Consider the following 288,358-nt stretch of genomic DNA (forward strand, 5'->3'; position numbering starts at 1 on the left):
TAGAGAGAGAAACTTTGGAGGGATTCTAATTTTGGGTTCTGTTATGACTTTCATATAATAGTTTTCACCTAACTGACCGCATCAACGAAATTATAAATTGAAATTACTTGCAATGTGACACCGGGCATAACTAGGATTGTAAGGGGATTTTTAACACTTCATAGAGCCCATTGGGCCTCGGCCCAATACCCAGCCTTAGGGTCACCAGGACCATATTTGGAGCAAGGTGTCAACCAGGAAAAGGAGTCAAGTAACTGATAGGACAGATTAGCTTGACATCACTCGACCACTTTTTGAACTTGGGAACTTACATGGAATGCAGTGGAAATGCGAAAGACCCATTATCCACTGACATGAGAACATCTATGGCTCACAAGGGATAAAAGCAAGGTCTGGAAACTATGCCGCATTAATGACACCACTACCGAGCTACACTCTATATTAATGTTGTCATCGCAGAGCTACGCCGCATTAAAGGACTCTAACAGTAGGAATAGTAGGAGGGGCACGAACTACGTGGAGACAAACATGATTTGCACCTCCCTAGACTCAGGGTAAAAATAGCAAGCCCTAGGTATGAGAAAGCTCTTTGATCACTAAACTCTTCCACTTATTTACAAACTCCCAAGAGAGTTTACTAACTTTGGCATCAGAGACTTCCTGGCTCCAAGGCTGCTATCTCCTAGTTGTCTTCCCCCATATCTTTTGCAAGCCCATTTCTGAAGACCTGAGTTGTCGGAGCCTGGCCCAAAAGCATGCAAAACACGACGTTAACAGTGGCACCGTCTGTGGAATTGTTTTTAGGTCTTACGTGTACTTTATACGCCTGAGGCAACTAGTTCCAGACAATTCAGAAGCTGGCCAGTATTACTCGTGACATCAAAGCTGACCAACAAAAGGACCAAGTTCTTGGGATTGAAGAGGGTGCAGTGGAAGAAAGTTGGGCACACACCCGTGAAGAGATGCCTGCAAATGGCTGGGTAAGCCAGGTGCATTCTGCAAAGGGCTTCATCGTGGTGGAGCAACATGCCTTCTTCATCCTTCTCAGTGAAGGTTATGACAGGCTTCCTCGAGTGGCTCCTGGTGTTTGAGGCTGCCGTGTAAGTGGTGAACACTTCCTCATATCTGGCCCTCCTGGCGTGGGCCTTCCTTACCGACGAGGTGGTTACTCCTCCAGCGTATCCCCCTACTATCGTGCTAATTTCACCCACCAGGTTGTCTCCTCTGGACGGGCTTCTTTGACGCGGGCTCGCCCTGGGCCGCCCTCCAGCCTTCTTCTTATTGGACTTTCACTTCCGCACGGCCGCGCGCGGTCGTTGGCCACACCTCTTGTCACCCAGTTGGTCCAGTAGGGCCTCCAACTCCTCCATCTTCCACTTTCTGGTGAAATAATCCTCCGTTCGGTGGCTGTCAGTTTTGTGATAGGTGCAATAATTAGTGTGGGCCGTGCCCTGTCGCTGCTCACCCTACGGGCTCAGATCTCTATCGACCTCCACTATTAGGCTAGAGTGGATTATTCCTCCTCGTGTGTCTTCTTCTTATTACCTTCTCGGCTTGTACCGCTTCCCTGACAGCCATTTTCTTGTCTACCCTCTCAAACTCAGTCTTTCGGGGAGTTGTCAGCGCCTGAAGAGTATCTTCGGCGTTGATAAAAATGTCGGCTCTGTCCATGAATTGTCTCAACAAAGTCAGGGTCTTCCGCGCGATCTCCATCATGAAGGGGTGAAGGGGTGTGAGGCCATATCCCCCCTAATAATGCTGCTAGAGTGATTTTTTCATCCTTGTCGCTTGTCGTCATACGCACCCTGTTGAACCGGGAGAGGTAAGACTTTAGGCTTTTATTGTCTCATTGTTTCACAGTCAGTAGGTAGGCTGTAGGTTGCCTCTTCTTCCGATTGGGCTTGAATTGCGTCAAGAATAGTCGGGCCAGCTCGGCAAAGCTATCGATCGTCCCGAGTTGTAAGGAGTCAAACCATGCTCTTGTTGTTCCCCTTAGAGTGAGATGGAATGCCTTGCATGCAACCTCTCCCTAGAATCCGTGTAGGGTCATGTGGGCATTGACCGTCTCCAGATGCTCTAAGGGGTCCTTTGACCCATCGTACGTGTCTATTTAGGGGACTTTGAACCTCGAAGGGAGAGGGACTGCCATGACTTCGGTGCTATATGGGAGCTCTACGCTAGTGAGTAGGTGGTCCATCGAGGACGCCGTGCCTACCTGCTTGACCATATTGCGTACATATCCTCGAGCTCCTGGAGCTCGAGGCGCATTCTGCGTTGTGGCTCTGATGGTCTCCCTCTGGTTCTTCACCAACCCTTCGCAAGGAGATATTTTCCTGGTGAAGAGCGGCCACTTCCTCCATGAGTTTTTGTATAACTTCAGTTTGCTCGTTGATTTTTCCTTTCATCACTTCGGGTTGTTCTTCTTCACATCGTGAGGCTTGAGAGCGCATCGTTGCTGGCATATGAAGGACACACTACTACAAGAAATAAAATCCCACGGATGGTGACACTGTTGATGTCGTGTTTCTTGGCCTGGGCAACTCCACGCTGTTGAGCTCAGGCCTGGTTCCCGCTAAGATGGAGAATGGGGGCTCGGGGGTCTTGGTACCTCTGACACTTAAGTTAGTGCAAGATAGGAGATGAAAAGAGAAAGTGAGAGCTTACAATGAATGAGTGTAGAAGTATTAAAAAGTGTGAGTAACCCCCTTCTCGGCTGAGAAATAGGGTATTTATACCTTGTCGGGGTGAGCTCTGAGGTCATAGTGACTGGTATGCGGCTTCGTATTGGGATCGGGTGTCCTTGCCATCTTCCTACCTCCCTGTAGACCTGCAGGCCTGACCATGGTTGTCGCTGGCAACCAAGGGGCATGCTGTGTAGCGTGCCAACCCCCGAGATGCATTGAGTGCGCCGTGGCCCCTACCATGGGGTGCCCATTCCCGTTCTATTAAATATGGTGTGGCCCTAGCCAGGCAAGTTCGTCCTCCTGTACTGTCTAGACAGCTGTGTCAGGGATGAGAATGTCCCTGATGGTTGGCCAGTTATGGTGTCAGGCTGTCTTGCTCACCTCTTGTCCTTTTGTTAGTGTACCCTGCCCAGTGTCCTTCTTCCTAGGCCTCCCAGGCCTACTCGGCCCAGTCCAGCCTTATACGTGGGCTTGGGCTTGGGCCTTATCCAGGGCTTGGCCCCTGGGCTCCCCTCATAGTATCTCATGAATTCCCATGTGTGGTGGGAATTTTCAAATACCCCTTCTTCTCCTCATATTAGTGTGCGAAGACGCTTCCATGGCCTTTCCAGCTCTCAACCGTTGGATTTGGAGGGTGTCCCCTTCGGCTCATTCCCATTGTGTGTCATTTGGGCTTGGCGGTGGCCTAGGTCATTCAATGATGGGCGATGTCTCCTGACGATTGAAATGGATAGAGCGCGTCTTCCCATGCCTTGGGCTTTTCATTCCAACGTGTTCTCCAAGCGTCCGATGTGATGCCTTTTTGTCTATGTTGTTCCCTGCCGTTTGGGCTTCCCAAGGTCACCTACCTAGGTCATTCAATATTGGCATCACCTCAATTTCTGAGGCCTCTCTGTCTCTAATAGTTGCATTGTGCAGGGCGCTTCTGCCCATGCCCAAGCTCTTCATTGGCTTGTGCCTTTCACGCATCTGACGTCACACCCCACGTTTGCGTAGCCCTATGCTATTTGGCCTTCCAGAGGTCACCTGCCCGTAATGCCAAACGGCACCTCAGTTCGTGCACAAGCTTATATAATGCCCCCTATCTTCTTCCATTTTCGTCATTTTCGTCATTTGCATAATTTCTTCTTCATTGTCTTCATTCTCTCCTTCCTTGCTTTCATATCCTTCACCACTCTAAGTCGCATCCTCCGTCCCTGTTCTTCCCTTCTTTGAGTTCTTTGTTTCTGTCTCCTCTGTTCTGATGGCTCTAAAGAGTTCTTCTTCCTCCAAGCCTCTGTATTTCACTGGGAAAAGTTGGGTGTTGTCGGTTACCGCCGACGACCTTCGGGTGTTCAAGGCGAAGTACAACATCCCTTCGTCGGTCATTCTAGAGGTCTTTGACCGCCGTGAGGCTGCCATCGATGTTAACTAAAAGGCGGGCCGCGTGGCTCTCTATCCCCTCATGTTTGCGAATGGGCTCTGGCTTCCCTTCTGCCACCCCATCCGTAACGTCCTACATTTCCTTGGGTTGGCCCCCGCATAGCTTTATCCGAACGCATGGCGCCTCCTAGTGGCCAGCTGCATTATCTACCAAAAGGTCTTAGCACCGGTTCTGAGGAGTGTCCCGACTTAACCGCTGGGGAGTTCCTGTGGGTATATCAGGCATTGTGACTAGATGGGAGCCTCTGCACTTTCTAGGCGCGTACACCTAGAAGGCGTATTGCCAACCTTGAGTCGCTCCATTCACACATCAATGACTGGTCCCAGAAATTCTTTTTAGTCTCGGGCTTGGGATGGGAGTATCTTGAGGGAGAGTGAGATCACTAGGAGTTCGATGTCCAAGCTGTGTGGTCCTACGTTCTTTTGTCCAAAAGCTTGGTTGTTGATCTATTCCGAAGGGAGGAGGCCAAGTTAGCGACCGTGTTGTCTTGGGTATCGACCCATCCCTATGATGCGGAAACTGATGCCGTGCTATTGGACGTCAACATCAGGAGCTTCATGACTTCTCTTGACCGTTCGTTTGTGCTGGGTCGAGAATTCATGATAGACCCTTCATCGCCTCGAGGTCGGAAGCGATCCTCAAGTTCTCCTGTCGCTCGTGGCAAAGGCAAGCATCCGAAGGTGGCGCATGGTGAAGAAGGCAGCGCCCCAAGAGGCGAGTTAGGCAGGGCCTCCTAAGATGGTACTAGGGGGTCCCAAAGCAGATAAGGCTCATCTCGGAGCGGAGGCTGTGAGACCCAGCTCCCCTCCCCCCACAAGACTTCAAGAGGCGAAGCCGAGGGGGGGTCCCAATGCGTTCACCCAGACCACTCTATGGTCCCGGCTTCTCCTCCTGGGGGACCCCAAGAGTGGGGCCAAGGGATCCCAGCATGCACGTTGCCCAGAAGCTCATACTCCTCCTACTCGGGGCATCTCAAAGGCCGGGGGACCCCGGGGGAACGCCCAATGACCCCCGTTACTTCTACATGGGGAACTATATGCTTCCTATTGCCAAAGTCCTCTGCGACTGCCTTGACGTCATTTACGATCTGGACGCCTCCTTGCAACCGGCCCCTCGTAGGGTCGTGACCATGGACTCCTCCCTTTCCTTCGAGGAGTCCCTTGCTAAGGAGACCACTCCCCCAGTTCTGCCCCAGGTTGAGTCTCTGGTCTCCTCTTCTCTGCCGGAGGTCCCTGTTTTGGAAGACGTTGCCCCTTCAGTCTTCCCAGACGTTGGGGCCCCTTCTTGCTTAGGGGTCCTGAATACAGATGATAGAAACAAAAAGGGCCCAAGCTCCCCTTTCATCGTAGAGCTGAGCGACGACTTCGTGTCGATCCCATCCCTGCCCTTTCAATCCTCTCTAGAGCCGAAGGTGGACTTTTACTTTGCTTCCCCTGAGAAGGCGCCTCCGCCCAGTCCCCAGTAGACAAGCCATGCCTGGTATAGGAGGGGGTCCTATGACCTACGTGGGACTTCCTAACTTTGAAAGACCTTCCCTGGGGACCCCGTGCCAGTTGAGCCCGTTCTTCTAGAAGCCTCTGACATTGGCCCTTCGTATGAGCCCGTTGGAGATAGGCTGCTACTGGCAAGTGGTGCCTCTTCTTCCTGCTCTGGTCTAAGGTTCAGCCAATCCCTTGGTCCGGGCTTCGTTTAGGCCTGGGCCTAGCCGATCAAGCGGGAGGCCCAACAGAGTTCCTTTTTTATTTCTAACGCCTTCCTCCTTTGCAGGCTGCAAACCAGTTGGCGGGCATCATCATTGAAGAGCGCAGGGAACTCAAGGAGGAGGTTTGAGCACTCCAATCCCTTGTTGTCCTTGTCCACTACGAGGTTCGCAAGGCCCAACAAGAAACTGAGGCCATCTTAGTAGAGCGTGACGTACTGCTGGAGGACCTGGACAAACTGAAGAAGTGTCATAAGGACATGTGGGACAAGATCCAATGGGTGAAGAGGAAGAAGTCTAGGCTAAAGGTGGAGCTGGTCGACATCAAGGTGGACTTCACATAGGCTTCTCTGGAGATCCAAAGCATTTGGGACGCGTTGAAGGATTCAAAGGAGAGAGAGGAGGATCTTCTAAAAGGGGCCTTAGCGCTTTGGGGGGGAGAAGAGCCAATTGGCCATGGAGCTGGCCCTAGCCGTTAGGTGACACTCCCAACTTATGTTCAAGCATTTCCCCCTAGTCCGCGAGGTCCAGTGACAGAAGACCGAGGTGCAACGGAGAGAGGCTCAACTCCACAGTCTTGAAGTTGACCTGTAGCATGCGAACGACATGATCTCCAGCCTTCAAAGTAGTGCCGAGTACTTGGAGGAGATCAGATCTCAAATTCAGCGCAATCAAATTCAGCGCAATCGGGCCTTTCAGAATGATGCGTGGGGATACGGATACAAGGAAGGCCTTTAACGGCTTCGAGACCACCTGTGGGAAAATGCCGAAGCGGATCTCAACACCTTGAAGCTGGAGTCCTTGGAACCGGACCCTCTGGCTTTTGCATTTTTCAAGGACCTCAGGAAGCTGGAAAGCCCCCATTCCCCTCAGGCGCCCCTTCTTCATCCTCTTAGGCTCCTTTGTGTGGGGTCCGGGCCCTTTATGTTTTGCTTGTATTTCTTCTTTTCTTTTTATTGTAATTCAAACCTTATGTAATTTGGCTCACCTATATATATACGAAGCTGACTTTCCATTTTGTCTTTGCGTTCTAGTGCTTGTAACTTTCTTTCGTTTTACTCCCTTTTTGCTTCGCTCGAAACCCTTTTTTTTTGCCCGGCAAGCCCTACCTTGTGTCGGATTGGCATTGAAGGGCTAGAGCCTTTAGCCAATGCACCACGACCAGTCAAGGGACTGGACTTGTAGCACGAATGTTGGCAAGTCAATGGACTTGTGTTCGACTGGCTGTACCTCCCGAGCTCTGCCCCTTAACCAATGCATCACGGCCAGTCCAAAGACTAGACTTGTAACACGAAGGTCGGCAAGTCAAGGGACTTGTGTTCTACTGGCTGTGGAGGGGTAGAGCTTAGGAGGCTCTAGCCCTTAGCCAATGCATCGCGGCTAGTCCAGAGACTGGACTTGGCTTGTAGCATGAATGTAACGTTCCAATGGAAGGCCCAAACCACATGGTCTATACTTCAAAATGACTAGTCAATGATACAATTGGAGCCTCATTGGAATCTTATAAAGAGCAATAACTTCTCCTTCCCAAGCAATGTGGGATCTCATACACCACCTACCCATCCTTATCATATGGGGTATCACAATCTATTCCCTTTAAATTCCTGACATCCTTATCGGGCCTGTCCTTCGTAGGTGGCACGACTCAAGTCCAACATTTCTGGTTGGGATAGTCTCTGATACCATTTGTAACGCCCCAATGGAATACCCAAACTACATGACCTATACTCCAAAAGGACTAGTCAATGATACAATTGGAGTCCCATTAGAACCTTATAAAGAGCAAGAACTTCTCCTTTCCAAGCAATGTAGGATCTCATACACCACTTATCCTTATCTTTATCATATGAGGTACACAATTTTGAAATACCCCAATGGAAGGCTCAAAACACATGACATATACTCCAAAATGACTAGTCAACGATACAATTGGAGTTTTATTGGAACCTTATAAAGAGTAAGAACTTCTTCTTCCAATGAATGTGGGATCTCATACACCACCTACCTTTATCCTTATCATATGAGGTATCACAATCTACCCCCTTTAAGTTCGTCGGGTCAATCCATCATAGGTGGCACGGCTCAAGTCCCACATTTCTGGTTGGAATAGGCTCTGATACCATTTGTAATGTCTCAATGGAAGACCCAAACCGCATAGCCTATACTCCAAAAGGACTAGTCAATGATACAATTGGAGCTTCATTGGAACCTTATAAAGAGCAAGAACTTCTCATTTCCAAGCAATGTGGGATCTCATATACCACTTACCCTTATCCTTATCATATGAGGTATCACACCGAAGGTTGGCAAGTGAGACTTGTGTTCCGACTGTTAAGGGAGCAAAGCTCAAGAGGCTCTAGCTCTTAGCTAATGCATCGCGGCCAGTCCAGAGACTGGGCTTGTAGAATGAAGATTGGCAAGTCAAGGGACTTGTGTCCGACTAGCTATGGAGGAGCAGAGCTCAGGAGGCTTTGATGTGAATGTGGAGATTTGATGTGAATGGAATAACTAAAGTCAAATTCATCTCATATTATTTAATATTATTTAATATTATATAATGAATAAATGAATAATCCAATGTGAGAATTTGATGTGAATGGAATAGCCAAAACCAAATTCATCTCATATTAGGTAAAACTTGGACTTGGATTTGGCTTTGGCTATTCTAATGAGAGTGCTCTAAGTGTCACTTTTGAACCAGCATCATCTTCAAAACTTTTACATTATTGCACTAAAATCTTACGGAAATATAATGTTGAATACCTGTTCAATGACAGTAGCCGAATGTCTTTAATATTGTTCATGGATTCTTAAACACGTATGAGTGAGGTATGTGGTCAACATCATCATCCATATACAAGATTTGTATGACCTGAATAAAGAAACAAACTTTAAAATAGACAACATCAATTATCTTTGTTATTTATTTATTTGTTTTGAAGAATAGAATTTCTATTGGTGAAGTAGTTGTAGAGGGATTCCGTAGTATAATCTCCCTGAGACTCCTCTCCAGAGTTGTGTTGTAGCATTTGGTATTTAATTTATCAAGAAAAACTAATAAAAAGCTACACAGAAAACAAATCAAACAACAAATGGGTAACTAAGATACATTTTACTTCCTAATGTGTTAAGCATGTGAGAAAAATTTCTACTTTCTTTACCCAGAATGTGTATATATTCAGAGCCAAGTTCAGCTAGGGAACACTTAAACGAGAATTGACATCGATGATTATGACTGTCCTTATTGAACTCTAAGGATTCAAGAGTCATGGCAGACCAAGTAAAAATGTTCCAAAGATCAAAGACACTTGTTTTGTTTGAAATACGACCAAATTTGCAACACATAGAAACACAATAATTTTTTTTTTTCATGTCAAAAACTAGAATTGAGAAACCAAAAATGATGAGAACAATATGTATCACATCAAAAACTGCAAAATTGAGATTCAAAAGGTTAAAAGCGCATTAAAAAACTTAAGAAATCTCAAAGAATCCATGGTGGGAATCCAAGAATGCAATACCTAGATAAAAAAAAAAAAAAGATTAGACAAGAGGAGAAAATGAAAATCTCAAGACAAATAATCCGGTACGTCCTCCCGCAAGTTACCTCAAGACGATTGTGACCCTAGTAGATTGGGTCCTCTCTCGAGTTTGCCTTGAGACGACTTGAGACCTTGCCCAATCCTCTTGAGTTTTTGCCTAAGGACAACTCACAGGCTCACCTGATTCTTCCTTGAGTTTTCCTTGGGACTATTGTTCCTTCCAGTTTCAATAGGCCTAGTCCACCCTAAAAATAGAAAAGAGATTATGTTTCCAGGTTGTTGAGGTCGTGATCATCCCGAAGCAAACTCAAGCTAGAATCTAGCTGTTGAGGCTAAGATCATTCGGAGGGAGAACTAGGTTGGGCTACAAGTCATTGTGGGGCCAACATGAGGGAGGACTAGGACTGTCAAAGCAACGATCGTCTCGAGAATAATTCGAGAAAGGAAAAGATGGGGTCGTGGTCATGGTCATGGGTCGTCCCTAGGCAAACTTGACAGAGGACCTAGCATGTGAGGCCATGATCGTCCCGAGGCAAACTGGAGGGAGGATTGGGATGACCCGCAAATTTTTTGATAAAGGATTAAGGTTGTTAAAGCCACGATCGTCCATTTGCAAACTCGAGGATGGATTTGGTGATGATGGGGGTCTTCTTGAGGTAAAGCCGAGGGAGAACTTAGGCTGTTGAGGTTGCCACAATTCTCATTGAGGTAAACTCGAGGAACGATCAGGTTATGCTAGCCACGATCATCCCAAGGCAAACTCAAGGAAGGATCAGGTCATCAATGCTAGGGTGTCTTGAGGCAAACTCAAGATAGGACCTGAGCTATTGAGCCAAGATCATTCAGAGGGAAACTCAAGAAAGGATAGAGTAGGACCATGATCATTCCTAGGAAAATTCAAGGGACCATGATAATTCACCCCAAGTGAAACTTGAGGGAGGACTGGGAACGGTTGTGGGTCATCCTGAGGCAAACTCGAGGGGAGCTAGGGAGCAAGTCGCAAGCGTGCCGTGGTGAACTTGACAGAGGATCCAGCAAGTTCACAGTTGTCCCGAGAGAAACTCAATGGAGCAAAGGAATACGCCACAATTCATTCGAGGCAAACTTGAGGGGAGGACTCGGATTACTTAGGTCATTATTGTCCTGAGGCAACCTGAGGGAGGATCGAGCTCGGCCAAGTCACCACAAGGGAAAATCTAGAGAGGATGGGGGACGGACTCAAGGGAGAGTCTATCGAGGTTGTGCATCATTTTGTGGCACACTCGACGATATATCAAGCAAGTCAGGTCGTCCTGAGCAAACTCAACGAAGGACTAGGCTTGTCCAAGGAAAACTTGATGGAAGATTTGGGTAGGTCATGATCTTTCCTAGCCAAGCTCAGGGGAGGATCATGCGAGGCCTTCCCTCAAATTTGCCTTGGAGCAACTTGCTGCTCAGCTTGGTCCTCCCTCAAGATGATGGGGCCTCACCTGATCCTTTCTCGAGTTTTCCTCGAGATGATCGCAACTTAGCAACCCTACTCCCACGAGCTTGCCACGGGACAACTCATGGCCTTGCCTGATTCTACCTCTAGTTTTCCTCAGGATGACCTTCATCCTACCCTCCCTTGAGTTTCCCTCAAGATGACCTAGGCCAAGCTAGGTCCTCCCTTGGGTTTACCTAGGGATGATCATGAACTCAACATCTTTGGTCCTCCCTTGAGTTTGCCTAAGGATGATTCACGACCTAGAATAATTTTTCCTCGAGTTTGCTTGAGGAAGATCTACTGTCTTGCCTAATCCTCCCTCGAGTTTGCCTTGGGGGTGACTTGCGTATTAGCTCAGTCGTCCCTAGAGTTTCTGGTAGGAACCCATGTTTTGTGGCTAATGGCCAGTGGAGATAAGGCTAGACAACCCAAAAAAAACCTTAGGGGCATGTCATGGGGCTTGCCTTAACATGCCCAGGGTGCCTAAGGGGGCTGGTGACCAAACCAGCCCATTCAGCATGCAGCCGGTGCGCATGGCCCACGCGCCCGTCTCGCCCGTGCACCCTGCGCGCCTAGCGGATGCAGTGCCCACGCCTGCGCGCACGCCCGTGCCCTAGCAGCCACAGCGCCTCAGCGGCCATGCTAGCCTGCACATGCCCAGACCAGCCCAAGGCCCTACCAGCCACATGCCATCAGCCAACCTAGCCCATCCATGGGCTCATGCATGACATGGGTCAACTTGACCCATGCCAACTATGTTATTTTTTATTATTTATTTTTATTTAATTATTTATTTTTCAAGGGACCTATTGGAGGTTTCCAAGTGGTAATTCTTATAAATAGGACCCTTAGGCTTTACATTTACATCTTTTGGCAAATTCCCTAGTGGGTAGACTATTTTGTTCTTGAGATCACCATTCGGTGCTAAGGCACTTGGGCCTTTGGGGTGCAATACGTGAATCCCCTAAGAGATAATCACACATTGCAATTCGTGAATAGGTGTGGTTCAATCTATCTATCTTGTTCTTGCAACTTGGTGCAATTCGTGAATTCAAGTTGTGTTTCTCAATTTATGAGGTATATTCAATTCTTGTGCAATTTGTGAATCAAGTGTTGAATTATCTTATTGGTTCTTGTGTTCTTTTAAGTTTCTAAGTATTGTTGTTTTGGTTCTTGAGTGTTCTTCATTTGTTCTTGGTGTTCATCCATTCCATTGCTCATTTGATCCATCCAAGCCACAAAATTCGACCAACCTAGTGTTTGTCATCTTTTCCATAAGTGTGTCAACTTTCCATATTTGATTTGCCTCTTCAAACCCTTACTTGCCTTAGTGGGACTTGACCTAGCCAACCACATCCTTAACCTAAGTCCAAAACCCTAATCCTTGACCTAGCCGCCCATCATCACTATCCAATACCAAACCCTAAACACAAGTGGCGCCAACCCTAGTGATTCCATCTTACCATCTTTGTCACCTTCCATAAATAGCCCCAACATCCACATAAGCCCTAGCCGCCCACCTCAAAGCATGGGAGAGATTGTAGGAAGAGTAATTTAAGGAATTGAAAAGGATTTGCAATTTCTTAAATTAAGGGATTGGAATTTGAATTTGAATTGGAAGAAGTCAAGACTCCTAAAAGGATTGACTTATCATCTTAATTCAAAATTCAAACTTCCCTCTTCACTCAAAGATTCCTTCCATCTTACAAACTTTCCATAACCATTCCCAAGCCAACCAAGCCCTAGCCTCACTCTTCCAACTCATTCCCAAACCCTAGTATCATCCTAAACTCCAACCCTAGCTACACTTCACCATACTTACCCTAACCACCATCCAAGTGACCCAAACATTAAGGGTAACCCTTAAGCCATTCCCATTGCATCAAACACCCATAATCCTAAGCTAATCTTTCAAGACCACCAACCCTAATTCCACCATAGCCCATGAACAATAACCTCATCTCATCCATTCAATCCTAGCCTCCATCATCTTGGCCCTTCACTTAAGAACAAGTCTAGCCACCCACATTGATTTGCCTAGCCTAAACACTTAGCCTACCCAAACACATCTTCATCCCATCACTCAAACACCATCCTTTTGTGGAAAGCCAAGCAAGTTGCAAGAATACTCGATCACCATCATCACCAAGACTAGCTGTGGACCCTTAGTGTTAGGGACAAGACCAGGGTCCCTAACAGTTTCCCTTAGGGTGGCTTGCAGCACATCCCAGTCATCCCTCGAGTTCTCCACAGGACGACCTATGTCCTTGCCTAATTCTCCCTTGAGTTTGACTATGGATGGAAGAGAGTGAGAGAGAGGGAGGGAGTGGAAGAAAGTGAGAGAAGGAAAGAGGAGGCAGGGAGAGAGGAAGAGAGAGATGCTCGTATGAAATGTCAAAATAACGTTAGGTGTCTCTCCTTATGATTATTTTCATGAAAATTTTGTGAGGATCGAAATCTAAATTATAAATTTAAATAATCTAACACAAGAACTCAAAATGACAAACGTGAACCAGAAATGGAAAACAACTCGATCGTCGTTACATGAACAATTTCCTATAAAGATAAAAATGAATTGTACACACAAACTTAATCAAGATAGTAGTAAAGCGCATTCATCCAGAAATTTGCATAGTTAAAAACATCAACATAGAATGAGCAGATGGGACAAATATCCTGGTACCAGATCTACAAAAAGGTATAGTAGTTCTAGATATATGCTTACTACGCAGATACTCAAATCTAATCTCATATTTTATTTAAGGCTTTACAAATCACCAAGCCATGAATCATTGCTAAATACCTTTTTATAGATACTCAAATCACCAAGCCGTGTTTATTATGCAGATACTCAAATCTAATCTAATATCCTGCAGTAAAATTATTGGTAAATATCAAAATATACAACAAACTTAATTCTAGCTAATATTCCTAAATGAAGTGCAATTGGACAACTAAAGAGTCCCTTCTGAACTATCATCATCATCTTCAAAACTTTTACATTATTGCACTAAAATCTTACGGAAAAATAATGTTGAATACCTGTTCAATGACGGTAGCCGAATGTCTTTAATATTGTTCATGGCTTCTTAAACACGTATGAGCGAGGTATGTGGTGAGCATCATCATCCATATAATTGACAGCGGCGATTATCTTTGTTATTTATTTATTTATTGTTTTGAAGATTAGAATTTCTATTGGTGAAGCAGTTGTTAGAGGGATTCCATAGTATAATATCCCTGAGATTCCTCTCTACAGCTGTGTTGCAGCATTTGGTATTTAATTTATCAAGAAAAGCTAATAAAAAGCTACACAGAAAATAAATCAAAACAACAAATGGGTAACAGAGGAGGAAACGAAAACCTCAAAACGAACGATCTGATAATACGCTTCCTCTCTCGTTCTTTACACCTTCCTGTGAGTCCCATTGCCCTGCCTTCTCCAACTTTTTGTACGCTTAAACTGTTGCAAGTACACCCGCATTGTCTCTCTCTCAAACGGGCTGACGGGTTGTGAGACAAATTACAACGTATGTAATCAATATATAGACCTTGGGGAGAGTAGCTTGGTGACTGCAACGGCTACTTTCCCTTTTTTGTTTTATTTTAAAATTTAAATCCGATGATACGGTGCCAGGTCCCTCAATCAAATGGGCTTAAGGCTCTGGTTCTGATCGTTGGATTAATATCAAATCATATTGGTGCCAGTTCCATTCGTTATATGTTTTATTTAAGACATCCCCCCCTGCATTCTCTTCATGTTGCTGACAACTTACAACACCTCGCTACGTGATCATACAAGTTTATTCGGCAAAAAGTGATCATTTGATGCGCACAAAGGGCTGTAGAAGGTTTCTGCTGATTGCTGTTGGAGGTCTTGGAGTTGGGATAAGCCTTTGGATTCTGGAGAAAAAGATGACTGGGTATCAAATTGATGGACATAATTCCAGAGGATGCATGAAATGGTTGCTCTGGCATTGTTTGTAATGGGGTGTTTTATGTTTACTCAGAGACTGATAAACTTGCTGTTAGTGGATTGGCGTCCAAATGTTTAACACCCCGTATTTTAGTATATTTTTTTATTGAAAAATTATTTGTTATTAATTTAAAAATTTATTCTCTTATTTTAAAATTGATTGGATTTTTAGTGGGTTTATTTTTATGATTTTAATTTTATGAAAATTATTCTGAAGTGCTTTCTTATAATTGATTATTGTAATACATTTAAATTATTTTTCATATTAAATTAACTTATTGTTGGGTTTAATTATTTATTTTCATTTTATTCATTACGTTTGAATTATTTTATTTTACTTGCTGTTTTAAAATCGTTTCCGTTGGATCATTTTTGTGATCCAAGATATGAGGATTGAACCTCATTTCTTTTCCTATATTTTCTCTTTCTTCTTTTCTTTTTCTTCTTTTTTTTTTTTTTCCTTTCCTTCTTTTTCTTTTCTTTTTCTCCTCGCCTGCTTCCCGCGCGCCGCAACCCCCCTCCCTCTTTCCGTCCGTTTCTCTTCTCCCCCAGCCCGCCGCTTTGCGCCGGTGGTGACCGACACCGCCCCTCCCTCTCAACTCCCCTTCGACTGGTGACCACCTCCATGTAATTTCAGCCCTCCTCGCGCTGCCGTTAGCCCCCACGCACCACATCAAGACGCGGCACTCCTTGCGCCGCCGTCACGCCACCTCCGGCCACCATCTTCTCACCACATCATCCTCGACCTCCTAGCAACCCAATGGACCCAACCCCACCTCCGATTTGTCATCGGTGAATCACCACCATCAATATTTCCGTTTTGGGTATTTTAGCCTCCGACCGCCCTCTACGCCGCCACCCACGACCAACCACCACCACCACTAGCTTCACCGACATCCCTAAGCCCTACCCTATCAATCTCGGGTCTTCGTTTACACCCGTTCAAAAGTGAGTTTTTGAGACCCACGGCCACAGTGCATTTGGCACTGTTTTGTTGCAGCTTTGCCGCTTCTAGCACCTCCGTGATCTTTCAAAAATTATATTATAGCATTGTAAGTATTTTTTCCAAAGAATTTTTGAGATTTAATTGTATTTCTGCGCTAATTCATATTTACTGTGAATTTGTTGGTTGTGCCGGACTGAGTCCGAGTAGTAAAGGGGTCGGTTGGATTTGATGATGGAGTTGTGTGTGTGAGATTGGTTTATGTTATGAAATTTGTTGGTTGTTTCGGGTTTAAATATTGGTGTTTTGAGTTTGACGTTGGTCATGGTGAATATTGGTAATTTTTATGAAGTGATGATATATTTTGGGATTATGAGGGCTTTAAGTTTTGAGATATTAAAATAGGTTATTTTATAAGTTTAGGATTAAATATCGAAATCCTTGATTGATTGAAAATTTACGGAAATTATGCTATTATTTTTATAGGTGATGATTTATACTCGACTCGACATTTTTGAGGAAAATTCTGAAAAGCTAAGTTGTTCAGGTAAGCGGGGTTCCTATGCTAGGCCTTATACGAATTATTGAGATTGAGGTTGATTTTCTGAAAACTTTGCATATTTTTATGATGAAATGAGAACTTGGGAAAAACAAAACCAACCTCGGTCGTTTATTTGCATACTCATGAAATCGGTGTGGAAAAGGAAAAATATGTTCTGACATGCATTGTGTAGACATGAGCTAAATTTTGTCATGTGGTTTCTGAAATATGAAAAATGAGCGATATTGAGAATATGAAAAGTTATGCATTTATTTAGAAAGATGTTCTGGCTTTTGTGTTCAGTGTGGGTAAACTATCTGATTCTGTTTTGGTACTCTGTATTATTTTGATATAACATCTGAAAACCTTTGGCATGGTGTACTAGTTTTCGTATCTGACTCTGTCTCTGCTTTGCTCTGCTCTGCTCTGTTATGCTCTGCTTTGTTTGGGTTGGTACCAACTTCTCTGTCTCTGAGTGCACCCACTTTGGAAACAAAGTGGTTTTATTGTGGTCTTTCCTGTGTGCACACTCGGGGCTCCGAGAAGAATAAAGGAAAGATTTCACCTCTGTCTCTGCCTGGTTTGGCCACCGGGGTTAGCACAACCCTACCACGGGGGTGAAACATTGTCTCTGCTCTATTTGATGCTCTGTTTTGATCTGATGATGATACTCAGTTTATGTTATGCCAAAGTATTATGGGTTTTACGTGTCTTAAAACTATTGCTCTGTTACTTTTGAAAATATGTTCTGCTCTACATGATAATTCTGGAAAATGTTTTGTTCTGCATGCTATACTTTGTAAATGCTCATGTTTGCACGCTAGCATATGTCCTCTGCTTACTGAGTTGTTGATAACTCACCTCCTATCTTCATAATATTTTTCAGTTGATGTGGAGAGTCCAACTGAGCACCTGGATTAGATTGGTTTGAATGATTAAGCTGAGAGAATATGTTAGAAGAAGGAATTCTGATGTCCTGTAGTTTTAATGTCTTTTAGATTTAATTATATCTTGGGCTTGGGTTTTAGTAAGACTTATAAAAGTATCAGTTTGGTTTGTTATGACTATCGGGGAGATTTCGGACTCCTTAGTTTATTTTGCTGCAGTAATGACTTTGTAAAGTTTTCAATGTGGTTATTTAGAGTACATGAGATTGAGTTTTGCTAATAAAGTGTTGGAGTTTTATTTTAGTTGTATTAGGAAACATGTTCTTAAGTGACAGGTAGTAATTCTCCGGGCCAACCGGGTTTGGGGCGTTACAAAATGACTCCATTCCCATCCGATGTTCAAGAGTACCACCCAAGGCTTTTATCTTGTAGTGGGCGGCTGTTCATGCTTTATATCTCCTGGTGTGAAGGAGAGGGTCAAATAGGCCTGGGAAACAAGGCTATTAGGACTGGAATGCTGCATTTGATGGGCCCAAAATAAATGATATTTGGGGTGGTTGAAATGTTTAAGAATATTTGGTCAGATCTTAGATTTATTGATTGTATGTATGTGACTCATGAATTTGATGCTTCTTCATGCACGTCGACCTATGAAGTCCATTGCAAACTGCAACTCATGCAGAAAATGAAAGCCACCCCTTCTCACTAATGAAATCATTTTGAGTATGCTTTTCTCGTGTAATTTAATTTTGTAGTGTATGAGGAGACCTTGAAATTTGTCTTCAGATCAAATTTTTGATTTTCAAAATACGATCATCTGAAGCAGAAATTGAGAGAGGAAAGTTTTCATTTTTCTTCAACAAATGGCCTGCAGCCACGTTGATATTAGGCCTTAAAACATCACTGAAATCACAGAAACATTAGCTGGTACGTCTGAAAATATAGACTCTCATACATAGTTACCATAACATATATTGAACACAAGATCACCGAAGACAAAGGATCGAATTCAAGGGAACATAATAAAAACATCCATAATAATTTTGCATCATATATATATATATAACACATAAAGTACACTTCTAATTAATGAGACCAGAGAAAGGATCCCATGGCGAACTTTCTCTTCTGTTCAACATCCCCAACGATCGGTAGCCCATATTCTTTAAGCAAGCAATCCAGATTCCACTCCGGCATGGTTTCGTAATCGGCTTTGGTGTATCTTGGATAGTGCAACGGCATTTGGAAGTGTCCGCATGGATCCTTTCCTTGCTGTCCATTGGCTCTGCTACCTACGTTTGTTGAAGCCCAGCTTGTCACTGACTCCATTGCCCGGCCCCCAACACCAATGTTTCTCAATCCTTTCTTTCTTCTTTACTCTACTCTCTCTTGTACTCATGCCCAGTTATGGCAAACTGGTGGGCTATTTATGGGGAAGTCCTTTACCAAAGGTTTTTGGGTTAAAGTGATACAGTTTTACGACAAAATCAAGTAGATCTAGGCTACACTTTTGTTGCTTCAAGATTCGTAAATAATCATTCTCTTGATGTTATTATGTTTTATACTTTGTGAAGCATTAGATCCTTGTTTCCTTGGCATTTAATCTCAAGCTTTTCAGTTATAGTTATTACTTTTTCTTGATCCTTTGTACCTGAGAGACATAAAAAGATGGGCGCCGGCTCACTGTTCCAACTCTAGTCTATGCTTGAATTAACTTCTACATTCATTGCTATTTCATTCACTGAAGCTGCCAAGTCATGAAGTTTTTTTTTTTTTTTTGAGTAAACGGGTGTTAACCTTCTTTAAGAAAGGACTTACAAAGTTGATTTGAAAAACAAATCAATTACAATCGTTAATATCTTTCCAGTATACTTTCGTGATTGACATGGTCTAGTCCAGACAGTAAATCTTTAAAGACTTAGATCTTTAGAGAAAATACCACCTCTGTCCACGACAGAGATTACAAAGCCCCATACCTCGTCTAAGTAGGGTAGGGTATACCAAACCCCAACAACCCTGTCAACGCGGAGGGGGGACTAATACTCCATTCGGACCAAAGTTCGAAGGTACTAATTTTTTTAAGATTTTTATTAACCTAGAAACTACATTACACAAAAAAAACTACAAAGAAAAACACTGCAATAAAAGAAAACGGAACACAGAGGCTGCTGTGGCGCGTGCAGTACAAGCGCCACTCTGGGAAGGGAACCACCAGTCGACCTTAGAGATCCCGGACTCACAGACTCCAGAAACGCCGCACATGGTGTTGGCAGAGGGTTCCCGGGTGGTGCGTGAAGGCCACGTGCCAAACGACGCCGAAACTTCGAGCCGCGCGTGCGGGCTACTCGCCGCTCCGTTTGGTGCCGCATTCAGTGGTCTTTAAGATCGGCGGCAGGGCATCACCATGGCGGGGCGCGTGCTGGCTTGTGGCGGCAGGAAGACCCAGATCGGCGATTCACTCTTATTTCGCCTGAAAATACACAAAAACACAAAACAAAAACTACATAAAAGAGAAGGGATGGAGGAGGAGGAGGAGGAGGAGGAGGAGGAGGGAGGGAGGGGAAGGGAGCCGAAGCTCCCACCCCTCAAGCCGGATCTGCGAAGGAGGTTTTTAGAGAGAAGGGAGAGAGTTTATGTGAACTAATCCTCATGAAGTTTTTGGCTTGTGTTTATATATTGTTGCGTGACGTGTGTTCTTTTGAGACCCTGTTTGGATTTAGAAAATGTTTCATATTATCTCATCGTTACAATTTTTTTAAATTATCATATAAAATATAATAAACAATTTAATTTTTTCAAAGCTCAATTTAACTTTTTTAAATCTCAAAAAGAGGATTTAATTGTGTATTAAAAAAATACATAGACAATAATACTTGTACATATAATCCATCACGTTTTCTGTTTTGGGAATAATATATCAAATAAACACACTATCTAATATCTCCAGCCTCACTTCCCTCAGTTATCACAAATCTATTAGGAAATATCATTCTTCATATTAACTCTTCAAGGACCTGAAAAGATGAATGGAATACGTAATAAAAATAAATAAATAGAACAAATGTTTCTTTCCCTTTCTTCAGATGTGCTAAAACATTCAACTCCAATGGTCAATTTCAATGAAAAATTATTTTATTTATAAGCCGGTGTGGAGGACACACCCTCTGCGCGGACCACTTATAGGCAAAATTCATTTACAATAGATTTAATTTTAAAATTTTTCTTACAAATTAAGTCATGACAAGTCAATTATGTGGAGAGTGTGCTCTCTACACCATTTGCAAATAGAATTTTTCATAATAAAATGTAACAAATGGTGAAAGAAAATCAATGCTAACCTTTCTCAACTGAAAAAAATAAAAATAAAAAACAATTCTAATGTTATGGTAATGACTCAGTGACAACTAGACTACGCCTATTGAATGCAAACATAAATACGTACTGTTCATTCGTTGTTTCTTGTCCGCAAACACTCAGTGGAGTATGAGACATGGCGATCAAGGAATTTCTCAGTCAAGTTAAAGAGCATTCAAAACGTTCTGATCATAGACATCTCCATTACATATGAGCAAATCTTCAGAATGAACTGGAGAACCAACAAGACATATAGACCACGTACATATGGTTTCTTGAATTCTGTAACCATAGACGTCCCACACAAAATTCAATGCCAAGATCTTACTTTTTCTACACTGCCTTCAAATTTTCAGTTGAAATACCTAAATGGAATATGAATGCTGAATTCCTTTGGGTTCTTAAGTGAATGCTAGTTTGGATATTGCAGGGCAACTTATATGAAGTGTAGTTTTGCGCTGCAAAGCATTTGTGTAGCAATGTGCAATTCTTGATGGAGGTTGGATCGTTGGCTTTCAACTTTCTAGGATGGGAGTGTGAGAGCTGATGACAATTATTCATTCATGTTTTTTGTTTCATGACAAAAGATGAATATCTCATAATTGAAGTAAAATTTTTAAAATATACAAACTTTACAATTCTTCGAGCTACAAGCCACATTAATGATACCGTCGCAGAGCTACGCTGCATTAAAGGACTTTGACAGCATGAATAGTAGGAGGGGCACAAACTCCATGAAAACAAACATGATCTGCACCTCCCCAAACCTATGGTATAAATAGCAAGCTCTAGGTACAAGAAAGTTATATAATCCCTAGACTTTTCACTTATTTATAACTTCCAAGAGAATTTACTAACTTTGGCATCGGAGACTCCCCGACCCCAAGCCGCCCTCTCTTAGTTGTCTTCTCTCATATCTTTTGCAGGCTCATTTCTAAATACCTGAGTTGTCAGAATCTGGCCAAAAAGCGTGTGAAACATGGCGTTAACAATGATTATTCTAACTATTGATTAATCAATAGAATGAATTAGAGATTGAGATTTGGAAAATATACAAACAAAGATAAGATTGTAAGTAAATTATTGATAAAATTCGAATTTGAGTTCTGGAACGTACAAACTAGGCTCAAATAATTATGATAATCTAAAGTTATGAGAATTTTGTCCAAAAATACAAAATCTTAATTATTGCATAAAATTAAAATACGTAATAAAATAATAATATTTTAAAAAACCTAGCCCAAATCAAAATAATCTTTAAAAGTAAAAGCAAAATATTTTCATAAAAGGCGAAAAATAACTTAAATTGATGATTAAAAGGGAAAAACGATTGATCAGGGGATCAAAACATGAGCTACTTGCTGTAACGCACTAAAAAAAGATTTCTAAATTGAGGTCATATGCGCAATTCTGATACTCGTAGCCACAATTATGACCAAAATACTATTATCTCAATCAGATAAATCTTTACCATTTCTTATCATATTTGTGCTGATCTACCTTCTTGAGATAGTACAACATTATCAACGTAGAATATGTCAAATCAGCATCATCAAGGACCAAATTAAACAAATAGATTGTAAATTCAACGTTCATATTCGCCTAATCATATATTCCACATTGAGAGTGAGAGAGAGAAATTGTAAAACTTTCTTAGGAGACATAAAATATATGTTTCTTGAGATTTTTAAATATTATATAAAATAAACAATGAGATTATATGAGAAATTTGTAAAGAAAAATTTTATATACCACATTACTATCACACTTTTATCTCACTATATAAGATGTAACATATTTATTACTCACTACAAGAAAATAAAGCTATTGTAGCGAATTTGTTTTCGTTGTAATAGTAATCACCGCAATAGCATACTATTTGTAGCGACTTTGAATTCGCCGATCGCTTTTTATAGCAACTTCCACTATTCTAATTTTATGGGTATTCATCCCCTTTTTGCAGCAATATATTACTCTATTGCGCGGAAATAGTTCGTCACAATAAAAACAATGATTTTGCGACATTTTTTCCGTTGGAAGTTTGTGCCTTAACGGCAGATATATCAACACAATGCACCATAATGCACCAAATTGTCTTTCTCAAGCCCTCGAAAGCCAAAACTCAAATTGAAGGCACTAAAGATTCTCTTCCATTCCCGCACACCTCACAGTGCTCAGACCGAAATTCTAATCCCCTTCTCCATCTTCCCAAACCTTGATTCGTCACATCCACTCCATTCTCACAACCTACTAAAACTCACCTTCTCCCTGGCCTTGATTCCTCATCCACAGATTCCATTCCTCTTCCACTCCATTTCTTCTCCACTGGACAGAACCTTCGACGAAAGGCCATTCGATTCGTCGCATCCACTAGTTTGGCTCCTCCTCTTTCAAAGTCGTCGATAGTAGTCTCCATCTTTTACCATTTTCAGAGAAAAAGCCGGTACAAGACACGTTGCATGTGATACCTCTATTGTGGTTCTGGCAAACACACTTCCAACTCGCCTCCTCCCCATCCTCCACTTTTCCAATTCCTCCCTGAGTTTCATTTCGAATTTGGCCAATTTCGGACACCGATTGAGTGGTGGGCAGCCCATATCGGCAGTACATGTCTTTCAGTCAATGCGAAAGGCTCGACAGTTTGGTGCCCTACAAGTAACTTTGTATCTTGTGTGCATATCTCTCCCCTTCACCCTTGCAATTCCTGATATTGCCTTGCCATATTCTGCAAGAATATGGATTTTAGTTGGGGCCTTGAATCTTTGTCATTTTCGTGATTAATTATATATATATATATATATATATATATGCCTTTAGTGTGCTTTGTGCCATTCTTATGATGTTCGTATTACATGTTGAGGAATTTTCCTAGTGTTGATAAGCTTTGTTCACACAGCACATATGCATGAGCTTCATAAGTCGGCCAAACATGCATAACCATCCATCCCTATTGTTAGCCCTTTTCACATGTGTTTTAGTACGACCATATTGAAAAATCAACCATAGGCAATTGGACAAATAATTAGCTTATCATGTAACATTCAACAACCAGGGCTCTAAACCGCAATCAATAATGATGGAGCTTTTCAAGCCTATCTAGAGCCTAAGAATCCATGACCGACACAAGCTACTGCTTTGGAAGCTACTCTGGAACATCCTCTCTACCAAAACAAGGATCAGCACAATTGTCCCTCTACTTGAATCAACAAAATGTCCACTGTGCAGCCATGCGGAAGAAACTTTGCTACATATTTTCATAGAGTGCCCAATAAACTGGATAATATAGCAACAAAGCAACTAGCCATTAAATCTAGCAAACTGGCCCATCAGCTCCATCTCATACTAGATAAGAATGATTGTATATCCTGAACAAACAATGGGACTACGAGCCAAGGAAAAACACCACTTCCAACTATTTGTAGTAATTATCATGGTTTTATCTGGAGGCAACAAAATGATATTGTCTATAATCAGACTATCCTATCTCTTGGAAAAGCAATTAGTGAACTGAGTTAAATTTATGAGGAATACAAAGAAGCATGGGAAAAGAAACAAAACAAGCAAGAAGAAAATTGGAAGCCTCCTCCTTCAAATTTTCATAGCTTCTCATTTGATGCAGCGATCAGAAATAATTTCTCAATGGCATCAGTGGTTTAAAGGAACCATGAAGGGAATATCCTGGAAATTAGAATAGAAAAAAAAAAAAAAAAAATCCAAACTTCAAACTCACTAGTAGCTGAAGCTTCAGCGGTATTGCTAGCTTCCAAAATGGCCACTCATTAGAATCTAGCAATTATTGAAGGCGACGCCCAAAACGTCATCACAACTGTAGAAAGTCTTGACTCCTCACTGTTATGGTAAGTCTCCCCCATTATTGCAGACATTCAACAAATCCTCCGTCATCATCAAGGATGAAAACTAGCAAAAATTCATTGATCTTAAAATCGATATGCGCACTGATCAGTTGCGCAATGGGCAGCAACCAATCTTGTTTTTGGATGGCTACCCCTAGATAAATTCCCTAGATGTTTTATGTTTATTGACAGTAGGAAAGTCCCACCTTAAACTCTTGTAATTCTATTTTTATTATATAATATGCTTGATTAGGAAAAAAAGAAGTGTGATATGTATATGTATATATATGTAACACCTACAAACATGTCATTTTCATTATTTGAAATTGTAAAGATTTAGGAAAGTCACGTGTTCTTGTACTAACAAGTAAAGCAATTTTGTACAAAAGCTTGCATAAGACTTGTCTATTTGAGAATTGTATAAATAATTTCTCGTGCATATACATATATATATATATATACACACATATATTATATATATTTCGCGCGCCTTCAGATTGTTTTGTAAAGGGGCATTTTGTAAAACAACATTGCTAATATTAATGAGAGTGGGATTTTGTGTAAATATATATTATGTCTGATGATTGTGAATATGTTATAAGGTAGATTGGAGTTATAGTACCGTCTTTCCTTATTATCTAGCTTTAACTTCTGCTGCAAATACTCTACGGTTGAATAAAATGTAGTGGTGACAGATCGGATCGTCAATCTCCGGTCTCCACGGGCACATTTCCGGCCGGGGTACCACAATTGATGATATTTAATATGTTATGTTCTTGTATTAGATAAAATAACTAATTTTATCATAGATTATGAATTGTTAATTATAAGTGTTTAGCAATTATTATTTATATCCTCTGCACATTAGTGTTTAGATGCTTTGGGTAAAATCTCCAGATCTTAATCATGTTGTGAAAGATATAGCTGCAAATGCTCCACATCTAATGGTATACATAGTTTTGGTAGTACCAAACTCCTTTACCTCTGCCAATAACAGCGCTGCATTTGAGCATTCTCAAATAAGCATTCCCTGTACTGCAGCCATGGATGATCTCCCATCAATGCTGTTTTTCATTAATATCCATCCCTCTGTATATATGAGATTTTCTTTCTAATGATTCTTTAGTATTTGTTATATAAAATCCAAGGAAGATCACCTCAATGTTGTAGTCCTCATATTTCCATATCCAAACTCAGGCTTTTCTGGTGTACAAATGCTAATGCCATCAGTAAACATAAGTTGAACTCAGCCCTCATCATTCAAGAGGTTGAGCTTTGGTAAACACGAATACTCCTCCACCGCCAACGGCGCGACCCAAAAGCATATTATCATCCAAATAAGAAAGATAATACAGTCCTCCTACTGATTGTCTGCAATTCAAACACGCTTAGCATTCACACTCAAGGTACAAGAAGCACTGTAACTTATATAATGAAAATATAATGAACCTGACCTACCTTCCTGGATCTCTTACAGGGATTTGAGCTCTGAAAGCACGGATAAACTGCAAGATCTGCACAACAGCCAAGTGCAGAATTTCTCAAGTAGTTTAGATAATTACTTACGTCAACAGAGTCAACCAAGTAAAAGTCAAGAAAAAGGATAGGATATAACAAAGACCACATCCTCTTAATAGTAAGCTTGTGCTTGGCATAGCCAATTACTGGCCAAAGGTTTTGGAGATAAGATAAACTGGATTTGGGACCCATTTGTTCGATACATGAAGTTGCAAGCAAAACTGGTTATCAAAGATTGAAATAATATGTGATAACTTGTGTGGATAACTTACTTGTAGGCTTAAAAATGACCGTGGTAGTATTGCCGGAGCTATTAAAGCTTGCAGCTCTTCACTGATATTTATATTTTGAACAGTTATCTGCCAAAAATAAATAGAAAGATTTAGCTTAATTCAGAACAAGCACACATCAAGTAGTTTGTCCTCGCAAGTAAAGAAGTAACAGATTATCTTAATGAAGTATCACCAAAAGGAACAAGGGCTCCGCCTTTTTGTTGATATGTTAAATAAATAGATATTAATTTTTCAACAATCTTAGGTGATGATGAAGCGATCACAAGAGCTTCATCGTCTCCTTGAATGACCAACCATTTTATATAATCTGATTGCAAAGATGTCATGCCTTAATGCTTGGTTTCAAGCTTAAAATCTAAAGCAGCAAATAGCAGTAAGATCTGGAAATGAAGTGGCGATATAAGTCGAGCATGAGACACAAAGTGGTTCTCATCAGAAATTTGATAAGAATGCTTACTGATAGCAGGTCTCTCTCTTAATCAATCTAAATTGAACAACAGATATTTTGACTAGCACATTTTGAGCTAGACCAAATGGAACAACTACAGATCTAATGAGCAACAAACTTACCCGATCTGCAGAAATCCGCTGTTATGTTGGGATGTGGAGAACAAATACACACGACAACCCAATGAACCCATCATAAAAAAAAATAATAATCGTTTCACGTTTATTCCTCCATTTTTGTTCGAAGAAACCAATGATGCTCTAAAAGAAATTCAGGACTATCAGAAGAGGATTGAGGGAAATAAAAACCATTTTCAGCTGTGTGGCAAGACAATTGTAGGTGGGAGGTTATTACATATGATGCTCAGGCTCCCATTAACAACAAAAGGAGATTAAAAGGATTGCAGTAACCAAGACAGGACCTGACATTTCACCTTAACACTAACTGCGAACAGAACTTTGGGGTGGCCAGTCATAAAATTATGGGGCTAGATACTCCAACAAAATTGAATATGAGAACAAGAATGGAACACAATAGTTTAATCTTTTTGGTCTTACAACCAAAATAGCTGATGTCTTCTCATAGGCAATAGAAGCTGAACTGTAGCTTCAATTTTCATTTTTCCTAACAAATTTTCCATCAACTACGGAATAAAGAAAAATAATTGACAAAACAAATAAGATGATAACATATGGAAGGAAAACACAGAGCATATGCCACATTAATCTTTTAATAATTTTAACAATATTCCATGGAAAGTCCATCACAATAATAGGAAACAATCACAACTGCTATACCTCTGCTATTTTGGAAGCCATGTTTCATGAACGGTATGAAAACTAACCTCTTCAAACTGAAGGTAGATATTGCGCAAAGAAACTGTGGTAAATTTTGCCGATACAAGTAGAGTGGCACCTTCTTGTTCCTGCAAACATAAGAACCATGAAATCAACTCCAAAGAACCTGCAGAAGTTTTGTTCCATCAACGAGGGAAAAAAAAAAATCCGTTTACCACAATCTTGAATACAACCTCAAGATTTGGACAATCTTCAATATTCTTCCACAGTTTCCACACAATCAAGGCTATACTCTTACACGATCAAGATTGACTAAAACATCTGACCAAAAAGTAGTAGAATACTAGAATTATGTACGTATTTGCATAATCAATGTTATTTGTTTGCATATATGCGTGCACACACAAGTTCTTCAAGATGAGGTTGCCTCTTTATTTTGTATTTTTCCTTTGTTCCCTCTTCCCTTGGTGTTTTAGGTGGCTGCTCAAATGCTTCAGAGTTTCCTTGAGGCATGGTAGATGAAATGTTCGAGCAAGAGGAAAGGGGCCGTACCTGGGTGATATCATTTGACTTGAAGGAACTTTGAAGGGATCAAATTAGTACGAGCAAAATAAAAAGGTGAAAAATAGATAAGCACATTCTCCAGGGATCTTTTTTCTTTAGCCTACAGTTTTGCAGATTTTAATGTTTTTTGGTTTATTCTAGTTGTACTATTTCTAGGAAAAAAGCCACATCTGATGGTGTCTGTTTTTTCTTCCTCTACGTTCAGATACTTGGCATCACATTTTGCCTCGCCTTTTGTTACATCTTAATCATTGTCAATATGAACGGGATACAGAGTTTGGCATAAGTCATCCTCAGTACCAAAAACAACAGAAGCTGTTTTTCTCATATAATCTTCCAGACTAAAATGTGAAATCTCATACTCGCTGCTGTGAATGGCCCAGGAGAAAATAACAGAAGTGCAAGTAAAGAGTTTCTTTGCAATATTCAGCACGGTCATAACATATTTGGGAACCTATTAATGCACATAAACTATTCAAATCATATTGATATTGTGTGCGCATGCGTGCCTGCAGTGCGTATGTGTGTAGGTGAGAGAAAGAAGACTTAAAAAGCAAAGAAGCATCAGACAAAAAATCCTGTCAAAATGAAGTTTCCTGGCATCAGATCTATAACTTGATTACTTCCCCAATGGGATAGTTGGAGGGAAGAAAGGCAGATGTTTACCTCTAACAAAGTTGGAATACTCCATCGAACAACATTCCGTACAATGCCTCCATTTGATTGATCCCGACATTCAAATTTTTGAAAAATTTGCCCAACCTAAGCTCCGCATTTATGCAGAAAATAATTTGAATGATGTAATAGGGGAAAGGCATCTAGAGAATGAAATGAATAGTTCATGTGATTGATATGTCATAGGCACAGAGATGGAATAAAAAAATCATAATTTTAGACATGAAGTATAATACCCCAGATTGAGCATAAGAAGGTGGTAAATGAGATCCTATATTATTTGAGACGGAGAAGTTCTTGCTTTTTATAATGATTCGAATAAGACTATATGTCCAGATGCAGTTTGGGCTTTCCTTGGGTCCTTACAAGTGGTATTAGAGCCAATCCTATCTAAAAGTGTGGGACTTGAGTCATGCCACCTATGATGGAATGGCCTAATGAGAACTTCAAGGATTAAGGGGGAGGAGATTATGATAAGCAGAATGGGTATATGAAGGTGGTGAATATGATCCCACATTACTTGAGTGGAAGAAGTTCTTGCTCTTTATAATAATTTAAGTGGCTCAAATTTTAACATTGATTACTCCTTTTTGAATATGGAACTAGATGCGGTTTGGGCTTTCTTTGAGTCTCTACATGAAGTGCTAACCCAAGATGTAGAAATAGAAACATCTTCAGGCAAACAAAGATCATTAAAAGTTATTTTCATATTTAACAAAAATAAAATATGGCAGACAAGTTATTTTTCATTTTTCAATACCCATCATGTAATTTGGTTACTGGTAATATTCATTTTTTAACTGAAATAGGGATTGCATAAGAGCTACACACGGGTCAGAAATATAGCTGAAACAAGTTGCTTAATTGCATACTTTGGTAAGGGAAATGCACATTAGATTCAATTCTTAGTACCTGAAAGAAAGGAAGTCTAGCAGCAGCTTCAAAAAGAACAAGAACATCAGGGGCAGAAGTATATTGCAGGCGCCATGTGCCATCCAATTTCACCATGTCAATAGGAGAACCCATGTTATAGCCCTCCACACTCACCTGCCAATTGTGTATCCATAAATTAGTATCTGAACGAATCACCTCTTATAGCTCCTAACTGTCATTAAATGAGCATCCAATGTTGGATGTAGAATTAACAAGCAGGAGTATGTTGAAAACAAAGATATTGAGCAAAACCATACCAGGGCCTCCTCGATGGAAGAGCGTTGGTCAGCAGTTGTAGCGAGGCCCCGTTGCGTGTCTTGAATAGCTCCCAATAGATCATGCTTTCTGTTCTCTAACACAAAGTCATATGCCTGAAAACCAAACCAAGACATTTGTTATGCAAGAACAATGACTTGGAAGAGGAAAACAAATAAATAACCGAAAAAAGAGGGTTGAGAAGAGAAACCTGACTGGTTTGGGCAGCAACAGTTGCGAGACATGGAGATATTTTCTGATAGGACAGTTTTCTACGAAGGGTAGAGCTAAAAGGCTTAACCTCAGAAACGGCTCTCTTTCCATTCGACGGGTACAATGAAGACGCAAAAGCTAAATCCATCACTTCAAATATGGGTGCAAAAACTGATATTATGAGCAAGGTAGCATTAATCTCAGATCAAATTCAACCGAATGAATGAGCTCATAGGCATCCCAATTGTTGATAGGCTCTAAGCGCACTGTGGGATTCACACTATGAAGTCTCAAAAACAATCGCCGATAATCACATTTCTGTAATTCATACTAAGAGTAACAAGTGAAGTCTGAACGGTTTGATTTGAATGAATAGGCCTATCGAGATTTCTGTGTGCTAGGATCAAATCCCACTTTGGCATGACATTCAAACTCTAGAGTCCAAGGGGGCTCACATATGCAATTGCTAGAAGCAAACTTTCAGAGCTCGGTGCCATGCCAACATTGGGTGAGCTCTAAACCATAAAAGGTATCAAAATTTCAAAAAGAAAAAAACGAAAAATAGGCTATTTTCCTCGACAATTTGGTTGAAAACTTGGGAAATCCAGTGAAATGTGGCCACCGAATTGAAAACTTGGGGCAACAAACAGCTTACCTGCCTAAATTTGCTCCACACTAATGGTGTTAGCTTCGTTGTTGTTACCGTTATGACCAGTTAACTCTATCTCGTTCCTTGTCCTGTAAAGCAGAACCGGTGGTCGTTGTGGTCGAAGGGCGCGGGACCAGTATTCAATGGGGAGTTGGGGCTGAGGACGGGAGAAATCCGGTCGGGTCAGCTAAGTAAGGTATGCTCGTTTGTTTTCGTGAATGAGATGAGATGAATTAAAATTAAAATTAAAAAATTAAATAAATTATTATTAGAATATATTTTTTAATATTATTTTTATTTTAAGATTTAAAAAGAATGAATTATTTATTTTATTTTATAGAAAGTTAATAAAATTGTAATAATTAAATAAGATGAAGTAAGATGAGATGAGATGTTTTTAAAAAAAATCAGGCCATGTCTTTTATTAAATATAATTTTAGTTTTATATGATTATCCTTAATTTAAAATAATCCTAATATATTTTTTTTTTTTTTGAAAAAAAGGAGAGACTCTTCAAACCAAGAAGTTCAAATTATCACTAAATTTTATCTTTTTAATTCTAAGTTACTAAAATTAACATATTATATTTTCAAACTATTAAAGTTGACAATTTTCACTAAAGGTGGGCAAGGGGGCCCGCACTCTGCTACCCCGCCCCCATCCATCCCGCTTCGTATGGGTGGGTGGACTATCCTGCACCGCCTATGCAGGGACATGCATGGGAGGTGGGCTAACCCCAGTGGGACTCCGCCCCGGCCAGCTGCTCCACTATATCTAAAATCAATAAATTTTAAATATTTATATAAATATTTATATGAATAAATATATTATATATAGTTTTATACAATTTGTTCAAAACTTCAAATTGTTTTAAAGTTATTGGATTGTTTTGACCTCCAAGACCAACATTTATATAGGAGGTTAAGAAAATGCAATAATCATACTTAAGTAATGTGGCTTGTACTATACAGATATCACCCCTAATTTTCACCCTAATTCAATTATGGCCTAAGAAATTAATGAAAATTAGGGGAAGAGGTACACGTCTCACCCTACATAACTTAGACACTTTTCACCCATTCATTGGAAGTTGCAAAATGTATTAATTTTACTAGTTTGATGGTAAAAGGGACATAACTCTTATTAGTTTGAGGGTGTAAAAAAGTATTTATCCCTAAAAAGGACATAATTTTCTTTTGTATTATCAATAGCCACTAAGCCACCCACCTTGCCAACTTGAGTTAAATTTAGGAGAGAGTTGGATAGTAAATTGATATGAGATGAAGATTGAAAGTTGAATAAAATATTATTAGAATATTATTTTTTTAATATTATTTTTATTTTAAAATTTAAAAAAAGTTGAATTGTTTATTTTATTTTGTTTGAAAATTTAATAATTAGATCATGAGATGAGATGAATTGATATATTTTTTGAATTCAAACGGTCTTATTATTTTTTAATTAATTTTAAGAATGGTATTTAGACATTCACTCAAAAATTTTTGGGTTTTTTAAGAATTAAGGAGGCTATTGAACATAGGGTGTGGATTGAAAGAAATTGGTTGTTTGAAGTACGAAATTGTTGATTTTAATAATTATAGGTGCAATTTGAAACACTGTTATAGTTTGGGTGCGCAAAATGCAATCTCTCTCTCTCTCTCTCTCTCTCTCTCAATTTATGGTTTACAAGTATCCCTCATGGAATGGTATATTGGTAACTTCTGTTGCAGACGATGGCAAATGATCAACCCATCTCCCTTTGAGCTCCAACTGACCATCTCTTTTAGAGATATGATAAGCATTCAATGTGGTCCACACAGCCAATTTTAAACTCTTCCAAAGCCTCAATGTAAACTGAGCATCTCTACCAGACACCATCACCTTCATACCTCGTGTAGTCTGACAATCTCTCAGGCATATAATTGGGCTAGCTTCTTCATTGTCTACATGTAACACCTCTAAAAAGTTTAGAGAAATTATTATTATTTTATGCTACTTATTTATTTAGCTATAAGCAATTATTTTTTTTTAGGGTTTTAATTTAAGAAGTCTAGTTTGGGTTGGAATTTTAATTAGGCATTAAATTCAATTTATAGTGGATAATTAAAAGTGATTGGAATTGGACCCAAAAGGATTTTAGGGCCTTAAGTTATTGGGTTTAGAAATTAAATTTGGATTGGTTTGTACTTGGTTAGTGATCCAAGCGCATGTTTAAAACAAAGGACCCAAGGTAAAGCCTACGACCCATGATCCAACCCAACCCTAGAGTCAATACCCTTGAAATGAGTCCAACCCGTTCCCCTAAACCCTTGACCCAGTTCACTATAAACTACCAAGACCTGGAACCAAAGTTTTGAATACCATACCGGACGTCGTATCAGTCAAGACACTAGAACGAAATATTTCGATACAGGTACCGTTTTGAGATAGTTGATATATGAATATATTATATATAAATATAAGTAATGATACAAGCCCCAAATAGACAAGCATTATACAAGTTTTTTATAAAATAATGGGTCACACTAATAAATAATAGCTTTTTTTACACTTTTTTAAAGTGGGGTCTACTTTTTTACAAAGGCTTGTATGGGGCTTGTCTATTTGGGGCTTGTACAAATCATTTCTCAAATTATAAAGAGTTTTGCTATATAACCTTCACCACACTCCACACTCCATATTATTTTAAATTTTTAAATTTTTTTATTTTTTTTATTTATTTTTTTAAAATTATTTCAAATTTTTTATTTTTTATTCATATAATAAATATTTGATAAAAGAAAAAAATAATAAAAATTAAAAAAAATATGGAGTGTGGAGTGTTGGGAGGTTGTAAAGATTTATTCAATTATAAATAACCTAGTCTGAATTGAGAATAAAAAAATGAGCTTGTAGTTTAAAAAAATGAAAAAAGAAAAAGAAACTAAAGGCTGAAATGTCAGCCGGTACGGGCCGAAATACAAGCCGATATTTAGGCCGGTACGAAATATATGTAATACCTGTACCAGACCAGTGGCCGGTATGGCATATTTCGGCCCTATCGGCCTATACGGTACAATGTTTAAAACAATGCCTGGAACTACATATTTATACAAGAAAAATGATTTATACATAACATATTTCACAACAATATGTTAAATGATGGGTAATTTTGTAAAACACTTTATAAAATAACATTACTTTATAAAAATACATTTATCTTACAACATCATTGTAAAAAGCCCTCCATGCATGTAAGACATCCTCTCCTACTAAGGTTGCTACAGCCTCTAGTGTTCTTCTCCAGCAAATCCTCCACCCAGCCTCCACTAGTAGGTAAGCCCCTTGCGTTGCTGCACCACACTTGGTTGTTTCTACATCGCACAGACAAGGCAGTTTCTTGAGTTGTTGTTCCTTTATTGGGATGTTTCTTCATCCATTAACACTCTTTGGTATATTTCAGAACCTAGAGCACCTCGAAAACAACCTTGCGCCCCCCAGCTCAGCCCCTATGCAACCCGGCATCACCCTGAAGTGTGAACGATTGTAGCTTTGTAAAACTTTGGTTGCTCTTTTTTTATGTGCAATGTTGCACCACTTCAATTTAGCTCTCCCTTTTAAGTTTCGATCACTTGTATGCCATGTAGTGTAGCCGACCCCTACTACTAATACGTTAGTGTCTAACTTATTTAAAATTTATATATTTTAGTGATAATATGCTAGTGATAATATGTTAGTGTCTAACTTATTTATATATTTGATTATATATGTTAGTGATAATAATTAATACGCTAGTGGTTACATATATGCTAATGATAATATATTATATGATGGTTACATACACTTTTTAATGAGTGTATATGATCAAATGTATAGAAATGTATTTATGAAAAAGAATATATATTATAACTTATTTTGCCATAAGATATATTTATTCTTGATATATATAGTTTATATTAATAATATATGATCAAACAAATGTTCATGTTTAAGATTAGAATTTTTTGTTATATTAATTTTATGTTATAAAATTAAAATTCTTAATGTTATATCAAATGTTATATTAAGGTTTATAACATTAATTTTATGTTATATCAAATATTATATTATTTGGTTATAATGAGTAATAGGATTTTAAAATTTAGTCTTATACTAATTAGTAATTAGCATATAATATAAAATTATTTTATATATAATTATATATTATATATAAAAATTATATATTATAAAAAATATATATGTATACGAAACCAATTCAGTCCGGTTTAATCCGGTGCTAGAAAAAGAAAAATCGAAACTGGACTGGTTATGGCCGGTTTTCAAAAAGTGAAACTGGCACCGGACCGAATCAACTGGTTCGGTCCAGTTCATGACCAGTTTTTATTTTCACCCCTGCTCTCTATAACCCTCCCCACCTTTCCCTCTTTCCACCAAACCGTCCAGACAAGACCAAGGCAGGAGTTAGGACACCGCATGAGTCACATGCATAAGGGTTCACATGCATAAAGGGAGTCATCACGGTAGTCATTGGCCGGTTGTAGGAGAGGACCTTGTGGCAGTTGTGCACATGGTTGACGTGTTGGGAATGAATGAAAGAGTGTAGAGTTGGGCAGTACAAATGTGAAAAAAATGGTAAAACAAAGGTTGCACATATGCTAAGGTTGGTGCAAGTCGGGTTAGGCATGATCTTGTGCATGTGTGTGTGTGTGGGGTAAGATGCAAGTGTCAGCAAGATACATCAGTTTAAGGTGTTTCGGGTGGATGACTAGGGGCTTTAGGTTGAGCGGTAAAGCCATGAAATGATGCCTTGAGAGATGTCAAGTCAGATTTGGATAGGAAGATGTAAATGTTTGGGTTGATAGTCATTTGAGTACATGGAGGCATAGGTCAAGGCCGAGAGTCCCATGAAGTGGTCCATGATCAAGTCCCTCTGCATGTGTCGCCGACTACTTCTTTACAGTTTGGTACAATGGTCTTGTGGCATGTGGTGAGGACTAGACCAAGGGTTACATGTTGTGAATTTAAGGTGATGAATAAGTGGAGATTATAAGTCATAAAGATTAGGTTTTAAGACACATGGGTAAATAGGGTTGAGTTAAGATGATTTTTAGACACCACGAGTAGCCTCTTTAGGTATGAGTTCACATTTTATAATTGTACTTTACGTGAGTAAATGCTTATCTGACCATATGATTGATTATAGGTGCCATTTGACGATTTGTGGCACGTGCATTAAGCTTATTATTGCATAATGCTTCGGGTAAGTAATTATAATCATGCCTTTTGTATCATTTTATATAACATAAGACCGTGTAATACGAGTGTAATATGACATGTGTGTGTAGTATCAAGTATGGGCCATAAGTAGGGGTGTAAAAAAAGGAAAAAATCAATTGAACCAAACGAACCAGGTTCATATCTGGCTCGGCTTGGTACCTGTTCTTAAGAATCTAAATGGATCGAAACTGTTTCAGTTTTTCATATTTTGAAAATTGGTTTGAACTGAACCGGATAGGTATATATATAATATTTTTAATTTTTTATATTATATATAAAATACTTTTATATAATTCTTTATATTATATTATATGCTAAATATTAATTAATATAACATGAAAATTTAATCTTATACATGAACATTAATATTAAGTTATTAATATTTAATATAAACTTACTTTTGAGGAAAATAAACATTAGAGGAACCGGCTCTCAAGTTTCAACCTATGTAGTGCCACAATAAATCGAAAACCTGGATGGACCGAAATCGAAAAAACTTTTTTCTGCTTTGGTGATGAATCGGTTCGTATCGGTTCTTAAATTTCTAAAATTGCTGTATATCAGTTGGGTTCTAAAATTTGTCCAAAACCGGATTGAACCGGACTGATTACAACCCTAGCCATAGGTCAATTGGACAGATTGTGTTCGAAGTGATTTTTTTGCATTTTGTGTCTATGTAAAGTATATGTGATGTATAGTTTAAAGATGGTAACATTTTGGATATGCATAGGTGATATTAAGTAACATAAGAATTGTATAAGGGTACTCTTGAAAGATGGATAGATTTCTATACATCATATATATATATATATTTTTATGGATGAAGCTTGTAGATCAATTAGTGTTTGCTTTGATAGATTGTATGTTGACCTTAGGTGATAAATGGATAGGGTACATGTGTATTTTAGTTGGTTATATATATTAGACACATTTGATATGAATTATGTATTCATGGAGGAAAGGTATTGAGTATTTTGTAGTTGAAATAAATGGAGTAGTTGAAATAAATGGAGTATTCATGAAGTTGGATGCGTGTTGGAAATGTGACCTTAAGGGAGGGTTACAAACTATGACTTTCAAATTAAGAAAAATAGTGGTAAGGGAATGTAACTCATGGAGGATTGATTGGATAATTTAATGGGTCTAAGTGAAGGAAGTTTAAGGTAATGGTAGTTTTGTGCAAATTTTAAATTTAAGTTGCATATGCACTTGAAAAGGAAATGATGTAAAACTATGTATGCATGTAGGTTACCATCTGACACGCACATGAATGGATTGCATGAAATGAAATGGCATGATATTTGTAAGTATTATGTTCATACTCTTCTAGAGTTTTCTAAATAATAAGAAGAAGAAAATGAAATGTTTCTTTTTATGAAAATAAAATGAAATACTTTTATGAGAAAAATATTCTTTTTATGTAATGAATTGAGGAAATGAAATCTTTTAGAAATGAAATGATGTCTTATTGACCTATGATAAGGTATTAATGCTTTGAAGTATATGTATGTTTATAATAACCTTTTTATGTTAACCCTTATTTATGCATCTCTATGATAAATATATGCATGATGAAATGAATGTTATATGTATTAATTATTGTCTTTATGATTCATAAAATAAAATAATATGTTTTATGCTCAATGTTATGAAATAAAATTTTATGAAATGAAATGGACTGATAAATAAATAGAATGAAAATGAAAATATTGAAATGAATGAATGAAATGAAAATAATGAAAGAAAATAAAATAAATGTTTTAATGTATGAATCTACGTAACAGCCAACGACGGAATGAATGATGATATCAATGGACTGGGTAGATTGCAATGTCGGGTAAGTAGTACTGGTTGTGCACCCAATGTTGCCCCTAACTGAAAGAGATTCTCAATCTGTGACCATGGGCAGAGTCCGGGTCTAAAAGACTACTAACCCTAACACACATTATGTAATAGTGTGTACTTGCCAATGAAAAGTGATAAGAGTTAAATTGAATGCTGTGAAATCATTTAGCTCTTTATGAAGGAATGTGCAAGGTGTGGAAATATTTTTATGAGGAATGAAAACAATTTTTTTTTAAGAAAAATCCCTCATTGTAATGTTTTCTAAGGAAATAAAATGCTTTATGTAAGGTAGGTACAAAAATGAAGAATATATGAATGAAAACCTTGAATATGTTTACACTATAAAATAATACTTACTATGCATTCGATTTGTTTTATTTTTATGTATGACCCACTCATGAATGAAATGAGGAAGAAGTGTCTGGACAGACATAGGCCAAGGAAAAAGTGATAGAAACCTAGACATATTTTATGTAATGTGTGAACTCATATTTTGTAAAATGATTTTTGTAATTCAATTTAATAAATTCCACTGCAAACTTTCTTTTAAATTTACAAAACATGTTTCAATTTTTAACTTAAAGAAAGTATAGGTCTTAAAAAGTTCGTTAGTTTCTGTCTTATTTTTTAAGACTATTTTTTTAAAATCCTTAGGGACTAGTACCAAAATTCAGTTTAGAACCTATGTTGACCATCTTAGATTAAAAAAAGTTATATATATTTGCCTATAAAAAAATTATAACATTAACAAAAAAAAAATCTTCAGAATGACCGAATTAAATAAAGGAAAAATCTATTTATCATTCTTTTTATCATCATCCTCTTAATATTCATTGACGTGACATTAAATGAAAGGCTTATAAGTGAAACATAATAAATCGTCTCAAATCATTTAATACCATATCATGAATTGATGAGATGATGATGATAAAAGAGATGATGAGTAACATTATTCTTATAAAAAGTTATATTCAAGTTCCACTTCTCTAGGCAAAGAAATTTTCTATTTTTTTCCCTTTCCTTGAAAAATTAAGTGGATCACAAGAAAAATAACTATTATCCATTAAAAGAACTTTTTAACGGCTCTTGAAATATAAAATTAACTAAAAGAGTGATTTCTATATTTGTTTTTTAATTTTTATATGAATATACTATTACATTAAAAGTTGAAAATAGATTTTTAGGAAAATGCTGGGGGGACCGAGAATGGTGCCCCCAAAGTGACCGATATTTTTTTTTTTCTTTTAACGTAATGGTTAAGAAAGTAACTTTTAGTAAATTTGTGAATTTTTTTCTAAATGTTTAAAGGTGTTTAAAAAATAATTGAAAGAAAAAAAATGCATTTGCATTATAGTTACAATGCAGGAGCATCGAGAACAAGGCATAGGCACATTTCTCGGTTCCCCTAGCATTCAGTATTCCCAATATCAATTTGCTGTTAAAATATATTATTTTAATTATCAATTATTTATTATTCTATATATTATAAAATTTGAATTATTTTATTGTAATTATATGTATTAGAATAAAATTTAGCTAAGAGATATATAAAATTTTATATAAGAAATTCTGGACATTATTTTTTTACTAAATTTATTAGTTTGGAAAAATCTAATAAAACTTGTACTTGTCAAAAGGAGCCTGCGGTGGAGATAAATAAGATTGTTCATCCGGGTCAGATTTTTTCCCGACCCGGTCCGGAACCCGAATATCCGGATACCGGTTCCGGGTTTCGGCCCGGATCAAATCCGGGCCGAAATCCGGATTATAAAACCCGGACCTATACGGTCCGGATGCGGATGTTTAAAGCGAGTTCCGGATTGGGAATCCAGAACCCGCATTTATACGATTCTATACACTGAATTCATTCGGATTTTGCTCTGTTTTCACTCTCTCTCTCAATTTCCTTAGGTCATCGACTCATCGCCGTCCCTTCTCTCTCACTCTCTCTTCTCTTCGAGTTTTTGTTTCTCACTTGTGGCTCCGTTGTCTTCTTCTCTTCTCTCTTTGCTTTAAGTTTCTCACTTATCGGTCGTGGCTCCGTCGTCTTCTTCTTCTTCTTCTTCTCCTCCTCTCTCTCTCTCTCTCTCTCTCTCTCTCTCATGCTGAAACCCTACCTCCTGTCACTCTTCCCCTGCCGATCGAATATTTGTTCCTCGTGGCCGTCGTCTTCTACTTGACAAAAATCAAATTATGTTCTTTGTGTTAGTTCTTGATTTACACTTTCAAATCTGATTTTTTTTTTTTTACAGTGTTTAGATCTGTAAGCATGTGGGATAAGATTAGGTTTTTTTTGGGTTTGTTTTTAAACGTGGGGTTTTTATTTATTTATTTGGGTCTGTTATATGCTATTATTTTGCTAGATCTTCTATTTTTTTTGGTCTTGGCTTGATTTCTGCGATTGAGTTTTTGTTCTTGCTGTTGTTTTTGGGTTTATTTTGATGTGGATGTTTGAATGGAGTAATATTTGTGTAGTATTTTTATGGGTTAGATCTGGGTTTGTGAGATCTAGATCGTGGGCATAAGTTTTCTTATAACAGATTTGATACTAAACTCGTGTCCTAGTAAAAAGGTAGCCTTCTCAAACATTTGTTCTACTGCTGATTATATTATTTATCTATAATGGCTTCTCTTTGCTTTGATTGGATGGTGCAACATGTGGATTGGAGAAGGCTAGCTGAGAAGCCAATTATATCTGGTTTTAGGTCATTGATGTTTTAGGTAATATTTATTATGTAATGCCTCAAGACATTCTAACTAAGCTACATAGAGTATTTTTCATTTTATAAAGTTAGTTATTCCTATGCATTGTGTTGATTTCCAGAAAGTTATAATATAATTCATCAACCATCTAGAGTCATGTCTTTAATACATTCAAATTCATCTAGACCTCAGTTTATCGAATTTCTGTTAGAATTAGGTCCCAACAAAACGATGTCAGTGTTCGCTTAGTTTTTCTTTCTCCCACTGGATTATTTCCTCCATATGTAATTTATTTTCTAATCTATTTTTTTGAAAACAATTCCTCTTATAATGCTAAGATGTTGCAATGGCTGCGTAGAGAAAACCAATTTGAAGAAAAGGAAAAAAAAAAATGAGGGGGAGAAATAGGAAAAACAAATTCTGAATTTCAGCATGCTGAAAACCTGTATCTTAGCATTATAAGAGATATGGTCAGATGCCCATAGTTATTGGGGAGGTAGGTTGGCCAACAGATGGAGCCATTGGTGCAAATCTGACTGCTGTAAGAGCTTTCAATCAATGGCTCATAAATCATGTTCTGAGTAGCAAAGGGACCCCATTGAGGCCGGGCATCCCACCCATGGATATATACCTTTTCGGTCTACTTGATGAAGGGGCAAAGAGCATACTTCCAGGAACCTTTGAGAGGCACTGGGGTATTTTTTCCTTTGATGGCCAAGCCAAATATTCACTAAACCTTGGTTTGGGCAACAGAAGATTAAAGAATGCAAAAAATGTTCAGTATCTCCCATCTAGATGGTGTGTGGCAAACCCATCTACAGATTTGTCTGAGGTGACAAACCACATGAAACTTGCCTGTAGTGTTGCAGATTGCACCACACTTAACTATGGTGGATCATGTAATGGCATTGGAGCAAAGGGAAATATCTCATATGCATTCAACAGTTACTATCAGCTGCGAAAGCAAAATGCACAGAGCTGTGATTTTGATGGGCTAGGCATTGTCACTTACCTCGATCCTTCTATCGGCGAATGCAGGTTTCTTGTTGGCTTCAATGATGTTAGTTCATCAAGTTTTCAACCAGTTTGTTGGTGGAGCATTCCTTGGGTTTTGATCATGTGGGGGTTTTGGTTCTCTGTAATGTGAAAAACAAAAAAGGTTTTTTGGGTGGGGTTTTCACGGTTCCTCTATTGAAATTATAAGTGATAATATATATATATATATATATATATATATATATAGGTAGGAGATAGAATACGATACTTATTTAGAAAATCAAAATTATTAGGGGTATGTGATTGAGTCCTTGTATCATGTAAGAAACAGAGTAAACATTTTATGTAGTTAATTATTTAAATGTACTCCATATTCAAACAAGATGCCATTCTTTTTTTTTTTTTTGCAGGATCTCTCAGTCCAATCAAATTCTTAAAAAAAAAAAAACGGGTACAACCCGGAACCCGGATTTCCGGGTTTCAAAAATCCGGATTCATCCGGGTTCCGACCCTTGACCCAGACCAACCCGGTCCAGGTTCCGGCCCGGGTTTGAAATCTGGGTTCCGGTCCGGGTATATCCGGGTTCCTGGGTTGGAACCCGGATGAACACCCCTAGACAGAAGTCGGAATGCTTTTTATTGGGATAGAGAAAGTCTAATTTGCCTCCCCAAGTTGACACCTCCATTTGACCGCTGGTCAAAATTCTTTTTTTTTTTTTTTACTTAGTAATTAAGGAAGTGATTTTAAATATATTAGTTATTTTTTTATTTTTTAAATTTATTTAAATATGTTAAAAAATGTGAATTTTTTTTTTTTTTTTTTTTTTTAACGTTGGGCGGTATGCCTAGCGGTCAAAATGGGGTGGCATAGTAGCCGCACCCTAATACTTATCCCAAGTAGAAAAGCAATTGAGGAGCCACAGATTGATTTTTTTTTTTTTTACTTAATAATTAAAGAAATATTTTTTTAATGATGTGATTTTAAAAAAAAAAATGTTTAACGGTATAAAAAATATGTATGGAGAAAAAAAAAACAAATGACCTTTTGGATGGAGAGTCTCTATGACTGTAGCAGGGTCCTTTTTATTGTAGCATGTTAGGGCGTGGTTGTACAATATAGAAAATTTAGAGATGAATTCAAAGGGCTAAAATGGGCGTTTGATTACAGAAATCATTTCTACCGTATAGACGAAATGAAACCGTTTGTGCTTCTCGTTTTTACAAAAGAAAAAAAAGTTCACATTTTATAAAAATAGTGGTCCTAAAAAAAAGTAATCTTTTATATTTCTCACATTGACATCCACTTTTAACAAAAGATGTACTCGAAATTTGTAATAATTCAAATTATTCCACTAATAAAAATAAATAAGAGAAACGCTTTGCAACAACCTTGTTACTGTTGGGCGAAAAACAACCCACCAACGGGCTGGATACACGTAAGATGGAGTGTGTGTAGCACAATAGAAGGAAAGCAACTAATTACGTTCCCTTCCCCTTCCCCTGCACCGAATGCGTTCCAGGCTCAAAGATGGATTAGAAAAACTCAAAAAATAGAATATTAATGAGCTTCTTCATCTTTGCATGCTACCTCGGGTATGAAAACTAGGTAAACAAAATCATGAATAGCAGTAGTATCACAAGCTCTGAAGAGTTTAGTTGATCGATCTTACTTGGAAGGCATGGATCAAATTTATAGATATCTAGCTACTTGATGAGCTCGATAGAGAGAGGCCGCTGCTGAATCTTTCTCTTAAGATACAATCCAACAAGCTCCTCGTCAATTGGATGGAATCTAAACCTTGGAAGCAAGATTTCGTCCAATTTATCAGCATCACCTCTCTCATCCATACATTTCTCTCTCTAATTTCTGAACCCTAATTTTTCTTAGTAATCAGGAAAAAGATCAAACGGTACTATTTATGGAATAAGAGATTTGTTTTACAACTTTCTTGTTCGAAATGGACTTTTCGATTGTCTCTGTAGATGTTAAAAACAAAACATGTTCTTGGCAATTTAAGTAGGCCTCGTTTGTATTTACAGTCCATCTCAATTCATCTCAACTCATCTCAATTCATCTCATTACTATTCAATAACTTTAACTCACAAATCTCATTACTATTCACAACTCATCTCACTACTATTCACAACCCATCTCAACTCATCTTCAAATCCAAACGACAATTTAAGTTAATGCATGCCATTTAGGGTTTGTTTAGTCCAAATCGAAGAATCTCAAGAAACCACCAAATCTGGAGTTATGAGGATTGTGAATCCATGTTTAATATCTCAAATATCATATTAGTGGGGTTGAGATGGAGTGAGGTGCCGTCTGGTGTGGGATCGAATAGTAAGAAAGGGGTTTAGGGGGAAGGGTAATGATATCCTTGCAACCGGTTCACTATTCTTTTACTACTTGTATTATATTTGAAATTTTTTTATTTTTTTATTATTTTCTTTTAAGTATTTTTTTAACATATTTAATCATTAAGAAAAAAAATTAAAAAAATATATATAATTTTACTAATAATCACTTCTTTAACTATTAAATAAAATTAATTTTTTAAAAAAATTAAATATAAAAAGAATAATAAATAGATAGTAAAAGAATAATAATCTTATTATTTTCTTTAAGGGGAATGAAGTATACTGTTCGGATGTAGTGAGATGCATGATAATGGTGCTAATATGCTGACGTGTCACATTTTAATTGGAGGACTAGTTTTCTGAGATAACCAGATGGGTTGGTCTCCAAATTTTTTTAATAAATAAAATTTGGAATTAATAACCACGGAAGGGAAGTTGCCGTAAATTGTATTGGCAATAACAACAAAGACCAGACGGTCCCCACACTTGTATAAAGTACAGTGGAAGTTTGTCCATTGGCAAACCGCAGCTTCCTCTCTCTTGCCACACAAATAATTATTTTAGCATATCTTCCCATGATCGCCAATCCTTTGTGGATTGGAATTATGAGAGTCGTAGACATTAGACGGATTGAGAACCACATTAGTATTTTTAGACTGCATTTAAATATTGAGTTGAATTGAATTCTTTATAAATAGTAATAAATTAAAATGATATAGTAAATTTTGAGAGACGTGTTTAAATGTTAAAATGAATTTATATATATTTATGAGAATTTGAAAAAGATTATAGATCCCGCATTTAAATATGTGTTGAATTGAAAAAAATTATGAGTCTCAAGTGTAAAGATGTTTTGAGTTGAGATGAGTTTAATAATTTGAGAGTTGAGTATTTAGATGTTAGACTCATATTAAAATTAGATTGAACTGAATTGATCTCAATATTATCTAACAACCAAACGGGACCTAATACAATTTATAGAGAGAGTTTGTGCATTAAATATTATAGCAATACCATATGATTAGACCCACACGTTAAAAGTGTTTTGATTAAAACATTCTGATAATCTTGATGCGCTATAGACACCCTAATGTATCTCACAATGGTTGGTTTGGATATTCGAAATATCTCAAATATTTATAAATAATAGTAAATTAATTTGAATTAAAATATTTTATTAGATTTTAGAAAATGATAGAGAAAAAGTTGAATAAAAATATTATAAAATTAAAAATTGTTTGAATACAATTTTTTAATAGTATCTTTGTTTTGAAATTTAAAAAAGTCGTATTTTTTTTTTTGCGTTTAGTTTGAGCATTTGAAAAAATTATAATGATTAGACAATGATTAGATGAAAAAATTAAAAATTTGAAATTGAAAATATTATATATTTGAGTTATGTTTAAGAAGTCAAATATGAAATATCTGTATAATACCTGAGAATACTTGTGTTCCCAAAGCATCAACATTAAATAAGAATCTCGTTGTTGAGATTAGTACTTTGATCAAAATTAAATGGTATAATATAATAATATAAAGAATAAGGAGTTATTTGGAAAACACATCATTTCATCTCATTTCAAAATTTTTCGAAATTTTTCGAAATTTTTTTTCTATACATCACTTAAACTCAAACACAAATATTTTTCAATTTTAAATTTTTAAACTTTTTATCTAATGATTATAATTTTTCCAAACTTCTAAACAAAATACAAAAATAATTAAATTTTTTTAAATTTCAAAATAAAAATAATATTAAAAATAACATTCTAATAATATTTTTAATTTTATAATATTTTTATTCAAAATTTTCTCTCATTTTTCAAAATCTAATAAAATATTTTAATTCAAACTATTTCATAACTATTTACAAATAATTTTCCTACTATTTATAAAATTTTTATATGATTTCATTCCTTAACTGCTCAACATTCTCTAAAAAAACTACTATTTAGGTCTCGTTTGGAAATAGAAACGGTTTTATCTCATTTTATCATTATAATTTTTTTCAATTCTCATATAAAATATAATAAATAATTTAATTTTTTCAAATCTCAAAATAGTAATAATATTAAAAAATAATATTTTAATAATATTTTATTTAATTTTTAATTTTTATGTAAAATTATTTCATCTTTATCTCAGTGTTGAAACGGACCTTAGAGTGTACTATGCTGCGCTGAATGTATTCCATCTTAAACCATCCGGCCAATCATAAATCAATAACTGCAGGGATCTCACAGCAGGAAATCGAAAGATCAGGAACAGAGAGGCAGTATGTGTCTAACATAGACTATTCCGCTGAGAATCATTTCCTTCCCCGAAACCAATCCCAGTACGTGTCCTACAAATTCACCCCTCGCATCGAGATCTCTCTCGCAGACACAGACTCTCTCTCTCTCTCTCTCTTTTAAGTCTCTGTCGTTTTGCATATAATTCGATCGGAAACGCTTGAAGGGGGGAAGTTTTGGGTTTTTGCAGAGCCCCTGAGATCTTGATCGGAGAGCACAAAAATGCCGGCGGTCTACGGATCTCGATTAACGACCTTCGAAGATGCCGAGAAGGAGAGTGAGTACGGTTACGTCCGCAAGGTTCGTACTACTTATTTCCGATTGAACCTTGGAGTCTCTGTTTTGCCACAAATCTGGTGCGTTTTGGTTGTTTTGGATTCTGGATTTTTTTTTTTTTTATTGGATTGGCTGCGTGCATTTTAGGATTGATCTGAGTATTGGTCTACTATCATTTGGGGTAAACTTTTTTGCGAATTATCCGTCGTTCAGCTTTCTGATTGTTGAACTTAGGTCTTTTTTTTTTTTTTTTTAATTGCGTTATCGATTCGAGTCATTGGCGTTTGAGAGATCTAATAATGCGACTGACGAGTGGGGTTGCGTCGTGATCCTACCTCCAAATCTTTGTTTCGAAACTGGAAAAATAACAGAGTGAAGAACTTGTAGGATATTCGAAGGTGAAAGTGTTAGCATTGAGGGTTTTGGATATTTGTTTGTTATGTCTACTTAAAGATAACTCTGTTTTTTCATTGCTTGTAGCCTAGTCCTCTGAACCTTAAAGTTCTTACAAATTATAGACTTGCAAAGTGTTGCGTTATCTTGTTACTCTTCTTTCTAGTTATACTTTTGTGGTTCTGTTGGGCGCTATGCATCCAATCAATGATTTTCTTATATACTTTTGATATCGAGTGAAAGAAGATATAAATTATGTTGATCGGTTACTTTATGGGTTGAACTTATTGCTAGCTGAATTTGTTGACCATATTGTACATAATGGATTTTGCTATGTATTTATGTCTTCCCCGTTCACGAGCCAGTCGATCAACAATGGTTAAAGTCATCGAATTGATGTGGTGTTCACTGATGGTTGCAACATGGAATATGTGTTTACGGCTTGTATCATGTTTGTTTACTAAGTCATCATCTTACAAATAGTCTTAAAGTTCTGACTTATCAAAACAAGAAAAAAAATCCTAATTTCTGGTTGGTCATTGGTTAAAGTTGTGGTCACTGCATTGGCTCATCAGTTGTGTTGAATTTCTCTAATCATGTGTGAATGTAAAGGAACTGGATGTGATAACTTAGAAAAGGTCTATTTGTGTTTTTCACTTATGACTTGACAGGTATCTGGACCAGTCGTCATTGCAGATGGCATGGCAGGGGCTGCAATGTATGAGCTGGTCCGTGTTGGACACGATAATCTTATTGGTGAGATTATTCGGTTGGAAGGAGATTCTGCTACAATCCAAGGTATTTACTACTATTTCAACTCATAACAATCTCTCTGTTGCAATTCTTTCATTATTACATTATCATTTTTTCTTTATGGTTTCTGGCGGCTGTCCATGTCTATCTATCCAGCCTACTAAATAAATTGTTGAAAGTGTAAGAATAATCACGCTTATCATTCTCATCATTATTAATATTATATTCTGCATTCTATAGTTTTTATATGGTGGGTATTAATTATCAAAAAATAGAAAAAAGTTTTTATATGGTGGGGATTATTCAGAGAAATCAAAACCAAACAAGAAACTTGTCTTCTCTTTTTCAGTTTATGAGGAAACAGCAGGCTTGACGGTAAATGACCCTGTGCTACGAACACACAAGGTGAGCCTACCATCATGTCTTTTCCTGGTTTTCTGATGATGCGTTAAAAGCATCAGCTAACAAAAGTATGCAAACTTTGTAGCCTCTATCGGTGGAGTTGGGACCTGGAATATTGGGAAATATTTTTGATGGCATTCAGGTATGCCTAAATTGAACTTAAACCTGGTCTTAGTTAATTTATAATTTTGCTTTAGGTTTAATCTCCCTATTTCCTAGCAAACCTTTTGAACATTACCCTTGCAGGCACAAAATGAATTAGTGGTGTTTATTGTTTCAGTTTTATTTGTTATTGACAGAGGCCTTTGAAAACTATTGCAAAAATATCTGGTGATGTCTATATCCCTCGCGGAGTCTCTGTCCCAGCTCTTGACAAAGATATACTTTGGGAGTTTCAGCCTAAAAAACTAGGTGATATATTAAATTATTTATACGCTGTTTAGAATGATTGTTAAATTGATGCTGTTTGATTATGCTAAAATCCAATGTCATCCACTGGTCACAGGTGAGGGAGATCTTCTCACAGGTGGAGACTTGTATGCTGTAAGTTTTTCAGAGTTACTATTTGTTTTGCATTAGCTCCTTTTGAATTAGCACTTGACTCTTTTGACTTCCTTTCATTAAGGTTCTTCTGAGCCCTAGCTCTGATATATTTCACAATGCAGACCGTCTTTGAGAACAGTCTAATGCAACATCATGTTGCACTTCCTCCTGACGCAATGGGAAAAATTTCTTTCATTGCAGCACCTGGTCAATATTCATTGAAGGTTTGTCTGTCTAATTTTTTTTGCATCATATTTTATGTGCCTTTATAGTCCATCACCATTGCCAATTCAAAATTTTCTGAATTTTTTCACACTGATTCTGTGTCTATTTTGCATTTGGCTGTTTAGCTGTATATCTAGCAATGCTGGGAGGGCATCTCTTGACTTATATTAGGATGCTTTAAGATGAGATTTTTCAGTTGTTTTTTAATTTTTGGACTTTCTGCTAATTTTTTGTTGAACCTGATCAAGGGCGAGTAAAGGAATATATGTACACACACATGCAGTGCACACAAATTTTGTTTTGAGATCTTTCTTTTGGAATAGAATTTATCGACTATTCCTAAATGTATGTGCAGGATACTGTCTTAGAGCTTGAGTTCCAAGGTGTCAAAAAGAAATTTACCATGCTTCAGGTTTCTAATTTTGTTCTTTTGGTTATACTTTCATGGTTGTATCTTTATTGTACTTTCCTTAAATTTTACATCTTTAATTTTACTTTACCCCTATTCTGCAGACTTGGCCTGTACGTACACCACGGCCTGTTGCGTCAAAACTTGCTGCTGATACCCCTCTACTTACTGGGCAGGTGGATTCGTGAATTGTTAGTTGCTTCATGCATAAAGTTTTAGTTGATGATTCTTCAGTTCTGATGAGTCTGTTTTCATTTCAGCGTGTTCTTGATGCCCTTTTTCCTTCAGTTCTTGGTGGGACTTGTGCCATACCTGGGGCTTTTGGTTGTGGAAAAACAGTCATTAGTCAAGCACTCTCGAAAGTGAGATTTTCATCTATCTATCAAGGATCTCTGTACGCATTTGTGATGCTGTAATAATCTTAGTCATTATTTATCTAATGCATTTTTTTTGTGCAGTACTCTAATTCTGATACTGTAGTTTATGTTGGTTGTGGGGAACGAGGGAATGAAATGGCAGAGGTCTGTATTTTCTAAACCTGATCAGCAATCAATTATTTTTGTATTTTTTGAAGTTGATTCATCCAGTAATGCTAATTATGCAGGTTCTTATGGACTTTCCTCAATTGACAATGACTTTGCCTGACGGCCGTGAGGAATCTGTTATGAAGCGTACAACACTTGTGGCCAACACTTCAAACATGCCAGTGGCAGCTCGTGAGGCTTCAATTTATACAGGTATTTCTATTGGTTCTTTCCACACAATTTAGTCCAGCTTGTTAAGGTTTAACATTCTCAATTGTTTTCTGGAATGACCTCTCTAGTGAATGCTAAGTATTGTATTGATGCTTTCCTGTTTGATTATAATTGTTATTTATTTTTCAGTAATGGTCATCTAGAGTTACAACAGCAGAAATTTCTGAACCTGACATCTTTATTGATATCATATTTTATCTGTAATACAACACGTTCACTTGTGGTGAAATATTTTTTGTAATTTTCATGATGATGGATTTCTAGATTTGTTGCTATTGTATTTTCTTTTATCTTGTTTCTGAAGTGCTTTGATAGGAAGATGCTGTTTGAACATTGTCCTATTTGCTCTCAAATTAATATCCTTTTTCGTTTATGATGTTATCTTTGAATTAATATATTCCTGATGATTTCATTTTGTATCCCCATGAAGTTTTCAGTTTTCACAGTCCCCAGTTCAAACCCAGGCTCAGATATCTCAATTTCTTAATTTACTTAATGAAAAAGAGTTCTCAGTTTTTCACATTTATACTTGCATGTACATAGGTGTGCTTTGTAGGAAAAATAACATGCATAAGGTTCTCTTATTGTGGCTGCTATGACAGTTTTAAAATTATGATTACGAATTATCAGGAATCACAATCGCTGAATATTTTAGAGACATGGGCTACAATGTTAGCATGATGGCAGATTCAACGTCTCGATGGGCAGAAGCATTGCGTGAAATATCAGGGCGGCTGGTTAGTTTTGCCGATTAATTTTAACTCAAGAAAATTCTCTTTAATTTTTTGAAGTAATTAATTTGATGCTTTATGTAGTGCTTATTATTGTCTCACTATTAGCCCTGAATTATCATATGGACTCTGTTTATGGAATCTCTCCATCTCTCTCTACACACACCTGCATTCCCTTGCTATTCTTTTTTTAAGTTGCCAAGTGTTCTCTTTCTCAAGTTGTGGAGGGTGACGTCAAGCATCCATTGTGAGTGAAGTCAGGTTCACATATATCTTTATTACTCTTTTGATTTGGCTGAGATTTGTCTCCGTGCTTCCAGTCTTATTCTGTAGGGAGTAATAACCTTTCCCTTTTGCTTCTCTCTATTCCTTGATTGAGAGGTGGATCCATGCTTTACCTTTAGGTAGAAGTGTTCACATTAGCTTCATAGGAAGGATATATCTTTCATAAATTTTGCCATTCAATGAATCTTTCAATGTTGTCACGTGCTTAGTCTTTTAGCCTAAATTTACTATTTGTTTTTCTTGTAGGCCAGCAATAAGTTAGTTAGTAATTCTTTGCATTATGGTTAAGTGTTGTAAGATACATGATTTATTGTATTTTAAAGCACATTTCATGATGGATAGTGTGTTTTGTATTTTCCTTAGCCTACTCTAATGTTGTCACGATTTCTCTCATACAGGCAGAAATGCCTGCAGATAGTGGATATCCTGCCTACCTTGCAGCACGTTTGGCCTCATTTTATGAACGTGCTGGTAAAGTAAAATGTCTTGGGAGCCCAGAGCGTACTGGTAGTGTCACAATTGTTGGTGCTGTTTCTCCTCCTGGAGGTGACTTCTCAGATCCTGTGACGTCTGCAACCCTTAGCATTGTCCAGGTAAAAGATTTGATCTGGTTTCAGCATTTCACATTTTAATTTCTATCAGGCATATTGCTGAAGTTGGGTGCATTACATGTGGCAAATGCACAATTTTGAGACCATCAATATGGCCTTCCATAATTAGGTTACATAATGAGTAATTATCTTATTCATCCTAAATTTTATCATCCCCAATCACACTTGTTATGTGGTATATATTTTTAGGTGGTTGTCATTTAAGTAGTTGATAGAAGAAACCAATTGAAACGTGCCATATAATTAAGTGTGACTGAGGAGGACAAGGTTTAGGATCATTAATTGGTTCAATTGTTGACCCACCTATATTTCTGTATGGCATATTATTTTGAGATGTGTGCTAGCCTGAGGTAGGCAGTCTCTCCTTTCATTGTCATTCAGATGCATGAGTTTTGCTTGCTTTGATTATTATGTAGAAGTTAGAACAACTTATTATTTTATGCAATCTGTTAGTTTCGTTAATTTGATTTATCTTGTTTTTTTCCTACAGGTCTTCTGGGGTCTGGACAAAAAACTCGCCCAGAGGAAACATTTTCCTTCTGTAAATTGGCTTATTTCCTATTCAAAGTACTCAACGGTATGTTTTTCTACTGTTTCCTTGTCTTCTGTATAACAAAATCATGGCAGTCCTATACATTTATAGAAATTTTCTCCTGTTTCAGGCATTGGAGTCTTTCTATGAGCAATTCGATCCAGATTTTATTAACATTAGGACAAAGGCCCGTGAGGTGCTGCAGAGAGAAGATGACCTGAATGAAATCGTTCAGGTATACCTTTTTTGTTGGTGATTGAGCAATTATATTGAAACGGAAGATTAGTCATATCCATCCCTGTTCCTATGGCTTTGGTATATATACATACATATATATATATACACACGCGTCAATCGTTTCTTTTCGAGCAAAGCATGTGCAGCCAATGTTAATTGTTTCTTTTCTTTTTTCACAAGTATTTAATTTCTTTTTAGTAATTACTGAACATCCTTACCGTCTGGTTTTCACAGCTCGTAGGAAAGGACGCATTGGCTGAAACAGACAAGATAACCCTAGAGACTGCTAAGCTTTTGAGGGAAGACTATCTTGCTCAGAATGCTTTTACTCCGTGAGTCCCAGCTTTTCTGGTTTTTCGTTCAAAAAACTGTTTTGAATAACTTACACTGACATGACATGGTAGCCTTTACCTCATCTCTTATAATGATGTCGTTTATGGGTTTGGCAGATATGACAAATTCTGCCCTTTCTACAAGTCTGTTTGGATGATGCGCAACATTATCCACTTTTATAGTTTGGCCAATCAGGTATATCTTAGTTGGGTTAATTTCTTCTATTTCCCTAAAACGAGTGATCCTTCTTCTTCCACCATGCCCCAATAATTCCTTTTTTGTTGATTCAAGATTTTTTCCCCTGTTCACAGAAGTATCTCTTTTTTCTTCAGAAGTAATGAAATTCTTAAATTGACTCCCTCTTCATGTTTCTAGTTCCCTGTATTTTTAGAAAATTAAATGCACGGCGAAGAATTTGTCATGTTTTATTTTTTTCATTTCAGTTTGATTTTTAAAGACTTGTGTTTTTCCCTTTTCCTTTTTATCTCAAAATATCGCAAGAGCTAAAGGAAATAAATAGAAAGTGAATGGTGTTAACGGACCAGATTTTGTTTACCTGTGTCTGTCTGTCTCTCTCGTGCTTTTCTTGTGTTAAATGATTGGAGCATTAGTTCAAGCTAGCATTAATGTAATGCTGACAAAATGCAGGCAGTGGAGAGAGGAGCTGGTATGGATGGTCAAAAGATAAGTTACAGCCTGATCAAACATCGATTGGGGGATCTCTTTTACCGTCTAGTGTAAGTAATTATAATGGTGCTAAAATACTGGATCACTATTTTGTATGAGAAGGAATGTCTTAATATTATTTTGATTTATCAACATCACAGGTCTCAAAAATTCGAGGATCCGGCTGAAGGAGAAGCTGCTCTTGTGGCCAAGTTTAAGAAGCTGCATGAGGACCTGTCTAATGGTTTCCGCAACCTTGAGGATGAAACTCGGTAATTAAAAAGATCTTAATAGGAAAGATGTTTTATATAGATGGTCTGAGTGGCGGCGAACTCCAGCATGACTGACAGCACTTGGATTATTGATTTTGTATGGAGAATAACAGTGTTAGGTCTATGGTTTTGCCAATTTCAGTGCTTGTTCGGTATTTTATTTTAGGTGGGGTTTGTAATAATCTTTTATTATGTATTTGCAATGATTCTCGTGTTATTTATTGGTAATAAGAAAAAGATACATTGTTTGTTCTTATTGGGCTTTACAACTCATGTTTTGTTTATGTAATGTTACATGCGAGAAACGTACTAATGCTCATGCTCAGAGAAATGTGGCTGCTAACATTTTCTGCTACTCTCTTTGACCTCTCCATGGAACAAATGGTTTTTAACATAAATGATTGGTTTCCAAATACATCGTAAAGCCAGAAACTGATGTGTCTTGTTTTAGACTTCTAGAACCATCGTATTGCAAAGCTCTTTTTAGTATAAAATGTATCTAGTATGCTATATTTAATTACATCAATTTGAATAAAAAAATTATATGCGGCTAAAAAGTGGCTTCTTCAACCAGTCCTCCTCAATGAGCCTTTATTCTCGTTTGGTTATGCAGTTCAGATGAGAAATGAGATATTTTGTTGAAAGTTGAATAAAATATTATTATAATATAAATTTTTAATATTATTTTTATTTTGAAATTTGAAAAAGTTGAATTATTTATTATATTTTATTTAAACATTTGAAAAAGTTGTAATGATTATATGAGACGAGATGAGATAATTTAATTTTGTGTAATCAAATCAATTATTATAGTGATATGATGAAATGCTGATATCAAGATAATAGGACGGACATTAAATGTGTTGATGAAGGTTTTGCTAGTGCTTGTCCGGGTGCTTAAAGAGCTTTTTTATTGTTCTCTCCAGGCGATTTCACTGTCAACCAAAAAAACTTAAACATCCCATCTTCTCCATTGAGAGTGGGTCCTCCTGCTGTCTGGCTTGTCCTGAAGCTGTCCAATTCTTTTTTTTTTTTTTTTACTTTGTTTTTTGCCCATAGCAAGGAGAAGTGCCGATATGCTTTTCGGCCTCCCGTGACTGCCACGCGCCCCACCGCAGAACTCTCTAGCCACCGATCTTTGGAATGATTGAAGCAAAATGTCAAACAGAGTGACACGTACGTCTCATTCACGGCTCAAACTGGGCATAAGATCTATGCGTTGTTGCACTGAGGAGAGCCTGTCGCCGCCACTCACAGCATTTGTTGGGCCAGTGGCCTCAAATCTTTTATATCCGAGCAACCTCCACTCTTCTACTATGGCGCGTGGTCTCCAAATTCCTCCAGACCAGCGAGATGTTTTCGCTTTTCCTAACTAATGATCGTGGGAAAGAGGTAGTGAAAGTCTTCAATCCAGACTAGCAAAATGCAACACAAAACGTCTCACCACAGCATCCAATATTAGTATTACAGTCCGTTTATCAGACTGTATCAAAACCGTTTCATGTGGCTTCCTTTTGTAGGAAATGGGTGGGGGTCAAATCATTGACCCCATGTATTTTTCTTTTTTTCTCTTTCTTGTGCTGTCTTCGCTGGTTTTGGATGAATGTTAGGGGCTCCCACTCTGTTGACTCTTATATCCTGTAACTGTTGAATATATTTATAATATGCTTGCTTAAGAGAAAAAAAAAGTATGCTTTTGCTAGTGAGCATAGTCCAAGTACAATAAAGGTCGTAGTAGGGATTATCATCTATACTCGGTTTACAAGTCTCGCGCTATATTTTTTTAAAGAAAATATACAGTACTTATATATTTTAAGACTGTATTTAGCGTTATTCTATTTATATACGTAGGGGGTTGGGTATGTAAAATAAAATCTTTTCTCCACACTAAACGCTAGAAAGTAGAAAGACATTTAATATCTACAGTTTTATTGCAAAAGTAGGAAGAATTCCAACGTGAAATTCTTAAAGCAGCTACCGCAATCAACGGGCGCATTATAGTTGTGCCGTAAATTGACTTTATGTGCTATCTATAACTCAGATTGGTGTTTTCTGAACACACTTGGTGCTATGACTCCCGAGGGTTAAAAATGTTTAACTAAATTAGTATTCAAAAATTAGGATCCATGCCTCAGGATCTCACCATGGAGGGCTACTGAGGCATGGAGTCTGTCTGTTTGTTTTTTAAATAAAAATTAATAATTATGCACAAGATTGTCTTACGTCTTTTTTATTAAGTCAGAAGGATTGAATTAGTAACGGATGAAATTAGTAATAGATTAGGCAAATATCAAGTTTGTTATAGCACAAGGGGGTTATTCCTAAAAAAAAAAAAAAACAATTGCACAAGGGGTGAATCTCAAGGGGTTATTGACCAAAATTTTCTTAAATTTATTCTATTAGAAGGTAGATAAAGACGACAGTCTTTTTTATTCTAGGGTAAAGAATGACGACAACACTTCAAACTTTTGTTTCAGTGGAATTTTGTTAAAGATTCAACTATTGATCCAAAAGTCTGAGGATGTTGGATACTAATTTGGTTAAACCTTTAACCTTTAGAATCATAACATTCTACCACGCTTCCGAATCAGACGTCTAGGGAGGCCCACACTATCGATACTGACCCGGTAGTAGACCTTTCCATTTTAGCAGTTTTACTCATTTATCAGTATTCAATGACTTAACACCATGCTTATACATAGTACCAAGACATTTTAATCCAGCCTATAGGTCGCCCCTTCCGTGACTTGAACTCGTAACATAGTTTTAATTATTAAAGATCCAACCATTGATCTAAAAATTTTAAAACTGTTGGATACCTAAATATGGTTAAACTTTTTAACCGTCAAATCATAAAAAAACTCATCATTAACATAGATAGAACAATATTTTTGCTAAATACCTACTCAGTTCTTCTTTGACTACCTTGGACCTACTCAGTCTCAACATTTTCCTTTTGACCTTGGACCTACTCAAGCTGGGTTTGTCCTAGAGAATCAGGCGATGGGTCTCGTGGTCATTTAGAGCAGATTTGCAACGTACATGGTGATTACCCTTGTTTGAACGTAAGATTGAGGAATACATCTGATTAAAGCGTAAAATGCTACATGTACGTACAACTTTATTAATACTTTTATAAGGCTCATTTTATTAATTTTCTTTTCAAATTCAAGTCTAAATTTTATAATGTTTAGCATATCAATAACTGACACGTGGATAATAAATTATTCCGCAAGTTTTTTTAAAAGTACAGTTAGTATTTCCCCTGATTAAATGATATTTTGAAAAAAGATTCATTATATTTATTGCCCTGCATCTGGACTTGTGATATGTTGAAACCATTACTTATTAGGTGATAGGACCGAATATGCAGGTTGAAACACATAAGGCTCAAGGATTAACTAAAGTTGACCAAGGAAGTGATATAAAGGAAAGAGACAGCTATACAAAAGGAGAAAGCTTCACCAAAAATGGGAGAGATTGAAGAAATTTATGGGTCTAACTCATCTCATAAAATCGATTGTACAAGAGAAGATTGCTCATTGCTTATAAACATGCTCAAGACCTTATCCACAGTCAATGTGAGATTATTTCTCAACACCCTCCCTCATGTGCAGGTCAATATTTTTTCTGATCCTTGTCACAAGGTAAGTAGTGTGGGTCCCCATTCGTCCTGTGGCAGGCTCTGATACCATAAAGAAATTTATAGGCCTAACTCATCTCATAAAACCGATTGTACAAGAGAGGATTGCTCATTGCTTATAAACATGCCCAAGACCTTGTCCACAGCCAATGTGAGATTATTCCTCAACAGAGACTTCCTCACTTCTGTACAACCTAAACTTCATCTTCAACCTCTTTTCTCCATATTTTAACTGAGAGTAAAAGAATTTTTGAGAGCTTATAAAATCCTCAAATATAATAGACTTTACTCTCAAAATATTCATTGATGTAGACCGTAGTACTGAATCACGTAAATTCTTGTATTATCTCTATTTACGTTTTATAAACTTCATATACGGTTTGAGCTATGGGAGGGCATTCCAAGCACCTCAACCATCAATCCTGGTTGTAGTTTGTTGTGTTCATGTGATTGAAAAACCACCAAATAAACGCATGAACAAATGTGGGAGAAAATCAGAAATCGTGTCAAATAGAAGTTCATAAGCAGAGAGTTATTATGAGTTGTGGGTGAATGAACATTATTGATAGTATCAACAACAGTGAAGAAGATCCTTTCCATTGTCGTCTTTAAACACTGACCCATGACTAACACCTCTCTCTTTTTCAGCAAGGTCAGCCAATTTCTTAAGTCAAATAACAAATAAGGATAGCTTATAGAGTAGCCTCTTCCTCTTGATCCTCTTCCCCTTTCATTTTTTTTTTCTTATTATTATTGTGAGAAGTGCTATAAAAACAAAGTAATTACACAAAAATAAACTCACAAACTCAGGGACGAAGCCAGGATTATAAGTTTGGAGGGGCCAAGTATTTTAGGTTGAAATAAATAATTCAAATGAATTTTTAAAGGAACACCACTAACACAATGATAATAATAAAAAAAAAAAAAGTGATTAAAGAGTAGGAAATTAAAAATCTAAAGAAAATGGCATTTCACAAAAATCATAACAAAAAAAGAAGTTTATTTAAATTTTTAATTAAAAAGTGTATACATAAAGTTTAGGCAAACATCAAAACAAAAATTATGATTTAAAATCTCCACAAAGTTTTTAGAGAATATAAATGACGAGTACAGATAAAAAATACTTTATCTTTTTCTTATGTTTTAACGTGTTTAAAAGTAAATATTACTTTTCTAAGAAATGAAATTTTCTGTCAAATTATTATATGAAATAAAATTAAATGGAAAATAATATAGCTGAATTGTTAAATTTTAGTTTGTTCGGAATAAAGCAGTATAGTCAAAAGTTGCATGGGCAAAAACAGGGGTGCCAAGAGCAAATGCGTCATGGAGTTGTCATTAGTGAGATTGGTCTTATAGATAAGCCCGCTCTACTAGTTACTTTTTGCAACTTTTTATTTTTTATTTTTTTATTCACATTTTTAAAATATATTTAAATATATTTAAAAATAAAAAAATACATTAATACACTTAAAATCACTTCTTTAATCATTAAGTAAAACATAAAAAATAATATATTTGTTTTCCCAAGCGACCAAGTAAAGCGGTAACAATTGGTGGGCAAACTAGCTTTTTCCTACGGATAAAGGGTAACCTGATGGGTGAGAGGTTTTACCTTAAGTGCAGAAACAAGCTGTAATTTATGATGGCCAAGACAAGGAAATAGACTATGCTTGATGACAAACAGACAAGCAACTTGGTTATTCTAGGAAAATTTGAACATGCTGGGGGCAATCTAACACTCTTCTTTTGGGTTATTTTTCCCATTTGTGTTTCATTCAGCTGGAAATTAGTGTGAAAATAGATTTAATTCAGAAAGAATATAAGATCTTTTAGTCAAATCATTAGTGCACGAAACTCTCTGCTTCTGACTATCGGTTCATCGTTCCTCATCTATGAAGTGGAAGTAACATATGACAGACGATCTGCCATTGGCCATGTAGAAGAGGTTTGCATGTTGCAAACTTCAGAAAAAGCAATTGGTAATTGAAATTCACAATGGGAAAATAGGGGAAAAAAGATAACCTGGAGTGTATCAACAGTCACTGAACAAAAGCATAAATCTAGGGCAATAGGTAGTCGGTACCACAATGTGTACATGTAGGATTGACATTACAGTGACAAACAAAAGGTTGATGATCCCTTGTTCTTCAAACTCATAAACTTCCCCGGATCATCCTGGACCAACTTTGGGAATGTCATAATGTTCACTCATATTCGCCAGATACTGGTTGAAATCCTGAATCCGGTCACGGTGAGATTTATTAGCCGTCTTGGCCAATCTATGAACATCAATTCTCTCCCTCTGCTCTATGTATCGCTTTTCTATGGGAGTGAGATGATCATCATAACGACCAGCCTTTCCATCCTCACTCAATTTGTTTCCATCATTTACATCATCCTCATTGGGATCAGCTGATAGCTCTGCACTTCCACCTGCACCAAATAAAAAAAACAATTAATGAGAAAATGCGTTCATGCATTCAACACTTTGGATGGGAAGATGGAAAAGAACAGGATCAAACAAGACGGTCGTATAATGCAAACTGTCGCCAATTTTACCAGGTCTGATCTTTAAAACCCCATCTTTGGGCAACAAACATGCTCTACTCTTAACAGAATTCGGCATTTCATTGAAGTCTAATATACAAGCAGTGTTTCCAGATTTCAAAGCATGACAACAATAGCATTTTCTTGGCAACATTTAGGATATCAAACTTGCATCAAATTAAAAGTTCCGGCAGTGACCCAAAAGGTACCACTGTTACCATTTATAAAGTAGGAAGAAGCTGCTCTCAGTAAAACACCCAGTGTACTTGGTTACGCCTATTGATATTAATATACTTTTACTTACCAAAAAATAAAATAAAATTATAAGCCTAGTGTAGATGATAGAGAAACGAGTTAGGCTACAGACTGGAGCAGCTTCCACTGCTTCACTAATCGTATCATGATTCCAATAGTTCAAAACAACTAAATTATAAAGAATCACAAACGGAATAGTCTTGGATTAGAGAGTAAGCAACCACTAATGGATCCAAAGTTCACCAAACTAATTCATCTAATTATACCATGAGGTATGGAAAGGCTGCCTTTCATGTGCATATTCATCCAGCAATAATCTAGTGGTAACATTCAGCAGACCTATATGCTCATGAGCAGAAAAACTCCCCTTATATATATATGTTTACTGTATCCGTCAAACATATATAAATATCTTCACATTCGACTTCTAAATTATTATATTTATATTCAAAAAGTTTTTGTAATTGTTATATTTGTCTCAAGGTAGCTTCTTCATTTTTACTTTTCAAGTGGACACCGCCACTGCGCTACCAATAAAAGGATTATATGGAATTTATCTTGGACTCTACTCATGCAAACAGGAATGATCAAAGAGAAACCAGATCAAGGTCAGTAAATCATTGTTGTTGGAACAGCACAGTTAATCAAAAGCCTGGTATGTGAAAAAAATCCTAGCATGATCATCAAATGAAACGAGAATGGAATCCCAGTTTCCAGATGAAGAATTTTTCAAATCTAGAAAGACTTATCTTAAGCAAACAAACACAAGAAGAGAGATATAGGTAAATGATGAAAACATTTTTTGATAAGTAGCTAAATGATGCAAATATTAATCTCTGAGCAAAATAATACTAATAACAATGGAGAACTAATTATCTTAATTACTAAAACAACGGCTACAGGCAGTCAGAGATATAATTTAAAGAACTTCAGAAAACGATTTTTTTTATTAACACCAGGTGTCCGGGAATAGTGTCCTGACTAATCCCGAGGGTGTATAGGCCCTCAGCAAAGAGTTTCCTGCAAGTCCAATGGCCCCTAGAAATTGTTTGCACCCAATGAGATTTGAAGCTTGGATCTTGGAAGGACCATACCACCAAGACCAAGGCCTTCACCACTTGAGCCAACCCCTAGGGATTACTTCAGAAAACAATCACATGCCATAAATAACAACCCACCTGCTGGAAGTTCATTTTCTGTAACTTCAGAAAGCTGATCCTGATGTTTCTTATTTTTCTTTTTCTTCTTCACCCCCCCAGCCTTGACATCCAGGGCTTTTCCCTTGAGCTTCAGCTTACCCCCAACAACATTCTCATACCCTGACATTTTCTCTGTCAAGAAATTATAAATTATGGAGCTGAAAACTTGAAAAGATAAGAAATGTGAAAAAAAACATATTAGAAAAGGACGAGGAGAAGAAATGGAAGTTCGGCAAAGAAGGGGAGAATCAACCTACAGCCATAACACTCCTAACTATTAGGACTACTGTTATTGTAACATACGAACCCAAATAGGACTCAAAATCCATTATTTTATTTTATCTTCAAAACAGGTTAACAGATCAGATTAAACAGAGTTTATATCTCATTAGGTTGCTTCCCTTATCAGTATTTCCCTGTAGTTATTCCTTAGGTTCCAGTTTAAATAAGATCCCTAAACCGAAACCAACTCCCAACTCCAAACTCTATCCAATCTCCTGAAGACTCACGTTATTCCCTCCCCCTCATCTAAAAAAAAACCCACGAGACCTCAGAATTAATCACACATGAAATCTAGTTTACACAGAGAAAAACTCACTTGCACAGCCCTGTGTTTTTGTCCAGCCACCGCTGACCACCAAAAAGGACGTCGGAGCACCACCACGCTGCCCAGAAATCGCCGACCAGCCCAACCCCGTTGAACCTACTCCTTTCCGGTAAGCCCACTGCCGTCTGCCACTCTCACTCTCTCTCTCGTGTCGCACGTTGCTCTTCCTTGGTGAGTCTCAGATCCCGTCGCATGGCCCTTGTTTCTCCAGCAAATGATTCTTTCCTAATTTCCCTTTGTTCATGCCTTTTATTTCTTTCAGTTTACTGAAAAGCACATGCAAGTTTTTGTTATTACACAAATGCCCTTCATCCCATGCCCATTGGGTTGTTTTCCCTTAATGCCCTTGAAACCCCTTGTTTGGTATACTTTCGTAAATCATCCTTCTTAAGGAATTTTGGTGAAGTTACTTCTTTACCCTCAAGTAACTATGCTGACTTCATGTTCTAAACTAGGGCTGAGCTCCAGTTTCGACGGAATCGGAGTTATCATTTCCGACCTCCGACGTCGGAGCCAAATTGTTCCTCCGGCTCCGAACGGAGGTCGAAACTATGACCTCCGATTGGTTCGGAGTCGAACCGTTTGTTTCTTTATGTTTCTTACAGATCGAGTTGTACATTAGCTTAGGGCATTTGTTTTGTGTATATAGGACGTTGTGGAGACAAATTAAAATGCCTTTAGGGTGCCAGTACTAGCATATATATCAAAAGATTCAAAACTTTACTATTAGCAAAAGAATGAAGAATCTTATACCACTAAAAGTTTTAAGCAACATGACTCAATTGGCCAAAATCTTAATTGCAAAGAAGATAATTAATATTGGAGAATATGAAAAAGAAAAAGACAAAAATCAATGCGGCCTAAATAAGAGTATCATGTGGTGGGTCCTTGTTTCAGTCTTTGCTCGGATCGAGCACAATGTAATGTAACTACATAAATATAACCACATTAAGTGGAACAGCGTCATTTACGTTTAATTTTTTTTAAAAAAAAAAAAAATCGGAATCAGAGTTCAGAGTTTCATGGAACTCCAAACTCTGACTCTGACTCCGACACCTATTCGGAGCCACTCCGAACTCCGATTCTGATTTCTGACCACTCTAACTCCGTCAGAGTTGGAATCGGAGCAGATGTCGGGCGGAGTCGAAATTTTTAAAATTTTGCACAACCCTATTTTAAACCTGATCATGTACATGTGCTAATTTCCTTGTGGGTAGGGCTTGAGGTTAATTAGACATGTATAATTGAGATGGACTTGTGTTTTAAATTGGGTTTGATTTTATTATATTTCAGCAACTGTTTTAGTGATTTTTATGGGACTGGTTATATTTTCAGAAAAACATTACATTTACATGAGCTTTATCTACTTAAATAAATATATTAGTCATAGACTTATTTTTATAAAAATTATTTAAGGAATTTTAAAGCATAATTTTAAAGTATCCTTTTTAAACTATTTTTGAGCCTATTATTTAGTTAATATTCCAATTGACTTTTTAACTAGATTTTTATAAAATTATTAAGTTATTATTTTAAATAGAAGTTAAGGAATATGTTATAAGTTTTGAATAATATTATTATGTATTAATCTTAGTGTAATTAAATTATCTCTATATAAGATTTTAAGTATTTAGAATGCTACGACACGTCTTTCTAAAAAAGTTAGTGACAATTAGTGCCTCGTATAAATCACGAGCTACGACGTGAGATTGTGGAAGCAACACTAAGATGTAATTAGTATGATCATATAATTGCATGTGTACTGTAAATGTTCTAATTGTAGATGAAAATGTAATGTTTGTTTACGCTTCGCTACAAGCTAATTGAAGGTTAGATCCATTTCATGATCTTCAATGAATTATAATGATATGCTTGTAAGTGAGCTTATGTATGTTATGCTATTATGGATTGGGATTTGATGGATGATATATCATGAAAATCACATGTAGACCATGCAATGTAATGTCATGAAGTATTTAGATCATATAAGTCATGTAATGTGCATGTTAAGTGAGCCTATGTATGTTATGCTTATATAGATTGTTGTTTGATGGAGTGAATGTTATTAAAATCACATGAATGCTATGTAATGTTCACGTAGTATTCAAGTCATGTATGCCATGTAATATTCATGTAGTACTTAGATCATGTATACCATGGAATGTTATAAAATATTTAGATCATGTTGTGCCGTGTCATGTCATGTTATGCTATGCCATGATTAAGAATAGAGCAATGCTACGTATTGTCCCCATTTGTGAATTGCAATGTAAGCCTAAGTAATTTTAATTTTTTTTTAAATTACAAAAATATCCCTCAGAAAATGATGATTTTTCTCATTTAATAAAGGACCTTCACATACAGTCCCCAAGTGAGGACTGCAAATAGAATTTCTCTTAAGAATATGCCATGCTAAAGAAGTTCATGAAGTCCAATAAAGTTCTCATGCATTAAGAAAGATAAGATGATAAGCGGTGCTACGGATCCAAGCGTGGTTCACCACAAGTTAAGTGAAACACAGACTCAAGCGTGTTTTACTCCATGTTATGACAAGTTATGCAAGTTAAGTGAATCACGGACCTAAGCATGGTTCATCATATGTTAAGTGAAACACGGACCTAATCATGTTTCACTCTATGATATGTTAAAGGGTGACATGGACCTAAGCGTGTTCACCACAAGTTATGATAAGTGGTGCCATGGACCTAAGAGTGGTTCACCATATGTTAAGTGAAACACAGATCTAACCGTGTTTTACTCTATGATATGTTAAAGGGTGACATGGACCTAAGCATGTTCACCACAAGTTATGATAAGCGGTGTCATGGACTTAAGCGTAGTTCACCATATGTTAAATGAAACATGGACATAAACGTGTTTTACTCCATAATATGTTAAAGGGTGACACGAACTTAAGCGTGTTCACCACGAGTTACAATAAGCGGTGCCACAGACCTAAGCATGGTTCACCATATGTTAGGTGAAACACAGACTCAAACGTGTTTCACTTATGTTATGACAAGTTATGCGGTGTCACGGACTCAAACGTGGGTCACCATGTGATAAGTGAAAGACAAGATAAATAAGTCACATATGATTGTTAGAAAATGCATGAAGCCAATCATTTATGCACTCACGTTACATGTTTGCCATGATTATGTATGATTCCACTCATGTTAATGATGAATAAATATGCTATGTGAATTTGTGACGATATATGTATGTATGTAAAGTTTTTTTTTTTTTTTTTTTTCCAGAAATGAAGCCTATGTTAAATTAAGTTATGTTTACGGTATGATTGTGAATCTATGATGATGTATGTATGTTATGAATAGTCTTTCAAAAAAGTAAGTCTATGCTAAGCTAAGTGCCTATGTTAAATTAAGTTATGTTTACGATATGATTGTGAATCTGTGATGATGTATGTATGTTATGAATAGTCTTTCAAAAAAGTAAGTCTATGCTAAGCTAAGTCATGTTTATGGTATGATGTGCTATTTATTGAGTATTCGACTAATTTTTGTTTGTTTCTCTGTTTTCTTCTCTATTTATCTGTCACAGATGGAGATTGTGATGACATAGAGCAGGAAGGCCAGGATGTAGATCCAGTACAAAGGCTTAGAAAGGAATAAGTGTTATTACATAAGGATTAGTTTCCTTTTATGTTATTTGAATAAAAGTCACACATAGGATTACTATATGTCTTTACTTTACATTTTCAGTTTCATGTTTTAAAAATAGTTATGTTCTGTTTAGTTGATGTTTCAATAAATGAGGTATTTCATGATATAAATCTCTTTACCGGGTATTATGTTATGAATATTTTGCAATATTCCTAACCTACGGGAATGGGTGTTATAGTTATATAATAGGGTGAATTCGCCAAGTGAAATAATAAAACCAAACTTTAAATTCATAATATGAACTAGAACAAACCATTAATTTCCATTCAACTTTTAGATGATGGAAAAATAACCAATCATCGATGGCATGTTTTCTTCAGAGCCCAGATCAAACTAAAATAGCATGATCTTGGAGAGTCAGAACATTATTTACCACATAATTGGCTTCCTCTTAAGGAAAGAAAGAAAAATAATTAGGGGAAAAAAATAGAGATCGTGTTTTCAAAAAAAAAATTAAACATAATAAAATTGGGACTTCGAATCTATTTCCTCCCACCCCGCCTCCTAGAAACCCTAGAAAACAAAGAAAGGAAGGAACGCATCTCCATATATATAAGCTAGAAAGTGTGTACGTACTTCAACCAAAAAAATACTTTACAATGTGAAAATTTCTTTTCACGTATAAACATGGGAGCAACTACAGGCCGATCGGGGTGAGGTTTTTAGTTTTACACTCAATAATAAAAATATGACACGTAAGAGCTTCACTAAGTTGAAGAATAGGAGTGCATGTAGTGTATCCCATTTACTTATGCTCTTCTCTCCCCTAAAAAAAATCCCAATCTCCCCCCACACCTCCCTCATCGTCCCCCCTCCCAAAAATCAAAATCTGTTCGCCTCTCTCTCCACCATCGATCTCACTAAGATACTCTCTCTCTCTCTCTCTCTCTCTCTCTCTCCCTTCTTCGAATGTCTCACCACTCAGTCGCTCTCCCTCAGCCGAAACTCGAACTTGAACCTTTACAAAAACTGATGCAAGACAATGTGGCAAACAACATGATGGCACAGGACAACGTGGCAAACAACATGATGGCAAACAACATGAGTGCCTGAAATTATGTCACTAACTTGCCTTTCTTTTTGAATTGTTTATATTTTTTTATTCTATGATTTGCTGAGTGCTTCCAACCGATTGTTTGTGATCCATCCTATTATATATTACTCACCATTGTATTAGAGTGGCATTGAAAGGAGTGAATAAGAAAGTGGTGTTTCTTTTATTTTCTTCAGTTTGTGCTCATCTCGAAAGACACAGTTCCTCCAAATATTTTTTTTTCTTTTCCTCACATCTTTCCGTTAGTCCAATTTTGGTAACAGAGTAAGGCTTTACCTTTCTTAATGGCAAGAGATGACTCCTAAGGTGAAGATTGTGGCATGCAGGCCATTTGGGTAGCCGTTAACTCTCAAGATCAAAGGAACCAGTAGCGTTTCAAAGGGAATGAACGCATGTTACAAGAAATTCAAACAACCATCACTAATGTTCATGTTGGTGGTGATAGGGACCAAGAAAATGAAGGTGCAAACTGTCCAAGAGGACGTCGTGGCTTTATGCAGTGGCAGAGGGACCAAGTGCAGGACAATTCTTCTAGTGATGAAGAACTAGAGGGCTTTGTTCGTGGAAACCAAGGTGGTAGGAGGGCTCCAGACAACAACAACAACTTTAGAATTAAAATTGACTTACATGTTTCAATGGTCACCTTCATGTTGAGAGCTTTCTTGATTGAATGCTTTAAGTGGAGAATTTTTTTTGACTATATGCAAGTTCCTGAAACAAAACAAGTAAAATTGGTTGCTTATAAACTTTGGGGTGGTGCATCAGCCTGGTGGGAGTAAATGCAAAATAATAGGAGGAGACAAGGCAAGCAGCCAGTGCGCGTATGACCAAAGATGAAACAACCGATAAGGGCCAGATTTCTTCCTCCAGATTACGAGCAAATCCTCTACCAACAATATCAGAACTACAAGCAAGGAATGGGGACTGCCAATGAGTATACAGAAGAGTTCTATCGACTAAATGCTCGAAATAATCTCTCGAAAACTGAAGGGTAGCAAATTGTGAGGTACATGGGAGGTTTACGCATAGCCATCCAAGACAAAGTGTCCTTGCATACCGTATGGACCTTGTCAGAAGCAATCAACCTAGTCGTGAAGATTGAGATGCAGTTGGCTAGACCACCCCCAAGAACATCGAGTCAAGCACCACAAACAAAGGTTGTCACCCAATGGCAACATCCAAGTGATTCTTGTCCACCCTCATATAGCAGGATACAATGAGGGGAAAGCAATAATCAAAATACAAAGGCTCCAATGCAGAAGGAAGGAGGAAGCAACAACCCATATACTAGGCCCATGGCAGGAAAGTGTTTTCGGTGCAACCAACCTGAACATCAATCCAATGAGTGCCTCACACGCCGATCAATTCATGTGATAGAAAAAGGTGAAGGGGATTCGAGAGAAGAAGAAAGTAATGAAGATGATGCAGTAGAAGAACTCGCACAAGGAGATGAAGAAGAGCCAATCAACTCTATCATTTAACGAGTGTTGCTTGCACCCAGGTTGGAGGATAGGAGCCAACGACACTCTATTTTCAAGACACGTAGCACTATCAACAACAAGGTGTGCAATGTAATAATCGACAATGGAAGTTGCAAGAACATAGTATCAAAGGCTCTTGTGAATGCATTAGAGTTAAAGACGGACAAGCACCCACGTCCATACAAGATCAACTAGATTCAAAAGGGAGCCGAGGCAAGGATAAGTAACATTTTACGTGTTCCTTTTTCCATTGGAAAATACTACAAAGATGAAGCTATGTGCAATGTGGTGGAAATGGACATTTAACTCAGGAGACCTTGGCAATTCGATGTAGACGCCACTTACAGGGGGCGCGACAACACTATTTTATTTTGGTGGCGAGACCGAAAAATAGTGCTAATGCCCATAGGGGATAAGGGTCCCAAATCCTTACAAGCTGAAGAGAAGAGTGCCTTGTTTACCATAAGTGAGGGCTAGTTCCTAGAAGAAGCAAAAGAAATTGGAGAAATATAGACACTGGTGGTGAAAGGAGAAGAAGTTGCTGACTCCAACGTCATAGCCCCACAAGTGCAATATCTCTTGACTGAATTTGAAGGCCTCGCACCATAAGGGTTACCTGAGGGATTGCCACCCATGCATGATTTCCAGCATCACATTGACTTAGTTCCTAGAGCCAGCTTACCGAATCTACCACATTATCGAATGAGTCCCAGTGAGCACCATATCTTACAAGAACAAGTAGAGGACCTCCTTCATAAGGGACTGATCAGGGAGAGCATGAGCCCATGTGCGGTACTAGCACTAATCACGCCAAAAAAAAAAATGGGAGTTGGCGGATGTGCGTGGACAGCCACGCCATCAACAAGATAATGGTAAAATACCGGTACCCCATTCCACGACTAACTAATATGTTGGATATGCTTGCAGGGTCGAACATTTTTTCAAAAATTGATTTACGGAGCGGGTATCACCAAATAAGACTACGACCATGGGATGAATGGAAGACGACCTTTAAAACCAAAGAAGGCTTGTACGAGTGGTTGGTAATGCCGTTTGGTCTCTCTAACATGCCAAGCACTTTTATGCACGTCATTCACCAAGTTCTCAAGCACTTCATCGGCAAATTTGTTGATAATGTGGTATATTTTGATGACATTCTTATTTACAGCCGCAATGAAGTTGATCACTTGAGTCATCTATGGGAGGTTCTATTGGTACTGTTTCATCACAAATTATATATTAACTTGAAGAAATGCACTTTCTTAAGCAGAAGATTACTATTTCTTGGATTTGTGGTAAGCGCTGAAGGGATACATGTGAATGACGAGAAAGTGCATGCTATCCATGATTGGCCAATGCCCACTACCGTTAGCCAAGTTCGCAGCTTCCATGGATTGACCACTTTCAACCATAGGTTCATCAGGAATTTTAGCTCCCTAGTGGCACCCATCACAGAGTGTATGAAGAAAGGACGATTCATGTGGGGTAAGGAGCAAGAGGTCAATTTTAATACTATCAAAGAGAAGATGTCCACAGCACCTGTACTTGCCCTTCCCGGCTTTGATAAGCTTTTTGAAGTTGAATGTGACGCCTCCATAATCGGTATCGAGGCTGTCTTGTTCCAAGAAGGGTGACCCGTTGAATTCTTTAGCGAAAAACTAAATGAGGTCAGGCGAAAGTGGGCTACATATGAGTTGGAATTTTATGTGGTTATACGGTCTCTGAAACACTGGGAGCACTATTTGATTCAACGTGAGTTTGTCCTCTACAGTGACCATCACGCCCTAAAATTCATCAACACCCAGAATAGCTTGAACTGTATGCATGCCAGATGGATCGGCTTAATGCAAAAATTTACTATGGTGCTCAAACACAAATCTAAGTAGTAAAACAAAGTGGTTGATGCTCTTAGCCATTGTGTATCCCTGCTCGTGACAATGAAGGCCGAGATCACTAGCTTTGAACAACTCAGGGACTTGTATGCCAATGATGAGGACTTTGCTAAGATCTTGAATAAATGTACAATGGGGCAGCCAAGTTCAGACTTTCATAAACAGGAGGGATACATTTTCCATGGAAATCAACTCTGTGTTCCTCAGACTTCTCTATGTTAACACGTCCTACATGAGCTACATAGGGGAGGATTAGGAGGCCATGTGGGTCGAGACAAGACAATTGCCTTAGTAATCGAAAGTTATTTCTGGTCTCAGTTGAAATGAGATGTAGGGAGGTTCATGCAAAGGTGCCTTGTTTGTCAAGTGAAAAAGGGCCAATCACAGAACACGGGATTATATATGCCACTACCAGTACCCCAAAGCATTTGGGAGGATTTAAGCATGGACTTCGTGCTGGGGTTACCACTCACTCAATGAGGTGCTGATTCTATTTTTTGTAGTTGTGGATAGATTTTCCAAGATGGTGCACTTTATCCCTTGCTGAAAGACTTCGGATGCATCTAGTGTGGCTCACTTGTTCTTTAAAGAAATTGTCCGCCTACACTGCGTTCCTAGGACAATTACCTCTGAACGTAATACCAAGTTCCTTAGTCATTTTTGGATAATCTCGTGGAAGAAGTTTGGAACCTCTCTCAAGTATAGCAGCACTTGTCACCCACAAACTGACGACCAGACCGAAGTGACCAACAGGACGCTTGGCAACATGTTGCGTTGTATTTCTGGAGATAAGCTGAAGTAGTGGGACGTGAACCTTCTACAAATCGAATTTTCCTTCAACAGCATGAGTAATCGTTCGACTGGAAAGAGCCCCTTCGAAATAGTCTATACTACACCGCCAAGGCATGCTCTTCATTTAGTCCCCCTTCCTAAAATTCCTAGGCTGAGCACGGCAGCTAAAAACTAGGCAGAGAGAACTCAAAGCGTACAAGTTAAGGTGCGCAAGAACTTGGAACAGGCTAACATGAAATACAAACATACTGCAAACAAGCATAGGCGAGCCAAGATATTCCAAGAAGGGGATTTGGTGATGGTTCATCAGCATAAGAGTCGTTTTCCCGTAGGTACTTACAACAAACTACATGACAAGAAGTATGGTCCTTGCCGCATTTCGAAGAAAATTAATGATAACGCCTATGTGGTTGAGTTCCCAGGAGACATGTCCATCTCTCCAGTTTCAACGTAGCTGATTTGTTCGAATATCATCCCCTTGATGAATAACTCTATACGGACCTAAACTCTGAGGCGAGTTTCTTTCTAAGTGGAGGGGAATTGATGCAGGACAACATGGCAAACAACATGATGGCACAAAACAACGTGCCAAACAACATGATGGCAAACAACATGAGTGCCTGAAATTATGGCACTAACTTGCCTTTCTTTTTGAATTATTTATGTTTTTTTATTCTATGATTTGCTGAGTGCTTCCAACCGATTGTTTGTGATCCATCCTATTATATATTACTCACCATTGTATCAGAGTGGCATTGCAATGAGTGAATAAAAAAGTGGTGTTTCTTTTATTTTCTTCAATTCGTGCTCATCTTGAAAGACATAATTCCTCCAAATATTTTTTTTTCTTTTCCTCACATCTTTCCGATAGCCAAAAATAGAGATCATTCCACTACAAGTACAGAACCATCTCAATTCTCAACTATGGCAGAGCTAGCTAGAACGATATATACACCTTAATTAAGATTACTTCTTTGTGACTCATCATGAGGGAGAAGTTCATTGCAACTATGCTAAAAAAACTATTTTATGTAGCGTACCCAAGTGTTTAAAAAGCCGATTACTGTCCCTACCTTTTGAAGTAATTATCTAGGAAGGATTCCCTAACAATACCAAGTTTCCAAATAATCTGAAAAGCTTGGCACTGAAATAATCTCTAATGCCATTGTAAAACTATGATTTTGCATCCATTTGTGCAAGATCGACCAATAGAGACCAGCCAAAAAAAAAAATCAGACATAACCAAAACCAACTCACTCTCCCATTAGTACCATAAGATTATTCAATACCGACCACACTTTACATATATGCTAAATAATATAAACACTAATAGGAAAAAACTTACAAATCGAGTGAGTTCAGTGGCGTATAGTGGGTCCAAGTGGGGAGAGGGTTCGAGTGGGTTCCAAAGATGGGATGGGTTCGACGGAGGGGGAAGGAGACAATATTGGGTTTTTGATGGAGATGTGATGGGTTCGACGAAGCTCCAGCGAGAGAGAGATTTTCAATGGAGACGATATTGGGTTCGAATAAAGAAGAGAGAAGAGGAGATTTGTGGGGGAGAAGAAAGAGAAGAAACGAGGGGTTGGAGAAAGGGAAAGGAGAAGCTGGACTCGCACCCACGGTAACTTTCATAAGACTATTACGTGTCGCAATTTCACTGGATGGTGTAAAAGGGGAAGGACACCCCGACCTATTTGAAGCTTTTCCCTATAAACATATAAACGAACCCAAATATTTTTTATCGGTATAAACATATACACAAATCCAATTGAAAACACAAATGCGCAAAAACTTTCAAACAAAGAGTCGAACACACCCACATATAGATGACAATAAAAGAGATAAAACACAAAACAGTAACGAAAACAAATAAAAAAGTTCAATAAATCATTAGAACACGAACTGATAAAAAAATAATAATCAGAACACAAAACTTAAATTGCGTACCTGTAAAAGCCATAAACTGTCTCTAGGCTTGGTCGGCAGTGCATCCAAGACTCAGGGTGTTTTGGAGATTCTATTTTAAAAAAGTTGTAATTCAGACTTCAAGACATTATTATTCGAAGAATTTTTTTTTGCAGAATTTGGAAGTGGGATGCCTCGTAATCGTCTTATTTGTCTGAAACTTAAGGGCTCATTTGGAGAGTGAGATGAGATGAGAATTTTGTAAACAGTAGTAAGATAGTTTGTAAATAGTAATGAAATAGTTTGAGTTGAGTATTTTTTTGAGTTTTGGGAAATGAGAGAGAAAAAGTTAAATAAAAAATATTATAAAGTTAAAATATTGTTAGAATATAGTTTTATAATATTATTTTTATTTGGAGATTTGAAAAAACTGAATTATTTTTTATTTTTTGTTTACAGTTTGGGAAAGTTGTAATTATTGATTTGAAAAAGTTGTAATGATTTTGAAAATGTTTGTATTTGAATTAAGTTTGGGAAGGAGATGAGATGAGATAAGAATTTTGGGATGAAATCTATCACAACTCAAGATTTCTCTTGTTTGACCTGCTCTCCCACAAGACTTGCAACCCTAGAACCTCATCTTCTCTCCCAAGACACTCGACAGACATGTCGTAACCCTCGAAGCCGTGAACCTCTCAGCCAATGACTCATAACACAGGTTTTCTCTTGTTTGACCCTCTCTCCCACTCTTCCTTTACTTGTCACATAATGGGCTTGGGCCTGAGATAGGAAATGGCCTTGTTGGGGTTGGCCTTGTTATGTAATGGCCCATGTAAGTAGATTACTTCAATTAATTTATTTTATCCGTAAGTGTCCAATAATCTGTAATGGATTTGTGGTTAGACTTTGTTCGAGTCTTGTGCTGCAAATCTGGGTCCACGATTGTTTTATTTTTAGTATTTTGATAGGTGTTTTGGGATAGTTAATTATTATTAGTGGTCCAAGTATTGATGTGGTTGTTATGATTTTCAGTTGTATTTATTCTACGATTATCAATGAAAACTGTCAAATTGAATTTGACAAATTATTAGTGGAGAATTTGGTTCCCTTCGAAGCAACCAAGTGTTCACAATTCTACTGCAAATTATTTTCATGTAACAATGGTATCTTAGAGCTAGGTTGACCCATGGCCAATGGTGGTGCTGGTATGTGTTACTCTCAACTTGCGGAGTCCATAGTAGGAATCAAACAGGCATATGAGGTGCAGCTGAGGAATCAAGCTTCCTTGCAATAGGTCATGGATAGCTTAGCTCAACAACTCTAGGCAGTAGCAACAATGTGGGATCATTGGTTCGTAGCAAGGAGAAACAACCTGGGTACAGAATAATCATGAAAAAAATAGTTAAACATTATTTGAAGAACACGGGGCAATTCAAACATGTGCAATTCATTTGGATTTCCCTAAGTTCAATGGTGAAGACCCCCAAGGGTGGATCTATAGAGCAAATCAATTTTTTCCTTATCACCAAACTAACCCACATCATAGAATTCTATTGGCTTCCTTCCATATGGAAGGCAAGGCATTAGTTTGGTTCCAGGACTTGGAGGCTTCAGGAGGTATTACAAGCTAGGATGCATTTGTTAGAGGACTGTAGACTCAGTTTGGATCTACAGCTTATGAAGATCCTATGTATGCTCTTTCTAAGTTGAAGCAAACTACTACAGTGGAAGCTTATAAACAAGAATTTGAAGTCCAATATAATTAGCTGCGGGGATTAGCTGAGCAGTACAAGCTTAGTTGCTTTGTTAACGGGCTGAGAGAGGACATCAGATTCATGGTACGTATGCTAAATCCTTAAACTTTGAGTATTGCTTTTGGGTTGGCTAAGATGCAGGAAGAAAATATGGCAGTTTTGAGGAAGGCGGTTAGAGTGGGTGCTCCACCACCAAGATTGGAAATCAGTCCTCCTCCTCTCGAGAAGAGGACTACGGTTCCAATTCAGATGTTATCCCCTACTCAAATGAAGGAAAGATGCAAGAAGGGTCCTTGTTAAAACTGTGATGAGAAATGGGGGCCTAGGCATAAATGTAAGGTAGCAAGGTTGTTTATTATGGATTATGATGATTCTAGTGAGGAAGATGAACCAAAACAAGCTAGGGGGAGCGAGGAAAAGGGGGAAGGCGGCTCGAGGAATGAACCAGAAATTGTGGAAGTGAAACCAGGCATTTCAATCCATGCACTCTCGGGTTCTCCCAACCCAAGAACTATGAGATTGATTGGCCAGGTGCAAGGATGTGTAGTGGTGATCCTCATTGATACGGGGAGCTAACTTAGTTGATGGTACAACCGACTGAAGGGCTTACAATGAAGATAGCAAATGGAGTAGCACTCAATAGTGAAGGGAAATGCTCAGAGGTGCATTTTCAGATGCATGGTAATTCTTATTCCACTGAATTTTTTCTACTTACATTGGGGATGTGATATTGTCTTGGGAATTCAATGGTTAAGGTCCTTAGGACCTATCCTATGGGATTTTGTGAGACTTCGTATGGAGTTCTCTTATTTGGGCACTAGTAGAACACTTTATGGCATATCACCCATTGGTTTGTCATTGATAGAAGGGGAAAATTTTGGTAGGGCTAATAAGAATGACCAATGGGTCCTAGTTATATAGTTCATTGCACCGACAGAACCCTTTATTTTTTCTGTTGAACTCGAGCCTTCCCTGTGCAAACTAATTGATCAATACCAAATTGTTTTTGAAGAACCTAGGGGTTTACCTCAACTAAGAAAACATGACCACCACATCTTACTCCCAATAGACACAAAACTAGTATGTGTAGGTCCCTATCGATACCCCTATTTTCAAAAATAAAAAATTGAGATATTGGTCCAGGAAATGCTAGCTAATGGTATAATCAGACCTATAGTCATTTCTCCTCACCTGTTCTCTTAGTTAGAAAATAAGAGAGTAGTTGGAGACTTTGCATTGATTATAAAGCCCTCAATAAGGAAACCATTAAAATTTCCAATCCCTATTGTGGATGAACTCTTGGATGAGCTTTATGGTGCTACCATATTCAACAAGTTGGACCTTAAGTCCGGCTATCATCAAATTTGAGTTTGTCCGGAGGACATTCAAAATACTGCATTTAGGACCCATGATGGTCACTACGAGTTCTTGGTAATGCCCTTTGGGCTTACCAATGCACCAACTTCTTTTTAAGGCCTTATGAATGATATATTCAAAGCTCATCTTAGATTGTGTTGGACATCCTAAAGCACCAACTCTTTGCAAAAAAATTTAAATGCAGTTTTGGTTGTTCTAAAGTGAGTTACTTTGGTCATTTAATTTCTAAAGATGGAGTTAAAACTGGCCTTGCTAAGATTGGTTCTATGCTTAACTTGCCTTTTCCTAACATTCTAAAGTCTCTTAGAGGATTCCTAGGGCTCATAAGCCTCATAGCAGCTTCTTTAACTTCTCTTTTAAAAAAGAACTCTTTTAACTGGACAGAAACAACAAAAGAAGCCTTTGAAAAACTCAAAAAAGATGTAACTAACCCCCTTGTCTTAGCACTACTAGATTTTACTCAACCTTTTACCATTCAATGTGATGCCTCTGGGTATGGTATTGGAGCTATTTTGATGCAACAGGGGAAGCCAATTGCTTTCATGAGTCAAGCTATAAATGAGAAAGCCTTACAATTATTTACATATGAAAAGGAGTTGATGGCCTTGGTACTAGCTATCAAAAAATGAAGATCCTATTTATTGGGAAAGAGGTTCAATATACAAACTGATTAGCAAAGTTTAAAATATCTACTGAGCAGAAGATTCGAACCCCACTTCAGCAAAGGTGGATCACAAAGCTATTAGGCTTTGATTTTTCTATGGAATACAAGCAGGGAAAGGAAAATAGAGTGGCTGATACACTTTCTAGAAGAGAATACAACAATCTTGGAGAGTTGGCAGCACTCTCCAGAAACTGATTGGCAGCACTCTCCATAACAGCTAATTGGCTAGACTCTCTTAAAGTTTCCTATGTAAAGGATTTGGAGCTACAGAAACTGCTTCAAAGAATGGAGCAAGGGGACTTGGATCTTAATAAGTATAAAAGCCATGGTGGATTACTCTACTACAAGGGCAGACTTTATATTAGCAATACACTTGAACTGAAGCAGCAGATTCTACAAGCTCTACACAACAGTTCCCAAAGAGGTCATGTAGATTATCATAAAACTATCCATAGAGTTCAATCAGAATTCTATTGGGTAGGGATGAGAAGTAATATCAGAAAATTTATCAAGGAATGCAATGTATGCCAAAGGAACAAGTCTAAAAAATGCACATCTAGCAAGGCTTCTTCAACCTTTACATATTTCTACTAAGGTTTTGACTGATATTTCCCTTGATTTTATAGAAGAACTACCTAGTTCAGGAGGGTATTCTTTGATCATGGTGGTGGTGGATAGACTATCTAAATATGTCCATTTTATACCAGTTTCCTTCCCCTACACAACATCTAAGATTGCCCAAGTTTTTGTAGCTAATGTTTTCAAGCTACATGGCATGCCTAGTTCAATTGTGACTGACAGGGACCCCACTTTCACGAGCACCTTTTGGAAGGAGCTCTTTAAGCTTCAAGGAACAGAGCTAAAATTTAGCTCAGCTTATCATCCACAAACAGATGGAAAAATTGAGATTGTGAACAAGTGTCTGGAGCAATATTTGAGGTGTTTTTCAGGGGATAAATCGAGAGAATGGGCAAAGTGGTTACCTTTAGCTTAATGGTGTTACAACACCAATATCACTCATCCACTCAACTAACCCCTTTTGAATCTATATATGGCTACCCTCTCCCAAAATCATTGTCATACACTCCAGGTACTACTCAAAATCAAGCGGTAGAGGATAACATGGAATGGATGTTAGGCAGACAATGTCGAAGAAGAAGGTAGAGAAGACATGGGGAGTCATCCTTTGTCTTGAGCTCCAATGAAAAAGGTCATCTCGTTGACACAATTGAGCAAAAGCCCCATTTGGAGTCGAAGGCAACCAGAGGCATCAATGGGTCCCCCATCTGAACTCATCGCCCTTGAAAGGACCAGGCAAGGGAGAGACGTACCGAATTTCGAGGACAAAATTCCTTATAAGATGGGGAGGATGTGAGGACAAACCATTCTTGGAGTTTAGTAGAAGGCAAAGATGAGAAATACTTCAGTGGTCTAAGAAATTAGCAGTAGGCACTACAAAGTGCAGCCAGTCCAGCACATGGGCGAGCAAACACCTTGTAAATGCTCTGCTGACGCGTCCCAGAATGAGGTGGAGATAAGTGTGCCATTTCACTAAAGGCGAGCATGAAAAGGATACTTACCGAGAAGGTGAGAATGATGAGCTGCTGAAGCCAGTAACTCTAGCAAGACAAAAAGTTACTCACCAAGTGGAGCAACAGTCCGGAAGAGGCTAGGTAAGTGAGAGAGCTTTCTGGAAGTAGCAACATGACTCAAGCCACGACTTAGACCCTTTTTTTATAAAAGTCAAAGGACCAAGAATGTGGACCATGCTTGGCAGTCTGTCTCTGTCATTTTGCAGCATGATAGAGAAGGATGAAAGATAATCCTTACCACAGATATTGAGTCAGAAAGGACATCTGCCAAACCCACCATATTTAAAGGACCTGGACATGAGACGAAATCTCACTTTTAAGACATTATTCACCAAAAAGCTCATGAAGTCAACTGCTTCAGGAAGTAAGGAGCAAAGTGGCGACAAGAGGACTTATGACGTAGCAAGGTAGGTTAGCTTCTAAGATTGTGCTGGGAAATGTGGGGTGAATATTGTGAGTAAGAGGCATTAGATTATCTCTATAACTTCTCTCCCCCATTCTACAAGCATGAATAAATAGTTCGTTCATTATGCTCATGCCTATATATGCACTGATTTCCAATGCTTTAAATATTTGAATGTGTTAACTATTTTCAATACATGACTCTGAATTCTAATGTAGGAACCCCATATCTCTGTATGAGAATGTCTATCTATGTGAGAATTCATTAGCGGGAATCTATAATCATGGGACGAGATGGAGAATTCTTCGGACCATTCCCGCGAAATATTGTCACATGCTTCACACGAGAAGGAGAATACCTCGTGGGTATTGGGGTGGAATGATAGCGTATTTGGCCTCACTTGATAGTCAGGATGTAGGATCCCCTGGCATATCACGTGTTGGTGTCCTCTAGTTGTTTGGTCTGGTATAAGCATCCATGATGCAACAAGTATCTATGTGTGAAGATCTATATGATGAGCACATGTGTGTTGGAAGGATGTTACTGGGACTGAAATAGGCAGAATACTGGTTTGATATTTATATTAGAGTTGGATTATTCCTCACCATATTAATACTAATATATTTTTGTATTTTGGACAAAAGAAAAGGCACGTCCCTAGAGGGTGATTACTCGTCCTGCCTATGTATGTACATGTGTTATCTTAAAGGGTGATTCCTCACTATGATTGAGGATGCATATAGCTGTAAGAGTGAGGGTGATTCCTTGCCATGCATTTACGTGTCCGTCCAACTTTTCATAAAAGTGTTCATAGTATCGGTAGCATTATCTCACATTAGCATTCTTGTCATAGTTGTCTAACCTACTTCTGGTTTCATTCTTGAGATCATAGATTTTGAGACAGATATAGACCCGGCATGACGCCGGAGGAAGAAGAGTCAAACCCGCCCGAGTCTTGAATATGGAGACCAGTAACCACCATAGCATCATGTACCTTCCATTAGAATATAAAAGTGATGACTTGTAATTGATCCGGCACTTTAAGGCAACTAACTTTATGTACATTTGGATAATGCCATATCTCTAGATTTAAGGAAGGGTGAGAGGCCCTTTTGTTGTAAAGATTAGTATTCTGGTACTTAACAACTAGTGTTGTCACCACAATGTATTCTGCATAAATTTTCATTGCAATTGCATTAGTATATATTCTTCATGTCTAATTCCCTTTGGAACATTGCATGTCTAGTTCAATTCCCTCTTGAGTATTGGCCAGTACCCTTGGCACCATGGATCCTCGCCTAGACCTTCATAAGGAACGGGGTGTCACAGGCGAGATGCCCCTTTTGTTGTGAAAATTAGTATTTTGGTACTTAACAGCATTATCACCACAACGTATTTTGCTTAAATTTCTGATTCAATTTCATAGATAAATATCTTTCCCTCTAGAAAATTGCACGCCTAGTTCAATTTCCTTTTAGGTATCGACCATTGGTTAGCACCCTTAGCAACCCGAATCCTCGCCTATACTTTTATGAGGAATAGGGCACCACAACCTTGCTTGCATTTGATAAGGCTAGGAAAAATCTTTGAGTTCTAATATCTGCAGACCATGACCAATTGAGAGAGTGGGATGTAAGGCAAAAACTAATGCAACTCTATGTCTTGATGGAAGATATGTACTTTCTACTGTTATGCTTGAAGATGTGCATTTATTGAGTCCAAAGAATGATAGATTTTTCGATGCAACAAGAAAATGGATTCAATCACAGAAAGAAGGCTTGAAAATTTGTCTCCCACTCTCAATATGAAGCAATTAAGGCTTGGTTTCATAATTGTGTTTACGACTATTTGACGTCTGAGGAATTTGAAGTCAAATGGAACACGATGCTTGACACGTTCAATCTACATGATAATAATTGGTTCTATGGGGAGAGACGTAAGTGGTTGCTACATATGTGAAAAATATATTTTGGGCCAGGATGTTGATGACACAGCGAAGTGAAAGTAGCAGAGAATGAGACAACAACAAGCTTTAGCTCCTTCCATATCCAATTCTCATGTATAACACACTACTTGATTGAGAAGCAATTTCTATCACTATACTCTAATGCAAAGTTCAAAGAAGTTCAAGATGCGTTCTATGGGTTTTTTATATTGTCAACCTTTCTCAGTCAAATGTGAAGGTTCAGTCCACACTTATAAGGTTACTGACGAGGTGAAAGTTGTAGATGCATACATTAAATGAGTGATGTTTTGGGTTTCATACATTGAGAATGATTTTGTTGTTAAATGCAATTTTTGATTGTTTGGATTCATGGGAATAATGTGTAGGCATGCCTTGTATGTCCTGAAAATTCTTGATAAGACATTGTTACCCTCGAATTTCATTCTTGATTGTTGGAGGAATGACCTAAAAAGGAGATATACTCTACTAAATAGTAGTTATGAGGATATGATGGATAGTCCTGAAGTAAAAGCTAAAAAGATATGATAAATTCACAAAGGCATTTTCTGAAATTGCATTGTCGGCATCACAACGTGTGGAAAGTTGCAAGAGACTAACGGGACATTTGGATATGTTGAAAATAGACTTTGTACATAGTGGAGATCAATGCAGTGGCAATTGAATGTCTCATGACCCTGTTGATGCATGCCCCAATGATTCAAGGGAATCAATAAAGTGCTTAACCCCTTAGTTGTCCAAAGCGAGAGTAGGCATCTAAGCGAAAAGTCTATGCTGTGAAAAAAACTCTTAATAGATTGAAGACAAAACAAAAAAAAAAAAATACAAACAAAAACAAAAACAAATCAGGTTGGCTTTCAGTGTATTTCATTTGTTTCGAGACTGATTTAATTTATTTGATTTAGAACTTTGTGTCTATGCAGTCTAAACTGAAACCCGTTGAGGAAGCAAAGGAAGCAAACCTTTATATACCTTCAATGCAACAAACAATGCCTCAAACACAACATCATCTTAGTTTCAAAGTATTTTTTTAAATCACTGTTATTTGGTTTTGGGATCACTGTTATTTGGTTTTAAGGTCACTATATTTGGAGTCAAGAGAGTACACATCTTGATGCACCTTCTACCATACAAAATGATGAGTTAGGTAGATGCGGTTATATAGAACCTAAAAAATCCACATGCATAAATATCGTGTAATTTTTTTGTGAGATAGTAGAATATCACATCTTTAAAACTAGAGAGTATAAAACTCTTTGGGAGCTTTAAGTTCTCTGAGGAAATGGAAGGGCCGGGAAGAAGGAGAATGGGAGACTAGAACTGGCCAAGGACAACACTAAAGAGGAACGTATATATGTCTAGGAGGACGGAAATGGCATTCTCCCGTTGGTAACGTTGAATTGTGTAACATTTATCTCTTGAGGAAGTAGGTGGTACCGTATTCGAAGGATTTCAAAAATCCTCTTTAATTCCAAGACTAGTTCTGATCTTCGACTACTCTTTTCTCCATAATTCTGATGGTTCATGGTGTGTTGAACACATAGAGACATCTTCATCTTGTTGACATTCTCGATCTCCTTGACCAGTACTGAATGTTTTGGGCTCCAATGCTTCGGCTTACTCTCAATATATCTGCATCCAACGAGCACCAACGTTTTTCACACAATAGCTAAACTTTAATTCACAACTATAACCATTAGTAATCAATACGAATGGCAAAGATATTATATATATATATATATATATATATATATATATATTCTACAAGGAAAAGAAAAAAAAAATATTTACCAGAAAGTTGGCAAACTCAATGACGTTCAACTTCTATACCAGAAAGTTGGTTGTGGTCAAAGTCCAAGCTTTATGATTGTTCATCTTTCTATAAACAATCTGGCCAATGCTAAGATATTGAAGGTAGATGCAATAAATATATATTACTTACGATTGTATGGCCTTCTTAAGGGCAGTAATATCATCAGCAGGCGTCGACACATCAATGCTGAAATCAATACAATCTGCCATGTCTGGACTTCTTCTGAAATTGCTGATTGGCTTTGTGAGAAGAACAGCATTTGGGTAATATATTTTCTCATTATCATATCTTAAAAACACTGTCGTCAAAATATTCATCTCTTCAACAATCATCTACACACAAAACAGAGAGATAACCATGGTGGTAAGGATGAAAAATAACCCCAGAAATTGTACTATTGTTTTCACAGTACCTGTACGCCTTCAACAACACAACGATCACCAACGTCGAAAGGGTGCATCACGAACACAAAAATGATAGACTCAAACATAGTTTTGCACATGTTTTGGAACATGAACCCCACGAGCAGTAGCTGAGATGTAACAACAAATATAACCTTGGTTGTGGCCAAACCCATTACCAGTAAAGATACCACAGTGATAATCACAACAACCACCGCGCTTGCCAACTTGTGTAGTTGCTGGACGGCCGTCTTTGTATCATTCAGGGAGTGAGCTAAAGCTTTCCGTTCAATGTAGGCGTGGACCTAACAATTCTACAAGTATTAGCAATATATGTTTCTTTTTTCTTTTCTTCAAGTATTAGTGAAACAAATGTTTGGTCGATAATAAGTTCAATTTCTTTCTCTATCGTACTCTTAGGTGTCACAAATTAACAGGGAAGTCAATGGCCAAGATCAAAATGTAAAATGCAGTTTATAGGACTTAAAAGTTCATATTAACAATGTTTTGAATTGTAGAATATGTGACTAACAGGGAAGTCAATGGCCAAGATCAAAATGTAAAATGCAGTTTATAGGACTTAAAAGTTCATATTAACAATGTTTTGAATTGTAGAATATTGACAGTAGTAGCAACGATGTATGCATGCCCTTTAGGGTTTAGGTGATCATGACAACAATGTAATAGGATTATAAGCATGTACGTAGAAGCTTACCACCCAGTTTCTGAATGAAGACTTTGTGATTCTTTCAGTTTTGACTGCTCCTTCAAACAGTGGAAATATAGTGTTAACCTCCTCGATATGCAAAAACCTCAGTAAATCTTCCTCTTCTATATATCTGTGACACATAATCAAGAGGAATTGATGAATAAACATTTCGAAAAGGAGGATTACTACGTTAGCTATATATATATATATATATATACACACACACACACACACACACACATCCATGCAAGTTGTGACAAGTTAAATGTGAATCATGAACTTAATACATCCTCAAAAGGAGGATCAATCGGAGAATGCAGGTCAGCACATGATTCTGTTGGCATCCAAAGGTTGATCAGTATAAGTTGGAATTCGCTTATCTTTTGGGAAAGGAGAAATGAAATAATAAATATTACTCTTTTTCTATCTTCATGCTAGATTTCATGTTGATTTCCCCGATGGAAGAAGTTGTCATCACCCTTTTCGCACGCTCGCTCAATCGAGGACAACGTACCTGCCCCTCATTAGCGCGCATGATTTAATCAAGGCAAATGTTTGGTTTACAGGGTTATTTTATTTAATTAGCAATGTTCTGTTGCGAGAAAATTGCATTTAATTTCTATAGATAAATAACCTTTTAATACTTTTTTCATAGATGACAAGATATTTAATTTATTATAATTACGCAAAAATTTTATTATTTTTATATTTTATAAAAATATAATATAATAAATTATAATAAAATATAATTTAGATATATATTTTTATATTACAAATTATGAATAATTTTTAATATAACATTGATGCAACATATGAATTTTAATCTTATAATATAAAATTAATATAATATAAAATTCTATGCAGTGCCACACGTGTAAACAATAAACTTATTTAGAACAAGTATTAAAGGAACTGGCTCTCAAGTCTCAATATATATATGTAGTGCCACATGTGTAAACGGTAAACCATGACCGAATCGGACCGAAATTGAAAAAATTGAAAGTTTTGGTTTCAATAATAAATCAGTCTGTATCGATACGTAAGTTTTCAAAACCAATATATTTCGATTCGATTTCGAATTTGTCTAAAACTAAACCAAACCAAAATGAATACACCCCTACCATGCACGATCGATGATCTATGCCAAGCAACCTAACTAAAAAGGGCCAACATATAATATTTATTACTATCTAAAAATACATACAATATTGATTTTTGTGAATTTAGGATACACTACAAGAAATTTAACTTTTAGGGATGAAATTTGTTAGGGACGAATTTAATTTCGTCCCTAAAAGTCATTTTTTTGAAACGTCTCCAAAAATGTCTGAACTACGAAATTCGTTCGAGCAGAAAACTATCCATTCGAACAAGATATTTTGTGACAAACAAAATCGTCTCTAAAAAAAAAAACCGTTCTTATATTTTGTAAGAGTTATATTTTGTAATTAGAAATTATATTTACAGCCGTGGAGTGCACAAATATTATATAATTTTTTTGAAAAAAATAAATAAATATGAGATTCATATAAAAAAAACTAACTTTCTAATAATGAATCTCATTCTTTTATAACGATACTTGACTATATGTAGCTAGCATTGTTATTTTTGTAATTGGTCTATTTTTTAAAAAAATCTTATGTGAAACTTGGCATTGTTAAGAAAGTAAACTCACTTGGCACCGGGCTTTGCAGCAATGTTCTTGAATATCCTCTGAGCACAGTTCCTCGCCTCCCTTTCACTGGTAATCTCCGACTCAGCCTTCCCAAAATCATCAACAGTTCTAGAAATGGTCGACAATCCTGAAGACATCACGTGGCTCACCAGCCTCTTCATGCTCCACGCCGTCGGCCTGCCCTCCAAGCTAAGCTTCCTCAGCCTCTCCATGTCGATCTTCCGCGCAGGCAGGGTCTTTGATGCCTGCAGACGGCGACGTTGGGGCAGTACCCTCTCGTCCTCGTCCAGAGGTGGCCCAGAAAGCGTTTCCAATATGTAATGGTGGAAAACGCTTTCTTTCATGCGATCGAAGAACGTAGCAACATGGAAGGACGAGGCCAGGACCTTTACGAATAAGATCTTTAGCAGCCAGATGGTTGCACCGATGAGCACGGCGATTAGAGCCCGGAACACTTTCTTGAGAAACTTGTTGTGTTCGTGAACGTTAGGGAACATGATCATCCATGCTACTAAAACTAGGCCTAGCCAAACACAGTTTCGGAAGCTCTTGCGCAAACCGTAGACAAAATATAGGACCTTTTCTCTGAGCATGAAGTTGCGCTCGATGAGGAAGGCGAGAAAACCGACCACCCATCCGGAGACAAGGCGTCCGCAGAAGATGACCATGACCATCAGGCACCATTTCCATATCTCCAAACCCCATTTCTTCTTGTTTTTGACGGAGTTTAGGGTGAGAGAGCAAACCAGGCAAGTCATTATAAAGAAGAACAAAATCCATTCAATCAAGGCCCTCTTGTTAATCTTTCTTTTCTTTTTCTTTCTGTCCTTGCCTTGTGTTTCATCTTCGCCGTTTTCTTCCTCGTTTCCATACCATTCGTCGTCGTCGTCCGTCGACGATGAGTTTTCGTGGGTGTTTAATGGTTGGAGTTCGTCGGATTCAAGGATGGTTCGTGGTGGGAGGGGGTAGTTGATCTCCTCAAACCGGGACTTGGGTTTGGAAAAGTTTAGGCGTCTGAGGATTTTGGGTCTTGCTTGGCATTGGGAGAGTGGATCATCGGAGTCTGTCTGGTAAGATTGTTTGATATTCTTGGAATTTGGCTGGTCGATGTCGAGGACCAGATTATCAGTGCTGCTTTTTTGGTGGTCGTCTGGTTTCTTGACCTCCATGACTGACTACCTTCAACTTCAATTGCACTCCAACCAGAATATTGTTGTTGAGAGAGAGAAAGAGAGCTGTGCACACTTTAAAACTGCAAATAGGATTCCTTTTGAACTTTTTTTGTTGTTTCATTTTGAAGCTTTATTATGCCTTCTGGCCCAGACAACCTCAAAGATCATGTCAATCCTCACATGTCTATATTGATATCGATAATTTAGGCAAATTATAGCTTGGACCACGGATGGATCATGACCAAGAACAAACATTAATGATTAAAGATAAATCACGATTATAAAGAGATGGAATAATTAATGAACTTCAATGATTATATATATATTCTTCGACTATGGTAGGGGGTGGCGCCCTCCTGTCGATAACGGGTCCGACAGACAGGTAGGGATCGACCATCTGTAATTTTGATGTGCAATAATCCTGGCATTGATGCAGATTAATTTGCACATTCTACTTTTTCTTTTTTTCTTTTAAGTGTCCAAAACCAGCCCTTAATCTAAACTTATTTCTGTTTTTTATTTTTATTTTTATTGTGATTGTTGTAAAAGATGATAGGTGAGAGAGAAAAATTTAAATAAAAATATTATAAAGTTAAAAAATTATTTTATATTATTTTTGTTTTGAAATTTGAAAAAGTTGTATAAATATTTTTATGTTTTGTTTGGTAGTTTGTGAAAATTGTATTGAGTTTTATGTTGGCTAGATAATGATTGATGAAAAATTTGAAGATTTTAAATTAAAAAATATTTTGTGTTTGAGTATTGTTTGGAAAGAAAATATTTAATATATAATAACTTAGAATACCTTGTTACACAAACAAGGCCTAAGAGTCATTCTGTTAAGTTGGTACAAAGAACAATACACCATCAACATCATTAATGTGATACGATCTTATTTGTAATATTTAAATATTTAAAATTATCTTATAATTAATTACTAAATCTTGCCATATTAGCAATATTATGCAGCGTTTGTACTCCACATGACTGACTTAAGAATATAAATCAAATCAAGTTTCGGACTCCTAATATTATTGCTCAAACTGAAAATAATATTTTCACTTCACACTTTGTATTATTCTATCTAATTATGAGGTGAGTGGACATGTTTTTCCGGTTAGTTGCTTTGTTTTGTTGGTCATATAATTCTTACTTTATAGCTGTAGAGATTGCATTCTTTATTTCTTTTGTCTCAACACTTTATTACCATTATTATTGAAAAAAATGATGAATTAGTTATATTCTAAATTTTGTGCCAAAGGCGTACACTGTGCTAAATAAATCTATTTCCGTGGTAGATAAACCCAACATAAAACTTTAATGAGACGATCAAGGAAAGAGCCAGAAATATAATTTAGGAGGCAATAATATGAAATAACATTTAAGACCTTCAAAGAGCAAAATAGACTTGGTTAAAAGATGATCGATGATAGAAATACTAAATTTTACCATGTACTAACCAAACGAGGAAGACTATTACCATCAAAAGGATTGTTAGAGAGCATGGCTCAGTAGCTACAACTGATCCTAATGAGATTTCAGAGGTATTCTACCAGTTTTATCAGGAATTCTTCCCATCCTCCAACCCTGAAAGAATTGAAGAATGTCTTAGCTCTATGACCCCAAAAGTGATTGAGGAGATGAACTCAAACCTGACCAAAAATTTACAATAGCAGAAATTTAAGAGGCCATTTTTTAGATAACTCCCATGAGTTCCCCTAGGCCAGATGGTTTTCCTGTAGCTTTCTTCCAAGCTCACTGGAACATTGTTGGAAATGTTGTGAGGGAAGGTGCTGAACTTGAGTTTCTCAATTCTTCTGGTGAGTTAGCACATATTAATGAGACATACATTGTGTTGATTCCAAAAGTTAAAAACTCTAAGAAAGTTAATGATTTCAGGCTAATCTCCTTATGTAATGTCTTTTATAAGATTATTTCAAAAGTTTTGGCCAATAGGTTGAAGAATATACTACATGATATTATCTCTCCCACACAAAGTATTTTTGTGCCAGGAAGATTATTCATGGATAATGTTATTGTAACTTATGTGGCTATGCACTATATGAATAACAGACTTTCAGGTCATTTAGGTTTTATGGCATTGAAACTTGACATGAGTAAGACATGATAGAGTGAAGTGCAATTTCTTAAGAGCTGTTATGGGAGGATGGGTTTTAATGGCAGATAGATTGATATGGTGATGAGATGTATTATTTATGTTTCCTATCTAGTTCTCATAAATGGTTCCCCTCAATGTTCTTTTAAGCCAACAAGAGGAATTAGGTAGGGTAATCCTCTCTCACCTTACCTTTTTATTCTTTGCTCTGAAGGTCTAAGCACACTTCTCAATCAGGCATAAGCATCAAGGATCATCACTGGCACACTCATTGCCAGAGGCAAATTATGTATTAACCACCTCTTTTTTGCAAATGATAGCTTGCTATTTTGTAGAGCAAATTCATTGGAGTGGAGCAGGTTGATAGATATTCCCAACACCTATGAGAAAGCATCTGGACAAAGACTTAGTAAATAAAAGACTTCTATTCAATTCAGTGCAAATACTAGCATTGCAAGTGTTAGATCCTCTTCTTCATATGAAAAGTACCTTGAATTACCAGCTCTTGTTGGTAGATCCCGAAACCAATCTTTCAAAAGTATATTGGATAGGGTGAGGAGCAGGATTAGCAATTGAAAGATCAAGTTTTTCTCATAGGCAAGCAAGGAAATTCTTCTTAAATTAGTGGTTCAAGCTCTACCTACTTACAATATGGATGTCTTCAAACTCCCAAAGTCCTTGCTTAAAGAAATCAATAGGGTGATGCACCATTACTGGTAGGGCCAACAACATAATGAGAGGAAGATCCATTGGGTTTCCTGGAGTCAAATGGGAAAGGCAAAGTTGGTAGGAGGCTTGGGGTTTCATGACCTGGAATGTTACAATTTGGCTTTACTAGCTAGACGAGGTTGGAGACTCATACAAAGGCCTAATTCTCTTGTTGCCCAAATCCTCAAGCTAAAGTATTTCCCTCATTCCTCATCCTTTCAAGCTAAACTTGGGTCCAGACCAAGGTTTTGAATTTCGTTCCGTACCGGCCGGTACGGTCGAAATTTTTCGTACCGGCCATCCGGCCGGTACAGGGACTATATACATTTCGTACCAGCCAAAATACCGGCCAGTACCGGACGTACCGGCCTAAATTTTGGCTTGTACCGGCCACAATTTCGGCCAGTGTTTTTTTTTTCTTTTTTTGTTTTTTCAAACTATAAGTTTATTTTTTAACCCTCGATTCAGACTAGACTATTTATAATTTATATATATATATTTATATATAATTTATTTATATATAGACTATTACTTTGAAATATAATTTTGAAATATAATTTATTTATATATCGACTATTCCGAAATGTTATCCCGAAATACTATCCTGAAACGGTACCGGTACCGAAATATTTCGTTCCAGTGCCTTGATCGGTACAGCGTCTGGTACGGTATTCAAAACATTGGTCCAGACCATCTTTTATTTGGAGAAGCATTGTTGCAGCTAGACATTTGGTGGAAGAATGTTCTTTTTTGGAGAATTGTAAATGGCCAACTGGCTAAAATTTGGAAAGACAACTGGCTATCTCAACCTACAACCTACAAAGTAAAATGTTATTCATACACTGGATGCAAATGCTCATGTAGCTGCCATTATTAAATCTGATTCTAAGCAATGGAATGTGGCACTTATTGAAGAAATATTCTCTAGCAGTGAAGCTGATATTATCGAGAGGATTCCTATTAGTCTCTCAAACACACTAGACAAATTGATTTGGAGATGTATTACTAATGGCCATTTTTTCTATGAAGAGTGCCTATCATCTACAAAAAGAACTCATTGATCAAGCAAAAGGGCAAGCTTCAAATTTTTTTCTCCAAGAAAGAGGACTAGACCAGCTAGTGGAAGCTCAAAATTTCTAATGCTACAAATATGTTTGTGTGGAGAGCATGCCTTGAGTCTTTTCAAAAAGAAAATCATTGGGTCACCAATTGTCCCATCTACCAAAAAGAAGAGGAGTCTGCAGTTAAGGATGTTTGGAGCTTTTGTTCTAAGAGTATTCAAAAGAGCACCCTATCTGCAGTATGTTTTAAGAGCCTATTTGAATCTATGATTACAGTCTTTGAGCAGGATGTTATGGAGGAATTTGTTGTAACAACAAGAAAGATTTTGATACAAGAGGATCCAAGTCAAATGATGCTAAGTTGTTAGATTGCATGTCGACTATGCTAAAACACCTTGAGGTGGCAGATCAACGTAAAAATGGCGGAAAATTGTGATATTTCCTTGATTGGGGTAGTTTTGGACTCATTTCGGTATTTTGGCCATAACTTTGGCTACAGGTATCATAATTGCGCATATGACCCCAATTCGGAAAACTCTTTTTGGTGCACATATCATGGTCACCCAGCTATGCTCGGTGTGTATCATTTTTTAGGCCAAATTTTACTATTTCCCCTCTGAATTCTTATTTTTAGCTACTTTTTGCCTTTTATGGTAATATTTCATTTATCGTTTAGAAAATGATTCTGAAGTCGATTTGGGCCAGATTTTTGGCATATTACATCTTTTATTATGTATTGATTTTTGGTGTGATTATTGAGATTTTTCTATTTTTGATAAAATTCTAATATGGTCGATTTTCAGCTATTACAGCTCGGCTTGTGGGTTGATTTGGTCATTTCTTGGATTTTGAAAATTTTGAATTGAACATCAGAGTCATTTTCTCTGTATTTTGGACGATTCTCTTGTCTTCATTCCTTGTGAATTATCTGTTGAAACTAGTCTATATAATAATCACTATTCTGTCCAGTGTCAAATTTGGCAGAGGAGAAATGAATTTGTCAGTAAAGGCCAGTTTCTTCTTCCTTCCTTTGTGATGCAGCAATCAAGATATATGGATTTCAAAGAAGTGTAGGCAGGGACCAGTCGACTAGGAGCTGAGATGACTACAAGGGTATGCAAATGAGAGCCTCCTCATGTAGGTTTTTAGAAAGTGAATTGGGCTGCAGCAATTAACAAGACTTTAGATAGAGTTAGCATTGGCATTATTGCTAGAGATTATGAACGTAAAGTAATGGCCACAAAAAGAATGTAGAGAGAATTTTTTCTTGATCCTATCTTAGCTGAATCTTTTGGAGCTTTACCGATTGCACTTTTTGCTGTTGAGATTGGATTAAGGAAGATCATATTGGAATGTGATGCTCTTCAAGTCATCAAGAGTATTACACTAGCTGGCTCTTTTTGGCATAGTTCAGGTGTTATTATTATTGATGTAAAACAACAGCTATCACTACTTGATAGTTGGTTTGCCCAACATATTAATAGGGAGGCAAATGTTGCTGCTCACATTTTAGCAAAGTCTTCTCTAGACTTATTAGAGAACACTATTGATACGGAAGACTATCTCTCGTGTATTCATTCCTTCCTTTGATGAAGGCTATCAATAATATATGAATTTTCTCTTAAAAAAAACATTTAAGACCTTCGTGTACCTCTTCTTGCTTGCGCAACAATATGGTGTGACAATCTAAGTTACTTAGCCCATGGTTTAAATCTAATTTTTTTATGTTAGGTCCAAACATATCGAGGTTAACTTTCATTTTATACGTAAAATGGCATTGAATAAAGACGTGCATTCAATCCATTTCCACTCTCGAGGAGATAAACATACATCTTTATAGAAGGCCTGGTTTCTCCACTATTTTCGTTGCTAAAAAGCAAGCTCATGGTTTGTTCTCTCCCCATTTGCTTGAGAGAGTATGTTAGTCAGACCTTATCAGCTTGAGAAGTAGGCCAAGGGATATTAGAGACAAAAAGAAAATCAATCAATAGAAGATCATGAAGATAAAGTTTTGATAAGTTGCATTCTATTGGTTGTAATCTATTAAGTTATAATCTTGTTTTTCAAGCTGGTTGTAAGTCAAGTAGGATTCAAATTGTATAACCAATATATTGATCAATACATCAAAATTTTGCTTGCATTGTACCAAAACATTTTCTTCTATTTGCTTTCAATTACATCTCCCCCTCGTTATAAAAATCTCCTTCTCTAAATTCATGCACAACTTTGTCGACCATGCAGGGGTACTTATTCTTCATTTATTCTTACATATTCCAAATAACTTCCTCAGTTGCATGATTCCACCATAGTACTTTGACTAAGAAATTGACTTCGTTCTTAGTTCATGCTACTTCATGTGGTCCAACATTTGCATTGGTGCTTCTTCATAGGTAAGATTTTTCTTAACTTGTAGTGACTCACGAACAATGTGTGGGAAGGGTTAAAGAGATACCTCTTGATCAGCATGACAACTTGAAATAAATTGTGAACTGTAGATAATTTTGCTAGTAATGTAGCACAATAAGCTAATATGCTGATTGTTTCTAAAATTTCGAAAGGCGCTATGAACCTTAGGTTTAGCTTTCCCTTTTTCTCAAACCTCTCAACACCTTTTATTATTGTTATTTTTATGAATACTCCGTCTCCGACCTTAAATTCTAGTTCTCTTTGGTGGTAGTTGGAGTAATTCTTTTGCCAACTTTGAGCGTTAAACAATCTTTAAGCAATGTGATCTTCCTGCAGCCCATTGCACGATTTCAACCCTAAAATCTTCTTTTCTCCCACTTCATTCAATAAAGTGGAGATCAATATTTTCGATCATCCATACATGGCCTCCTCATTTGATGCCATCTCTTGATTGAAAATTGTTGTTGTAGACGAACTTGACCAAGGAACTGTCGATGACCCAATAGGGTACTAGTTAAAGGTTTGTACTATATATTGGAAATATAGGTTTATGTGATGTATTAATATAAGCCTTAAAAGAGAAGTAAAATAGAGGAACAAATGGTAAATGGAAATCTACCACCTATTAAATGCTCAAATGCCTATAATTAACTTGTAGTCTAAAATATAAAATAAGATTAATGAAAGAGAAATGATTTTTACAAGCACTTGCGCCTCATGCAATTCAAAAGAAAAGTTTCCCAATCCAATGGCCACAATAGTGTGAATTTGGAGTGTCGAACCCAGGACGTTCGGTTTATACATGAACTCGCCCTAGGACTATGTATACTACGCCACCCCTTGGGGTTCTCTAGTATCTTAGGTCTAATTATATACTAACACTAAGACTGTTTTAAATTGCTTAAGATTTTTCTAAGCCTAAACTAACTAAAACCAAACAGTTCTGCGATTGTTTCCATGTGCTGTTAAAAGACATTTTATGCATGATAAGCTAGCTTTTGAATGGGACAAATAAAGCTAAAACCAATTTAATTACTAATGACATGGGGGGGAGGAGTCAGTGAACTGATATTAATTGAACCATGGCAAAAGAAAGAAAATCAAAGGGAAAGATGTGAGAGCTGAGACTTTGGGAGAGATATTTGATATACCCTTGCAAATGGAGGCACAATTCTGAACAAAATAGCCTATTTTAAATAGGTGTGCCTAAATTTTATAAAACGTTGTATCATTTAGTACTAGTTTCATAACTCCTGGAAATCGGTTTATGCATGCTTCGTTTTATTTCAATACTAGTAGCTCTGCTTACTTTTACTTTGCTTTGTTAAAAGTAATTTCCTTCACCATGCTATAGCCAGCGTTGAACCTACTTAAGTTTGCATGATTTTTTATTCATTGTTACATAGCTTTATTTGTGATGGTTGACTTCTTAGATTTACATCTACTATGTTTTGTAAGGCACTATAAGTTTTTTTCCTTTTTTTTGTTCCTTTCACCTTCATTCCCTACTTGTTGAGTAGTAGCCTCTTGATATTAAAATTAAAAAACAGCCACCCATCCCTTCCAACCCCCCGTTTGCTCCTATCCGCCTCTCATGCCCCACCGTCCCATTTCCAATATCATTATGTTAATAGGCTTTTTTTTCCCCGGCTTTTTCTAGTTTTTCCTCTTCTTTAGTCAGTTTAGTCCCAATCTACTACTTTCAGGTGACCAAATGTCAACACGCGCCCCACCATGCTACTTTCTTCTACCCATTGATCTACCGATACAAAAGCTCAACATGTGAGGCTCACTTGCCTACTTTCCGGTGATTGAATGTCTACACACGCCCCACCACGCTACTTTCCACCCCTCAATCTACAGATACAAAAAGCTCAACGTGTGAGGCTCGCTTGCAACCTAGTTCATGCATGCGTGACCACTATGCACCGCCGTGCCATAACGTCTCTGATGGCTACACGCACTATGCCATAAATTCACCGTCCACAAATCAACTAGATCTAACCCACTTCATCCCAAAACCACTAGCACGTTGACCTACAAGTTCTGTGATAGCCGCATTTAACCTTTTTCAATCGCCGGAGATTTGGGCTAGTTGATACCACCTATCCATCTATGTTATGGCTAGTTTTTTGCATTGAACTTGTTGCGGTGGAGTGTTTGTTGGGGAACTTCAATTCACTCCTTCCTATCTCGATCCTTTTATGCTAATGAATTGCTTGCTTTAAAAAAAATACTAACCAAGATTGGAATGACTACTTGGCAACGTAATGATAAGAGTGTACTGAGGGTTAATGCATGCATGCATGCAAGTGACTCAACTTTTTCTTTCCCTCTCCTCCCTAGCTACTCACTTTTTATCCCTTTTTTTTCTTTGATCTCTCTCCACTCTTTTTTGTTGAATTTGTTTTTGGGGTAGTGGGGAGCAAAATGAAGGGAATGATGAGGGAACATTTGGAAGCTAGACATAACCATTCATTACCTTACTATTGATATGAGTTGGCTTTCCCTTATTAATCCAAGATTAAGAAATATCTCTCCATATCTATTAAAGGTTATTTTTTCTCTCCCGTACTTGGATGAGCGCCCTTCCCTCGTACTTCCATTGAATTCGAGCCCTTAAAATAAGATTAATTGTTTTTCTTTATTCAGCTATAAGCCTATAATCAACTTGTCTTTTTACTCGTCAATGTAGAGCTAAATCATTTGAATAGTAATTGACTAATTTCATTAAGTACTGCCATAGAGCACGATATATACATATTTCTCAATCACATCCAAGACATTAGTGATCAATGATAGAAATGAGTTTGGGAGATTTATTTCAAAATTGTAAAATTCTAGAATGTTCAAAACAGCTGAGTAAATCAAATTGGAGTTCAGTTCTTTGGAAAAAGATAATTTTCACCAAATTGTCGCTATTCTTTTAGACCTAGTTTGAAAAGTGAGTTGAGATAATTTGTGCATAGTAATAAGATATTTGAATTGATATGAGATGAGTTATAAATTATTTGAGTTAAATTGTTTTACGTGATTTTAAGAAATAAGAGAGAAAAATTTGAATAAAAATATCATCAAATTTAAATTTTATTTTTTATTTGAAAATTTGAAAATGTTGAAATACTTTTTATATTTTTTTTAAAAGTTTGAAAAAGTTGTCATAATTAAGTAATTATTAGATGAAAAAGTTAAAAATTTGAAATTAAAAAGTGTTTATATTTATGGTGTTTAGATATTGAGATGAGATAGGATGAAATGAGATGGAAGCATCTCTCTATCCAAACTAGACCTTAGTCAACCAAAAATTTAAAAAGAGAGAAAACAGATGAGATAAGACCTAAAACAAAATAAGCCGGAAAACAGATGAGATGAGATGAGATGAGTTTCAAAAATTTCTCCAATTTTTCTCATATTTTTCCTACAATTTTCTTGTATATCAATCGTGAATCAATCAATGGATGATTCTTTACCACCAGAATGTCTGGCCAAACTATAATAACTCCAAGCCAAAAAACAAAAACAAAAACAAAAACAAAAGAAAAACACAACTTGCTCCAACCCTCCAATCCGCAGCCAATTCCAAACAAACCCAATTCCACCCTCCATTAACAACAAGCACGGTGTTAGTTGCGCTGTAGAACGGGTGATGTGCATTTCAAGTGTGGTAATACTGGCACTGTAGGTTGCTACATGCTACCTCAACAGTGACAATCAATGCAGTAGTTAGTGTTAGGTGTTATGTAATAGGCGGAGGGGATGAACAAGTTTCAAACACGGCAATAACGGAGTCTATCAACATGCTACAAATCAAATGTTTCGATCACAAAGCAATACCAGAGTTTTACCAATATAAATATCATCCTCAAGTCACCCACGATACAAAAAGCCGATAAGAACAATTCGGTCAAGTACATTAAATAGAAACAAGGTTATTCAGTAGATTCCGGGAATGATCCTGTAAGGTACCTTCTCGCAATATAGTTTCCAATATTTTCCATACCTGCAAGCAAGACATAGTAAGAATTCATTCAACTCTATAAAATGCTTGAATCAAAGTGTACATTTTGTGTAGGTGTCTATATATATATATGCATAACACGGGCGTGCACACTTGGAGCTTGTCTAAGAAAAGATTATGGCCGATATTATAAAACATTGTTTCAAACAAATTGCAAAGCATGAGTTAGAACAATTTTATTAGCCCTATGGTTGTATGACACTACTCCTTGCTTCACATTCATAAATCATTAGCATGCAGACGGGGCACACCATCATTTTTTTTTTTTTTCCCACGAACTAGCAGTGTAAACTTCATACCACAGCTAATCCTAACTTCTGCAGGGTGGCATGAAATTTGCTTGCCTCTGGAATCACCCAAGACACCACTTGATGAACAAGTAGCTTTAATGAAGACAACTAGGATTAAATAGTCTTAAAATAAATATGGAGACTATGATTCCAAAATTCTTCTTTATGGAATTAGAAAATTCTTCTTTATGGAATTAGAAATATTTAGAAGACAAATGTTGATGCATGTTCAAGAGGAATGTACAGACAACACCAGAAGTTTGTATTTGCTTACTTGGACCGGCATCGATCATCATCCCTTTTAGCTCGGTCAAAAAGAAGGATAGTAAGAAATATCACATAGAAATAAGGTAGGAACTGCATAAAAACAACGAAAAGAAAGTAAGATATATCACACAGAAGTAAGGTAGAAACCACAGAGCAATAAAAAGAGTGCGGCAACATGTTCTCCAAACTTTCATGTTAGTGAACCCTTCCCACGCACATAACACTAACAAAGAAGAAGAAAATCTTACATGATTAAAGAGAGCAGGTACAGTCCAGAAGAAGGCAGCTAATATTTCTGGTGCATAATGAAAATGACGAGATAATCCCCACCTGCAGGAACCATAGAAATGTATGTCAGAATGGCTCTGAGTCATAAGCCAGATTTCAGCTTTTAGTTCCATTATTTTAATGGAGACTAGTTTCCTATGTCCAACTTAAGCATTCCACTTTTATTCGTATAAAATAATTCACCAATAAAGATACCAACTTCAAGAAGACATGTTTGTTTAAGTCTATTTTTTTAAAATGTTTCAAAATTTTTAAAAGAAAAAATTCAACTTCAAACCAAACATCTTTCAATCTCAAAAGATTGACTAGTTCCATCATTTGCCTAGATTTTAGTGAGAAGTCAAAAACACAAAAACCAAAACAAATTTTTAAAAAACCAACAAAAATATCATAAAAATTATTAGGGGATGCTTGAGGAAATGAGATGAGATGAAAATTTTGTGAATAGTAATAAGATAGTTTGTGAATAGTCATGAGATAGTTTGAGTCAAGTATTTATTGGGTTTTGGAAAATGAGAGAGAAAAAGTTGAATAAAAAATATTATAAAATTATAATATTATTATAATATAATTTTTTCATATTATTTTTGTTTTGGAATTTGAAGAAGTTGAATTGGTTTTTGTTTTTTATTTGAAAGTTTGGGAAAGTTTTAATGATTAATTTGAAAAAGTTGTAATGATTAGTTTGAAAGTGTTTGTATTTCAATGATGTTTGGAAATTAAATGAGATGCGATGAGATGAAAAACTTTTCCAAACATCCCCTACTTTTCACCTCTTTTCATCCACTTCACAAATCTTCCTATCTACTTCACAAAACCCAATAACAATCATCTCTCAAAATTTTTCAAAACAATTCTCAAAAATTCACTAACCAAACATGGCCCTAAGATTTAGAAATTTTGGCCTTATCCAACTGCATCTCTCCCATATTACTAGGACCAACTTAAAAGTGACTTCAACCCCTCAGGAATAGGGGACAAGGAAATAGCAACTCTACAGCCACAAATAAGAGTTGATATAAAGGAAAATTGTAAACTCACCATCCAGATGTTAAAAGAAGACTGTTTTTTGCTTCCCCAGATGTGGTAGTGTATGAGGCAACTATCTGTAAAGCATGTCAATTAAATTTTATCTTTTACCTGCAGATTATGGTAAAAATTGCGTGTCCGGCAAAAAGAAGTGTACATAGTTATAAAAATCATGTGATAAGTGCAAAAAATCAGCACCTTTGAAGGAGCTTTTCCCCAAACTAAGCATTTGCCATTTGTTCTACGAAATTCTTGCCTCTGCCTGTCACAATCATAGTTGATATATATGCACAGAATGCCTGCCACTAGTATATAAAGTGCAAGCTGAAACAAGAGATGGACACTGTCAGAAAGGGGCAAAGAATAAAGGGATGATAAAAACTAAATTGAGAAATTTGTTGACATAAAAAATCAACTGCTTAAGCTCATCCAACGGGCACTTTAGCAAAGGCTTAATACATATTATGCTGGTACATACACATTTAGCTCACCCAAATAAGCAGGGATTAAGGCTTACTTAAGCTCAGTGGTTACTTTCCCTAGTTTAAAGCTTATATAAAAAATTTCTAAGATTCCAAAAATATGATTTTAAGAAAAAAAATGTTATACTTCAATACTTTTGAAGTAATTCTGTCAATTCATACAAAGTTTTCCTCATCCAACCTTCACCCCAATTCTCTAGAACACCCTAGGTAGCGAAGTGTTCATCACATTGATGAACCTAACTGCATTGAAAATGCATAAAATGTAGAGTACAGGAAAAGTACAAATGTAATTTTGGTAAACAGGAAAGGTATGCGGTTGAAAAAGTGAAATTGTACCTAATCAGAAATTGAACATGCCTTATATCAAAATGCCAAAATAATATAACAAACAGACACGTTGCAGAATTCCTATATTTTGGCCAAACCACTGAAAAGAGGTTATATGATACCTGAGTTCCAAGGTTTACAGGATGGTTGACAAGGTACATGCCTGGAGAAGTGTAGACAGATGGAACCCATACCAAGCATCCCCAGCAAATATAAAAACCAGCTGCCATAGACAGAAGTAATATGAACACTAAAAAGCTAAGCATGAATAACACCAGAAGCAGTATGAACAAACCATGATAAACGGCTGGGATCCACTGATAAAAAATGCCACTACCAACTTTTTCATGTTTGAGGATCAATCATATGATGTATCTGAAGACTTCATTAATTCATATTTAAGCAAGCTAGGAAGCCAGTATTATGCATCAAAGTTCATATCTGACAATATGGAGTTACATATATGCACAAAGAAGAAGACAAGAGATAAAAACTACTATAGATAAGTCTTAAGTTTCTGAGGTGCACAAGAGGGTAAAGGATTCTGTTCCAACTCCTGATCGTGTAGGGCTACATTATTTAACAGCAAAAGGGCTAGTTCATAATTCATAATTCATTGGAAAGATATTCTATGGATGTAAGACTTTATCAAATGGATTATTTCACGAATTTTTCAAAACTCGATGTGATCATGCATGAAATTATAGTTTTCTAGTTCAACTGCATATGATTTATCAAAATACTTTGTGCGGTAGATTCAGCCAGAGGCTTTGCTCAAATTAATTCTTTCTACCAAGAAAAACCAGAAGAATTGTGGGGAGGCGGGCTATTGATGTGGCTTCCTTGGTTGGAAATAAACAACAACAGAAAATGAAAGCAAATAAAGGCAGTAATTCCAAAGCCAAACCTAATATCCAAAGAATATTAGAGAGAAAATCTGAACTAAGTATATCCTCCATCACCATACCAAAGAACCATATTTTGGGATATGATTTGTGCTGAAATCTGGGTTCTCATAAATGATATTACAATAATCTTTTTTGATATAAAGATCTTCATTCAATAAGCTTCAAAAAATTCTATGCGGGTGAGAATTGAGAAGAATGGAGCTTTGGACTTGAGTTCGGTTTCTTATCCTATGCGGCACAGGAATACAAGAGTAACATGTGAATTGTTTACGTATCATCAACTTATTGGTGGATGTAAAAAAGGAAAGAGCACCACATCCGAACTGAAGGTTTTCTCTACATACTATATACGCAGCTAAGTATTTCGATAAGGATTAGTAAAGATGATTTTTTTTTTTTTTTTTGCACTATCATCATAGACTGTCACACCCTATGAGAGGAGGCCCAAGCCACATCTGAGCCTATTCTCTAAAAGAATTAGTCAATGATACAATTGGAGTCCTATTGGAAACCATTATAAAGAGCAAGAACTTTTCCTTCCCAAGCAATGTGGGTTCCCATACACCACTTACCCTTGTTACTCAGCATGAGGTATCACAATCTCGCCCCCTTAAATTCCTGACGTCCTCATCGGGCCAGTCCATCATAGGTGGTTTGGCTCAAGTCTCATATTTCTGGTTGGAATAAACTCGAATACTATTTGTAAAGCCCGAAGGGCGGCCCAAGCCACATCTGGTCCTATACTCCAAAATGACTAGTCAATGATATAATTGGGGAGCCCCATTGAAACCATTATAAAGAGCAAGAATTTTTCCTTCCCAAGTAATGTGGGATCCCATACACCACCTACTTTTATCACTCAGTATGGGGTATTACATAGACTCTATTATATGAACTTCAACAAAGCTAGTATTATGTGAAGAATATGAACACTGCAAAAAAACCCAACAAATAAAGTGGAAGGGAAACAATATACAGACAAACTAACATCCATCACTTTAGCATAACATGTGCCATCAATTGACCTCTCTCTCTCAAGATTTTGAACAACAAAACCAATGTCCCAACAAGAACCACTTTTTCCTTGTCCCTTTCAGTACTCTGTAATATCTTAACTTCATGCCCAATTTCCTTTTCTTTGATGCACAGGTCAGAAATAAAATAGATTTTATAGCATTTGGACTCCAAAATTTGGAAAGAGCTCCCTCCAGGTCTAAAGTTCAAACCCTTGAGTGCAAACAATTTCTACGGTCCATCAGATTGGGGGAATTTCCCCTTGAAAAAATGAGGCGTGCTTGCAGGAAACTCCTTGCGGAGGGTCCGTACACGCCTGTGATTAGTCAGGACTTTGTTCCCAGACAACCAGTGCCAATAAAAAAATTGTAAAAATTTGTTGCTCCCTCCAGATACAATATTTCAATAAAGAATATTGATGCATTTTCAAACATTTATCCCATCTGTGTACCAATCAAGCTTGTTCAGATATGAATGAACATAACAAATGGCAGCATCAACACAAGTTGTGCTACCAAAATGCACTAGTTTGGTATCAGCCACTCATCATGATGGCAGGGGTGAAGCTAAATGTTATGAAGGCAAAAGACAGTGCTTCTGAACTGCAAGAACAGTATGAGGGGTAAAATGAGAGGGGACAGGTTAACCTATAAACCAAACGGACCCAGATCTACTGTCCCCATCCTCCATACCAGGGAAGGCAGGGAAAGAGAGTACGTTATAGCTGCCGCTAGAGGACTCAAGGTACTGAAGGCAAGACTAAAGCCAAATAAGATGCACATGAGAAAGGTTTAGTATCTCATGCCTTACCTGATGGTTGAACCAAATAGACTGTAATTACACTCTGAATTTTATTACTTTTTTTTTTTCTTTGCCAATCAAGTTGGAAGAATTCAATATACAAAAATAACAAACTAAGAACTACAGTTACCAGGGATGAAACCATAATAAGGGGGGAGCATATATAATTTCAAATAAGATTTAAATTTTTTTTTGTTCAAATTTTGGTACAAATGCATGTTTGCTTGCATAGTATTATTTGTGTCATAAATTCGTTATATAGCCCAAAGCATATGTTCAAGAATTTTCGAGTCCAAATGTTAATAACAACTATACTAATTGAACTTAATCCTTGCTCAATAAAAAAAGTTACTTATCTCATGAATGGCTTAAATAGTGATGTCTAAAACTAATATAATTAACAAGTGCACAAAGAAAGAAAACGTCAAACTTGATTATTGTTTTTATAGGAAATCAAGAAGTTTAATTCATAACATAATAGGCATAGCCAAGCACACTAGACATATACATGAGTAATTCCTAACTAGGATTTACAACCAAAATATGAAACTCATGGACATTTAGCCTGATTTATTGCCCACGCCAAGAGGAAAACTCAATTATACATGTACAAAAAACTCAATCTTAAGAAAACAAGACATTTAATTACAAAATTTACAAATTACAAGTACCCAAATTGAAGTATACTTTTTAAATAGAGTAATTCTACATACAACCGTGAAGTGCGTAAACGCCACATAATCGCTTTGAGAAATAATGGGGTCCACTATTAAAAAATTAATTTTTTTCATGGATCTCATATTTTATTCACTTTTTTCAAAGCGATTATGTGGCGGTTGCACAATTCACGGTTGCAAATATCTATTCTCTTTTAAATAAGAAGCATAAAATTCAAGCAAATGCATGCAATAACAAAAATATAAAAAAAAATATAATCTTATAATTTTTTTCGTCTTTAAATTTTATTTTTTTTTTCAATTTATAAAAATCTGAAATATAAAAAACAAAACTAGAGTCCAAAATATAAAAAAAAATAAAACCAAAACTAAAAGTTCTTTATATTCTGTTTTTTTTTTTAAATTATAAAAATTCAAATATTTGAAGAAAATTGTAGAATCCTTGGGGGACCTGGCCTCCCTGTGGATTCGTCACTGACTGCTGCAGAGCTCACCTGCATTTCCCAATTTAAGCAACATGTTTCTAAACATTAAGTCATAAATAGTCTACGGTTAAAACTAATTTAAGTCAATTATTAGAAGATATTGTCATTTCTAAAACCAGCGAAAAATCAATAATTGTCTGCCAATGCTGCATATCTATATTGAGTCTTCTTCTTTTTCTTCATTTTAAAAGATTTCCTTACTTGTGATTGTTCATGGGTTTTCTAATCTGCGTAGGTTAAGCATGATTCAGGAGTCTTTGTACATATACCTTACTCTACACAGCTATTAGAGTTGTGTGCGTGTCTTGAGACAAGATTTCCTAGTATGATCTTTCTTCTCCTTTCTTCATCTTGTTAAATCATACCCTTCCTCATACCAGGTTATGAAACAGAATAACGAATCAACAGTGAAAAAAGCTCATAGTGATAAAATGGCATTGCAATGAACATACAATAAATTTTCAAGTGAAAAATTGTAGGCAAGCATGATCGGATGAACTGGGCATTCTATGTTTACCACAGTGCTTTATTACCATGAATTAACAAACTAGGAGAAATAGTAAAATGTGAAATGCAAACAATAGACCAAACTCATACCTCGATCATGTGCAATATCCATGGTGTTCCAATAACCTGATTCCCACCAAAAAAACTTTGTGACATAGACCAGCATCAACGTGGTATTAACAAGCATAGAATCAGCCACTCTCCCATTCACTTCGTACTGGTAAAGAGTTGGATATTAGAAAAAAAAAAAAATAAGCAAAAGATTGTGAACTCAAACATTTAGAACTTAGAAGCTAGGAAGTTTTCTGTGTCTGTGCGCAGCATGCTTGTGTATTTCAAAAAAGAATGGCTTGTCTTGCAATAAAGAGATGCCTGTCAACTTTGATTTATGTAATTTTCATAGAGACAAAAAAATGTTATCCACTTGTTTTGATGGAGGTTTTCTCTTAGGTTTTTCAAACTCTGGTGTCAACATATTGCATCTTCTGTATGCCAAAATACTTTGTTGTATCATGGGGCAAACCAGACCAGTTGTATTGTTTACATGCTTTATTCTAACGCTTTGTAGCAGTTTCCTGATTGAGGGCTAATTTCACTAAATTTGAGATGGTACTAGTGGGTTAGAAGTTCAGCATCTGCTCTAGTTTAATCAAGTAAAGTCACAACCAAGATGAGAGAGAGGCCTTGTGGAAAGCAGTAGTAGATTATATCTACGGATGCTCATCGGATGCGGGATGTTCTAATGAATAACAAGGATTCTCATGAATAACAAGGACCTCACATGATGGATTATGGAAGAATATAACAAAAGAATGAGGGAAGTTTTTATCCATAATAGACATGCAATTAGAGGCAATTCCAAGATTCAATTTTGGGATGATTTAAGGTGCAGAGATAGGGCTCTTTTTTTTTCTATAAGTAAAAGTAAAGTTTTATTGACAGAAGAGGCATCGCCCAAGCACACCGGTAGTATACAACGAACATGCCTAATTACATCTAAGCACTAGTGAGAGATACAAGCAAATCATGAAGATTGTCCACATTACAAATAATGGCCAAAGCCCAAGAGATTAAGGCCTCGTTTGTTTTCAGAAAACATCTCATCTCATCTCATCTAATCATTACAACTTTTCCAACTTCCAATACAAAATAAAATAAACAATTAAACTTTTTCAAATCCCAAAACAAAAATAATATTAAAACATATATTCTAACAAAAATAATATTAAAAAATAGAAGGTGAGATATAATAACACCTCACATAAAAAATCCAGCAAGAATCCATTAACAGCCGCTCTCAACATATGACTCAATACTTTCATAACAATAACAAACAGCAAGGGGGAGAGGGGATCCCCTTGTCTTAATCCCTTAGACCTGTTCAAGAATCCTTCCGGTGCTCCATTCACCAAAACCAAATAACGAACCGTAGTTATATAATGCCTAATCCATGAAATCCATCTATCTCCAAAACCACACCTCCAAAGTAAATAACACAAAAACTCCCATTAATGAGGTGAAAGATTTTCTACCTATCAAGAGCATGGTCATAAGCCTTCTCCATGTCTAGCTTGCACAAGAGTACGGGTGTTTCCTCTTTGATTCTACAATCTAGGCTTTCATTGGCAATCAACACCAAATCCAAGATTTGTCTCCTCTTTACAAATACATTTTGAGATTTTGATATAATACTACTCATAACAATACTCATGTGATTGGCAAGCACCTTTGAGATAATCTTATACACCTCATTAATGAGACTGATAGGTAGAAAATCTTTCACCTCCACTACCCCAACTTTCTTAGGGATAAGAGCAATAAAGACATTAATGTTTTTTTCGAATTTACCAAAGGTTTATAGCTCCTGAAAAACCTGCATGATGTCCTCCCCCACCATATCCCAACAATCATAATAAAAGGTCATCGAGAACCCATTCGGACCCGGGGCTTTATCCTTGGCCATCCCACGAATTACCAAAAGAACCTCTTATGCTTCAAAAGGTCTCTCCAACCACATAGAGCTTAACTGATCAATATTATCAAAAGGCATACCATCAAGTTTGGGTCTCCAAAAGGATTTTTCAGCAAGAAGGTCTTTGTAGAAATTGACAATGTGGCTTTTAATAGCATCATAATCAGAGTAAACATGTTCCTCAACCAGAAGCACCTCAATAGCATTATTCCTATGATGAGAATTAGCCACCCGGTGGAAAATTTTAGTACATCGGTCCCTTCCTTCAACCAAAGGGCTCATGACTTTTGTCATTAAATTTCCTCCATAAGTAGCACATTTTCTAGCCCCGAAGTGAGCTAATTTCCTGCAAGAGTCCTCCTCAGAAAGAGAAGCGCTCACCTCCCTTTCTTCCAAATCCTTTAATTCCTCCATAAGGAGCCTTTTTTTACTATCAATGTGTCCAAAGACTTCATCATTCCACCTCTTCAAATCCCTCTTCAATGCTTTCAATTTCCCAGCCAATATAAAGCTTGGTGAACCCTCTAAAGAATACGAGAATCACCACGGCCTCACTTTCTCTACAAAACCCTCAATTCTCAGCCACCATATTTTCAAACTTAAAGTATCTTTCCCCTCGCGAATGCCTCCACAATCCAGTACAATGAGAAAATGGTCCGAGCAAACTCTATCCATTCTCTTTTGTAGCAAGGTAGAGTAATGTGCCTCCCATGAAGGAGACACAAAAAATCTGTCCAAACGAGACCAAGCACGATTATTAGACCAAGTGTGCACACCACCAACAAGTGGTAAATCCACCAGATCCATATTGAAGATAAATTCAAAAAACTCATTCATTGTGTGGTTGTACTGGACTTCTCCCTATCTTCCAATAGGGAACTAAGTAATATTAAAGTCACCGCCAATACACCACAGTAGGTTCCACCAATTGCCCAAACCCGCTAGCTCCTCCCATAAAACCTTCCTATGTGTGTCCAGGTTAGGCCCATACATACCAACAAAAGCCAAACAAAAACCGTCCTCCACATTTATAAACAGACACGCCACTGTATAATTTCTAGCACACTCCTCGATAGACTCACCCACCCTTGAGTCCCACATAATAAGGATACCCCCGGATGCTCCCTCATAGGCAAGGTACACCCATCTCACAAATGGACAGCCCTAAATGCTAATGATGATGCTACGATCCTTCAATTCCATCTTGGTTTCCTCCAAACAAACAATATCCAACTTCCATTGACGTAAAAGATTCTTCACCCGCATACGCTTATTGGGATTCACTTGAATGTTCCAAGAAAGAATTCTAGGCTTCATGGGGAGAAATAACCTTTCCCTTGGATCTTCCTTTGTTAGTACTACCCTCCCTTCCGTCATAATTGATTGAACAAGTGAGACACTTCAGCTCCCTCTTTTTCCTAGAAGCAAATTTAGGGGATTCAAAAGGTGAGATACATTTCTGGATCAACTGTCAGCAACTCCACGAACACCTTCTAAGCCACCGTTAATGATTCCTTGGCCACATGCAATCCCAATGGGTTGATTGGCTCATGAAGGTCCTTGGTGCCTCTGATTCTTCGTCACCTTCTCGAAGGTCCTCCGTCGCAGTTGATGAGCTCCTCAATACCATCGTCACCTTCTCGCGAGTCTGATGGGTGACTTGCAAGTCCGATGGGTACCTCGGCACCTTCTCCGGCGAGGTTGATTGACTCCCGCTGGTAGAAGGCTCAACCTCACCCTCCTTGACTCTCCACACGGGCTGGGTTCCAATCCTAAACTTTTCTCTATTTTGCCCCACTTTTTGAGGCCCAACCGAATGACTCATTTGATTTGGACCTAGCCCAGCCTCTTTTGCTCGCTCTATCGGACGACCCATTTGCTTAGAGCCTAGCCCAGCCTCATTTAGTTGCCCTCCTATTACATCACACTCCCTTAATAGCCCACTGACCTCACTTCCCAAGCCCATTACGTTGCCCGATCCAATCACCTCCCTTCCCTGGCCCATCTTATTAGGCCCATAACCGTCCTCCTCAACTCACCGTATTAGAGCCTCAACCTTCTTTTGCATTGCCAACAACTGCATTTTCACTTGTAGGAAGGTAGTGTGCACATCCTCCTTTGCCAAACCCATGACAAGCCTGCCTCCTCCACTATGCACTTGCCTTCCCAGAGGTAGGTGGAGCCTTTCCACCCCTATCAGCACCACCTGCTGCGCCATAGCCATGAGTCGGCACCTTCTGCTACATCGAAACCTCCCTATACGAACGACTCTGTGGGTGGTTCATCGCCACCAATGGCCTCCACGCTACCCCTCCTCCTCTACCATGAAACTCTTGCCCTCCCTCCATAACGGCCTCCCACAATGCATCCCCCATTCTCCTCCAGCCCTTATCTGCCAAGTCTTTAGGTGTGAAAATGAAACTTCGTCAGCCACCACCACCTACTCCACCAGAGCGTTGTAACGGCCTCGAACATTTGAACACCTCTGCGCGATGAAGCTTCTGGTACCCTCCCTTGTGATTGTGTAAAAATCCTTCTTTTCACCCTTCAGGCAATCCTCCAATGTTTTGGCAAACCATTGCACCATAGGAATTCCCAACCTCATCTCTTTTACCAACCTCCTATTCCCAGTCTTCGACAAGGCAAACGCGTTTGATTCTATTACTAAGGTGTTATTTGGATAGCGAGTTGAGATGAAAGTTGAAATTGAATAAAATTTTGTTATAATATTATTTTTTAATATTATTATTGTTTTGAGATTTGAAAATGTTGAATTTTTTATTAAATTTTGCGTGAAAATTTGAAAAAACTGTAATGATGATATGAGATGAGATGAAACACTTATTGTATCCAAATGGGGCCTAAATGTTTCAGAAACCTCATAATCCCCCTAATCTCACTTAAAAACACTCAACTCAACAGTAATCTCACCGTAGAAACCCAAAGAACCTCATAGGTAGCAAGTTGTACAAAGAGGAAAAAAAAACACGATTGTACAAAGGGGAAAAAACACTCGGGGCAAGGGGTCCCTTCAAAGCACAGATGTTAACTACGTACACATTCCCAACTATGTACAGTGTTGCTTGTGGCAAGGATGCTTGTTTAGCATATAAATTTGAAAATATCTAGTGATTTGCCATAGTTAAATGTATGCTCTCTCAAATGGCTCAAGACTGGGGGGTAGATACTTTCATACCGTTCTCTAATCAATTGTATCCCTCTAGTTTGGGAGGAGGAGGTGAATACAAGCTTCTTTAGGCCCCATGATAATAACTCCTATCCTTGAAATAGCATTTGGTGGACCAAGGCTCCTTTGAGAGTTGCAATTTATGCATGGAAACTTCCTTATAAAATATTCACAGCATGGAAAATTTAAGAAAAAGACATTGCGGTGATTGATTGATGTTGCATGTGTATGAGGACTGCAAGTCTGCTGATCATCTTTTACTCCAATGCAAGAAGGCTAGTGCTTTGTAGTTGACCTTTTCAGATGAATTTGTTTGATTTCGGTCATGCACATAAGAGTTGTGGTTCTTTTATCCTTTGGAGAGGGTTAAGCGGAAGCCAACAAATTGTGGCAGCATGGAAGACAGTACCCTCTTTGCCTCATAGAGTGTATTTGTAGGGAAAGGAACGAAAAATTTTAAGAACCATGAGTGGAGATTGGAGGAGCTCAAAACTTTATTTTTCAATATTCTTTTTTTTTTATAAAATAAAATTTTATTGAAACTAGTAAATAGGCATAGTCTAAGTACACATGAAGTATACAAACAGCATACACCTAGTTACAAGTTAGCTAGAAAGTGATACAAGAAAATCATGTAAGTTGGCTCCATTAAAAACACAGGTTGAAGCCCAAAAAAATAAAGTATGGAAGAGGAGACTTCTAAGCTCATCCATAGAAAGTTCTTTATCTTCAAAGTTTCAACCATTCCTTAATCCAAAGACACCACATGATACATAAAAGAATCATTCTTCATACATCCGCAATAAGAGAATTGCCCCAACTCCTTTGCCAACAGGAAAACAAATCAACAATCCTCTTAGGCATCACCCATGCAATACCAGTTCTGTTAAAAATCTCCACCCATAAGATCCTTGCCACCTCACAGTGATGTAAAAGATGATCCACCAACTCCCCACTCTTCTTACATTTATAACGCCAATCCATCACAACGAGTCCATGCTTTCTCAAACTGTCCATAGTCAATATTTTCCCAAGAGATGCAGTCCAACCAAAGAAAGCAATCTTAGGCAGCACCTTACTTCTCCAAATGCACTTCCAAGGAAATGAAATATAATTTTGACATGACAAAGCCTTGTACAATGATCGTATAGTAAACTTCCTACTTCCTTTATTCATCCATAGCATCATGCCCACCTTATTACTACCAATATTCGAAGAACACAATAAACTAAAAAAAATCATAAATAACTCCTATTTCCTAATCATGAGCAGCTCTAAGAAAACAACCATTCCACTGTGAGGATCCACTAGAGCTATCCAATACCTCTGACACCGATGCCTCTTGATCAGAAACATGGTCTTGAGAGCTGAATTACCACACCAAAATCTGACACCAGATCCATCGCCAATCTCAAAATTAATAAACAAGCAAAGACCTCCCATCCATTTCTAATATTCTTCCACCAGCCTACACCATGTGCAACTCTCACTTCATTGGAACACCAACCCCCCTACATGCTCCCATACTTCAACTCAATAACAGCCTTCCATAAAGACTCCCCTACACCAAACAATCAAGTTTTGGCCTCCACGTATGTTGTTCCGGAAGAAGTGTCTCATAATAGAGAACAATATGGTCCTTCATTTCAAAATGGTCATTAAGAACAAGACCTTCAAAATGGAGCATCTCAATGGCATTGTTCCTACAATGGGAATTGGCCACCTGATGAAAAAACTTCGTACAATGATCTCCTTCTTTCAACCAAAGAGCCTGAGATTTTTGCCTTCACGAAATCTCCTCCATCAAAATCAGCTTTTCAAGTTCAACATCCACATAACTTTTCCTACTCGACTCCTCCTCCATCAAAATCAGAATATTTCTCGATATTCAATTCCTTTAGATAGGTGACTTTTTAAATTCATCATTTCCTGTTTCTAGATAGGTGACTCTCTTGTACACATCTCGTGTATCTGAGTGTGCATTCTGAGTGTTTTTAATGAAGTTTTCTTACTCTGGACAAACAAATCAGTCTATCATAGTGTTGTTAATGTGGCTGCTTAGTGTTGGCAAGCTGAATTCAAATATGCTTTTAATGGCTCGTTTGGACACTTGGAGTATCTCAGAATTTTATAAATAGTAGTGAAATGGTTTGAGTTAAGATGTTTTATTGGGTTTTGGGAAATGAGAGAGAAAAGGTCGAATAAAAATATTATAAAGTTAAAAAATGGTTTGAATATAATTTTTTAATATAATTTTTATTTTGAAGTTTGAAAAAGTTGTATTGATTTTTGTATTTTGCTTTGAAGTTTGTAAAAGTTGTATTGGTTTTTGTGTTTGGATAATAATTAGATGAAAAAGTTGAAGATTTGAAATTGAAAAGTGTATTGTGTTTAAGTGATATTTGGGAATCTCTGTGTCTTTGTTTTTAAGAAAACCTTTATTTGTATAAATGCATTAAAGCATCCAATGTCATGTTTTTGGACTTTGTTGATACTAAATTTTTTATTGTAACTGTTTTGGGGTACTAAGTACATTCAGAAGAACTGTTTTAAGCATCTTTTGGGTTTCAATGAAGTTTCTTTCAATTAATCCCCCCAAAAAAGAAAGGAATGACTAAGGCTCCATTTAGACTCACTTAAAATTAGAGAGTTCAACTTCCAAACGGGGCCTAAATGGCAGAAGTGGTGGAAAAAAGAAGGGCACATCTCAACCCCTAGGAGTTGGCTCCAGTGGTAAAGGCTTTGGTCTTGGTGGTATGCTCTCTCCATGTCTAAGATTCGAATCCTCTTAGGTGCAAACAATTTCTAAGGGCTATCGGACTAAGGGATTTTTTCCTTGAATTGCCCGAGGTGCACTTGCGAAAAACTCCTCAGGCTTGTGCACCCTCAGGATTGATTAGGATGTTGTTCTCGGACACCTGGTGCCAATAAAAAAAAGGGCACATCTCTCTCTCATATCCATCTCTAGCCCTAATATGCCAATGAGAAACTATGTGCATTATCCTTGCACCGGTGATCGTAAATTATTCTTGAGCTTGCAACATGGGTGGAATGTCATGAGTAGCTAGGGCTTTATTCGACCGAGTTCAGGCAAGTTGAGGTTGTGTCTAAGCTTGGCTCGAATATCTAATAGTCCCGGCTCGAGCCCGGCTCGTATGAGAGTCAAGCTCTAATATTCAGCTCGAGCATAGCTGAATTTATAGAAATCCAGCCCAAGCATAGCTCGAAGCTTGAATTGTGATCAAGCCGAGTGCTTAATCAAGCTCGACTTGGCTCGACTAGAGAATTTTTGAAGTCCCTTATTTTCTCAATTGAAAAAATAAATAAATAATCACTAAATAAATGAATTAAACAATAATTGAAACGAATCAAAATTGCAATTTTTATGAATTAGTCAAATATCAAATATGTAGTAATACAAATTACAATTTTCTCTTTTAATTATATTTATAACTAATATATATATATGCGTGCACGCACACACACACATATATACGTTAATGTATAGATTTTTATTATATATTGCTACTTCATATCTAATATACCATATACATATAATATGTACATTTATATAACATTTTTATTAATACGTGCGTGTCTTACAAAATATTCAAGCGAGCTTATGAGTCAAGTTTTATACAAGCTTGTTTGCGAATATTAATCAAGTCAAATCAAGTATTATAAGAGTTTTGTCATTTAATAATAGATCATAATTTCATGTTCAAAAATGAGCTCATTTAATAAACAAATCTAGCGTGAGTCAAATTCAAGCTCATTTAATAATAGCTCATTTCATGTTTGCGAACATTAATCAAGTCGGGTTCGAGCTACCAATCGAGTAGCCTGTTCAGATTACACCCCCATGAGTAACAAATTACCACCATTCAGGCAAAACTTTATTAAAAAAAGAAGACAGAAAAACAGTTAAAGAGGTTGATGGGAAGGTTGGAAACCATCCAAATAATTCGAATATTTTGAGTGTAGGTATTTGAAATATACCATAAATGGGTTAAAATAGAAAAGTGAGTACTAAATGATCACATCCATTTATGTTCACCTGTAGCCTCCCTAAAATTGAAGAATTACTCTTTTTATAAGTACAAAAAAAACTGAAGCATTACTTAACCATCAAACTACCTAGTAGTCAAATATATTAACCAACGAAATGCCAACCTTTATATCTCTCATATCTTACCACTTACATAACAAAAGTGACATCATCGATATACGCACAGTTGGAACATTACCTGTTTTATGCAATATGTCACAGCAAGAACTGCCCAAGACATCATCCCAAATCTGCAGTTTGTGAAAACTTTTATATCAAAATGTTTACCAATTCGAGGATATAGCTCCATACCCTGCAAGAAGCAAAGGAGATTATTAAGAACACTCTACAAAAGAGTAGGACCTAGACTGACAAATCCATTGTTGTCACAGGTAAATCTTGTAATGATAACTAGACATTAGAGTAGTTTTAATTGCTCAGACAAGTAAAAACTGGTGCTTGTCAAAAGAATAGTTTACAACATAATCCAAGTCCAATAGGATAACAAAGAAGGGAAGATTTTTGCTATCTCACCAAATCATTAGATAGGGGGAAAAAAGAAGCTGATAGCAAAAGTACAAGAGATGGTACTGATGAATTCACACGTTATGAGTTTAGCATAGTTTCTGGGTTATTCATCTCACTCAAAAGTCAAGCCGCAAATGGGGAATGGAGCCTTTCAACATTTCATATTTACATCTGATTATAAGTTGATTTTTTTTATAAGTGATTATATAAGTTGATTTTTTTTTTCTTTTGATAGGTAATTATATAAGTTGATTTTTGATATGGTGATCTTGATAGGGACACGAAATGCTGTGGAAAACATCATCAGAACTAAGGGTGATGATAAACAACAACACATACAAAGTCACACTGAGGCAATATATGTGTAAAGTAATGTATTATTGCACTCACAGAACTAAAAAGATTCTTGAAAAATGCAAAAATACCTTTGTTAAAATTGTCTTAAAAAATGTCACGTCAAAAGCAGGCTACACTATTCATTAGAAGCGTGCCTCTTAAATCATTAGTCATAAATTAGAGTTATAGGATAAGAAGGATCAGAATATCATAGATATTTCAAGACACTCACCCAGTAGAAATCAATTATTATGTTCCCAGATGAACCAGAGTCGGTGGAAGATGGCGCAACATGACCCTTGTATACATAAACCATTAGTGATGGAAACATAAACTTACATTCTATAAATTGCAAATATTTGTACTGCAAAGTTCAATCCTCACTTTTATGTACAAGAAAATACAGAAGACAAAGCTTCCAAAAATCAGTGCTGAAAATATTTCTCCCAGATGATCATACACCAGCGAGGGGTTGAATATCCCAAACCTGAAGAATGAACATTGAAAAAATGAAATGCCCTGGAAATTTAATTGCATTTATGTAAATCAAAAACAAAAGCATGGCGATATACATTAGCTCAAAAGAAACGAAAACTACAAGGCATGTCAATAGAGAGAATAATGAGTGTGTTACAGTACAAGTAAACCTATACTTCAGTGAGTTCCAGACAACGATACCAAGCAGAACATGAAATTAAGGTTGATATATGAAAAAGAAATATGCAAACAATAATTTCTAAGTTCATACTCCTGCTAGTAATGGCATGTTTTCAAAGATCAATATATTTAGCAAGTCATACCTCTTCTGATAAGTTTTACAAACAATGGGGAAAAAAAAGAAGAGAAAAAATACCCACAGAGAGAGAAAGAGAAGAGAGCAAGGAAACCCTGGAAATAAAGATAGATAGACAGATTAGCTGTCATCCAATGGTACAGCACATTACAAAAATAAAGTATTGAGCTCCTCAACAGTCCTTTCTGCCGTCTTTGGAACTTTTGTAATTTCTTTCCTACCATATGCACCAAATCAAATAAATGGGGATAATTTTCTCCAAGCCTCATTATGATGGCTACCAACCCACCAATTCCAACATGCTAACAACTCCATTCGACAAGGCATCACCCAACTAAGCCCATATTGCTGAAAAGACCTGCCACAATGGGCAAACTACCACACAATGTAGTAGAAATTTATCCATAGATCCCCATTTCTCTTGTAGTACATATTCAGCAATTTGACTCGTGATATTTTAACGCCAATTCAGCATTTCATCAGTTCTGTTATCATATAACAGAAAAACCAATAAGACAGTGATAGAACCAATTTTCTCCAGTTGGCAGTTAGTTCATCAACCCACGACCTAGCCCACCACTTCCTTTTTTAGCATGATGCAATTTGAACAAAAAAAAAAAGAAGAAGAAGAAAGAAAACACTGATATCACAAGTGCATCAATCATTTAAAATATTATTCAAACGATTAGATGAATTTATATGCTGCCCATAATGATCGCCAAAAGCAATATCTCTTCACATCCCACAGAAATTAGAAAATAATGACGCAAATTGCTGCAGCTGAAAGAGGATTCACAACCCTTTGAAGGACAAAACCATGTTGGCAAGCATAAACACTTTATTTGATTGAGAAAGTCCTTACCACCAAATACCAAGATAAGAAACCAAAGTCACTACATATGCAGCCATCCCATTTGCCTGCAACATGCATGATATAAGATAAGAAATAGGTAGTTTTTACATTGAACAACTTTGCAATATATATGCAAGTAACTGGAATCCACAACTTCATGGAGCACTGGAAAATTCAAAGTAACAAAACATCTTTCAAATTGATAATTTACCAAGTATAAAAGTTCAGATGTGGAGATAGTAAGAAATCACTCTGGGAAATACAACATTTACTATCGAGTACCTTGTAAACAGGCCGATTTCCTGCTGGAGATACTGGGCCCTCGACCCTTTTGCCAGGTAAAAGAAGTTGAAGTGCAGCCTCAAAAGCAGCATAACAAGCAATAATTTTCCAAGCAATAGCAGTGGGTATCGGCCATATATCTATAAATCCTTTAAGCCCGTGCTGCTTCAAGTAATCGAAAGTTTGGGAAACAGACCCATCAGCATGTACCATTGTATACCATCTGAACAAAGTATCAAATTCTGATGTCAATACCCACTTACAATAAACCAGCTTTATATGAATGAAGCAGAACTTGTTAACCAGCAGACACTCACTGATAAGGTGCTCTAAAAATTCAACTTGTACTTTAATTGAGCATAAGACATCAACCAAAGCTTGGCCCTTGACAACTTTTCTTTCTCTGCTCTGGACTCTTTTTTATTATATCTAGAGTCTGTCCATTTTGTATTGGTGTTTGTTAGTTCAAGGACATGTCCGGATTTCAATAATTGACCTGAGTGCCAATCTATATTGGTGATTATCAAGCTGACCATGAACATCTTCTTTCAGTTTCCCATTTTATCACTGAGGAGTAGTGCCTGTGTATTTTAAGTGTGATTTTTCCATGAAGGCTTTCCAGGCAGGAAACAATACCTATATTGCTCAATGTTGCTCAAACAAACCGGGGAAATACCTGGCTTTATTACCATACAGGGAGCAAGAACTGGAACTGGGTAGAGAGCTTTTGTGGAAAGCTGGGCAGGTGGTGGAACTTTTTGAATACTCTATAGGCTCTAGGATCTTCAAGTGGACCAATGAACCTATCGAACTGGCCAGAACCAACTGGTTTCGACTGGATCTTTACTGGTTTGGCCAATTCTTAACCCTCGTTCTCCAAAAACCAACAGTGTCAGCTAGAGTCTTGGTTTTAGGGTCTCAATTTGCCCAGATAAAACCAAACGGACCATTTAACATATATAAGATATAAATAGGTATGGGCTTAGCAAATTTCATGGAGAGATCCATCGTATTTGAAGGAAATTACAGCAAGAATGTCCTCAATGAAAGATTGAATTTCAAGTAGTTTTAGAAACTTTTATTAAAAGATTTAATTTCAAGTATAATTATCAAAAAATAAATCAAGTAATTTTAGAAACTTTTATCAAAAGATAAAAAATAATATTAATAATAATAATAATAAAATTACTAGAGGCACCTCAAAGTTGACACTCAAATCTGTAATTAGTTTAGAGGATGGAAGTTTACATAAAAATCGAAGGGATGATGCGATCATATAGTACTTACTGAGATGATTGTTGATTCTTTGTATAAGGCTAAGAGCTAAGTAACCGTATTCATACCCTTCTTGCTATATATGCAAACAATATGCCCATTTTGCAGAGGATTAATGAGATTTGGATGTAACAACATCGTCCCCTCCCTCCGAGAATGATAAAATCGCACCCATTACACATAACAGTAATTTTCACTTCTCAGGAAGATTATCATTATTGAGAAACAAACACAAATCGAATCCGAATTAAGAGGGAGACAAATATAGGGGAGTGCTTACAGTAGAACAACAAAAGGAGGGCAGAGAGAGAGCAAAGACAGCATGGAAAAGTATGTCACCAGCGGCGAGTGTACCGTCTTAGCGTCTCCCATTCTCTCTCTCTCTCTCTCTCTCTCTCTCTCAATCTCCGACTGTTTCTGCTTGACTGACTTCAGTACATAACAACCCCTGGCTGTGCATGAGATGCGAATGGCAGAAGGGCATTTTCTTGATATTTCCAGTTAGGCCCCTCTCATTTGCTCGTAATTGCAGAGGCTTCTCCACGTGATCTGACAGTGTGATCTGAATTCTGATCTCTCTATACCTAATCCTTCATTTTTATTTAAGTTCTAGTTTATTTTTAAAAATAATATAAATTGAGATAAAAATTAAATAAAATATTATTATAATATTATTTTTATTTAAATATTTAAAATAATTAAATTATTTATTTTAATTTATATAAAAGTTTTAAAAAATTATAATAATTAAATGAAAAAATTGTAAAAATAAACGAAACTTAAATATTAAAATAATATCTTTAGTTCACCTCTCAGATATATTATACAGTCAAATTTAAAAGTTAAAAAAGCTTGTATAACATTTTCAATCTTAACTTTCTTTAAACAAAAAATAAAACTTCTAAAAATATATATAGTTATTTATTTTAAATTCAAAATTATTTTTACAAGTTTTTTTTATTTTTAAATGGATTTTTGTTTTTACATTAATACTATAATTGTTTAAAATATGGTACATACATGCCAAATATTTATTAGTGGCAAACTAAATAGTAGACTATTTCAATAGTTAACCCTTATTTTTAGCTTGTCAAAGGGAGTTTATATTAACAAGTGTTTGATTCTCCTTCAATATTTGACAAATTTACCTAAAAGAGATGTATGGTATTTTAAATGTGTCCATCACATCATAAAAATCAACCAAATTACCTTCCATACATATAAAAGTAAAAATAAAAATAAAATAAAAAAATAATAAGAAAAAGATTTGTTTGGCATGAAACTAGAAGATCCAAACTTGACCCTATGTTGCCAAATAGGCATGCCTAACTGAAGACTAAAGCTGCAAAAATTAAATAAGCATAGATTGAATTCATAAAAGCTTGGAAGATTTTCTCACATTACCGGGTAAGCAAATGAATTAAGAAGATTTTCTTCTTTATTAAGCATTTGGTATAAAAGAGATTTTACTATAAATAAATAAAAATTGCTAAAACCTTAAAGTCATAAACTAAAAATATCTATAAATAAATCTAAATCTCAATCTCTTCTCCTTGTGTTAAATCTTGTTTTGCAACTTCAAACCTCACTTTAATTATTACCTAGGACAGTCACATATTAAGATAAAATCGAGTCAAATAATTGTTAAGAACTACCTTTATAAACATATAAGAAGATAGGTTTTAATTCATAAAATCACATTCATATTTATGTTCATATTTAGTCATATTTATCACATTCGATCTCAATCATGCATTTACATTCAATCTCATTTATGCCTTTACAAACTCTATTTTGACCTCATGATCAGTACACATTGCTAACTACTGTGTTAGAGTTAGTGACTCTTGCAGCCTTGGCACTTTCCTAGACTGTTAAGAAAAACCCCAGTCCTTGTGAGGGCCCCATCAGTGCAAGGGGACAGACCACCAATGGGAATGAGTGGAAAGAAAGATGAGGAATACTCCATTGGTTTAGTGCAAAAAATAGTTGCAGGGGCTGCAAACTACAGCTAGTCCAACATGCGGGCGAGCAAGCACCTTGTAGACAACCTGGTAGGTATGCTCTAGAGCCCAAAAAAAAAATGGTGGGCGAGTTAGAAAATTCGTCCGCTATGCAGGTGAGAACGAAGAGCTAAAGAGGTTGGTGGCTCAGATGAGATAAAAGCTACTCACCCAAAGCAAACGACGGTCTAGAACAGACCAGAGCAGATATGGGAACTTTTTTGAATAACACAAAAGATGCTTGGAAGAGTGGTAGTATCGTATGCAGAAGCCCACATTTCACCTGAAGGGTAACATCCAAAGTGGGGTCTGCTGGAGAAATTACGACTCAGGAAATTATATCATCGTAACCCAAAGGTGTGACCTGATGCCACATGGAAGGCCTTCATTCAAGGACGGACTGAGGAGTTGGCAGGTTGTAAGGAAGTGTAGACCATGCCCTGACCATCTGTCTTTGTCATCTTACAATACGACAGTCAAGGCCAAATGACTTCTATCCAAGCATGCCTGGGGTCAAAGATATGTTAGAAGGATATCTGACAGTCTCATCCTATAAAAAGAATTTGGATATGAGACAAAATCTCACTTTTAAAATCTTAAACACCTAAGACCTCGTGGGGCCAAATTCTTTAAAGGAGGCCAGGAAGGAGCTGTGCAACAGAGTAGCGAACCCAACATTGTGAGGTATGTTAACTTCCAAGACAGGACTGGGGAATGGGGGGTAAATATTGTATGTAAGAAGCATTTGCATTTTCTTTAAACTTCCCATTTTTGAACATGAATAAATCTATTTTTTTATCATTATGTTTTTCTTATGTTTATTTCTTGTTTTCTGAGGCTTTGAAGGCGTTTGTTGTTTTTCATTAATTCATGATCCCGGTGTGAATATCTATATATGTGTGTATACCTTGCATCAATAATCATGGGATGGGATGGAATCTCCCGGACCATTCCTACGAGACGTCGCCACGAGTTTTAAATGGAAAAGGTAGGCTCAGTGACATATAAAGTTGCATTACCAGCCGAATGCCAAGAGGTGCATGATGTATATTGCGCCTTCTTTTTTAGAAAGAGTTTCAAGACTCAAGATCCCCGAATAATTAGTCCAAGAGAGATTTAGTTGCAACCGAATCTTACTTATGAGGAAATGCCAATACGAATTGCAAATTGGAAGGAATGAGAACTACTGTCCAAAACTATACCCTTAGTAAAAGTGTTGCGGGGAAGCCCAAGAAATGAGAAGTTCACATACGAAATCGAAAAGGTCACAAGGGAAATTTTCCCTAATTATTCGAGCTACAGTAACTGAACGGTCATGAAATTTAATAAGGGCATTTATGCCATTGGATGAGTAGGTATGTGGCTATAATTAATCCCTAAACCCATTTGTCAGAATCAATACTCTTAGGAAATGTTTGGGGAATGAGATGAGATGAAAAATATGTGAATAGTAGTGAAATGGTTTGTGAATAGTAGTAAAATAGTTTGAGTTATGATGTTTTATGAGATTTTAGAAAATAAAAGAGAAAAAGTTGAATAAAAATATTTTAAAATTAAAATATTGTTAGAATATAATTTTTTAATATTATATTTGTTTTAGAATTTGAAAAAGTTGAATAATTTTTTGTATTGTGTTTCAAAGTTAAGAAAATTTGTAATGATTAGTTTGAAAAAATTATAATGATTAGTTTGAAAGTGTTTGTATTTTAGTTATGTTTGGGAAAGAAATAAGACGAGATGAGATGAGATGAGAAACATTACCAAACATCCCCTAAAGAAATTTTAAAAAATATCATTATAGTTAGGGAGAAGAAGACTGTGCGGAAGCGGCAAAGCTATTAGAGGAACAACAACGGGTCGAGAAGGAACATCAATGAGCAAGAGCTCCAATTGCGATGTAACGGAGTTGTGGACTATCACAATGGTGTTGTGTTCACCCAACCAATGAGATCACATGAAGTAACATGTTCAGTTTGGGAATGAGAGTTCCGAGAGGAAAACGAAGACGGGATTGCATTGGGAACTGACATCCCTAAAGCTAGCAAAGACGCTAGGATACGACGGAGCATAAGTCGATGATGTAGAAGAAGCCAAAAACTAACTCAAAGGGAAGAAACTTTTGATCCAACGACGGAGGGGTCGGGTCTGGAGGTGCATGAAGGATTGAATGTACCCCACCGTCAACCAGTGAGCCAGTCGATGATGATGGACAACGCGATTAGAGATCTATCCCAAAAACATCCCTGGCACTCCTATTAGGGGTAGGCTCCCACTCCGACGGAGTTGGATTCCTCAACTCTGAACTTTGACTCCAATAACCATCGCAGTCCAAAAACAACTCTGATTCCTACTCCGAGATAGAGTTAACTTCGGGTTCGCACCGCTTGATCGGTATTGGATTCAAAGTTCCATTCAGATTTGGGGTTTTCTTTCCCATTTTCTTACCCACTCACACTTTCCCAGATCCAAACAAATAATAAGAAAGTTTCTTAGCCACTTGCACTTTTCCAACATCCAAACAAAACTTAAGAGATTTTCTTACGCATAATTCGCACTTTCCTAGCATCCACACAAAGATTAAAAATGAGTTGTACTACTAAAAACAAGATTCCAAACCAATAACACAATAGACGACAAAGACAATGATGTCAAGGTGTCAATATTGGCTATCGACGATGTCCTTTTCCATGGGAGGTACAACACTGCCGGTCCTAGCCACATGCGAGTATATATGAGATGAAGACAAAGAACAAATAGAGACTAAGGAGGTAGAGAGACTAAAAGAGAAAATGACTGAGGAGAAATAGAAATGCGTAGGGTTAGCAAAGAGATGAATATATAGGATTTGAAAATCAACATTGTTTCAATATTTGTTTTCTTATTTAAAAAAAAAAATTGCAGGTGCGTGATTTGGTGTCTGCGGGGGCTCGAACCATGTTCATTTAGTTTGCAAAACCCAGCAATCCTTTAGGCTACTTGATGAGTTCTATCAATTTTTTTACAATATCAAATATATTAAGTATACCTATCGGAGTCAGAGTTGGTAGCCGAAGTCTTGTTCAACTCCGAACTCTGACACTGAAACTGACTTCGACTCCGAACTCTAAATTTTCAAACTCTGCCCAAATCAAAGTGGGAGCGGGTGTCTGCCGGAGTTGGAGTCGTCTAAATTTTTGCCCGCCACTAATTCCTATAACAAAGAATAGTCGTCCCAAAATTTTGAAGATGACTTTTTTTTTTTTTTTTTTATATAGGAAGGGAGGATGTAAGGACCACTCCGAACCGAGAAAATAGATCCCTTCACGCAGGCGAAAACTCCAACGGGAAGAAGGCAACCAGACGAGCAACGTGTAGCCAAGGATAAAGAAAGGCAAGTAGCACATTGTGGCGAATAAGGCTAGTGCGAGCAACACAAAGAGAATAAAGCGACGAAGGAGGTTAGCTCTATATCAAGTGAGCGAAAGATGTGCTAACCGTATGTTAGGCGAGCAGCGGGCAATGGAAAGCCCAATGTGGAGTTGGGAACGCTCCAAGATAATATGAAGGAGCTTAGAAGGCAGCAGGTGACGTCTCAACTGGAGCATGCCTAGGAAAAGAGGAATACGGACCTGCAGGCCATACAACTGACCTAAAAAGTAAGGTCTAACGCCATGTGAGTGGTTTTTATAAAGAGATGACTACATGCCCATTTTCGAGGCAAAATGTAGGGACGTGCACGTCTTGTCCCATCAACCCACTCGATCTCTACCATTCATCAGTTTAGTGTACAGATCGATAAGTGAGACTCGAGGTCACTCTTTAGTCAATCGGATGCCAGAGTTGTCAAAACCGTGACTGACAATCCTGTCATATAAAAGACATTTGGATAATAGTCTTCATCTCACTTTTGAGATCATTAAGTACTTCAATACACTTTCTTTCATTTCTTTCGATTCGAGACTTCAAGGAGACTAAGAGATAGTCTTCATCAACAAGGAGACCAATGACTCCAGCGCTACCCTTAGTGTTTAGCACTGTCCAGGTAAATTCACTCCTACGACTATGCTAGTAATGTGGAGTAAATGTTTATGGATATGTTCAAGATTTCATATTCTACTTCTCACCCCTTTTTCTCTCATGAAAGTACATATTTTCTCATTATGGTTATTGAGTACTTTGATGATTTGATTTCAAGTGATGTGTTTTCAAAGTGCTCTATATTCATGGGATGGAGTTGAGGATTCTCCGTACCATTCATGACAGCTTGTTGCCATGTGTTTCACTCAGGTAAATGGATTCCCTGTGTTGATCAAGGTCAAGCATTTCCATACGATTCCACATGATAACACAGGTAGATGGTATCTATGTTGATTAGGTGGGGTGATTCTCGTATCATTTTGGTGGAAAGATCCACTTGTTGACCTTGTTAAGAGATTCTCCATGTTGAACGGTTGGAGTGATTCTCCATATCATTTTGTGGAAATATTTTATGTGTTGATCGGGTAGAGAGATTTCTCGAGTCGAATGGGTGTAGTGATTCCCCGTATTATTTTGGTGGATGTATTCCACGTGTTAACCAGGTAGAGTGATTCCCCGTGTCTAAGGGGTGGAGTGATTCCCCATGTCGATGATGTGTATGATAATTCATGGTTATGTTGTTTTGCTAAAAGGATGATTCATCGCCATACTTATAATATATATGTTTCATTTAGAAGGGGATTCCATGCCTTGCTTATGATATGTGGTTTTGCCATTGTCTCTCATTGTTAGTGTTGTTATGGGTTTTAACTTATTGAGGTTTTATTGAAATCTCACTGTGGTAATCCCACTACGGTTTCACTCCTCGAGACTATAGACTTTGATACAGATGTAGCTCATGAGGATTACCTCGAGGAAGAAGAACTAGTCTAGCTTGAGGAATAGCCTCGAGGGCCTATCCCCATTAAGTTTAATATTTTTGTAAATTTGGAGATGTTTATTATACTTAGGCAATAAACAATATATGGTGCTTTATAATTTGATGTGGGTGATGAAGTAATGGTGGTATGTAACTATATTTTGGATGAATGAATAGTGACTTATGGATATTAACTAATTAGTATCGTACAATTTATCTGTATTACTAGTATTAGTCTTCGACTAATACCCTATACTTATTCTGCTATGATTTTGATACATGTGTGCTTACCAAGCGAGCACACAAGATTCCCATGAGCATAAGTGATTTAGCCGTCCGGCTTGCATCCCAAACACTGCACTCCCTCATAACGATCGATAGGGGGCCAGGGCGCCATGGTGTAGCTCTTCCAAATGCATACAGAGATGTACACGATGTTTTTCATATCTCTTCCTTGAGAAAATGGCTTTGGACAACAACAACCCTGAATTAAAGATCTTAGAGACATTCCATTTCAGCCCAAGTTGATATGCTTGCCTCTCATCAATGGTTTTGTAATATCCAATTTGACATGAACCCGGATAAATTCTCCCCACGCTACCTCACTATGCTCCACATCAATAACTTCCACTCTTCCTATGCTATTCCCAATCATTCACGCAACTTGTTCATTTATAGCATGTAATGGGAGATCATATACATGAATCCAAAAAACTACCTCTGTATTGTTGATATTGTTAACATGGAGTTCCCTTTCAAATGGTTGCATGAGAACTAAGCTCTTATTAAAATACCAAGGCCCCTCACGCTTCACACGATCCTTTTCTACTTGATCTTCAAACTCTACAAGCATTAGAATAGAGCTTAGACCTTTAAACCATATTTTCTTCACAAGGCACCAAACTTTCTTCATTGTCTGTTTAAATGCCTCCCCATTATAATAATTTTCAGTGAGAAGAGAAACAAACAAACACCTTTCTCCTCTTATCTTCGAACTTTCTAGCTGAGGCCTGAGTATCATCCACCACAAGCTCCTCCTTTTCCTGCTCTGATAGTTAGAGCTGTTGGCAAAGAGAAAAGAGAAAACAAGGATACTAGGAGCTTAGAACTCGCACCATGACAGGGAAAAGAGAAAACAAGGATACTAGGAGCTTAGAACTTGCACCATGACAGGGAAATGAGAACCTCTACGAGAGTCAGACCTCCCGAGAGAGAATTTTAATTTTTAATATAGGACATTATTAATAATTATGCATACTAAAGTCTAAGTTAGTAAGTTGTAACTATCAACATCATAAATATAATTATATTTAAATATTTTTTTAATGAGTTAGTTACATAATTCATATTAATAATTTACTTAATTTTAATAATTACTTTTATTAATTTATTCAGAAAAAATGAAAAAAATAAAAAAGTAACAAATTAACTAGGCAACAGACCAATAACTAACGATCTGGTCTGGTCCATTAAGGGTGATCGATCTAGTTCAGTACGAGAAAATGATGAGATTTTGGTCCATCATCCCTCAAATTGGACTGGATCGATTTATACCTATAAATAAATGAGATATGATAAGATGAAATGAGATGGAACGAAACCAATATAATTTTCAAATGAGTAATGCTAGATACATTAGTGAAGTGCGTAAGTACTGTATAATCATTTTAAAAAGGAGTAAGTTCTATTATTAAAAAAATTAATTTCTTTTTATATACGTATAATATTTATTTATTTTTTTAAAAATAATTGTATGATATTTACACACTCACAATTAAATACTGTGGTTTCTCTTTCCAAATATCCCCTAATCTTCTTGAACGGGGGCCTAAATCCTTTTAAGCACACTCTGTGAACACCTTGAAATGGCAAGTAAGCTTGCCTGTTTGTTCGCTTGATGATATAACCGGTCTAAACCTGAAGCCCCAATTCTCTCTCTCTCTCTCTCTGGAGAATTATTTGAATGCAAAACCCTAGCGAATAGAAATACAATACAACACGAATCGCGACTGCAACAATAGCCGGGTCGGAGCAGAGAAGAAAGCGAACCCTAGAAAGCAAAAACAAGTACCCTCATATCGTAAGTTTTGTTTATTTGTTTTTTTTTAAAATAAAATTTCTTTTCGTTATTCTGACAGTTACTATGAGAGAAATCTAATTGTTTCTCTTCAACGTTTGGTACGATTTTAGGAGGTGAGGGACATCTATAGGATAAAAGAGGTCTACTTTCTGCATGAGAAGCAGATATGAGTAGGTTATCGTTCAGGCCTCGTCCGCTCGACATTCACAAGAAGCTTCCCATAGTTAAGAGCGTCAAGGACTTCGAAGATGACGACGCCCCTACCACCTCCTCAACCCGCAATTCTCAGCTGCTCCGTCTCGCTTCCGATGTCGACAATGAGGTCCGTTGCCCACCTCCCATTTTTTGTTCTTTGTTTTTAATTAATGCTTTCACTGAAGCAGTTCATCGAGCCTTTTGCACGTGGGAAATTTAGTAAGAACTTTGTATTTTAGCTGCCAAGGCACCATGACTAACTGTGGGATGTGTCAAATTAAGATGCTCCAATATGCATATAGTTATTTGAAAAGCATTATTTTTCCTGTATGTATAATTGATAAGTTACAGGCACGAATAGGGCGTCTTTAAGCGTACCCTTAACCCTAGTATTACAGGAGGGATGGGGTGCCACTATGGCTAGGCTGAATGGTGCCATGGTTATTTGAGACATAACCTGATGAATTCTTGAGCTGGGAAGTGTCATTTTTCTTTGTAATTTGTATTTAGCTTTGTTCTAGATATTTAGAAATGCTAAATGGAGGAGATTTTTGCATATTTTGTAAGCATAGTTGTTTTTCTGGGCTACATTGAGGTTTTATTAGCACTAGGATTGATTTTATGACTATTGGAAAAATAGACTCAAGATTTTCCGGGTACAAAGTACAATAGGTATGTTCGAGATTTTTGGAGAGATTATTGCATTTCTGTTTTGTTGTATAAAACGTGATCCTCATGTATAGTGATGATGGCTGGGCATTGCTATGACCCGTCAACAAGGCTCACAAGGAATTTTGAACTCCTTATGTGTTGTCAAGCTAACGCTCAACCTTTCAATACCTTTTGATCTAGTGGTGTGGTGTAAAACTATTGTATTTTTAGTATTGCACTAATTCTATCTATCTTGTTTTGCATCATCTTAGATTGAATATAGGAAGGTGGTGAATCCCACATTGCTTGGGAATGAGAGAAATTCTTGCCCTTTATGATGAGTCATTGGCTCAAATTGTAGCCTACTAGTCCTTTTGGAGTATAGGTCCAAATATGGTTTCGACATTTCTTAGGTTGTTACAAATAGCATTAGAGCCAAACCTCACTGGAAGTGTGGGGCTTGCGCCATGCCAAATATAATAGAATGACCTGACGAGAACATTAGGTGGTGGATTGTAATATCTTGGATTGAATATGAGCAGGTGGTGGATCTCACATTAGGTTTTGAAAAATCGAAATCGAGTATGAAACCGAGGAAGGGTTGATTTAATGAATTGGATGATTCAACAAATTGAATATGGCTATTCGTGACAATTTTTAATCGCTTATTTTAGTTTTAATAAAAAATATTAAAAATATATACAATGAAATTGAAGTATTTAATATCTTGGATAAAAGAGTTTTAAATATGTATTCATTAACTTGTTTCAATCAGACCATGATACAAATCTAAATAGTTTCAATAAGCTTTTAATTCATATATTTGACCTCAATTGTTCACATCTTTTTGCCTTAAATATTCTCATCTAGGAAGAAGATAAATACCATTAAGTTATAAGCATATAACAATGGTAGTATTTTGTGCAGTCACAATTTTAATACAATATGCTCATTCCTCGCCTAATTGTTTTTGTTTAACTAAACAAAGGAAAGAACTCAATGTTTTATCTTTCAAATTTACTACCATTCTTGGTGAATGCTAGGATGAAAAAGTTATTATATAATCAATTCCATCATATTGTCGTACAAGTATTAAAAAAATCATGTATCAAACACAGTCTAAAAAAAAAAAAAAAAGAGAAATGATATTTTCAGTCATAGAGTGCGCAAGGGTCGTGCACTCATTTTGAAAAAATGAGTAAATATGAGACCCATATAATAAAATTAATTTTTTAATAGTGGATCCCACTCTTTTTCAAAATGAGTGAGCATCACTTGTACTGACTGTATCTAACATATCGGTTGAAATTAGCTCAAATCAATCTAAAATCGACTAGAATTGACCAATTGAAGCGGTTTTATAAATAATTCAAAAAATACACTAAAATAAATTCGGTTTCTGATTGATTCAAATTGAATTGGTCTAACTTGAATCGTTTTATGAGCCTTGTCCCACATTGCTTGGGAAGGAGAGGTTCTTGCCTTTTCTAATGATTTAAAGGGCTTCAATTGTAACCTTGGTTAGTCCTTTTGTAGTATGGGCCTAGATGTATCTTGGACCTTTTGAGTCGCAACAAATGGTATTAGAGTCGATCTTAGTCAGAAGTGTGGGACTTAAGCCATGCAACCTATGATAAAATGTCTTAACAAGGATGTCAGGGATATAAAGGGGGGAGATTGTAATATCTCAAATTGAGTATAGAATGGGATCTTATAGTGCTCGGCAATGAGAAGTTCTTGTCCTTTATAGTGATTTTTTTTATAAATAAAAATATTATATATATCAATAGGAGTAACAAAGTACGCTGGACATATACAAGAAATTACCTAGCCCATACTAGAGAGCTCCTAATGACCCAAAAAGCCCGTGTAAATTTGACTAACCCTTTTGGAATTTGGGTCTAAATGTGGTTAAGGCCTTTCTTGGGTTTTTACATGAACTTTCCCACACATTCGGAAACATTTTCCACCACTCTTCTATCCCACATCAGCCATATCCCTCCCTCTTGATCATGAATCCCCTTTTTGAGTCCAAATAACACCACTCCACATGCTAGCAGCCACACAAACTTGGCATAACAGACCTTGACACAAGATTTAATTTAGTCTTTTGTGAGTAAACAATGTCCACCTTCCATTCCTTGAGTAAGTTCTTGATCTTCAATTGTTTCTCTCTCTCTTGTTTAACCTTCTATCATTCCTAGACAGAACTTCAAGCCTTATCCAAAAATTAACCTCCCTCTACCTTTGACTTTGCTAGAATTACCTCTCGGAATGCCCCATCTTTTATTACCTATCAAAAAGAAGAATTACCTACGTTATGTTTATATTTATTAAAACATGCTAACCTCAACTCTCGGGTCCCTCTATTCAAGGTTATAGAATATAGAAGACTAAATGCAAAATGTAGTGATGGAAGGCCCCCTTCCCCCGTTAGCCCAACTGCCTAGTTATGCACCATGCCTATTGGCCTGGCCTTCAATACTGCTTTCCCCCTACTATCAAATAAGTCCACAACCATGCAATCTTCCCCCTACAAACCGAAGGATGTCATGGTATAACACCCCAATGGAAGACTCAAACTACATAACCTATACTCCAAAAGGATTAGTCAATGATACAATTGGAGTCCCATTGGAACCTTATAAAGAGCAAGAACTTTTCATTCCCAAGTAATGTGAGATCTTATTCACCACCTACCCTTATCCTTAACATATGGGGTATCATAATCTTCCCTCCTTAAATTTCCGACGTCCTTGTTGGGCCTATCCGTTGTAGGTGGCACAGCGCAAGTCCCACATTTCTGGTTGGGACCTGGCTTTGATACTATATATAACGTCCCAATGGAAGGCCTAAACCATATGACTTATACTCCGAAAGAATTAGTTAATGATATAATTGGAGTCCAATTGAAACCTTATAAAGTGCAAGACCTTTTCCTTTCTAGGCAATGTGGGATCCCATTCACCATCTACCATTATCCTTATCATATGGGGTATCATACATGGCTACTTCGAAACATCTCTTATTTGTTTACCAAGTCATCGCCAGCAATCTGCTCTTATCCCTTGGTGTCAAAGGGAGAGTTCCTTTCTTGAAGGATTATTTTACACACACACACACACCCATTGAAGCTAAAACTCATGGCTTCCACAATTTTTCAGACAAAATGTCCTTTGTTTTGGAACTTGTTATATCCATGCTAACATACCAATGTGTCAATCCCAAACATTATGTAACAACCTAGGAATTGTCTACACTACGAAATAATGTAGGAACAATCTTGCATATATCCCTTGTATTTGGGCTATGCCTAGTTCTCATCAATAAAATTCTTATTTATTGATTAAAAATGCATATATTTATATTATGTATAAATTAATTAGATTTTATAATTGAGGTAACAATTGAGGTACAAACTTGAGTAGCTAGAGCTGAAGTTTTTTTTTTTGAAAAGTTTGATTTTTTAGCAGAAAATTAGATATTTTATTTTAGCATATAGTTATAGTGTAGAAATTAATTATGCATATTATATATAAGTAAATAATATGCAACTGCAAGTTATAAGTAATAATTATAAATCAAAGTACACATTATCATTTGTATGGAATAATAGAAACCATATCTTATATATAAAGTCAATTATATGATTTGCTTGATTAGAAAGAAATAGTATCAACTTAGGTCATGATGCATACTATCAGTAAACCATAGTAATTATGATATATGACCTTCGGAACAAATAAAGTCAATTGTAGTAAACATGCGTTTTATATACAAGTTATTATATTAATGAATGTATTATGATTCAATGGACTCAACCTTTTTCTTGTATCCATTTCTAGTTCTTGACTAGGTGTTTCTCTTGTATACACTCTGTGTACTTGGGCTACGCTTGTTTCAATATTATTAATGAAATTGCTCTTACCAATAAAAAATTTAATGTATTATGATCTTTATTGGTGTATCATAAGCATATTACATAAGTATATAGTCACCATCACTTCAAGTATGATATCCACGATATATATTTAAGTTAATAGTTAATAAATTAGTTAGTTGATTGTATTTCAATTATTTAATCACACTAATTATAGGATTTAATGTTAGGTTATGAAAAAACTATTTATAGTAAATATATATAATATATGTACAGGTTATATATATAACCTAAACATACAATATACACGAGAATTGACAAATACAACATATAACACTTTTTTTTTTTTTTTTTGATAGGTAATAAGTAATACAACATATAACACTTATGTTATATTATATAGTATATTTATAGAATAACCTATATATACGTACATAAAATAACAAGATATTTTATGACCTTCACAAAATACAAACCAATAGTACAAAACTAAAAATATATAACTAATTATAGGAAATATCTTCTATAAAAAATACACGTCTTGGTTAACTAACTAAATATAATATATAAGTTAAATACAATCAACTGTAATACGTAATTAAATATGTAAAATACAACTAATGTATAATACAAATGACACATACATATGTTGCGTATATATTACATGCTTTAAAACAAGCTCGAACGATCCAAGTCATGCTTATATGAGTTTTGTTCACGAGCATAAACCAAGCCGACCCGAGCTTATGCAAGTTTGGCTCGTTTAATATTCAAACTAATATTAGTATTTATGGATAACTCATCTATGAAATGAACTGAGCTAGAACTTAAGTATATAAGAAAAAGTATACAAGAGTATATAAGAGCCAAGTTTGAGCTGTTCATTTACAGCCTATACTCTTGTATATTTGTAATATCTCAATGGAAGGCTCAAGCCACATCTGAACTTATATTTCGAAATTACTAGTCAATGGTATAATTAGAGCCTCGTTAGAATCATTAGAGAGAGCAAGAGCTTATTCTTTCCAAGCAATATGGGATCTCATACACCACTTATACTCGTTAGTTAGCATGGGGGTATCACAATCCCCCCCACCCCCAAAAAAAAAAAAAAAAAAAAATCAGGACGTTCTTGTCAGCCCATGCCATTGTAGGTGGTAGGGCTCAAGAAAGGCTCCAATACCATTAAAGTCCCAAGGGAAGGCCCGAGCCATATTTGGGCCTAGACTTCAAAAGGACTAGTCAATGGTACAATTAGAGTCCTATTGGAATCATTATAGAAAGCAAAAACTTCTCCCTCCAAAGCAATGTGGGATCCTATACACCACTCACTCATCAGTTAGCATGGGTTGTCAACAATATTTCTTGATATCTTTAGGGAGAAAAGAAAAAAAATAATATAAGTGGTCTAAATACATGCAAATATGGTTCTCTTATTTCATTTTGTTAATGCTATGTGCTTATTGACAATAGATTATTTATGTTGTTTCCATGTATAAGCTAGATTGAAAGTAGAAGGGTTGGGTCATGTCTTAGGTGAGCATTTTTTCTTTTTCAATTAAATCTATCTCCTCCCACTCTCATTTTGCACTTTTCTGTCATAGTTGACTGATTAAATTTGGCACATGTCTAATCTTTTTTTTTTCAATCACTGTATTCAATAAAGTTAAACCAATATACTTATCAAAAAAAAAAAAAAAAAAAAAAGTTAAACCAATATGCTTTTGCATACACCCAACTACTTGTGAATATTAGTCAGTCTCATCAGTTGAATTTATAGTATTCTTTTGTGAGAAAATTTATCTTCACAACGATATGAATATTGGTGAATTTAAATATGTGAATGTGGGAAGAGAGAGGTGTTCTGATACTATTGGTTAAATTAATTTTGAAGATTTATGTTCATTAGGTACATCAAATACCTACCAAGAAAGTGGCTCCTGAGATACCTACTCCTCAGTTTGTTGTTGTGGATACATATGAGAGAGACTATTCACGCACTTTCTCACAACCAACATCGTACTTACGTGGAAGAGGAGGTTTCTGAACTAGATATATTTTATTATTGATATTATAATTTGTATGGATGTTCTTGTGTCTCTTGATTGTTGTAGCATGATTAAATACTGTTTATTTATTTTCAGCTCGGGCTGAGCTTGGAGACTTTGTAGAGTATGATCTGGACAACGAGGATGAGGATTGGTTTCAGGAGTTTAACAAAGAAAGGAAGATTCTTACACCTGAAAAGTAATCATACCAAGCATTGTTGTTGTATCAGTTTGCATTGTTCTATTTTTTGTTTGACTTAAGTTGGTCCATTTTAATGTTTATTTTCGTAACCATCCTTCGTTTTATTTTTCAGTAAAAATGAATTTTATTGATGAACATTAATAACCTTCTAGTTGCTCAATATTTCTTTTACTTTGTACTGAACATGGCTTTGCCCATTCTTTAATAATATACTTTTACTTATAAAAAAAAAATATATTTCTTTTACTTGGGGATGAAGCTTAGGTAGTATACAATAGAACTTAGGCCTCGTTTGGGAACACAAACCATCTCATCTCATCTCATATCAAAATTTCTCATAATTTTCCTTTTCAAACATCACTCAAACACAAACACTTTCCAATTTCAAATCTTTAACTTTTTCATTTAATCATTACAACTTTCCCAAATTTCCAAGCAAAACACAAAACACAAAAAACAATTCAACTATTTTAAATTTCAAAACAAAAATAATATTAAAATAATAATATTATAACAATATTTTAACTTTATAATATTTTTATTGAACTTTTTCTCTCTCTTTTCCCAAAACCCAATAAAACATCTTAACTCAAACCATTTCACCATTCACAAACCATTTTACTACTCTTCATATATTTCTCGTCTCATCATATTCACCAAACGTGGCCTTAATGTTTAATACTGCTTTATTTCTTTTTTTTTTTTAAGTAAAAAATCTTTTTATACTGCTTTATTTTCTTAGGCACATTAGTTTGATGTCCCTTCACAAGATTCAGGGATGCACTTTTGATCAATTGTTGCTTAGGTGTGAAGTGATTTGCTTATATATTTTCTTATGTCATTGTCTGGTTTAGTGTTGATTCTTCAAAATTTATGACATATAGATGTTTTGGGGAAATAGGACACAAGATGAATGGACCATTAATGTAAATGCTTGATGCTTTTTATTTTTCGTCCAATTTTCTTTTTCTTAAAAGAACACTTCCCCGAGGAGATACTGCATCTACAATACTGCAGGAAGGTCTTCCTCAAAAAGCACACAAAGTGGTCAATTATCTTTTTTTAAAGATAAAAAAACAGACATCCTGAGTTCAATTCTGAACTAGGAAAATTCCCCTGGATAACCTGATACATGGTTCCAGCAGTGCGTTCATATATCAGGGGTCTATCCACAGTGGTGGGTCCGAAAGGGAAAGGGCCCTACCTTGTTGAGGTTTCACATCAGGAAGAAAAGAAAAAAGAAAAAGAGGTTTGTCAAATTAAAGCTACCAAAGGTTCATCACAGGAACAATAAACTAAGTATCACTTTAGCCTGCAATCTCATTAAGTTCAAGCAACAGTATTGTGATATCCCATATGATATGGATAAGGGTAGGTGGTGTATGGGATCCCACATTGCTTGGGAAGGAGAAGTTCTTGCTCTTTATAAGGTTCTAATGGGGCTCCAATTGTATTATTGACTAGTCCTTTTGGAGTATAGGCCATGTGGTTTGGGCCTTCCATTGGGGCGTTACAAGTGTGGAATTCTAGAGAAACTGCTAGCAGAGGAGAATATATCTTTTAGAAATGTGGACATTTAAAATATATTTGTGTCTTATTCCTATTCTTTACAAATTATATTCAGTACTTAAACATTGAGTTGCCATTGTCAATGCAGACTTGAGAGTCTGATCTTTAAGTTGGAGGTGTTGGATCATAAGGCTCGAGAAAGAGCAGGAGTTATTACACCTACTCTTGGTTCACCGATTCCTGTACTTCTGCATCAAGATGCTGCTCTCGAGGTAAATTTTAAGTATCAATGCTAGTTACTGCTATTAATCACTTTCTGTATCAAATAGCCATTCTTTAGTACGTTGGTGATTTATGAATACTAAATTGGTAATCTCTAGTTAGGTGTTGCTACATGAGACAGTGGTTCCTTCAGAAGATGTATAATGATATAAAATTAAAAAATGTCACTGTTTTGCTATTCCCTTAGAAAATAACATAAGGCAACACTAAACTTGGTTTTGAAGACATTATTTCGTAACTGAAGAAGATTCTATCTGTAAATCTTTCCCAGATAATCATAGATTAGGAGATAATGGAACACAAATCTATTGACTGATCAGATACTTAGAATAAGGATGCATTTGTTACCATCAAGCACCTTTTGGAGATCAAATGGTACATTCTTGAACTACCATCTGTGATTAAATTTGCCCACATGAGGGTGCGTTCCTGGTAGGGGTTGCAGGTGGGGAGTTACCATCAGTCGGAATTTCTTTTTTCTTTTTATGAAATATTTTCTTTTTCATTTTCATGTTTTCCATGTAAAATGATGCTTTCTTGAACTATGTGCTATAGGTTTGAAAGGTTACATCACTTATATAATATTCTCTGTTTCCTTTCCTTTGAATTCTAGGCTCTACAAGCTCATTCTCTCAGATACGCTGTTCTCCAGTCGGTTTATAACTATTGGAAAGAGAAGGTATGCTCCCAAAATTATACTGAAAGAGGAGAGATTTCATCCTTGGAAAAGAATGAATCTGCTAGAAATGTGTATCTCAAAAGTGTTTTGTATTTTTGGGGGTTTGAAGGGTTATAATATCTGTGGAGCTGTTACTGAAATATTTTGCTCTCTTCTTCCCATATTAGATCTTGGTTCTAAATGGCATGACTATTAATGACTTAAGTAGAAATTGTAGTTAACTTTCTTAAATGCCCTTCATTCTATATTAGTGGTGTACTTGATATTTAATAAGAATCGAGAATTTACTCGCTTTTTTCTAAGAATCAGAGTAATTTAGGAAGATCACAAGATAAATATTTAGAATTCCTGAGCTTTTCGAACATCCTAATGAGGAAAACAAGATGGAGTACCATATAGGAAAAATTATGAAAGAGGCTCGATAGCGGCCACTAGTTCCTAGTAATATTGCGTGTGTGTGTGTGTGTATGTTTATATAAAGAAAGGAAATAATGCATGCTAAGCAATAAAACTTCAGGTGGCTAGGTTATACCTTGATGGGTGGCATAAGCAATAATGGGTGTGCTGCATTGATATAATGTTGCTGCATTTATTCCAATGGCAAAATTGGATGGGTTTCCTTATAAGGAAGGATTCTTGATGTTATACCAGACATTCAAAATTGTGACATTTGGGAACACAAAATGAAAAGGGATGCTTGAATAGAGATTAATACACGAGTTCCAGAAGGCAAGTTTAAAGCCTACTTCGTGGAAAATTGCTTTAAAAGGCCTTGAAGTTTAATATTTCATAATGTTTTTGTTCACCCAAGGCATCATTTTATTTAACTTTTTATCGGTATTATTTTTTATATCATTGGCTGGTCAAGCCAGGGTTTAAGTTGAAGTTTTACCTTTTCAGCCCCTTTATGCTTGAGCTTTGCCACTCATCATCCTCACACACCACACACCACACTTATTTTTAATTTATGTAATTTTTTTAAATTTTTTTTGGTTTTATTCTTCCAAAACTAATTAAGTTCTTCTACTCATTATCCATACACCACACATTTGATAAGAGAAAAAAATAAAAAAATAAAAAAATTATGTGTAGTGTGTGGTGTGAGGATGATGAGTACAATTTTTCTATATGCTTAAATTCGTAAATTGTATCCTTATGTATCCAGTCATTAGCTTTCTGAATGACTTACCATATTATGCTTATCATGAGTTCATAGTGTCATGCGGCTGAAGTGACCTCTTGGCTACTGGATATGGTGTTTTATATATGGAACTGTTGTCATTTTCATGTATCTACAGTTCAGTTCACTAACCAAGTAGCAGTAGAAGCACAAAATGTAGAAACTTGTCACCTTGTTTTTGGAGATTATTTTATTACAGATATATATATATATATATATATATATAGGATAATTATTCCTACTTAAAAACTCATTATGCCAATCAGGATGTCTGTTGTTTATTCTTTTATGAATATTTTTTATGGGTTCTTTTCTGAATGTTTATGCTCCTTTTCATTTCTTTGGCCAGCGTGAAAGATGGCAAAAGCCTATTTTACGGCGTTTGCAGGTTAGTTTAAATATTTTATTGTTAGATTGTGTGTTCTAACTGCTTTTGTGGATTAATTATGAATGTCTTTGAGTGCTGATCTTTAATACAATTGTTGGAGATAAATGGAGCCATCATCATTTTTCTCTTTTCTTATTGTCAATTTTGTGGATGCAGTTAATTTCTGATTTTAGATTAGAATTGCATAATTATGGTATTTTAATCTTTATTACAAAATTTGTTTTCTTTTGATATTTGATTTTCTTGGGAATTGACTACAGTTTTTTTAAAGAAATTTTATTAATATGAATATAAATGACTAGGTGAAGCCTGAATACACAAGATTGACATTAATTTTTATCTAGAATAATTCATAAAGGGAAAGCATCTTAGACAATGATGGCATAATTTTTCATACTAGTAAAATCATTTGATTAGAAAGGTCAGCAGGGTGCAAACCTTGTACACAATATGTAATACAAGAGATAACTACTTTAATAAATAAAAAAAGAAAAAATCCATAAATTTAAAAATATTACAAAAAAAGAAAAAGAAAAAAGAAATATCATAGATGTTATACTTCATGATACATCAATATGCCAAAGGTTAGATTTTTTTATAAGTAATTATTCCTTTTTAAGATGGATAAAGGCAAGTTGGTTGGTGAATACGGTGGATGCTGCTTGTATTGCATAAATTAGCAATAATGTGTTCTACAAAATGATGTGAGGGTAACTGTGCTATTTTGGCCCAATTGTTTGGCCTGGAGTGGGATTCAGGAATCCTGTTATGCCATCGCCTAGTGGGACCATCTTGGGGCAAAAGGGGTCATATTTGGTGGCTTTGGTTAAGCTGGTTCTTACTCCGGCAGCTCAGAATTATTAGGGGTGATGATGGCTCTCGTACAGAGGTGTGGTGATTAGTGGATAGTATGTTCAGGCCATCACACATGCAACCAAGTGTCAAAAAAGCAGGATAGAAGGCTTGACCTGAATATGGGCTGGACCTGAATATGGGAATCCAACGCTCTTCCATTTGGCGGGTCAAGGCAGTTAACTGGTTGTCCTATTTTGAAACAGGCTTGACCTCGGTTAGTCCACATGATGAGCTAGCGACAGTTCCACTACCACTCAGCATGACACGAAAATGGTCGTTGACCATCATAGACCCTCAAAATGGTGCACCGAAGTCCTTGTTCGAGTGTGTGAATGAAAATGACAGGTTGGGATGGAATTTACGAAGAGGCTAATGAGGGTAATCCCTATTTTGTGGCTGCAAAAGTTGAGATGAGCGCTCTTTCTACTACTCAAGTGCCTCAAGGCCCTTTAGTCTTGTGATAGAGGGACTGAGGTACCCCTGGCATCCTTGGCAGGGATTATGGAAGGCAATCCCTTGTAAATGCCTCCCATCCTTTTTGTAGATGGTACATTTCTTTTTTATTTTAGTCAAAGGAAGGCCACATTCAACCGTTGAGGGCTCATTTGCTTGTTTTGAAGTTGTCTATGACCTAAAAGTGAATCTGGTTAAATTTGAGATGGTCCTAGTGGCTTACATGTATAATGTAAAAGGCTTGGATGGTATATTGCGATTCAAGGTATCTTCTTTGCCATGAAATTCCATGGTCTTCCCCTGGGGGCTGCTTATAAGGTGAAGATGATTTTGGATGGTGCCATTGAGAAGAGTGAGATGTGGTTGGCAGGCTGGAAAAGGGCTTACCTATCAAAAGGGAGAAGAACTACATTCATCAAGAGCGCTCATTCTAACCTACATATTTTTTATCGTTATTTCCCTTGCCTGCCTGTGTGGCTAATTGGATCGAGAAGATTTTTGTGCATTTGTGGGGAGGACTTGGGGAGGAAGCTAAATTCCGCATGGTTAGCCGGGATAAGATTTGTTCTCCGATTTCATGTGGAGGATTGGGGGTCCAAAAGTTGAGGATGAACAACAAGGCTCTTCTTTGTAAATGGTTATGGCGCTACTATCATGAAGGGGAGTCATTTTGGATGGTTGTTGTTGATTCCAAATATTGGAGTGATTGGGGGGTTGGTGCCCTAATGAAGTGAGAGGTGCAAATTATGTGGGGCTGTAGAAAAATAATAGGAATGTGCAACGGTTATGTTGCAAATTTGCAATAAATGGTCAGGGGTCCGTAAGCACTGGAGTGATCCAGTAGCAACGAAGGGGCCTAGAAGTGCCTACTACTACAGCTCACTACACTTGGCTCTACACATTTATAGAGCTAACCCCTGCATGTCCACACTACTTCATCTTGTGCATGATTGGTCTATGTTGGTCTTAAGGAAAATCTCGCAAGATTTTTTTCTTTTTTTTTTTTTTTTGGGGGGGGGGGGGGTTGTTAGTCATTTTAGATTTGTGGTTGGTAAGGGACCTAAGGTTAGATTTTGGCATGGGATTTGGTGCAGTGACTCAGCCCTCAAGATTGCATTTCCTATCCTTTTCCAGATTGCTTATGATTAGGGTGCTTTGGTGGTGGATCTTTTGGACAGCTCTAATGGCTCTTTACAATGGAATTTTCGTATTCTTAGAGCTGCCCGGGATTGGGAAGTGGGGGCTATTTTTTAACTTTCCAGATTATGCTACGAGCATTGATAACAATGAGATGGATAGGTTGCTTTGGATTCATTCTGGAAACAAGAAGTCCACGGTATGATTTTTGTATAAGGTCAAGTCAAATACATAATCTTTTTATTGGAAGTGAATTGGGTGGAGTAAGGTGCCTCCCAAAATTGCTTTATTTGGTTGAAGAGCTTCTCATGGGAAAATTCTAACCATGGACAATCTGTAAAAGTGTAGACTTATTGTTATGGATTGGTGCTATATATGTGAAAAGATGTAGTGAATCTATGGATCATTTATTACTTCATTGTGAGGTGTCAAGGGTTTTATGAGATGAGATTCTTTTATTTTTTGATTGGCACCGATTGTTGGAAACAAACTCCCGAATAATCCTGCAGGTGTACAGGCTCACGGCAATGAGTTTTCGCAAGTGCACCTCAGGTAATTTAAGGGAAAATTCCCCTAGTCCGATGGCTCCTAGAATGGATGAAATTTTTAATAGTATTGGAATTATGGGGGTTGATGCCTAGGAGGGTGGTGGATCTTCTTGCTTGTTGGAGAGGTCTTCAGGACAACCCCCAAATTGATGTCGTGGAAAATGTTCCTCTGTGTCTCGTGTGGTGAATTTGACTTGAAAGGAATGGCCAGAGTTTTGAATACCGGGAATGCACTTTGGAAGAACTTGAATGTTTCTTTTTCCATACCTTATTTCTTTGGTCTTCTGCTATTGTTTTCAATGGAGCTAGTTTTATGAGTTTCTTGCATATATTTATAGCCTCTTTTTTCTTTTCTTTCTTTTTCTCTTTTGTTCTATTTCCAACGCTTCTCTTTGGAAATTCTTTTCTTGCTATTATTTCAATGGGTTTTACAAAGAGGTTGTTGGTGGATTCTAAAGTATTTATTTTATCTAGAGAGGATGGTAGGTCCATTAGAATCTAGAAGAGAGGAGTAGGAAAGTTAGTAAGTTAATTTCTCTGAGTGCGGAGTTGGTGGAGTGGCTGATAGCGCCGATAGAGGCTTGTGCAGTTTAGCAAGGAGTTTTACAAAACGATCAGAGATAGCTCTCGAGCATCTGTGGTGCAGAGGTGTTCGAACTATTATGGTCAGTTTGTGGTGGTGGCGGGATGTGGGGGAAGGGCTAGAAGGGGCTTCATCATCGTCCCAGAGGGTGAGAATGGAATAGGATGGCGGAATTATTCTAGTACCTTGCGTGAAGTGTACAATTTAGACTACTCTGTTCTTAGGTTGGAAAATAGAGGTAAGGTGTGGTGTTTGGTAACCTTGTAGGTCAACAGAGAGAGATATGGAAGAAACTGTATCGGAGGGAGGTGACGGTCAGGGGCATGGAATCCTTCAAGGATGTTCTGGTGAGTCTGGTACATGTTTTGGAAACTCAAACTCGTTGTTTGTCGGGGGATGATTGGGCATAAAGTTGTCGCCCGCGCCCCGAGGGGGGGGGGGGGAGAGAGGAGTGCCAGCATGCATGTTGTTGTTAATGGTCTGTTGTGTGGGACGAACAAAGGCGAGGTGGTTCCCGAGGTTGGCATGCAGGGTGAAGAAGACGAGGAGTCACTAGCGTCACCGTGGAGGGAATTAATGGAGTTAAAGAATAAGATTAATATCATTATGTTGAAGTTAGATAAGGAGCTGGGCTTGGATGGGGAGGTGGGCATGAGGTGGGGGGATTTTGTATGAAAGCCCAACTTACAGCTCAAACTAGGCCCAATTTTCCTTGGAAGAACATATGTAGGTAGTAAAGCACCTCCCAAGGCTGCGTTCTTTGTTTGGACAGCAGCTTTAGGGAAGATTTTAACCATTGATAATCTAAGAAGGCGTGGACTTATAATTACGGACTGGTGCTGTATGTGCAGAAATAGTGGGGAAACGGTAGATCATTTACTCTTTAGCAGAATGGGATTAGCATGGGTAATGCTGGGAAGGGTGGTGGAACTACTAGCTAGCTGGAGATCACAGGGACACCACAGATTGTAGCAGTGTGGAAGATAGCTCCTATTTGTATTCTCTAGTGTATTTGGAGAGAGAAATAATAGATTTTTGGAGGATCATGAATGCTCCTCAGAAGAGTTTAGGAGTTTTTTTTTTAAGACTTTATTTATGTGGGCCATTGCTTTAAGAGTTAAATGGTCTCAGCTTCCACAATTTTCTTGTAACAGTTTCTAGTTCTTAATTTGGTGTACTCATATGTATACTTCCGGTGTACTTGGGCTATGCATATCTTTATCTCTTTATCAATAAAATTACTTCTTACTTGTAAAAAAAAAAAAAAAGGTGTGGTTTGCCTTGGGTGATGCCTAGGAGGGTGGTGAAACTTTTTGCTTGCTGGAGAGGTTTAAGGGGTAATGTGCAAATTGCAGCTGTTTGGAATATGATACCCTTGTGCCTTGTGTGGTGTATTTGGATCGAGAGGAATCGGTGTATTTGGATTAAGAGGAATGATTGATGCTTTGAAGATAAGAACGCTCAGTTGATGAACTTGATGTTTTTTCTTTAATTCCTTATTTCAGTGGGCCTCGGCTATTTTATTTAATGGAACTAGAGTCTGTGATTTTCTTCTTTCTTCTTCTAGCTCCTGACTTGTAATAGGTTCAGTTTTTGTATACATCCTGTGTACTTGTCTCAATAAAATTTTTATTCATAAAAAAAATATATATATTTCTAGCCCAAACTTGTAATTAGGTTTTTTTATTTGTATACTTCTTGTGTACTTGGGCTACGCCTATTTACTTGATTCAATACAACTTCATTTTACTTATAAAAAAATAAATTTGGGGTGCCATTTTCCAAAGTTTTTCTACTACATTGGAATTCTTTTGTTGGTAGGAAAGAAACTAGAAAATGTAGAGTTGATACATACTATATTCTTCTGTCTTAAAGTTGTCCCTTGTACAATTCATACCAGGCTTAACAAGAAGCATGTGTTGGACTGGTCCTTTAAGAAAATCAAGGCTTTGTGTGGAAGTATTTGAATAATCTATTTGGCAAATCTTGCTCCTACAATTTTATCCTCATACTTACACATTTACATCAAATAATTTGTCCCATATGCAAATTTTGATCAGTTATTGACAACTTCAACTGCATTTTTTTTTACAGCCTCCTCCACCTGTCAATGACACCAATCCGTACAATGTTTTTAGGCCAAGGGAGAAGGCCCACAGACTTCATACGAGAAGGGTAGGTGTTGAACTTATTTCACACTCACATTTAACTGAGTTCTGAGTGAAAACGTCTCTTTCTACTTAATAAAGTGGTATGTACACATTAGTTTCTAAACTTCCTCACGGTGATCTTTTGTTTAGATGCAAAGGAGGGAAAACAATGTACAATCATTTGAAAAGCTTCGTCAGGTGAGCTCTACTTTTACATAATTTATTGCTGTTTTTATGAGTACTATGGTCTTGGAGTTATATACTCTGCTGAAAAAGAGTCAGGCCAATCCCTACGCTGTTTAACTCATTTTGGTGAAATCTAGAAAGGCTCAAGTTTTACTCAAGTTTGAATAATTCTTTGCTAAACAAGCTTGAGCTCGCTTGTGAGAAAATTACCAAGCAGGTTGGCTTGGTTTAACGAGTCCAAGCCTGGCAAAGCATATATATAATTCTTGTTTTGTACTTATTTTGAAATATGTCTCTTGTTTGTGTGCTGTTGTTACTTCCAAAAAATATATATAATCTGCATGTTGATACATGTGGGCTTTTGAGCTTAGGAGCCAGGGCAAGCCTAGCTGAGGTTGAACTCGAACTTGTTTACAGAACCCTAGCTGAGGTTGAACTTGAACTTGTTTACTGAACAAGATTTAGGCTTGATTTTGATTCCACCATTAAATGAACTTAGTTGAGCTAGGCTGGCTATGTTATGGGCTTTTCCAGCTTGCTAGTGGCTCCACTAATTTGCAGTTGTCACAAATGTAAAACTCATATTTCTGCAAATATTGCTTAAATAGAGGATAGATTTAGAAAGGTTTAGTATTGTATAGAGTTGGGGGTTATATGGCGGGAAACTGTAACACCCATTCTCGTAGGCTAGGGATGTTACGTAACTTATGTAACTCGCAACCGGCAAGAGACCAACATAAAAGTAAGTTCTTCATTTTAAAAAAAAATAAATCTTTCATTTGAACCAAGTCGTTTAACATTAAAACAGTATAAGTCTTGAAAGCGGAAAGAAGTTACATAAAATCTGAAACAAACTAATCTAAATGGCACCATAGGCTTCATTAACACTAGAATAGGAGGCTGAGTAGGATGATGTCAGCTAATCAAATACATCAGGCAGTTGGCAGGTTAGAAACATAATAATGTTTAACAAAGCTCTTCTGGGCAAATGGCTATGGGTGTATGCCACAAAGAGGGAGGATTTGTGGCCAATGTGCGAATAGCAAATTTCATTTCTATTAATGAAGTTTCTTTGACCTATAAAATACACCCAAGTAGACTTAAATCAAATTATGCAAATTTCCAAGTAGGATCCGCATCCCCTAGCTTACGAGTTATGCCAAATAAAAGTTTGGGCTTAATTTGGACAGCTTCTATAGACTTTAACGGGCTTAACCTACATGCTATTGTATCCTTTTGTCTTTCTAGGCAGGTGTCTCTCGTATACATTCTGTATATTGGGATTGCGCCTTATTGAATCTTTTTCTTTATTACTTATAAAAAAAAAAAACTTTGGGCCTTGGAATAATCTTTTCCCTGTCTTCCTTATAAAATTAAAGGGTCCTACTACATGTCTCCATCTATTGGTTTTGCTTTTGTGCTCCTGAATTTATATTATTTGGATGCTCCTGATTACATTAGATAATTTGTGTCATCCTTAGATATTCACAGGTGTAGTAGTATGATACACTTGACCTATCGGAAGCATGTATGCAATTTTGGTGTCTTAGTATTTATTTGTGATGTTTTGGGTAATAAATACACAATCAAAATCTCTACTGTCTGTTTAACTGTTTTCAGGTCAGGCGCAACCTCGACCAAGCCAAGACAATTCTGGAGGCTTTAATTAAGGTTGTTCTTTCTGATTGAACTTTCAAAACACTAATAATAAATTGAACTCTCAAAATATAGCTTCTGTAGCTTTCCACTATCTGGAATGCAGATTTATTGTTCAGTTTTTTTAATTTACACAGAGAGAGGAGACAAAGAGAGAAGTAATGGAGACTGAAGTTAGCCTTCAGAGGATCCAAATGAAGTATAAGGTATGCCTATTATGTATATCATCCTTGATTGCATTTATATTAGGGAATTCTCTGTTAACTTTCGGTTTTAAGTAGAATCATGGTACATCTGAAACGTCATAAGAAAGACACATGGCCTTCCTCTGAGACATCTATCTTATTGTTGTTACTTGGTGGTTTGAATGGGTTCACTTTTTCCATGTAAAGCATCTTGTGTACAACAGTACCAGCACTCCCCTTTATTGTTTTTGTTCACTATTGTTATTTTTATATTTTTGAGGACCACTGCTTTAGGTTTCCATTTTTACAGATGAGAACTTGTAAGTGAAATAATTGAAATCATACCCCTTGTTTGTTATACAAGCGTTAAAAGGACGGAGAATGAATCATTACTTGCTTCTCCATTGTTCCTTTGCCCATGGTCTGTTTTGGAGGCTATTGGGTTTTTCCCAATTCTGCCGTTCAATCGTTGACATCTTCGGGCAGGCAGGAATTACAGGACTTCCGAAGTTAAAAGGAAGTCACTAGTAGAGATCAAATTGAGTTGCAAAAGTTCAGTTGTAAAGTTGGAAAGAGTGAGAAAGGATGAGAGAAAACAAAGTGAATTTGAAAAAGAAGGATTCTTTATTGATTGTCTGCATGCAAGGTTTTATATTAGGGTAATAATAACATAATTATTTTTTATAAGTAATATATATAATAACAAGTCCTATGAAATGTGACAACTCTTAACAATATTGATTACCATAAAGGGACGTTAAACAGTCTTATTTATCTGCTGTAATGGATGAGGATGCAATGAGTTTAGGCAGTTTAAAACAGGACTAACTTAATTGTACTGGGATACTCAACTAATTTTCTTTATGGTGTTAGCCTTTTAATATGCATCATGTAAGTGTAGCAGGGATAGATTCTTGTACTGCGTTGTTTTAAAATTCTATATTTTGCATGTATGAAAAATCTTCTTTATGTTGATCTCTTAATCTTGTGTCTGCACGATGTTTCATAACGTGATTTTCTGCGTAGGTTAAACATGTTGCATTTATTCACTTTACCATCTAGTTGATCATAGGCAAGAGATTCTTTGTTTTGTGTAATTGCCAATTTGTTTTGAATTAAAACCCGTTATAATTGTTGGCTGGCTTCTTATGGGTTTTCAGCACGAGACGGAGCTCCTGGAAGATAGCTTCGCACTCCCAGGATTTCCACCCTTCTCTTGCAAGTTTGGTTCTAGTGAAGAGGAATATGTGGATTCAGATGACCTTGAAAATATCCGTCCACGTGCCCGACCTTCTGCAATACCGAATATCCCTTTGACAGACTCCAACTTGGTTACAGTTTCCTCAGGAGGCATAAAGCAAGAGTTTAGGCGGCGACATGTACCACACGGATGGCTTCATAAAATGGTACTCCAAAAGCTCTTCTGCGCATATTGTCTTCCTTCTTTTGTCTGAAACCCCTCCTCTCTTCCCCCCATTTCTGGGGAGAGAGAATCCCAAAGTAATTGCTGAAATCGTTATCACTGTCATAAGTCAAGTATCAACTAGACTGCACTTTAAATGGTTCCCGGAAAAATTCTATGTATAAATTGCAGTGGCGTCTGCTTTTGGTTGCGGATTATGAAATGTGAATTTTTACATGGGATAAAATCATGCGCAGGATCCTCTTGAACCAATTTTATTGTTCACGAAGCCTCTAGTTCCGGAAAAGTTGGCAGCTGCAGGCATTGTGCCACCGTCTGATTCGTCAACAAGAAATAGCATATCAGCACCGTGTAAATTTCGTGGAAGGATGGGCCGTGGTGGCCGGATAATTTTTGATAGATGGAATCCTTTGTTGCAAACTCCAATAGACTGTGGCAACTCGTTTTATATACCACCAAAACCCAGATCTTCGACGTACAATTGAGTTGATTAGTTTGCATAGTCCCAGGTGCTCAACTTGATTGATTTATCTTTAGACGACACGGTGGGATCTTGGAAATTGTAGGGTTATGTTAGGCATTTATAGAAGCGGGTGGTTTGATGCGGGAGCAGGGAGATGGGTGTACCCTTTTTTGGTTTCCCTGTATCGATGTTTGCTTAAAATGTGTTCCCGTGCCGTGTCTTTCCCGATGTTAATTTATTGCTTTGCCTCGAAGAAGCATGGTCTCTCTCTCTCTCTCTCCCTCTCTCTCACTCTCGGCGGCTAATCAAGGATTGGTGTGCCAAAGACCACAAGACAGTTGCAGAAATCACAAGGCCTGTGAGAATTGTTGTACAATGTATGTATGTGCTATGGTAATATGGTGGCGGAGATGCATTAGAAAGGAGAGATTAGGACTGTCATTTTGTCTATAACTCCTACAAGGGAGATGGAACTCTTTATGTCTTTAATTTATTGTTATGTATTATGGCCAACGGCCAAAATAATTATATAGGTGATGGCCCTTCTTGTATCATGTTTGTTCATTTCACACACACACACACACACACACACATATATATAAGGTTTATAGTTTGTTAATGATAATAAAAAATACACTAACCATGAATACAGGTGCCCTGAACAAAAAAATGAAGATCTAAACACAATTCAATCACGTAACACTAACCATAGCCGTTATAACTTTTTCGTAGTTAATGTTATGCCATGTTTAATACAAAAATTATTATAGACAAAGTCACAAAACTCAAGATACAAATATGTTATCAATATATCAATTTAGGTTTGAGAAATTATATTTTTTTCAAAGCATTGTAAGAGCATTAACATTGGTCTATGCATATGCATATGTAAAGTCATATTTGCATAATGACCCTAAAATCTTCCACATTGACTTATGCATATCTAAATATTTAGCTACCTATAAACAGTTCTTATCTAAATTTGGATAATTACTATTCACCTTACAAATCATATTTTAATCATTATTTATCTCTTCTCCCACTCTCTCTCTCTCACAATCCTTTCTTTTTCTCCCTTCTTTAACAACACAACAAATCTTCACTTGTACATTTATTTTATTATTATAATATATTATATATTTTTTTTCATTTTATTATATTTTTAATATAATATATAAAAAAAATTATATTTTTTATTTTTGTATTTGTATTATTAATATCAAATGTATGTAGTGGATGCTAATTGTAAAATATATATACAAAAATTAATTTTAACAACAAATTAATAATAATAAAATGATATTTTATTTCAAATATACATAAGTCAATGTAGAAATTTTGTTTAAATAGTAAAGTGAATATGTAAAAGAGGTAATTTTATATAAATATATGTATAGACCAATATTAAGGTTATCAGAGGGACCTTAGTTCCAATCCCAATATATATAAATTTACTAGTAATTATTTTTTTAATCATTAAATAAATAAATAAAATAAAATATAGGAGCAAACAAAATGACGGGGCTAAATACTATTATCCATACACCTATAAGAGGAAAGTGAGTACTCTACGTGGCTCAGTGTCGTCTCTCTTCTCTCTCTCTCTCTCTCTGTTTGAAACCACAAATCACGTTATGTGGTCGACATTCCATCTTCCACCCTTTGTCTTCCTCTCTCTAATTCTGATCTTTCTTTCGAACGCCTACCATTCTTTTCCTTCTTTCCTCAAATCCTATTAAATCCCTAAAGAAAAGAACAAGAGAGAGACTTTCCTCGTGAATTATCCACTCGAAAATTACCAGTTTTTTATTTATTTATTTTGTTTTGGTTTATACTTAAAAGACATTCCGGTTGAGACATGAGAGTTTGTTAACGTCAGATGCAGCAATAGCAACACCATGAACGCAACTGCAGCAGCTACAACCCCTACCACTGCCAGTTTTAGCAACACCAATACATACCTTTACCATGATAACTACAAGAGACCCTCATCCCATTTTCTTGGTACCATCTCTCTCCCGAAGTCCAGTTCCTGCTACTGCATCAACACCAGGTCCACCGGCAGCATCTGTGCCCAAAACAACCACCGTGGCTATCAGTTCCTAGTCCCCAGAGCCACTGCCTCTCCTAGTGGCAAAGACAACAAGAACAGAACCAAAACCAAGGATGAAAAAGTTGTTCCCTCTTCTGCCAAGGATGACAATATTAATGTTGATGAGACTCAAACCATACAGAAACAACAGCAGCAGCCTTCCGTTTCATTAAGTTTGGATGATGTGAACCCGGTAGGATTGGGGCGGAAATCGCGTCAGTTGTTTGATGAGGTGTGGAGGAAGTTCTCAGGATTGGGGCAGATCTCTAGGACAACTCGAGCTGATGACAGGGAAGCCCTGGATGCCCTCCTCATCAGGGAAGGACCCATGTGTGAGTTCGTCATTCCTGGAGCTCAGAATACCACTGTACTCGTTGTCGGAGCCACCAGCCGGATTGGTCGTATTGTTGTCCGCAAGCTCATGCTCAGAGGTTACACTGTCAAGGTTTTACTTTGCTTTCCCTCCACTTTCTTTTATTTTATGCAACTATATACTCGGATACTCCTGCTTTCATGACCTCCATACGTTATGTAATGTAAATGGTGTAAAAATATTCGATTTGGTTTTATTGTGCTAGTGGTGTAAACAAAAAACAATGATAATTGATATCATATTTGAATAGGGTTGAGTTGATAATTTCTATAATCACCCGGTTCAGTCATACTCAAATCAAAATCATTTCCTGCTAGGAAATGTCGTTGTTTTAGTATCTCTCTTTTCACTAGGTTTGGCTGTATGGCACTCACTTTAAGCTGATGTTTTACCCATAATTCTGATTGTAGCGTATGATTTGACAATGCATAGAATGAACTTGTTCAACCTATATACTAAATTTTAAATTCAAATAATCGCTCTGTCTCACAATTGGGTTAATTTATCTCTCTTATCTTAGCTTTCATTGCTGTCTGTTAGGGTTATGTGACAGACTTCTCCAATTTCCAGGATTGTTTTTAACCTATCTACCCAATGGACTAGAATATAGTAACTGTCATACATTTACAGATCCTTTTATTCACCAGTTGAAAATCTGGTATTGAGTTGAACCGAGTGTCACAACATTGTATTGATGTGAACCTAGTGAACAATATGGTATAAGCTGATTCAAGTTGCAAAAAATATTCCAATATTTATCTCATTATAGCAGTAGAAAGGTTCCCAGGATATAGAAGTTCCTCAAAATTGTTTTAAGCCATTTATTGCTTTTATGTTTCTTATTCATGATCATCAGGCTTTAGTGAGGAAGGCTGATGAGGAAGTGGTCAGCATGCTTCCTAGGTCAGTAGAAGTGGTGATTGGGGATGTAGGTGATCCTGACACACTCAAGTCTGTGGTGGAAGGTTGTAACAAAATAATCTATTGCGCAACTGCTCGTTCTACCATCTCAGGGGATCTCTTCAGAGTTGATCACCGAGGAGTATATAACCTCACCAAAGCATTTCAGGTTAGGCCTTATCCTGAATCAGCTCTCTTACCTGCTCTGGAAACTCTGTACGCATGTGGCACACACTAGAGTAGTTCCTCACAAATTGACTGCTTCAGAGGGTTTTGCTCTAGATTTGGGGTGCATGCACAAAACATAAGGCTCTAGTATTACAGGTGTTCATTATATTCCCTTACAGCACGAAAACGTCTGCCCGTTTTTCTTGACTTGTGTGCAAAATTAAGGCATTCACTTTTGTTGTTACTATGGTGATGTCTAAATGCTGCCAGTTTGTTCAAGTTGTATATACTCCAGCATGTATGTTCCCCATTATGAAATTTCTTTGGCAAACTTCATATCTGATACAAATTACAGGACTACAACAATAAACTAGCACAATTACGAGCAGGGAAGAGCAGCAAAAGCAAGCTTCTTCTTGCAAAGTTTAAATCTGCTGATTCATTGAATGGGTGGGAAGCTCGTCAGGGAACGTATTTCCAGGATGTAGTTGCTGCAAAGTATGATGGAGGAATGGATGCTAAATTTGAGTACACTGAGACTGGAGAAGCCGTCTTCTCAGGTAAAAGTGGACATTAGGTGAACCATGAAAAATGTCCAGTTTGTAGCAATTAGAACGTAGATTGGCTCTTGGTTGCTGTAATTATTTCTCAAATTTTCACATTAGTTTCAAGTGCTACAAAGGGGGTGGTGGGAAAAAAAATCAGTATTTACTCTCAGTTTGATTTTGTTATTACTATAGGATACGTTTTTACCAGAGGAGGGTATGTTGAACTTTCAAAAAGGCTTTCACTTCCTTTGGGTCGCACCCTTGACAGGTACAAGATACTTGTAATCTCAATCCAAGCTGGCTCTGTCTGGTGGCTACTATATTTTTTTACAACTAATACCTCAAGTATAGAGGATTTTCAAAGTTCCATAATCAAAGATTCAAACTGTTAATGTGTAGGTATGAGGGCCTTGTTCTCTCTGTTGGTGGAAATGGAAGATCTTATATTTTAATTCTTGAAGCTGGTCCTTCAGCAGACACAACCCAAAGCAAATTGTATTTTGCAAGATTTACTACGAAAGTAGGATTTTGTAGGGTAAGGAACTTCTTTGTTTTACGGAACAAATTTTGTTTCTTTTCATATCACTCAACTGTCTTCCAACACTTTTATTAGCATTTTGAAAATTCGTAATTTAGTCTCCATGTCTTTCCACATAATTGACAGGCGAGAGTACCATTTTCATCCTTCCGCCCAGTGAAACCAGATGATCCACCACTAGACCCATTTCTTGTACATACGTTGACTATTCGATTTGAGCCTAGAAGACAGGTTTGTTGATTTTCTGATTGATCTAGTGGAAAGGAATTTGGTTATGTTTTGTTGCCTTCCACTCTGTTCATGGCTTTTCACATTAGAATAGGACTTCTACTTGCTATACCGCCAGTGTTTTAAAAAAAATATATTTTGCATACTTGTTGAGACATTCTTTTACTATCATGACTGATCTTTGATTGATTGAACTTAGTACAGTGCTTTAATGTAAAGATAAAGCTTGGTGGAAATGAGAACTTGACAAAGCTTGTCATAATGATCAGGGAATGGCAATGTGAATATGCACCATCTTTCTCTCTCTGGGCACATACTTTCTATAATATGATAGGTCACAGTACAATCTCTTCTTCATGATGATATTCCAAGCTGTTTTGGCATGAACAAGGTGGCTTCTTCAAAATATATGCTTGTCTTCATTATCTATGAAGGAACTCTATCAATTAACTTTGTAGTTTTTCTTTGTTGCAACTTTTTACCTTTTCACTTCTGCATACATGTTTCTTTCCTTTTTCTTTTTATTCTCAGTTTTTAATTCTGTCATATTTTTTGGACGATTTATCTTTTTCCCTCTTATGGTGTAAGCTCGATTTATGCATTTTGGTATATTGACTTCCAATCATATAGGGTACCTTTGGTAATGGAATATATTTGGCTTTCACAACTGATTCGGTTCATTATTCTTATTTGCAGAGACCTGTTGAAGGACCTACAGCAGCGAAGCAAGACCTTAGAAGCTTTAAGCTTAAATTAGAATATATAAAAGCCTTGCCTGTAGGTGCTTTCATATTTTTTTTAATATTAGATTATTGCATAACGTAAGATTGATTCTTGCTTCTGTACTTTTCATTATGTTGTACCATCCATCGAAATCATTGCGAAGTTATGTGTTGAAACTTTCACCTTTTTAGATGACATTCTTTTAATTTCTTCAATCATGCTTGAAGGAAAATCTATATGTTTAATTCTTTAAGAATTGAGCATGACACAAAAATTCAATGTACTTCTGAATATATGGCTATAAAACCCCTTCTTCTCAAACTGACCAGAAGCACAGATGGCAAAGTTTAGTTGTAGTTGAAAATGCATGACATGAAATTTCATTTTACTTTTAGTTATTAGTGCTTACAAGTCCATATTGCTATGTTTTTGTGAACCTAGTCAACCTAGTTTGATGACTTTTGAACCAAGTCAACTCATGCAACTTTACTAGAGGAAACAGCATCGTGATTATTGTTCACTGATTAATCATCTAGAAATGTCGAAGTACACTGCTTGCCAGATGTCACTGTGCTATTGCAATCAAAATCATGTTTTGTTCTTTTGTGTGCCCATACAGTATTTAAATTATGTTTGTATCAAAGTGAAAATCAATAAGACAGAAGGAACAGAGGGTAAAAGATGTGTCAGTAACATGATAATAAATACTGCACATAACTTCTTGTGCTAGCTTCATATTGGGAGAATGACTTATAGATATATGTTCAGTTTTTTTAATATGATAACTGATGTATTGCAGGCTGGGCAAGAAACAGACTTTGTCCTAGTTTCATGCACAGGATTAGGAATAGAACCTACCAGAAGGGAGCAAGTTCTTAAAGCTAAGAGGGTTAGTTCATTCTTTTCTTTTGTTTCTTTTGCTACTTTAACATATTCTTTTAATTTTTTTATCTTCGTTCACATGATTTCCCCAGGCTGGAGAAGAGTCATTGAGAATATCTGGCCTTGGATATACAATTATTCGTCCTGGTCCCCTAAAGGTAGAGCCGTAAATTTCTTACCAAGAACTTAAATGGCTTTATCAAATAATCTTCAGAATCCATTTAATGTGGATAAACTATAGAGGTTGTGTGGGAAGTATGGACAAGTCCATATGGAGAGCTACTCAATTTATTTGTGACTTTGTTTTTATGATGCTCATTTGTCATTTCTATCCTCAAGTCATATAATACTGAGATTTTTCTTCATAGATAATTTTACCACCAACATTATTAGTATTTGCACACCTGCAGGAGGAGCCTGGTGGTCAACGTGCACTCATATTCGATCAAGGAAACAGAATTTCTCAGGTGAGAATGATTTATCATCTGAGTCATAATGGCACAAATGAAACCACATGCATTTTTAATGGCTGTCTCTTTCTCAGGGCATCAGCTGTGCCGATGTGGCTGATATATGTGTGAAGGCACTGCACGATTCAACTGCAAGAAACAAGAGCTTCGATGTGGGTATATCACTATTTGGTTTTGAGGTTAGTTCAAGTTGGAGGTATCTAAGATGATTTTTCAATGTGTCCAGGTATGTTATGAATATGTTGCTGAGCAAGGGAGGGAGCTCTATGAACTGGTGAGTGAAGATCAAAACACGTTGAAAAACAATATCAATCTTTGTCTTTAGCCATTTTTGGTGATGACAGAAACTAAGGCTGTATATATTTCTGACATTTGTGCAGGTAGCGCATTTGCCCGACAAAGCAAATAACTATTTGACACCAGCACTATCCGTTTTAGAGAAGAACACTTGATCATCCTTTTAGTCCCCTTGTTTGATATTTTTTCCTCAATATAGTTGTCTTTGTAACGTTCTCAAAGAAGCATATCTTTTCACCTTTTCTGATCAACTATATATACAACTATCCTACTGTAGATCATGTATGTATTCTTTTTGTAAATCCACTTGTACAAGTACAATAATGTAAATGGCCAGGAACACCTGAATATTCTCCAGAAAATGAGTATGACTTGCTTATTAAAAGCATCACTTCTGCAGGATAAGATTATCGTTCACAACCATGATTTTATGGGGATGAGCCTTCACTTGAGCAAGTCATCAAGTGTTCCAAGCACTATTTAACCTCAAAAGTCCTCGAAGCATGCATTATATGACTTTCTCCAAAAGAGAAATGATAGTTGCAATCGTTAGTGTGCAAGTACTGTACAATCACTTTAAAAAAAAGTGAATAAATATGGAACTCACATTAAACGAAACTAATTTTTTAATAATGGATCTCACTCTTTTTCAAAGTGACTGCATAGCGCTTGCGTATTCCACAACTGTTTGTAGTATTACTCGATTCACTTAGAGCCTAGTCGACAACAAGACCTAGTAACAATGAGTCTGCGTCCTCAGAAGCTAGCACCCTATCTGAATCTGATACATCCATTTTCAACGATGCAACCAAAGTCATATATGCACACACCTTGGACCCAAGAGAGGAAACACAGCCTTCCATTTTCTTTTCAACTACGTGGCTGATTAGGCACCTTAAAACCTCATGCCCACTGAATTGGGTCTTCATTGATCGTATATGTGCTGGACCATGGATGCTAAGCCACACCCACAATATGGAGGCCACCAAAGCTGACACATAGATGTATTAGATGATCAGAATGCACCCGGGTTGGCCTTAGGACCGCAAGCATTATGTCAGTCCAAGCAAAAAGATAAGCATTATGTCAGATAAAGATAAGGAACTCCCTTTTGATTGTAATGCAGCAGAATGCTAATAACTCAGGGCCCAACTCCACCATCAGCATTCCTTCATAGAACCTCAATATATCTTGGAGGAGTTAACTGCAATATCAACAGTTATGCTTCTAGTATCATCAAAAGGAACCCTAGTACTAGCAGCAGCAGCATCAGCAAGAATCTTCTCAGCCGCTGTAAACTGGCACTAACCGGCTTGCTTGCAGCTGCTGCAGTGATATCTTCGGCAGCAGTGGGAGCAGCAGCAATTGAGGCACCCCCACAACCGGAGACTCTATCCAATATACCACAGACACTTTCGGGTGAGTGTGCATCGCCTAAGGATTGCAAGAGAGCCAGGATACAAAGGCCTAAGTCAAGGAAAGCCGAGTCTTGTACTATAAAGTGTGTCACCACTTGCATCCGGGGTGGTGAAGGCTCCCCTGGTGAAGGTCCTCTTAATGTCAGGAGGTACAAATTTACCACAATATATGTGTATATATGTGTGTATATGATTTTTCCATGGGAAGACAAAGATCATTAATATGTGTTATGTGGGCATTGATAAAAAAAACAAAAGAGGAAGTTGTGCATGTATGTATGTATGTATGTATGTATTCAAAATCTTGCATCATAGCAAGAATGCTATGAACTCTGACCATCTGTAATTTCTCTGCAGACCTCTAGTTGTCTTCAAGCAAGGGTTTCGAAGCCGTCAATACTGGTAACTGTTCTAATCTTAACCTTCACCATTACCAATTAATGGCGGATGGTACCTTTATATGTACTGATCATCCATACCCTGGGAAGCCCAAGTAAATCTAGAAAGCTTCAAGCGAAAAATGAAAAAGGAATTTGATCAAAACTTAGTGGGGTTGTAAAGAAGGGCATTATCAAACTGGTCATATATATATATATATATATGCTTTCAAAATTTTCCAGGACAGGGATGTCGTGAATGATCTGTTCTTAGTATTTGTGAGAAAGAGAAATGTTTTTCTTCATCTTTAATGTTATCATTCACAACACACCAGCTGATGTTCCATATTTTAAGTGAATTTTTCATTAATACATGATGACAATCTAGTTTTAACAATTAGTCTAATTGTAAAATGTGTTGTGCGCATGCAGTTTGGTGGAGTGCTCGGATATTTGTAACTTAATTGGAGATGGTGATGATGGACCTTAATTAATTAGTTGTATATGAAGTTTTAGTTGAATTTTGATGTGATTTCCTTACTCATCAATTAAATTGCATGCATGGATAGGTTAATCTTTTTCCCCAATGATCAGAATGCAGTATGGATCATATTTTCAAGCACCAATGTTCTACATTTTTCTTTCCTTTTTTTTTTTTTTTTGCCATTGTTAATTTAGAAACCTTAATTAGTAGTTGGTATCCTCAAAAAATCTCAAGGCACCAAATCTCATTTTCATTCCATAATCACTTGATGGTGGTGGATGATACATTTACAGTATTATTTTTATGAAAAATTCTTCTCATCAGTCACTATTCACCATCTCACACCTTACACTCTATAAAAAACACTCATACACCCTATGAAAAATATTCACACACCCTATGAAAAAGCTATACGTGTAGAATGTGAGAGTGAATAGTAGATGATGCATAGCATTCCTCTATTTTTATTACATTGCATTATCTTATTTTTATCCTGCTGTCATGAGGTGGCACTGTCCTTCAGCTTTTTAATTTCTATTTTTAAAAAAAATAAAAATAAAAGGTGATCCAAAGAGGATGGAAAGTATTATTTTCATAAAGTGAGATATTAATGTAGTATTACTCTAAAAACAATATTGGATATTATGCCCATGCAAAATTAGAAGAAAATACTCTTGCATTGGATCAGTAAAATGATGGCTAAATTTAGTTAGTTTTTGCTACAATACTCAAAAACTACTTTAGTTAGTTTTCTCAACAACAATACTCTTGTTGAGAAATACTACATATAATCATAGAATGCATAAACATCGTACAGTCACTTTGAAAAAGAATAAGGTCTACTATTAAAAAATTAATTTCTTTTCATGTGGATCTCATATTTATTTATTTTTTTTAAAATGACTGCACGACGCTTGCACTCTCACAATTGCAAGTATCATTTCTCCGAGAAGCGTCTAAACGTAGACAACCCTGATTTTTTTGTCACATAAATTCCAATGGGAAATGGTTCTAGACAGCCCTGTTGTTTACAAGAGAAAAACAGCATTCCAATAAGCATATGACACGTAAGAAAGTGGTGAATGAAGACAATACACAACAATACAGGTGATTAAAACCGAATTGCTTTGCCTCCATATTTTCTCTCTCTCGAAATCCTTCCCCACTGCACAACAACTCGTCGCCATCACTGACCATGCACTGAGATCTTGCCGTCGCCACCACCAAACGGAGACCCCACAGTTGCCGTCACCCCTTTGAGATCTTGTCGTCACCATCTTCGAGATTTTTCCGTCGCCCACCAAAGCTAGATCTTGCCGTCATCCACTACACTGACTAATGGTTTGATTTTTGCACATTATACTTGAATTTGTCGGTCTGCTTGTGATGTCGGCTAGCTCAATTTGGAAGAGAGAAAACAAACTAGGGTTGTCTTTACATTTGGGTTCTGATTGTTTGAAGCATTGAAATTGGCAAAAAGAAATTATTGGGTCTATATTGGTGCTAACTTGGTTTATTTAACAGATTATTTACTTATAATTTCGAGAATAAAAATCTCATAAGTGATGTATAAAACAAGTCTATCCAAAAGGCAAATTATAGAGATTATTGGGTCGTCGTGCTCTCTGCCGTCAGGGATGAGTTTGGATTGGAATACGAAGATAGAGATTATATCTTCTCAATTCTCCTTCTGTCTATCAGCAGCATTAAATCGAACGAAAATTTACTGTATTTATTGCTCATATACATAATATTTACTATAAAAATATAATTTTTATTTAATTTATTATTATTGATCATATAAAATATAAAATAATATATGTTATCAATTAATAATAAATCATTAAACTTTTTTTATTAATTTATATATAGTTAATAAATATCAAATAATTTCATTGTGCTTACTTACAACTTAGATATAAAATAATTTTATATATGATCAATGATAATAAATTAGATAAAAATTACATCTTTATAGTGAATTTTCATTAGATTTAACGTTACTGGTAGACAGAATGGGAGGATTGAAAAGTTTTAAAAGTTTAAGGGTCTACTTTGATATAATTAGTAGTTTCGGATGTATATTGTGAATTGAATGAAAATTCGAGTGGATAAACTGTAATTAACCATTTTTTTTTTTTTAACACACCACCTTAGAGTAGGATGAGTAAAAGTTTTTTTCATGGCGGACTTTTGCCGGAACATGTTTACTAAATTCCTATGGGTTGGAGAAGATTAATGAGGAGATGAGAGATTGGATTAATGGTAGAATAATGTTATATATAGTCGTAGAGTGTGTAAGTGTCGTATAGTTATTTTAAAAAAAAGTATGATTTACTATTAAAAAATTATTATTTTTCGTTTAGATCTCATATTTATTTATTTTTTTAAAATAATTATACAGTATTTAAATACTCACGATTGCGACTATTATTTTTAATTTTTTTTTTAGATGGTTTTTTTGGAGTTTGCGGCAGTGTACTGTAGGAGCAGGACACATGGGGTGACGTGGTTGAGGAGCTTTTCGCATGAAGTAGCAAATAATTGCGATTGTTCGGCTCTTGAACGCGTTCTCGCCACCATTCCTGAGGCGAAGAGAATGATAATGGGACATACGATCCAGGAGGTTGGGATCAATGGGGTTTGCAATAACCAGGCAATACGGATTGATGTGGGAATGTCCAAGGGGTTGTATTAACTGGTTGCCTGAGGTTTTGGAGATCACTAGCAATTCAAGGTTGTGGATTCTGACTTCTAATCCTCTGTATCGCAACAAGTTACAATAAATCAATAAATTCTAGACTTGGAGTACTAGCAATATTAGTTTCTCTATATGCATATGTAAAATTATATCTTTTAAAGATTGATTTTGTATATAAAAAAAAACTCTCATATTAGATTATGCATTTATGAACAAAATAATAATAATAAAATGTTATTATTTTATTATTATTTATTTTTTCTTTGAATTTTTTTTTTGGATTTCTTTTCGTTGGTAGAGAGAGAGAGAGAGAGGAGAAAGAAATGTTTCAAGAGAGGGTTTATTTTCGTTTGTATCAAAAGAGAGAGAGAGAGGAGAGAAAAAAAATAATAAAATAATATTTGGAGAGTGAACAGTATCTTCAAATTTGTAGACATATTTTTCATAGTTATGCAAATTTTTGAATATGTATAATCCAGTGCAGTCTAATTTAAGTCATATTATGCAAATATGTAGATGCATATGCATATACAGATATATAATCCAATGCTAATGCTCTAATACGCTTTCAACCATCTCTAAGCCTTGATCATCTATCTCACTTTTGTTTTAGGACAATACCAGAGTCACCGAGAAAGATTACTCCTGTATTGTACCGATAATATAAATTATATTTTTATTTATTTTTAAATATTTTTCAAACTCCTTTAAATATTTTGAAAAAAAAACCATAAAAACATTAAAAAACACTTCCTTAACTATGAAGTTAAAAAAAAAAAATGGGTTGATTCTCTTTGTGGAAGAAGTATTTTCCTTTGCTTTATCCCATCTTTTGGGAGAGTTGGTTATTAAAGGACAATAATACAATACCAACTACTTAACAATTTATCTACAACTTTTAATTAAAAAATAATTTATTTTCACTTTAATTCAAAATTATTGTCCTAGCAACAATTTAAAGGACATGGAAAAATAATTATTTAATCCTTAGTTGTAAATAGATTATGATAGAGTTGTTATCATATCATTTCGCGTTATTAAATAGGAGATGAAGTCTTGATTATTACTCGATATTTCATTTGAGTTGTAGATGTTGGTCGCGGCTTCAAGTTATGAAGGAATGGAGGGATCGTCCGCCCGTCACTTATGGTGTAGCATACTAGCACGATCCACCTTTTATTTCCTTTCCGTAGGATATGTCACATGTTTTCACGATGCCCTTTCAAAATCCATGACGCAATGTTTTCGACTTCTAGATAGAGAGACTTTTCTTTTCTGACAAAAAAATTGTTTTACCTCTTTGTATGATGTATCGACCATCCCAGATTTGTAGCAATAAAGGATTTCCTCATTAGATGCTTTTCTTTAAGAAAAATTATATTCACACCACACACCATACTTTTTTTTTTCCTTACCAAATATGTGGTGGTATATGGATGATAATTAGAAGAATTTAATTAGTTAAAAAATAAATAAAACCAACAAATATTAAAAATAAATAAAAATAAATATTATGTGTAGTATGATGATGATGAGTAACAAAACTCTTTTTAGAATGAGTTTTTCTATTAAGCGGATCTACAACACACACCAGCTGATGTGAGTTTTTATTTTTTTTCCCTCAATATGTGTGTGGTGTAGGGATGCTGAGCAAAAGAACTCGGGATCCTGAGTAGAATTTTTTCTTTTAGAATATCTTCAAATAGGATTGGGTAAATAAAGGGGATCTACACCCTCCAATGACATTGTGGCACATATGCATTCCAAGATTAGAAGAATAGAATCGCCCTCATATAAGCAGATCTCATATAACCCCCTCCCATAATCTCTCTCGCCCATCGCATGAAATAATCAACAATAAAGGACAAATCTTATAAGAAATACCATCAACAACATATCTTACAAGAAAAAAGAGAAATTGAGTTTTATGAGAAAAAAATAGTTAATCATATAAAAACCTAAAAGAAATACAACAGAGCTCCGAAATTAGATTCTAGGGCTTTGTTTGGTTCACAAGAAAATGAAGAAAAAAAATTGAGAAAAATTGTATATTCATTTTCATTGTTACAAGAAAAACGACAAATTAGATTTTATGGGAAAAATGTAATGATGAGTGTATGAAAGTACACTCTAAATACCATATTATTGGACTAAAATGTTAAAATATAAATAGAAATGATAGGAATTAATATGTATTCTTGAATTGAGTTTCTATTTACTTTGCTACCTAAGTAGATTTTTTATGTTTAATTTTAGGGTCTATAAAAGAGCAAGTCAAAGCCCAATCAAATTTAAAGAACTTTCAAGTAGGCAAGACGTTGGAACAATTTATGAACTTTTAATGAGTGTAGGACTTTTTAAATAATGATAATGATAAGGTTTGAGAGTAATTCGGATTAAGAGAAAAAGTCGGAGTCCAAAACGTGCTAAGAGACAGTCTGGACATACTTTAGTATTTTAATCGTAACTTTCTACTCACATATCGGATTGATGTGATTGTTGATGCATTGGAAAACTATCTTAAAGGGCTACAAATTTGTTCTAAATTTAAACTCTTGAAGCGCCTACATAACTGCCAAGATGAGTCCTAAAATTTAGACCATTTTTTATGCGGGAATCATGAAAACATTAGGGTTTCTTTCCTACTCTATATAAGCATATCATTAGTATGAAATTAGAATTTTGGAAAAGGGAGACGGCTCAATTCTGAAGAGAGGAGAAAAATATTATTTTTATTTTTTTTAGTTCTTCCATGGAGAACTAAATCTTGAGTAAAGCCTATGGCGGAAATTGATTAGTGAAAATACTTCAACTTTATTTCAATTCATAGATTAAGCTTTATTGTTTAAGATTCTAGGATTCAATTCTCTATTTTTTTTTTGGATATTATAAGTTTGAGACAATTATATTAAATCTTGCTATGGTTTGATTTTGTTGAGCTATAAGATTATGAATATATGATTGTGACTTAAACATGATTTTCATGCCATTGATGTGATATTTTGCTGTATTATTATTTGAGAACATAGTGTCGTCTTTAGATTTGATATTCATTTTTATATATGAAAATCGTGATTTTTAAAGGGAGAATAGATTCTAGAATTAAATTTGAGAAAGTAAATGAATATAATGCCATATCTCTCAATTACGAATTTGGTGCTATAATTCTTAATTGTGTATATAATTTGGATTGAAAAAGTCAGAATATTGGATCTGGTTGATGGAAGCCCAAAGCTTTTCTTGCTTTCTTATATGTGCCCTAATCTCATTTTAATTACGTGCTTTAGGTAGAATTTTCATATTCTTGTCATATTGTAATTTGATCTTTCATTTTAAACTTAAGTCTTGTAGTGTTTCTTCAGGCTCCCTATGAATTGACACACTGAATTATACTATAACACCACGTATTAGTTTGGGCGTAATCAATTTTTTGTGCCGTTGCCGGGGAGATGGTAGAAGAATTGCTAGATAGTTTTTCTTTTCAGCAGTTTGTAAAGGCAGTAACTTTGTTTCTTCTTTTAATTTACTGCATTATTTTTTTTTCTTTCTTTAAGTAGTATTTTTAGTTTTTAGTATTAATTTTTTTTCTTTTACCTTACATGCATAGATACAGAGACACTTTGGGTAGATTTACTTTTAGGCTTGTGCTAGGGTCAGAATCAAACTTTTTAAATCTTTTATTTGACGATCCATCGAGTCCTGAAGAAATGAGTGAACACGAAGATCAACCCACTAGAACTCTTTAGGAATACCTCTACCCTATACGCACAATCACACCATCATGCATCATATTTCCAACTAATACTCGCAAACTGGATTTTAAAACATGGATGATACAGTTACTCCATACTTTTCATGACTTAGAAAATAAAAATTCATATGTGCACATTAAATAGTTTGAGGAAGTAGTTGCGACTTTTTATAGTCAAAATTTAACTGATGACGTTGTGAGACTTAAGTTGTTTCCTTTCTCTTTGAATGATAGAACTAAGAATTGGTTATACTCGCTAAGACCACGTTTTATTGGGTTATGGAATGGGATGACTCAGGTCTTATTTAATAAATATTTTTTCCAACATAAGACCAATGCTTTAAAAAGGTAAATCTCCACCTTTGCACAAAAGGACAATGAGACTTTGTATCAATCTTGGGAGAGATTTAAGGAGTTGTTGAGTATGTGTCCTCACCATGGATATAAGAATTGGTGCTTAGTGAACTATTTTTATGAGGGACTTATACCTAGAGAGCATCAATTTGTGGAAATGATGTGTAATGGTGAGTTCTTACAGAAAGATCCTGATGAGGCCATAGAATACCTCAATGAGCTTGCTAAAAAAGCTCACACTTGGACTGGAGCTAGTGCTACTGAGAGCAAAAATAGGTCACGGCCTGCTGGAAATCTAAATGGTGGTGGAATTTACCATCTCAGGAAAGAGGATAACCTAAAAGCTAAGGTTGAGATGCTCACTAGGGAGCTAGAGGTGTTAAAGACTACGGACTTAAAGCCAACACAAGTGGCTAATCATATAGTCTTTTGGACCATATTTTGTGTGTGGCGGGGTAGATCACCTCACCTAAGAGTATCCCACATTTGCTGAGATGAGATGGATGTATGAAGAACAATGTAATACCTTAGGTATGTACAAGAAGTCTTTTACACCTTTCTCTGATATCTATAATCCGGAGTGGTGTAATCACCTCAATTTTAGCTGGAAGTCTGAAAACCAGCCACCTGCACAACCCCCTAGACACTTTGCATGCTTTTATTGAGGCACAGAGTAAAACTAATCAAAAGTTTGAATCTTTGATTATGCAGGCTATTGAAGAAAATAAAGAGATAAAAAGTCATATATCCAAGTTGATGAGCTCTTTGAGTGTGAATGAGCGTGGCAAGTTCCCTTCTCAAACTCAATCCACACCCCAAGGTCAACATATAGCTCAAGAAAATTTTAAGGATGTCAATGTCATTGTGATACAAAGTGGTAAGTCCTTACACATCCCAACAACTGATAAGCCAGAAGATGTTGAAGATGAACAAAGCAATGATAGTGCCGAGTTGCCCAAGAAAGCCGAGGTAATTAAGAGTCCTGTTCAGTTACCATTCCCTCAAGCTTTAAAATCAAGAAAACTAACTTTGGATCCTAACAATGAAATCCTAGAGAATTTAAGGCAGGTAAAAATCAATCTTCCTCTTTTGCATGTGATTAAACAATTTCCTACTTATGCAAAAGTTCTCAAGGATTTATGTACAATTAAGAGGAAGTATCATGTTAAGAAAAAAAACAATCCTAACGGAGCAAGTGAGTGATCTAATTGAGAAGCGAGTTCCTCCTAAGTACAAGGATTCTGGTTGTCCAACCATTGCATGTAATATTGAGAATCATGAGTTTAGGCAAGCGTTACTAGATTTAGTAGCTAGTGTAAATTTGATACCTTATTCCATTTATTTGCAACTTGATTTAGGTGAAATTAAGCACATTTCTGTTGTGCTTTAATTGGCTGACCCTTTAATTAAAAAATTGAGAGGAATATTTTAGGATGTTTTGATCCAAATTGACAAGTTTTACTATCCTGTTAATTTATTAATCCTTGATACTAGTTCTGTTGTTGATTTTAATTTTAAAATCTCCTTAATTTCAGGTAAACACTTTCTCGCTACTGCAAATGCTCTTATTAATTGAAAGAATGGTCTAATGAAGCTCTCTTTTGGGAATATGACTATTGAGGTGAATATTTCTCATATTGAAAAACAACCAATAGAGGATGACGCGTGCCACCAAATGTACATGATTGACACACTCATAGATAAGGGAGTTCACACAACTCATGATTCTGATTTCCTTGAATATTTTCTTGTTAATTCTGAGTTTGATACTTTGAATGATTCAACTGATGTTATTGATGTTTGTACTATTTTTAATGAACCTCAGGATTATGGCCCACATATTTGGCAACCGAAATTTTAGGAGCTGTTTAAGAAAAGTGAAAAGCAGATTTTTTCAAGCTTGGATAGTCCCAAATTGGAATTGAAGCCACTTCTCTCAGGTCTTAAGCATGCATTTCTCGACTGAGGATACACTTTTTCTGTTAGCATTTCTTCAAAATTGAATGCTGGTAAGCTTAGAAAATTTCAGTTGACCGAGTTGGAGGAGTTGAGAAATGATGCTTATGAGAACTCTAAAATCTATAAAACTAAAACGAAAGCGTTTCATGATAAAAATATTGGTAGGAAGACTTTTAAGCCTAATGACCTAGTATACTTATATGATTCTAGAGTTCACAAGCACCCAGGAAAACTTTGGTCTAGGTGGAACGACCCTTTTGTAGTGAACAATATTTTTGCAAATGGGGCGGTAGAAATAAAGGATCTTAAAGATGATCGGATCTTTAAAATAAATGGTCAATGCCTTAAAATATTAATTGATAGGCAAGTTCTGGAAGTGGAAGACATTTCACTTGTGGATCCAGTCTATCAACCTTAACCACACCACACATGTATGCTTTTCTTTGTTTGTTTTGTTTATTTTGTTTTGTTTTTGTTTTCTCTTATTTTCTTATTTTCTTTTCTTTTTGTTTGCTGTTTTTTTTTTTTTTTTTTGTAAGTTAGTTTCATTTTGTCATTTCAAGTTACCATTTTTTGTGCTTAGTGCGCCAATCACGTCACTAATCAGGTGTATTCTACAATTTTTAGTTACTCTCCATTCAAATTTGATTCTTAAATATGGAGGACAATGTTTCACTTAAGTTGGGGGGTGGTGGTGCAAATTCATTATTTGAAATGCTTGTTGGAACTCTGTGGCATATTTTCATGAGTCAAATTTTTTTAATTTACATTACACGTGTATCATTTTCACATGTGTACTCATTCTCATTCATAGACATTTTCGTAAATTCACTAAACCCACCATAATCATTTTTTGCTAAAGTATTCACAGAACTCCTAATGCACTCATCCAACCTTTGTGGTAAGATGGTGGTTTGATACATGTAGCTATAGAACTCTTTTGCTTAAGTATTCATGTGAGTTTTGGAGAGAATTGAGATACAAATGTAATAAATTATGATAAGTGTTCATTTATCTATTGAATTTTACACTTCTTTTTAAAATATCATTACATGGTTTGTAGTAAGATAATAGATATACTTGGGATATGACGAAGATCAACTTCTGATCAACATTTAAGCCTTTCAAGCTAACCCTTTCCACCATAGACCCATAGTAGCCAACTTTGAGCCAATAAACACATGTAACTTTTTCTTTTCATATGCCCACATCATGCATGCCTCTCCACATTGGAGTATAGCCTATACACTAATTTTTTTACCCTTTTTACTCCCAAGTGTATACTAAGTGTGAAATTTGCATTTTCTTTCTTTTGTGTTATATTAAAAAAAAAAATCAAGGTTGGGTAGAAATGACAAGAATACCAAAGTGGCATTTGTTTGCTTATCAAATTGTTGAAAAAAAAAAGAGAAGAGGAAGAAGAAAAATCATTATTATTCGATGATCTGAAAAGTTTGAGAGTACATCAAGTGAGAAGTGTGGCCTATTGAGATATTTAATAAGATTCTCTTTATATGTACTTGGAAGTTTTGGAATCTTTTTTTCATTTTTTTTCATATAGGCCCGAACCTAAGCCACGTTACAACCTTTTGTGTTGACCGTTCTGATCCTAAGTAAGTTTTTGGAAAGAGCGGAAGAAGTCTCATTTGTTAGTATTCCTATCATAAGATTAATGTTTGCTTGTTGCTTGTACATAATTGCCTAATTCCCCATGAGAGTGTGTGTACACCCATTGTCAACTCCATAAAGAGAATCCTCACACGAAATACTTTTATACCCGTTAGTTATGCAGTTGAATCTTTTGCTTAAAATGTTCTTGATGTTGCATGTGTTAGAGCTTCTGGTCAGATTGCTTGTGATAGGGTTATTGAATTCCTAAGATTGCTTTCATATGTGAATCTGGAAAGTGTGACTTGGTAGCCTATGTGTGTGATTTTCTTTAGTCTCTTTCATTTCTTTTGTATAGAAATTGTTAAGGACTAGCAATAATCAAGTTGGGGGTGTGATGAGTGTACAAAAGTGCACTCTAAATACCTTATTATTAGACTAAGATTCTAAAATATAAATAGGAATTATAAGAATTAATGTGTATTTTTGAATTGAGTTTCTATTTACTTTGGTACATAAGCAGATTTTTATACTTAATTTTAGGGTCTGTAAAAGAGCAAGTTAAAATCCAGTTAAATTCAAAAGATTTTCAAGTGAGCAAGACGTTGGAATAACTTATGAAGTTTCAACTAGTGTAGGACTCTTCAAACAAAGATAATGATGGGGTTTGAGAGTAATTCAGATCAAGAGGAAAAGTCAGAGTCCAAAATGCACTAGGAGACAGTCTGAACGTATTTTAGTATTTTAATCGTAACTTTCCATTCACATATCATATTGATGAGATTCTTGATGTATTGGAAAGTTATCTTAAAGGGCTACAAATTTGTCTCTAGGATTTCTAAATTTGAACTCTTGAAGTGCATACCTGGCTGCCAAGATGAGTCCTAAAATTTAGGCCATTTTTTATGTGGGAATCATGAAGATATTAGAATTTCTTTTCTACCCTATATAAGTTTATCAATAGCACGGAATTAGAGTTTTGGAAAAGGGAGACGGCTCAGTTCTGAAGAGAGGAGAAAAACACTATTTTTATTTTTTTTAGTTCTTCCATGAAAAACTAAATCTTGGGTAAAACCTAGGGCGAAAATTGATTGGTGAAAATACTTTGACTTTATTTCAATTCATAGATTAAGCTTTATTGTTTAAGATTCTAGGATTCAATTCTCTATTAGTTTTAGATATTATAAATTTGAGACAATTATATTTCTTGCTATGATTTGATTTTGTTGAGCTATATGATTATGAATATATGATTGTAACTTAAACATGTTTTTCATGCCATTGATGTGATCTTTTGCTGTATTATTGTTTGAGAGCATAATGTCGTCTTTAGATCTGATATTCATTTTTATATATGAAAACTGCGGTTTTTAAAGTGAGAATAGATTCTAGAATTAAATTTGAGAAAGTAAATTAATATAATGTCATATCTTCCAATTATGAATTTGGTGCTATAATTATTAATTATGTATATAGTTTTGATTGAAAAATTCAGAGTATTTGATCTGGTTGATGGAAGCCCAAAGCTTTACTTGCCCAAAGAGTATTCATTTTAATTCGTGTTTTAGGTAGAATTTTCAGATTCTTGTCATATTATAATTTGATCTTTCCTTTTAAGCTTAAGTCTTGTTGTGTTTCTTCCGACTCCCTGTGGATCGACACCCTGAACCATACTATAACATCGCATACTAGGTTGGGCATAATCAGGTAATACAAAAGATTTCCGTAATTACAATTTAGAGCTCTATTTGGTTCTGTGGAAAAAAGAGGAAGAAATTCGAAAAAAATTATATCTTTCATTTCCATTGCCCAAATACAAACACAAATCTACTCTTAGCTAACCTGAAACAACTTCACCCCTTAGTCAAGTCAAATGTTCACTATTAATTTCGTAAGCTAAAAAAAAAAAAAATCACCGTTGGGAATTGTACGATGGCAATTATATTATTCTCTTCTTAAAATACATACGTGTCACAATGTCATCGAGAGTGTTTTTTTTAATCCCTGTCTCCCATTTCTTTTGGACTACAAATAGATTCCTATGATTTGGGCCTTAAGTATTTGCTAATTTCACTACAAGTTTTATGACCTTTTTGTCAATATGATTTTTTATACTTTATATAGAATTCTTATTGTGTCAAATAAATATCATAGCCTATAGTTAATGGGCCTTATTTCTATTAATTAAAAAACAGAACATGTTTTAAAAAAATATAACGAAAAATTGATCCGAGAGAATATAACTTACAATTGAGAAATCTTTTAATTTGATTTAGTAATACTACGTGGTAGGTTAAGCCAACTCAACTTTCCTGTGAATATACTGCAAAGTACAAAGGTAGTTCTATAGCCTTCGCTAGTTCCTCTCGCTCTCAATTCTTGTTTGACGTGGCATGTAATGGGGCAGCCACGTGTTTATTTTAATTATAAAATTAAAAACAATAAAAAGAAAATGAGATCATGTTCATTTCATAATCTACATATCTGCTAACCCCAACCTCGATAGCCTGCCTTGCCCCTCATTTTTGTCGCCTCCTCCGTCAGACAGGTCCGACAACAACATCGAGTCTGCATGGCAAAGGATTCCATTTCTGGCATTCCTTCTGTCCTCCTTCGTCATGTAGCATCCGAAAATCTTTCTACACCAGTCACATCGATAGCCCCTCATTTCCGCGATGGCAAAGAATAGGCAAGTTTGTGTGGGTTTTTTTTTATTGATTTGCATTTTTACCTTTTGTACCGAAAAACAAAAAATTATGAAATAGCCAGGCGTCTATTTGTGACCTAAAATGTTACAGGTCAATTGAATCCAAGAGGAATATTGATTTTTTTGCTAAGAACTTGATGGATTTTAGAACTATATTGGTTGGGACTTTTAATGGAGAATCCCTTGTGTTAGGCAACAGAGCTAGTACAAAAAAGTTTTCTTTAAGCAATCCACGTTTATTAATGGAGAATCTCTTGCAGTAGTTTTGCTGCAAAAATCATTTTAAAAGAATGTCGATTAGATTGTTAACAGATTTTTAAAGAAATTACGATCTCCTTTTGGTACTTTGTGCTTGGAAAGTACGTAAGAGTCACAAGATACTTGAAGTATGAGTCGTTTCCTCTCCTTTTTTCCTATTCTATTGGCGTGAAAACTAGAAATTTACACAAAAATCATAACAAAATCACCTCCTTTTAATCCCATGAAGCTCAACTTTTGATTGGAAAAACCGATACATAAAGGTAAGGACTTGGAAATATACAACAAGAAGAAGGAAAGCGCGACTCTGTTTTCGATTTTTGCTTGAAGAAGACAAACGACCACTGACTAGGCATCGTCGATTTTTGGTTTTTGCTTGAGAAGACAAATGACCACAACTTTATTCAACAACGATGGATTTTACAAGTCTCGATTTTTGCTTAAAGAAGACGAAAAACCACAGAACTTTATTCAACAAGAAAGGAGACCGAAAGTGAGATTGTTATTTGGTTTTTAATTTTTTATCTTGAAAAATGCTATGCGCCCCCCCGCTCGGATGTCCCGCTCCCACTTCTCACTTGAAGTGGAATCCCACATTGTAAGCGTTTAAAAATTTAAAAATAAAGCCTTCGCCTTCAGCAAGAAACTCATCCCGACTTGCCACCTCCATCTCCATTTCGTAAAGCCTTCAACAAGAGAAACCCATCTTGTGAAGCCGCCTCCATCTCCATTTCTTCTTCAACCTTCTTCGTCTTCAAGTAAATTAAACCCATCACCAAGAGAAACCCATCCAGACACCAGTTCGTCTTCAAGCCAAAGACCAGGGCTTACGTGCATACAAAAACTGGTTTGGAAACCTTATCGTGTACATGCTGGATTGGCTAGACCCTTCCTATTTATTATTGGTTCAGTCAGTTTTGTTTGTGTGCGCATTTTAAGCCAAAATGTCTTTCAGGTTGTTGTAGTTTTTCAAGGCAAAGCACATGGAAATTTGTGATTTATACAAAAATGTCCCAATACTTAAGGCAAGTACTTTTCGTTTGTATGGGCCTCTGTTGGATTGGATAGAGACTTGGGAGATGGTGTCAAGTATCAAGTACTTGGAAACAATGCTATTTCTACATAATTTTCAAAAGGTTGTTAAGTGGTTTCTTACAATTACTCCATTGCCCAGACACAACCTCTCCCTCTCCACCTTAAAGCAACCCATACCTCCCTCAACAAAGCATCACTACATCCCCTCAAACAAGCACACGCTTAAGCCCCACATTCAGCCGTGCTTGCAACAAGCCGAATACCGCTGTTTTAGCCTAACAAAAACAGAGCACAACTCCTTCCCCCAAACGACAACACACTCACTTGCACCACCATTGCCCACTTTCATCTTCCTTTTTTTTTTTTTTTTTTTTTTTTTCCTGCCCTTTTTGCTTGCTTTTGTTTTTCCTTCCCATTTTGTCTTCCCCTCGATCACCTCACCCGCCGTGGCACCATTTTTCACCCCATCACTGACTCAAGAAGTCTAGCAAAAATTGGTCTTCACGTAACTTTCTCTCTCTTCATGTTGTGTTTCTTTCAAGGACCTAAAGGTGAGATTGGCAGAGGCAAGAATCCTAAGAAAGCGTGATGCATTGAATTCTGAGAGTTGGGCTTCACCTTGAAAACTTGAGAGTGCCTTGCGCCATGAGTCTAGCTAACTAGAGTCCAGTGGGTTGGAGGGGGGAGACGAAATGGGTAGGAAAAAGAAGAATAAGAAGGAAATGAGTTGGAGAGGGAAGACAAAATGGACTCTAAGGGGAAGACGAAATGGAAGAGAAGGAAACACGAAATGTTTTCTAGAGAGAGAAGACGAAATGGTAAGTGAGTGAAAAAAAGTGCATGCAACCGTGGGATGCCGCGCCAAGCAGGAAGCAAAAAGGGGAAAGTCTAACGGTGACTGTAGTATTACACATTTATTTTATTCCATGTGGCAGCCACATCAAGTGGGAGCTAGTAGCGAGATCTCAATTCATCATTATAATTTTTTTAAATTTTAATACAAAATATAATAAATAATTTAATTTTTTTAAATCTTAAAATAATAATAATATAAAAAATAATATTTGAATAATATTTTATTATCTCAATTTAACACAATTCATTATATCCTAATTCTAGACGTGAAACGACAATGTTAAAGCAAAAGTCTTTTCCTAGCTCTCAGAGGGAAGCATCGGGGAAGGAATGCCGAAGAGGACGACCCATACGTACTCGAGCGAGGACGCCGCTCCAGATGGACCGGATTCCGATCTCTTTGTCTATTACTGCAAGCACTGTGGTTCTCACGTCCTCATAACAGGTTCTCTCTCTCTCTCTCTCTCTCTCTCTCTCTCTCTCTCATTCTGGTTCCCAAGAAACTGTTGGAAAATCAACCCCTTAAGTTATGTATATTTGCTCTGGCACGGAGATTACTTCTTTTGAATGAATCTTAGTTCGCATTTTTAACACTTTCAAACGGAAATGAACTCCAATTGATTTACTAGCTTTGCCCTAACTCGTATTATTTATGTTCACTGGCTTTGGCCATGATTTGGATAAAGACTTTTATTGTTTCAAAATGTTTAATATTCGCATTCGAAAGTATAAATAAAAGAAGCTCGAGATTCTCTCTTTAGAAAATTCAGACTCTTAACACAACTTCATAGGCAGATTATATTTGATTGATGGATTAGGCTACCTACTCGCCCTAATTGAAACAATATAATTTTGACCATATTAGGCATTGTATCCCCCTAAGAGTTAGTATAACTTGCTTTAGTCGATACTGAAGTTTATTTGTTCTAAGATACCCAATTGCAGAAAATGCCCAAAAGGAAGACTGACAAAGCATATGTGTTGGACAAGGAGAAGCATCTTGCAAGGTTAAATATCAATGAGGCAGGCAAAATTCTCTTGAAACGGTAAATTTAATTATCAATAAAAATATTGTGCAATATAGTTCTTTTTCCTTTTTTTCTTTTTTAGTATTTTTAAATATTTGGCTCCTTTCCGTTGGTTTTAAGTTGTTAATTCTAAACTATTAATGTAAGCTATATTTAGAGCCAAATTTCCATCTTCTTACATTTGGCTGATTATTACTTGCACCATGGCACACAGATATAGTGTCTTGTGATGCTTCTTTTGTCCAACTGAGTACATTGTCTTTATGAACCAATAATCATTTTCATTGAGTGGTTTTTGAGTTATAAGCGTGCATGCATTTGAGCTCATATCTACGCTGTGGATCTTTCTTATCCAGGGGTGAAGGGAAACTGGAGAAGCAATTTCGAATGAACTGTATGGGTTGTGAACTCTTTGTCTGCTACCGCTCAGAAGAAGATCTGGAAACTGCTTCTTTCATTTATGTTGTTGATGGTTCACTTAGTACAGTTGCTGCCGAAACTAACCCACAGGTATAAGAAATGGTTATAAAGGCTTATTTAAAAAAAAAAAAAAATCTGTGGATTGAATATAGAATTTTTTTTTTATAGGTGGACTTGAATATAAAACAATAATTGAACCTTATACCATTTTTGTCAGAGAGCATGCCAATCAATAAGTTTTAGCTCATAGTCTCTCTCTCTCGCTTGTTCATCAGCTGTTACACCCTTCCAGGATGATTGATGGTGATTTTGGTCAATGGCCATGCACCTTGTTTCTCCACATGCATATGCTTGTTTCTATTTGTTCTGCATGTACTTTCCCTTTTGAATTACCCGAGGTGCACTTGTGAAAAACTTCTTGTTGAGGGCCTGTGCACCCCCTGGATTAGTCGGGACGTTGTTCTCGAACACCCAGGGCCAATAAAAAAAAAACTTTCATATCCACGTTTTGGTATGTGCTGTAGGATGCTCCTGTTCCACCCTGTATATCCCAGTTAAAAGGAGGACTTGTTCAAGTCGCTATAGAAGTTGAAGATCGTGCCCAACGTTCAGCAATCACAAGTAACAAAACATTATTTTATCTAGCATGCATTCTTGTTGAACAAAAAATTTAGCATTTAATATTAGAGCAATGGCACTCATCCTGGATTTTATCCTCTCTAGTCACATCGTTGATGGGGGTATATTTCAAGTGATTTTATAGATGAACTAGTGATTGGAAAGCCATTTAAAATGTGAAACACTAGCTGGAGTGACTAGGAATGATAAAATCCAGAATGAAGAATATTTCTTTTAATGTTATGCCAATCTTTGAGTATAATTTTTAATCAAATGGTCTAGTGTTGATGGTTCAATGACTCATAATGTGCAGGCAAGTTTGAAATTTTAGATCAATTCATTAGAATTAAATTTAGTTGGTGCCCTTAGCTTTAAAATCGTTATGAGGTTCCTTATTAGAGCGACACACTGGTTTTAACACTTCAATAGTATTTCTCGCAAAAGTTGATGAGTAACAAAGGCGCATGAAATTGAAACCTTAAAAAAGACAGTTTTCCAGGGACCATTGCTGAACACCCATCTGTTCCAAGCACGATGCTTGGATTTTATCTCAAATTTCAAGGGCTTCACCAATATTTTCTCAATGTTTTGTGCAGACAACTTATCAACTTAATATGTTTTTCTAATTGGGCAAAAACTATTCATATCATTATTATGAAATTGTTTTTACTGGTGCAGTTATATATGCTTTGCCTTTCTACATGCATTCATTTATATACACAGTATGAAAAAGAACAAAGAACTTCATAATTGCTCTTTCTGATACTCTTGCACATATTACCCTTTCACTTCTCCTGCCCTAAGTCCCAATTTTTTTCTTAATTTGTAATAACAACCAAACCACTTCTACTTAACTGGTAATTCTCATGGTTCATGCCAGGAGTAAATGCGGATGATGTCCGTGTTACTGTAGCTGCACCTGCAGCTCGTGGGGAAGCTAACAATGAACTTTTGGAATTCATGGGCAAAGTATGCATCTTTTTCATCTTAGGCAATGAAAGTCAATTCCACATTTTTTGCTTAAATTTCAAGTTAATCATAACCACATTGCTTTTGACACCTGTACCCAGGTGTTGGGTCTGAGACTGAGCCAGATGACTCTTCAGAGAGGGTGGAATAACAAATCGAAACTCCTTGTGGTTAGTTGAACCTGTTGTTTATTTGTTTTTTGGTTTTTTATTTTTTTCTGCTAGGTAATTTTTTGCAAGTGTTTGTAAGCAAGAAATTTATTGGCATAATGCGAAACTCATCCTTGTCCCACAAAATCCTATGCTCCATAAAGTCTTCTCTCTCTCTCTCTCTCTCTCTCTCCCCCCCCAAAAAAAACTATTTTTCCCTCTTTTTTTCCTGATATCCAAGGATGAAAGTATTTTTCTAATAATTGTGTTTTGCTTTTTTCCTTTTTTAATCAATTGTATCTCACTTTTTTATGGGTAATGCCCCATGCATTAATGGATAGCGGCATTGTCAAGACCCTTATGCACACGATTTTTATAGAAGACTCCTTAACTGCTTACGTAATTGAGGTGTACGCTTCGATTAGTAAACCGTCTCAACTGGTGTGAATTTAGCCCTTAATGACCATTTCATGCCAATACTAGTTTAGAAGCATGCACTCTGTTTTGTCAATTTTGTAGTCTATTCTGTGTAAGGCACATTTCAAATAGAATTGTATTATATACTACACTCCCATCCTACTTTTCATCACGTTGTGCTGATGTTGTGACATTGTCGATCAACCATAAGATCGATTTTTATTTTTTCAAAGCAACAAAGTTTGATATAAGGCCCACACAAATACAGTAGAGGATAGGAGTGGGAAGTTGGTGGAGTGATATGGTATTTGTCTTATAAATATTACCCGTTTTAAAGTTGTTCACTAAGACGACAATGAGCCAAGTGTATAAATATTTTGATGATTGTTTTAGGTGGAGGACCTGTCTGCTAGGCAGGTATATGAGAAACTCCTGGAAGCCGTGCAACCTTGAAACTCCTTATATTGGGTTTGAGAATTACAACATTGTTGATTGTTGTGTTGGAAGTTATGGGCTGTCTTCTATTTCATTTTACTTATCCAAAAAAAGAAAGTTATGAGCGTTCTTGTAACGTATATGTACTACTTTAGACTAAGAGAAATGCTAATATGCTGCTTGAGTTTGTCTCCTCATTTTTATTTTTGACATTCTTTTTCCATTTTTAAGGGTCGTCTAATTGATTCAGAACTTACTCCACCGCATCCATCTATTTATTTGAGCCAGTCAATGTATATATATATGGTCACGATTCCGTAAAAAATGAATGAGTCAATCTATATGCAAGTTTTAAGGTTGCGTTTGTGTAGTGAGGTATTCTTAAGTATTTTGTGAATAGTATTGAAAAAGTAATGAAAAATTAATGATAAAATATTGAATAGTAATAAATAATAGTGAAAAGTATGTGAAAAATAATAATAAAATAATAAATAGTAGTGAGGTATTCTCAAAGTATTCAAACTAGTCTCATGTTTTTATTATTATTATCATTATATTATATTAGATTTAATTAATGAAAAATCTATTCATCATCTCAACTTTCATCATCCTCCCATCATCCTATTATGTGACATTAGATGATAGGTGCACAAGTGAAATGTAATAAATAATTTCTAATCACCTAATGTCACGTCATAGGATGTTGAAAGGATGATGAAAGTTGGGATGATGAGTAGTATTATTCTTTTTCATAAAAAGTATTGAACTCATCTTAACATCTAAATACACTTTAAACTCAGTTTAGATGTGTCTTATATAACTCTCTCTATTATTCAATTTACTATTATTCAAAAAGAATTCAGCTCAGTTTAACGTAGTCACATAATCTCTTACGTATAGACTCAATCTCCAATGTTGTTATTCCTCTTTCATGGCATCAAATAATTAAATAAAAAAAAAAAAGGGAGCAATTTCTCACTTGCGTTCAAATATATGCTATGATTGGTCATCTTGAACACGTTACATTTTCTGATTGGGCTGTTGTGTCAAAAGCTGAGTAGCCTACCAAAGATGTTGGGCTCTTTTAGAAGTAAAGGCTGTACCCATGAGGGCCTTAATATTTCATGTACTCATTTTGAATCCGTTTCCATTTTTTATTGGGCCTTTGTCAAATTGATTGTGGCCCAGGTAGCTAACTAGCCTACCGAAGATGTTAGTCCGTTTTTAGAAGTGAAGGTTGCCCAATAAGGGCCCATATTAATTTCAATTGGGTCTTGGAAGCCTGTAAATCTAAAGGAGGGTGGACTAAGGGACCAAAGGCTTGGAGACTGATCTCCTTGGGAGGACTGAGGTCGTGGTTGGGAGGTCGTGGTTGGCTGAGGTCGATGGCTGAGGTTCATGAGAGGTTTTGAGGGCTTGGGGTCGGGGGGAGGGGGGGAATATGGCTAAATGAGGGCTGAGAGACAGAACGGAGCAAACTGGTTCAGTGGTGTTAGTGAACCCGGTCTACACGTCATGTGTGCAATAGATATAGCGAAATCGTGGCTTCTGCGAAGATTTTCTCTTGAACAAATACTAGTGCGCGAGAGCGACAGGGGCTGAGGAAGGAGAAAGTGAAACAGTTCGGCTTCATTGGTTGTCTCAAAGCAAAGGAGAAAAGAACTTGTATGTTTGTTTTCTTCTTCTTGCTTATGTGAGAGAACAACATATTGGAAACATTAATGAAGCGGGCAAATATCGTGGGCAAATATCACGCAGGGGTCATTGACTCATTGACACCCCTCATCAGTCATCACCCGTTCTGTCATAAGATTCTGATGACTATATTTGAACGGTGGTCCGCGATCTTAGCCTTGGTTGGTCAGGCTTATGGTTTTCAAGCGGCTCCAGTGTTTAGGGAATATTCGGCCCACTAGTAATCTTAGATATATTTTAAAAACTTATACATACTAACCACTTAAATATCAACTCCTATATTATGGGAATTTTCTACCTGAGCCTTGGTTGTATTGCGGCACGCCCTTGCATCCTCCACGGGCTGATAAAACATAATCAAATAACATTAAATATATAACTAAAAAGGACAACGCATATTGTCAGGAATCCACAATAAACTCGAGGGATTCTCCCCTAAAAGACAGAACAAAAGGAAGAGGTATAAAGAAATAACGATGAAAAAGGTTCAAAGCCCTGTTAATTAATAACAAAGGGATACTTCTTACATGCAGTGGATTGACATTCACGAATTATACGATGGGCATTGTACTTCCTCTTTTAATCGAGGTCTACTGGCCATGACCAACAATAATCTTTCAGAATGATTTTAAACTCAAAACTAAGAGGGGATTTAGAAAGGTACCCTTCTACTATGCCGTCTAGTTCTTACTTATCGCTGGCCATGCCCGTTAGTGCAATCTCCCTTTTCTTTCAAACTTTTTTTTTATAAATTTTTTTTAAAAAAATACACACATTCACTAGTAGTAACTTTTTTGAATATTTAAAAAAGTTAAAAAATTAAAATGTACTAGTGTTCAAACCTAAGGGCAATCTAGTATTTTCCTTTGGAAAGAGTAATAAGTTAAGAGAAATGATATTTGCATTCTTGGGGTGTGTAAGTACTACGTACTCTTTTTTTTTTAAAAAAATATATATATATAAATATGAGTTCTACATGGAAAAGTTAATTTTTTTTATGACAAACCCCACTATTTTTCAAAATGTGTTTGCAGGGCTTGAGCTTAGACTGTATCTAGCATTACTCATATATTAAATATAATTTTAAGGTGTCTAAGTAACATTAAGAAAGAGTAATTTGCAAGTCACGTGCATGCCTTTAGAAAATACAAACAAGTGATGAACAAAGAAAAGGAAAAAATATCGGCTACAAAAACTGAAGAAGTAATTGTTGGGCTCTCAAGATTGACTCGAACTCAAACCAGAACTTCACCTTTCCATTGAAGAAAAAAATAGAAACAAAGTTGAAAGAATCTGTGGCTGGGAAGCCCTGAAAATGGACCAAAAAAGTTAATTTATACTGTTTAATTAATCTGTTTCCAGTGATATTAGATTGATAGAAATTAGAGAATTGTATGTTTGTTTGATAGGAAAGAAAGCTGAAAGAAGATGTGGGGATGCTTAGCGAAATTACATAGAATTTGAGGTGCAAATTAAAAGAGATCAAACCTTTGAGAAAGAGAGTTACAGGAATACAACTATTAACAGTACTGCATTTTTTGGAAGAAAAAACCAATCGAACCAGAGATGTCAAATTTTATGTGTCTTATGTAAGGCTCTTAGAGGGGGACTACCGGTGGCAAAAATTCAATAGCGAGATTCACGCGTGAGCATTTAGTTCATGTCTTGCTGACATGGTGGCATGGTTATCTGACACGACATATATTATGCTATTATTTTTTTAATATCATTCTTTTATTATTAATGTAAACCCATAAATAAAATAATAAATAATTTTCTGATTATTTAATATTATATTTAAGATAATAAATAAAATGATGATGATAATAATCGTTCTCATTTCATTAGTATGGTTTATTGTTATAGGTTAGATTATTTCATATTTTGGATATATATTTAGTATATCATATAGGTCAATATATGTTTAATATGTTTAATTCTATTTGCATGTTCAATTACAAAACAATGGTACACAAGGTGAAGATTTTGCAAATTCACATGTTTTGGGACCTCAAGTGACAATAATTAAACAACTTAATTATGCACATTATATGTGTATTCAAGTATTTTATTTAGATATAAATTTTTGTTGCCAAACAGATTTTGTGAGGCCAATCTACCAAATAAATGTGTCGCATTTAAGGATCCGTTTGGATATAAGAAATGTTTCATGATCTTATCTTATCTCATATCATTATTACAATTTTTTCAAATTCTACACAAAATATAATAAACAATTCAACTTTTTCAAATCTCAAAACAATAATAATATTAAAAAATAATATTATAACATTATTTTATTGAACTTTCAACTTCCATCTAAATTTATCTCATCTCAACTCATATTCAAACAGCACCAAATCATAATAACATGCTCTTTTAATTTACTTATCATATTCAGATTGAACTATTAAATTATTCAAAGTCAGAAAACTGATATGAGAAAAGTATTACATCGAGAAAGAATAGTTGCCACATAATTTACAAGAAATGGCAACCACATTGATGGACAAGCTGAAGCAAAACTCAAGATCATAAGACTGATTGGCACCATGAAGGTTCAAAACCAACCAGCCCCATGTATTACCCAACTACATATATATTATTACAACCATGCATATCATTTTTACAAACCAAAAGAGTCCAACCTAATGCTAGGAATCACTCAGTACTCTTAGTGCACCTCGCGGTCTGGTTGGTTTTGAACCTTCATGGTGCCAACTGAGTGATTCCTAGTATTAGGTTGGATATTCTGATCTAGTTTTTCTAACAGTGATATTGCAAATAAGTGTGGTCTGATATCCTACAATCAACATCCTTAATTTGTTTAATGATCGATATGCTTTCATAGCAAGAGTAAAACATGTGGAAATGGGTGAACGAGGGGAACGAGGAATATATAAGAGCATGAGAATGAGTTATCTCTGTGTCGTTCGTGAAAATTAGAACAACGGGTACTAATCATTTTAGACCCCTCACCAAATTCCTCTTTTCAGTATCGAAACATTTTTGCAATAAAATAGAAATGTTTGTAGACATTGAATATTTGAATATCCATATGAAAGATTCAAGGAAGCAACGTGCAGCAAAAATATAGGAAAGTTTGAGAGTTCAATCTATAAAGTGGCAGGACCCTCAGCGGGAAGTACTGAATCATTTCCATGGTCTACTCATGTTTGTCACGGCCCCGAAACTTTCCTTATATATATATATATATATATATATATATATATATATGGGAACTTGCATACATTTATACACATGTCACCAAGCGGTCTCTCCTTGTGGGAATTGGGTGAGAGTCAATCTTTTAGCACCAATCAACTCACTTTATTTTTTTACTTTTGTGTTGTAATGTGTGTTGGCTTTGGGAAGACTGTAGGGGACTCCTACCCCACCAAACTTGTGTCTTATATCTGTAGTTTATCTATAAGTACTTTACTTGCCGAGAAAAAAGAATTACACACAAACACATATAAGAAAAGGGAAAGTAAAGGACAAATAGATGTGAATCACTTTCATGATTCATGATTTGCTTTTAGTCCATTCCAATTCCTAGCTTATATTTAGGTGTTTTCTTTGGTATATGCCTATTTACTTGTCAATAAAATTTCTTATTACTTGTCAAAAAAATATGTGAATCACTAAGCATAAAATTAGGGCTGAAAAGAGAAAAGCAGGAAGTTGGAGAGCATGAAGCATTATTAATTTCCCAGGTTCAATAGACATTGATCAACAACATAATTGCTAGTTAGATTAATAAATTCACTTTCGTTCAAGCAAGTGTAAAAGGTATGAACATTACTCAAAGCTATATTTAGTATCGTCGATCATGAAAAATGTTTGAAATCCTTGAAAGTAGAAATTGCGAAAGCACCACAAATCGAGTGACCTAAAGTTCGTGAAACAAACAGAGCGAATTCCAACATCAGCTGCCGCACGAAAAGCAATTGGAACATCTGAGACCTATTTTTGTATAAGCACAAAAAATTGTCAAAGACATTCTATTCAAGTCTATAATTAATACAAATTCCCAGCAATGCTGCACAACCTCCCCAACCTCCACACTACATTTTTTTAAATTTTTAAATTTTTTAATATTTAAAAAAAATTTTGAGTTTCTTCTTTTTAAACTAATTCAATTCTTCTATTCATTATTTATATATTAAATATTTGATAAAAGAAAAAAATAATAAAAATTTAAAAAAGTGTGATGTGTGGAGGTTGTGTAGATTTTTTCTAATACAAATTCCCAGCAATTGGATCATAGCATGCAAAATGGTCAAGTTGACACGATGAAAATGCCTATAAAACTGATAACTAATTAACAAAGAAATAAGAGAAGCCTCTAAATACCACTAAATCAGCTTTGATGGAGTTCAACCATGCTACTTCCGTTTCCAAAATAGAAGCCCGAGGCATACTGTGACTGAATACTAGAATACCAAGAAAGAAATGAAAGAATTTGTAAGATTTCAAAGAAGGCATACAGATACCCAAGTATCTATCTTTACAAAGGGATCATGCATATGGACAAGGTCGATATTCAATAAAAATAATTTTAAACAATAAGTTGGAGTAACTTATTCGGTAACATTTTTTTTTTTTTTGTTAAGTAACTTATTCAGTAGCAATGATACAATAACTGCTCAAGCCAAAGCTTCAGACAACATAGTCATTATTAACTCGGGAGGGAATGATATTTGTATACCTTTTCCAAGGCGGCAAGACGATCCACTGTCAATGCATCAGCCTAAACTGCTCCATAGTCTAATAAAAGAACCTGTTATGTTTGATAGAAATTACTGAGAAGCATTCTTTTTTTTCATAAACGAAGTCTTGCACATGGAACTTTTGACATTTGGAATATTAAAAATGATGGCAAACAAACATGTAGACATAATTGTATAAAAATTATAAAAAAGAATTATAAGCCTATCATTAGTCGTTATGGTAACTCTTAGATCTACAGGTAAATTGTCTATATAAAAGTTAAAGACAAAAAGAGTTCCAGATGAAGTGTTTCATTTGATTAATTGTAATTTGTGATGAGAAGCTATATTTAATGTTCCAATTACATGGTAAGGTAAGTTTAAATATTACTGCCTAATTAGTTGATCAGTTTGACGGTTAACTACCTGATTTTACAAATTCATAGACAACAGTTGTAACACTCCAATGGAAGACCCAAACTACATGGCCTATACTCCAAAAGGACTAGTCAATGATACAATTAGAGCCCCATTGGAACCTTATAAAGAGAAAGAACTTCTCATTCCCAAGTAATGTGGAATTCCATACACCACCTAACCTTATCAATATGATATGGGGTATCACAATAGTATATCAGATAAATTTATGTCTCCACATCTTTGTTGTCTCTCGCTCGCAAGAAAATATTAAGTCTTGGGCTAAAAGAACAAAAATGAAATTTATGCAACTAAATTGAGGCAATGAAATCTTTTTTTTTTTTTTCTCACTTGGAGCCCAATTTTGGGATATTGTAAATAAGTGGCGTCTGATATACTACAATCAACAACCTTAATTTGTTTAATGATATACTTTCAAAGCAAGAGTAAAAACATGTGGAAATGGGTGAACGAGGAATATATAGGAGCATGAGAATGAGGTTATCTCTGTGTCGTTCGTGAAAATTAGAAACATTTTTGCAACGTGCAATAAATTTTTGCAATGTTTTTTAACAAGTTGATCATTGAATGTCCAGATCATGGAAGCTATAGATTGCATTGTTGTAGTTTTGGCATTTGTATTAGAGGTTGCACAAATTATGTCGAACAATAACAAGCTTCTGAAGTGGGTGGTGCTGGGATTTATTGTGGTGAGTTGTCTTATAATGTGGACAATATTTGCTCTGAATGCAAGGCAAAAAAATGCTAGGTTTTCTTTTGGGTGCTTCTTTCTATCTAATGGATAAATATATGAGAGTATTTGTAAATACATCGAATCATATGCAGCAATTATTCAAGTTATATCGCCAATAATTTCTATTATTGTCAATTTTTCGAAGCATTTGACTTTCGATGAAATTATTACATCTTCTGCGATGATCTCCTCAAAGTTGACCGTGAGTTGCACTCTAAGAGATTCCTAGTATTAGGTTGGACTCTTTTAGCTTGTAAAAAAGATATGTATGGTTGTAATAATATGCAGTTGGGTAAGCCAAGGGGCTGGTTGGTTTTGAACTTTCATTGTGCCAATAAGTCTTATCTTGAGTTTTGCTTGAGCTTCTCCATCAACGTGGCTGCTATTTCTTGTAAATTATGTGGCAACTATTCCTTCTTGATGTAATACTTTTCTCATATCAGTCATCTGACTTTGAATAATTTATAGTTCAATCTGAATATGATAAGTAAATTAAAAGAGCATGTTATTATGATTTGGTGCCATTTGTATATGAGTTTAGATGAGATAAGTTGATATGAAAGTTGAAAGTGAAATAAAAGATTGTTAGAATATTATTTTTTTAATATTATTATTATTTTAAAATTTGAAAAAGTTGAATTGTTTATTATATTTTGTGTAGAGTTTGAAAAAGTTGTAATAATGATATGAGATAAGATAAGATCATGAAACACTTCTTGTATCCAGACGAGTCCTTAAATGCGACACATTTATTTGATAGATTGGCCTGAAAAAATTAATCTGTTTGGCAACAAAAATTTATATCTAAATAAAATATTAGAATACACATATAATGTGCATAATTAAGTTGTTTAATTATTGTCACTTGATGGGAGGTCCCAAAACATGTGAATTTGCAAAATCTTCACCTTTTGTACCATTATTTTGTAATTGAACATGCAAATAGAATTAAACATATATATATTAACCAATATGATATACTAAATATACATCTAAAATATGAAATAATATAACCTATAACAAATAAACCATACTAATGAAACGAGAACGATTATTATCATCATCATTTTATTTATTATCTTTAATATAATATTAAATAATTAGAAAATTATTTATTATTTTATTTATGATTTTACATTAATAAATAATAAAAAAATGATATTAAAAAAATAATAGCGTAATATATGACATGTCAGACAACCTTGCTCCCATGTCAGCAAGACAACTAAACGCTCGTGTGTGAATCTTGCCATTGAATTTCTACCATCGGTAGTCCCCCTCCAAGAGCCTTAGATAAGACACACATAAAATTTGACATCTCTAGTTCAATTGGTTTTTCCTCCCAGAAAATGCATTGCTAACAGTTGTATTCCTGTAACTCTCTCTCTTAGGTTTGATCACTTTTAATTTGCACCTGAAATTCTATGTGCTTTCGCTAAGCTTCCTTACATTTTCATTCAGCTTTCTTTCCTATCAAACAAACATACAATTCTCTAATTTCTATCAATCTAATATCACTGGAAACATATTAATCAAACAGTGTAAATTAACTTTTTTGGTCCATTTTCATGGCTTCCCAGCCACAGATTCTTTCAACTTTATTTCTATTGTTTTTCTTCAATGGAAAGGTGAAGTTCTGGGTTTGAGTTTGAGTCAATCTTGAGAACCCAACAATTACTTCATCAGTTTTTGTACCCGATATTTTTTCCTTTTCTTTATTCATCACTTGTTTGTATTTTCAAAAGGTATGCACATGATTTGAAAAATTACTCTTTCTTAATGTTACTTGGACACCTTAAAATTATATTTAATATATGAGTAATGATAGATACAGTCTAAGTTATGCAAGTCCCGCACACTCATTTTGAAAAATAGTAGGATTGTTATTAAAAAATTAAAGTTTTTATGTGGATTTCATAATTATCTATTTTAAAAAAAAAATACGCAGGACTTACGCACCCTAAGAATGCATATATCATTTATCTTGAAGTGAGATTGCACTAACGGGCATGGTCTGAGGTAAGTAAGAACTGGACAGCATAGTAGAAGGGTAGCTTTCCAAATCCCCTTTTAGTTTTGAGTTTAAAGTCATTCTGAAAGGTTATTGTTGGTCATGGCCGGTAGACCATGATCAAAAGAGGAAATACAAAGCCCATCATATGATTCATGAATGTCAATATGATTTTGAGTATTAATCGAGATGTTGATCTAGAAGCTGGGCAAGATACTCTACAAAGTCCTCATTGGAGGTCTATATACCCTGTGGTAAGATTGATTTTGTATAAAAAAAAGTTTAGTAAAATATTGTTCTAATCTTAAACTTTATGATTTTGTCACATTTGTTAAATTGTGCATTTTTAGTGGTTGCCTATATAATTAGTTGATATATAAAATCACTTAAAATATATCACAATAGCAAGTATGACGGAGAATAATAAGATATTGAATAATAACATTACTCAATTAATATTAATTACGAGTTAATAAGTTGATCATTGAATGTCCAGATCATGGAACTTATAGATTGCATTGTTGCGGTTTTGGCATTTGTATTAGAGGTCGCACAAATTATGTTGAATGATAACAAGCCTCTGGAGTGGGTGGTGCTGGGATTTACTGTGCTGAGTTGTCTTATAACGTGGACAATGTTTGCTCTGGCTGCAAGGCAAAAAAATGCTAGGTTTTCTTTTGGGTGCTTCGTTCACCTGATGGACAAATATACGGGAGTATCTGTAAATACATAGAATTGTATGCCGCGATTATTCTAGTTATATTGTCAATAATTTATATTATTGTCAAAGTTCCAAAGCATTTGACTATCAATGAAATTATTATATATGCTGGGTTGTTCACCTCAAAGTTGACCGTGAGGTGCACTCAGAGTGATTCCTAGCATTAGGTTAGACTCTTTTGGCTTGTAAAAAAGATATTTATTGTTGTAATAATATGTAGTTGGGTAAGGCAAGGGAAAGTTGGTTTTGGAACTTTCATGGTGCCAATCAGTTTTATCTCGAGTTTTGCTTGAGCTTCTCCATCAATGTGGCTGCCATTAGCAACTCTTGTAAATTATGTGGCAATTATTCTCTCTTTATCTAATACTTTTCTCATATCATTAATCTGACTTTGAATAATTTATAGGTCAATTTGAATATGATAAGTTAATTAAATGAGCATGTTATTATGATTTAAATGCAACCATTTATTTATGGGGAGACTTGATATTGAGAAGTGGTTAAAGAATTCGATTAATAAGGTAACATGCAATAAGAATGCAGTCGCCCCTAAATTGTAAAGGAATGTTTGATTGATAGTTTAAAAAGCTGTAAAGACCCAACACAATAATTATAAGGCATTCAACACGTATTCAACATAAACCGCAATAGACCTTTCGCCTTTTCTCCACGTAGCACATACCCCATGCAAGCTGAGGTCCAACCGTTGATGGGGGCCAACCCAAACTTCCACAACCAATGGGAAAGAAGCATTGCACACGCTTGGTAACCCCACATTAAAGCTTCCTTCACCAAGAAACCAACGTCAGCCACCCTATCTCATCTATGCCTAGCAAGCCCAAAGGGCAACAAAGACTAGCCAAAGTGATCGGTCTTGTGCACGATAGCCCCCATGTCGCATTCTCGCCAGGATAGTCATGAGCAAGCCGACGTCGTCTCAGCCACTGTCTCCATCATGCCCTGCCTTCTTCCACATGGTGTCCTTTGTTTTTCTTTGGGTAAGCTATGCTGCATAGCTTCTCTTCTATCATTTTCAATAATCTTTCATAGACTTAGGCCCTAAATAAAGCATGAATTTGCTAAGGAAATGAAACGACATTTCTACAAATGAGTTAATTTTCTTACCAAGAGTAGTTTATATGAAAAAGAGGGTACAAATAGAACATCTGTCAAAATGAGATCATTTGAAAGTCTGATAGTACTAAGATGGGTCACATTGACTATAGTTCCATTTGGAAGTTTAACGTAGGTATTTGATATGGTGGTGATTGAAGTAAAGAAAGTAATGGAGTGGACTATGTGGTTAGTGGCACCGTGTCTATAATCGAAGAATTGCAAGAGTAAGTCAAAGTAGCGTTGGAAGAAAATAGAGAAGAGACAACATTAGAATAAGATTGAATGAGTTCACTTGAACAATTTTGAATCTGAGACCAGATTTTATAAGAAACATTGGTATCTTGGTGAACAGGTTCATTAAAACGAAGGTGGAGACGGAAGTTTTTTTTATTATCCTATTCAAAGTTAGAGTCGGATTTGTCGACACTGACATTCGCCTCCAACTAGGAATTATACCTCTAACTCCGATATTAATATACATAGGTCAGATAAATATGTATTATCATGTATATATTGATCATATATTCTCATATAAAGAGTCTAGAACTTATGTAGTTAAATTCAATAGTATACTAGAATGTGTTAATTTTAATAAAAGAATATATTTGTACTATAATATAGATGGACTAATAGTCTAGTATATGTACACATCATAGTATTACTATCATACATAGTCAAGTTAGGACTAAAAGAACAAATATGGGCCGAAACCCGGGTTGCAAAACTCAGGTACACCCGGTCCGGGTACCAGGTTTTAAATCCGGAACCCGGGTTTACAACCTAGAACTTGGATTTATTATTATTATTATTATTTTAAAAAAAAAGTTTGAATGCTTATGTTTTTCTTTTTTCTTAAAAAATGACTGAGAACATGCGGGCTCCAATGGAAACAAGCTTCTCTATTATAGATTTCAATTGCTATGTCATTTTGGGTCGGAGACTGGGGTCTCGCTTCAATTTTTAGATGTCAATTGCTATAAAAAATTATCAAATATATATAATATTTTACGTTCATACAAAAGTCTTTATCTTTTTGCCAGACCATTTGGAAAGTGGTCCCAAAAATTTTTGCATGCACCAGATTTCAGCAATATTTGGTCAAAACAAATCACGAAAGGGCCAAGGCGTAAGAGATGATTAATTGCCCATGGACATGACATGATCAGATTATCACCAGAAACTCCAACACATCGGTCAAGTTAGGTAAAATGCATCCAAAACTACTAAATAAATCAAAATCAAATAACAAAAAGCATTCAAACATTTAAAAACAAAAAACCAATTTCCGAGTTGACCTGGATTCCAGATTTAAAACCCAGATTCATCCGGTTTCGGCCCTAATTTGAAACCCGAGTTCTCTAGCCGGAACCCGGATGAACAGTACTAATTGTTAATTAATAAATATTGTTTTATTATGAATTTGTGAAATAATTGTTAATTAATTGTGACTGTATGAGTCCATTCAGTTGTGATATATAATATAATCGCATTAGGCTGAGAATGAGTGAAAAAAAAATGGTACATCTTATAACATTTTTATAATTATTTTATAGTTCTACTTCAAGCCAATGATAAATGATAGTTATTTAAAAGCTTTTACACTACACATGACTATTATATGGCATGATTTGATTTGTAAGATTTAAATTTTAAAATTTATATTCCTGATCAAATTATGTCACATAAATAGTGTGTGGTATAAATGTTTTCAAATAGAATTATTTAAATTAAATCTTTTTAATAAAGTAGCATATAAGTATATTGATCTCTTGAGAATGAAGTTGTAAAATAATTATAAAAGAGATATAAGAATATGTTTGCTATATGGTAAATGGGAATTGTTAAGGCCATCGAGAGGTGGTCGTGAGAGTACCCACCGATAAGTGTAAAATGTATTTTTTCGTTTGTGTGTTTTTTTAAACATTTTTTAAATCATTATTGATATTTTTTTTTTAAAAAAAAATCACAAACTTGTTAAAAACACTTCTTTAACTATTAAGTAAAATGAAAAATAAAAAGCCGTAGAAACTCTGACGATAAAATAGAAATGTTTCTAGAGATTGAATAGTTCTATCAATCTAATATCACTGGAAACAGATAAATTAAACAATGTAAATTAACTTTTTTGACCCTTTTTCATGGCTTCCCGGCCACAGATTCTTTCAACTTTATTTCTATTCTTTTTTTCAATGGAGAGGTGAAGTCCTGGGTTTGAGATTGAGTCAATCTTGACAACCCAACAATTACTTCATCAGTTTTTGTAGCCGATATTTTTTCCTTTGCTTTATTCATCACTTGTTTGTATTTTCAAAGGGCATGCACATCTTTTGCCGACATACTTATCAAAAGATTGGCTGAATGCCTTACAACCATCTGATAAATACCGGTCTATTTTTATTTTGGTAGCTGTAGATCCGGAGGCAGTCAATGCTAGCAATCACTTATAAAAAAGTTGTGACTCGTGATTGTCTTCTGCATCATTTGGAAGTACAAATGCCAAAAGGGGAACATGTTCTCTGCTACTCGAGGTAGAACCAAACGTAACATTATACTCCGCATACATGTCTACTAATAAATGTCTCACCCTCGATAACAAATCTTCAGCCCAATTCTCATTATAAACTTTTATCAGGTGGAAAGTAAGAAGCCTCAACTTACTACGTGGATCAAGGACAACTACAATTAACAACAACAAATTCATCATATCCAATGAACCCCAATACTTATCAAATTTCATTCTCATGCTTATGATCATGCTCATCAAACAAGTATTCTCACTCTCATTCAGTCTAACCAACTCTTTTTGGAGTATACAAATCTCCAAAAACTTGTATTTGTCGTGACATGTAAAGACTCAGAAAATCGACAAGTGGCATCATAAAACATCTTCAAAAATTTCATAAAAACCCGCACTGACTCTCACTCGTCAGCTCTAGGAGGCCCAATGTTTCCATCCTTAAAGTAAGAGAGAAAAGTGTAATCATCACTCTCCATTCACCTAAAAGCCTTCTCAAATTTCTCAGCAGCCTCCAGCATCATATAAGTTGAATTCTATTGGGTTTGCACATCAAAGTACAATATTTTTTTACAATCAATTTTTTCTTTTTCTACACATCTCTTAAACTTATCTAATCTTGCAGGGGAGGAGCGCACATATCTAACCGCATTTCTAACCATTGTAATGGCATCATCACACTCCTTAAGTCCCTCATTCATGACAAGGTTCAGAATATGAGCACAACATCTCATGTGCATATACTTTCCCTTCAACATATTCTCCGTAAAAAACACATCAAATATGTAATTGTAGTATCATTTGAGCTAGCATTATCAACAATAACAATAAATATCTTATCAATGCCCCAATGAATGAGGCAGGATTCAACAAATTTTCCAATAGTATCCCCTCGATGATTAGGAATTAAACAAAAATTAATAATTTTCTTTTACAATTTCCAATCACTACCAATGAAATGGTCAATTAGGCACATATAATTAACATTTTGTACCAATGTCCACGTATTGATAGTTAATGAAATCATCATTCCCCTATCTTTAAATAACTTTTTAAGTTTGGCATTTCAGATGCAAATAGTTTCATACAATCTCTTACAACCGTCACTTAACATGACACTTTAAATTTAGGTTCAAGCAACTAAACCATCTTCTTAAATCCTTACCCTTCAACAATTCTAAATGGTAATTCATCGAGGATTACCATCTCCGCAAGCCTCAACCTCACAGCCTCCTCACTATATTCATTGGTTACAATATTTCTTAAAGAACTATCACTCTCTCCAAACCCCTCTGAGGATACCTCACCTGCCAATGTTGTTTGGTATTTATTTAAAGGCCCACATTTATGAGGATTTTTGGGACATGAAAGTAGATGGTTTTGCATGGTTCAAGTTTCGTTCCTCTTCGAGTGGCAAGCGTATATCTTGCCACAATAATTACACTTGGCCTTAGGATCATCTACAGAACAACTCTCAACTTTTGTAAAATGGTCTCAAACAATTGACGGATCATTCTCCTTCATTTTTTTAGGAAGTGGATAATTACTACTATTAGGGGCACTTGAAGCCATGGGTTTTGGTATTTGGGAGTTCGAATCAAGATCAATTAGACTTGAATAATTCATCTAACATGTAAAATCAAGAAAGAACAAAAAAATAACACAATTGTCAATTACACAGCAGCTAGTTTGCAACGTGGCAAACATCACAAATCTAAGATTCTAATCTACATTTTAGATCGCTCATAAATCTTATTTTAAGAATCAAAATAAATTTGTAACAAAACTGTTAATCAACACAAGTTAATAATTTGAAATTTCAATCAATTAGGACCTCCACTGACTGAGACTCTGAGTCTTATGAACATTTATCAAAATTACTTATCCAAAAAAAAAAAATGAACATTTATCAAAATCTATCAAAATCAAAAAACCTGTGAATGCACTGAGCCATTGACTGAGTCTTATAAAGTTATGAATATTTATTAAATTATAAATTAAAAACCACCGATTGTACAAAATCTATCAAAATTAAAAACCCGTGAATGCACAGTCATGCACATGCACTGACTGAGCCTTATGAATATTGATGAGGATTTATAATTATCATCAACATGGTGTTCAATCATCAGTGTTCATCACCGATTTACTATTTCACCATCCCAAACCATAAAACAGTATCCCTAACCCTAGACCCAAATACCACAACGGCACAACCTCTTAGGTTCTTATCAAAAAATAAATTTCAACAAAATTAGACTCATTAGTCGACAGTCATCACTAAAACTAAAACAAAATCTCAGAATTTCTATCTTTTAAATTTCAAAATCATACCTAAAAAAAAGGTGGAGGCTTGGAGAGGATAGACTGTGTCGTTTGCAGGAGGAACGTGGAGTGGTGGAGGCTGCGCCGCTACAGTTGGAGAGCTATGGAAGGCTGAAGCTGGTGAAACGAAAGTGAGCTTCGAAGCACAGAAGTGAAACGACGCTAACTCGTTGAGGGGGCTGAGGGTTCGAATGAGAAGAGAAGAAGAGGGATGGGGATAATAAGCCCTAGTAGAAACGGCATCGTTTGGCTTATGCCAAATGGCACCGTTCCCTTTATTTTTTTTTCTAAACTTAAGAAGCAGAACAACGTCATTTAATAACAGTATATATATATATATATATATATATATATATATAAAGAGGCATATGACGTCGACCAATTTATCGGTTTTTGGCTAGTTCAAATTGGGACCAAATCGACCGACGTTGGTTTTGATAATTTACCACTGACAGCCAACAGGTTCTAGGCTGGTTCTGAATTTCGACGGTCGGTCTGAGTCGATCCCGGTCGGTTGGCCGGTTTTTTGTACAGCCCTAGCCAAAGCTAAAGCCCCCGCTTTATTTTGCTAAGGAAAAGTCTAAAAAGCACGAAATGGGAGAGGCACGAAAAGCACGAAACCATGTCAGCAGGCTGAAAACTCCCTTTTACCCTTCATAAAACAACAGTATTCTATTTTACCATTTTACCCATGTCAGCAGTCTCATTTCCTGTCGTTGTGGTCGACCAACAATCCCTTAATCATGTCTTCGGACTTTAACTCCTCAGAAAAAAACTTTTTATTGTTTTTCACTAATCACGTCTTAGAAAAAATTGGAACATACTCTTACCCGTAGAATAGCAAATGTAATCACGTCCCAGTGCAAATGTATGTTGCCCAGCAGTCCCATTATTTTATTTTATTTTTTTTTAATGTATTTTTTTAATCATCATAAACATTTTTTAATCTTCCTATGTGCATGACTTTTATTCTATAGTGAATTTTTAAGAAAAATTCGAGAATGTACATCAAAATGATTTCTTAAAAAAAAAAAAACACTACAAATCTTGATTATGACTGTTGCTCTAGATTTTTTTTTTTCAAATTTTTTAAAGTTGTAGAAGGACTAAAGTATACACATAAATAAAGATAAAATGGATGCTATCAATTTAATTAAAAATTACTAAATACATATACAAGTGAAGATAAAATACAAAGTGAATAATCTAAGATTTTCCAAAAAAAAAAAATATAGAGACTTCCGTGACTTTTTGACTTTTCAGTTGTTTTATTTTATCTTTTTATATGCTTTCCTCCTATACTTATCCACCTTGGCACATTCTTGCATTTCGTGCTACATAGGAGCTTCCCTGTAGCAGCTCTCTTTTGAAAAAGACAGGAGGGAAAGACCATGGAAACAATGTCGGAATCTGCTTCTGAGGTCTCGCCATTGTGTAAAGACGTTCCCAAGTTCCTCTCCTCTTTCGTTGACACCTTCGTTGACTTTTCTGTCAGCGGTGGCCTCTTCTTACCTCAAGATCCTCCTCTTCCTAACGCCTCTTCGGTTTCCCAAAATCTCCAGCCCCTGCGAACCCGCTACCCCACCCCGCCAGACCGTCTGGTCGCGATCGGAGATCTTCACGGTGACCTCGAGAAGTCCAAGGAGGCTTTCAGGCTCGCCAATCTGATCGACTGCTCCGAAAAATGGATCGGCGGTTCCTCCACCGTTGTCCAACTCGGCGACGTGCTCGACCGCGGCGGCGACGAGCTCAAGATCCTGTATTTCCTCGAGAAACTGAAGCGGCAAGCTGCGAGGAGTGGTGGAACCTTGATCACGATGAACGGAAACCACGAGATCATGAATGTGGAGGGCGATTTTCGGATCGTGACGAAAGCGGGTTTGGGCTGATTGGTACCGTTTTGGGCAAGCAATGAAAGGTCTCTGCAAGGGTTTGGAAAAGCCGGAGGATCCGTTTGATGGGATTCCATTATTTCGCGGCCTCAATGATAAGGGCCTCGTACAAGGTCTCAGAGCGAGAATGGCTGCGTTACGGCCACAAGGCCCGATATCGGGCCGGTTTTTGTCTCAGAATGTGACTGTCTTGGTTGTGGGTGATTCGGTTTTTGTTCATGGCGGGCTTTTGCCGGAACATGTATCCTATGGGTTGGAGAAGATTAACGAGGAGGTGAGGGATTGGATTAATGGTTTGGGGGGAAAGCTTGCGCCAAAGTATTGCATGAGCAGGACACATGGGGTGACGCGGTTGAGGAGCTTTTCGCACGAAGTAGCAAAGAATTGCGATTGTTCTGCTCTTGAACGCGTTCTTGCCACCATTCCCGGCGCGAAGAGAATGATAATGGGACATACAGTCCAGGAGGTTGGGATCAATGGGGTTTGCAATAACCAGGCAATACGGATTGATGTGGGCATGTCCAAGGGTTGTATTGACGGGTTGCCTGAGGTTTTGGAGATCACTGGCAATTCAGACTTGCGGATTCTGACATCTAATCCTCTGTACCACAACAATTATAAAGTTTCTTTGCATAGAGAGAAGAAGGAAGGCCTTGGGCTGTTGATCCCAGAACATGATGAACCCAAACAGGTGGAAGTGAAGGCTTAGTAGTCTGAATATCTAAAATTTATGCATTATATTTATCGATGCGAAATCTCTTTAGATACGTATCAATGGAAGTAAACGTTTTCTTGTAATAAATTGTTGGAGAAAACTAGACCAATCAGCAGAGGGCATTCAAAAATTTGAATTTATATTCATATTCAAATATAATATGAATTTCTTTTTTTAGAGTTGCTTTATATCATTAAACTGTATCGTTGCACGATTTCAGTTTGCCATTATTTTTCTGATGTCCCGCTGGCAAATATCGCTGGTAGCTCCGCTTCTAATTTTTTATTTTTTTACTTAATGATTAAGTATGTATTTTTTAATAATATTATAATTTTTTTTTTATTTTTTTTTAAATATTAAAAAATACATATATATATATATATAAATAAATAAAAAATCTTAAGACTAGCAGTGGCTCCCAATGAAAGCTGGGTAAAGTCCGAGTAATTTTTCATGGGTGCACAAATTCTGGACAAGAAGTTTTTTGCAAGTATATTTTAAATAATTTAAGGGAAAATTTTCTAAGTCCAATCCTTTAAAAATTGTTTACGTTTGAGAGTATGTTTGGTTATCAAATTCACTTCAACTCATCTCAATCCATTATTATAACTTTTTAAAATTTCAATACAAAATATAACAAACAATTCAATTTTTTTAAATTCTAAAATAATAATGATATTAAAAATAATATTCTAATAATATTTTATTATCTTAATTCAATTTAACTCAATTCAGTTTAATATCCAAACGTAACTTGAATCTTTAGAGTTAGATTGAGCATACCATCAAATCCAAGACGTATACTCTTAAGCCAACCGTTGCATAACATTTTAGTTTGACATTTTAAGTTATGAACATAATCGTAGGCTCTTAAATCTTGAACCCGTAGGCAATGTCGAATGATGTTTTCCATTTTCGTAATTAAGGAAGTGTGCAGTTGTCTAAGGAGCTTTATCTAGGCTAAGCTTCCTGTTGGCCTGTCAACGGGTCTTTTCTTTTTATATATAAATAATATCAGATCCCTTGCTTTGTGATATTATATAAATTATGATAGTTGAAAAGAAGGAGTTCTCTCCTTCTTTTCAACTATCATATGCTGGAATGATTCAGGTGAAATCATCTTTGCAACCACAGATTTCAGTTGCAGTGTGAGTCTTAATCTTAGGGAAGCAAGAGCAGCATTGATGGCCATTTCCGAAGCAAAGAGACAGGGTCTTCAAAATATTTTACTAGAAGGGGACTCAAAAATTACCATTGAAGCAATTTCTAACCCTTCAGTGGTTCAGGACTGGACTCTGTTCCCTATTATCAGTGATATCAGACATCTTCTCCTTTCTTTCACAGTTTGGAAAGTTAGGAAAATTCATCGATCCAAGAATCGATGCGCGCATTCTTTGGCGCAATGGGCAGCGGCAACACAAGCTTTTGGCAACATCCCTTTAATCCAATTACCCCATTCTCTGTTGAATTTTCATAGTGGAAAGGATCCACCTTTTTCTCTTGTATAATTAAGAATTCCAGACTCTGTTGTATTTGGTTTTAGTTTTAATATAGTATCCATCTTGATCAAAAAAAAAAAAAAAAACTGAGTTCTCTATGTCAACCCGACCACGAGTGGACCCACAATAGCAGCTTTTCTGGCAGTAAAAATACAAAATGATTTTTGAAGGCTTACAGTGCAATCAGATGGCAGATTCTTTGATCAAGAACGTTAATTCTTAGTCATGTAAAGACTTCAAATCTTACATCGGGTCAACAGAAACAAGTTCATTTCTTAACGAATCGACAATAATTTTTTTTTTTTTTAAATAACCTCAGTATTCATTCATTGATCTGAACCAGTATTACAAAGTTTTTCTTTATACAGTATACTCTCAATACAAACTGAAACCTCTTCTATCCACACAAGTTCAGAAAATAAAGATAAGGCTTCTTTTGCTAGACAATATGCTACTTCATTAGCTTTTCTATTAACAAACTTAACATTCCATTGACTTCTTCCCTTTAACAGTTTCTTGGCATCTTCAATGACACATTTATATCTGGAAAAAAAATTCTTTTTCTTCATTAACAGCATTCACGATGACTTGAGCATCACCTTATAAACAACTCTGCTGAAATTAAAGTCTCCACAAAATTCCATAGCTTTCCTTAGTGCATAACCTTCTGCTGCTGCAAGATCAGATACAAGGCTTCTTTGTTCACCAACAGAAGGCATAATTTCACATTCCACATCTCTAATTACTACTCCAAGGCCTACCTTTTTTCTTTTTATTTTTTTTATTTTTTATCAACAACTGCATCCTAGTTTGCTTTTACAAATCTCTCCCTTGGTCTGCTCCACATTGACTCTCCTCTTATTACTCTTGCTTCTATGTTCTGCTTCAATTCTGCTGAACTTGGTGATAAATTCTCAGTTCCTCTTATGGTCCAACCAATTTGTCTTGAAAGACAAATTCATTTATTCTCAACCAAATGCTTCTCATTACCATACTGATCTCTCATAATTCTTATATACTGACTCTTTCCTCCAACCTATCAAACAAGATTGGCATATCAGGTTCATTGGTCCTCCATTTCTGTATCACCAAAATGAAATCATACTAGACATCTGCAGTTGCAGGACAGGACCATAAGGCATGTATTGCTATTTCTGCTTCCTTCTTACAAATTGGGCACAGTTGTTCTTTTATAATACCCTTCTTGTAAAGACTGTTTTTTGTAGCTAATAGCTCTTTAGCAGCTTTCCACAAGAAAAATTTGGCTTTCCTTGGAATATTCAAATTCCATATTACCTTCCATCTGTTCTCCCATTCCCTTCCATTTGAGCACTCTCATTTTGCTGTCTCCCTCCTCTTCATTTCTAGATGGTAAGTACTATTGACAGTGAAGACACCTTTTTTAGTATACTCCCATATTAGTTTATCTTTAGCCTCCATTTTACTTATAGGTAAGCTCCATATCTACTTTGCTTCTTCTTTACAGAAAATACTCTTGATCAAAAGCTCATTCCATTTCCAACTAGTAATCAACTCAAAAACTTCGGCTTCTTTATCTAAAATTGTGCAAGGAGATTGGACACAGTAAGAGGAAGGAGTTGGTAACCACTTCTGCCCCCAAATTTTAATTTTTTTTCCATTCCCTACTCTCCATCTTAATCCTTCCTTTAACGCGTTTAAAGCTCCCTAAACACTCCTCCATATGTAAGAAGGTCTATGTCCCAATTTTTCTTTTGTCAAAGGGACTGTTTTGATATATTTTTCTTTAATCTTCTTCCACACCCTTTCTTTTATGGTTCTAAAGGTGTTGTATTTAGATTTTCCAACTATAGGGGGTAAACATAGATACTTCTCATAGCTACCCTTCATAACTGCTCCCCCTAACTCCATTATCTTCTCTTTATCCTCACCCCTCGAGTTGGAGCTAAAAAACACTGATGTCTTTTTCTTGTTTAGGTGCTGACCAGAGGCCTTTTCATAGATAAACAAAAGCTCTTGTAACCTCAACCACTATTCTGTTTTTGCACTTCCAAAAAGTATGCAGTCATCTGCAAAAAGCAGATGATTTACACGTATTCTAACCCTTGACACAGTTATCCCTTTAGTAATTCCCTTTATATCAGACTGGTTTAATAAAGAACTGAGACCCTCAGCACACAAAATAAATAGGTAGGGTGACAAAGGGTCACCCTGCCTTAGTCCTCTTGATGGTTGGATCTTAGAACCTGGTTTACCATTGATAAGAGCAACATAACTAACAACGGAGACACACTTCATAACAAGATCAATCCATTTCCTGTAGAAACCCATCCTTTCCATCATTCCTTCTAAAAAACTCCATTCAATTCTGTCGTATGCTTTAGACATATCAAGCTTGATAGCCATATTACCCAATCTGCCTTTTTTGCTTGCTTTCATGGTATGCAAAACCTCATATGCCACCATTATATTGTCAGTTATTAGCCTTCTTGGAATGAAGGCACTTTGATTGGGTGAAACTATTTCATTCAAATTTTTTTTTAGTTTATTTGCCATCACTTTTTACATCAACTTATAGCCAACATTACAAAGGCTAATTGGCCTAAAATCACTGGCCTTCTTGGGTTCCTTAATTTTAGGAATTAGAGCAATGTATGTATGATTCATAGAAGCTGTAAGAGAGTTACCATTATGCCATGCCAGTACTCTTTTGCTAACCTTATCACCAACAATTTGCCAATGCTTTTGAAAAAAGCAAGTCCCAAAGTCATCTGGTCCAGGTGACTTCAAAGAGGCCATGTGTTTGAGAGCTTCGTCAACTTCATCTCTAGAGAAAGGCTTGGACAAATTGTCATTCATTTCTTCTGTACACAGGGAGCCACTGCCTACAAACAAGCTTCAATATCCCCATCACTTGGGGTTGTGGATTTGAACAGCTTCTGGAAGTATTCACTAAAAACCTTGTCTATCATTTCAGGCTCTGTTTGCATCTTATCCTATTCATCAAAAATCTGTCTTATCCAGTTCTTTTTCCTCCTTTGGTTGGCACAGCTGTGAAAAGACTTTGTATTATAATCACCCAATTGATACCAGTCCATCTTTGCTCTTTGCCTCCACTTCAAATCCTCCATTTCAAGACAGATCCCTATCTCTTCTTGAAGTTTTTTTTTATCTCCCCCATATTATAGTGGAGATAAATCGACAATATTGATAGTGGGAAAGACCTACCTGCTTCTACTTGTCCTTCTTTGGAGTACTCTTGCTGTTAAATGGACACAAAATTAAAGGCCTCGTTTGTTTTCACAACTGCTCTCAACTCAATTCATCTAATTATTACAATTTTCTTAAATTTTCATACAAAATAAAATAAACAATTCAACTTTTTCAAATCTCAAAACAAAAATAATATAAAAATATATATTCTAACAATATTTTATTCAATTTTTATCTTTAATCTCGACTCATCTCATCTTATCTCATCTGTAAAAACAAATGAGACAAATAAATAACATAGAGGAAGGAACCAGGCATGCTGGTCCTCCTCGATATATAGCCTATCTTCTTTTCTTTTGGACACACATATACATGTATATATAACATGCAAAATCACATCCATATCCATATAAGACTCTGACTACATAATTTACTTATAAAAAAAAAAAGGACTCTGACTATATAAGAAAGAAAGAAGAAAAAAATGTATGAGAAAATGAGCATTTTCCTTTCCATTAATATTGGTTGCAGGGAAAAAAGTAGAGAAAAGTTGCTCCTCAGCTTGGCTCAGTCAACTTGGACAATGCCTGTTAACTTAATAATCCTGATCATTCATAGTCTCGATAATGGTATGTTAAGAAACAAAGAGGACGCAGGTGAAATGAATGGGGCCTTGCCATGAGTACTATCATCATCATCATCATCATCATCATCATCATCATGTCTTGGTGGTTGATCATGATCATTGCTTTCTACTTCTCCCCTTTCAGACTCTGCGTTCTCATCTCTATTTGCTTCTTTGTCTGCCTCATCCACCATCTGTTCATTGCTAATTATTATATAAGAATGAGATATATATTATACATTTGTTTTTCATTTCCTATATATGTTTGGAAATAGTTATAACGCAACACAAATAGTTAAGTTGAAAAACATATAAACATTACTGAACTAAGATCATGATTATTTTTAGAGAGAGACCTTAGTGGTGATGGCCGGGGACAGGGAGGGCAGAACATCGACAAGCTGTGTCTTTACGCGGTGCAAGGCATCCTTGGTGAGGCCCTGAGCCGCCACTGTGACATCCCTAACTGTCGTCTCCAACAAGTGGCGTGCGTTGTCCAAAGCATCAGCTGGAACTGCAGCGGCCGCCATTTTCTCTAGCACCCTCTCCTTTATTCCTCCAAACCTCCTCCTTATATCCCCAACTACACCCTTTGATGCCTCTACCACACCCATCCCTGATCTGATCTCGATCTTGATATGCTGCTACCTTTTCGTTTTCCAGGCCACTTAATTGCCTCTACATATATATTGTTTTGTTATTCGCCTTGGTGATAATTGCATGCGTAGCATGGGTTGTCCTTGTCCACAAACTTTGAAATCGAACCATCTAATTAATTTGGTGGTATTAGTCTTAGTGGTTGTACTGTTTTCTCCTGTGCATGGGATTTATCTATACCAATAATATATATATATATATATATTTATATATTCATTTTTTTATGTTTAATATTTAAATTTGTTAAGGTGGGTTGCATTGATAGAGATAGGCTTGTCTTAGGTCTCGTTTGGATAGTGAAATAAAATGAGATGATCTGTAATAGTAGTAAAATATTTGTATTAATATATTTTATGAGATTTTGAAAAATAAAAGATAAAAAATTGAATAAAAATATTATAAAATTAAAATATTATTAGAATATTATTTTTATTTTGAGATTTGAAAATTTTACATTATTTTTTATATTTTATTTAAAAATTTAAAAAAATTATAATGAAATAATGATTAGATGTATTTTTTTATGGCATTATTTTTTGTATTTTGTACGGGCCGGTTTGGAATCCCATCAAAATACAAAATACAATAAATCTCACCTAAACTTATTTCATCTTATTTAATTTCAACTAATAATTTTATTATTATTCACAAATTATCTCGACTCATCTCATCTTATCTTATTATCCTAACGGGCATGACTATGCACGATTTACTACTACTACTACCATTTACAAGTCACCATTGTTAGGACTCTGCACCATATAATAGAGAACAGTTATCACTTCACCGCTTGGAACAGCTTGGCCTAAACTTGGACATTTTGGTGACTTGTAATATCCTGAGTCAAGCTTTGGAAATCATTGTTGTTTTCTCGGTCTAATGTTGGGACGTGTGGAAGTTTGTGAATAAAAAACAAGTGTGGTTTTACTAGCCATGATTTTGTAATCCCATATTTTAGTGAATCCCGAGCCTCCTCAATATATTTTCACTACTCACATACAAGTGCAATGTTTGAAAATAATTATTATAGTAAATACTAAAGATGAACTTTAGATTTTCCGCGGGAGAAGGACCATAAAAAAATGGGCCTACAAAAGACAAGGAGGAAGGCAACTAAGAGAGGGCAGCCTCGGGGCCAAGGAGTCTCCGATGCTAAAGTCAGTAAATTCTCTTGAAAGTTTGTAAATAATTGAAAGAGTTTTCAGATCAGAGAGAGCTTCTCGTACCTGGGGCGTGCTATTTATACCATGGGTCTGAGGAGATGCAGATTGTGTTTGTCTTCACGAAGTTCGTGCCGCTCCAGTTATTCCTGCTGTCAGAGTCTTTTAATGCAGCGTGGTTCTGCGACAGCACCATCAATGTGACATGTAGCTCGGTAGTGGTGTCATTAATGAGGTATGGTTTTCAGGCCCTATTTGTATCTTTTGCCAGCCGTAGATGTTCCCTTGTCAAGAGATCGAGGGTTCTCCACATTTCCCGCTGCGTTCCATACAAGTTCCTGGGTTCAGAAAGCGGCTGAGCGATGTCGGGCTGATTTTGTCCTGTCAATCACCTGCCCCTTTCCCTGGTTGGCACCTTACTTTAAGTATGGTCTCGGCGACTCTAAGGCCGGCTATTGGGCCGAGGCCCAATGGGCTTAGTGAAACGGGAAAAATCCCCTTACAGTTATCCCGTCAATTCTCCTAAAACAAGTCCGAGGGGAATTCTTTCTTCATTCCTCTAGTCCTCACACTGCACGACTACTCAGCCTCTTTTGCTCTGAGTTGTTCAATGGTTGGTCTCCCACTTTTATGGTTGTGTTGTGATGGTTACGTTTCACATTGAATGACGTTTCGATTCTTTCATCATGACCTCATGTCAGGCAAACATTCATTTCTCCCGTCCCATCGGTAGACACACTCTATTGAAGCTGCGACAATCGAGGGATTCTAATGCTTTGGGGGACATGTGGAGTTATGCCGCCTCAGGAGGTCAACCTCCACTTTCGCGTTATAAGGCCCTTTCCTCCCTTGTGATGGTCACTTCAATTATTCCCTCTTTTACTTTGTTTTCTGCGTTCTTTTCTCGTTGCTTGAGCCCTTCGTTCCTTTGCTTTCTTCCAATTTTTCTCTGAAATTCCTTTACCTTTCCCCTGATCTCTCATGGCTACTAAGAGATCTTCACACCCTTCTGGATTGGTTGGGTCCTCTGTCAATGCTCGAGCTAAAGCAAAAGCAAGAGGCTAAGGAGGCCCTCTCCGACTTGTCTAGGTCCCAGGGTGAAGTTGGTGCTCTTCGCATCGAGGCTTTGCTCTCTTCCGAGGTGAGGGAGGTGTTGTAGTGGTCTTTTGACAATTGCCAGCTGGAGCTTGAGCGGCTACATGTCAAAAATTGAAAGTTGTGCTAGCGGCAGGATTCCGACAACCCGACAAACAAATGGTTGACAAAGCTATTCGAGGACGTCATGAGTCTCTATCGAAGAAAAAGAAAGCCCTAGAAGAGGAAAGGCAATGAAGGAAGGACTTGGAGGCCACCCAGGAAGAGGTTGGGCGGGTTCTAAAAGCTCCTGAGGCCACCATCCGTAGTCTGTTGGAGGAGTTGTCATATGTCCGTGGTGTTCGTGATGATGCGTTGTACTTTGGCTATAATGATGGCTTAGAGCGGATGAAGACTCACATTCTTCAGAACTCTCAGTGCAACCTCAGGGTCCTGTGCGTGGGGGATCTTCCTCCGCATCAGAAGTCTCTGCGTTGGGGTGCTCTTCTCGGGAAGGGTGTGGTTCCGAGTGCCCTCGGTCAGCTAGGCATGATCCTACCTGCTGAGGGTGGAATTTCCTTGGCCGCAAGTTGCATGGTTATTTCTGGGCAGATCTTCTTACTCTTATTTGCTATTGTGGCCCTAAAGCTCCCCTTCATGGCTTTTTCTGGGCAGATCTTCTTGCTCTTCTTTGCTATTGTTGTCCGCAGATCTCCCGCTTTTCGTTCTTGCCCTTTTTCTTATTGAGCTCTGCTCGTTCTTGCCCTTTTGCTTATTGAGCTCTCCTCGTTCTCTCCATTTTGCTTATTGAGCTCTCCTCGTTCTCGCTCTTTTTGCTTATTGAGCTTGTGTGGCCATTTCTATTCGTCGTCTTCACCTCCTCCAACAGTTTCTCGTACATCTCCACAACCTACCTCTCCACAGTCGGCAGGTGGTTTCTGGCGGCTCCTGGGCAGTTACCATCACCATACGACTCAATTAATTTCCTCATTACATCCATGTTGATTTTTTTTAGGTGTAACCTTGGGTGTTATCTACACGTTGTAGTGACGAAGATCTCTATCTGCCACTTCCATGAAATATGAATTGATCGAACTCGACTGTGATGAGTCTCCTTACCTTTTATCCAGCCCTCGATTGCTCTATGGCTTCATGTTGCAACTTGTTCCTTGTAATTATGCGGTTTTATGTTGTAACTTGCTCCTTATAATTTTGTAGCTTTATGTTGTAACTTGCTCCTTATAATTCTATGGCTGTATGCCCCGATTACCCTCCTAAACCGATACCTCCGGTTTTACCTGTTTCCGGTCCAGTCCGGTCCTGTTTGATTCTTCGATTTTTTTTTAATGTAAAAAACATATAATAAAATGTTACTTCTTATGATAAAATGTTATTAATAAATATATATATATATATTATGTTTAAAGCATATGATCAATTAAATTTTCATCTTTAAGATTAAACTTTAATTTTATAAATTATAACAACATTATCTTATATATAATTATATTAATAACATATGATCAAATAAATTATAAATGTTCATATTTAAGATTAACATTTTATGTTATAATTTATAAATTATAATATGAAATTATTTCATAAATAATATAATTATATATTTTATATATAAATATTTAATATATAATTATATATTATATATATAAATATTTTGTATAATATATAAAATTAATTTATATATATATATTTTTTCCAACCGGTCCGGTCCCGGAAACTACAGAACCGAAACCGGACCGGATCCGACCAGTTTTCATAAAATAGGAACCGGTTCCAGACCGGACCGGTTCAAAACCGAACCAACCAGTTCGGTTTGGTCAGATCCAGACCGGTTTCCTGGTTTAAATTTAAACTCCTACTCTGTGACCATTATTTTTTATTTCGCGGCCTAGTGGGAGTTTTCGTAGGAAATTACAAGATTCCCTACCACCCCGCCAGTGGTCCGTTTATCCATTCGCGTTATGCATGTTTGCCCTTGTTGGGTAGCCTTCCTCTTGGGACCTCCATGTGATTTCGCTTGACGATGCCTCCCCAATTTCCTGTCGTACTTGCTAGCTTTAGTCGTGCACTGTTGCACTTATCGTTGTACGATATACTTGGTTCTTTCCAACTTTGCGGCCATGTTGCGGCTTTCGATGCCAATAATATTACCTTTTGTTGACAGTATCTGGCTATGTCTCTTCGCACATTCTTTTTTCCACTGTTTCATTCTCTTTTTATTTTTTGTGGAAGACTTAGGGGGTTTCGTCCCTAGGACTCTCCACACAAGGCTTTGCGGTCCACTCCGCCAGTGCCCGGCCTATGCCTGATGACCCTAGTGGCCGACAACTCTTCTGTACGTGTTGCTTTTGTTGGCCTTTATCTTGTAGTTGTTCTCCGCATTTGTTAACGACTCTGTTTAACGAGGCTGATGCCCTCCGCATATTTTTGTTTGCTTTCTAGTCGCGTTTTACCCTGCCTGGTTCTTTTATTCTTCCAATTTACCTAGCCATTATTTTGATTTGCCACAGGGAGACAAGACGGCCTCGGGCCTGGCCTACTTCCTTCGTCCACGGGAGCGTAAGCTGTCCGGGCAGTTTGGAACTACTCACGTCTTCCTTTCTTAGCATAAATTTACTCTCCTGCTGGGGAAACAAGGCGGCCTTGGACTCGTCTCGTCTCCTTGGTCCTTAGGAAGGTAAGCTATCCGGGCAGTCTGGAACTGTACCCGACCTTCTTTCATATCTCTTGCATAAATTTACCTCTCGGATAGCTGTGGAGCCAATCCCGCTCTCAGCCGCGGGAAGACAAGACGGTTTCGGGCTCAGCTTGCCTCCATGGTCCGCGGGGAGGTAAGTTGTCCGGGCAGTTTGGAGCTATACCCGACCTTCTTCCATATCTTTTTGTATCTTCGTCCTAGTCGAAAAATAAGGATGTTATCATTATCTTGCTCTTAAGGGCAGGAGTTAATTTTGCAAACCTGGGCCCCCGGCCTATGTCGTGCTATGCTTATCATTTTCTGCCATGTCATCACTGCCCATATTGTCGACGCCTGTGTCGATGATGTCTGTGCATTTTGCTCCATTATTCAGGTGGTCTTTTAGACTCGGCTCACACTCCGCCGGGAAAAGGTTGGAATGCCTCATGCCAAATAGTCTCTTTCTCCCCCAAGGAGGTAATTTGGACAGTGATGTGGTTGGTCTGCTCCTTCGCCATGGTGGGGGTCAGGATATTCGGGTAGCCTAGGGGCTAAACCAGCTCTCCTTCGCAGGGGGACAGGACGACCTTTGGCTTGTCCCGTCCCTTTGTTTCCTGTAGGAGGTAGCTTGTTCGGGCAGTCAGTATCTAGACCCGCTCCTATCTGTTGACACTGTAGTAAAATGTAAGTTTGGGTTAGGCTGGCATTGATCCTACACTTCGTCATAGCGTCGGTTTAGTGTAAGTCATTCGGGTAGCCATGTGGCTGATCCCGCTCTCTACTGTGGAAGGGATAAGGCAACCCCATTTCCCTATGGTATCCCGCTAGGAGGTAAGTCGTTTGCACAGTTTGTTACTAGACTCTCTCCCGCTCGTTCACGTTTACGAAGAAGGTAAATTTTTCTTCTGGTAGCTGAGGACTGACCCGCACTCCGTCGTGGGAGGGATAAGATAATCTTTAGGCATATCTTTCCCTATGTTTCCCTGCGAGAGAGCTAATTCGAACAATGATGTGGCCGGTCTGCTCCTTCGCCGTCATGGGGGTTAGGGTAAGTTATTTGGCCCTTCATGGGGCTGGTCTTGCTCTTCAGGACGAGTAGGTTGAGCCACCGACTCACCTGTCATCCTTCATGGGGAGGTAAGTTGTTCGGGCAGTTTGGGATTGGACCCGCTCTTGCCCGTTGACATCACAAGGAATGGTAAGTTTGGGTCAGGCTGGCGCTAATCCCACACTTCGTCTCAGCGGAGGTCGGGGTAAGTTATTCGGGTAACCGTGGGGTTGATCTCGCTCTCCGCTGCGGGAGGGACAAGGCAACCTTTAGGCCTACCTTTCCTTATAGTATCCCATAGGGAGATAAGTCATTCGGGCAATCTACAACTGAACCCGCTCCCGCCTATTGATGCTTAACGAGTAAGGTAAGTCTATGTCTTCGGGTGGCTAGGGGCCGACCCGCACTTCCATGAGAGGGGTGGAGTAGCCTTAGGCATTACACTCGCCCCTTTCGCCTCACAGGGAGGTAAGTTGTTGTTGGAGATTTTGTTAATATTGTCGATGTAGATCACATTGATGGAGTTGACTTTGCTGGTGGAGATTATTGATTTTGTTGCAGGAGAGTTCACTTATGGGTTACGTTATGTTCCTAAAATTTGCCATTGAAAAACAAAACTTCTTTATTAGGGCCTATAACGTGCGCATGGAGACACATAAATTTATGACAATAAATCAGCTTAGCAATAAAATTTCGTAGATCTTCAGCATTACAGGGATGCGGCAACTCATTTCCTTGAGAGTCTTGAAGATGGTAGGAGCCCGACGATTTGTGGCAGTGATCACGTAGGGGTCCTCCCATCGGGGACCCAGCTTTCCTTCATCCCATGTTGTTGTTACTGTCTCTTTGAGTACGAGATCTCCTACCTTGAACATTCTCTGACGCAAGCACTTGTTGAAGCATCTCTCGGCCCTTCTTTTGTTGGCTGCGGTTCTTATTCTGGCTTCTAGTCTGACCTTTTCCAGCAAATCCAGCTGTTCCTCTAGCAGCCTAGTTGGATTCTTGCTCGAACTGCTGAACTCTATAGGTGGGGATTTCGATCTGTACTGGTGGCATCGCCTCATGGCCGTAAGTGAGGGTAAAAGTAGTTTCCTTAGTTCGCCCACAGAACAACGGGGAGTTCTTCTGCCCACACCCCCTTTCTATCATCGAGCCGCTTCTTGAGCATTCCCATCAATGTTTTGTAGGTCGCCTCAACTTGTCCGTTAGACTGGGGGTGTCCTGAGGATGAGTATCGAAACTCGATCCCCAATTCCCGGCACCAATTGTAGTAGTGATCGGAATCGAATTGCCTCCTGTTATCCGATATGATAGTACGTGAGATGCCAAACCTGCAAACTACCATCCTCCACAGGAACCGTGTGATGTTGTTCATCGTGATGGTTGCTAAGGCCTCAGCCTCGACCCACTTGGTGAAGTAGTCCACTGCCACTACCACAAATTTGACTCCTCCTTTGCTCGGAGGGAGTGGGCCGACCAAGTTAATTCCCCACTGGGCCAAAGGTCAAGGCGATGTGATCGAAGTCAATTCTTCAGGTGGGCAATGGGACATCCTGGCTTATTCTTGGCACTTTCGACGTTATTCATTGGCGTCCAGCAGTGCCTGAGGCCAGTAATACTCCACCCTCATTACCTTCCTGGCCAACGCCTTTCCTCTTGAGTGATTCCAACAAATCCTTTCGTGTATTTCCGCCAACATGTATTGAGGTTCTTCCGATGATGTACACCTCAAAAGAGGTGCCGAGTGGCCAATCCGATACAAAACTACCTCGATTAGAGTGTAGCACGCTGCTCTATTTCTAATCTTCGTGGCCTCCTATCTGTCCTCTGGCACCTCGTTGGTTTCTAGATACTTGATTATGTCCTCCGCCCAGTTTGGGGCTCTGGGTAGTATTTTCGTTACCTCGATCACTACAACAGGTATTTCTACGATTCGGATCATTGTCTGCGCTGGCAAGGGGAGTCCTCCTGTCCGGACGCCGCTCATGCTAGCTTATTCGCTTTCCAATTTTATGCCCTTGGCACTTGCTGAATCTGGAAATACTTAAAATAGGGGTGCTCGACCTCTATTAGTACTAAGTATTTTTTAACTTTTCACTTTTTATAGCAAACTCCCCTTGCACTTGATTGACCACTACCTGAAAATCGGCCCATATCTCAATTTTGGTGGCACCTAGAGACCTATAAATTAGTCCTAAAGTAGACCTTCATATTCTGCTTCGTTGTTCATCGTTTTGAAAGCTAGTTTGATGGCGTAATTGTACTCCTCTCCTTCAGACATAACGATATGCACTCCCACTCCACCTCCAGGCAGACAAGATGAGCCATCAATGAATACTTGACAAGGCTTCACGGGAGGTGCATCATCGTTCTCTCCTAGGAAATCGATAAATTCAGCGACAAAGTCCGTTAGTACTTGTCCTTTGATGGTGTTCCGCGACGCATAGTCGATGTCGAACTCGCTTAATTCCACTACCCAGTTCATGAGTCGGCCTAAGGCCTCCGGTCGTTGTAACACTTTTTTGGTGGAGTTTCTGTGAGCACCCTTACTGGGTCAGCTTGAAAGTATGGGCACAGCTTGTGCATGGTTACTACAAGCGCAAAGGCCAATTGTTCTATGAGGGGGTATCTTGCTTCGGCCTCCCGATACGCCTAGCTGGTGTATTAGACTGGCCTCTGGACCCCATTCTCCTCGTGCACCAATGTCGAGGAGGCAGCTTGGAGGGATACCACTAGGTACAGGGTCAGCATTTCCCTACAACGAAGTTGGCTGAGGAGCGGTGGGCTCGTGAGGTACATGCTTGTGCATGTGCTTTCCGAAGGGCTTTGAAGAAAGGTAGGCATTTGCTGGTGGATCTTGACACAAACCTGTTGAGAGCGGCCACTCGCCCAGCCAACCTTTGTACCTCGTTTATGTTTCGGGGTGGGGTCATGCTGATGATGACCTCCACCTTCTCAGGGTTGGCTTCAATCCCGCATTCGTATACCATGGATCCTAAGAACTTTCCTGATCTGACACCAAAAGCTCATTTTGCTGGGTTCAGCTTCATTTGATACTGTTATAGTATCGTGAAAACTTCCCTTAAATCGTTCAATTGTTGTTCTGTGGTCCCACTCTTAACTAGCAAATTGTTTACCCAGACCTCCATGTTCCTTCCTATCTGATTTTCGAACTTACGATTGACCAACTGCTGGTAGGTGGCGCCCGCGTTCTTAAACCCAAAAGGCATCGCCGTGTAACAATATAAGCCTTGGTCAGTGATGAACGAAGTCTTCTCTTCGTCTTCGAGGTTCAAATGGATTTGATTATACCCAGAGTAGGTATCTATAAAGCAGAGCATTTGGTGACCTGCCATGGAATTGACAATCAGGTCGAGGCGAGGAAGTGGGAAGCTATCTTTTGGGTAGGCTTTGTTGAGGTCGATGAAGTCGACGCATATTCTCAATTTTTCGCTTGGCTTCTTTATGAGCACCACGTTGGATAGCCACTTTGGGTAGCAGGCTTCCCAAATGAATCCAGCGTTCAGCAAGCGGTCCACTTCCTTGGCTATGGCAACATTCTTTTCGGCACAGACACTTCATCGCTTTTGTCTCACTCCTTTAGGTTTTGGGTCTACGCTAAGGTTGTGTCGTATGACTTCGGGGGCTATTCTGGGCATGTCTTTGTAGCTCCAGGCAGATACATCCTGATGGTCGACGAGAAGTTGTTGCATGGTGCTATGGGCTTCAGACGTCTTTTCACTGCCAATCATTATCACAACTTTTGGTTTATCTGGGTCGAGTAGGATGAGCTCCAACGGCTCTCTTGGTTTCACTTTCTTGAGCCCCTACTCATCTCGGACCTCGCTTTTGACCTCTGTGCAGTCAGGAGGTGGTAGTAAGGCGCAAGCATCCCCTACAGGGCACACCTTGCTTACCCCGCCATTTGCAGGCACTTCTTCAAGGCGAGTGCCCATCTTTCTTCCACTGCTCCTTCTTCAATCCCAAGAACCTGGTTCTTTTGCTGGTTACCTTCCATGCCACTGGGAATACTGGCGAGCTCCTGAATTGTCTGGAGCGGGCTACCTCAAGTACGCGAAGTACACGTAAGACCTAAAAAAAGGATCCCATAGACGGTGCCACAGTTAACGTCATGTTTCACATGCCTTTGGGCCAGACTCCAACAACTCAGGTCTTCAAGAATGGGCCTGTGAAAGACAAAGAGGAAGACAACTAGGAGAGGCCGGCCTTGGGTCAGGGGAGTCTCCGATGCCAAAGTCAGTAAATTCTTTTGAAAGTTTGTAAATAATTAAAAGAGTCTCTGAATCAAAGAGAGCTTCTCATACCTAGGGCTTGCTATTTATACTATGGGTCTAGGGAGGTACAGATCGTGTTTGTCTCCATGGAGTTCGTGCCCCTCCTACTATTCGTGTTGTCAAGATTGTGTGAGTTCCAAGAGGATCCCAAGGGGAAATGACGCCTAGGGGAGTTCAAAAGGCAAGGGCACAACCCACTAAGAGGATGGAGTTTCGGTTTCAAAGGGGAATTGCCAAGTGTCACTTATGCATGACTTACTAGAAGAGTGAAATGATTGAGAAGGGCAAGAGTTGCATTGGGATGGGGCAAAAACCTAGTCTCTAGGTTTCGGCCAACACACACATTTCCTCACATGATGCCACTTGTCACTCACTTGTCAAAACCCTAGAGAGAGAACCATGGGGAAAAGGAAAAGTTTGCTTGGAAAATAACACACGCCCATTGAGGATTCTAGAAGAATCTTGAGGTAAGAAGAAGAGAGAAAGTTGGCTAGGGCAAGGAGTTGTACACGCCACCACCCACCTAGAAACCAACCACATGTTACCCTAGATCTAGGAAGGAGAAAAGTTTTTCTTGGGGAGATGAGAGGATTTTCGACAACCACACACACACATGCCCCACTTGCCAAATGTCAAGCTTGCACACGTGTAGTTGTCCAAGATTGATTTAGGCTTTGTGTTTGACCTTTTTGCCACCAAGTTCAATGAACCTAGACACATGGAGGAGGGCATAGATGGAATTAGGATTTTGGATTGGGGAAGCCACATGCCACTTGTCCAAAAGACCTTTGGTTTTCCAACACAATCCCATAATGAGGAAGGTGAAGAGATACACGGCCAAGATGCCAAGTGGCATCCATGCACCAAGATCTTTGGTTTTTCAAGGAGGGAAAGGACGCCTATAAGAAGGGGGGAGTCGAAAATGGGTAGTCCTTTGGTGTACTTTCCACTATTTTCTCTCCACCCAAACACCACACACGCACATACCTTCTTCCTCCAACCACCATTTCAAGCACACCAAGGAGTACCAACGCTATCCAAGGGGGAAGAGCACCTGAGGTAAGGACCATTCACTTGTCTCTTACACACACACACACACGGCCAAAGAAAGAAACAAGAATAGGGTTTCGGACTTCATGAGCTTGCACATACATGCGGACACACACACACATTCGGGTGGGCTAGGGTTTTTCTTCAAGAGGGAGAGAGAGACCCGAACCACCACTTGCCTTAAGCAAGTGAATATGAAACTTTGAAAAGAAAGGAGAGCCACAACCACTACACTTAGATAAGCTAGGGTATATTTCTTTATGAAGTTTTGGATTTGAGAGTAAAGTCTGAATGTTAAGGAGTCATTCTTGTCGTGGGAATGAGTTTCATGAGCTATGTACACGACACACACTCACACAAGAGACTAGGGTTTCAGATTACCATATCTACTGAATCTAGATATGCATTTTCAGCTTGCTATTTGTAAACATTGGATTTTTGTAAGTAGACCTTCAACCTACTCTTGGATAATACGTGTATATGACATGTGAACTTGCATTGGCTTGGTATTGGACTGGATGAATTCTCTTATCATGTTATATACTCGGTTTTACCAAATTTGTGTTGCCATATTGATCGTTGGTTGAATAAAATCTCTTGTAATACCATGCCTTGTATTCAGATCTATGTGATTATATTGCCATGTTGCTTGATGATGTTATACCGAACATGTTAGACGTTATAAGTCCATGTTAATTTTCTAAAATCATGGTTTCAAGTACTATATGTTTCGGCCAAGCATAGTGAATGAGGTTGTGAATCTATTTTACCCTTTGTTAATCATTGAATGCCATTGTTCATATGCGTAAATCAAGTATTCTCATGTTCTAATATTTTCAAGTCATAGCGCATGATGTATATTATTTGTATGATTGTATGAATCACAGTATACATGATGATCCATGAAAATGAAAGGAACAAAGCATCATAAGTCCATGTCACATGCATTGGGTTTGTGCACTGTTTTTAGGAAACGAGTCGGTAAATGTTTTGTCACGACTCCAAATGCTAGGACGGGAGAATGCTCTAGTGGAACTCCTTTATCCACTCTAGAGTATTTAAAATTGAGTGGTAGCCCTTGAATCGATGAAGTACAGTCGATGGACCTCGAATGGATCATTATGGAAATGATACCAGAGCGGGGTTGTACCTAAAGCTAGTGAGTACCATACGGTGAAGGCAAAATATGTGAACTGTCGTAATAAGTATGTTAAAGAATATGATGTAATCACCACGGTCAAGTGGGCTATTGGATTATGCGGTAATTAACAGAGAACACAATGTGCATAGAGGAGCCATGAGGTATCCAACCATATGTTATAAGAAATGAATAAGGCAATGAGCTCCAAGACGTGATATGTGAATGACCAAGAAATCGAGCTCAAATGATATGTTATATGTTTAAGAACCAAAGATGAAAAGATGGAAAAGACATTTCCTTAAAATGGGTTAAAATGTCTCTATTACATGTTATTTTGAAAAAGTCAATGTTGTATTAAGTAAAGTCTTATGTCAAAATACATGTCCATGCATTCATTATGGTTTGCCCTTATATTCTTATGTTATGTCTTGTATGTTGTTTGTTTACTTGTTGAGATTTCTCAAAATCTCATTGTGGTAGTTTCTACTACTATTCTCACACGGAATGGTAGAAATCGTGACAGGTATAGAAGATCACCCCATGGTGAAATGCAAGAGGACATTACCCCGACCATCAAGGAGGTACCAAAGAACAATGAGAGCTCAACAGAGCCCTCTTTGTTGGTTAGGGTATAAAACGCTGACCGACTCATTACTGAGACATTGCAGCTCATTGACGAGCTGAAGAGATTAAGGAATTGGGTCAATGACTGATTTTTGGAAAAGAGAAAGAAGCCTGACTAGTTTGAAGAAAAAAAAAGGGGGACCACTTTTCCTGTGCCAGGAAACACGTTTTGGATTTCTAAGACTTAACCTTTTGCAATGGTCCATTTGTTTTGGGAAAAAGTTTCAGTTGATGGTCTCTTGTTTTGGGGGACTTTTGAAACAATGTTTATTTTGGAAGTACTTTAATTAAGTTTAAAAACTTTGGGATGCTTATACTTCGGTACCATGTTATTACATTATTGTTAGTCTTATGTAGTTAAGAAAGTTTTTTCCGCTGCAATTTATTGCATACTGCTAGCTCATTAGGTACATTGCATCATAACTATCATGTATGAAGGTAATAGCCTTGAGTTATATGTCTTGACACTTGGGTCACCATCCAATCCCAAGCAGGGACTGAGGGCGTTGCATATATGGTCATCCTTATTACAAAATGAGTGATAATTTGAGAAAATAAAAAATAACTCATATGTCTAATAAAGCATTTGCATCACATGGTACAATTCAGGCTATTTTTTCCCTCTTAATTAAAGGGATGTAAGAAAAAAGGAAAAAGGTAGAGCTCGAAGGAAGTGGAAATATCTCGTATTCTTCAATTGTCTTTATTCAAAACATTATTCAAAGTTATCTCTAGATGAAGAAGAAAAATTATGTTAAAAATATAATTATTAAAAATACCACATGAAAATATATGATATCTCAAAATGAGTCTTACCATTTTCCAGCTTATAGCTTTTGGCATCTTCCATCAAGTCTTGGGAGTTATAATTAATGGAGAGAGCATTCAACCAATTTTGAATGCAAACAAGAGCTTCAACTGTTTTTAGGGGCCAAGGAGCTTCAACTATTTTTTGGGCCAATGAGCTTCAAAATGAATCTAACTCACGACCCTCAATGCTGAATGTCGACTCAGAAGCAACAGTAGAGATGAGAAGCAACATTACATATATTTAGAGTGCATGCAAGAGAAGTGATTACTTGAGAAAGAGCTAGCACCGTCCCATTTTTTTAAAGCATCTTCGACTTCGACACAAACAAACAAGCACACAAATTTGCATTTTTTAGTCAAGCATTTAGCATTGAAAATTGAAAACTACAATACCCGAAAGTTCAACAACTAAAATCGACCCAAACCCAGGAACCCTAACAATTTAGATCATTCATACCTTTAGGTTAGAGAGAGAGACTAAGAGAGCGGGAGAGAGGGACACGCAGAGAGCGAGTGAGCTATGAGCCCATGAGAGCAAGACAAACAAATCCTTAAAGCAAGCGAGCTGCGGTCTGGGAGGGAGAGGTGAGAGAGAAGGAGCTCTTTGCCGAAGCCTGTGAGATAGAGAAATCCTTAAGGCAAGTGAGCTATAACGGCGAGGGTGAGGTTAGAGGAGAGTGTTTATGAGGGGTACTGGGAGAGGTCAGATGGTGTGTGCGACTGTGCGAGGGACACTAAGAGTGGTGAGCTAAGATGGTGTGTGCGAGAAGGAGAGGGTGAAGGGTAAAATTCCAATAAAGAATAAAAGACACCATTTCAGAGGAGTTTGGGGGGCAGTGGGTGATTTCTAGTAAGTTGTCAGATATTAACCGACTTGACCCAAAATAATTCGAAAAAAAATGGAACACTTCCATTTCTATTTATCCCCACTTGTCAATTTTGTAAGAATCTTTTCAACGGGGTGCACTTTTGTCTTTGATGGTGGTCTTCCTTTATTTTGAACTACCAAAGGACTAAGAATCTTACTTGTTGTGCCCTCCATGGATGTAGCTAGATCAATCATGTTGCTACCACACCTTGAATTATCTCCAGGATACTATTGCTTTAGTTGCTCTATTTGATTTATCAATTTGGCAAAACTTTTCTCGGTCTTTGCAGCATTCAAACACAATTTGTAGAAGCGATTTAGGATCATATCATACCTTTGTCCCTCGGGATTGTTCTTCGCCTCATAACTACTTTTGACAAAGGTGTATTTTCTTTTTATATCCTTCATCCACCGATCCAAGATGTATTTTAATGGTAGTATAATACTCTTGCCAGCCAGCCAGCATATGAAGAGCGCGTCTACATAATATACCTCTAAACTCATACAACTTGCAACTACACGCAACCTCCAGGCGATCTTCATCTAGCGAGACAATGAAGTTTGCACGCTTTATAAATTCATCACTTACTTTAATCTCATCGACAACTATATAAGTATATTTTGAGCCATTACATCCCAAAAACAAAGTAGTCAACTATTGTGTATGCTTTTTGAAACTGCTTCTCAATAAAATAGTGACTAATGCAAGGAATCTGGGTGTTAAATGATGCAAAGTCGGCAAGAACTTCATTCTTTACCTTCCAGCCCAAAATGTGTTTTTAACATACGCTGGCACCCAAAACACCTATCACTATATAGAGATCCCAACCATGCATTCTCATGAAGATGATAAGTATCAATCAAATTACACCAACGTTCTTCAAACTTCTGCTCACTTAAAGATTCATACACACTTTTGTAGAGTACTTTTGATCTCCTCATATTGGGAATGTGATACAAACTTTTTGGAAAGTTTTTTCATGATGTTCCACAAGCAGAAGCAATGTTGTAACGACCTGGCTCATAATTCTAAGGTCAGAATATTGATAATTTTTATTGGACTTAAATTATATTCAATGCAACATATTGGATAAGCCCATGAGCAATAAATTATTGAAGTTGATTATGAATTTTAATTAGGCTCAATAAGTAGGTTAAATCCAATATATTATTTATTGAATGAGTTAGACTTCTTTTAGAATTTAAATATCGGCCATTATAAGTATATTTCAATTTTAAATCATCATTGATTGAAGTCACCAATGCAATCTTAGTCATTGTCAATCTTACATTGAATGAACTACTAGATCATGTTTTTAAATTCAAGCTCTCTTTTTAGATGATTACAATTGAGTGTTCAGCAGATTAGTGTTACTACATGTATTAACTGAGTCCAACTCAAAGTAGTTATCATCGTCTCCCAATTCTCTCTATAAATATCTTCATTCCACATGTTATTTGGAAAAAATCATAAACCTTCTAGTTAGCACCGTGATCGATTTTGTGTCGAAAATTTTAGGAAGCAACATAACAAGATAAATAGCTTGATCATAAATTAGGATTACTATACGTTAGCTAGTTATGTAAATTATTATTAAAACCAGTTCTTTTGAAGCCAATGTTTGTGTACCATGCATGTCATGATATTTGCAAGCACGCCATTCATCATGGTTCTGTCCGCATATTATAGTTATGTATATATATTATAAAACACGTATATTTGACTACTTTCATAAGATTGCATAAAACACGTAAAATTTCATAAGATCAAGTGTAAGATAAACTCAGAATAATTAATCAAATGACCATTCAGATGCATGGTACCAATGCAACTTTAGGATGGACGTGCACGTCATGAGCCGCTGATAGTATTCTGGCATACTCTAGTGGACCACGCTTGAGTCCGTAACTTGCACATCCACCCTGAAACTGAACTACATTAGTACCATGTATCAAAATGGCCATTTGGTTAACTAATTTGATCTTATCTTGCACTTGAACTTAAGATGGCTTACGTGACTTGTACACGAGATGCATGACATAATATATACATAATTATAATTTCTGAATTTGAACATGATGCGAAATGACATAATCATATGCTATGCTGGATAACATGTTTGCATATGACATGAGTAGTGCATAAATAATGGTTGTCAATGAACTGGAATAAATAATACTTATATATAAGGTGAACTGTGATGATCCTAATTTGTGATCACATTACTTACCTTGGTGCGCTTCTTTTTTAATTTTACTTCATAGTTCGTCACCTATACGCAGTATTAAATATCATTAAATCTGTCTAGGAACAACATGTACTAATATCCTAATGAATTAAATTCATAATCTAGAAGATAGTCAAATAAATCTTTTAATTAATAAAATAGACTTAATCTAATTAATATTAAAATTCTAGTACACTATTACTATAGTTTACTCATAATTTAATGCTTAGTAATTTAATTTAAAAATCCTTAAATAATTTCTTTAAAAATAAAGTTTTTGGACCAACATATTTATTTAATGAAATTAAACTCAACTCAAAATATTAGGCCCAACGTAAAAAAAATCAAAGCTCAATATAAAATATAAGTTCAACACATATGTTGTTTGGCATACAACTAAGGGACATATATGTAATTAAATTAAAGTCTACCCTTCTGTAATTGTAACCGACTGAAGGCTTAGGAATTCATTTCAAATTTGAAGGCAGCAAAGGTATTCATTTCAAATGCGATAGATCCTTACCGAGAGAGAAAGCCTGCGACGAAGTTGGGGCTAAGGCGAGGGTGGCAAGTGTGGCGAGAGAGAGAGAGAGAGAGAGAGAGAGAGAGAGAGAGAGAGAGAGAGAGAGAAGGGTAGCAGACAGCCGTGGCTTATCGGGAGGGAATGGGTGCCACAGGGTTGAGCTAGTCGGCAGTTTTTGGCACCGTGGATGGTACTCCGACGTCCCTTGAAGTGGTGTTGGTGTGATCTGGGCAAGGAGGTTGCCACGATGGTTGAGCTAGGGGCAGTGTGCTATTGCAAAGAGGAGAAGCTACAATGATAAGAGGCTATGTGCTAGTGGCAAAAGGGTTGAGCTGGTCGGCGATTTCTAGTACCGGGATAGTGCTCCGACGTCTTATGTGGTGGTTGGCGATGGTGGACAACTTGGAACGAAGGGAAATGCTACGGTGGCTGTTGGTAAGTGGTTTTCTCTATTGTTACTGTGTAACTCTGGTTTGAAGTGTGGGGGAAAATTTTGATTTCGCTCGAGGTTCTAGCCGTGAGGTATAGTGGGTTTGTTGATGGGAATATTGTGAGGAGGAAGAGAAGATTTATAGTTGGGCCTTGATGTGAGAGTTGGTCTCCCATTAAGACACTTACAACTAAAACACTAAGAGACGTACGGGCTTGAAGGTTTCTTGTGTTTATTTCATAGGGCTTCGTGGGATTTTATAGAGGGAAAATAGAGGATTAATGATAGGATTTCAGAGCTGGTTACCCATTAGGATGATCAATAGGAGATAAGAATGAAGATGGGATTAGGATTATACAATCAAGAGATAGGAATGAGGCTTACGGGTGGAAATAAGAAGAAATAAGATTTAAATTCAAAACAAAACTCTAGTGGCTATTGCAAAATAGTGTCATAATAAAATACCAATAACAAAATGATAATAATCCTATTAAAATTAATAAGTAAAATATGATAAAATTATTATAATAATAATAAAATATTTATAGTTATATGAAAAATAAATAAAACTTATCTTACGGCCTAATCTTAGGATCGGGTTATTATAGGACCCTAATGTTTTACCTCCCTCACAGTACCCCACGATTCTTAAGGGCATGTCCAACAAGGCCTTTAAGAATCTTTTAAGGTAAAATATGCAACATAGAGTCGTCAACAAGAAAACAAAATAATCCGCTTGTGTTAAGTAAGAAGTGTCCCCAGAAGTGAATTCAGGCAGGGGGTGTATTCGATCGCGTATGAGCACGGAGCTCAGATGTGGCGAGAGGTTGGCTCAACCGCATAAGGTGCAAGTGCAAAGCTCGGATGAGGCGGAAGGCTAGCTCGACCGCGTAAGGTGCAAGCACAAAAGCTCGTATGAGGCGAGAGGCTGGCTCGACCGCGTATGGGGTGAGCGCGGAGCTTGGATGTTTGTTGTTATTTATGTTCACTTGATGCCTTTGTTTTGTTGTTAGTGTTGGAGTTTGTGTGAAGTAACCCACACACAGAGGTCAGAGGGCCCATCGGGTCCACTTTAGGCTGTTGCCGAGCCCGTCGGCTCGTTCCCGAAGGTAACCTGCGCAAGGCGGTTGTGGAGCTCGGAGGCCCATTAACTCCAAAGGCTCGTTCCCAGAGGTAACCCATTGGTAGTGGTTATGGCTCAAGCGTGACACCCGAGCTGATGAGGTGTCATCTAAGCAAGTGAGGTACCGAGCTGAGAGAGAGACTTCCTAAGCCAATGAGGTGTCATCCGAGCAAGTGAGTTAGCAAGCTGAAGGGGTCATGATGGTGACTCTGTGCAGCATGGGGAGCTGTCCCGAGCCAGCAGGCTGTCGTGCATGAAGTTGTTTCCTGAGTCGTGCATGAGGATTGGTCCTAAGCTGTGCATGAAGTGAAGTTGTTTCTCGATTCATGCATAAGGATTGGTCCCGAGCTGTCCATGAAGTTGTTTCACGAGCTGTGCATGAAGTTGTTTCCCAAGTAATGCATGAGGATTGGTCCCGAGCTAAGTGTTTCGGGCTGAGGAAGTGCCAAGCAGACGACCTCCGTGTAGGTGGCGTCCGAGCAGTGGTTCCTGGGTTGAGCAAGTTATCTATTTGAGCAGGTTCATGTGGCACGCTGGTTCCCGAGTGGAGTGTTCCGGGTTAAGAAGGTGCCAAGCTGGTGATCTCATGTGGAGATGCCGAGCTGAGTGGCTGCAATGGGATCTCTCGAGCTAAGGTGGTCGTAGAGGGTCGCGAGCAGAGGAGGGCCCTGTGTGGTGTAGCCCGAGCATTGTGGAGCGGACCTAGCCACCAAGAAGGGTGATCGAGAGGGGGTGAGCTCACCGAGTCCGAGCTGTGAGAGGTGTCCGAGCAGTGGCCCAAGCAGTCGTGGGCTAGCTGCAATGGTCAGGGACCACACCAGTGTTGGCAGATGACTCTGGCAGACCTCGAGGTGGCTGTCGCTGCCCTTCCTCCCTCGCGCCGTGGCTGAGGTGGGCTGGTATCTCGTATACACAGTGGGGTGCACAGGATGGGTAGCCAATGGCCCCCGTCTATAGTGGCTAAGCCAGAAAGTGCCTGCGGTTCACGTGGTGACCGTCGACAACGCTGCCATGCTTGCGGCTGAAGGCCGCAAGCTCCTCGTTGTGCGCACGGCACGTGCACTTGGATGCACAACCATTGGCCACTGACTACCAGTAGCGGATATCAGGGACACCATCGGCGTGGCTAGACGACGCAGGCAGACCACGGGGGTCTCCGCTGGTGCCCATTCTTTCTGTGACATGGCTTGGCCATGCTTTGGCCCTGGGCACAGTGGGATATGGTCCGTGCGGGACCACGTCAGGGGGGAGTGGGCGGTCGGCGACCTGCCCAGTGAAGACAGACAGCGTCGACGGTCATTGTGGTGGCCGCTGGCACCACACCTTGGCCATGCCATGGCAGGGTCGTGGCACCTTGGCATTGCTCTCCTGTGCATGGCACTGTGCGTGCCATGCAAGGGCGGGACGTGCTGAGTTGGTCTATTGTGCATGCATGCACAATGGACGTGCATGGCACTTAAGAGCACAGTGCCACTGTGTACTGTTCTTGACTCCGAGTGCCCACACATTGAGTACAGTGTTTCGGGTGTTGTGCATAAATTAAACTCCCAAAGTCAGAAGATGGGCGACTCGGACAGTGTGCTATTCACTATCTGCCTATTTTTCATAAATTTAAAAGTTAAGAAAATTGAGAATACTCATCTGGGAGAGTGTTATCCATTCGTCCGATGATTTATTCAGTGCGCTGATAAATCGTCCTTGTCCCACCTTCGACGAAGAGAGGAAATCAGGTCCCACAGAAGGCGCCACTATTGATGATGTAAAAATCGCACAACAGGCTGGAAGGGGAGAAAGAGTCATTGCAGCCCACTGGAGCGACTTAGGCCTCTTTCGGTGTTGTTTGGAGCCCACGGTAGTGTTCCAATGCAGCTATACGGTGGCGATGCGTACGTTCATGGCAGTAAATGAAAAACATAAGTACAGAGAAATAAAAGAGATGAACACATGGATTTACATGGTTATGCATAATACCTACGTCCAACGGCGTTTGGAGAGGAGAAATCCACTATAATATTCTTGTTTACAGTCTCTCATGATCTCTCATTCCTCACTGTACAATGGTGGCTTTGGATACATTTACTAGAGGAAAATCGATCGCTGGAGCTCTCTGTTCTCAGGTTGGAGGAGGTTGAAGAGGAAGAAGGAGAGCTAAAGAAGAAAATGAAGAACCCCCTTCGGAAGTCGTCCAGACCCTCCTATCTATTTTGTTGTTTTTCCCGCGTGCATCCTTGCAATGATAAAGCCAAACTCGTTTGGCATGTCTGACCGCACCCCCCCAACAGCCTCTGCACGCACATGACCTCCTGACTCCCTTGCACCCACATTACTTCCTGACAGTCCCATACCCCCATGACTTTAACTCTTCTTGTCCCCTAGCTTCTAATCCAGGTGGGCTAGGCTTAGCCTTTGGGCTCTAATGTTTTACCTCCCTCACACAAACCATCAAACCCAAGAACATGTCTCAAGAAAACCATAAAACAGAAAAAGTCTAAAAACAAAAGAAAACACCAAACAATGAGACCTAGGAACATATCTAAAGAAAATGTCTAAAAACAAATAATAAGCATAAGTGTGAAACTAGCCACCAATTACGCATGCATTTTTTTTTGCAACAAATGCTTGTGTTATAATACAAATTTACAACTGCCCTACCTCCTCCATTTGAAATTTCAAGGATCACAAATTATTGCAAAATGCTATGCGGTACAGTATAAAGAAAATTGTTTGAAGGAACACAAGTTTTTAAGACCCCATTCTTTTTTTACACAAAGAAAATTGCCAAGATAACGTAAGTAATGGATAACAAACGATAGGCACCTCAGGAAAATTATTACAAGGAACATAAACGATGCTAAAATATCACAGCCTGTACCTTTAGACGGAATCACACAGCTGTGGGTGAGGACGAAATCACACAGCTTTGGATGAGGACTGCGAGTTGATGGACGTTTTGGTCTTGTTTCAAGGACACGTACGTCGCTCCAGAAATCACAAATCACACAGCTTTGGGTGGTGAGGGTGCAAAATGGGGTCCACGAGCTGATGGACGTGAAATCACAAATCACATAACTTTGAGTGAGGGTTCAAATTGGTTTCAAAATGGGGTCTGCGAGCTATGGACGTCTTGGTCTGTTTCTTTTTTTTCTTTTTCTCTTTTCGTTTTTTCTTTTTTTTTAGGAAATGTTATGTTCCCCGCTCGAATGTCCCGCTCTCACTTTCCGCTTGACGTGGAATGTCACATTGTAAGCATTTAGAAATTATAAAATAAAGCCGCCTCCATCTCCATTTCATCTTCAACATTCTTCGTCTTCAAGTACATTAAACCTATCATCGAGAGAAACCCATCCCACCAAGAGAAACCCATCCAGAAATTAAAAAATAAAACCGCCTCCATCTCTATTTCGTCTTCAACCTTCTTTGTCTTCAAGTAAATTAAACCCATTACTAAGAGAAACCCATCCCACCAAGAGAAACCCATCCGGAAACCAATTCGTCTTCAAGCCAGAGAAACCCATCCCACCAAAGAGAAACCAGTTCGTCTTCAAGCCTCCATCCATCCGGCGGCCAAAGAGACCCATTTCACAAGGAAATAAAGAATGTTAACCAAATGATCACAATGAATTTTAATAACTTGGTACCTCACAAATATATAGGAATCATTTCATTCATTTTTTCTCTCTTCCAGTCTTACTTTGTTCTTCTTTCTAAAACTTTGCCCTATCTTCTTCATAACTCCTTTTAGTTATTGGATAAATCTATTTTCAGATATTTTTGGATCTAGAATTTCAAGTTTTACGGCAAAAAGGAAAAAAAAAAGTTCTAATTCCAGTTCCAGTGTGGGATCAACGAAAAAATTCCCTTTATTTTACCAGAGAGAGATAGAACATATTTTTTTGTGGGATCAGTGTCTTTTTACATGTTAAAACAAGAACAAATTTCTTAGACTTTCGCTACTTGAAAGATTAAGTATGAATAAACGAACTCCACCGTGCTCTGTTATCACATGCATCATAGGTTTTTCATTCAAAATAAACTATAGTTTGCCCCAATATCACATAACACTAACACTAATTAGCTAAGAGTACTAAAGGTTGTGGCCATGGTCGAATGCCCACTCAGTCAATCACAAATCCCAAACAACGAAAAAAATTAGGGAAATGTACCTCTCGGATTGGAGGTTGGACGGAGGAGAGTCGGAAGACAGCGTTGGAAATGTATCTCTTGCCGCGCGGACTGGATGCTGGTGGACGTCTGAATGGCGAGTCGGAGAAATGAAGGTAGGCTTTTCATTGGGGGTTGGGGATTTTCGACTTCTAAAGAGGAAATGGGAAATGAGGAGCAGGGGAGGGAGGGGGGATGTTGGGCAGGAGACACGACTTGACATAATTTTTTTTTTTTTTTAAATTATAAAACACGTGACATGCCACGTATAATGGGAAGAGAAAACGATATGTTTGAACGGTAACTGTAATATTGTCCTTTTTTTAATACTTATAAACGTTGCCACGCTAGGTGTGTTGGCAACTCAAGCGGTACACTGGAGCGGTAGGATACAAGGGGCTGAGTAGCAGAGTTCTTTTGCTCATAGGAAATGATATAATATAGAAAAGTCACTGATTGTAATTTTTTTATTTAATAATTAAAAAAATATTTTTTAATAAGTTTATGATTTTTTTTATTTTTTAAAAAATATTAAGGAGTTTAAAAAATAGTTTTAAAAAAACCAAAAAAAAAAAAATTGCACACTCGATAACTTTTAAAAAAATATTGCCGACACTTGACAGGAAATTGACCACTCCATTTTATCTTGCTGCCTGCCAGTAATCCACACTTTACAACACCTAGGCCCAACAACACCTAACCCAGCCCCCCGGTTTTTTTCTTTCTTTTTTATTTTTTAAACAACAAGATGCAACGCACCGTTTTGACCGAAAAGGGTTTCCTTCCCCACCTTACTTCCTCTCGCACCACCCCGCCAGACACTCTCTCTCTCTCTCTCTCTCTCTCTCTCTCTTCCCTGTGAGTTTTCCGCCGTCGCAGCCTCTCCTAACCGGTAAGTCTCCCTCTCCTCCGCCTCTCTCTTTCTTTCTCTCCGTCTGTCTGTCTCTCTCGCTCCCTCCCTCCCTCCCTCCCTCGCATGCTCTCTCTCTATAACTCTCACTCGGTCCCGCTCTCTCGCTCTCCGTGATTAGGTTGCCCCACCGAGACGCCGCCGCCTCAGCGCAAGGTATTCCTTCACCTCCGCTCGGTCTCCATTTCAGTAAGCTCTATCTCTCTCTCCCTCTCTCCGGCTGCTCTCTCTCTCTCCGTGTATTTTCTCTCCCTCAAACTCGGATTTACCTTTGTTTTTCCACTGTCACAGAACACCTCTAACATCCCTCGTGGCCCCACCTAACAGTGCCGACCATCGCACTAAGCTCGGTATGATGCTCTCTCACTCTCCACTTTGTAATTTGTAGGAAAGTTGGATGGTGTTTGTGCTTGTGAATCGGTGTATGGGTTACTTGACATGTGTGGTGAGTGGAGGTTAGTTTTGTGATGACATGTACAGAGGAAATGGTTTGTGACATGGTAAAAGCCAAACAATCTAGTAATTCTTATAGCCTACCGAAATAGGGTGACTCTGATAGTATGGGGGTGACTCTGATAGTATGATACCAACTCCAAGGGCTGACGCTGGGGTGAGCTGTATAAACTGGACATCTTGGGTTGGAAACTCCGCATTCACACTTTTTGGGGCCATTAGACTCGGAGATTTCCCTTTGAAATTACTTGACTTGTCAAGAACTTGTGCACTCCTAACATTAGTTGAGACTTTGTTGCCAAATGCTTAGAGCATTGGCATTGGATTAGCCATCCCAATCTTCAAAATTTGACTAATATGTAACTTTTTTGCTTTTAGCTAATCACTCAAAACTTTGAAGTCTATATTGAATTAGTCATCACACTCTCTATAATAATAAAATTTTTATTATTTTTTATTATCTATATTTCTTTAATTATTTTTTATTTTTTAAATACTTTTTATTTTTATTTTCATAATCTCCAATAGCCTGCAACAATGATATTCATGTTCATCAATTGAATCCAACAATCTATAAAATTAGCATCTCTAGTTGACAGTTTTTGTAGATGTTAACAAAAAAATAACAACCCAACGATCAGGTATGGAATAAAAACGTCCAAAAAAACACATTAAAATTGCTAAGAATTGCTCCTAAACTTCATGAGGAGTGATTTAACAGTATACATAAAATAATTGGAATGTTAGGGGGGAAGGGGCTATTACTACTGGTAGTTATTTATAACATACCAAAAAAATCGAAGAACAAGAGCATTGAATATGAGGTTCATTTTTCTAAGAATAATAGCCCTAACTATAAATCAAATACAGGAAAAAAAAAAAGAGAGCCTTATATATTCTCAAGTGAAATATAAAATAAGTACTGCAATTTTTTTCTTAAGTGTTGCAGGGGAAACAGTTTTTTCTTAAGTGAAACATTTGTTTAACTATTTTTGGATGGATAAGTGTTTCAGGTTAAACACTTTTCTCCCATATTAATCCTTATATAATTTCTTTAAGGTTTAGATAAAATATGTAAAAAAAATCCACTCATATCAACTTTCCCATGTCCTAAACAGCATATAAGCTATAGTACTTCCTCAAATTTAGGAAAGCACCATAACTTTTGCAGACAAATTTTCTTAAGCATCTAATTCTTTACCCCTTTCTCCCTTCGCTGCACCTCTCTTTTTTCACTTTCACTCTTATTAATGAAGTTTACAGTAAAGATTTGTTAGTTCCTATAATTGGTTATTTATTTCTCATAAATGCTTGGCTGTGATATACAGAAAACAATATACAAAGGGATCTGTATTCAAGTCTCTAACAGTCTTAAATTGTGACTTGCTAATAAAGCATTAGCATTGGCATTGGATTAAAACATAGAAATTATTTTATATCATCAGTAATGTGTCAATAAGAATTAGATTTGTTTTTGGAAAAAGTTAGCTCTAGTACTTATAACCTGAATGAACTGAATCTAGTCTTGTTTAGAATCCCCACTCCCACACACTATTACATGCACAGGGCAGACTATTAGCTGCTGTTTTCATGCTGACATGAAAGTAACCAAACAAAATCGGCATAGTAATGGCAAAGCTACTGAAGCTCAAACACAAACATGATATGGCCAGAGTTATTTTTTTGGTGGGGTTTATAACTCAATTAATTTTAAGTTTAAATCTTCCATGAAACATAATCTTTTTTCCCTGAGGAAATGATAACAGATGCCAAACATTTACAGAGCAAAAAGTTTTACTTACCCATCCCAGAGCCCAATTTCCCTTTCACATTCAGATGCCAACTCCATTACAGCTGCCTCATAATAGTCCCCTCAACAAAATACCTACTCACCCTCATATCTAACTCTGCCCTTCCCCCACTAATTTTTTTTTTTTTTTTTCGTTGGCATATTTATTTTCTGGGTCCCCTTGCCCCTTTCACAACTCTCTCTCTACTTTTGGAATTGTTCCCACACACCATTTCCTTTTAGCATCAACCTATTTTTTTTAATTAATCATTTCCTTTCGACTGTCCAAAATGTATGAACGAAATAAATGGCACCCAAACAACGAAAATAACATCAATGGTGCCCAAACAAACCCGAACAAAATCAATAAAATCAAAAAAACGAAAATAACATCAATGGCACCCACAGATCAGAGATCCACTTTCAAGAAGCATGCACTTAAAATGAACAAAATCAAACCCAAGGAAATCCAAAAATGGAGTATATGAAATTTGCTATTGAAACCCAAACAAACCAAGCAAAATAAATGAGAAAAATCAAGGCTAGGGTTTCAGATCTTACCATATTGTTGGTATATGATCTGGAGAGAAGCTCTGAGCAGCTGCTGGAAAGAGAGCTGTGGGCAATTTTACGGGAAGAAAAACGAAAAGAGCTGTGCGGGAGATAGGGAGAAGGAGATGTGAAGGGAGAGGAAAAGGAAAAGGAAAATAATGAGATTGTTGTGCGAAATGAATGTGCAGGGAAATGAATGTGCAGGAGAGAAGAGGAATCGTGTGAAGAAGGAGATGGTCGTGGAAAGGAAAAGGAAAAGAGGTTTGAGATACACTAGCGGGAAGGAAAACCCGAACGACCGTGCAACAGAAAATAATAAAATATTAATATGAAGGTGCTGCAGTTCACTTCATATATGAAAAGTTGGATGAATTTACTGTAGCTAATATTTTAGATGAATTGTATTGAGATAATCCAATGTAGACAATGTATTTTGAGCAATTGTCTAGTATCCTGTTGAATGAATTTGATGTCTTTTAAGTGCCAATCCTGGGAAAGAATCACTTTGGTACTTGGCATCCCATTGAATAGATCATTCTGTGTTGAAGTACATGTTTAGCATATTGCAGTACATATTTAGCATATTTCATTTGACATGTGCCACCTACAATTGCGCATGATATTGAGTTGTGTGGGTATGTTTGTTTGTGGGCATGGTTGTTTGTGGGCAAAAATAGAAGGAAAGATGAACAAGGACAAAATATTCAAGCTAGCAAAGGGGTTCCGGGGCAGGGCCAAGAATTGCATAAGGATAGCCAGAGAGAGAGTAGAGAAGGCCTTGCAGTACTCCTACAGAGACCGTCGCAACAAGAAGCGTGACATGCGCTCCCTTTGGATCCAACGCATCAATGCCGGCACCCGCCAACACGGAGTATGTGTTTATTTCTTCTCATTTCTTGTTCATTTTTGTTTTTGTATTTTTTTGGTGAAATATGCACGAAAAAAAGTGGCTGTCTTCATAACTACTGCATTTTTGTGTATGCAAATTTCCATTTTGTTTTATCAGGTACCATTAGAATTGAGCTCTGGATATGTTTGACTGGTTCTATTCAATATAACAAAAGTATTTGAACTTTTGGTGCATAATGTGTTTAATGATTCAAGTTTTTTCCCCAACTGGGTAGTCATTTATACTCTCTACCCAGGTGCTTTCTCTTTGTAATTGGTCTGCGCCTCCCTACCCTGTTAAAAAAAACTGAAATTATAAAAGAAGGGTAGTCCTGGACAGTCATTTATAGCACTACTTTTGGGGGGGGGTTGCCATCCGAGGTACAGATGATAAAATAGGTTGGACTAATTGTTAGAGAAAGGCCGGGACCATATTTTCCATGATAGTTTTACAACTCACATTCTTTTCTTTTTCTTTTTTTCGATAAGTAACAGAATTATATTAATAAGAATAGGCATAGCCCAAGTACACATGGGGTATACAGGCGTTGACACCTACACGTGGTATTATTTATTTTGATCATATATATTTTTCTTCCTTATACACCTATTACTAGATATGTACCTACTGAAATGCTTAAGCATACATATACATTGTGGCAGATGTGAAGCCCCAATGGCAGTAATAGCAAAATAGGCAACCTGGCTGGAATAGATGTCAGCTTAGATCAAATTCTAAATTGTATGACCTTGGGAAGTTTAAGAACCCAAGATCTTGCACCTTTCTTCTTGGGCCCTAAGAAGACACTGTCTATTAATTCCTGTTGTAATTGCCACATTATCTTGGTCTGAAGGATTTACATTAGGTGTACTTTCTATTAAGTTTTCATTTATTACGTAGTGGTTTATCAATCAAAAGTTAAGAAGTAATAGCTTCTAGTGGGTGTTTGGTGTTTAGTGTCAGTTAGATGGTTCTAAAAGGAGCAGGCTGTTACCTTTCTCTGTCCATTAAGTTAAAAGCTCAAGAATCTTAGTGTACATGCATGGCAATGTCTACCGCAATGTCTACAGACATGGCATATTGGTTTTGATAGGTTTTGTATAAATACGATTCTCTTTTCTCTTGCTGGCTTCTTCATGTGATACACATCAAGGGATGATTTACTATCTTGACCTTGAGAAATATCATGGAACCTTGTGGACTTCTTCAAATCATAAATATTAAGGAGTCGGTTCTCCACTGTAAGGGGGGATGCATATCCTGGGCTTCTACCCTGGTGGAGTACTGTCCTGCTGTGAACCTATGGATAAACACTTAAATAATTTTTTTTCTCAGTAAGAAATGAGGCATAGACAATGTTTTTAGTGGGTTGGGTTGCTTTATTGTGCATATTTCCAGGTTAGAAAGTGATGTTTTGGTTATTTCTGTTTTATCAGGTTAGCTACGGTAATTTCATGCATGGTCTGTTGAAGGAGAACATCCAACTAAACAGAAAAGTATTGTCAGAACTTTCTATGCACGAACCACACAGTTTCAAGGCCCTGGTAGACATCTCTAGCAATGCATTCCCGGGAAACAAGAATGTGGTGTTTCCTCCCAAAAAGGAGGGCATTTCGATTGTTGTGTAACTGGTAATTCAGAACACTGATCCTTCTCATGGCCTTTTAAGGAAACTGAACAGTTAAAAGTTGGTGACATTTTCGGCTTCCGGAGCATCTTGTAATTTTATATTAGATCTATCAAAATTATTTTGGTTCTTTCTGTCCTCCCTTCTTTCTCCTATCTTCATGTAACATTTGCGCCATATGTTAGGAAGAGCTCCAAATACTAGTAGCACTCAAAAAATTTTGAGAAATATTAGCTTGACTGTTAACCCTGAGGGGTAGCTCAACTGGTCCGGCCTTGGATTTGCTCCCCAATGGTCACTAGTTCGAGTCCCCTTAGGGCCACTAGAGGTTTATCTTGTCGTTAACTTCATGACCCATGGGATTAGTTGAGGTGCGCGTAAGCTGGCCCCAACATCCACAGTTATAAAAATAAAAAATAAAAATTGTTGTTGAGCTACCTTAACAACTTTGGCTGGAGTAGTTTCTAAAAACTTGCTCAATATTGGATTTAATATATTGGGTGTAGAATCCAGAGTCAAACGTGAAGTGCAGAGAATGTATATGCTGTAAGATGGTAAAAATTTTATAGTATTATTAGGAAAAGGTATTTTTGGTCAAAACATAAAATGATATTAGGTGGTGTCATTTCTATTCGGAAATCAAGTCTTGATATGGTTCATATGGATCATGCCAATGACAACGGCACAATTACTATATTTATGTCCATAATAGTAATCGCTTTACAAAATACCCTCTAATTAAGTCGGAAAAGGGAATCTTGGCCCAAGAGAGGATGAAAGCCAACCTATTAGGTAGTAGAGGGTATAATGTGACTGCAATGATGGTTTAATTTTAGGGTACAAATTATAAATCACTTATGAGTAAGAGGATGAAAAGTGTAGTTTTCTAACCGATGACTGCTATAGCCACAAATAGATTATACAAAAATAATTTTACAAACTGACATGATTTCATGTGATCTGATAAATCTACTTTATAATAAAGAATAACTTTAAAATCTAACGAATCACATGAAGACATGTCAGTTTGTAGAATTATTTTTGTGTAATTTATTTGTGGCTAAAATATTTCTCTTTCCAAAAAGCAAGATCAATATATGTGTGTTTGTGTGTGATCTTCCACTAGTGATCTCATAATTATGCTACTTTTATCATTGAATCTGTAATTTCCCGATTTCGAATCCAATTCACCAAAATACCTCATGTTTTACTCTAAAAGAATAGTCACCACTTAAAAGTAAAAATAGAAAGGATTATCTTCCAGATGAAATAAGGAGTCCGGGCAATAACTTACAAGAAGAAATAAGAAAGAATCCAAGATGCAGGCTACAAGTTGAAGTGTAGGAGGTTTTAGTGGGTGACATCTAGTGTCCTTACATTTTGCCCAAAAAATAAAAATAAAACTAAAAATAAAAATAAATAATGAACAAAGGTAAAAGGCATCAAGGTAAACAAGGACATCTAGGATCCTTATTTCAAGTCATTTTATTTAGCAGTGCACGTTAGGCTTACAAGTTGGAAGTCTAGGAGGTTTCCTGTGGTGACCGACAGACAACTAGGGTCATTTGTATACCCTAAAACCCGAATTATTCAGTCTTTTAGCGCAGTGTGCTTTACAACATTCAATACCTGAAACAATGAGATTTACAACCCAAAAAACATCAGCATCTTCACACTACTACTCTCACCAAAACCCAACAACAACAATCACACAGGAACCCTATTGGCTTCGTAAAATCTGAAACCTTTTCATTTAAATACCGGCAAACCTTATGTTCTAACAATATATAATACTGGTCCTCAAAAAGAGTAGTAACCAAGTTTGTAATCACATACGGTACAGCAAGCCTTGCAAAAAGCTCCCAGCATTGACATGTCCTCCTAACTGGTATGAGTTGGAGAGACAGCTGCTGTAATAGAATCTTCAAGTTTGACTCTGCCACCCATTGAGCCATCTGAGGCAGAACTAGCTCTTTCCGCAAGAGTTGTTACCTCTTTGCTACCCTCGTCCATGCAAACGACTTGAGCAAAACTCTTTGACATCTGCTTGATGAAATCACCCGATAGTGTAACGGCATTTCTGTGTTCACTGTCTCCAACTACTCCAACAGCCATCAGACCCACTTGTTGTCGAGCTTTCCTTTCTTTCATGGCTTTCTGCCTCTCTTCATAAAAATCAAAATCATCTAGAATGGACATATCCGTTTCATAATTCTTGAAAATGTTCAACATCTCAATACCCTGCTCCAACTTCACCTGCAATATATTACATTTCAAACATAGGTGCAGAACCAGAGCTTAAAAATAAGAAAGTTTAAATCCAAATTGCAGAACTGTATGTAGAACACTATAATGGACCTCATCCAGAATAAAGAAGACAAGATTGAGATCTTATGATAAGTAGGAAAGACAGAAAAAAAGAAGAAGAAAGAAATCTTCGAATCATCTGCAATCAAGGACAAGGAATGGGATTCCAGAGGATGGGACAATCACAGAGAGATTGCATATTGGTTTTTCTTAAATTATTTTTTGGAGAAAGATCTACGTTTCAGTGTTTTAGCGAATTCACAGGGATTGCAGATGAGAACCACAATTTTTTTTTTTTTTCCACAAGTGAAAACCAAGTAACTTTCCACAAAGAAACAGCCAAACTCTGGTTCAAAAGACAACAGCTAATGGGTAAAGATTTTTGTCTGACTGAAGAAAAAATTTGGCAATGCGTTTTGTTTCTTTGGGTTGTTTCCGATTGGAAAGTTACACATTACTTAATGGGTCTTGAGCCCACAACCACATCCTCCACCCTGTTATTATGAGCGTAGTGGGGGTGCCATTTGAGCTAGATCTCATTGATGCATTTTTAAAAACCAGTCAAAAAACTGAAGAATGGGTTCCTAAATTGGCAAGCATAAAAAGTGTTCTGTAAAATTCCTACCTCCTGTGTGTCTCGACTGTTAGTTACAGGCTTGTTGTCATTATTTTCAAGTACAATGTGACGGAACTGACTGTTTGGGACATCTTTGATTATATGCCACTTCACAGGAAATTGCCCACTCCATTTATCTTGCTGCCAATAATCCACACTCTTGTCAAAATCAACAGGTCCAAACATTTCAGCCACCCCACAAAACTGAGCACTGGCATTCACCTGCAAGGAACAGCAACAATTCTGTGACCAGCGCAAAATAAAAAAACAAAATAAAAAAAAAAAGGTAAAAAAGAACCTGAATATACAAAAATGATATAGTGGGAAAGACTAAATTTCTTCAAGGGCTAGAAGATAGTATAATGGTCAAGGCATATCCAAAATCCTGCCAGAGCTTAGTATCAGGCTAGAGCTTGGTATAAAGCACTTCTAAATAAATCCAACGAATATCATGAAAACTATAGTCAACATTGTAACTACCAGTAGCAAATCTTTCAAAAAGTTCATAAACAGTCGAGCATATGTCTACAACAAGAATAACACTTGTTTTTTTTTCAATATAGAAATGGTGCCGGTCAGAAAACTCAAAATTCTCCAACAGATTTCGTTCCATTTGGAAAGGAAATGCTACAAGAGTAGGTTTAACCATAACAAAAAATATTTACAAATGAAACTCAACATGCTAGAGAAAGGTGAACCAAATAGCTGCCATCACTTTTCTTACAAAAGTACTCCTTAAAACTAATATCAACTGTGATGCTTGAACAGAGATCCTTCCTATACAATAAGTTCCAGGGCACGTCAACAAGACATGAGCCACTGAGACTAAGCATGCTAAAAAATCAGTTCAAGGGTATAACTTTCTTGAATGAAATAAATCTGAAGTTATATGTAAACCCTAATTCATGCCACCGCCTTAAAATCACCTAATGATAGTTATCATCATGGTTTAACTGGTTCTTCATCAGCCCAAGTTGACAGTAATAATTCAAGATAAATATTATCATAAAGTATACAGATCAAGCTATGTTCTTGTCCCTATGAACTCGATGAACAGATATTTACCGAAAAGAATAGAAAGATTGGGCAAGTATCTTGCTTCTCCTGAGCTTCACGATAAGCAGCATCTAATTTTCTATTCCCATTTGGTGTGCTGGCCCAGACACCATATTTGATACTCTTATGAACATTATCCTCACTGTAAGATTTTATGATGAAGAACTTGGCATCATTGTACTCTGTGACAAAATCTGGTCGGTTGAGTGAATCATCATGGATCTTGGCAGTAGAAGAGCTACGCTTATTATTTTCAACGGAAGGATTATTGTCAGCTATGGTTTGACTCTTTGGCTTTGAGGCTCTTGGTCCTCGGTTCTGCTCACTGAGGATGTCAGGAGTACCATTACAACTGCACAGAGAACCACTTTCCCTGAGGTGTCTTTTGCTATTCTCCAGTGAAAGCCAGCTCCGACCATTTGATCCCAAACTGGAAATGGACGCACTTCCAAAGCTTGACCCCTGATTGAAACCACTAGGCAAATAGCCTCGGTTATAGGGGTTCAAACCAGATCCATACCCATACAATGGTTTTTGCTGATGAGAAGCCTGTATAAAATCACATATCATTGTCTCTTTAGATTCAGCATGATTTCACCTAGGTTCAGATACCAGCAAAAATCAATTCATATTGACAAAGGTAGACAGTAATCCCATGGTAGCACATTCATAGAAGTTTGGAAAAATTTTTCCAAAACACAAGCAATAATGGCAAACCAAGGGTATTAATAAAGCTCCCATGTTAATGAACATCCAACTACAAAGCATCAAGTTAGCACTTACATTCTTCAGACCCACTTAGATAACTTTAAAATTTCAGTTTGAATCCTATCAAATTCCATTAGTCACATGTCATTTGAGAATAGAGAATAGCTTATTGCATATGCATGGTTTTCCATTTACAAGGAAAAAATAAATAAATATGTAAGAATATGAACAGAAGCATATTACTTGGGATTTTGTGAGTAATTCAAAAATTTCCCAGTAAATGGACATATTCAACTCATTGTTTTTATTTTTTTACTTTCTTCCCTTTTCCCAGATGTTCCATCATTATTTCATTATTTGTAAAAAGACTGACTGCTATGGAAACTCTTGAGACGAAAGCAGCAACTGTACTCCCTTGAAAAAATTAACACATATTTTCAGGTGTCAGACCAACTCATTACACACTTCAAGCTAAATCAATACTTTGCAACTCCAATCATCTGATAAGAGAAATCCAACTACTTACGGGTGTCAGGATCACACATATGACAATTAAATCGCATTATAATTAGCATAAACTATTGTTTCTCTTTTAATATTTTTAGTCATAATACTCACTTATCAAAAAACTGTTTTGAGTGGTAATACTCATAAAAAAATATATATATTTTTCGAGTCATAATGACCCACACTAAATAGGATTTATCCCCAATGCTGTTGGCACATCAATTTTGAAATACAAGGACAACAGAAAATAATCCATATCCTACAGTTTAGCAAACTATAAATTTTAACAGTTTTTTATATAACCTGAATATCATAGTCATCCTAATAGAATATGAATTTAGAAACAATCTTATGTTCCTATTATTCTATCTTAATTTGTTTAGTTGCCCAGGCGTGGGAAGGGTAAGTAAATGTTTCTGTTAGTCTTATGCACCATAGACAGCCAGAAAAATAGGGTAGCTGAGTCGTCTACAGGCTTTGCCAATTCTTTACCATGGACTCTGAACTGCAGACTTGCTTCGCAGAAAAAAAAAATCAATATTTTGTCGAAATGCACATGTACCTAGAATAATATCTAAATTTTTACATTCTCCTTACTTTAATTAGAGAAAAGGGACAAAAGGTCTGCTAAATTGTCAACAACGAAAAAGTCAAATAAAATGAGATTTTCAAAGCAATCCCCACAAATAGACAAGTATGCATATGTAGTAGGAGAACAAACCATTCCAACATTCTGTCCAAATGACCCAAGTGTGCCAACAGGCTGTGGAGATACAGCTGGTGAGAAAGGCATAAAAGACCTCTGCCTGTCTGAAGGTTTAGACCAATCTGACCAAATGCCTCCAGATCTTACTCCTTCAATCCCTTGCAGAGAATCATGAAAACCTAGGCCACCAGGAAAACTGCCTCTGCTGAAGGATCCCGCAGGTGGAAAACCAGGCCTTTGTCCAAAGAGCATGCCATCACCTTGTTGATCAACAGTGAGCTCTGGCTGTGAAACTGGTGTTGGTGAATATGGCATGCTAGGTGGGACTAACTGCTGGTAATAAGGTGGCCCAGAGAATGGAAACTGCTGGGGGGAGTATAACTGTGCATCTCCACCTACAGAGGGCAACGGTGTTGTGACTGGGGAATATGGTCCATATGGCATTTGTGGGTTGTATCCATATCCAGAATGGAACAGCAGAGAAGGGTTGTCATTGTAGACACCCTGATTAATTAAAAAGAAAAAAAAGAAACAATACAATAAGTTTAATCTAAGAAAGACCGATTTCCAGGAGATCCAATTTCCATGAGGAGAGAGAACAAAATACTTACAGGAGATCCAATTTCCATTCCCTCAGCATTGACATATGGAGGATATTCATCCCATTCACCACTTGCACTGTCATAACCTGAGGTTCCATAACAGATAAGAAAATGGCACTTTCTTTATATACATCTGATGATAGCATAACTATGGAGTTACAGTAATACATTGCCAATTAATGGCTTTAAATATAACATCATAACAAAAAAATCTTAAAGCATGATCCTATTTATTGGGCAATGATCCTCGCTGGATACTCTCTCAACAAGCATACAAAGTAATAATACTCGGCTCCTTAAAATTACAAAATTTCCACAATTTAAATGCAACTGACGAGCAATGTAGTAACCGCATGCATCATATACATTGAGAGAATAAAGCAATCCATAAACTCAAATCTCGGTCCCTCTATGACTAAGGGCACATCTAAGAAAAAGAAAAAAAATCATCTCCTGAAAATAGTTTTCATCTTCTATCCCTTTGCATCGGTTTTTATGATCTAAAAAGCACAAAAACCAAAATAACTTTAACAAAAACCTTTAAAAAAAAAACAAACTTTCCTAAAAATTTGCATCAATTTTCTCAACCTGAACATAGCTTCTATGGCTCCATTCACTTTCACGAAACCTCACAAAAACCTCTCTAAAACTTTTCTCAAGGATTTGAAATATTTTCAAGAAAATCTTCAATTCAAGCATGCCCTAACTCAAATTTAAAAACACAAACTGATTGCGAAGCAAAACTTATGAACCTAAAGTGTACAGACCTAACAACTGGTTTTCTATATTCAGTTATTCACGTTAATCTCTGCAAGTTTCATCAAAATTCAGAATTACTATAAGTAAAAGCACACTTCAGGTTTGATTTACCACACCTACACCTGTACAGACATCTGGATCCATTAGGATTTAGTATCTTAAGACATGATTGTATTCTGTATAAAAGGAAAACGAAGGAAGCCAGTATCTTTATTATCTTCTTCCAACTTAAACCACGACCTAAATCATGAGTCAAAATAAGATGTGAATACAGCATATTAGCTGTTAACCAAACTAAGCAACAAAAGAGTTTCCAAATATTGTCCTAAGTTTGTAGAAAATCATTCATTTCTTCAAAACATATATGCATGCAGGCCTTACTACAGAAACCCAAAAAAAAAAAAAGGATTACCATTGGACTGCTATGCATGCAAATGGAAAATTTTGTTATTAATAAAGCTGCAAAACCATAATCAGAAAGAGGATCAACAAAAAGAGGTAAATTTTCACACTGCATTCAGAAACAGTAGCCTAATTTTATGGCTTCAAATCTAACTCCAGAGGAATGGAAAGTAACCTCGATAGTAGAAGGGCTGGGCCTGAGGAGCATAGACGTTAGGTGGGTAAACAGAGCGATCTCCACTTGAAGCAAATGAACCTGTTAGACCTGCAGCATCCCTTGGATGGACTACTGTGGCAGCATCCTGAGAATTGTTAGGAGCAACTGCAATCTCATTCTTTATTGGATGAGGCTGGAAACACATACAAAGATGAAAAATACCACTAAAAATATTTACTTCAAAGTTATTTGATAGAAACAGCGACAAAATGGAAGATAATTAAGTGATTGACAACTACCTGTTCATTATTGTTATCAGGTTGAGAAGGTTTCTCTTCTGCATCCATGATCAGTAAGCTCAGTGACATAGTAGAGTCTTAAAAACACAGGAAGTACAAATTATTGACAACCCAAAGCTAAATTTGGGCATAGGAAAACTTGACGCTATAAACATGTGAGCACAAATCCACGCGTGCACACCTATGCATGCATGATAAATGAAGAACGTGAATAGTTTTAAAGTAAGAAGTACTCATCATAGAACTATAGTTTTGCTATTAATTACAACGAAGAATAAAAGATGAAAGAGGAGAGCCTCTATAAAGCACAAAAAAAGGTAGAAGCTTATTTAAAATAAATTGACCAAGCAGAAATGCAGATTCAAAGGACCCAAACATCAAAAAAGTAATTGAATTCTTCTCTTTCTTTATTTTTTTTTTTCCAATTATTTTTTTTTTATCCTTCACTTTGCCACTTCTTATTCTTGGGAAATGAGAACCTTTACTATACTTAACATGTTCTCCAAGGAATAATAAACTAGCCTTTGGGGCTAGGACCTGATAAAATTTGAAACTACATAAAATTATTGCATCTATTCAATGAATGCATTGCTGGACGAAAAATCCACAAACTGGATCTTGAACATGCATCTTAAATATTTTGTAAATTGTATGGCCATGAGAAAGGAACTAGATGATTAATGCTCTTATGATGATGGGGTGTATTGTGTAATTATAAAAACCACAGAAGCTGTACATTCTTGATTCATCTCTCCTTATGATAAAAATCTTAATTACATAAAAGATACACACAACAACATTAACACAACTTACAAGGATGCCTTATATGCCTTATATGCTTTAAGATTTCAAAACAACCGATTAATGCAGCACATGCAAGTGTGGATTTTCAAGAAAGAGAATCTTATGATATGTTGGGAATCCTTTATGATAATCATCCATGTCTGAAACGTATCTTAATGCCGGAAAGCTGGACAGGATGGCCTTTATGTAAGGATTATATTGCCGCGAATTTTTATGAAATACAGGATGCTCATTAAATTATTTTGACCCGATCATACAACTATCATCTAGAAGTTTCAAAATCAAATCCAATTGATAATCTGCATTAGGGAACACATCACCATGTCCACAACAGTTGATACCCATAACTCCTTTTATGAACATACAATTCAACAACCATAATGCACCAAAGCAAACATGATCAATGGTGGCAAAATCTTAGAAAGTGTCTCCACAACTTGTCCAATATCCCATAATCACAACCACTCCAGTCGCATGTCCCACTTCGTCCATCTCATACAGATTCAATAAAAAAAACAATTAGATCCCCTTCCCCCTCTCCAGTAAAATCAGCAAATGATGACAGCAATCACAGATATAATTATCATGGTAAACGAAGCTGTAGGCGAGCTGTAGGACTAGATTTATTTGTCTTTTCCAAATCACAATGTTTGACGACTCTTGCAATTTCACATTCACATAGTAACTTCAAGGTGTACACCTGAGATACCAATCTCATGCTCCACCATTTGCATCCACTACAATATTTATAATGAACATATGCTGTCAACCTATAAATAATCTGTATGAACTCTGCTATGGAAAAAGAAAAAGGTTCCGTATGACCTCATCGAATTATCGCCATACTAGCACCATCTTAATATTAGCAGAGTTAAACGGTAACAGTCCACAGTGTCGGAATAATCATTACCTACTGTAAATAGCAATTTTCAAACCAAAGTAATGTTCTACAAAGAATTCGAATAAATTGAAATGATGGGGGGGAGCAGGAAGAGGAGGAGAATTTAGATATGATCGGAAACATCAAAAGCATCAATATAGAGTACGCGTTAACCCATCAAAAACACCTTACACCACACAGATCCCAGATCCCAACATAGAGTACGCCTTAGGCCCTTAACGAAACATCAAAAATTTGCAGAAACCCCAAAAGAAAAAAAACACGGAAAAGATAAAACCCAAAGTGAAACATCCCATCAATCCCGGCAAGCAAGAACAAACTTATCCCATAATCCCCAGTCACTAACTTTTCCAGAGCAATCCAGTTAGATACAACAAAACATAATCATTGACGTCGTAGTAGATTCGTAATAAAAGATTAAAAAAAAAGTAGTTGCACCCATCAAAGCAAGACACCCCGAAAGACGAAGAACAATAACTATAACAACACCAAGTTGAAAAACCATTGAAATAATATAGAGATAAAATAGAAGGACAGAGAAGAAATTGAAGAGGTACCAGGGGTACGATCTGGACTTGCCGCCATGAAACTACGAAAAAAGGCAAGGATCTTCAAAACCAGCACAAGAATCTAATCACAAGACACACAAAAGGGACAGATATAATAATATCTATGTCTATCCCTTGGCAGCAATGATGGCATATGCACATCGGTGTATCATATTTATATTTATATATACATATATATATATATATTTTGCAGAAACAAGATGAACTTTCTGGCTTTCTGATTTAGTTTAATTTACCAATTTTTAATTTTTCTGTAAGTTACTTATGTTACTCATATATTATAGTTTTTAATTCCTGTTATCTAATTTTCATTTTATTATGATATATTTTCAATTAATTAATTTTTTATTTTTTAAAATTTGAAAAATTAATTCATAATTTTTAGATCAACTCTTATATTATTTAAGAAAAAAAAACTTAATAAATAATGTCTTATCAGTATAATAAAATAAAAAGAAATTATATTCTCAAGTCGGTACGTAAAGTATACGTACTAAAATGCTTGCGTGTCATAATTTGATTTAAAGGATAAATTTTAAAATTTCAATATTACAAAAAAAAATCTTATTATTTATGTTATATGGATTGTATACACTACTCACCGGCTTAATAATAAAATAACTCTAAAATAAATAAGTTGACTTGGATTTTAATGGTATGTACTCCTAATATATTATTATAAAATTGTAAATATTTTTTGATAAATTAAGAAAGATAAATATTTTAAGCACAAAGAGATTTCAGAAAAGTAAATTCATAAATTCATATGATTTGATGTGGTATGTTAGATTGTAAATTTTTTTTTAATATAAAGTTATTAGCATATAATATGAAGTAATGTCAAATTATAGATTTATTTTTATAAGATCTTTTTATTATTGCAATACTTCTCATTGAAAAATTAATAAGATGAAACTATAATAAATTATAATGTTTTTCTTTTTTGAAAAATGCTAATTTAGTATTTTTCCAAAAGAGGCACTAAATTGTATTTTTGTTTGTTTGGTAATAAATAATGTTAGCATTAAAAAGATTTGTTTTATTTTGTGGGCTCACCTTATTTAACCATACAAGGAAAGAAAATGCAAATATAATTTTTAAATGTATTTACTTATATTTTTTATTTTTTTATAATAATTAAAGAAGTGAATATTAGTAAAGTTATATTTTTTTATTTTTTATTAATGATTAACGATGTTCAAAAAAAATTATTTACACTAATATTCATATTTGATATGTACCCTCCCTAGAATTGTCCGTACAAGAAAATTAAAATCTGTCTTCAGATCCCTAGTTTGGACGACCGCATCCAATTCTACTGCACACGAGCCCTTGGGTTGTGGGGGTTCGGTTCGGTAATCTGCGGTCTGTACATTCCACCACCTCCAAAGTCAGTCCCAAACTTTACAAACAGTTTTTAGGGCCTGTTTGTCCACTGATATTTTTGTATATTCTAGTATTCTCGTATATATTTTTTTCAAATATCATTTAAATAAAAAAATATTTTTTATTTTTTAATTTTAAAATTTTTTTTATCTAATCGGTACCTAATTATTATTCAAATAAAAAACTCAATACAATTTTCCCAAACTTTCCAATAAAACATAAAAAATAATACAATTTTTTCAAATTTTAAAATAAAAACTATATTAAAAAATTATATTCAAATAGTTTTTTTTTAATTTATAATAATTTTTTTTAATTTTATCTTTCTCATTTTTTTAAAGGAAAATGATATTATGCCACTTGAGTTTGCCCCATCAATTTGACCGCTCATATATTTTATTTTTAATTTGTTTACTTAATGGTTAAGGAAGTGATTATTAGTGTATCAATATTTCTTTTTATTTTTTTCAAAATATTTAAAGATGTTTAAAAGAAAAAGCAAAAAAAACAAAAGAGTACAACTTGCATTAGGGGCACACCTACTAGTCAAACTTGGGCGGCATAGTAGTGCTACCGTTTTCCAAAATCCAAGCATTTGAACGAAATAATCTCATTACTATTTACAAACTATTTATTTACTATATATAGATATTTTGATATATTTTAAAATATTTCAAATAATTTTATTAATATTTACAGATATTTTGAGATATTCCGTGTTAATATTTGTTCAAATTGAAGCAACAAAAGAGTTAAAAAAAAAAAAGAAGATAAAATAGGGTTGTCATCTTTTAAAAAATGAAGATGATAATTAAATGAGGAGTTGAGATTGAGCTCCCATCTCTCAACATTGCCTTCTCAATCCAATCCCAAAATCCATTCTCATTCTCATTTTCTTATTAATTAGACACGTATTGTTTGTGCTTTTATGGACAATCATTGAGAGCGTTGAAAACTTTAGTATGGACTATCAATTTCAAAATCTTTCTGAGCACATAACTAACATTAAAATGTCTATCATTTTGCCTTTTCACATATAATTATTCCGAAATAATTTCCAAAAAAAACCTAATAGAGTTATGTGGAATAGAGTAATGCTAGATACAGTTATAGATTGTACATATACCACGCACTCTTTTAGAAAAAAAAAATGAATCTACCTTTAAAAAAATAATTTTTTTTATGTGAGTCTCATATTTATTCATTTTTTTTAAAATGAGTGCGCAACGCTTGTGTACTTTATGACTGTAAATATCATTTTTTCTGTCTCGATATTCTCCCAATTTTTCGCTTATATAAGTTTAAAAATAAAAAGATTATTTCCCTTTTCATTTAAATTATGATACTTTTATTTTCATGTTTCATTGTTAGCATCCTTATTGGCATACTTAAATATTTGAAAAAGCTAGGACATTTATTTTTTTACAACCCCTGATTCAAGATAGAGATTGCCAAATCCAAGCAGGGGGCCAAAGTTTCAAATTAATTGACGTGGATTTGTTGTGATTAGTGAATATATTAATAACTAATACTGCTCATAATTTTATATTCCATAATTTCTAATCACTTGTTGATATAATATGATTTAAGTGGCTTAATAGTTCTATCACTTAATATCAGCTGTTCAATATTTTGATTAGGATAATAAAATTTAAGAAAAAAATATATTTTTATAAACTGATTTCATAGACCCTACCAAAACCTCCTCCAAAACTTTTTGACATTCCTAAGTAAAAGATAACTCTCATAAACTATATTCCAAGTATATTCTTGAAATGGGTCCATTGCTACTGTAAATTCTTATAAAAATATCTATAACTTATATCCATTGAAACATATTGTGACGCCTTCAAATTCCGCTTGAGATTGAACGTGTTATTGTGACACCCCTATTTTTAAGTTAAGACTTAGAAATTTATCAAGTCATCATGGGGCTTGAGTAATTGGAGAAAAACATTAAACTTAAGGCCTATTGGTTAAGTTTTGAGTGATTGAAAGCTTGTAGTAGGGGTGGTAATATGTAACACGACCCGTTAACTCAATACGAACACGACACGATAAAAGCGGGTTAGGGTTTAGTCTTAACGGTTTCAGATCAAAACGGGTTGACCCGTTAAGACATGATTGCTTAACGGGTCACTAACGGGTCAACCCGTTATGACCCGTTAAGAAAATTAAATTTACCTTTATACCCTTAGACCTAAAAGGCAAGGACGCTCCACTTCCTTCTTCAAGTTCTAAATTTGTTTAGATCTGTGTTTTTAATTTTTTATTATATTTGGGATTGTAACATTAATATATTTACATTGTATGTTTTGTTTATTATATTTGGGACATAATTTTAATAATGAATATTATTAGAAATTTTGTGGATCTTATTTGTTTGGATTGTAATTTTAGATTTGTAGTTAATTTTTTTATTTTTTATAGATATTATTTATATTTAAATATTTATATAAAATTAATTAAGTCAAACGAGTCGTGTCGTGTCGTATCGTGTCTGTTCAACCCATTAATGTAAACGGGTTGAAACGAAACGGATCGTGTCGTGTCGCAACGTGTCAATTTATTTCTTATTCATTAACGGGTCGTGTTGTGTCAACCCGTTATCTTACCTTGTCGTGTTCAGGTTTGGAATTTTGACACGAAATCCTTAACGGGTCGTGTTCGTGTTGACCCATTAAGTGTGATGTACATATCTTGACACGACACGAACACGACCCGTTAACACGATTTGACACCCCTAGCTTGTAGCCTTTTTTTTTTTTTTTTTTTTTTTTTTTTTTTTTTTTTTTTTTTTTTTTTTTAATGGATGGCCAACCAAGCCCATTTAGTTTTAGGCCTTATAAATTTTCAGCTACCTAATGTTCCTTACACTTGGTACTACATGCATAGGAGACATTTGGGTTTCCAAGAGAACAATCTAGAAGGTGACAAGAGGAAGATTCAGTTGGTGCCACTTGGCACACATGCTGGAGGACCTTTAGGTTTCCAAAGAAGGGTAATCATGAGAAGGGGAGGAAGGAGATTCGGATTACTAAGACCCACACCATTTGTCATTCATGCAAGAAGGTTTAGGGTTTCTACAAAATCAATTATGAGAGAGATGAAGGGAAGTTTCGAAATTTCAAAGTCCATAAAAGAGAAGGATATGCATGCATTTTAACTTAGGACGCAACTCATCATATTAATATGCTTTTCATTTTGACCAATGGATGCAAGTTGAGATTATTTAATTTATTATTCTTGTGGACGCAACAACAAGGCTAGAGAGGATTTGGTACGAGTTGGCAACGGAACTACATGCAGCTTTCACACGGGACACAACACTAAGCAGTTTTTGGGCTTTATCCTTCTCAAAACACAGGCACGCGGTTTGGCTTTAGAAGCTGGAATGAAACACGGTCGTGAGGGATTTGTTGGCTATTGGACGTGAGACAAGGAGCAGCTTCATTTATGCTTGGACGTGGGACCAAAAGAAACGGAACTGCTGAATAAAAGAGAAGTTTTTGGATACATGCAACATGGAGCAGCTAGCTGGCCCTTGGACGGCACTTTATGTTTTTAGATGTGGAGGGGAAAAGGGATATAGAGGTAGGAGGACGGATTGAAGAGGGAGAAACGAAATTAATTTCCATGGCCGTCGTTTGTTTTATTTTTCTCTTGAGATTTTTGTTGTCCATTATATTTATGGGTAACTAAATTCTCAAATAGGGCTAGTAATGAACTTGAACATTAGATGGTATTTTTAATTTATTTTTAATTTATGTATTTGATTTTCAATTACTAAAACTCTTTGGTTTTACTATTTTCAATTTATTGTTAATGTTTTCTTCTCCAATTAATCATAGAATTTATTATGTTTATGGATTCAGTCATGCTTTTTCTATTGAATATATTAGCTCTTTAATTATGTTTGGATCAATTTTTTATCTATATTGATTCAATTATTTGCTATAATATCACTCTCTAAGTATATTGTCATCGTTAGATTTTCTCAATAGTGATAATAATTTACGTATCTTAAAAGTGGTGAATGATTTTTCAAAGGGTTATATTTGATTTAATTTTGGTTTATAAATCTATACTTTCCGATTGATAATTTTGGGAATTAAGTTCCTAATTGAGTTATTCAATGAATTAAGAATAATTAAAATACCGGATTTGTGCAAGGGATTCTCGACGCTTTATTGTTCGTCAAATTTGAGTATTTTTTTCGTTAGTCACTTTGCTTCACTTTAATTTTCATTTAAAATTAATTTTTCATTAATCATTTAATGTTTTTCTTTAGTTTCTTTATTCCTTATGCTATTCTCTTAATTTTTTTCTCTATGGAATCGACACCCCAAAGCTGTGCTACAATTACCACGTTATTCTTTGAGTGTAATCAGGCCATCATGAGAGGAAATAAAGAAGGGTTTCGGTTTTACTAAGGTTATGCCACATGACACCCATGCACACTAATGACCCTTAGTTTCTCCAAGAAAGAAGATGAAGATAGAGGGTTTCAAAAATTCAAAGAGGCACATGCCACTTGGCAAACATGCATGGGATCTTTAGGATTTCTAGAAGGATCTATTGATGAATGAGAGTTAGGGTTTCGACCATAGCAAAGAGGCGCCACTTATCTTTCATGCAAATGAGTCCCTTAAGTTTCCAAGAGAAGTAATCATTGAAGAGGGAGGATGGAAATTTCGACTAAGGGTAAGAAGGGGTCACTTGGTGCTCATGCAAGGGTTTACTTGTGGCTCTTCATTTTTCCAGTAGAATTAATGATGGGAGAGAAAAGAAGTGCAAGAGGACATTGAAATAGAGTCATTAATGGCCGGCAACCATATAAGAGGGAAGGGGGAGATCAAGAGTCATTTGTGTATTTTCAGCTTTATTCTCATTCTCTCTTATCTTTTTCTCGCATAACCCTAAGAAGCCAAGCACCATTTTCTCTCAACCCAGACACCATTTTCGCGCATCCAAGGGAAGGAAAGATTCAAGGAACCTCTTGTGGAGATTAGCATGGTAAGGAAGCTCCACTTTATTCTTTATCTAGTTCACATCATGAAAGCACAAGAGGAGGGAAAGTTTTGAGATTTTAGGTATGAGTGAAGAAGGCACTTGTATTTTGGTGTGATGGAAGTAGTATGAAAGAGAAAGGAAGTAAGACTTGTTTTCGACCATGAGAGGGTGGTCATGCTTAAATTATTGAGTATGGTCTTGCCTCTAGGGTTTTTTTAGAACCCAAATCTTTGATGGCAAAATGAATGGGAATGAACCCTTTGAACAATGAAGTTATATTTGGCCATCATTAGGGTTTCATGGATTTTTTATTTATTTTTAATCTAGTCACCATAAGAAGAAACATGATCTAGAATGCCACACACATGTTTAGAAACTCTCGACCATTAGGGCTTCTCACACACAACTATGTCTTTCTTACACATCAAGCATACACGACTATTAGGGTTTTGTTCTTACAAGACCGAATTTATCACACTTGGCAACTAGGGTTTCGAAGAGAGTGTTGATGTCATTCAACCCTAGGGTTTTCTTGTTGTGTGTATATGTGCATGTCAATCAAAAGACATGGTCAAAGAACAAAGAAAGAAAATGGGGATAGATCAATTGCCTTAAAAACTAACGAGGGTTAGATATTTAAACCTCCTAGTGAACGGATCACATGCTTGGATTTTAGTTTTTGACTTCAAGAATCTAAGATTTAGCACATACACTTTCAACTTGCTTTATCATTGGTATTCTTTTACGTTTGGAGCTTTGTAAGTTAGCATATAACTTACCCTTGGATAATATATTTACCTCTTTGTGTGAACCTTGCATCCATGTTGTTTGTATTATTTGATGAATTGTTTAACTCTCAAATGCCACATGGTATGATAGATTTCCACCATTGTATGATTAATCTTTCATGATATGACCAATTTATGCTTGTTGGAATTTTGGTGTAAAGGACATGCTCGACCATAGCATATAGTGTTACATGCCAGGTTGAATCATCATGAGTTATGCCTATGTATATGTATTTGAATGTCCTAATTATTTCAAGTCGTCCTCATGTTGCATTCATCGCATATTGGGCATAAGTACATGCCATGTTTATATGAAATGTTTACGTGAAAGGTTTATAAGTTACATAAAAAAAAGTTACATATCACATGTTTACAAGTTGTGCATTGAAAGAAAAGGTTTTGACATGACCCTAATGATAGAATCAGAGAATATCCTAATGGAACTCTCATGCATACTCTAGAGTGATTAAATTAGAGTGGCAATCCCTGGGTCGATGAAGTACAGTCAATAGATTTCGAATGAGTTATTTTTAAAAGATTCCATATCTAATTGAAAGCTTATGATGAAGGCGTGTTGATCTACCTGAGCATCTCTCTATCTGATGTACTCACGGCCGATAATGTGATGTGGTAACTATTAAGGAGTCCACAGTTCATAGGAGTAGACACGAGGTATCCATACATTGTTACATGAAATAAGTGTATAAGTGATTAAAATGAAATGAAAATTTTTTGCATGGCTACATTGTTACAAGCTTAGTGTCTTTTGAAAATGAATCTAGATGAAAGAAAAATATGTTTCGACAAAATTACATGTTCATGTTTACCTTATACATGTTTATACAATCTCTGTATGTTTTTTGTTTAACTTGCTGAGATTTATTGAAATCTTATTGTGGTAGTTTTCATTATCATTCTTTTCCGAAATGGTAGAAGTTGTAACAAGATCCGATGATAGTGATTGAAAAATGTAAGCACAATTAGCCCCAATAGTTAAAGCCCCAAGAGTCCTGAGAGATTCGTGGACGCTTCACTTGTAGAACGGCTGAAGGCAGCCAACAATTTTATTTGTGAAAGTTTATTATGAAGGGTCAAATTTTGAGACTCTATTTTGTGTGTAACACCCCGCCTAAAATACCCGTTAGGACTACCATTAGTTCCCTTAATCTTAGTTAGTGTAAATTGTTATTTTTGAAAATTTGTTTTGGGATTATTTAAGCATAAGAATCACATTTTGAATCATTGGAAGATCTCTAGTATTTTATTTTGGATTAATTGCCAAGAGGCCAATAGGGGAATGACACTTGGCATCCTTAGTGGGCTAAGCTATAAGGCGTATGGATAGATTTAGAGGTATGCTCAATAGTGTTTTATCTAGGGCCCCCAAATACTAAGGATAGATGTCATAAGCCAAGACCCATATAGATTTAAGAAGCTTAGACCTTTCTTCAAACGCCTTAGAAATTAGGCCCAAATATAAAGAGCACATGAAGCCTTTGGGCCTAACTTGGTGATAGTAGAGGCCCTTAGCCAAAACTTAGAAAGACATGTCGTTTTGACCCAACCTTAGCACACCTTTGAGGCCTTATATGAGCCCTCAAATTTGGGCATTAGGTTCACTCATTGACCCACACTAAAAGTCCAACACCAAGAGACTTACACAAATAGCCCAACAAGGCCCAAAAACCTTGTTGTCCATTTTTTACACTTCTAATTGAAGCCCACATACATCATTCCACTGGTGTATGAATTTCTGCTCTTGGTTGAGCCAACACCACATGACACCTCCCTTTCCCTCCAATACCCACGAGCCACTCAAAGTGATCATAAAGTCTTGACCAATTTTTCCCCCAAGCCAAATGTCATAAACCACTCGGCAACTTCTCTCTCTTCCATGAGCTGCACACACTTGAGCACTTAGCAGCCAATTCTCCACCTTCCACCACCTGAAAAAGTCTTAAAATAGTGACATTATACCTGCACAAATCAACCATGGAGAAAAGACAGGAGTGATGCAAGCATGAGATGAAGATCTGTCCATATTTTTAGACTCCTACCCGATGGCATCATAGCATGACTTCATATAATTTTTTTCATTTTTCATTTTTATTTATGTACCATGGCAACACCTACACCCACATAGCACCTTGCAGCACCTAAAATGAATAAATCATGAAATGTTAGGATACTATTTATGTAACGCACCGATCTCAGATACGTCGGAGAGTCACTTTTTGTCACTTAAAATCGTATTTCACCCTACATATATAAACTCCAATTTCTCAATTACACATAAAATTTATTGTTATAAACCAACTATTTCAATATAATCAATCTCTCAAAATACCAAGTCATCAGAACACAATAAAAAAAAATTACCTAATAAAATGTGATGCCTCCAACCTCCGTTTGGGATGAAACAAAGACTTAGTGCATCGAGCGTCAGGACATGTAACTCAAGGTTACATACCCTCGTACATGACAGTTAATATGCAATGCATCCTATAAATGCAACTAGGAGAATGCGCTATTCGCAGCGGCTTAAAGGTGAAAATATAACTTATGTCAGAATAACTAAAAGCATCGCAATGCATTAATGACTACCAAAAGTTCAAAACCAAATCGTAGCACAAACTTAATACAACTAAGCATTAAAATCTCCAAAGTTAAGTCAGCCGCTTCATGCATTCTAGAGCATGAAGGACTAGGGCTATAAACATAAGGATCAAGTCCAATCTTCTCTTGAGGTCAGGCTCCTCCTCAATTAGTCGGATCCAGTGCACCATCTAATCCGTCTTCCTCGAATCCTGACACAACTTCTATCATTCCAAATGAAATGATAATGGGTTCATAAGGGGTGAGATTTTACTTGAAATCTCAGTAAGTTAACAACCAACTTGCACAAAGATAAATTATGCATGAAGAATGATAAATATTAAATGTAAAAAAATGTGCGTGTGTCTCCCATTCAGATTCCTTAACATTTTCAGAAGAACGTAGACACATGTTTTTGTTCAGAGAACATTTTTACTTCAATCGTCAAAAGACATAATTTCATCATAACATTTCATCCTTATTAGCAATTCATAATTAATCATAACATCATAACATATGGTATCGTCATAGCTTCCCATATACACTGTGAGTACCTGCCAGTGACTGTAGTAAAACTCACGTTGAAACTACTTTGTCTACAAACTCGTTCTCAATGCATTGATAATATAACATAACATCAAACGTGTACACCCACCAGCCTTAGGTGTCATAAAAATTTGATTTCGCTCTGGCGTTCTTTAAAAAGAACTCATTCGAAGCCCATTGACTGTTCTTTGTCAACTCAGGAATTACTACTCCATTCTTAAACACTCCAAGTGGACAGAGGAGTTCTACTAGGATAATTCTCCATCTTAGTTTTTGGGGTCGTGACAAAATTCATTTTCATGCTTATGCTTGAAAAATACTTTTCATGACATGTGTATATGTAATAATGTTTCATGTGAAAATGATATTTATAGATGCAACATGCTAAAATGGTGAAAATATCACATATCATTTAAGTATGCACTCAATGTATCATATAACATGATATTTTATGCTCAAAATGATAATTGAAACATGAATGAAGGATTTATCAATAAATCATAAATAATCTATCAAGGTATAAGTTAGAGGCCAACTTACAGACTTCTTGAGCTTTCGAAAAGGTCGTAAAGGCTAAAATAAAATTGTAATAAGTTAGGATTAATACTATTATGGGTGAGTTTCATAAACAAGGGCTTCAAAAATGGGTATTTATAAAAATACCCTTAAACTTTCTAAAATTGCTATAAAGGCCCTAAATTTTTACTATTTGTAAACAAACCTCAAATTCAACCAAAATTCATGGACCTCATATTTTTTATATTCTAAAGTCATCTAAACTCTTAGAATTGTAAAATTTAAAGTGAAACTAGTTCAAACACTCCAAACCGTAGCATGCACTCTAGTTGATGCCTTCAAGTGTTTTCAATTATTAATCCCTATAGCATGCTTAAGCAACTTTATTTAATCACAAACAATCACTATAGTCCTTAATGATATGATAAAGACTAATTCTTGGATAATCAAGTTCATACAAACACTTAATCATGACTAAGAATCTTACTCTTCACTAATCCTTCATTAATCAAGTTTGATGTTCTTAGTGCAAATTATCAAGGTATGCTTTCAAAATTTAACCAAAATGTGAAAATTTTATTCTTATCCCAATCAGAAGGTTTCTATATGCTTAACCATCAAGTCTAGGTGGAATAAATCAAGCTTCAAGCCTTAATCCTAATTTACTTAAAAATCCATGTATATTTTGATGATCAAGACAAGATAGAACCAAAACCTATCATGACATGCTTATAATCAAGAATCAAACCTTCCATGATCATTTTAAGATATTAATAAATCATATCAGAACATACTTAAGACATGACATAGCTAAATTTTCACTAAAAACAATTTAAACACTTAAATCATCCTTAATTAACCTAGTTTTGCATTAAGCATGATAACTTTTTCTAAATTTAACCAAAAATCACTCCAATACTTCAACTTGACATGTAAACTAAGATCTAGAGCAAGAATACTTACAAATTTCATAACCCACTCAAGCTCCTAGTACAAAAACTCTCAAGAACACTCAAACTTACTCACTTTCGGTTTCTCTCAAAACTAAGGGGGAAGATGGCTCTCCATGCTCCAAGGGAAGTTGAAGATGAGCTGTGGAGGAAATGAGGGGGGTGAAGGGGCCTTTTATAGGTGACCAAGAGGGTGGAGGTGTTGGCCTTGGTCCAAGGGGATTGGTGGAGGTGGAAGGTGATGTAAGAAGTTGAAATTTCCATATTGCCTTAATTAGCTTGTGTCACCTTGTGTAGAGGGAATAGTGGCCTAAAACCACCATGATTTCTTCCCTACAGTTACTACATTGCTCCTGTGGATGGGGGTCAAGTCGTGGTGCAAATGAGAGATGAGAAAAACCATCATACCACCCATTGGGGCTGACGGGTTCAAGTGGTTTCCTTGGGTAGATTTGATCATCACTTTGACTCCTCTCCTTGACTCTTTTTCAAGAGGTAAGGGTGGATGGTTGGCTGCCAAGTGAATCATGGAGGTGCAGCTCAAGAAGGTGATGCAAGGGAGGTGGTTGCCGAGTGAAGGGTTTTTGGATGCCTTTCGATTTTTGGTACCTTCTATGGATGGTGAAGCTTGGTCAAATACTCATGATGGCCAGGGGGCCTCTTGGGGATTGGGTGGTGCTGGAGGTGGTGTGGGGTGGGGTGGCGGCATGGGGTTTTATGAAACAGTTTCACGGCTATTTAATAGATTTAAATAAAATGTGTTTTCCAACTAAATTATAATATGTTATTAGTATTAAATTATGGTTAGATTATAATAATAGTTTGACATGGATTTGAATTTTAAATATAACAATTTTTCATTATTCTTTTGTCAGATCAGATAAAATTATTCTATTATAGTTATAACTAGAAAATAAACAAATATGTTAAGAATATTTAAATGATATTAGTATTTGTTAGATTTTCTGCAAAATTGAATAATTAAGTTAATCATAAGGAAAATTTAACTTGTTTTATGAATTGAGATTTTCGCAACTTATTTTTACTAGAATAAAGTCTAATTACACTACTAAATTATGAATTTCAAATAAAAATGTGTATTAGAATTTAATTAATTATATGATATTAGTATTCAATGATTTTGTATGAAATAGAATATATATTCAATTATACTCCATGGTACGCATTAATTAAGTAGGATGTTACTACATGTCTTTCTAAGTAAATTTAGTAACATTTAGTACTTCGAATAGGTGACAAATTATGGAGTAAGATTCAAGAAGCAGCTCAACAAGTTAAGTAATTTATCATAAATTAGGATTATCACATGTTAGTTAGTTTAGATAGATTATTATTCAAACCAGTTCTTTGATACCCACTTTTATGCACCATGCATGTAACTATTTATGCAAGCATATCATTCATCATAGTACACGATCATATTAAATTTCTGCATCATGTTCAGATTCAACATTTTACAGTTCTTTTAGATTCGTATGCATATCATGCATCTCATGTGGTATAAGATACATACGCTTTCTTATGTTTAAGTGTAAGATAAGATTAGATTAGATAATAAGATGACCATTAAAATGCATGGTACCAATGTGATTTATGGATGGATGTGCAAGCCACGGACTTAAGCGTGATCTACCATAATATGCTAGAATACTATTAGCGGCTCCCCTTGTTGTCGCGGGATGTGGAGCTGATGCACAACCTTGCACACATGATTAAGTGTGTTGGTTAGTAAAATAAGTATGATAAGTCAAATAATTCAAGACAAGTTACGCATGTCATAAGCATATGTATGAACGATCATGAATTTAATTTCTTAGCATTAAATTTTTTACGAAAACCTTTATGTTTATTACGTTTACATTGTGATGGGTTTCTTACTGTGTTTTCAACTCATTTTAGTTTTATTTCATGTTTTTAACCACCCAAGTGAAGATGATGATTACAAGCAAGTAGGCCAAGCTTAGAAGGAGTAGACTATGAACTTAGTGACTTTATTGTGTGACTGTCTTTTCCATTTCAATTGGTTTGGGAATTATGTTTTTGTTTTGTTTAAGACATGTTTTATTTTATCAACTATTTTATGTGATAAATAATGTTTTATTTAATTATGCAAATCTCTTGACAGGTTATTTTTACGTAAGCACGTGACATTCCTATACTAAGGGAATGGGGTGTTACAAAACCCAAACTCCAGATGGTTTCCCCAAACCCTAAATGGTTTTCCCAAACCCCAAGTGTTGGCCAGTTTTAACTTAGTATTTAATTATTTGATTAAATCACTTTTACATGCTATTAACCATTTAAATTCATGCATTATACCCTTATTTATTTTTTTTATACTTTGGTAATTTCATTGGGCCAAGAAAAATTGGATTTGGACATGTTAGAAACCAAAATCCCAAACCAAACCCTATTGAAATCCCAAATGAGGCCCAATCGGTTTAGGCCCATTAAGGCCTATCGAAAAGCTCCACCCTTGCAGGGATTCTTGAGCAAGTTTCCCCCACTTCCCTAGGTGTACTTCCACTGTCCATGTCAACCCAAATAATGGCTAATGGGAGGTCAATTAGCCACCTCACCACCACCCTTCACATGGAAGCTTCCTTGACTGAAAAACCATATGCTGTTACCCATGGTTTTGGCTGACAAAACCACTATCAAGTGGTCACCCTCACATCCCCTCTCAACCCCCAGCTCTTTATAAGTTTTCCATAGCTTGTTCCTCATATTTTGGTCACTTTTACTTTGCTTTCTTCGAGAGAACTCTAAAGGAGATTTCAGACAATTTTTTAGTCATTCTTACTTATTTTTTCAAAACCTCTATATAAGTTGTTCCCTTTTTAATCCAGTTTCCATTGGTAGTGTAATTTTTTATATAGGTTTGATTAGTAAAAAATCTGTTTAAACATGCAAAGGTCTCACTTGGCGATAGTCTGAATGTTGTGTGGAACTTTGATTTTTTTGATGAAGTTTTTCGCAAGATCTTAGTCCGATATTTTTATGCTTTATAGTTAATATGTTAACATATAAGTTGGATTTAGATTTTTTGCATGTTAAGAGCTTTTACTAAAAGTTTTGCATGATTTTAGAAAGTTGAAAATTGGAGGTGTAAAAACAATTTATATTTTGAGTAAGTGTTGATATTTTGTTATGAAAACATGATCCTATGGTTTTGATATTCACATATGTTGATCTTAGGACTTTGATCTATATGTTAGGAAGTTATGTTTAGAGATTAATGGTTTTGATCTTGATGAAATGAAATTTTATGCATGCTAAGGTTCGGTTAGAACACAAACTTGAGGCTCACGGGTTTATTTTGTGTTTTTATGGATTTTTGTCATGTGATCTTAGGTTAATTACCTAGATCATGTTTAGAACTTGAATATGAGACATATGATTTTAGTTTTTGAAGATTTATGTCACGAGAAAGTCAAATCTAGTGTTTTGATCTAAAATCAAAGCATGTGGTACTGGATTTTGAAGTTAGTATGCAAGCTGATTGTGTTGGATAATGTTTTATGATTTTTGGGGTCTTTAATTTGTTTGTTCAAACATGTTATGGACTTATGAATATGTTAAGAGTATGTTTATAGGCTTTCGGAGTCCTTAGAATTTATTGGAAAGGAAATAGTCTAATTGCATCAAATAGTTGTTTGGGATTTTGTATTTAACATTTTCTTGTCATAAGGAGTTGTATTTTTTTGGAGTCTATGTTTTATGGTCTTAGCATGATTTTAAAATATAGGATATGATTTTTTATTTGTTGCATAAATCAATTTTAGCATGAAAGTTGGAGTTTGAAAGAATTGCAATAAAAATTAAGGATTTTAGCCCAATCATATTTCGGCCTAAAGTATAATTCACATAGTTGTATTATGTTCTAAACTTTCCTAATTAGATATTTAGAATTATGACAAAATTTACATTGATGAGTTTTGGAATTCGGTTGCAAAATCTTTAATTTAGGGGTAAAATGGTCGTTTTTCACAAGTAGAGGTCTAAAATGGTAATTTTATATTGAGTCGGTAATTTTATGTTTCTTACTCTTAGAAATATCTCCTTTCAATTCAAGTCATTTCGTGCTAATTTACGTCAAGCTACAATTACTATAAGTTGATCTCTAACTTACTTTCAAGATACTTATGTATGTATAGTGGTAAAAAAGCATCATTCATGTTTGCTATGTTTATATACACATGTTAAGTTATGGCATGCCATGTTTTCAATTCAAATACATAGTTATCTATTACATGTTATGTCATGTCATGTCATGCCATGTATATTTGTTACACGCCATGTTATGTCATACCATGATTTATGTCTAAGTACATGTTTATCTGTTATACACCATGTTATGCCATGCCATTAGTCACACGTATATGTCATGTCATGATATGCCATATCATTTTTACTGTACATGTTTATTTGTTACACGCCATGTTATGCCATGCCATTAGTCACACGAACATGTCACGTCACGTTATATCTTGCCATGAGTCATACGAGTCGATCAAGAAATATTTTTCAAGTCTAGTTATTTTACATCCACGTATAGTTAATTTATTGTTCAAGTAATCATGTTAATCCCATGAGACAAAACTACACTATCATGTAACACCATGAGACAAGAGTATCATGAAAACCCCATGAGATAAGAATATCGTGGCAACTCCATGAGACAAGGATTTCGTGGTAACAACATGAGACAAGAATACATTTTCGTGTCAATTTCAATTCATGTCAAATTTCAAGTTCATGTTCAATTCACGTCATGTTTAATTTACGTCAAGTTCAGTTCAAGTCAATTTAGTTCACGTCAGTTATAGTTCATGTCAATTCAGTCCATATCAATTCAAGTTATGTCAGCACATGTTATGCTATTTGCCAAATCATGTTACGCTCATTCATGTTCAAGTTAACATTCATGTCTTTTATTGACATGCATGCATCTGTAAACTGTTAGTTTAAGTTGTTTGTTAACTTGCTAAGATTTGCAATTAAATTTCACTTGGTAGTCTCAACTACCATTTCCCCTAGAATGATAGATCATGTGTCAGGATCTGGAGAACCAACGAGTATCACTTGGACAAGATCGATTAGACTGCAAAGCGACAACGAGTAGCTCATCACGTCAATGCTCTAATTTTTTAATAGGATTATGGCTATCATGGCCGAGTTGTGCGAGCTACTCCTTAGGCTAGCTTAGTTGTTATTATGTCTGCCTTATTTTATACACGAGGAGTCCCGTCTCCAGTACTAGTGATGTTACAAACATTTTAGACAAGTAGTGTTACTTTTGGACGTCAATTATTATATGTTTATTAATTATTCTTATGTTAATTTGGGATATGTTATATGTAACAATTCTGCTCTAGACAATCGTTATATACCATCGGTGCACAGTTGTTGACGCCACGTCAATTTAAAAAAAAAAAAAAAAATCCGAGCTTTACCTTCTGGGTACGCCAACCTCATCATCACCAAGCTAGTGCACCTCAAAATTTCAAGCTGCAAAATTTCAGGCAATGTAAAACCCATGTCAGTACTTTCCCTCCACTGGGTAGGCTCAACAACTCCATAAATGGTACTTTCCCTTTTGATTTCCCTCCACTTGGTAGGCTTAACTTCTTGAACATTCGCTTAATAATTTCACACTAGTAGTTGACCCAGACAAGTATCGGAGATTTGGAAAATCCGCGTTCATCTAGTCTGGGACCTCAATTTTCAATACTTCCAAAACGCCAAGCATTGATCATGTCCAACCTCATTCCAAAACCCCACCTCACAGTCGCAGACTCGTCCAAAAACACAACCCTTTGAACAAAAACTCTAGCACTAAAAACCCGAAATCAAAAAACAAAGCTCTGGTTCTGGGTCTATCATGTGCATCTGCGTCAGTCTTTGTTTTCATGGCCATCTGTATGGGTTTGTTGTACAGAAGGAACATACTTGCAAGATAGAACAAATGGGCAATCTCCAAACCTGTCCAATTGCCCTTCAAGTACGAGAAATCAGGGTCATTTTCATTCGAGACGGAGTCGAGAAACTCATGGGTCGTGGACATCAAAGAATCAACGTCGGCTCCAGTGGTGATGTTTGAGAAGCCATTGATGAATCTGACTTTCAAGGATCTGATCGCCACCACTTCACACTTCGGCAAGGAGTCCCAGCTCGCAGAAGGTAGGAGTGAGCCCGTGTACAGAGCCATCCTCCAGGGAGAAATCCATGGAAATTTTTGAGAGAGGTCTTCATCTTCGAGGGAGAGATTCACAAAGAGTCTCGGCAAAATGGATTTCATCTTCGAGGGAGAGAAACACAAAGTGGGAGGGAAATGGAAGGAGGGAGAGTCAGAGGGAGTGAAACGATGCGTTTTTATTTTTCCACGTCAGACGCGCTTGCACCAAGCGACTGCCTATAGCTTTTTTCTATATGTAATGCATAGTATTGCTTAAGAAAAAAATTATCATATGCAAATATTGCATATTGCTATATGAATGTTAGGTGCATATATCCATGTCATGAATGAGGGCAGATAATCCTAAGCAAAATCTTGGAGTGTCACAAGAATCCTACACATCTAGTCCCTAGTGCAGAGAAAAGAACATCCAAACCAAGTTCATCAATTTAGACCTATTACCCTTTCAAATGGATGTATGCTATAAAATCATAATGGATGTATGCTATAAAATCATAGCTAACATCCTAACTAATAGACTTAAATCGTCTCCCAAAGATGATCTCACTTTGTCAAAATGTCTTTTTCTTGATCGTATCATACAGGAAAATCCCATCATTTCTCCATCTCATGAAAAAAGGAAATCTTGTTTCATCACTACTAAGATTGATGAGAAAAGACATTTGATTATATGGAATGAGTTTCTCCTAAAAATCCTTGACCTTAGGTAACCAAAAATGGATAACCTGGATGCATATTCATTGTATCATATTCAATTCTGATCAATGGTTCCCCAAATGGATTCATCAAGTCGTTTAGAGGATTGCAGCAAGGGGATCCTCTTTCCCTCTCTCTTTATATTAGGTAGTGAAGTCCTCTGCAAGCTCATCCTTAGAGAGGAAAATCTCGGGTACGTCTCTAGAATCTCCCTCAATCCTAATTGCCCTCCCATCTCCCAACTATTTGAAAATGACCAACAATTTTCTTCATAGCCACTCACAATGGAACTCAGGCTATCACTAAACCCAAGATTGTTTGGGGTTTAGTGCACAGATGAGCATACATGAGGCAGCTGGGAGACAGAGCATCAGATGTTCAAAAGCAAAAAACAGATGCATAAGTTTGACTACTTATACTGCTAATTAGACCATAAGCATTCGATAAACAGGAGAAGAATGGTGTTTCTTCTTTTTTGTTGGTCCTCTTATTTGAAATACCATTGTGTAAGGAAGGGGGGCAACCCCATTTACTGTGGTCAGTTCATACTGATTCATTAATATGTCTTGGACTACTTACACTATCGCTCAAATTGCGGCCCTTGGTTTCAAATGGGAAGAGAACCACACAGATCCCTGAAAAGAAAATTACAATCTCAAAGAGAACAATGGATACTGTTTGATGACATCCCTGCACTAAACCCACTGCCACAAGAGGACATATTATTCCACCAATTCTTCCTATTGAGCTTGCAACCCCAACACCTGTTGTTCGGACTGAGGTTGGGTATACCTACAATTCAAGCACAATCATATAAAGATTAATGCTATCAAATCAATAGAAAAGATACAAAAGAATTGAACATATCTTGCCCCTGATTGGAATGCTTTGATATATAACCATGCAAACTAATGCTACCAAATCAATAGAAAAGATACAAAAGAATTGAACATATCTTGAACTGCCCATAAATTGAATTTTCACATGTAATCTAGAGTAGGCTAAAACAATTAGTTTAGACAATTAAAAGTTAGAACTACAGGAGATCATAAAGCATCTCAAGATAATTAATCCAACAAAAACTATTTTGAGTTCAGCCGCAATGATCAGAATTCCACAGATAGGAGTAGAGAAAAAGATTTAACTTATAAGAAAAACTGTTGTAAGGCTGCTTCTGTCCACAAGTAGCTGGATGTCCAGATATCATCAACATTTTGACAAATAAAATTGTCATAGCAACTGTAACTAAATTAGGCTTTGGACTCTAATTGTGGATCTTCCAATTATACACTAAGGTAACACGTAACAACTCGCATAAAATCTTATTATTATTCAAGTCAATCAAAGCCATACGAACATGAATCCTAAAGGAGTTTCTGTGTTTATTTTTTAAGCAGTTATTAGCAAAGTTTCAGAAGTTAGACAAACAATGCCTACTTGCATGCAGGATCTAGGTGGGACAATTTCTAGTTGATTTTATCAAAGTACTTTATGGAAACATACGAATGTATACTTGATCAGTTTTACTCCTCAACAACCAGCTTTAAGTTTTAATAAACTGTCCAGGGTAACAAGTGCACGAGCGGACTGATACGCCTATTATTTATTTTTATTTTTTTATAAGGCTGATATACCTATTGAATTATATCATGCAAGGAAAACCATGACCAAAGCTTGTTTCCTAATCTTTCTCTATTTTCCTTTTGTGAGAAAAAACTTCAATATTCAGAGATGTTTAGCTACAGCTTAAGTGTTATAGGTCCAAGAAAAACAATATATGACATCTATTTTTATCAAGCATGGGCTCAGGTGTCAGGACATCTCTCTTCATCAGGAACTGATTAGCACATATGAAAGTTATTGCCTCTTAAGATTATAATTTAATTCTACAATTTACCTCTGGAGCATATATATACACAATTGTGAATGTTGCTGTGATGCATATTCGAGCTCCAAACAGAAGGCCTGTTGTTAAACCCTCAGGCTGATGGAATACCAATGGAACCAGAAAAATGCAACATAGGAAGAACATAGCTGACATCGAAAGCTTACGACCCAGTTTATCTACTATAGCGGCTGATATGAGGATCCCGGGAAACTCTTCATGTAAAATATGGTTAAATGTCACTTGACTATCTTCCAGAAGTATGAAAACATATTTTTTCTTCTCATGACCAAGAAAGATAATATTGATACATGTAGATCAATTACCTGCAAAACTCGCAATGAAAATATCTCTGTAGTTCACATCATGGGAGTTCTGTGACTGCAATTTTTTCTGCGTGCATTTACTATATCCATTGTTCAACTCAGATGTCAGCAACACAATGCCATAATATGAAAAAGCGTTCCCAAAGAATACTACCCATAAGAGCAAGGTAGACCTAATTAATTTTGGTGAAAGAAGCAAAAGCAGTGATGAGATTCCCCCCAGATTAGAATCTATCTCCTTCTGGGTTGCACTTTCAGTTCTTCTCGATGATAGCAGATGTGCATCTTCTGATGGAATACTCTTTTCTCCTAGTTCAACTTGGTTATCAGAAACAAGAATGCCAGAAGGGAGTTTTGTTCCATTTATTCTAGCTATTTTCTCCAAAACACTAACTGCATCACTTGTCCTACCCTTAAGGCATAAGTACCTAGGTGATTCAGGTGTTACTCTGTAGAAAAGAAGGAGGAGTGATGATGGCAGAGACGAAAATGCAAGTAGCCACCTCCAACCCAATCTTGGCATGACAAACTGCAAATAACATGGCATAAATATGAAGGCACCTGCTTCATTTAATTTAATTTTTTCATACAGAATCCAGACTAGGGAGAATACAAAGATCTAGACTCGAATATGTTACTTGACTGCAATGCTTTCTTCTTATCGATTATAATGAGCACAATATGGTTGAATTTGTTGAAAGCATCGTAAGTAACAAGGTGAATTGCTAGCCTCAGTGAATTGCCAGCTTATTATGTCACATTTTAATTATCATACTTCTCACTATCTTGGATACCCATGTTAAAATAAGAATGAGGATCCAATATGTGTGTTATAGTATACCTACCACACTGGGAAAAAACTTTATCAGAAAATAGCTAGGATCAACAGGGAAGTTTGCAGAACATACAATATTAACCATAAAAGAGCAGACAAAAAAAAAAACTTTTCACCATTAAAATTAACGTCTAACATAAATAACACTGCAAAATCTATTAATAAGACTGCAATTCCCCTGCTTCCTGAATTTAAATATGGAAAAGTGAGAGTAAAATAGGAAAAAGAAGATACCAAGATCTGGTAAGAAATTGTATAGTAGAGAAAAAAGAAAAACGAGAAGGTAATCATAAGTATACCCATGCAAGCAAAGCCTCGAGAATCGTTCCAATCGTCCAAAATGCTGAAAAAACAACCATCCAAGTCCCTCTACTAGGAGCAGGAATGAACTCTAGAAACCAGGATGATAGTACAGGGCCGCCTCCCAGACCAACGCCGACCAAACAGCGAAGAGTAATCAATGATAGATAATTAGGAGCAAAAGCACTAAAAAACCCAGCTACAGAAGTCACTGTTGCCGTAATTATGAATCCCTTCCTGAAGGAATAGATGGAAGCAAGCATAACTCTTAGGACACACTAAAAATTACTTTGAAGAAATTAGCAAGCAGCAAATTGAAACAGATTGTAATTTCTGATAAAGAGTAGTAAAAAAAAGTTAAACAAGTGGGGAACATTGCAATCTGGAAAGCAAAAAGGTTGGAAGCAGGACAGACAGGCAGCTCTTGAAAAAGCAGAGTGAAAAGAACAAGAAAAGCATGTACCAATAGTTATGACGAGATGATGATAAGCGTGATTGCTTTTCCTAATCTTACTAGGCATGCTTGTAAGAAAAAATCCAAACATATACACTTTAAGGCAGTGATGAGTACTAATAAATATGTAGATATTACCATCTTTCACTATTTCTTCAATATATCATTAGCTCATTATATGTTTAGCAATTTAGTTACTTCACATTCAAAGTAACTGCTACCTCTAGCAATACTGTATACTGTATAAGCTTCCAGTATTCATAAAAAAAAAAAAACTGTATAAGCTTCCAGTTACCTTAAAATAGTGACACTGTTTTTTTCTATTAAATAAAAGAATTTATGCGGAAAAGAAACAAGAATTTTTTTAACCTAAAGACCTGTAAACCACTTAAAAATGAAGAAGAATGTGACAAAATAACATCTATCTAAAGGTGTAAATCATACGCTCCACTTCAGGTAACCGTGAGCTATAAATCCAAGCCAGAAAGGTTCTAGAGCACGGCATTGGAGTGTTGATTCAATAAATTAGCAAAATTGCTCTTGATAGACTAGGGAAGGGAAAGGAATGATACAAGTATTAGAGAGCGCACATGCTCACCCACAAATCATGACATTTCGTTGAAAAAAACTCCTTTCACCAAGATGAAGCCTACTATAATCCAAAATGATTAAAACCAATAATAGCCACATTCACACAGGAAAATTCTAAATATAAATTACACATAATCCAATTGAAAGATTATCACATAAAAGATCCATGATGAACCCACAGAAAAAGGTGTCCCCAACATGCGCGAGTTTGTAGTTTTGTGAAACTATAAACTCAAAGAGGCATACAACTATGAGTTTCACTGTATTGGGCCAATATGTGACATGAGATTGAAGCAATATTCTTACAGATGCAAAGACAATCTTACATGTACAATTGTTGAAGCAGTTCTTAATTTGATCCAGAGTCATAGATGCTTTATTGAAGAGCGGCAGGGTTTTAGTCTCCTTTCCCTATTCCTTAAAACCTCAGTCCCAATTAAAAAAATAATAGGACCCACTGTGATGCAGGAAGGAAGCAATAAAACAATATAGGAAAAAGTAAACACAGACTTGAAAAAAAAGGAGTCCTGCATTTCTTCTCCAAGGGGTGATTATGACATCTCACCACAATCTAGTAATATCAGCATCTCACCACTAATAATAAAAAAAATCTCAACACAATCAAGAATAGTGGAGTTACACCTCACACAATTATCATATCTCAAAATTATATTCAATTATGATCAAGGGAGTTGACTGGCTAACAAACCTGGCCCCTTCAAAGTACGTCAGTCTTAATTACAATAAAAAATCTATAATTTGGTTATATACATAATTTACATAATTAAGTTACGCATTTGGTAGATTGCATACATGAACATGTTATGTAGATAGTAGAGAGCATACATGGCATCGCATGTATATACACAGTCAACATAACATGTTCTCACACTCATCTTGGAGTGTGCTGTGGAATTATTACATCCACTTAAAAGGAGTAAAGGTGCAAGGTGCCTATGAAGTAAATGATATATTGCAGATTCCAGAAAATGAAGAGGCTTCAAATATTGCAGAGACTCTTTATGAATAATAAGATGATGAAAATAGGCACCTTCTTCCGTGCTTGTCTGAGACTATGCCCCATGAATATGCTCCAACTAGCATTCCACCAAACACTACGCTCGTTATTAGGCTCTCTTCATTAGAAGATAGCCCCCAGGCAGACTGAACTGCTGGTCCTACAAAAGAGAGTAGCATCATCTCCATTGCTTCTGAAACCCAACCCATGCCAGCATAAGCAAGCACCAGAATTTGGAATTTTCCAAACCCCATGGCCACAAGAGCTTCATCAACGGTGTACCTTGAGGTTTCATCTCCCATCTACAAGTACGGAGAAAATCTATGATTTAACTTAAATAACAGAAATGCAAATCACAGATTGCGTAATGCTATATAGTGGAGTATTATTTGCCATCTGCAGTGCCACAATTAAGTTTTAGAGAGTATGACTTATTCTCTTTTTCAAGCCACAAGATTAAACAAAGTAGCTAAAAAGGAGGGAAACAATATCCTGGGTTACTCCTATTTCATGATTAGATAGATATTTCTGATTGCTTGCAAGTTCATTTTTTTAATTTATCCTATAAACGAAAAGGTTCTAATTTTTTTCCAAAACAAAAACAGAGAAGAACACCCATTATTAGAGCTTTTCTGATATTTTTTAATGTCAATTTATACAGGCGCTCAGTAGTTACAGAACTACGTATAAGAAAACAACCCAGGATTGCAGTGAGGAGAATCCGATATGCTCAAAACAGGAAGTACAATAAAGAATTATTTTTACAGCATAAAGAAGAGATTATCAGAAAACAAACATCTAGATATATAGACGCATATGATGAGATCCCAGCATTTGATGGAAATATGATCGAGTAGAACAAAACGAACCTAATAAAAGCTTGGATCTTTTTCTCCTTCTGTGACAATGAAGGTCAAAAGGCTTGGGGAGAGAGAGGGTAAAGTGGTTGTTTGTTTGTGAGGAAAGTGTCCGAAGTTGGAAAGAGTTTGCGTCCGATCTAATTCAGGATCCGCTGGATCATAGAAGGAAGAAATATTGGTTGGTTGACGCTTTCCCCGCGTCGCTCTTTCCTCTCAATCCAAAAGTCCAAACTCTTCCCTCTCTCTCTTCCCTCTCTCTCGTTTAGTCGTTCCCATTGGCACGCATGTTTGACTTCGAAACATTTTGTTCCAACTTCCAACACCACAGGTTGTCTAGATTTGTTTTCTCAGGCCTCACTTTAAAAAAAAAAAAACATTCTACATTCATTAATAACAAATATTATAAACTAAATCTGAAACATATATTATAAATTAATTATAATATTAATAGCTTTTCAGTATACACTGGTGATTGACATGGTCTAATCTAAATTATAAATCTCTACAAATCTAAAATTCGAGGGCCAATATAACTGTGCACAACTCTATCCAAGTCTATGATGACACACTCTACGGGCGAATTAACAACAGGCTATATGTTTTTTTAACTCAGGCTCATTTGGTTAGATAGAGGAGATGAAAAGAAAAATCTATAAATAAGAGTGATATAATTTATAAATAATAGGGAAATAATTTGAATTAAGATAATTTTAAAAAATGAGACAAGTTAAATACAAATATTAATATAATATAATTTTTATTTTGATTTTTAAAAAAATTAAGTTTTTTTTATATATTTTATTTAAAAATTTGATAAAATTGTAATAATTAGACGAAGAATTATAAAATTTAAAAAAATCCAATGGCATATATTTAATATTTTCTCCACCAATGGCATATATTTAATAGCTTCTGGATATGACTAATCCCTTTGGAAAGAACATAACGTGAAAGATTTTCAATGTGGACCTGTGAACAGAAATTAAATATCTTTCAATCCTCAAATTGAATTAAAAAACTAAAGAAGAAATGCAAGAAGTTTTACTGTATATAAAAAAAAAAAAGATAAAGAAAAAAGGCATCCAAAACTCGTGCCACTTTCAGTCCTGCAAGAGATAAAATATAGATAAAATTCCATGGATCCAACATGGGGCATGTTCTCGTTGGTATTTATGAAATTTTTGAGAAGAGGTTATTGGTCTTCTTCAAAGGATTAATACTAGTATTTGTATGTTTTTTAAGAATGTAATATGGTAGTAGATTATTTTGTCAAAGAAGGAGCCCATAATTCGTGTTTGGATCTTCGGGCTCATAGTCATCTTCCTTGTAGACGTAAAGGTTTGTTATGTCTTGATAAATGGTCTTTACCTTATGTGCGCCTAGGCTGAGGGATGCAGCGGATTTTTTTCTTGAACTGGAGCAGTTTGTTTTGGCTGGTTCGTCATTCTTTCATTTTTTAGTTTATTGATTTTTTGGTTTTTATTGAATTTTATCATGTTATCACGGTATTCTTCCGTCATAAGTGAAGATTTTTAATAAATTTTAGAATGGATTAGACACATGACCTTGCTTCTTAAAAAATATATATATATATAGATAAAATTTCAGTTTCCTAATTCTCTCACAAAGAAAAGAGAACACAGAAGAAGAAAATACTTAAATGCTTTACAAGAACATGAAAAATGGAAGAGTAAAAAGCTTCCAACTCAGTAATTACCAATGCTCTCTCGAGAAATTAAAGAAACCCAAAGAATCTTTGAACATCAATCATAATGACTTGACATATTTTCTGGACACATACGCAAGCATTCTGGACACATGCGCAGCTACTTGCAGGAAGAGTTGGGTCGATGATTAATGATTTGCTCGGCATCTTTTTTTTTTTTTTCTTTTTAATATGATGAGTAAGTTTCATCAATATGATGAGTAAGTGTCATCAGAACTCAAGAAATCTAATCAGTTTAATGATAATGACTTGAGTTATTTTCTGGACAGATGCGCAGGAACTTGCCAGAAGAGTTGGGTCGATGATTAATGATTTGCTTGGCATTTTTTTTTTTTTTTCTTTTTAATATGATGCGTAAGTTTCATCAGCACCCAATAAATCTAATCGGCACCACATATATATAGCCTAAACAGGTCATTTCCCATTTTCCCTCACTGAATTAGAGTTGAGATATGAGATAAATTAAATTGAATTTAAATTATTTATAAATAATAGTGAGTTGAAATAATAAAATAAATTTTATGAGATTCACTTAAAATAAGTTTAAATGTATTTATGAAAAGTTAAAAAAAGTTGTGAATCATGCATGTAAAGAAGTGTTGAGTTGAAAAAAATTATGAGTCTCACGTATAAAGAAGTTTTGAGTTGAGATGAGTTTAGTGATTTGAAAATTGACTGTTTAAATATTAGATTCAGATTAAAATTAGACTAAATTGAGATAGTCCAAGTTTCAAACGGGGCCACAATAGAGTATGCAAAAAATCACAAAATACAACTTAGGACAATCAATTTGCCTATAAACCATGAAATCGAGTATAAGATGCTTAGGATTTGAAACAAAATGACTAGGTCCTTGATTTTTATGCAATAAATATTCAAATAACACAACCCATTTACCTCACAAGCAAGTTCTAACTTGATTTATGCATTACATCTTACATGTCATGACAAAAATTTTATCAAAACATATTATCAAACCTGAGAGATTCTAGATTGAGTTTAAAACAAACTCTTGCATGTTTACCATCATTCCAACAAAGATCCAAACTATAACTCTTCGAAAATAAACTCATAATCCATATATCAAAGCCTCAAGAACAACATACATAAAAATCAAAGCCATAGGATCAAGTTTCTAGAATCGAAATCACAAAAACTGTTTTGAGCCAATCAATTTCTAATACTTTAAAGATCATGCAAAACTCTTTTATAAAAACCCAACATGCTTGAATCATACAATAAACTTTCATATAAACATGTTAACACTTCATCATATCAAGATATACCTAGTATTTGATCAAAAACTCCACAAAACTACCAAAGTTCATAAAAAACACTAAAATTGTCAACATCGAACCATTCAACCAAAAACATTAACTTTCATCCATCAAAACTCCAAAAAGAATTAACCAATGCTAACCCAAGTATTCAAGACTCAATATTAAACAAAATAGAAGAGGATAAATCAACTTACAAAAGCTTGGAAGGCTAGTGATTACGCCCAAAGAATAATGCGGTAGTTGTAGCATAGTTTTGAGGTGTCGATTCCACAGAGACACAAATTAAAAAAATTGTAGAGTGAACAAAGAAACTAAAGAAAGATATTAAATGATTAATGGAGAACAAAAATTAATTTTAAATACAAATTAAAGTGAAGCAAAGTGACTAACGGAAAAAGTACTCAAGTTTGCCAAATAGTAAAGTGTCAGGAATCCCTTACAAAAATATGGTATTTTAATTATCTTAATTCATTGAATAACTCAATTGGGAACTCAATTTCTAATATTCTCAATAGGAAGGTATAGATTATAAACCAAAATTAAACTAAATGTAACCCTTTAAAAAATTATTCACCATTTTTAAAATACATAAATTATTATCACTATTAAAAAAATCTAACAATAACAATATACTCAATAAACGATATTACCAATGCTCTTTCGAGAAATTATGGCAAAAACAGCAGCAAAAGAGGATTAGAAAAAGTATAAAAGAAACCCAGAAAATCTTTAAACATCAATCATAATGACTTGACATATTTTCTGGACACATACGCAAGCATTCTGGACACATGCGCAGCTACTTGCAGGAAGAGTTGGGTCGATGATTAATGATTTGCTCGGCATCTTTTTTTTTTCTTTTTAATATGATGAGTAAGTTTCATCAATATGATGAGTAAGTTTCATCAAACTCAAGAAATCTAATCAGTTTAATGATAATGACTTGAGTTATTTTCTGGACAGATGCGCAGGAACTTGCCAGAAGAGTTGGGTCGATGATTAATGATTTGCTTGGCATCTTTTTTTTTTTTTTTTCTTTTTAATATGATGCGTAAGTTTCATCAGCACCCAATAAATCTAATCGGCACCACATATATATAGCCTAAACAGGTCATTTCCCATTTTCCCTCACTGAATTAGAGTTGAGATATGAGATAAATTAAATTGAATTTAAATTATTTATAAATAATAGTGAGTTAAAATAATAAAATAAATTTTATGAGATCCACTTAAAATAAGTTTAGATGTATTTATGAAAAATTAAAAAAAGTTATGAATCATGCATGTAAAAAGGTGTTGAGTTGAAAAAAATTGTGAGTTCCATGTATAAAGAGGTTTTGAGTTGAGATGAGTTTAGTGATTTGAGAATTGACTGTTTAAATATTAGATTCAAATTAAAATTAGACTAAACTGAGATAGTCCAAGTTTCAAACGGGGCCACAATAGAGTATGCAAAAAATCACAAAATACAACTTAGGACAATCAATTTGCCTAAAAACCATGAAACCGAGTATAAGATGCTTAGGATTTGAAACAAAATAACTAGGTCCTTGATTTTTATGCAATAAATATTCAAAGAACACAACTCATTTACCTCGCAAGCAAGTTCTAACTTGATTTAAGCATTAGATCTTACATGTCATGACAAAAATTTCATCAAAACATATTATCAAACCTGAGAGATTCTAGATTGAGTTTAAAACAAACTCTTGCATGTTTACCATCATTCCAACAAAAATCCAAACTATAACTTTTCGAAAATAAACTCATAATCCATATATCAAAGTCTCAAGAACAACATATATAAAAATCAAAGCCATAGGATCAAGTTCCTAGAACCGAAAACACAAACTAAGCCAAAACAAAAACTGTTTTGAGCCAATCGATTTCTAATACTTTAAAGATCATGCAAAACTCTTTTATAAAAACCCAACATGCTTAAATCATACAATAAACTTCCATATAAACATGTTAACACTTCATCATATCAAGATATACCTAGTATTTGATCAAAAACTCCACAAAACTACCAAAGTTCATCAAAAACACCAAAACTGTCAACACCGAACCATTCAACCAAAAACATTAACTTTCATCCATCAAAACTCCAAAAAGAATTAACCAATGCTAACCCAAGTATTCAAGACTCAATATTAAACAAAATAGAAGAGGACAAATCAACTTACAAAAGCTTGGAAGGCTAGTGATTATGCCCAAAGAATAATGCGGTAGTTGTAGCATAATTTTGGGGTGTCGATTCCACAGAGAGACAAATTAAAAGAATTGTAAAATGAACAAAGAAACTAAAGAAATATATTAAATGATTAATGGAGAACAAAAATTAATTTTAAATGCAAATTAAAGTAAAGCAAAATGACTAACGGAAAAAGTACTCAAGTTTGCCAAACAGTAAAGCGTCGGGAATCCCTTGCAAAAATATGGTATTTTAATTATTCTTAATTCATTGAATAACTCAATTGGGAACTCAATTTCTAATATTCTCAATAAGAAGGTATAGATTATAAACCAAGATTAAACCAAATGTAACACTTTGAAAAATCATTCACCACTTTTAAAATATGTAAATTATTATCACTATTGAGAAAATCCAACAATAACAATATATTCAGGAAGCGATATTGCAGCAAAGAATGAAATCAATATAGAAAAATAATTTATCCACACATAATCAAAGAGTCAATGCATTCAATAGAAAAAGCATGACTGAATCTATAAACAGAATAAATTTTATGATTATTCGGAAAATAAAACATCAACAATGAATTGAGAAAGATAAAACAAAAGAGTTTTAATAATTAAAAATCAAATATATAAATTAATAATATCATCTACTGTGCAAATTCATCCCTAACCCTACTTGAGAATTTAGTTACCCATAAATATAATGGACAACAAAAATCTCAAGAGAAAAATAGAGCAAACGGTGGCCATGAAAATTAATTTCAGATCTTCTTCATTCAAACTGAGCCGTCTCTTCTCTTCTCAACTCCCCAATTTCGTTCTAATGATATGCTTAAATAAGGTAGGAAAAAAAATCCTAATGTTTTCATATTCTTGCACACAAAATTGCCTAAATTTCAGGACTTAACTTGACAGTCACGTATGCGCTTTAGGAATTTGAATTTGGAAATCCTTATTAGAGACAACTTTGTAGCCCTTTAAGATAGCTTTCCAACGCATCAAGAATCGCATTAATAAAAAATTTGAGCGGAAAATTATGATTAAAATACTAAAGTGTATCCATTCTATCTCCTAACGTATTTTGGACTCTGATCCGAATTACTCTCAAACCCCATCATTATCCTTATTTGAAAAGTCATACACTCGTTGAAAGTTCTTAAGTTGTTCCAACGTCTTGCCCACTAGAAATTCATTTGAATTTGAATGGGTTTGGACTTGCTCTTTTATAGACTCTGAAATTAAACATAAAAAATATGCTCAGAAGTATTCCAAAGTAAATGAAACTCAATTCAAGAATACACATTAATTTCAATGATTTCTATTAATATTTTAGCATTTTAGTCCAATAATAGGGTATGTAGAGTGCACTTTCGTACACTCATCACACCTCCCAACTTGCTTATTGTTAGTCCCTAGCAATTTCTATGCTAAAGAGATGAAAGAGATGAGAATCACTAAAATAAGCCATCAATTCACATTTTTCAGATTCACATATCAAAAATAAACTAAGGAATCCAATAACCCATCAAGATCAATCTACTTATAGTAATTCACAGAGTGTGTGTGTGTTCTCCAAGCTATAACCATCTTTTACCACTAACCTTGACACATGCAACATCAAGAACATCTCAAGCAAAATGTTCAACTTCATAACTCATGGGTATAATAGTGTTTCGTGTAAGAGCTCTCTCTATGGAGTTGACAAGTGGTGTACACATAATCACATAGAGATTTAGGTAATTATGAACAAGCAACAAGTAAGCATTGATCTTATGATTTGAAGTACACTAACAAATGAGAATTCAACAATTCTTTCCAAAAGCTTACTTAGGATTAGAATGGTCAACACAAAAGGTTGTAATGTGGCTTAGGTTCGGGACTATATGAAAAAAAATAAAAAATGATTAAAAAACTTTCAAGTACATACAAAGGGAATCTCATTAAATATCTCAGTAGACCACACTTCTCACTTGATGTACTCTCCAACTTTTCAGATCATCGAATAATGCCTCTTTTTTTTTTTTTCTTTTTCATTTTTTTTATAATTTGGTGAACAATTATGTCACCCTGGTATTTTGCTATTTCTATCCAGTCTTGGTATTTTTGCCTTCGAAGCTTACTCACTTGAATACCTTGTAACTCATGTTTTTCCCTTTTCTCTCTTTTTTTATTTTTTTATTTTTTTATTTTTTATTTCGTACAAAAAAAAAAAAGAATTCCACATCTAGTACACACTTGGAAATAATAAAGGTATGGAAAATCAGTGTATAGGTTATACTCCAATATGGAGAGGTATGGATAATGTGGGCATATGAAAAGAAAAAGCTACATGTGTTTATTGGCTTAAAGTTGGCTACTAGGGGTCTATGATGAAAATGGTTAGCTTGAAAGGCTCAAACGTTGATCCTAAGTTGACCTTCGTCATATCCCAAGTATATCCACCATCTTATCACAAACCATGTAATGATATTCTCACAGGAAGTGCCCAATTCAACATATCAATAAACGCTTATCACAATTTACTGCATTTTTAGGCTCTCAACCCTCTCCAAAACTCACATGAATACTTAAGCAAAAGAGTTCTCTAACTACATGTGTCAAACCACCGTCTTACCACAAACCTTGGATGAGTGCATTAGAGGTTCTGTGAATGCCTTAGCAAAAATGATTATGGTGGGATGTCTCAGCAAAAATGATTATGGTGAGTTTGGTGAATTCATGAAAATGGCTATGAATGAGAATGAGTACACATGTGAAAATGATGCACGTGTGATGCAAAATTAAAAAAATTTGACACATGAAAATATGCCACAAAGTTCTAACAAGCATTTTAAATACTGAATTTGCACCACCACACCCAACTTAAATGAAACATTGTCCTCAATGTTTAAGAATCAAATTTGAATGGTGAGTAACTAAAAATGGTAGAATATACTTGATGAGTGACGTGGGTAGCTCGCTAAGCACCAAAGATGGTACCCTGAAATGACAAAATAAAACTAACCTGCATGGTGTGGTCAAGGTTGATAGACCGGATCCACAAGTGGAATGTCTTCCACTTCCAGAACTTGCCTATCAATTAATACTTTAAGGCGTTGACCATTTACTTTAAAGATCCGACCATCCTTAGAATCCTCTATTTCTACCGCCCCATTTACAAAAACATTCTTCACTAAAAGGGCCGGTCCACCTAGACCTAAGTTTTCCTAAATGCTTATGGAGTCTAAAATCATATAAGAACACTCGATCATTAGGCTTAAACATCTTCCTACTAATATTTTTATCATGAGACGCTTTCATTTTAACCTTATAAATTTTAGAGTTCTCATAAGCATCATTTCTCAACTCCTCTAACTCGATTGACTGAAATTTTCTAAACTTACCCTCATTCAATTTAGAAGAAATACTAACAGGGAAAGTGTCACATCGGTCGAGAAATGCATGCTTAGGACCTAGGGGTAGTGGCTTCAATTCCAATTTGGGACTATCCATGCTTAAAGGGATTTGCTTTTCACTTTTTTTAGATAGCTCCTCAAATTTGAATTGCCAAATATGTGGGCCATAATCATGAGGTTCATAAAAAATAACACAAATATTAACAACATTAGATGAATCATTTATAGTATCAAACTCAGAATTAACAAGAAAACATTCAGGGGAATTATAATCATGAGTTGTGTTAACTTCCTTCTCTATGAGTGTGTCAATCATGTATGTTTGGTGGCACTCATCATCCTCCTTGGGCTGATTATTGATGTAGAAAATGTTGACCTCCATAGTCATGTTTCCAAAATATAGTTTCATCAATCCATTCCTATAGTTTATAAGTGCATTAGCCGTAGCAAGGAAATGCCTACCTAATATGAGAGGAAACTTAGAGTCAGAGTCAACAACCGACTGAGTATCCAAAATTAAAAAATCAACAGGGTAGTAAAACTTGTCGATTTGGATCAAAACATCCTCAACTATCCCTCTTAGTTTCTTAACTGAACGGTCAGCCAATTGAAGCACAACAGAAATAGGCTTAATTTCACCCAAACCAAGCTGCAAATAAATGGAATAATGCATCAAATTTACACTATCTCTTAACTTAGCACTATCGTTGCTTTGTTCCTCTTCAACATCCTCTGACTTATCAGTTGTTGGGATGTGTGAGGACATGCCACTTCGTGTCACAATGGCATTGACCTCTTTTAAATTTTCTTTAGCCATATGTTGACCTTGGGGTATGAATAGAGCTTGAGAAGGGAACTTGCCATGCTCATTCACACTCAAGGAGCTCATCAATTTGGACACTTGGCTCTTTATTTCTTTATTTTCTTCAACCACCTACGTAATTAAAGATTCAAACTTTTGGTTAGTCTTACCATCTGCCTTAATAAAAGTAGGGGTGTAACCGGTCCGGTTCGGTCCGATTTTGGATAAAATCTAGGACCAAACCGGTATGTACCGGTTTTGTATTTTTCAAAACCAATTACGTACCGGTTACCCTCCTAAACCGGTACTTCCGGTCCGGTTTTTCGATTTTTTTAAAATGTAAATTTCACAATTTGTCATTAAAAATTTGTTTATAAAAAAAAAATTGATTTAAAAAAACTGTTTTATATTTTTATTAATATATTAGACTATATAATAGTATTAATATTAGACTATTGGTATAGTTATAAGTTATATATTAGTATTAGTTATAAACTTTTAGTGATTTAGTATTAACATTTTATGTAATAATTTATAAATTATAATAAGAAATTATTTCATATATGAATATATATGTTATATATAAAATTTCACATAAAAATTTATAATTATACATTATATATAAAACTTATATATATTAATATTTAATATATATAAAATATTTTGTATAAAACTTATATATAAAAATATTATTTTTTATTTTTTTTAATCAACCGGTCCGGTCCGGTTCGGTCCGGTTCAAAAAATCCCAGAACTGGAACCGGCGGGTTTTTACATTTTAAAAACCGGTTCCGGACCGGACCGGTTCAAAACCGGTAAAACCGGTCCGGTCCGGTTTGAGTTTACACCCCTAAATAAAAGCATGCAAAGTGTCTTCTATAAGACTCCTAGAAGATGAAGGTGCATGATATGGAGCAGGATATGATCTAGGGGTTGTGCAGGCTGCTAGTTTTCAGACTTCCAGCTAAAATTGGGGTGATTGCGTCATCCCAAATTATAGGTATCAGAGAAAGGTGTAAAAGGTTTATTGTACATACCTAAGGCATTACATTATTCCTCATAAATCTCTCTCATCTCAGCAAGTGTGGGACACTCTTGGGCAAAGTGATCTACCCCACCACACATAAAATATGGTCCAAAAGACTCTGCATGATTAGCCACGTGTGTTGATTTTAAGTCCTTAGTCTTTAACACATCTAGCTCCCTAGTGAACATCTCAACCCTAGCCTTTAGGCTATCATCTTCCTTGATATGGTAAATTCTACCACCATTTGGGTTTCCTGCAGGTTGTGACCTATTTGTGCTCTCAGTAGCACTGGGCCCAATCCAAGTGTGAGCTTTTTCAGCAAGCTCATTAGGGTATTCTATGGCCTCATCAGGATCTTTCTGTAAGAACTCACCATTACACATCATCTCCACAAGTTTGCGTTCTCTAGGTGTAAGTCCCTTATAAAAATAGCTCACTAAGCGCCAATTCTCATATCCATGATGAGGACACATACTCAATAACTCCTTAAAGCTCTCCCAAGACTGATACAAAGTCTCACTGTCTTTTTGTGCAAAGGTAGAGATTTGCCTTTTTGATGTGTTGGTCTTATGTTGGGGAAAAAATTTATTAAAGAAGACCTGAGTCATCTCACTCCATGACCCAATAGATCGGGGTCTCAATGAGTATAGCCAACTCTTAGCTCTATCCTTCAAAGAGAAATGAAAGAACTTAAGAGTCTCACAACGTCATCAGTTGCATTTTGACTATGAGAAGTCGCAACTACTTCCTCAAACTCCCTAATGTGCACATATGGATTTTTATTTTCCAAGCCATGAAAAGTAGGGAGTAACTGTATTATCCTTGCTTTAAAATCTAATTGGCAAGTATTAGCTGGAAACATGATGCATGATGATGTGGCTGTGCGTGTAGGGTGGAGGTAATCATGAAGAGTTCTAATGGGTTGATCTCCATGTTCACTCATTTCTTCGGGACTAGATGGATTGTCAAATAAAGGATTTAAAAAATTTGATTTTGACTCTTCCACGGGACTATAAGCAAATCTACCCAAGGCGTCTCTATATCTTTGCATGCAAGGTAACAAAATACTAAAAACTAAAAATACTATGAAAAGAAAGGAAACAAAATAATGCAACAAGCTGAAAGAGAGAACGAAGTTACCGACTTTACAAACTGCAGAAAAGAAAAACTATCTAGCAATTCTTCTACCGTCTCCCCAGCAACGGCGCAAAAAATTTGATTACGCCTAAAGAATAATGTGGTAGTTGTAGCATAGCTTTGGGGTGTCGATTCCACAGAGACACAAATTAAAAAAAAATTGTAGAAGGAACAAAGAAGCTAAATAAAGATATTAAATGATTAATGGAGAATAAAGATTATTTTTAAATGCAAATTAAAGTGAATAAGAGTGACTAACGGAAAAAGTATTCAAGTTTGGCAAATAGTAAAGTGTCGGGAATCCCTTGCACAAATATGATATTTTAATTATTCTTAATTCATTGAATAACTCAATTGGGAACTCAATTTCTTAATATTCCCAAACAGAAGGTATAGATTTATAAACCAAGATTAAACCAAATGTAACCCTTTGAAAAATCATTCACCACTTTTAAAATACGTAAATTATTATCACTATTGAGAAAATCCAACGACGACAATATACTCAGAAAACGATATTGCAGCAAAGAATTAAATCAATATAGAAAAATAATTGATCCAAACATAATCAAAGAGTCAATCCATTCAATAGAAAAAACATGACTGAATCTATAAACAAAATAAATTCTATGATTATTCGGAAAAGAAAACATCAACAATGAATTGAGAATGATAAAACAAAAGAGTTTTATTAATTGAAAATTAAATACATAAATTAATAATATCATCTACTGTGTAAGTTCATCTCTACCCCTACTTGAGAATTTAGTTACTCATAAATATAATGGACAACAAAAATCTCAAGAGAAAAATAGAGCCCATCATTATCCTTATTTGAAGAGTCCAAAACTCGTTGAAAGTTCTGAAGTTGTTCCAACCTCTTGCCCACTTGAAAGTCCTTTGAATTTGAATGGGTTTAGACTTGCTCCTTTATAGAATCTAAAATTAAACATAAAAATATGTTCAGGAGTATCCCAAAATAAATAGAAACTCAATTTAAGAATACACATTAATTCCAATAATTTCTATTAATATTTTAGCCTTTTAGTCCAATAATAGGGTATTTAGAGTGCACTTTCGTACACTCATCAGCTAGAGCACAAAGCTGCCCAGAATTTTCTCTCAACTCTCTCTTGGTTTGCTCTTGGAAAAGTGAGGAAATGAGCTAAGTATGTGAAGTGAAATGCAAGGGGTGTAAAATCCAACTCTCTCCCGAAGGGTCACTATTCACCTGAAAAACTCAAAACTTTTTATTGTACCATAAAATCTTAAATATTTATACGAGTCTAATGACGTAACTAGTTTCATAAAATTCTACTCCTAAGTGCATCAATTAAATAAAAAGGCAATTTCATCTACAATTCACCCAAAAAACTTGAAACTTTTTTATTACGCCGTAAAATCCTAAATATTCTTTCTAATGGCAAAATTCGTTTCATAAAATTCTACTTCTAAGTGCCTTCATTAGATAGAAAAGAAATCTAGTCACCATAGTGGATCGAGATCCGACTACGCTAACAGACTAAAATCTAATCAATTGCTCAATTCGTCAAATCCCAAAAGGCGATGTTTTAAGGTCTAAAGAAATTCATCTATCAAGTTTCTTTTGGGTCGTTACATCCTCCCTTCCCTAAAAGAAGATTTCGTTCTCGAAATCTGTGTGTATATAAAAACACAACTTACTACTACAACAAAGTAAATAATATACTCACAAGGGCTACTGCCCGTCACTGGCCATAGAATCTCTAGGTGATGCGGGTGGAGGTGAATCAGAATCTGTAGTAGTGGAAAGCTATGGTAGATAGTATAGCGTGTCGACATCGGAGTCATACATCATGTTGGCGAAATGTCCCAGATCAATATGCTGCTCAACCTCCTCCTCATCATCACTATCGGGTATACGCCCCTACATGAGTAGACATCCTCGATGTTTTGACAAGATCGATGGTCCTAATGTCTCAGACTTAGGAATGGTGACGCGCTTCTTAACAGCGTGGCTAGACTTTGCCTGGTCAAGTGGCCTCCTAGTGTGAGAACTATCTCTATCGACCCACGTAGACGGGTGGCGAGGTGGAAATTGCTCCTCATTAGGAAAGGCCCTTCGCTTGTAATCCTTCCTATGGCTGTCTATGTCCATGACGTGAGTGCAATGGTGCTCCCATTTCTCCATCACCCGACAGTAAGCAACGATTTTCCTATCTAGCTCAATGAGTCGACTCCTACGGCGCTCCTCTCTCATCTCTCTAACTCTCTGGGCAGAAAGTGTGGACTTCCACGCAGTCTTTCTCTCATGCCATGAAAGCGTGAAGCAAATGATGGAAAAAAAAATCCCACAAAACATACCATACATGGGGCCATAACAAATTTGAGGTGAACATACTTCATTTGATATCAAAACAAATGAAGTACAAAGACTAACTATTGCAATGCAACCTCGTACAAGATGGTTAATATAGAAACAATTGAGTCAGGTTCACAAACAAAATAAAAATTAAACTATAGTCCAAATAGATGAGGGTACTTGACTTTCATATCAACTTCTTTCTCCCAAGTTGCTTCCTGAACATTATGATTTTGCAACAGTACTTTGACCAGTGAAATCTTACGGTTATGCAATTTCTTCTCTTTTCAATCAATGATTTGCAATAGTTTTTCCTCATAGGTCATGTTTGGTTGCAATGGAATAATCTCGAGGTCTATGACAGCTAGAGTCTAATCTCCAAAGCTTGTCTTTAAAGAGGACTCGTGGAACACATTATGGATTCCAAAGAACTCAGTTGGTAACTCCAATCGGTACGCAATCCTCCCACTTTTTCCAAGATCTCGTGCACTCCCGCATATCTTGGACTTATCTTTCTCTATATGTTGAGCCGAGCTACTCCTCTCATGGGACTTTCACATAGACCCAGTCTCTGACTTCAAAATCCATATTTCTTCTTCTATTGTTGGCGTAACTCTTCTGTCAACTTTGCTTCTCCCAATTCCCTTCATGGTCTAGGACACAGGCCCTAAGCATATCTTCCATAGTCTATATCGTCCTCTCGGTTTGTCCGTCTGCTAGAGGATGATAGGCCCTATTGAATTTTATATTGGTACCCTTCAAACTCTACAAACTTTGTCAAATCCAAGACATGAAATGAGGATCTCTGTCTGACACAATCGTTCTTGGTATCCATGCAGTCTGACGATATCTAACACAAAAGCCCTTGCCAATCTTTCCAAAGAATATGTATTCTTGATGGGTATGCAGTGGGCGTGTGACGCCCTCAGGCTTTGCTTGGGACTTAATGGAACTTGAACTGTCGGGACGTGCAACACAAGGTCATATACCCCCTTTCATGACAGATAAAGATGTAGTGCACCTAACATGCATCTAACAGTATACAATATTCACAATGGATAATTTTTTCTTTTGAGCAATACACAATGTACCAGAAGTATTATATCCCAAAATATAATCATGATATAATAATGATCATATCTCCAAAAGTCATAACAAGAAGTCTATATCCAAAAGGTACAGAGACGACACTCCATAATTACACATAGAATATATAACTATTGGACTAAATCACTAAGCTACTCACGCAGCTCTGCTATAATATCCAAAATCCTATCTAGGAAATGGAGTATCGATGTGATCAACTCCTCGTCTTCGCTCTGTGGTCTATTCGACCTCGTCAAGTTGGTTAGGGGCAGATTCTCCGGGTCTGGATGGTAGTTAGTACTACCAAGTGAGATTTTCACAAATCTCAGCAAATAAGCTACTAAGCTACCAACAATATACATATGCATGCATGACAGTAAAATAAAATGTATGCATCATGACATGAACTTGAACATATGTGACGTGACTTGACAAATAACATGACACGATCTTGATTTGAAATTAATGTGACTATACATGAACATGACATGACTTGACTTGAACGTGTCATGACTTGACATGAACATGACCTAGTTAAATATATATGGTTATTTAATGTGAACTGTAGATGCTCCACGACTCCCCAAGGACCATGTGCTCCTACCGGTACCACATCACATCATAGGCATCTGCACTAGCTGTAAGTATGTCATAATAACTAAACTGATACAAAATGTTAAACGTGTGGTTGGCACCCCTAGTGTTGGGTGCCTGACTTCACTCCGGTAACCAGTTACTTAGGTTCCATTTGAAATCTGTTGATGGTACTTTGTCAACCTAGGAGATTCCACAAACTAGTTTAAACACTCCAGCGTGAAAAAATAAGTTCCACCAAGTTAAATCCACATCCTAGCACTTAGGGTCGGGATAAAATAAAGACTAATGCATGTCTTACTTAACTCATGACATACTCGTTTAAAATATGACATGGCATTCTTGACACATAACAGTGACATGGCATTCATGTAACAAATAAACATGTAACAAATAACTGATGACATGACATATATGTGAAAGATAACAAGTAATAGATAATTGATATGGCATTCATGTGACAGATAAACGTGTGACAGATATCTGATGACATGTCATTCATTTGACAGATAAACATATAATAGATAATTGATGATGTGGCATTGAATATTATAACAATTACAGTAAGTATAAGCGACATGAATATAGACAATGGTGGTCTTACCGTAGTATATACATAAATATCCTGAGAGTAAGGTAGAGGTAACTTACAGTTTTTTTGCATAAAGCGAAAGCGTAGCGTAGCGTTAAGTGAAGCATAAAAAGTCTTAAATTGAAATGAGATATTTTCTAAGGTTATAATATCTCATTGAACTCTTATAAAACTAAAACTTACTTAGGGCTAAAATTGCAAAGTTACCTATCTACTTATGAAAAATTATAATTTTGCCTCTAAAATAAGGATTTTGCATATAAACTCCAAAACTTATCAAAACTTACATTTCTCATGTAAATCTTGTCCTAAATCCAAACATCAACTCAAAAAAACTTAAAACTAAACACAACCATAAGAAACATGCTTAGGTCGAAACACTCCTAGGCCAAAACTTGATTTTTGTTGCAACTTGACCTCTTAACTTACTAACATGCATAAACCGATTTCATCAACTCTCAAAAATCACTTAGTTCTAAAATCATGATAAGACATAAAAATACACATTTTACAAAAAGTTGGATCATCATAACAAGGAAAATGCCAAATCATCAAGAATAGGTAAAAAAGAACCAACCATTGATTTCCTTGGTCTAACACATTCCGAATCAACTTTAAGAACTCCAAAAGTCCATAATTACTCTCCTAGCATGTTCATCATTTAAATCTAGGTCATATCATGCTTGAACAAACAACCAAAATCACCAAATACTTGATGTTTGGTCAAAACACTAGAACCGAGTATAGCATGATTTGGACATGAAACAATGTAACTAGATAATTGATGTTTATGTAGTAATTGTTCAAATAACAAAACCATATACCTAATATTCAAGTTTTAACTTGATCTAAGCATTAAATCTAGCATGTCATGGCAATAATTTCATCCAAACAAATCATCATACCCGAGAGCCTCTAGATCGAGTTTTAAACAAACCTTTGCATGTTTATCAACATTCCATCAAAAGATCTTAAACCATGACTCTTCAAAAATAACCTCTTAACACATATATCAAAGCCTCAAGAACAACATATATGAAAATAAAAACCATTATATCAAGTTCCTAGAACCAAAAACACAAACTACACCAAAACATAAACTGTTTTGAGTCATTCAGTTTCTATGACTTTGAAGATCATGCAAAACTCTTTTATAAAAACCTATCATGCTTTGATTACATCCCAACATGTATATAAATCAATTAAACACTTTATCAAGTTGATATACACACATTACTTCATCAAAACAACACCAAGCTTCCAAGGTTCATCAATGAACACCAAAAACTGTCAAAACAAAACCTTTCCATCTCCAAACTCAACTTTCACAAATCAAAACTCCATAAAAAATTTTCCAACACATACCCACTTAAACTAGACTCACAATAGAACAAAATACAAGAATATTGAGCGATAAAAAAATAACTTACAAAGGTTGGAAGGCTAGAACCAAAACTGCCTAATTTTTCTCTCTTGCATTCTCTCAGTTTCTCTCTTGGAAAACAAGTGAAAAAAAAAAAGCGTGTGAAGTGAAGAGCAAGGGGCATGGGGTATAGATGGAGGTAGACATGGTGGGTGGATGAGGGATCTTTCGATGAGAGGTGGTAGCTGAAAATGTGGAGGAAGGAGGGTTGCAGAGTGTAGCAGCAAATCTGTTGCATTCTGGCCGAGTGATGGGGGCTGGTATGTGGTGGTTTTGGCTTACCATCAAGGCACTAGTTGTGGTCAACCATGAGGTGGCATGTCACCCTATGCATGGCCTTGTAAGAGGGAAGAAGACTATCCAAGAAGGTTGGCCTAAGTAGGGGTTTCAGTGACTAAAAAAGGCCTAACTGAAATGCGCTTAGTTCGGGGTCTAGTTAGGGTTTTGGGTTCAAATCAAACTTTTCTTGCTTAAATGAAATTACCAAGATGTAAGAGAGTGGTTAAGGGTATATGAGTGTGTAATTGAATGGCTAATTGCACAAGGAATTGATTTAACTAAGTGATAAAACACTTAATCAAAATAGAGTGGTTTAGGGTTTGGAAAACAAGTTTTAAGGTTTCGGCCATCACATGAAATTTTAGGGTTTTGATTGGATTTTAATGGTTTGGGGTTTCATTAGGGTTGAAACCTTTTTATTGTTGGCCAAATAGTATTTGGTTGGGTGGAATAGTATTTGGCCTAAGAGTCATTCTAGCATGGCTTGAAACTCACTCCATTTTATCACACCTCAATCTTCATGTGACAAATGTCCTAACACTATTTATATGAGTGGCTAGGATTGTGTCATGTATCCAATAAAAAAGTAATCCTAGTGATTCTAAGAGGATTTGAACATCCTACATAGCGATTTAACAATTGTTTGAACTAGTTGCGACATGGCGCTCTCCTGGGTGTTACTATTCATCCGAAAAACCTCGAAACTTTTTATTGCATCATAAAATCCTAAATAATCATACAAGTCTAGTGGTGCAATTTGTTTCATGAAATTCTACTCCTATATGTCTTAATTAGATAGAAAGGCACTCCCAAATACTACTAATTCAGAAAACCGAAAACGTATTATTGCATTGTAAAATTCTAAATATTCTAAATAATCTAATGGTGCAATTTGTTTCATAAACTCATACTCTGAAGTGCCTTAATTAAATAGAAAGGCAATTTCGTCCCCATAGTGGATCAGGTTCCAACTATGCCGACAAACCAAAACCTAATCAATCTCTTGATTTTTGAAATCCTTTCGAGACTTCACGATATTTCTAAGGTCTAAAGAAATTCATCCATCAAATTTCATTCAGATAGTTACAGAAGCTCTTTGCACTCCCTTTACAAAAAAGTGGAGTCCATTATTAAAAAAATAATTTTACCATGTGAGTTCCAAATTTACCTACTTTTTCCAAAATGAATGCGTAAGACTTGCACATCCTTTAATTGCAAATATCATTTCTCTATCTTGACACTCAAGTGGCAGTCGAGATTTGGCCACCAATGGCGACTATCATCTTAATCACATGGGTGTTTTGCCCCTTTTGCCCCCTGCCATGGATTTCTTAAGCTTTGGGTGCTGTCATTTGTTTAATTTTGCTTCCTCGGTGAAAGTTTAGTTTATTTTCTTTGCTCCATCTTAGCAAATTGTCCTTTCCTTTCTCAAAGTGTTATTATTGTCTTAATATGACCACCGACCTATCAGTCGCATAACTCTAAAAGTTGTAATTCGTCCATTTTAGGACATGATTGTTAATATGGAAAAAAAATAGTTAATATGCCAAGATCTTAAGGAATGGATCTTAAACGATGAACGAATTAGAAAAGAGGTAGGTGGATAAAAGCAAGATGAGTCGGGCTATTCTGCCACCCAGAGTAGCTCGCTCAAGTTTACCGCTTTTGGTTTTTTTTTTTTTTTTCATTTTCTTTTCACATTTTTTTAATATGTTTAAATATTTTAAAATAATAATAAAAAATCTTAATACACTTAAAATCATTTTCTTAATCACTAAGTAAAAAATAATAATAATTTTGCCAAGCGGTCAAATGGAGCAGTACACTTGAGAGGGTAAAGTAGTTTTTTCCAAGCAAGATTGTCAATAACAAGGAGACAATTAGCACAATTCCCAAGAGGAGGTGGCACATTAAAAGCTACAGAACTAAAAAAAAGTAACGAGTATGTCCGTTTGGATACAGAGGTACTTTATTTCATATGCTCTAATTTTAAATAATAATCTCACTATTATTTATAAATTATCTTAACTTATCTTCTCTCATCTTATTATTCAAACAGAACCTTTAGTGTAAAAAGGCGGATAGTGTACAATTAATATATTGTAAATAAAGCATAGTGCCAAATAATCGTGATGGCATAGCAAAGGAGGTAGTGACCAATCCATTAAAGGTAGCTGAAAACTATGGCCAACCGTAGACACCCACGTTAAATGCAGCCACCCAAATGTAATGTGGCTAACATGTCACCAACATAGTAGCAGCAGTCCAACTATAAATACCTAGAAGTAGAAGCTCACTTCTCTTCTAAGTTAAGTATCAAAGTTGTCACTAATTGAAACCCATTGGCCAAGATATGCTTTCTTCTTTGCTTGCATGGAGGAGATGTAGAGGAGTAGTCTTAGCATTAGAAAATTGTAGAAACGGATTGATGCCAAAATCATGACAAATGATAACATGATGACTTCAAGCTTTTTCAATAAGAATTGTAGTGTGAAATGTACAAGTGCTTCACAACGGATCATATTAAGTGATTGGAGACAACTCGAGCATGTTAGCAGAGGATTGCCAAATTACGAGGAAGCATGTTACTACGCAAGAAGTGATTGAAGCAATGAAGGTGTATGAAAGCATGAAGACGATGTAAGGATGAGCATGAATGGATTCGATTAAGGTATAGGCAAATTCAAGGACGGGATATTTATAGGGAGGGGAGATTGTGAACAACTTATCCAATTTCCTTTCGGGTTGGTCACGAGCCTCGTTTAAAAGTCTTGAGACTTAAATTCTTATTTTTAAATTTAGCAGATGTTTTCAAAATTGAGCCAAGTATATAAAATCTTTCAAGTATTTTTAAAAAACATAAAATTATTTTGAATTAGGTATTTTAAGTATTATTGAACCAAACCTAAATTTTTAGAGTTAACCTCTTTAAGTATGGAGCACCGAAAATAAAATAATATTTGGTAATTCATTTTTATTTACATGATCTTATTTCTCATATGAGTATTTATTAAAATTCATTACTTTATTTTATGGTGAAAAATATAATTTTTGGATAAAGGAAAACAAAGTTGGATTTTAAAGTTAGTCCCGTTATTTTCTTATCTTTATTTCTTTAAGGTTTAATTACACTTTGCTATTTTGAACTTTCACTCAATTCATAATGTGCCTCTAAAACTAATAATTGCATCAAAGTGGACCCTCGAACTTTCAAAAATTTCCAATTCCCCCCTTCTGTCTACCAACAGAGTCAAATCTAACGGAAACTCACTGCAAAGAAGTAATTTTCATCTAATTTATTATCATTGACCATATAAAATATAAATTAATATATATTATCAATTAATAATAAATCATTAATCATTAATCATATATAAAATTATTGTATACTTAAGTTGCAAGCAAGTATGAATAATCTATATACACAATGAAATTATTTGATATTCATTAACCATATATAAATTAATAAAAAAATTATTTAATGATTTATGATTTATGATTTATTATTAATTGATGTCATATATTATTTTATATTTTATATGGTTAATGATAATAAATTAGATGAAAATTATATCTTTACAGTGAATGTTATGCATATGAGCAGCATGTGCAGTTAATTTTCGTTAGATTTAATGCTAATGGTAGACGGAAGGGGGGACTGAGAAGTTTTGAAAGTTTGAGGGTCCACTTTGATGCAATTATTAGTTTTGGAGGCACATTGTGAATTGAGTGAAAGTTCGAGGGGGCAAAATGTAATAAACACTTGCTTTAATTCTTTCTAGTTTCTTTTATTTTCCTCCATGATTTATCTTCACCATTAGGTCAAGATGAGAACCGAGTGTATGGTTGGAATTATCATTCAATCTCATCTCTAAGCTTAATTCAAATCACACAAATATGTAGTACTCAGTCTACACCTTAAGCCCCAAAAACCAATACATACCAAGTCTTCAACACACACATAGCTCTCATCTGATTTCTCTACTCCTCTCATCATGCTGTAGCTAAACCTCAAGTAGTAGGAAGAGAAACAAAATATCAACGAGATTGAAATACATGCATAAGACAAGTTAAAATTGCAACAATAAAAGAAACAACAACATTATCACACAGTAGCTAACTTCCATAAGTATCAAGAAAAAGGGAAAAAAAATACTCACAACAGATTAGTTCTGAAACACTTCAAGAAATTAGAGAATTTCACCAATTCACTTCAAGTGACAGCTTGTATTTGGTATATTTCCTCACTTTTTCATTTTATTATCTAGCCACTCCTCTCTCTTCCCTCTTTATAAATCATCTTCAAGGGATTTTCGGTTTGGCAAGCATGAAACCAAGCTTCTTGTAAGAAGGAAGGGAAAGGCCATTTTCGGCCATAGGGAAGAAGTGCCGCTTGACACACATGCATTGAGACTTTTGGAGTTTTCAAGAATAGAGGAAGACCATGGGGTTTCGGTTTTGAAGAGGCACACGCCATTTGGCAACCATGCACTGTCACTCCACTAGATTCATTGTATTTGAACCAAAAATGGAAGAATGGAGAGAAAGGATTTTCGGTCATGGCAAAGGACACACACGCCACCCTTACTAGGTTTGCCACATGGCATTCATGCATAAGCATCCTAGGGTTTCTTGAAGGTTTCAATCATGAAGGGAGATATTTAGAGTTTCAGCCATGAAGGTGTACACGCCACACTTGTTCTTTTTGCATAGGTTCATTGAACCTAGACCACAAGAAGGGAAAGACGAAGAAGCACTTAGGATTTCAGTCAAGGCAGAAGGTGCCACATGTCCTTCATGCAAGAAGTGACCCTTAGATTCCCAAGAAAAGCAACGATAAGAGAAAAGAATAGGGGATTTCGGCCATGGCAATAAAAGGGCGCCAATTAGCACCCATGCACCATATACTCTTCGGATTCCATATCAGAGTAATGATGAGAGAGAGAGAGAGAGAGAAGTGTGAACAAAGGAAGGTATAAATGGGAGGCATTTATGCCAGCGCCCCTTAGCCCTACCGAAGGCACACCAAGAGTAATTTTGCTCATTTCCGAATTTTCCCTCTACTCTCTTATCCTCTCTATCTCACCCACTCTAGAAGAAGACCAAATACTATTTTTCCTTATACCAAACACTTTCTTCACGCAAGCATAGGGGGGAAATTGAGGACATGTTATTGGAGAAATTTGCACGATGAGAATCTTCAAACTTCTATCGCACTCTCTTCTCATGAACACATGCACTTGCAAGGGTTTTGGGTTGAAGAAGGTTCAGCTTGAGAAAGTCAAGGGAATGGGTGTTATGGCCTTGTTGTGAGTTTTGTGGGATTAATGGAGTATTTGGCTCAACCATGCTCAATCTTGTTGAGTATGGGTTGCCTAGGGTTTTTTAAATCATCAATGGTGAAATGGAAATGTGATAACCCGGACTTAGCCAAGTCTTTGTTCATATTTTTGTTATCAAGCTTTGTATGGTTGTTGGGCCAAGCAAGATGGTAGAGGATACTTAGGAATTTTGGACTTGATGCATTAGGCATCTAAGCATTAAGAAAAAAAGGGCCCATAGGATTTTCGGCCACTAGAAAGGAATTAGGGCT

General features: G+C 36.3%; 15 protein-coding genes, 2 non-coding genes and 1 pseudogene across 30 annotated transcripts; 9 read left to right on the forward strand and 9 right to left on the reverse strand.

Moving 5' to 3' along the window:
- Window positions 1-25,380: 25,380 nt before the first annotated feature.
- On the reverse strand, window positions 25,381-30,899 carry LOC109004246 (probable plastid-lipid-associated protein 10, chloroplastic). Of its 3 annotated transcripts, none has more exons than XM_018982735.2 (9): window positions 30,720-30,899; window positions 30,063-30,214; window positions 29,854-29,967; window positions 29,576-29,710; window positions 28,655-28,750; window positions 27,472-27,552; window positions 26,159-26,245; window positions 25,827-25,882; window positions 25,381-25,739 (listed from the first exon to the last, which is right to left on the reverse strand). In XM_018982735.2, exons 2-9 carry the CDS (start codon window positions 30,210-30,212, stop codon window positions 25,625-25,627), a joined length of 834 nt encoding a protein of 277 aa, XP_018838280.1. In that variant the 5' UTR covers window positions 30,213-30,214; window positions 30,720-30,899; the 3' UTR covers window positions 25,381-25,624. The 3 variants fall into 3 exon arrangements, with proteins under 3 accessions (XP_018838280.1, XP_018838278.1, XP_018838279.1); XM_018982733.2 differs by having other exon boundaries at window positions 30,063-30,235; XM_018982734.2 differs by having other exon boundaries at window positions 30,063-30,330.
- Window positions 30,900-40,992: 10,093 nt separating this feature from the next.
- LOC109004237 (glucan endo-1,3-beta-glucosidase 5-like) lies at window positions 40,993-41,664 on the forward strand. Its single transcript, XM_035691424.1, has one exon. It carries the CDS (start codon window positions 40,993-40,995, stop codon window positions 41,662-41,664), a length of 672 nt encoding a protein of 223 aa, XP_035547317.1.
- Window positions 41,665-46,172: 4,508 nt separating this feature from the next.
- Window positions 46,173-53,847, forward strand: LOC109004247 (V-type proton ATPase catalytic subunit A). Its single transcript, XM_018982736.2, has 20 exons — window positions 46,173-46,468; window positions 47,509-47,635; window positions 47,940-47,995; window positions 48,078-48,134; window positions 48,292-48,403; window positions 48,498-48,535; window positions 48,658-48,759; window positions 49,116-49,172; window positions 49,274-49,345; window positions 49,430-49,531; window positions 49,628-49,690; window positions 49,774-49,906; window positions 50,555-50,661; window positions 51,339-51,533; window positions 52,042-52,128; window positions 52,214-52,318; window positions 52,555-52,652; window positions 52,770-52,848; window positions 53,302-53,390; window positions 53,481-53,847. The coding sequence occupies exons 1-20, from the start codon at window positions 46,391-46,393 to the stop codon at window positions 53,593-53,595; spliced, it is 1,872 nt and encodes a 623-aa protein (XP_018838281.1). The 5' UTR covers window positions 46,173-46,390; the 3' UTR covers window positions 53,596-53,847.
- A 5,327-nt stretch (window positions 53,848-59,174) lies between these two features.
- On the reverse strand, window positions 59,175-62,072 carry LOC109004251 (protein FAM32A-like). Its single transcript, XM_018982740.2, has 3 exons — window positions 61,837-62,072; window positions 61,218-61,370; window positions 59,175-59,670 (listed from the first exon to the last, which is right to left on the reverse strand). The coding sequence occupies exons 2-3, from the start codon at window positions 61,363-61,365 to the stop codon at window positions 59,408-59,410; spliced, it is 411 nt and encodes a 136-aa protein (XP_018838285.1). The 5' UTR covers window positions 61,366-61,370; window positions 61,837-62,072; the 3' UTR covers window positions 59,175-59,407.
- Window positions 62,073-73,761: 11,689 nt separating this feature from the next.
- Window positions 73,762-86,260, reverse strand: LOC109004248 (mechanosensitive ion channel protein 10-like). Of its 2 annotated transcripts, XM_018982738.1 has the most exons (6): window positions 85,007-86,260; window positions 83,338-83,461; window positions 82,634-82,927; window positions 82,351-82,553; window positions 81,846-82,040; window positions 73,762-74,027 (listed from the first exon to the last, which is right to left on the reverse strand). In XM_018982738.1, exons 1-6 carry the CDS (start codon window positions 86,173-86,175, stop codon window positions 74,000-74,002), a joined length of 2,013 nt encoding a protein of 670 aa, XP_018838283.1. In that variant the 5' UTR covers window positions 86,176-86,260; the 3' UTR covers window positions 73,762-73,999. The 2 variants fall into 2 exon arrangements, with proteins under 2 accessions (XP_018838283.1, XP_018838282.1); XM_018982737.2 differs by lacking the exon at window positions 73,762-74,027 and having other exon boundaries at window positions 81,488-82,040.
- A 9,966-nt stretch (window positions 86,261-96,226) lies between these two features.
- On the reverse strand, window positions 96,227-117,321 carry LOC109004249 (7-dehydrocholesterol reductase). The gene is made up of 13 exons (XM_018982739.2): window positions 117,120-117,321; window positions 115,565-115,787; window positions 115,292-115,347; window positions 114,021-114,123; window positions 113,869-113,934; window positions 112,972-113,085; window positions 103,656-103,782; window positions 99,296-99,396; window positions 98,560-98,685; window positions 98,374-98,438; window positions 97,293-97,374; window positions 97,052-97,134; window positions 96,227-96,469 (listed from the first exon to the last, which is right to left on the reverse strand). Exons 1-13 carry the CDS (start codon window positions 117,209-117,211, stop codon window positions 96,403-96,405), a joined length of 1,305 nt encoding a protein of 434 aa, XP_018838284.1. The 5' UTR covers window positions 117,212-117,321; the 3' UTR covers window positions 96,227-96,402.
- An 8,230-nt stretch (window positions 117,322-125,551) lies between these two features.
- Window positions 125,552-147,002, forward strand: LOC109004252. Of its 2 annotated transcripts, none has more exons than XM_018982742.2 (13): window positions 125,552-125,798; window positions 125,909-126,120; window positions 132,434-132,563; window positions 132,669-132,771; window positions 134,432-134,555; window positions 135,179-135,244; window positions 136,774-136,812; window positions 142,483-142,563; window positions 142,689-142,736; window positions 144,345-144,395; window positions 144,518-144,586; window positions 145,726-145,971; window positions 146,225-147,002. In XM_018982742.2, exons 2-13 carry the CDS (start codon window positions 125,965-125,967, stop codon window positions 146,471-146,473), a joined length of 1,362 nt encoding a protein of 453 aa, XP_018838287.1. In that variant the 5' UTR covers window positions 125,552-125,798; window positions 125,909-125,964; the 3' UTR covers window positions 146,474-147,002. The 2 variants fall into 2 exon arrangements, with proteins under 2 accessions (XP_018838287.1, XP_035548001.1); XM_035692108.1 differs by having other exon boundaries at window positions 125,552-125,785.
- Window positions 147,003-148,030: 1,028 nt separating this feature from the next.
- Window positions 148,031-154,069, forward strand: LOC109004253 (protein HIGH CHLOROPHYLL FLUORESCENCE PHENOTYPE 173, chloroplastic). Of its 2 annotated transcripts, none has more exons than XM_018982746.2 (13): window positions 148,031-148,988; window positions 149,773-149,985; window positions 150,340-150,544; window positions 150,725-150,800; window positions 150,932-151,067; window positions 151,197-151,301; window positions 151,995-152,075; window positions 152,821-152,910; window positions 152,996-153,061; window positions 153,314-153,370; window positions 153,448-153,525; window positions 153,600-153,647; window positions 153,754-154,069. In XM_018982746.2, exons 1-13 carry the CDS (start codon window positions 148,350-148,352, stop codon window positions 153,823-153,825), a joined length of 1,866 nt encoding a protein of 621 aa, XP_018838291.1. In that variant the 5' UTR covers window positions 148,031-148,349; the 3' UTR covers window positions 153,826-154,069. The 2 variants fall into 2 exon arrangements, with proteins under 2 accessions (XP_018838291.1, XP_018838290.1); XM_018982745.2 differs by having other exon boundaries at window positions 148,073-148,988; window positions 153,272-153,370.
- A 605-nt stretch (window positions 154,070-154,674) lies between these two features.
- LOC109004254 lies at window positions 154,675-158,740 on the forward strand. Of its 2 annotated transcripts, none has more exons than XM_035691723.1 (3): window positions 154,675-155,237; window positions 155,446-155,490; window positions 158,402-158,740. In XM_035691723.1, coding segments are annotated over exons 1-3 (483 nt in total). In that variant the 5' UTR covers window positions 154,675-154,800; the 3' UTR covers window positions 158,403-158,740. The 2 variants fall into 2 exon arrangements, with proteins under 2 accessions (XP_035547616.1, XP_018838292.1); XM_018982747.2 differs by lacking the exon at window positions 158,402-158,740 and adding an exon at window positions 155,898-156,087 and having other exon boundaries at window positions 154,676-155,237.
- Window positions 158,741-162,737: 3,997 nt separating this feature from the next.
- Window positions 162,738-162,845, reverse strand: LOC118349159. The gene has a single exon (XR_004802149.1). It is a non-coding gene; the product is annotated as a small nucleolar RNA R71 (small nucleolar RNA).
- An 8,608-nt stretch (window positions 162,846-171,453) lies between these two features.
- On the forward strand, window positions 171,454-175,474 carry LOC109004255 (UPF0235 protein At5g63440). Of its 2 annotated transcripts, none has more exons than XM_018982748.2 (7): window positions 171,454-171,622; window positions 172,109-172,223; window positions 172,562-172,715; window positions 173,150-173,246; window positions 174,124-174,212; window positions 174,314-174,382; window positions 175,172-175,474. In XM_018982748.2, the coding sequence occupies exons 1-7, from the start codon at window positions 171,508-171,510 to the stop codon at window positions 175,229-175,231; spliced, it is 699 nt and encodes a 232-aa protein (XP_018838293.1). In that variant the 5' UTR covers window positions 171,454-171,507; the 3' UTR covers window positions 175,232-175,474. The 2 variants fall into 2 exon arrangements, with proteins under 2 accessions (XP_018838293.1, XP_018838294.1); XM_018982749.2 differs by having other exon boundaries at window positions 171,510-171,622; window positions 172,123-172,223.
- A 17,321-nt stretch (window positions 175,475-192,795) lies between these two features.
- Window positions 192,796-194,201, forward strand: LOC109004256 (annotated as a pseudogene).
- Window positions 194,202-197,595: 3,394 nt separating this feature from the next.
- On the reverse strand, window positions 197,596-198,030 carry LOC118348882 (secreted RxLR effector protein 78-like). Its single transcript, XM_035691425.1, has one exon. The coding sequence runs from the start codon at window positions 198,028-198,030 to the stop codon at window positions 197,596-197,598; it is 435 nt and encodes a 144-aa protein (XP_035547318.1).
- A 1,232-nt stretch (window positions 198,031-199,262) lies between these two features.
- On the reverse strand, window positions 199,263-200,084 carry LOC109004240 (trigger factor). Its single transcript, XM_018982722.2, has 2 exons — window positions 199,759-200,084; window positions 199,263-199,596 (listed from the first exon to the last, which is right to left on the reverse strand). Exons 1-2 carry the CDS (start codon window positions 200,014-200,016, stop codon window positions 199,390-199,392), a joined length of 465 nt encoding a protein of 154 aa, XP_018838267.1. The 5' UTR covers window positions 200,017-200,084; the 3' UTR covers window positions 199,263-199,389.
- Window positions 200,085-224,061: 23,977 nt separating this feature from the next.
- On the forward strand, window positions 224,062-229,648 carry LOC109004257 (50S ribosomal protein L20). 2 transcript variants are annotated; one of them, XM_018982750.2, is made up of 5 exons: window positions 224,062-224,181; window positions 224,321-224,388; window positions 224,491-224,549; window positions 227,671-227,864; window positions 229,319-229,648. In XM_018982750.2, exons 4-5 carry the CDS (start codon window positions 227,679-227,681, stop codon window positions 229,508-229,510), a joined length of 378 nt encoding a protein of 125 aa, XP_018838295.1. In that variant the 5' UTR covers window positions 224,062-224,181; window positions 224,321-224,388; window positions 224,491-224,549; window positions 227,671-227,678; the 3' UTR covers window positions 229,511-229,648. The 2 variants fall into 2 exon arrangements, with proteins under 2 accessions (XP_018838295.1, XP_018838296.1); XM_018982751.2 differs by having other exon boundaries at window positions 224,321-224,355.
- Window positions 229,649-230,947: 1,299 nt separating this feature from the next.
- On the reverse strand, window positions 230,948-240,049 carry LOC109004260 (YTH domain-containing protein ECT4). 3 transcript variants are annotated; one of them, XM_018982756.2, is made up of 8 exons: window positions 239,891-240,049; window positions 237,629-237,666; window positions 237,348-237,522; window positions 236,021-236,097; window positions 235,425-235,913; window positions 233,498-234,037; window positions 232,442-232,654; window positions 230,948-231,765 (listed from the first exon to the last, which is right to left on the reverse strand). In XM_018982756.2, exons 1-8 carry the CDS (start codon window positions 239,916-239,918, stop codon window positions 231,391-231,393), a joined length of 1,935 nt encoding a protein of 644 aa, XP_018838301.1. In that variant the 5' UTR covers window positions 239,919-240,049; the 3' UTR covers window positions 230,948-231,390. The 3 variants fall into 3 exon arrangements, with proteins under 3 accessions (XP_018838301.1, XP_018838299.1, XP_018838300.1); XM_018982754.2 differs by having other exon boundaries at window positions 237,629-237,705; window positions 239,891-240,044; XM_018982755.2 differs by having other exon boundaries at window positions 237,629-237,809; window positions 239,891-240,042.
- Window positions 240,050-259,056: 19,007 nt separating this feature from the next.
- Window positions 259,057-265,214, reverse strand: LOC109004261 (organic cation/carnitine transporter 7). Of its 4 annotated transcripts, none has more exons than XM_018982757.2 (6): window positions 264,891-265,214; window positions 264,055-264,323; window positions 261,958-262,195; window positions 260,824-261,352; window positions 260,510-260,712; window positions 259,057-259,404 (listed from the first exon to the last, which is right to left on the reverse strand). In XM_018982757.2, exons 2-6 carry the CDS (start codon window positions 264,321-264,323, stop codon window positions 259,156-259,158), a joined length of 1,488 nt encoding a protein of 495 aa, XP_018838302.1. In that variant the 5' UTR covers window positions 264,891-265,214; the 3' UTR covers window positions 259,057-259,155. The 4 variants fall into 4 exon arrangements, with proteins under 4 accessions (XP_018838302.1, XP_018838303.1, XP_018838305.1 ...); XM_018982758.2 differs by lacking the exon at window positions 264,891-265,214 and adding an exon at window positions 264,818-264,878; XM_018982760.2 differs by lacking the exon at window positions 264,891-265,214 and adding an exon at window positions 263,330-263,414 and having other exon boundaries at window positions 264,055-264,143.
- A 10,552-nt stretch (window positions 265,215-275,766) lies between these two features.
- Window positions 275,767-275,874, forward strand: LOC118349148. The gene has a single exon (XR_004802138.1). It is a non-coding gene; the product is annotated as a small nucleolar RNA R71 (small nucleolar RNA).
- The last annotated feature ends 12,484 nt before the right edge of the window (window positions 275,875-288,358 follow it).

This window comes from Juglans regia, chromosome 7 (genome assembly GCF_001411555.2).
Source record: "Juglans regia cultivar Chandler chromosome 7, Walnut 2.0, whole genome shotgun sequence".
Classification (NCBI taxonomy): Eukaryota; Viridiplantae; Streptophyta; class Magnoliopsida; order Fagales; family Juglandaceae; genus Juglans; species Juglans regia.

Bases quoted from the DNA above. Each gene is read 5' to 3' on its own strand.
- LOC109004254 (XM_018982747.2), top strand. From the start codon at position 154,801: ATGCTAATAACTCAGGGCCCAACTCCACCATCAGCATTCCTTCATAGA. The intron at 155,238-155,445 runs GTACAAATTTAC...ATTTCTCTGCAG, and splicing joins GGTCCTCTTAATGTCAGGAG to ACCTCTAGTTGTCTTCAAGC. The intron at 155,491-155,897 runs GTAACTGTTCTA...GTGCGCATGCAG, and splicing joins TTTCGAAGCCGTCAATACTG to TTTGGTGGAGTGCTCGGATA.
- LOC109004261 (XM_018982757.2), bottom strand. From the start codon at position 264,323: ATGGGAGATGAAACCTCAAGGTACACCGTTGATGAAGCTCTTGTGGCC. The intron at 262,196-264,054 runs GTGCCTATTTTC...CTATTCCTTCAG, and splicing joins TCAGACAAGCACGGAAGAAG to GAAGGGATTCATAATTACGG. The intron at 259,405-260,509 runs GTAAATTGTAGA...CTTGAATTGTAG, and splicing joins TGTATATATATGCTCCAGAG to GTATACCCAACCTCAGTCCG.
- LOC109004260 (XM_018982754.2), bottom strand. From the start codon at position 239,918: ATGGCGGCAAGTCCAGATCGTACCCCTG. The intron at 237,523-237,628 runs GTAGTTGTCAAT...ATGTGTTTCCAG, and splicing joins CTGATAACAATAATGAACAG to CCTCATCCAATAAAGAATGA. The intron at 234,038-235,424 runs GTTTGTTCTCCT...GATTTTATACAG, and splicing joins TTGGACAGAATGTTGGAATG to GCTTCTCATCAGCAAAAACC.
- LOC109004246 (XM_018982735.2), bottom strand. From the start codon at position 30,212: ATGGATTTAGCTTTTGCGTCTTCATTGTACCCGTCGAATGGAAAGAGA. The intron at 29,968-30,062 runs GTTTCTCTTCTC...TTTGGTTTTCAG, and splicing joins TTGCTGCCCAAACCAGTCAG to GCATATGACTTTGTGTTAGA. The intron at 27,553-28,654 runs GTAAACATCTGC...TTATGTTTGCAG, and splicing joins GTATTCCAACTTTGTTAGAG to GAACAAGAAGGTGCCACTCT.
- LOC109004251 (XM_018982740.2), bottom strand. From the start codon at position 61,365: ATGTCAGGGTATGAGAATGTTGTTGGGGGTAAGCTGAAGCTCAAGGGA. The intron at 59,671-61,217 runs GTGGGTTGTTAT...TATTTGGTGCAG, and splicing joins AGAAAATGAACTTCCAGCAG to GTGGAAGTGCAGAGCTATCA.
- LOC109004252 (XM_018982742.2), top strand. From the start codon at position 125,965: ATGAGTAGGTTATCGTTCAGGCCTCGTCCGCTCGACATTCACAAGAAG. The intron at 132,564-132,668 runs GTTTCTGAACTA...ATTTATTTTCAG, and splicing joins GTACTTACGTGGAAGAGGAG to CTCGGGCTGAGCTTGGAGAC. The intron at 144,587-145,725 runs GTATGCCTATTA...ATGGGTTTTCAG, and splicing joins GGATCCAAATGAAGTATAAG to CACGAGACGGAGCTCCTGGA.
- LOC109004249 (XM_018982739.2), bottom strand. From the start codon at position 117,211: ATGGGAGACGCTAAGACGGTACACTCGCCGCTGGTGACATACTTTTCC. The intron at 115,788-117,119 runs GTAAGCACTCCC...TACTTTGTTCAG, and splicing joins CCTCCTTTTGTTGTTCTACT to ATGGTATACAATGGTACATG. The intron at 103,783-112,971 runs GTAATGTTCCAA...ACTCTTTACCAG, and splicing joins TGACATATTGCATAAAACAG to TACGAAGTGAATGGGAGAGT.
- LOC109004253 (XM_018982745.2), top strand. From the start codon at position 148,350: ATGAACGCAACTGCAGCAGCTACAACCCCTACCACTGCCAGTTTTAGC. The intron at 150,801-150,931 runs GTACAAGATACT...GTTAATGTGTAG, and splicing joins TTGGGTCGCACCCTTGACAG to GTATGAGGGCCTTGTTCTCT. The intron at 152,911-152,995 runs GTTAGTTCATTC...TGATTTCCCCAG, and splicing joins AAGTTCTTAAAGCTAAGAGG to GCTGGAGAAGAGTCATTGAG.
- LOC109004257 (XM_018982750.2), top strand. From the start codon at position 227,679: ATGAACAAGGACAAAATATTCAAGCTAGCAAAGGGGTTCCGGGGCAGG. The intron at 227,865-229,318 runs GTATGTGTTTAT...CTGTTTTATCAG, and splicing joins CCGGCACCCGCCAACACGGA to GTTAGCTACGGTAATTTCAT.
- LOC118348882 (XM_035691425.1), bottom strand. From the start codon at position 198,030: ATGGTGGCATATGAGGTTTTGCATACCATGAAAGCAAGCAAAAAAGGC.
- LOC109004247 (XM_018982736.2), top strand. From the start codon at position 46,391: ATGCCGGCGGTCTACGGATCTCGATTAACGACCTTCGAAGATGCCGAG. The intron at 47,636-47,939 runs GTATTTACTACT...TCTCTTTTTCAG, and splicing joins AGATTCTGCTACAATCCAAG to TTTATGAGGAAACAGCAGGC. The intron at 52,849-53,301 runs GTATATCTTAGT...GACAAAATGCAG, and splicing joins TTTATAGTTTGGCCAATCAG to GCAGTGGAGAGAGGAGCTGG.
- LOC109004237 (XM_035691424.1), top strand. From the start codon at position 40,993: ATGCCCATAGTTATTGGGGAGGTAGGTTGGCCAACAGATGGAGCCATT.
- LOC109004255 (XM_018982748.2), top strand. From the start codon at position 171,508: ATGCCGAAGAGGACGACCCATACGTACTCGAGCGAGGACGCCGCTCCA. The intron at 173,247-174,123 runs GTAACAAAACAT...GGTTCATGCCAG, and splicing joins CCAACGTTCAGCAATCACAA to GAGTAAATGCGGATGATGTC. The intron at 174,383-175,171 runs GTTAGTTGAACC...TGATTGTTTTAG, and splicing joins ACAAATCGAAACTCCTTGTG to GTGGAGGACCTGTCTGCTAG.
- LOC109004248 (XM_018982737.2), bottom strand. From the start codon at position 86,175: ATGGAGGTCAAGAAACCAGACGACCACCAAAAAAGCAGCACTGATAAT. The intron at 82,928-83,337 runs GTAAGCTTCTAC...TAGAATTGTTAG, and splicing joins CTTCATTCAGAAACTGGGTG to GTCCACGCCTACATTGAACG. The intron at 82,041-82,350 runs GTAAGTAATATA...CGTTGGATGCAG, and splicing joins CTTAAGAAGGCCATACAATC to ATATATTGAGAGTAAGCCGA.
- LOC109004240 (XM_018982722.2), bottom strand. From the start codon at position 200,016: ATGGGTGTGGTAGAGGCATCAAAGGGTGTAGTTGGGGATATAAGGAGG. The intron at 199,597-199,758 runs GTCTCTCTCTAA...AGCAATGAACAG, and splicing joins CCCCGGCCATCACCACTAAG to ATGGTGGATGAGGCAGACAA.